Source organism: Pleurodeles waltl, chromosome 7 (assembly GCF_031143425.1).
Source record: "Pleurodeles waltl isolate 20211129_DDA chromosome 7, aPleWal1.hap1.20221129, whole genome shotgun sequence".
Classification (NCBI taxonomy): Eukaryota; Metazoa; Chordata; class Amphibia; order Caudata; family Salamandridae; genus Pleurodeles; species Pleurodeles waltl.
In genome coordinates, this window is record NC_090446.1 from 63,822,140 (window position 1) to 64,035,068 (window position 212,929).

The 212,929-nt window shown below is 43.2% G+C and overlaps 1 protein-coding gene across 1 annotated transcript; it reads left to right on the forward strand.

Annotated features, from left to right (window-relative positions):
- Positions 1 to 15,623: 15,623 nt before the first annotated feature.
- LOC138303635 (alpha-2-macroglobulin-like) lies at positions 15,624 to 184,233 on the forward strand. Its single transcript, XM_069242932.1, has 36 exons — positions 15,624 to 15,751; positions 30,580 to 30,763; positions 62,343 to 62,499; positions 63,551 to 63,603; positions 65,091 to 65,111; positions 65,431 to 65,599; positions 71,575 to 71,659; positions 78,548 to 78,671; positions 88,402 to 88,516; positions 92,076 to 92,185; positions 94,965 to 95,126; positions 96,740 to 96,967; positions 105,394 to 105,460; positions 106,216 to 106,361; positions 107,041 to 107,190; positions 108,622 to 108,792; positions 111,306 to 111,396; positions 116,072 to 116,192; positions 124,249 to 124,477; positions 125,907 to 126,036; positions 127,376 to 127,494; positions 127,690 to 127,741; positions 128,621 to 128,707; positions 129,763 to 129,939; positions 143,692 to 143,770; positions 144,150 to 144,306; positions 164,124 to 164,198; positions 164,984 to 165,146; positions 166,474 to 166,703; positions 172,022 to 172,237; positions 173,032 to 173,156; positions 176,568 to 176,658; positions 178,570 to 178,638; positions 181,756 to 181,858; positions 183,355 to 183,396; positions 184,073 to 184,233. The coding sequence occupies exons 1-36, from the start codon at positions 15,675 to 15,677 to the stop codon at positions 184,096 to 184,098; spliced, it is 4,401 nt and encodes a 1,466-aa protein (XP_069099033.1). The 5' UTR covers positions 15,624 to 15,674; the 3' UTR covers positions 184,099 to 184,233.
- The last annotated feature ends 28,696 nt before the right edge of the window (positions 184,234 to 212,929 follow it).

Sequence of the window (212,929 nt, forward strand, 5' to 3'; positions counted from 1 at the left end):
GATTTCTCGAAAGCCAGTACCTCTGGGGGCATTTGCCCTGCTGGGGGGCAGAAGGTAGATTTCGGGCGTAGTCCTGTATTCTGTACGGGAGTATCATATTCTTTCCCGAGGAAAAAGGTTTTTAGGCGGATCTTACGAAACTTGCTTTCTCCAAAGGTCATGATCATGGAAGGCACTGGTAACGCTCAACTGCCTTGCCCATCACAGCTGTCTTCCAAATTCTCATTGAGATGTGGCAGAGGATGTGAAGCAGTGGGTACCCATCTAAGTGATTTGCCAGTATGGAATAGAGGACATGACAGTCATATCCTCTGCACTGAGACTGAAATCTGTAGGATACAGAGGTCTCGTTCTCCTCTATGAGTGGGCTAGGATCCTTACTTATGTTGAAAAGCAACAACGTATATCTGGTCTGCCTAAACTACAAGGCAACACATGCAAGCACCTTTGAATCCCACTCCAGTTGAGACATCATGCCCTGGAGTGTCCAAATACTTTGGCACAGAATGGATGTAAAGCATAGGAGATTGCAGCAATTGGGCAATATGTACCAGCTGGCAAAAGCCACCTGGGGGTGTGTTCAGTAATTTGTTCCCAGATAATACTGTCTCTCGTAATGGTTCTTTGAGTGTAGGCAGCCAAGTCCAGAGTGCTTCATTCGGAATGTTGTAACATTACTTGTACTGAGGAAAGAGACAGGAAACAGAAGGCATTCATACAGCCAGTGTCAAATACAGATATTTGGCAACTACAAGCAATTCTTATGCAAATATAGTGGACTGAAAACAAATCTCTTCTAATCAGTGAACTCCTACACAAATAGACCTGCACTGAGTAAACTACCAGGTCTTCTGCAAGATATCCACAAACATGCTGAACAGCCCTTCTCATAGTCTCATGAACCCGGTGTCCTCATAATGGTGGCACATGAAATTACATAGTCTCTGAAAGGTCACTCTATAAATAGTCAAGTACTTTCATTGGTGTGCCAATTAAGCCTCACACTCGTGAGGATTGCCTGATTTTTTTCTTCAAAATGAGCTGAGTAACTACCATACCTCACTAGCTCCAGTGTGCCGGAGCCAGCATTTTTGATTAGGCTCAATCCATGCTAACAATTACCTACAATATACCAGTGTCAGAACTTTGCCATTGATGTTGTTCATATATCATTTGTGACCTATATCTCAGAAACTGCTACTATTATGTCAGGGTCAGCATTTTCTTATAATGAACTCCCCTCTTCTCCCAATATGACTTGGTTATCATTAGCGATGGGTGAAATTTAATTCCAAGGAATTCTGCAGAATTACATTCAAATTTTACAAGATTTGCCTGAATTCTGCTGTGGAGTAGAGTGGGCATTTAGCACTAAATTTTCCTTAGAGCAAAATGCACCCTTGCATCCAAAAATGGATGTGAGAATGCATTTAGCAATAAGAAATACACTTAGAGTGCAAACCACTCTGCACCCTTACATACTCTGCAATGATTACTGCAGAGTATGTAAGGGCGCCAAATGATCTACCCTCCTGTGCGTACCCCTTGGCGTCCTTACATATTAAGAGTATATAAACCTTATATACTCTGAGTATGTAAGGGCGTTGAGGGGTATGCACAGCAGTGCAGTCAGTGGTTTTTAAAAAGGGTGGGAAGAGGGCGCTGTCCCTCTATGTTTGAAAATCAATGCACAATAAGGTTTAATCTGCAGTGGTTTTTAAACATAGAGGGACTTACCCCTCTTCCAGGCCTCTGTAAAAACAAACAGTGGTGATTAATTCCGCAAGTGCAGAGTTATTAAATTCCTCTAATTCCACTGGTGGAACTAAAAATCCTGTCCACCTCTAATTGTCATTCCTCATACCAAAAAGCCCCTCCGATATGGTATTTTTTTATTATGTGCACCAAATACCAAATATTACCTCCAGTATACCACTTCTTGCATTGTGGCACAGGTGCCTTCAGTTCACCAAAAATTACCTCTACTACGCCAGTGCTAGGCTGTTACTAAGGCTGCCTCTGTAAGCCAAGAATTACCTCAAGTATGTCATGTGGACTTCCCAGTGATTGGCCCTTAGATGGGCACCACCGTACTAACATATGTCACTTCTTTAGTCTGAACCGCTGCTCTCTACCTAAACATCAGCAACATTTATGTAATTTTTTATGTGATTATAACCATGAAACGCTATTTCTCACTGAGACCTGGCCACACGCACGTTCCTTAGTGAACGTTATTGTGGTACTTCCTGCCAATTCTTTCTAGTTAGGATTGATTAGGCCTTGAATTATCAGTCCTGAGGGTATGCTGGAAAGTGGTGTACCACCTTACCCAAATTTTTGACTCCTCGTATTTTGAGAACTGCTAATTTGACTCTACTTGGGGATGATTCGAAGAGCAACCTGAATGCCTCTTTTATTGAGGATTTAGATGCACCTAATATGGCACTTTATAATTCAACACCCACTTGTGGTCAGGAATCTTCTGGACCTCCTTTTGTGTAATATAAAGGATCTGATGATAGACCCTCCTCTTCCACTCTGTTGGTTTGACAATTTTGCTGTACCCTTTAAGGTTAAGGGCTCCTCTCATCTCCCAACAGCACGGTCTCACTTTAAATCCGAATTCAGGAATTGGTCCAGACTTAACACATCAGCTCTCAACGGGCTGCTCCTTAGTACAAAGCCTGTATTACAGCAACAGGCCAATTTGGATCAGGCTGCGATTCATCACTGGCTCACTGAGGCTATAGATGTCACACTGACAAATACTGCCAAACGTGCGGGCAGAGTGCACCTGCTGGTTCCGTGGTTCTTGGATGCACTTTAACTAGAAAGGAAGCACTTCAAAGTGTTAGAAATACTCTGGAGCAAGGTGTACGCTGAAGAGTCCAAGATTTAATATAGGAAGACTTTAAAAGCTTATCACACCCTTTGTAAGACTGCTCATGCTATATTCTAAACAGAAAAAATTACTAATGCTCAGAATTGTCCGAAGACACTCGTTAAGGTGGTGAAAGAATTATCAGATACTAGTATGGTTTCCCCTGCTCCCTTTCTTTCACAGAGCTGATGGGATGAGCTAGCTCTTTTCTTTATTCAAAAGGTGGAAAACATTTACTCATAGTTGGCTAGAGACTCCTTAAATGCAGACTCCAACTTAGTCATGAACACTCTAGCTGCCCTACAGTCAACCCAATCAGGATCTCTGCTGGATCCCTTACCACCTTTTATTCTCTTGTTATTGGACACAACCTGTCTAACTATGATATTGGAGCTCCTCAAACCCTCTTTGAGGGAAGGGTTAGTACCTCAGAAGTTGAAGCATACAAGGTCCCTTCCCCTACGCTACCTGTCTTTTCCAAATTCTTGGAAAAGCATGTTAATCCACAGCTCACTACATATGTTGAGGCCAAAAACGTCTTCCTTCCCACACGTCAGGCTTTACGGCACTGAGTCTGCCCTGTTGGGCTCTACTGAACAATTAACACAACTCCTGGATTATGGTAGCACTGCTGCACTCACTCTGTTGGATTTGACTGTGGCTTTCAATACAGTGTCCGGCTCCAACTTGGTGGAAGGACTGTAGGCATTAGGACTTGAAGCTCCAGCTTTTGGATGGCTTGTCTCCTTCCTAAAAGACTGTGGGGGTCATTCTGACCCTGGCGGTCATGGACCGCCAGGGCCAACGACCGCGGAAGCACCGCCAACAGGCTGGCGGTGCTTCTGGGGCCATTCTGACAGCGGCGGTAAAGCTGCGGTCAGAAAAGGGAAACCAGCGGAAATCACCGCCAGAAACAGGATGCGGGAACGGGTGTCGTGGGGCCCCTGGGGGCCCCTGCAGTGCCCATGCCACTGGCACATGCACTAACAGGGCCCCATTAAGATTTTCAGTGTCTGCTTGGCAGACACTGAAAATCGCGACGGGTGCAACTGCACCCGTCGCACACCAGCAACTCCATCGGCTCCATTCCGAGCCGGCTTCCTCGTTGCTGGGGCGTTCCCGCTGGGTGGGCGGGCTTTCTTTTGGCGGTCGCCCGCCAGCCCCGCGGGAAAGTCAGAATGACCGCCGCGGTCTTTTGACCGCGGTACGGTCTTCTGGCGGTTTCCGCCGCCCGCGGGGGTCAGAATGACCCCCTGTATGTTCCAGATCTTTTCGGCTAATGCAAAATCTAAGCCACACGCTCTCACCTCAGGAGTTCCTCAAGGTTCTGCCCTGAGCCCCCAGCTATTTAACATCTATGTCTGCCCATTGGCAGACTTAATAGAGAGTTGGGGCTTACCCATTTTTCATATGCCAATGACACACAGATCATCTTTTGTCTGTCAGCACAGAACCATGACCTATCAATCTTGAACCTGGGCTTGAGTAAAATCTCCTTATGGATAAATAAAAACTCACTCAAGCTTTTTGGTGACAAACCTGAGGTCATGGTTCTGGGCAGGAATGCTTCACTTTGGGACCCCAGACACTGGGCAGAATTCTTATGGACCCTGCCTACTCTATCTCCTAGGTGAAAAATCTGGGCTTCCTCTTTGATGAAAAACTATCCATGAAACCACGGGTGACTAAAGTAACTGTCAACTGCTTTGCAGTCCTCAGATGGGTGAAAAATATAATTTGGCTAATCCCCCTTACGGCTCAGAGGACTGTGATTCGGGGTTTAATTATTTCCAGATTGGATTACAGTAATGTGCTCTGCCTGGGCCATCATCTACAAATAGTCCAAAATGCTGCTGCCAGTATGCTCTTTCCTTTTTCTAAATTGGCCTCAGGTTTTCATTTGTTACAGGAACTGGATTAGCTTTGGATAACTAATCGTATTGAGTTTAAAGTAGTATGCTCCATGTTTAAGGCTAAATTGGGTTTAGGGCCACGCCAGACCAAGAAACTGCTGGTGCCCTACCAGCCTCCACGCTCCTTGAGGTCTTTGAATCAAGTTTTGTTCACTATACCAAGGTTACATTGAACTTGTATGAAAGGTCACTCTTTGTCCAAAACTCTGGAACTCCCTTACAAAAGCTTTAAGAAACTTTAATTAGTTATTAACCTTTCACAAAAGCCTGAAGACCTGGTTATCATACTTTATTGTACTTGGACACCCTATCTGTGTCTGCGCTCTGATGGGAAACGCTTCTGAGTAGCTGCCGCATTACAAAATTCATAATAATAATAATAAGCTGAGCACTCAGAGTCCAGGGTGACTTTCCTCTACAGATAAGACTCTATCTCCCCGGAGCTGAAAGGGAATCTTTTCAGGTAACATTGTATCCACTATTGGTAAGTCTTCTGGGTCATGGAGCTTAGCAGAGCCTTCCTCCCACATCCAACTATGCCCATGACTGAGGCTCTTATCACCTCTGACCCCTAAGTACAGTACTACCATACCTCCCAGCTAGGTTATATATATATCCTACATATGCACCAATATCTGAGTGTCACTCAGGCCTGGCTTTAGCACTGGCAGCGTCCCGTGCAACAGTCCTCATTGCCACCCCCCCATGACCTCCTTCTCCACTCATTCCCTCACTACCACCCTCCAAGGGTGGCCCTCATCACTACATAGCCCCTCTTGCATGTGATTTAATTTCATTTATGGGGGTCAGAGCATGCTAAATCACATACACATTATACAGAGACAGTGAATCATAGACGTGTTTAAGTGAATGTATAGGAAATGTTAATAGGATAATGAGGACTACAAGGTGTTGGGGTCATGTGTCATCCATATTAGTAGGCAGTATATTTTAAAAGTGGTTGGTCAGGAGAAGCAAGATCTCTGGATTTAAAATGAAACACAGTGGTTGGTGTTGGCTTTAACAATACAAATGTATTTCTACTCAAATGATCCCTTTTTAGCAAAGCAACGCTGGGAAAGAACATAAGGTTCTCATTCTATGCCTTGCGGTTTATATGCAGCTCTTTCATGTCAGTTCATAGATCAGTAAGATATATTAGAAGGATTGCGACTTAAAACTTGCAAGTAACAAAAAGATATGTTTGACAAAAGGAGTAACCAACTGTGAGAAATTGGGTTATTGGCCGAGTGGGGTATTAGCCCTGCTGAAGCAACAGCTACAATCACTGGCAGTGTGATCCACAAAAATCACTAAACCTGTGCTTAACTCTCTGGTAGCTTGACACAAAAGCAGTCAGGCTTAACCTAGGGGCAATGTGTAAAGTATTTATGCAGAACATAAACAGTAATAAAGTAAAGGCACAACACAAGGAAAATCCCTCTCCGGATCAAAAAATAATAGTACATTGTAATACATTATTTCACATCAAAATTAAAAAATCCAATCAGTAGAGCCAGAGTTATGAATTATTCAAGTCTAAGGTAAAAACTAGCAACTAAAGTGTCAAGGTGCCTACTACCATTGACATCTAGTGGTGCAAGACCAGGTCAAAGTCACAAAATACGGTCAACCGCAATAGAGCGCCAGTTGGATACAGTAAGTGGATTCGGCTTGGTCAGCACTTTCCTGCAGACATAGAAGACATTTCAACAAAAAATGGTCTGAGAAGGTAGAAGTTCAGCAGGGCAAGCCTGGAGGCAGTGTCCGAGGAGGAGGCATTGTCGTGCGGAGCCGCTGGACAAGGTCATAGTGAAATTTTCCACATTCAGACAAAGGGCCGTATTATGATCCCATTATATCCTATGAAGATACTGATAAGGCATACAGGATACCCATCACTTTTGTGACTCATTATTCCATCCACTAAGATATAAACCAGGCCCTTAGTCTCTTTTTTTGAAGTTGAAAAACTCCAGCTGGATGAGGCTGGAAGCCATAGCTGACAAGGGCTCCATGAGGCCATATATGCCTTCAGTGAAGGACTGCTGAAAATGAGTTACTTCTGTGAAGAACAATGTAGCAATAGGCTGACTGGTGATGCACCTTGGGCAGGTAGATGAGCAGGCTTGTCCCAGTCTCCACTTGGTTCTTAGAGAAGTTTTTTGCCAAACAAATTCTAAAGTCCAAGCTTTAGATTTTGGATATCTGGACACCTTTAGCAGCTCTTCCAAGGGCCCAGGACAGGGGATGCACCAGTATTGGGGCTCACTCAGGTTGGGTCCAGATGCGGGTTCAAGATGGTTAGAGCCTTTTCTGTCCCTGAGGCTCTTATCAGAAGGCCACCTTACTAGCCCTTCATGTCATTCTGGTAGTCCTGGGTTCAAGAAGAGGAACAGGGCCAAGGCAGCTGGGCAGGGCTCCGGGTGTTCAAGGCAGGCTCAGGCAGTAAAACAGTCCTTGCAGGTGCAGCAAGCAGTCTCCTGAAGTACACAGCAGGCTACCACAGCAAGCAATCCTCTGAGAATCCTTCTGTGGCACAAACAGTTAACAGAGAAGTTGGTCTGAGGGTCCTATGTGTATACCAAGTGCCTTCTTTTAAGTAGAAGTTTCTAGGGAATTTCCTCTGAAGTGCTTGAAGTTTCCTGACTCTCCTGCTCTGGCTCAAGCCTGGCTGCTTGAACAATGGAGTCATGTGAAGTACTTTGCGCGAAGGCAGGGCACAGCAAGTAAATATTATGCTTATTTCATAACAATTATGATGACAAAAATAATGGACTTCATTATCAAGGGGCTCATTATAAACTAAAACTTTAAAATAAAAACCGTGAACAAGTTAATCCAAGGGTCGTATGCTAGTTTTCTGAGGTCAATTATACTGTTGAACCACCCACCCCAGAGCTCCTGGTTTTCCCTGCCACCATACAAAGAATTGGTGCTAACCTGCCCATAACAAGTGCTCATGCAGAGTAAAGGCATGAAAGATTGGTGCAGTTCTCTATAAGACTGCATGATATTCATATTGCCTAAAAGTCTCTGTTTGTGCAAAAATATGCTATTCGGTCAGGAGAGAAATTCATGCTCTGCTGTAAATGGAATTCATACTCCCTTTTCTTTACATTGGCAGCAGTATAGCAACATATTCCCTATTTCCTTACATGGAAAGTTATTTCTAATCAGACCTTATGTTGTCTCTCCCATGCTACCAGATGTAAAGTGCAGATGTGACAGTCCAAAATTCGAAATAAAGTTCAAAGATGAAACTCAACAGCATCATACTGGAACATTTACTCATAGCTCCTTCATAGGCAGCAGTAGCACCTCATACTCCATTGTTTCTCATTGTGCCTTATATTGCCTCTTTCATGATAGCAAGAATAAAGTATAGATGTAACGGTATAAAGTTTGCTATAAAGTGCAAGGATGGCATTGAACAACATCAGACTAAGGCTTGTACCTCCTTCATATTACTATAGCTGCTTTCGGATCTTTGTCTGACAGTAGCCTGTATGCTTTTGTAATGAATTTTAGTTAATTTGCAATCTCTTGGGGCTTTCACCCTTAAAAGAAAAGAGTACAGTAGCATGGTGGCATGTTCTGATACAGTTCTGATCTAAAAACATTCACAGCAAAGTTTTACTTTCAATGAGAAGCTTTGGGCAAGTTCATACAATGTGAATCAAACTTTCCTTATATTGGTGACAAAGTCTGCACTTAGAGGAGAGATGTAGTTTGACACAGTCAAAGTGCAGGTGTAGCACCTTGATTTTGTAAAAGAATCGGAGTAAAACTGTTAAGTATGACTGCAGAAAGGTTCTCTATAAGAGCCAAGACCATCCACGCATGGCTTCATTTGCTAAAATCTTTCTTGCCCCTGTTCCCCGAGATCCTGTTTAATTTGCTTGTTTAGTGATGTTTTAAAGAGCTCATCTACAAGTGTAAATTCCCATAAATCATTTGCCTCCAGGTCAATCAAGACCAACCCAAAAGCCTGCGTCCAGCTATTTGTTTTTAATCGGAATAACAATTTGAGTTTCGGGAATGCAATTCCTCCTGGCAGGACAGTCTTACTAGTGACATATACTTAAGTAAGGAGCCCTGTTTAACTAGTACATCATTAAGTAAACCGAATTCCACCTTTGTCTGGAGAAAAGATGCATTTTGGGAGAGTCGAAAGAGAAGCCAAAATGCCTTTCCTCTTGCAGAATTGAAAAAGGACCTAAACTTCCCCAGAAAGCCTTTATATCAAAAGTAATTGTTGGAATAAAGTTTCCCTTTATCGCTGTGAGAAGAGGTTCCAGAGTCGGGCTTTGTAATGTGCGGTGTCTGGATTGGAAAGCTGTAAATAAGGAGGCGGCCTTTGGCTTTAATAAATCAAGATGTAAATGATTAAATTAAGATGTAAATAATAAGACAGGAGATCCTGCAGCCAGACTTTGAGCTAGAGCTTCTTGAGACCCCATGCCACCCAGGAACCAGCTAACTTTCTTTTCAATCTTCCTTCCGACCACCACAATCTGAGTTTATATAAGATTCCCAGCAGTTTCATTTTCAACACAGTAAGTATGGATAAAATTTAGCCTCTGTAGCCCAATTCCAGTCAAGTTCATCTGAACTACACCATCAGCATACTGCAACGAAGTCACTTGACAATGCCCCAATCTTGGTGGATGTGATCTGGCGGCGTCTAGATGTGAGCTTAAGTCAGATATAAAAAGATTAAGAAATACTGGGGAAAGGACACATCCCTGTTTCAAGCCCCTCTTGACTGCTCTTTTGGACAAGACAAGCCTTTATTAATGAAAAGTTTGACCTTTGACCAATTATTTGAGTATAATAGTTGGATGGCTCACGACACGTCTGTAGGGAGTTCCAACCGGACAGCTTTCTACATAGAAGATTATGATTAACATTATTGAAGGCCTTGGAGAATTCCACAAAGCAGGTATAATAAAGTTTTTTTTATTACATATTTTTCGGCAAGAATTGAGAGCGCAACCAGGTTATCTGTGGTACTAGATTTAGCTCTGAAACCTGTTTCATTGAATGCAATTTCATTTTTCTTGCTGCCCAATCTTCAAACTCAGATAATGGTAAACTAGCAAAGAGTTTTGAATCCACATCCATGAGTACAATCATACGATAACTGTTGGGGGAGGCATAGAAGCCTTTCCTATAAATTGGTTGAAAAAAAGAGCCACACCATGATTCTGGGATCACCTTCTCAGATAGACAGAAACAGAATAAAGATTGAAAGCGGGTGCACCTGAAATCACAATCTTTTTTGTAAACAGCTGCAGGGAGCCCATTTGGGTCAGGTGTGCCATTCCCTCTCCTTTTTTTGAACATTTTCGTTGATTTTACTCATAGAAAAGGACAACGGTGTTGTAGAATGATCTTTATACATTGGGAGAGCATTTAGATCTTGGCTTTTGTATAGTGATTGTAAATGCCTCACCCATGTTTGTTGCATAACATTATTGCCCATTATAGATGTTGAATCTCTATCAATTTGATTAATAAGAGACCAGAGACATTTACCATTATTATTTTGCAGGCTTGCGCAATAGCTATCCAACCCTGATCAGATTGTGATCAGTTTGGGATCCTTTTGCTGTTCAAACAGCCTTGTTGTATGATTCATAATGCCCTGAATTTTTCATGCTGAGATGCCAGCAGGATTAGTCAGGATGGGAATTGCTAACATGAGTGTTAGACATGTCACCTTAGGTTGTTCTTCTCCCAAACCTTTTGCTTTCACTCTCCTATCTTTCTGAATTTGTTTTCGCTGGCCTTAGGACTCTGTACACTCTACTACTGCTAACCAGTGCTAAGGTGCTTGTGCTCACTCCCTAATACATGGTACAACTGGTTTTCACCTGATTGGCACACTTATTTTACCAATACGTCCTGAGTACAGTGGTATACCATATACCCAAGGTCTGTAAGCTAAACGCTACTAGTAGACCTGTAGCCTTTATTGTGCCACCCACTTTGATAGCTCCTTAAAACATGCCCCAGGTCTGCGATTGCAGCTTGAATGTGGCTTTAAACTGCCAGTTCGACTTTGCATTAAAAAAAAATATTGCCAAGCCTTAGAATCCCCTCTTATGGCATATGTCACCCCTAAGGCAGGCCCTAGTAGCCCACAGGGCAGGGTGCTTTGTATGTGCCACTTCACTGCTTTAAATGAGGGTACTTTCTGTTCCAAACAGGGACAATAATTTACTGGATGAGAATGGATGATTAAGAATTGAAGAATCAAAAGAATACACAGAAATTGCCAGTTCTTATTTTTGCCATGATTTGGTGTCTCTTCTAACAGGAATTAAGTTCTGGAGTCTTATCAGTCCAGTGTCAAAATTCCATTCCATGGAAGCAAGGTCAAAACTTTTCCACAACAATTTACAGGAAATAAATGTTGAGTATTATTTCCTGCCCTTGCCCCCCATCGTCCCAGTCTTTCTATGAGTTATTTAAATACCTGGCAGTAGGGTGAGCTGTCAAAAACTAGAAGAGCACTTAACCAAGACCTCACAAGCACCTGAAGAGCACTCTTGGTGTATATTAACAAATCTTTGGGATGTATGTAGCTTTGTATTTGCAATTTCCTAATTGTGCATTTTTGTGATTCGTAATTGGAAATTGCAAACAGTGATGTGCTTATGTGTCTCAGACACATTTAGCATTTTCCTTTGGGTAGCAAATGGACCTACCTCATCAGTATTAAAGGAGTAGGTCACAATTTGTGACCAATTGGGAATACCCAAAAATCACAGGGATGGTGATCGTGTCTGTGATTGCTTTTTAAATTAAGCATTTTTTTTAATGTTGCCCATTTTCCTTAAAAGACCACTGCCTGCTCTTAAAACATTTTGCGACCACATTCAGATAGGGGAAGGGGTGTTTTGGGGACCCCTTCCCATTTGCGAATGGGATAACACCTCCTTCAAGAAGTCAGTAAAATGTAAATGTCTTGCAACCACATTTCGGTCGCAAAACATTCACACATACCACAAGTCGCTATTAAGTAGGGACACCCTTAACACGCCCCATCGTAATGTGGAATTGCAAACCCATTTTGCAATTTGGTGATATATTCTGCAAATCGGGCACTCTGCAAGCACAAAAAAGCTACGTACATCTGGTCCTTGGTTATTAAAGTAAATTAAGTCCAATCTTAGCAATCTCCTTTTTTATGAAAACCACTGGATTTGTTTTACAGGCTTGTGATATTTAGGTCTGGCATTAGCCAAGACCTTTTGATTATACAAAAATGTGTATAATTTACTTACATATGGGGGCTTTCATCCACCTCTTTTCATCTCTTGGTCTGTTGTTGCATCACTCACATTTTGCCTCCACCCACTACTGCATACATCAAAGGGGCAACAGGTCAGCGTATTTTAGCCTCTGGTTAACTTCACTTTGAATGACTGCATTTTGCTCTTTCAGAATGAGCACATCCACACACAAGCTAGTTTCCTTCAGTGCCAGTGTGTTTTTCTTCATTTTATGACTTTAGTGGTGCATTTAAGTTTAGAGCTTGATGTGATAGCAGGGCACTTCTGATGCACATTCCACCTTTGCCAGCAGCCAATGCTGTTGTAAATTATTTTGGCGTGTTTTGCTTTTCTAACTGCTGCTGTATGAAAGCATGTCATATCAGATTGTGTCCATTTTAACAGGATCTGTATTAAGCTATCCTCTTTTGCACCTTATTCATTCTTTCTTTCTTATTTTCTTTTTTCTATTTTGCCTTTTTTTCTTTCATTTGCTTATTCTTTCTTGCTTTCTTTATTTCTTACTTTCTTTCTCATCCTTTCTCTCTTTCTTTTTCATATTGATTTCCTTTATTTTGTTCCTTTCTCTCCTCCTCTTTCCTCCTTACTTTCTTTCTTTTGCCTTCTTTCATTATTGCCTTACATTCCTTCTTTCTTTCTTTCTTTCTTTCTTTCTTTCTTTCTTTCATTCTCACTGTTGTCCTTTCTCATGCTTTCTTTCTTACTTTCTTTCTGCCTTCATTTCTTCTTTCCTTCTTTTTTCTTTCTTTCCTTCTCTTATTTCTTCTTTCTTTCTCTCTCTGTCTTTTTCCTTTTCTTTCCTTTCTTTCTTTCATTCTTTCCTTTTCTTGTTCTTTCTTTCCCTCCTCCTCTTTTCTTCATACATTCTTTCTTTTGCCTTCTTGTATGCTTGACTTTCTTTCTTGCTTTCCTTCTATAATGTATTACTTCTTTATTTCTGTCTTGTTCTTTCTGTATCCTTTTTTCTTCTTTGTTTCATTCTCTTTACGTCTTTTGTTTTCTTTCCTACTCACTGTTGTTCTATCTCTTTCCTTCTCACATTCTTTCCTTTTCCTTCTGTCTTTCTGTCTCTTTCCTTCCTTCCCTCTTTCCTTTTCTTTTCTTTCACTTTCTTTTTCCTTCTTTCTTTCATTCTTTCTTTCCTTCCACCCTTCTTTCCTTCTCTCATTCTTGCTTCTTGCCTTCACTTGTTGTTTTTCGCTTTATTTCTTGTGCTCTTTCTTTCTGTTCCCTTCTTTCTTTTCCCTATTTCTTCACTTCTTTTTTTCACTTTCCTTCTATTTATTTCTTTCTCTCTCTCTCTTTCTTTACTTCTTGTTCCCTCTTTCTTCCTGTATCTTGCCTTCATTCATTCTTGTCTTTCATTTCTTCTTTCTTCTTTCCTTCTCACTATTGTACTTTCTCTTTCCTTCTGTCTTTCTTTTTCCTTCTCTATTTCCTGCTCTTTCCTTCTTTCTCCTATGTTGTCTTCCTACATTCTTTCTTTCTTATCTTTCTTCCCTGTTTTTTTCTCATGTTCTTTCCTTCTTTCATTCGTTTTCTCTTTCTTTCTTGTGTGCTTTTTTCTGTTCCCTTCTTTCATTTTTCCTGCTTTCTTTCATTCTTTTGTTTTCTTTTTTCTTTCTTTCATTTTTTCTTTCTTGCCTCACATTCAGTTGTTCATTCCTTCTTTCTTTATTTCCTCCTTTCTTTCTGTGCTTCTATCGTTCTGGCCTTCTTTCCTTCTCTTTCTTTCTGCTTTTGTTCTTTCTCTTTCCTTCTTTCATTTTCCCTTTATTTTTCCATTCTCTTTCTTTCTCTTTCATCTCTCTTTCCATCTGGTTTTTCTTTCTTTCTTCTGCTCTTTTCTTTCTGACTTTCTTTCTATTTCTTTCGTCATTTCTTTTTCTTTCTGTTGTTCCTTCTTTATTTTTCTTCTTTACTTTCTTATTTCTCTATTTCTCTCTTTCTTTCGATCTTTCATTCTCTCTCTCATAATCTTTATTTTCTTCTCTTTCATCCCTTCTCTTTCCTTCCCTCTTTCATTATTGTCTTCTTTCTGTCTTTCTTTCTTTCTATCTTTCTGTCTTTCTTAGGGACTTCACTTTGAGTTACAGCATGTTTCCCTTTCTCTTGGAACAATTCCAAACACAAAGTAATTCCCTTCAGTGCCAGGGAATACTATGGTAATTTGGGGGGTGGTTGGTTTCAAGACCGAAAAAACTTTTTGCCTCTAGCAAATTATTATCTTTTGTTTTTTTAGATTGATGGGAGCCTGATATATTCACAAATAATAACGTTTTTCAAAAACCATGATCAATAAAAAGAAGAATTGCCAGAGGGATGGCACCCAACACCAGACCAATTGACTTTGCCAATGCTTGTTCTTTCCATGTGGTGCACAGCTCTGTAAAATTTCTAATCTAAAAAGAGTTATAAAGCACTGGTGAGTGTACATGAAATCATAGCTCGACTGCAGAGAAATGATAATTAATGCATGTAAACGTGTCGAGAGAAAATCCAGGTCTTTGGGGCTCCTCGAAGGTCACACGGTCAGAAGTTGCACAAATGTGTACAGGTAGCAAAGTTCTATGTTTGGGAGTCAGGAAAGGGTTTTTGACTCCAAAATCGCTTACACCTTCTGTTTCACTCTATTCTGCATTACATTCTAAAATCTGTTAGGAAAGGAAATATAAGAATTCTGAGAGTGTGAGCAAAAGAAATCTGGAAAGGAGACAAAAGAAAAGGCGATGAGATGGGGAAGAGAAAGGAAGAATCGGCGTTTAAGGAAAAAGACATGAAAACAGAACAGTGTAATGAGTGAGAGGGCGGTGGGGGCTGGAAAGGGACAGTGAAAACAAGACAGCATTGATGCTTTAAAATTACAAACGAAATAGTGAGAGGAGGAAGAATAGGCAATAAATAAATATACAAAATAAGACAAAAATGTTAAAACAAATAGGCCAGAGTGGAAATGATAGAGAAGGGAAAAAAGCGAAAAGTCACCTTGGAAAAAAGAGAGGAAGGAGTGGAGAAGAAAACAAGGAAAATAAGTAAACATTGGCAATGAAAGAGAAATCTGAAAGCATAAAAATATAGAAAATACAAAGAGGGCTACGAATTAAAGAACGAAAGAAACAATATTAGAAAGAAATAATACATTAAAGAAAGGGGTGTTAGAAAGAATAACGAGACAAGGGAAAAACTGAAGAACTTGAGAACCAGGAAAATAAACTGCAAAGCGAATAGAAAAACATTAAAGTAACAATTAAATGAGATAGTGTATAGGAATATCGAAGTGTAATTGTGTGTGTGTCCGTGCGTTGTGTAATGCACACAGATTTTGCGGCGGGGGCTGTTTTCGGCGGTTCGGTTTAGACGTTCATTAACTGTGTGTTTGTCTTGGACAGATTATGGGGATGAAGAGAGGCCTCGGCCCCTGTAATTCCCCACCTCGGGCAGCTATAGGCTCCCGCCGCTGGACTTTGTCTTGACCTGTGTGGGTGGAAACTTGTGGACACCGGACGCGTTATATAGGCGCCTCGAGCCTCCCCTGGCCCAGAGCTGGAGAGGCGCCTCCGTGCCACCCTCACCATGTGGAAGCCCTCGCTGCTCAGCCTGTGCCTCGTCCTGGGCCTGTTCCATGCCTGTGCGGCGTCTCCACCACAGCCGTAAGTATGCCCTCCGTCCACTTAACGTGGAGAACCTGTGCGTCTCCACAACAGCCGTAAGTATGTCCTCCGTCCACTTAACGTGCCACACCCTGCGTCTCCACCACAGCGCTGTGTGCCCAGAGTCCACTTAACGTGCTGTACCTGTGCGTCTCCACCACAGCGCTGTGTGCCCTCCGTCCACTTAACGTGCCACACCCGTGCGTCTTCACCACAGCCGTAAGTATACCCCCCGTCCACTTTAGTGCCACACCCGTGCGTCTCCACCACGGCCCTAAGTATGCCCTCCCTCCACTTAACGTGCCGCACGTGTCCGTCTCCACCACAGGCCTGCGTGTGCCCTCCGTCCACTTAACGGGCCACACCCTTGCGTCTTCACCACAGCCGTAAATTCGCCCTCCGTCCACTTAACGTGCCGCACCTGTAAGTCTCCACCATGGCCCTAATTATGCCCTCCGTCCACTTAATGTGCGGCACCTGTGCGTCTCCACCACAGCCCTGAGAGTGCCCTCCCTCCACTTCACGTGCCGCACCTGTGCGTCTCCACCACAGCCATGTGTGTCCTCTGTCCACCTAACGTGGCGGTCCTGTACATCTCTGCCCTTCGAATTGTCCCCGAGCAGACCGCATTGTCCCACCCACAGCGCTGTTATTTCGGCCTCCAAACTTCAGTCTGCCCAAGTCCCAGCCTCTGCTTTAACCATCCTGTCCCCCTGACTATGTTCCTTCTGAAGGAGGACTGAACAATAAGCAAAAGAGTCCCTTTTTGGGGGCTGGGGTGCCTTAGGGATAGAAAGTTCATATTGCTGAAGTCCTGAAGAATTGGAGAGCTCCACTGGCTTCACCAATGCCACATTTTCAAATGTGGCCCAACCCACCCATCCATCCATTAATACATCCATCCAGTCTCTCTGCTGTCTGTCTTCCCCTCGCTCATCGCTTACCTTCGTACTTTCCCCATCCGTCCTCTCTTCCTCTCTCTTTCTTGAAGCCTCCTGGGGCTTGCTACAACTAACCAGGGTGCTGGGGTATGTGACAAAGGCACCAGGAGCAGCCCTGGCCCTTCAGTACTGGCCGCACAGGGCCCCGATTTACCGGGGATATGCCTGGCAGAATAAAAGGCCTGGCCGGTGCCCTGGGAAATGCGGACGAAGCCCAGTACGAAAATCTAGCATCCTACCCCACTGCGTGACCCTGTTTTTCTCCACATCAGTTTGAATGGTAGATTCATATAGTAGTTATAGCTCTTACTTCCCCGGACGAGCCACTGAAGCGCTTTGTGGTGGGTAGCACGTGGTGTGCGCACAGTGAGCTGGAACCCTGCAAGAGCAGGTTTTCACCTCCAGCTCATTGATAGGAGGTTCTGTGCCACACAAATCCATCAGGGTTTTTATAAACCCAGACCACAGAAGCGTCTGTAATTTGGTGTATTCAGCAGCACTTAGGTGCAGTGCTTAATTTGTGCTTGTTGTTTCCGGTGCTGAGCACCAGCACTTATTTGTGAGGGCCTGGGCTTATTCCTCTCCCTCAAGCATTTGCTGCGAGCAAACGATAAATATGGGAAAGGCTGAGGAAGGGGAAAACGGAAAAGCGTCACAAAGGGAGAAAGCAGAAAGCTGCAGGAATGAGCTGAAGGTGCAGGGGGTGGTTTTATATGGATTGAAGAGGCCTAGATGGCTTCAGGATTACACTGCCTCAATATTCCGTTCTTGCACATTTAATTGCAGCAGCTGCATATTTAAGAGGAGGGCTTTGAGCACCAGCACTTATTTTTGCGGCCTGGGCTTATTCTTCTGCCTCAAGCATTTGCTGCGAGCAGAAGACACATATGGGAAAGGCGGAGGAAGGGAACAACAAAAAAGCGTCACAAAGGGAGAAAGTAGAGAGCTTCAAGCATGAGCTGAAGGGGCAGGGAGTGGCTTTAAATGGATTGAAGAGGCCCGAGGTGTCTTCAGGATTGTGCCACCTCAATATTTCCTGCTAGCACAATTAATTGCAGCAGCCGCATGTTTACGAGGAGGGCTTTGGGCACGTCGTTATTTACAAATTAAGCACTGCTTGGAGGAGTATATTTACTCAGATTTTGCACCGTGTTTGCATCATAACAGCGACCCAAGTCGATGCGCTGGAAAGTACCCTAAAAGTAACACAAGGCAGCGGAAAGCACTGCATTGCATTATTTAGCGCCAAGGGGGAATTACATGGGTGGTACAAGGGCAATCCCATGCAACCACCCATGCCTTTTGACGCAATACCCCATTTACAAACAAAAGAAGACAGGGTTTTGTACCAAATGTTAACACCATGTGAAAGCAGGCATTAAAAGGAGAAATGTTTCCATTTCTCCTTTCTTTTCTGACTTTGCATGCATGCTGCACTGTGCAGCACACACACAACGTAGGAAAAGCTTTAAATGTGTCTATGTACTGGACGGGTACCCTTCCAGTACAAAACCTATGCTAGACTCACGCACACACTCTTACACTATGGCAGCTGAAATCAGCACCGGCGCCTGGGAGAGGGGAAGAGAGAGAGACATATTTCTGTAAATATGGCTCTTTCCTTCTCACGCAGCGATGTGCAGCATTTTTCGCTTGAGCGCTGTGCAGCATTTTTCGCCTGTGCTCTGTGACTATTTAGAAACTCTGAGCCGCAGTGCATTAAAACAGTATGGGAAGTATAATGCTGCATTATGTGAGGGTGGGGTCAGCGCGTGGGGGCAGAGTTAAATCTGTGGCAAAAAAAATCTGTAATCTTTTCTGGTCTTTCTCTTTCAGGTAACTACATATAAAATAACACACAACTTAAATGAAAAATAAATTCAAGTTAAGTTAATCACTGGGAAATGCACCATCGTATATTATGAAACCTCTATTGGTTAATGTACTGCAGAGGTCTGTGTCTGTAGCCAGAGAACCACAGAAATGTATCCTGATTGGTACAGTGGAGAATAGTGAATTGTGCATGTTTAGTGCTACGAGTTCAGTCTGTGACAGAAAGCATTGTGAACATGTAAGTCATTATTTTAAACTTTCTTTACACGCAGTATAAGATAGGCTGCTACAAAATGCACAAAAGTTTTAAGATAAAAAGGTGCTTCCAAAATATAGATTTGAGTAGTACCCAGATCATAGTAGTGCAATTTTCATTATAACTGTCTTTTAAAAGCATGCACTTCACAGCTCAGCTGGTACCCCCCTTGCAATAGTGGGGGTGGGCGGTACTTGCTGAATTTGACTCTGCAGAGTTAAACACAAACTCTGGAAAAACCGGAGAGCTCTGCCAACAGAGGAAATATGGACGTGGGGGAACTCTTTATTAAATGAAAAAAGTATGGCCATGTTGGCTCCCTTATATTCCAACCCCTTTGACCACTGTTTTTGGGAGACTTGGGGGGGTGGGTTTACTCAGACCTCAACAATGCAGGACTCTAAACCTTGCCACCTCAACTTGCCCCCCAACAACCCTATTTATTTGTACCACTGTTGGCTGGTGGTGATGGGCTCAAAGGCCCTCTCCCCAGACAAATAAGACCCAATCCCCTCTTCCACTTGTGGGAAAGTGTGGGAGATATGTTTGCAGTTTAAGTTTAGAAGCATGCTGACAGCTCCGATCAGCTCTGCAGGTCCCTTTACAATATCCTTTATGTTCACAGACCTCTCTGTTAGTAACTGCACAAGGTTGTCCATTCTGAGATTTCATGGTCTTGAACAAGCGTGAGTGGGATGGATGATGGTCAGAGGTCTGCTGGATGGGCTGCTGTGTGGTCATCCCTTACATGACTGTCATTATGATAAGATGTACTCTATCTGCCAGCACTCCAGAGTGACAGCCTAGCTCTGTACTCTATCTGCCAGCACTCTAGAGTGACAGCCTAGCTCTGTACTCTATCTGCCAACACTCCAGAGTGACAGCCACCTAGCTCTGTACTCTATCTGCCAACACTTCAGAGTGACAGCCTAGCTCTGTACTCTATCTGCCAACACTCCAGAGTGACAGCCTAGCTCTGTACTCTATCTGCCAGCACTCCAGAGTGACAGCCTAGCTCTGTACTCTATCTGCCAGCACTCCAGAGTGACAGCCACCTAGCTCTGTACTCTATCTGCCAGCACTCTACAGTGACAGCCTAGCTCTGTACTCTATCTGCCAGCACTCTAGAGTGACAGTCTCCTATCTCTGTACTCTATCTGCCAGCCCTCTACAGCGACAGCCACCTAGCTCTGTACTCTATCTGCCAACACTCCAGAGTGACAGCCACCTAGCTCTGTACTCTATCTGCCAGCACTCTACAGCGACAGCCTAGCTCTGTACTCTATCTGCCAGCACTCTAGAGTGACAGTCTCCTAGCTCTGTACTCTATCTGCCAACACTCCCGAGTGACAGCCTAGCTCTGTACTCTATCTGCCAGCACTCCAGAGTGACAGCCACCTAGCTCTATTCTCTATCTGACACACTATACAGCAAGTGGATCTTAAAGTTTTGCTGTCCGCAGAACCCCAATGAATCACTACAGTAAGCCAGGCACCCCAACTTAAGCAACTACTAAAATGTGATCCTCAAAATAATAAACAAAGCACAGAAAGAAGTATGCATCAAACAAAACGAAAATTCTGAAAGATTTTATGTAATATAGAAATACAAAAATACTAACATCAACATTTTATCTAATTTAGAAACAAAAAACAGTCGCAAACACCCTGAGCTGGTTTGGCAGGCCTCAGGTTAAGCAAGACAGCCAATTATAACTGTACTAATATCTGGTGGCTCTCTATAGGAACAATCCTTTATCAGTGTATGCTATTGGTAGCACTCCAGAGTGACAACCATCCATCGCTGTACTCTCTATGGTGGGTCTCTAGCAAGACAACCATCCCTGTCAGGTGGCTCTCTAGGGTGATAACTGGTGGCACTCTAGACTAACAGGCATCTATCACTATTCTATCTGTTAGCGCCCTAAAGTAAGAGCCGCCTATCACAGCACTCTATCTGCTAGCCCTCCAGAGTGACTGCCACCTATCACTGTGCTCTATCTGGTGGCACTCTGGAGTGACTGCCATCTATCACTGTACTCCATGTGTCAGCCCTCTAGAATGACAGCCACCTATCACTGTACTCTATCTGTTGGCACTCTGGAGTGACAGCCATCTATCACTGTACTCTATGGCCTAGGTTTGGAAGACCCTAGCACCACAGGAGCGTCACTTTTAGTGATGCTTCGGTGGCACTGTGCAGTGCACCACATTTACAAGGTGGCACTACGCCACTTTTTGTGGCCTAATGGCGCCTTGTAAATGTGGGCCTCTTCAATGCAGTTTTGTGCATCAGAGCGGCGTGCAATGTGTGTTGCTGTGGGCGTTTCACTGAAAACACCCATTGCTTTAGATGCTGCTACAGATTTACTAGCAGGCGTAAATCTGTAGCAGCACCAAAAACAAATGCCATCCCAAAGGTGGCGTTAGCATGGCGAAACAATGAGGAATACTTTTATTCCTCCTTGTTTTTGCTTTTTTCCTGTGTGTTGTATTCTGCAGAACACATAGAAAGAGCAAAATGTCATAAATGGTTGTTTATGTGCAAGAGGGTGTCCCGTCCTGAACATAAACAATCATTCAAAAATGACGATTTGATACTTCTATGTGTGCTGCATTTTGCAGCACACATAGACGTACCAAATCACCATTATAGATTGTTTATGTGCAGGAAGGGACACCTTCCTGCACATAAACAATCACTCGCCACAACGCAGGCACCCTTGACTATGGTGCAGGGATGCCTGCGTTAGGGCAGGCTGCTTCATGTAGCGCCGGCTCAGAGGGAAATGCAGGGGTGTACCCTATTCTTGTAAATACGGCGCATCCCTACCTTTCAAAACTGGCGCAGAGTGGCGTTGCTATTTTTGCAGCACCGCCCTGCACCCATTTCTTGTAGATCTGACCCGACGTGTCAGCCCTCTAGAATGACAGCAGCATATCACAGTACTCTATCTGCTATCCCTCTAGAATGACAGCCACCGATCACTGTATTCTATCTGTTGGCCCTCAAGAATGACAGCCACCTATCACTGGGCTCTATCTGGTGGCACTCTGGAGTGACAGCCATCTATCACTGTTCTCCGTGTGTCAGCCCTCTAGAATGACAGCAGCATATCACTGTACTCTATCTGCTATCCCTCTAGAATGACAGCCACCTATCACTTTACTCTATCTTGTGGCACTCTGGAGTGACAGCCATATATCACTGTACTCCATGTGCCAGCCCTCTAGAATGACAGCTGCATATCACTGTACTCTATCTGCTAGCCCTCTAGAGGGACAGCAGCATATCACTGTATCATATCTATTGGCCCTCTAGAATGACAGCCACCTATCACTGTGCTCTATCTGGTGGCACTCTGGAGTGACTGCCATATATCACTGTACTGTATGTGTCAGTCCTCTAGAATGACATCAGTCTATCACTGTACTCTGTCTGCTGTCCTTCTAGAGGGACAGTCACCTATCACTGTACTCTACATGTCAGCATTCTTGGATTATATCCTCTTAATTCTCTACTCTATCTGCTAGCACTGTAGAGTGACAGCCACCTATCACTGTACTCTATCTTGTGGCACTCTGGAGTGACTGCAGTATATCACTGTACTCCATGTGTCAACCGTCTAGAATGACAGCAGCATATCACTGTACTCTATCTGCTATCCCTCTAGAGGGACAGTCACCTATCACTGTACTCTACATGTCCGCACTCTTGGATTATATCCTCTTAATTCTGTACTCTATCTGCTAGCACTCTAGAGTGACAGCCACCTATCACTGTACTCTATTTTGTGGCACTCTGGAGTGACTGCCATATATCACTGTACTCCACGTGTCAGCCCTCTAGAATGACAGCAGCATATCACTGTACTCTATCTGCTATCCCTCTAGAGTGACAGCCACCTATCAATGTACTCTATCTGCTAGCCCTCTAGAGTGACAGCCACCTATCACTGTACTCTATCTTGTGGCACTCTGGAGTGACTGCCATATACCACTGTACTCCATGTGTCAGCCCTCTAGAATGACAGCAACATATCACTGTACTGTATTTGCTATCCCTCTAGAGTGACAGCAGCATATCACTGTATTCTATCTGTTGGCCCTCTAGAATGACAGCCACCTATCACTGTGCTCTATCTGCTGTCCCTCTAGAGTGACAGTCACCTATCACTGTACTCTATCTGCTATCCCTCTAGAGTGACAGCCACCGATCACTGTACTCTATCTGCTATCCCTCTAGAGTGACAGCCACCGATCCCTGTACTCTACATGTCAGCCCTCTTGGATCATATCCTCTTAATTCTGTACTCTGCTAGCACTCTAAAGTGATAGCCATCCATCTATGACTGTGCTAGTTGTGTGAGAGTGAGGCCTGGCTGATTCCAGCAGGGGTCCGGGCTTTGATACAACACCCTGGGAATCATGTTAATGCCAAAGGGGATCCATACCCATCAAAGGCAGGGCTTAATTTGAGCCGGTGGTTTCTGGTGCTTGGCACCGTCACTTTATTGTTAATACCTGCACACATGACAGCCTGCCACGTGATGCTGCTGTTTGCCTAATTTTGTGAGGAGCACAACACCTGTTGTTTAATAATTCACTATACATTAAAATGACTAATATCTGCCACTCGAAGCTGTGAGAATAGCTTGGGCGGCTGGTATTAGTATTTTTCATTTAGATTTGAAGTCTGCACTGTCACACTTGCAGGAGTGTGAGGGTTAGTTGTGTTGATACTGCCATTGGAAGCGCTGACGGCGGCAGCTGGTCCTGCAGGCTGCAGTAGCTCCCCGACAATGGCCATGGCACTCATTGTTTTATACAAATTAAGCACTGATCACGGGTCCACTGAAGGATTGTGCATGTACCTGTAAACAATGCCCTTGTGTTATTACAACTTTACAGAGCTTGGTTTCTCTCCTGGTCCCTTCCTCTCACCTGCTTCTCACTTCCTGCTGCTTAGAATTGGTAACTGAGCAGCTCAGTGGACTTCTGGGAAGCTACTGTCCAGGGCAGAAGCAGTGCTTGTTGAGTCCCAACCCCCTCAAGCCATCCAATCCAAAGGGATCATTTTAGCAAAAGCAGGATTTTTGGGTGGGTGGGGGTGCTGCGGAGCTGAATGGCAACCATCATGCGTTCGTTGACTTTCTGGTGATACTCCTGCCTGTGGTCTGGGAGTTTTCACGCAAGGGCTTTACAGGACCCCTGGCAGGAAGTCAGCACTGCCATGGCTAAATCTGGAGCCAAATTCATAACGAGAAGATGCAAAACCACAAGTCCCAGATGGCAAAGTGCTGGGGCTAAAATGGCGGAGCTGGCTAAATGCATGACAGGAGATGGACTCTGCTAGCTGGGTCTTTAATGTCAGCTGCCACCCGTGCTGTGGGGTTGCTGTGGTGTTCCACGAGGCGTGCCTTGGTCGGAGTTAAGGCTTTGTAGCTCCAATGACACATGATGCCTGGTGCAGTTGAAGAGTTTGAGGTATCACACTCTATGGTGGGGCTTATTTGTCGTTCCTGTTGACGTAACCAGACATCTCAGGTGTATCAGCTCCCTGCCTGAGCAGGTTTGTGTTTTGCATTTTGCATTACTTTCTAGGCCTTGTAAGCCTAAGGTTATAATACATAAAGTGCACTACAAGTCCCAGAATGCAAAGCACAAACCGAGACTGGATGAGCGATGGATCCAGGAATCTTGAGAACTCTGACAGAGCACTGGGGTGTGTGTATGGGGGGGTGGCTTGTTTTCGTAGCTGTGCAGTAGGAAGTTAACCCGGTGCACGGGAAGTGAACATCGTGTGACAAGCACACGAGTCCCCAGGCCAGCCCCATCAATGGGATTTTCTTGCCAAGCTTTATGACGAACTCACTAGGCCTGCGGTGCAGGAGCTCAGAATGTTAATCCTCTGGGTACGGCTGGCGCGGGGACTCTTTGTCGGGTCTCAATGTTTCAGTCACAACAATTTCTTCAGTCTCAAAACGAGGAAAAGAGTAGTGTGAATGAGGGCAGTTTATCGGGGGCAGTGATTTTTTTTTTAACAAACTGCACTCGGCGGGGGCAGGATGTTTTTCAACATTACAGGTAACGTCTGGGGGGCAGGGGGTGGTAAGGGGCATCTGAAAGAACAGCTTCAAGATACAGAGAGCCGCTACTGCTCTGTGTTTCTGAGCTGTGCCACCTAGAATCTATGCTCCGAGCTGTGTCGTGTACAGCTCAAGCTCCAACCTGTGTGAATAAGAGGGGATGCTCCGAGCTGTGTAACCTACAGCTCATGTTCCAACCTGTGTGAACAAGAGCTGATGCTCTGAGCTGTGTCATGTACAGCTCATGCTCCAACCTGTGTGAACAAGAGCCGATGCCCTGAGCTGTGTCATATACAGCTCAAGCTCCAACCTGTGTGAACAAGAGCGCATGCTCCGAGCTATGTCACCTGCAGCTCATTCTCCAACCTGTGTGAATGAGAGTTGAACCTCTGAGCTGTGTCACATTGAGCTCATGCTCCATGTGTGACGGAGAACTGATGCTCCGTGATGTCACCTGCAGCTCATTCTCCAACCTGTGTGAATAAAAGCTGACGCTCTGAGATGTGTCACATAGAGCGCATGCTCCATGTGTGACTGAGAACTGATGCTCTGAGCTGTGTTACATAGAGCTCATGCTTCAATATGAGTGAATGAGACATGATGCTCCAAGCTGTCACCTGCAGATCACTCTCCAACCTGTGTGAATAAAAGCTGACGCTCTGAGCTGTGTCACATAGAGCGCATGCTCCATGTGTGACTGAGAACTGATGCCCTGAGCTGTGTCACATAGAGCTCATGCTCCATGTGTGACTGAGAACTGATGCTCTGAGCTGCGTTACATAGAGCTCATTCTCTAATATGAGTGAATGAGACCTGATGCTCCAAGCTGTGTCACCTGCAGCTCATGCTCCGACCTGTGTGGATAACAACTGATGCTCTCAGCTGTGTCATTTGCTGGTGATGCTCCAACCTGTGTGAATAAGAGATGCTGCTGCTGTGAGCTGTGTGAGCTCATGCTCCAACCTGTGTGAATCAGAGCCGAGCTTCTCAGCTGTGTTACATAGAGCTCATGCTCCAATATGAGTGAATGAGAGTTGATGGTCCGAGCTGTGTCACCCGCAGCTCATGGTCCGACCTGTCTGGATAAGAGCTGATTCTCTGAGCACACGCTCCATGCTGTGTCACTTTGGAGGTCACGCTCTGAGCTACTTCAGTGTCCTGAACTCTGGGCCGGATTTAGAGTTTGATGGACATGTTACTCAGTCTCTAGTGTAGGATACCCCGCCTGCCGTATCATGATTTCCATTGGAAATAATGGGATTGTAATATGGCAGACGGGATATCTGTTACCTTTGTGAAGGAGTAAAACCCCCTCCCCAAACTCCAAAATAGGCCCTTAGTTTAATACAGGGGGGTTACTCTGTCACAACAGTGACGGAGATCATGTCCGCCGAAATATAAAGCCCATAGGATATAATGGGATTTATATTTCAGTGGACGGGATATCTGTTACCGTTGAGATGGAGTAACCCGTCTGCCAAAACCTAAATCAGCCCTATTTCATCTTGTCATCTAGAGCCCATGCTCCAAGCTGTGTCACACTGAGCTCATGCACTGAGCTGTGTCACATAGAGCTCATGCACTGAATGTGTCTCCTAGAGCTCATGCACTGAGCTGTGTCACATAGAGCTCATGCACTGAGCTGTGTCTCCTAAAGCTCATGCACTGAGCTGTCTCCTAGAGCTCATGCACTGAGCTGTGTCACATAGAGCTCATGCACTGAGCTGTGTCTCCTAGAGCTCATGCACTGAGCTGTGTCACACAGAGCTCATGCACTGAGCTGTGTCACACTGAGCTCATGCACTGAGCTGTGTCACATAGAGCTCATGCACTGAGCTGTGGCACACAGAGCTCATTCATGCACTGAGCTGTGTCACACAGAGCTCATGCACTGAGCTGTGTCTCCTAGAGCTCATGCACTGAGCTGTGTCACAAAGAGCTCATGCACCGAGCTGTGTCACACAGAGCTCATGCACTGAGCTGTGTCACATAGAGCTCATGCACTCAGCTCTGTCACATACAGCTTGTGCACTGAGCTGCATCACATTGAACTCATGCCCTGAGCTGTGTAACGTAGATCTCATGCCCTGAGCTGTGCACATAGAGCACATGCACTGAGCTGTGTCACACAGAGTTCATGCCCTGAGCTGTGTCACATAGAGCTCGTGCACCGAGCTGTGTCACTTAGAGCTCATTCCCTGAGCTGTGTCACATAAGCTGTGTCATATAAAGCTTGTGCACGAGCTGTGTCACATAAAGCTTGTGCACTGAGCTGTGTCACATAGGGCTCGTACCCTGAGCTGTGTCACATAGAGCTCGTGCACCAAGCTGTGTTACATAAAGCTTGTGCACTGAGCTGTGTCACATAGGGCTCGTACCCTGAGCTGTGTCACATAGAGCTCGTGCACCGAGCTGTGTTACATAAAGCTTGTGCACCGAGCTGTGTCACATAAAGCTTGTGCACTGAGCTGTGTCACATAGGGCTCGTACCCTGAGCTGTGTCACATAGAGCTTGTGCACCGAGCTGTGTCACATAAAGCTTGTGCACAGAGCTGTATCACATAAAGCTTGTGCACTGAGCTGTGTCACATAGAGCTCATGCCCTGAGCTGTGTCACATAGAGCTCATGCACTGAGCTGTGTCACATAAAGCTCGTGCACAGAGCTGTGTCACATAGAGCTCATGCACTGAGCTGTGTCACTTAGAGCCCATGCTCTGAGTTCTGTCACATATAGCTCATGCCCTGAGCTCTGTCACAATATCGCTGGACCTGAATGGGCTACAACATGGTTTAAATGGTGCAAGGATGAGGACAACCTTCTTCGGGCAATGGAGCTGCAGTCTATATTGGGAGTTTGAAGATGGGCTGGTTCCTGATGTAGGTGTTTTGTGGTTTACAACCCAGACGGCTTGACTCTGTTCCCACTGCCTTAGAGACAAGCAACAGCACATTACTGAGTGGTTCCTGCGCTCCCTAAAAAAATGGGTTGGTTTGTGGTCTCCTCCGCCTACTAGGCTTCATTGAGGCACCTAGGAAGGAGGATGTGTAGGCTGGTATTCCAAACATGGCCAAAGACATCTTTCCCAAAATAAAGTCTACATTCTTTGTGACTGGCCACACAGAGTCTGAAATAAATCACTAATCTCTACCCTGTTCATGGTCTTTGTCACACAGCATCATATAGTCACAAGTAATAGATCGTGTGGTGCATGCATGACACCACAATAGAAGGCTTCAGTTTGCAAAGATAGACTTCACAGCTTCAACTACGCATTTGGCGCTGATGTCAAACATGTTCAGGAGTTCATTCGGCTTCCCACTTTGTGGCACACGGTTCACAGCAAATTAATGGAGATGCTGCATGTTACACAGCATTACCTATACACTAAGGGTAGTAGGTCCAACAACACAACACAAATGTAGTTCATAACAGAAACACACAACACCAAATATTCAAGATCTAATGAAGAAAACAGCATCACATATGTATTGTATCACTGATGTGGACAAATTAGATCTCATTTAAATTGTGCCAGGGATCCTGCCAGGTGGCTGTGACCTCTGCTCACCTGGCAGAACACTACCCTGTAGGATTATAAGATCTCCAGGGACCCAGTAGGGATCTATGAGTGTTCAGGAGTGAGGACTCTGTGGCTCCATGGGAGGCACTGATTCTTTGCCAAGTAGGTGCCATGCTTGATGGGACATAACAAAGGTCTTGGCGCGCTGAGAGTTTTCTCGGTGCGCATGGGTTCTACTGTGTGATTTCAGTACCTCAGACTGACACATCTTGCATGTCAGTTAAACTCATGTTGCTTGCCTCACCCTACGCATGGGGAGAAACTGCATTTGTGACTTGGCGATGCTGAGGTGGACGGCCTGCTGGGTGAGGGTTATCTCCCGGTGTGGTAGACTGGGGCAGTGGCACAAGGAGTTTGCTAAAACTGCACATCAACCGTTTTACAGCGAATGCTCCAGTCTGTGGACCTTTAAATGCCCCCCATGCGTTTTAAGAGGAAAACGAACCTGAGATTGCCTCTTTCTTTTTGAAACAGCACCTGTCCTCATTGCCCTCCAGAGAGTACACATGTGAGACCTCTCTGCAGCCCCTCCCAGTCTGACCTCCCGCCCCTGTCTGACACCACCTACCCACACACAACATTGTACTGCCAGCCTCAGCCCACCTGACTATAGGTTTGGCCAAGGCAGCTGTGGAGCAATGTTTGCTTTGGCTGAGAGTGGAGGGCACGGATTTTGCATGTGAGGAGAGCACTCTGCGCTCCCCTTAGGGCAACCTCATGCTGGAAAGTTTAGTCATAGTCCAAGCACAGGCTGGTGGCTGGGAACTACGAGGCCTATTAGTGGGGGGGGCAGGTGAGGCTACGTTTTATGGGGGACATGAAGCTTTAGGGACACTGTGGCATTGGGTGAAGCGCTAAGCGAAAGTAATACCCAGTAAGGACATTTGTTGATAAGCTTGGAGGGCTGCAGTGTGGTCACTCATAAGCCTCCTGAAGTACTTCCCCCATCCCATTCCATATTAGGCTTTCGATGTAGGCCAACTCGACTGAGCTGTTGATGGTCTTCATGTCTTCATTCCTATCCTCCTAGGTGGCTTCTCTAGTAGGAAAGGGCTGGTTGGTTGGCCCGTAAGGCAGCCAAAACGTTAGATTCCTTCTTGGTGATTCCACAGTGGTAGAGAACAAGCATGCATTGCCCCACTCTGTAACCCTTTGAGCTACATTATGCCTGCACCAGGAATAATGTATGCAAAGGGGGCGTTCCCCTGTTAGGGGAGCCGGAAAAATGACGTAAGGATATCTATGAGATTTCCTTGTGCCACTTTGTATGGCACTTTTACAGCCTGCTCAAGAGCAGGCGTTAAAAGGGGGCTTACATTCTTTAAAATGGGCCCCTATGTACTCTGTAGGAGTAGCACCAATATTTTGGCACTACTCCTGCAGAGTACACCAATAGCGTCATGACAAATGGCGCTATTGCCCCCTACCTTGCGCCATGGTACTTTAAATACGGAGCACACATGGTCGCGGTAGGGGCATGCTAAGGGGCTCAGGGAAAGCTGCGCTGCCCTCAGTGCAGTGCCACTTTCCATAAATCTTGCCCATTGTATGATATCTTACCTCAAGGCACATAGCATTGCCCGCAAACAAGGTTGGCCTGGAGGCCCCAAGGTTAACATCAATTGAAAAGTAAGAGCACATTAGTTGGCTGGAGTACAGTCCAGCAGTAAGGGGTTGCCAACTTATCAGTTTTTGCTGAAGCTAACATTGTTATCTCAATATTTGTGCTGTAAATAACCAATGTTGCAATTATCCAGTTTGAGGGCTCCCAGTTTATTGACCATGGAGAGGAGAAAGGCTTAGGTGGTTTTGGCAGGTTTCAGTCTCATGACCTGAAGTTCATCACAGTGATTGGTTAACTAATTCAGTTAACTTGGCAAGAATAGTTATGGTTTTCATATCTGTTGTTTTGAAGGAAAACAGACACACACTAATTTGCATTCATATGGAGCCCATATGTAATAACAAATAACAAATATTACGTGTAGTGCCTAATAATGCAGCTGTTATTTGAGCAACCAAAATACTGCTACTCCTACTATTAATGATAACACTAATAAGGTTTACAATTTTTATAATAATATTATTGATGATCATTTTAATGCTGTCTACCTGGCATCCCTTTCAGGCATTACATGCTGCTGGTCCCCACTGTGCTCCATGGCACTCACACAGAGAAGGCATGCGTGGTCCTCGCGCACCTGAATGAGTCGCTCACGCTGAGCGTCACTCTGGAGCACCCGACGCAGAACGTCAGCCTTGATCATGACTTTACTGCAGGAAAGGACATATTGCACTGCTGGGATCTGAAGGTAAGTGGAAGCCAGCAGGGCATAGACTAGCATGTAGAACAAAAGTTGTGTTACTGCCTCACAATCCATATGCCTTGATCCCCTGCTTTGGCCTTGAATCTGGGGTAAAAGCCCTTCATAAAGGGCTGCAGAAGAGGTGCTCTTGACAATAATCTGTCACATTATATAGCCATTTTAAAACCTGTCTCAGATGTCAAACACAGACCCACCTCTCTAACAAAAGAAACTTAAGAGTCGCACTAGTTCATCATTCCACTGATCGGGTCCTACCCCTTGGTGAGCCCATCCTCTCTGGTTTCCCAGCCCTCATGCCTCTTGAAATGAGCATCATTCCAAAGATTTCACAGCTGCTCCCACCTGATCCACAGTCCTTCTGAGACTTCTGTCTCTTCAGCCTCCTCATGAGGACTCTTCATGTTGCATGAAAGCCCTTCAGTCTGCTGCCAGTGCTATGTGTTAAACACCCCTTAAATACCAGACTGGTCCTACCATGCTTGGTCCTATTCGAATCCTCTTAAAGAATCCTCACCCTTCCTGGTCCACTGTCTCTAACCCCATTCCATTCTACTAGCCTCCCTTTTACCATCTGTGGTGCGTTAGCAAACAGGGTCCAAAAAGGATATAATTTAGGAACCCCAGCACCTCTTTAACCCCTTCGCTGCCAGGCCTTTTCCCCCTCAGGTGGCAGGCCTTTTTTTGGCTATTTGGGGCAGTTCACGCTTAGGCCCTCATAATGTTTTGTTCACATTAGCTACCCATGCCAAATTTGCATCCTTTTCTTCCAACATCCTAGGGATTCTAGAGGTACCCAGAGTTTGTGGGTTCCCTTGGAGGAGATCAAGAAATTAGCCAAAATATAGCAAAAAATTATTATTATTGTTTTTAAATGGGAAGAAAGGGCTGCAGAAGAAGGCTTGTGTTTTTTCCCCTGAAAATGGCATCAACAATGGGTTTGTGGTGCTAAAATCACCATTGTCCCATCTTTCAGAAACAGGCAGAGTTGAATCAGAAAACCACATTTTTCAACACAATTTTGGCATTTTATTTGGACATACCTGTTTTTACTATTTTTTGTGCATTCACCCTCCTTCCAATTAGTGAGAGAAACAGGCATGAAATCAATGCTGGATCCTGGACAGCTAAACATTTCTGAAAAGTAGACAAAATTCTGAATTTAGCAAGGGGTAATTTGTGTAGATCCTACAAGGTTTTCCTACAGAAAATAACAGCTAACATAAAACAATACTGAAACTGAGGTGATAAAAACAGCTATTTCTATCACGTTTTACTCTGTAACTTTGTCCGGTGATTTCAGAATTTCAAAACTAATATACATTACATCTGCTGGACTCTTCTGGTTGCGAGGCTATATAGGGCTTGTAGGTTCATCAAAACCCTAAGTATCCAGAGCCAATAAAGGAGCTGCACCTTGCAATGGGTTTTCATTTTATACCGGGTATACAGCAATTCATGTTAGTGAAATATAAAGACTGAAAAATAGGTATCAAGGAAACCTTTGTAGTTTTAAAATGAGCAGAAGATAAGGTGTTGACAAGCAGTGGTTATGTGCACATCTCTGATTTCTCTGGTCCCCACCCTAGCATGTGAGTTATAGGACATTCCTCAAATAGTCATCTTTTTACACATTGTGTTAAATTTTAAGGAACAAATGTAGAGAAAGACAAGGGGCAATAACACTTGTTCTTCTATTCTGTATTCCTCCAGGTCTGCCGATAAAAATGGTACCTTACTTGCATGGGTAGGCTCAATGCCCGCGTCAGGAAACGCAACAGGGACACATCACATTTTCACATTGAAATCTGACATGTTTTTTTTCAAAGTGCCTAGCTGTGGATTTTGGCATCTAGCTCATCCGGCACCTAGGAAGACCTAGCAAACCTGGACATTTCTGCAAAATAGACACATAGGAGGGGGGAACCTGTGGCACTTTCACTAGGTTCTGTTATGCAGAATTCTTTACAAACCTCAACATTTGGCAAATAAACACTTTTTCCTCACATTTCAGTGATAGAATGTTCTGGAATCTGAGGGGAGCCACAAACTTCAATCTACCCAGTGTTTCCCCAGGTCTCCCGATAGAAATGGTACCTCACTTGTGTGGGTAGGCCTAGTGCCTGTGACAGGAAATGCCCCAAAACACTATGTGGACACATCAAAATTATCAAATACAAACAACCTGTTTTTACAGTGGGGCTGGGGGGGAGGGAGGCACCTGCGCTTTTGTCCTGGGATCAGCAGCCATCTAGGGAAACTGACCAAACCCTAACATTCCTGAAAACTAGACATCTGAGGGAGTCCAGGGCGGTTTGACCTGCGTGGATCCTCCAGTGTTTTCTTACACAGAATCCTCAGCAAATCTCAAATTTAGCTAAAAAAATCTAATTTTCCCCACATTTCTGTATGGGATCACCGCACCAGCACAAATTTCCTACCACCCAATAATCCTCTCACCCACCCGGTAAAAATTATGCCTCACTTGTGTAGGTAGGCCAAGTGCCTAGGACAGGAAAGAGCCAAAAACATGTCAACAATGAGAAGGAACCAACTGGGGTCCAAAAGGGCAGTTTGAAAAAAATAGTTTTTAGGCTGACAAGTGGGGCAGAAATTTCATTGGTATAGATCTGACAATGCTGGGTGGTAGGAATTTTGTGTATTCCTGCAGATTCCAGAAGGTTCCATCACAAAAATGTGGGAAATATGTGTGACTTCAAGCAACGTTGGAGGTTTGCAGGGCATAGGGGGTAAGAAAATGGTGTGGGGTGCATGTGAAGCACACCACCCTGGACTCACCCAGATGTTTATTCTTCAGATGTATCTAAGTCTTGTAGATTTTTCTACATCCCAAAGTCCAAAAATTGCAGCCCTAACCATTCCAAGTGAGATGATTTTGAGAGTTAGATAAGCTCTCATGGCCCAAATGTAAAACCAAAACACAAAATAATCAAATGTCCTCTTACTTGCTGTGGGATAAGATGTTTTAGTGTTTGTGGGGAGAGCTGAAGGACTATTACCCCCTTCAGTTGGGGTGGAGGCATAACCACACCCATACAGGTTGGTAGCTACCACCCGACTATTAATTGCCCCATCTGCCCACCTGTGGGCAGAACAACTTTGTCCCCATTTATTTGGGGTGGTGGTATAGCCATACCCCACCCTCTTTAAAAAAAAAAAAATCTTCCCTGGTCTCAGTTGTGCTTTCTGCCCCCTTTGGGGGCAGATGGACCTTACAAAAATAGGCTGATCTGCCCCTAAAGGGGGCAGAAAAGGACCACAATAATGTGCCCCCATGGGGAGTGACCCTTGCCCAAGGGGCTGTCCCCCCAATCAAAACACACACGCCAATCCCTGGTGCCTAAGTGGTTTCTGTCCCCCCTGGGGGCCGATTAGCCTAAGACAAATAGGCTGATCTGCCCCCAAGGGGGGCGTAAATGGCCTAAAATAAATTTGCCCCCCCCCCGGAGTTTCCCTTGCCTAAGGGGTCTCTCCCCTTGAGTAAAATTGTCCTAAAGAAAAAATCCCTGTGTCTAGTGGTTTCTGCCCCGTAGGCTGATCTACCCCCAAGGGGGCAGAAATGGCCTAAAGACAATTTGCCACCCAGGGGAGGGACCCAAGCCTAAGGGGTCGCTCCCCACGTGTGAACAATTAAAAAAATTGCCCTGGGGGCAGATCAACCTAATTACAATAGGCAGAAACGGCCTTAAAAAAATGCCTCCCAGTGGAGCGACCCTTGCTCAAGGGGTCGCTCCCCTTCATCATATACATAAAAAAAAAACACTCCCTGGTGTCTAGTGGGCATTTCTGCAGCCCAATCACTTCACAATCGGGCTGCAGAAATGCTCAGAGAGACATCATAGGAAAGGAAAGGCCTTTCTTTTCCTTTGATGCCTCTCCCGCCCCAGCCAGTGATCAGAAGAGAAATGCAAAGCATTTCTCTTCCTATCCACGCTGGAAGTTCAGCGAGGTGGGGGCGGCCTCTGATGAGGCCAGCACGCAATTGTACGCTATTGTCATCAGACGCCACTGGGGGGGTTGGGGTGGGTGGGGGTGGAAGGTTAAGTGATTCCCCTTCCATCCCTGTCAATGGGAGGTGGGTGCGAGGCCCTCAAGGGGGAGTGCTAGCACTTCTGCCGAGGACCTATACGTGGACGAGGTGAGCGCCACGACAGCGGACGTAACTACCTTGCCCCGGGCACCCGAGGGGTTAAATGTTGTAAATATGTCAGCATGCCCCACACTGCATGCTAAAACTTTGAGGATCTTTGCCTTCCTTTTAGCTTAATCAATGACTGCTGGCTTTAATTGCTGCCTCTAGACATGTCTCAGAAGTAGGGGTATCTGTTACCTTGGTCTATTGGCAACCCACCTGCTCCAAGGCCATCTTAGCTTTTTCATTCAGTGCACACCCAAATCATGCACTAGATTATGTTGTCTCAATAAATAAAGCACAAGGGCTGGACTCTCATCTTTTATCTCTAATAACCCTGATAAACAAAGACCGAATTTATGAAGCAATGAAGGCCACATTTTTCAGGATGGTGGACAAAATTATGTGCCTAGGAAAGGCCAATTATGAAACATAATGCAGCACAATCTGTGATTGTATTATATATTAATTTTGTAATTTCCACATTTATGAATATTGTTTGGGCAAAGAGGCATCTCTTTAATGCCTGTTTAGAACCTAAATGAAGCAAACAGAAACCTAAAAATCTTGAGGTAACAGGGCTTATTTATGAGAGGCTTGGCTGCTGGAGCATCGCTTTTTCTGCCAAAACCACGCCAGCACAATGGGAGTGGATAGGAATGCACTGTAGTGCATAAATATGGTGCATTCCTGCCCTTTTTCTTTGGTGTAGGGCAGTGCAGAAAGTTGACTTGTGGTGCTTCCAGATGGTCCCCGCTATTAAGGGCCAGCGTTTACAAAGGGTCTGCCATTGGGACATTTTGGTGTCTTCTTTTAATTACAAAAAAAATCTCTTTGTTCTAGTAGATCAAAAACACCAAAACAGTCAAAATAACAATAACATAAACCTAGGGGACCAAACCAAAAACTGCACTTTGTCAAGCGTGAAAAATTACTAAAGTGACTCCGCTCATGTACTAAAAAATGCAATTCAATATCCCTCAGCCAGGGATCTCAGCCTCTCCTATCTTTTCAGTGGAGAAATCTCTGCCACAGTGACAGAGATCTCCTCAATTGTAAATCTACGCTTTAGTAGTAAATTTTGGAGGGAAAAGAGGAAGTGGCTGGAAAATAGGAAATGGTTAGTAAAATGTAAATTAGCACTTGTATAGCGCACTACTCACCCGTTAGGGTCTCAAGGCGCTGTACTCATACCGCTATGGAACCCCTCCTGGCTTTTCCCTGTGAGGCGCCCACTCCTGAGCACCCCCAGGGTGAAGCCAGGCATCCAAGCGCTTTTGGGGCCGTTGTGGCGATTAAGCAAGCTATTGCCCAGAGTTGGACCCATGAATTAGATTAGGCACAGAGACGAGAATTATCTGGTCAAGGGGAATTGAGCCTGATAGAGCGGTCCGTAGTAATAATTTACCTGTGTTCGGACGCTCTTTAGGCCGATGAATCTTTTGACTAAGTGGGAACTCTCTGTACTCTTAATTGATCAATTTCATCAAAATCAATAATCAATAACGTACATAAGCAATACCCTGCTCAACATAACACTTAACAATTAATCCAGAATACATTTCGGCGAACCCTGACCTTTCAGTCAGGAATAACCACACCAGTTTATTCAAAGTTAGTGAATTTTATTTCCCTATATTAACAAAGCTAGCACAATATAGATGTGTCTCAACACAAAATGATAAACATATATGAACATTAATAGCTGTCCATAACGGCGAAACAAGTGTAATCTATGTAGCATTTGAATCACAAGGCATTCGATAATGGCAATGCAAATCACTAATACGATAATCTGTAATGAACTAATGGCATACATTTAGTCAGCATAACAAGATCTCAAATTGCATCGTGCAACATATGGAATCCTCGTCTAACCTCAAATTAGCATCTGCATGTGGGACTTCATGCAAAAAAAACAATTTAGCAACATTGATTTAGAAAAAACTCCTAACTAGGGACCTTATCAAAATCAGCAGTTGGTTACCTAAAAGAAACACAATGCAATTTTACAATTTCCTTTCATATTTACCAATTACGATCAGCATACAAGGAAGTCTTCGTCTCACAGGTAACGTTCTTCGGTTATCATGGGTACCGTTTCTTGCTCAGCATGAGACGGGGCAAAGGGGCAGGGATGGACGGGGCAATTGCCTCACGGCGGCAAGGTAAACTACTACTTCATGCAAAGGGACAAATCAAAGTTAAAGTCTCTAGGGCAAGAATCATTTAGTCTCTTTCTCTCGATTAGAGAAAGCATCAAAGTCTCTCAAAATGGCGTCGCAGCAAAGTGGGCCATAATAGCTACGAAGTCAAAATGGCGGGCTGTCCAATAATGGCCATAATTTCTCCTCGTGTACCTGGTTTTTATAGACAACAGTTCGAATCCAGTAGGGTCTCCATTGGAGGGTTCATAGGTTAGCTTCAAATTGACCAATCAAAAACGACAGTTCTCAAGCTTCTACTTAAGCATACATTATCCTTGGAGATGGGTACGCAAGTTGCAACATAGTATACCAGTTAGCTTACTTTCAGAGCTTCCATTGTCCGCACCTGCAGATCGACCTTGGAGTAAGGAGAAAATATGCCAGTCTGGCACGAAACCTTAAGATAAGCATGTGAACAGTTTCTGTGGAAAAGTACAGCTCCAAGCAAAAATACACGTTTATTAGCACAGTGGAAAAATACGAGCATCTAAACCGTGAGACCAGGCAACTAGGCCAAAGCCTCCGCTAAAGTAATGCTAAGCTAAAACATTTCAAATAAGCAAATCATAGCACACGTTTATGATTATGTCGGATTAGTGCAATTCTAATACACCACGTTATACAAAGCACGCATATAAATGATGGCAAACTACTCTGAGGGCACATTTTGTCCCCGTACAATCTTTATTAGTTTGGTTAAAGTCACACATGATTATTCCGCACTACGTTTACTCGTTAATAAATCAAAACCTTCATTTTCTGCTTCATCAATCCCTCCTCTGATGACTACTTGTCATCACACAAATCATGCCCACAAATTTTATTCCATTAAAATTCTGTCAGTTCCCTTTTCCTTTTAGTTCCCCTAGTTTGCGCTTTGTATTCTTCTGCCATTCTTTTCATAATTTTCTCTTCTTTTCTTCTTTTAATTCTTTCCATAATCATTATTATTCCCCTTTTTATTCCCCAAATTCCAAACACACAAATTATTACTATTAATATTCCTTCTATTATTTTCAATAATATTCCATTCCAAATTCCCCCAATCCAATGTCCCACTGAAGCAAGTCCTTTTCCAACCTTCTCCCACACTCCTGGTTCTTTCAATTCCTTCAAATCTGCACTTTCTTTTGTTAGATTAGCAAGCATAGTTTTAATTTTCACACTATTGTCGGGTATATAGGTACAACAGTGTCGTGTACCAAGCATTTTGCAAACGCCTCCATCCTTTGCTAAAAGAATGTCTAAAGCAAGCCTATTTTGAAGAGTCATAGCTCTTTCCGCTGCAAGTTCAGCATCTATCAGGATTATAGCACCTGAAAACTTTGTCAACATGTTATCCACTATAGTAGACAACTTTTGTATCTTAATGGAATTCAACACAACTCCCAATGAAGGAATCATGGCTCCAAATATATCTCCTACCACAGCAGCTGCGGTCTCTCTTTTCTGGATACGATGGGATCCAGATGTCTTTTGAATCATCGATACGTCATCCAGTTGATAAACCTTTGGGAACACTATACCCAAATAACATCTCCCCCACCATCCCTTTGGAAGACGATAATAGGCATTATGCCCACAAATGTAATATACTCCTGGAATGACAGGGTCAAGTCCGTTCATCATGAATGTCCATTTGGCCTTAAAAATAAACGTATGTTTACACTCACTTGCTCCTACAAAAATATTATCATAATAAGATTCTCCTCGATATATACAAAATTTTCCTACATGCCAAGCATCTAAAGCTATTTTCCCTTGTGTCTTTATAGCAGCAAAATCATAGTTATCTACTGAAGTCCTCTTATGCAGCTCTTTTTCTAATTTCGCCTTCATCTGTGCCCTTCTATCATCTGTGCGATCTAAAAAGCTTATTTCTACAGCAGAGACTGAGCAAGTAAGGTTCTCCCTATGAGCATGAGCCGTTTCAAAAGGTTGCATTGGCTCGAAAAATTCCCTCATTATCTTAGCATCCCAATCTTTAGCAGTCTGGCTAAGCTGCGCTATTATAGGAACATAAGCAAAGGTAACATCATAATTCGAGTAAAAATACTGTATGTTAGTTTGGCCATAAAACCTAGACATTACTATACTACATGTAATCCCATATGTAAGAGGCATGTGGTGATAAGTTACCCCTTCCTTTACTGATGTCGGTATCTGTGTACACACATAACAATCTTTTGCATCCATAGTCTCAACATACTCTGTTAGCAAGCGATAGAAAACGTTATACGAAAGCTCTTTCTTATCGTGCAAGAGTCTCTCATCCAATGCCAGTCTTTTCAATGGGGTTAGTTCAGTGGCAGTAACAGGAGCAATAGTAGAAGCCTCAATATTCTCACTCTCACCCTTTCCATGCATTCCAAGCACAATTGCCATTATTATTATTACACATGTAATTACCAAGCCTATACACACATATTTACAATATTTCTTTCTATTATTTTGCGTAGCGTACCTAGTCATGATCTGTATAGAATCAGAGAGCTAGAAGCACCTATAAATGAAGCTATTTAGTAATTCAGTTACAAAGCTGAACGAGCGCAATGTTCACACCGTCTTCTTCAAAAGGCCAGTCACTTATCGGTTAGCAGCATTTGTCTCAATTCGGCAATCTCTCAGTCTTTATCAGTTTAGCAAGTCTCATCCTGTTTAGCAATGTCTCAGCTGGTTGTTTCTTTCACGTTAGATTGTAGCAAGCAATATCATTTATTACTCTTTCAATCGACAGAGTCTATGAAACTTTTCTTTTCTATTGGTATCTCTTCTTCTTCTTCGTTCTCGATGCTTAGAGATACAAACTCGTCAGTCCAATCGTCATTGACTGCATATGCCCATTCAGGACCGGAATATCTCCTGTTTGGTATCCTTTTCCTTTTCAATTTTGCTTCTCTTTTCGACTCTGCCTCGCTGGCACTTTCCTCTTTTGTCAAGTCTTTTTCCTCACTTGACGATTGTTCCACGACAGTCACTTCCTTTCTTTTCTCTTTCACTTTTGGCCTTCCCCCTTCGTGCAAATTTTCTTTACCCCTTTCTTTTATTGGTGAGATACTTAGTCTTCTCTTTGCCCCGTGTCCATTTGATGGACCTGCAATCTTTTCTGTGGGAGCTTGAACCTTTTCGTTCTGTTCTGCCTCGTTCCCTCCTTCTGGGGAATCAATCACGTTCTCCTTTTCTTTTTCTGTATCGTCTGCTTCTGGGAAAGCCCTCCTCTGATCAGGCTCTCCTGCCTTTTCACCTTTTTCGAGCCCTTCGTCACTGTTATTTTCTTCAGGCTCTTTATCACTTTCAGCTGCTTCAGGCTCCTTGTCACCTTCAGCTGCTTCAGGCTTTTTGCTACCCTCAACTGCTTCAGGTTGTTTGTCACCTTCAGCTTCTGCGTTGCTGTCTGAACTTTCTCCTTGGTCTTCCCCAAGCGAGTTGGTGTCTTCGTCTTCAGAGAATATCTCTTTTTCTCCAGTTTCTGCCTGTTCGCTTTCAGTTCGGTTTTGCTCTGTCCCAGCGCTCAGCACTGTTTTATCAGGCACTGGCAGTCTCAGCGCTTCAACTTCCTCATCTGTAGGACACAACACCTTCTTTGTGTGACTGGCGTGAATCCAGTTGGGAACCCCCGCACACTTCACAGCGGTAGTTGTCGTCAGGATCACTTGGAAAGGGCCTTTCCAACGGGGTTCCAGACACGACTTTCTCACGTGCTTCTTTACCACGACCCAGTCACCTGCTTTCAGTGCGTGTCCTGGACCTTGGATCGGTGGCAAGGTGGTCGCTTCCACCTGGTGAGAGAAAGAGCGAACCACGTCAGCCAGTCCTTTGCAGTAATCTAACACCATATCATCTGTAATATTCAAAAGCGCGTTTGCGGGAACTGCAGGAAGTCTCATAGCCCTGCCCATGAGAATTTCATGCGGAGACAATCCAGTCTTTCTATCAGGAGTGTTTCTCATTGACATTAGCACTAAGGGCAACGCGTCAGGCCATTTCAAATTTGTCGATGCACATATTTTCGCCATTCTCGATTTCAGCGTACCATTCATCTGCTCCACCAGTCCTGAGGCTTCAGGGCGATAGCTACAGTGCAGCTTTTGCTCAATGTTCAGCGCTTCGCAAAGTAACTTTATCACCTCGTTATTGAAGTGACTTCCCCTATCTGATTCTAAAGAGATCGGGAATCCGAAACGTGGTATCAACTCCCTCAACAATAGCTTCGCAACTGTAAGGCTGTCATTTCTACGTGTGGGGTATGCCTCAATCCAGTGACTAAAAATGCACACAATCACCAACACATATTTCAGACCCCCATGCACAGGCATCTCAATGAAATCCATCTGCATTCGACTAAAAGGCCCGCTTGCCCTACCAATGTGGCTCGCGTTCACAACTGTTCCCTTTCCTGGGTTCATCTGCTGGCAAGTGACACATCGATGGCAAACTGCTTCTGCAGCTTGACGAAATCTGGGGTTAAACCAATCAGTTTTGAACAATCTTATCATGGCATCTCTCCCTAGGTGAGCCTGCCCATGATAGAACCGCGCAAGCTGTGATAAGAGACTGTTTGGCAAAACAAATTTTCCCTCATATGAAACCCATAATTCGTCTTGTCTCTTTATACATTGTGATTTAATCCAGGAATCTCTTTCATCCTCCCTGACATTATTTTGTAATGCTTTTAGTTCATCTATTGTATCTACAACCTTCAAGGCAAATGCTTCAGCTGGTTTGAGTTCTGGCTCATTTATCGTGTTCCAATCATCCCTGAGTAATATACAGTTCAAGGCACAAAATCTTGCGACTTGATCCGCATATGCATTGCCCAGAGAAACATAGTCCTGTCCTTTCGTATGAGCACTACACTTTACCACTGCAACTTCGGCTGGCACTTGAATGGCGTGTAACAATTCCCTTATCCTCTCCCCGTTCTTCACTGGGGATCCTGAAGAAGTCAGGAAACCTCTCTGTGACCATAGCTGTCCAAAGTCATGCACAATCCCAAACCCGTATTGACTATCCGTGTAAATGGTGACTTTCATCAATGCAGACAGTTGACATGCTCTGGTAAGGGCTACAAGTTCTGCTACTTGTGCAGAATAGACTCCTTGAAGCCATCCCGCTTCCAAGACCCCTGTCACAGTACATACAGCATATCCTGCTTTCAAAATCCCCATCCCGTCTCTTAGACATGAACCATCAACAAAAAGAATTTGGTCGTTTTCATCAAGCTTAGTATCCTTGATGTCCGGTCGAGGTTTTGTGCAAAATTCAGTCACCTGAAGGCAGTCATGCTCGACGTCTTCAGCGTTCTCAATTTCAGCATTTTCTCCAGGGAGCAAGGTTGCTGTATTCAACGTAGTGGACCTTTTCAGCTGCACATTCGGTGAGCCCAGAATTATCGTTTCATACCTTGTGAGTCTTGCTCCAGTCATGTGTTGCGTTCGGGAGCGGGTCAAAAGTATCTCGACTGAGTGAGGGACCATGACTGTTACTGGATGTCCCATCACTATTCCTTCACTCTGAGTGAGGCTGATACCAACTGCTGCTACGGCTCGCAAACACCCTGGGAGTGCTGCTGCGACCGGATCCAAAGTAGCTGAAAAATACGCTACTGGTCTGTTTACGCCACCATGGGCTTGGGTCAAGACAGACAGAGAACATGCATCACGTTCATGACAAAACAATGTGAAAGGCTTTGTGTAGTCAGGCATACCTAATGCTGGAGCCCTACACATGCATTCTTTCAATTCAACAAAAGCATCCATCTCATCTCCTTTCAGTTCAATCTGATCCAAGGCATCCTTCTGAATCAATTTCAGTAGAGGCTTCGCTAGAGTCGAGAAGTTGGGAATCCACTGGCGACAGTATCCCACCATTCCCAAAAATTTCCTCACTTCCCTTCTCGTCTTTGGTGGACTCATTTGAAGTACACACGTTATTCTTTCCTTCATTATTTTCCTTGACCCCTTCTCTATCTGGTGACCCAAGTATTTCACTTTCTTCTGACAGAACTACAATTTGGTAGGAGACACCTTATGTCCATTCCTCCCTAAATGGTTCAACAGAGCAATGGTATCGGCTGTGCAGCCACTTTCTGTCTTTGATGCAACCAGTAAATCATCAATGTACTGTACTAGGGTTGACTCGAATGGCAATTCTAATTCTTCCAAATCTTTCTTTAGAATCTGATTGAAGATTGACGGTGACTCAGAAAACCCTTGAGGAATTCGACACCAACTGTATACTCTGTCTAGGAATTTGAAACAAAAGAGGAATTGGCTGTCCTCATGAAGAGGCACCGAGAAGAACGCTTGTGACAAATCGATGACTGAGAACCATTCAGCATCGCAAGGAATTTGAAACATTATCACAGCTGGATTCGGTACGACAGGGCAGCACTTGACTATGATGTCATTTATTTTCCTCAAGTCCTGTATGAGTCGGACCTTTCCACTCGGCTTTATTAGTCCCATTATTGGTGAATTACATGGACTGCTTAACACTTCTTTCAGTACCCCCTGCTTTACAAATTCATCAATGAGTTGGGCAAGTTTCATGAGGGTATCTTGTGGCATGTGGTATTGTGGGGTCTGGGGAAAGATTGCATTGGGCTTTACAGCCACTTTCACTGGTTCCACTCCTTTCATCAATCCCACCTCTTTCCCTGTCATATCCCACACTTCCTTTCCGACTGTTTCCCGTAATTCAGCTGGGATATCCTCTTCAGTTATCATCGGGAAAAGACAAATCAGAGGATACTCTTCATCGACAGTTTCCACCTCATCCCCCTCTACACTGTCCTCTTCTTCCCCGTCACTACTCGTCTGGATTGTTATTCCTTCGTTCGAACACATGATCGAACAACCCAACTTGCACAATAGGTCTCTCCCTAACAGTGCTATCGGGCTTGAGTCACATACCACAAACTGATGTACCCCTTGATAGTTACCGATGCTGACTGGTACCGGATCTGTTATTGGGTTCGTCAGATGTCTGTTTGCTACTCCCACCACTTGAACTGTTCTCCCTGAGAGTGGCAAATTTGGTACTTCACTGCTCTTAACAGTTGAACGTGTGGCTCCCGTGTCAACCAAGAATGAGACACGATGCCCCATTACTCTTCCCTCTACGTACGGACCCCTTTGATCAACTTCCAAGGATGCCGCAAGCACACAATCTCCTTCTTCTCCTGAACTTTCACTCTCCCATACGTTGTTTATTCCACTCTCACTATGTAATGGGAACTGTTGTACGGTGCCATTTGTGCTCATTACCTGACCCGATACCTGTGGAGGAACCATCACTTGCTGCTGACTCATTGGTGCCAAGGGTATTTGCATTTGCTGATTAGGTACCATAGGTAACTGCTGTTGCATTGGCTGCATTTGCGTCATCTGCATACGAGGCATCTGCATCTGCTGCGGCTGCATAGGTTGTAATCCCTGCAATTGATTTACGGTCTGAAAATTTGGGCTTGGACCTCTCAGTTTCGTTCCCCTCATTGTCTGAAATGCATTGACATCATTGTTTTGCTGACCAACACCTGCACCTGCACCTTCCTGCACCACCATCGGGCACTCGCGTTTCCAATGACCTACAATTCCGCACACGTGACACGGCATCACCTTCTTCATTGCCTGCACACCCGTCACAACAGTGTTCAAATCCGGACCATTATTCACAAAACCTCCTCTGCCTCTGGCCTGTGGCTGAAACGCCATGTTTCCCTGCAACTGCAACTGCGGTTGCGGTACCTGCTGTTGGAACTCTTGCATCCCTTGCAAACCTTGTAAACCTGTTTGAGCTGCCTTAAGCTGCATCATCATCACCTTCTCTTTCAACTTTTTCTGTTTCACTTCTATTTTGTCGCTACAGTATTTCGCATAATTCAACACCTCATCAATCGGTTTCGATTGCCAACAAATCAAATGCGACTTTATCATCTGACTTATCTCTGGCCTCAGCCCTTCCACAAATCTGAAGACAAAATGGAGCATGTCCTTCGCCTCAATTGTTTCCGTGCCACTGTAATTCTTGAACGCCTTCAACAACCTCTCATAATAACTATGAATCGACTCTTTAGCCTCTTGGGCAGTTCGATCAATCTTCTGCCAATCCACGTTTTTCGCAGGTACCTTCGTTTTCAAATGCTCAATCACCTTATAGTACAAGCTCATCACCATAGGTGATGGTGCGCCCGTCTCACTGTCTCTCTCTGGTTCACTCGTCGGCCAACCTACAGCTCTTTTGCAATCCTCCCACAAATCTGCCGGAACCACAATCTCAAACAGAGTGTTCAGGTCTTCCCAGAGACACTTTGCAAGCTTCACAAACCTGTCAGTCTGCTGGTACCATTCAATCGGTTTCTCTCTCAGTTTGGGAAAATCGTCCGTAAAAGACTGAATGTCGCTTCTGTGCCATGGTACATGTACTAATTTTCCCCCTGCTGTCTCCCTCATTGGTAACATAGTTACTGTATCACTACTCTGCGGTCTTTTCTCATTGTGCTCTGTAGCACTGTCCCTCCTCTTTTCCTTCCTCTTTACCCACCTGCTTTCCCATTTGTCTAAGCACCTCCACACTTGTGCACTCTGTAGCAGTTCTCTAAGATGTGTCTTCATGCCTGCTGACCTCATGTGTTCAAAATCTGTGGTCCCAAAATCTAACCTGTAGCTCCTGCTCAAGTGTTTCATCTTTTCTATGTCAACCCCGTTTCTGTCAGCTGCTTCTTGCAGACTCTTATGTACCTTGTTCACTTCCTTCGTAATCCTGGGACATAGATACCTCAGCTCTTCTTCCGTATATGACTCTAACCTGTTCACACCCATGGTCCCTTCCACCAATTCTTGTGCTTCCATGTTCAACCTGACCCTATTCAAATAGTCTTCTCCTTTCCCACTGGCTGAATTTTGTGTGGAGTTTAGACTGTTGAACCACTGTGTCAACTGTTGCGCATTCACCCCCATCAGCGTGGCGTTCACATCGACTGCCATTGATGGTTGCGGCAACTTTTCAGTATTCGATGTTAAGGGTATTATCAGTGGGGGGCTCGACCTCACCAGTGTTGACTGCGCACATACGGGACTAAACTCCATCAAGGACCCAGACCCAGTTGGCTGAGCCGCTATCGGAGTTATCCCTGGGGTGTTTTCTATGCACCTCCTTTCTGTCCCATTCTGCAGCATTGGTCCTTGACCACTCATACCTAAGTTAGGCTGACTATACAAATGTACCGGTGGACCTACAGTAATGGGTAGCGATATCGCATCTGGATTCTGTCCATTCCCCATGTTCTGAGGCATGTTCATTCCCACACCATGGGTCATCATTGCCGGCATGCCCATCTGGCTCCCCGTCATCTGAACATGTGCGTTTCCTCCCTGCATCTGCTTCTGGGGCAGCATAAACTGAGTTGATTCAGCTTGTCCCATTGTTTGGTTGTAACCATTCTGTACGCCCCTTACGGTTGGATCTAGAATCATTCCTGCACTGTTATCACTGTTGTAGTACCCTGGCATCTGCGGCTGATAATTTTCTGCTGGTTTCAACACGGGCACATCTGGATATATTCTCCTAACCTGCGGTATCTGCGGGGTGAACAGTAGACTCGTGTCCTTTGGTCCCGATGATGCTCCTGAACTCTGGGTTTCACTGTTCTGTACCGATGCCGGAGGGGCAGAACTGGTACTTGGACCTTGTCCATCCTCCGCATAAGGTGGTGGACGGTCGTTCTGCAATTGCATTATTAACTCCTCATCCTCTAACTCCTCTTCTCTTCTCAACTTTTCCTCGTCCTCTCTATCCTTGGAACACTTCCTGTCTGTCTTACAGGTGGCTTTCTTACCTGTCTCCTCTCCTTCCTTAGTAATTGCGTGGAACAATTTTATCCCCTGCAATACATCTGACCTCCACACCTTCTGTGCATTATCCCACCTAGCGTCCGCTAGTGTCTTTTCTACCTTCCTCATTCTGGTCTCGAACTTCTTTTGCTGTTGCTGTCTGGCCATTAGTTCCCAAATCGCTAGAGCCTCAAACTGTGCTGGCCTTGGAGGCACCTTCATGTCGTACATCGTGAATCTCAAATTCTCTAGAATCCTTATATTGAATGTCCCATGTATCGGGAACGCTACGCTCCCATGTTTCTCTGTCAGTTTGTGCCATTGCTTTAGCCAAAGGCACGGAGCTACCCCCTTCTCTTCCATTACAATGTAAGCTGGTGTACCTTCGGGCGGCGTCTCCTCTCCCACGCTCGCTTTAATGTAAGACTCCCCTTTCATCGCGCTCCTGAATGCTTTAAAGAATTTCATTTTCTCGTCTTTTATTTCACAAAGTTTGTAATCAATAGGTGACTTTAATTCCCGGAATACTCTTCACCTGCCTTTCCTCTTCCAATCGAGCCCCACGGACTGCGTCCAATCCGTGCGCGACCCTTCTCTACAACCAACCTATCCCAGCGCGGCTCTTAGTGACGTCACACTCACACACACTGCGGCTGACAAAGCCTCGCGGCTAGTCTTCCTTCACTCAGCTCCTCTCGTAACAACTTCTTGCATGTATCGCGAGCTACCAAAAATAAAACAGATCTGTCGGCTTACTACAGGAAGGGTAACACAATCGCTTCAGGACCTTAGGGACCTTTCACTAGCCTCGGCCGCTATTCCGTCTTTCTCAGTCCCCACATTCGCAAGCAAATCTGACCCGCAGACCTACTCTCAACTTGTCAATGATCTGTTCTAGTGCACTTTAGAATCTTGTCAAAGCCCGAAGTCGAAGTTTCTTTCACTCCCTAACACACGTACTAACTCGTTGACCACGCCCGATCAACCTACTAAACCGCCCAGATCACAACATGGATCAACATACTCCGGAGTCTCTTGACCTCGCAGGGCCCGTCTCAACAACAACAACCACGTGGACCTTTTTATGCACAAAGCGCCACACGCACATGAAGTTCGACGACTTCCCTACTCTCACACTCGGAGCGGCACCTCCGCTATTTCTATGAAGTTCGACGACTTCACTACTTCTACACTCGGAGTCGCACCTCCGCTATCCTCTAAAAAGAAAGATCCTCGCAACCTTTTCACACACCCTGCGGCAATAAGCTGTGCAAGCGCAAAACCCTAACTTCACTCATACCATCACTAGTACCGCCAACGCTGTTTCCACACCTCCGTTCTCTCCATTCGCAAGGCTCCGAGATCCCGGGAAAGTCACGGTGGACCTAGCCCATCATCATTCTGTCAATCAGTTTTATCCAAGAAAAATCTAATTCAACTTCTCAAGTGGGGTCTCAAAATGCGTCACCGTTAATTCAACACCATGTACTTTAAGAGTACAGGGTCCCAAAAGACGTAACCGTCCTCTGCTACCATCTACTGATAGAGCGGTCCGTAGTAATAATTTACCTGTGTTCGGACGCTCTTTAGGCCGATGAATCTTTTGACTAAGTGGGAACTCTCTGTACTCTTAATCGATCAATTTCATCAAAATCAATAATCAATAACGTACATAAGCAATACCCTGCTCAACATAACACTTAACAATTAATCCAGAATACATTTCGGCGAACCCTGACCTTTCAGTCAGGAATAACCACACCAGTTTATTCAAAGTTAGTGAATTTTATTTCCCTATATTAACAAAGCTAGCACAATATAGATGTGTCTCAACACAAAATGATAAACATATATGAACATTAATAGCTGTCCATAACGGCGAAACAAGTGTAATCTATGTAGCATTTGAATCACAAGGCATTCGATAATGGCAATGCAAATCACTAATACGATAATCTGTAATGAACTAATGGCATACATTTAGTCAGCATAACAAGATCTCAAATTGCATCGTGCAACATATGGAATCCTCGTCTAACCTCAAATTAGCATCTGCATGTGGGACTTCATGCAAAAAAAACAATTTAGCAACATTGATTTAGAAAAAACTCCTAACTAGGGACCTTATCAAAATCAGCAGTTGGTTACCTAAAAGAAACACAATGCAATTTTACAATTTCCTTTCATATTTACCAATTACGATCAGCATACAAGGAAGTCTTCGTCTCACAGGTACCGTTCTTCGGTCATCATGGGTACCGTTTCTTGCTCAGCATGAGACGGGGCAAAGGGGCAGGGATGGACGGGGCAATTGCCTCACGGCGGCAAGGCAAACTACTACTTCATGCAAAGGGACAAATCAAAGTTAAAGTCTCTAGGGCAAGAATCATTTAGTCTCTTTCTCTCGATTAGAGAAAGCATCAAAGTCTCTCAAAATGGCGTCGCAGCAAAGTGGGCCATAATAGCTACGAAGTCAAAATGGCGGGCTGTCCAATAATGGCCGTAATTTCTCCTCGTGTACCTGTTTTTTATAGACAACAGTTCGAATCCAGTAGGGTCTCCATTGGAGGGTTCATAGGTTAGCTTCAAATTGACCAATCAAAAACGACAGTTCTCAAGCTTCTACTTAATCATACATTATCCTTGGAGATGGGTACGCAAGTTGCAACATAGTATACCAATTAGCTTACTTTCAGAGCTTCCATTGTCCGCACCTGCAGATCGACCTTGGAGTAAGGAGAAAATATGCCAGTCTGGCACGAAACCTTAAGATAAGCATGTGAACAGTTTCTGTGGAAAAGTACAGCTCCAAGCAAAAATACACGTTTATTAGCACAGTGGAAAAATACGAGCATCTAAACCGTGAGACCAGGCAACTAGGCCAAAGCCTCCGCTAAAGTAATGCTAAGCTAAAACATTTCAAATAAGGAAATCATAGCACACGTTTATGATTATGTCGGATTAGTGCAATTCTAATACACCACGTTATACAAAGCACGCATATAAATGATGGCAAACTACTCTGAGGGCACATTTTGTCCCCGTACAATCTTTATTAGTTTGGTTAAAGTCACACATGATTATTTCGCACTAGCCCAAGACCTGCCGAAGCGGGACTTGAACCCTGGTCTTGAGCCAGATCTCTGCTTCAGGGTCTGCCGCTCTAACCATTGAGCCACACTTCTCCACATTAGTACAACATGTAAGAGCTTTAGGGAAACATAAGAAGGAGTTTAGGGAGGGAGAGGATATTACAAACACACACCCACAAAAGAGAAATATCATTAGTATTTACAAGCTACATCTGTAATATACATATATATATATATATACACATATATGTATAAATATATATATATATATATATATATACACACACACACACACACACAAATGGAGAGACATTAGAACTAGAACTATTTATATTAAATGTTACAGCACATTAACTCATTTAAATGTTCATTAAATAACATGAAAATATATACTTGTTTAATTTATTGAGTTACTGTAACATTTTATTTGAATAGCTCTAGGTTTGCAATAAACATTGACATTCATATTTTATATTGAAATATATTAAATATTTTTAGGAATAATTAATGTAAATATTTTTCAATATACTTTCACAAGGGGCGATCCTCCCCAGGGTGGCACATGTCTCTACATACGTGTGAAATGTTATTGGTTGTAACTTGGTACTTTTAAATCCTGTTGCAGGTGACTCTATTATGGGTTCAATACATTTAAATCTACACTGGAAATGGAGATTAGCAAAAAAGTCAAGATTTAAATTTAGGGTGCCTGCATTCAGGTTGGCCACGATGGGAGATCCTGTCATGCTCTGCTGCTAGGCACTGGCGGTGCTCTGGACATGCAGCAATGGTGTGCTGCCGTGTGGAGATGCGCTGCTAGTTAACGGGGTCTACCAGCCTCCGCGGAGCACGTGAGGTCCTCGAGCCACACTGGGGGCCATATGTACGAACACATTTTCCCATTGACACAGAATGGGAAAAACCCTTTGCTACATCTGGCCTTGGGAGTCGTCATACCTCCCTAGCAGGCTGCGAGTGGAAGGCAGGCTGTATCCTGCTTTTAGCGTTTTTGTGATCTGTTTTTGTCTACCACTTGTGCTGTGATGAAGACCTGTGACCTGTGACCTCTGTATGGATTTCCGCCTTTCCTGGTTTCAGCCTGGCGTGGATTTGCATCTACCCTGCTGAACTGGTGGTGGACTATAAAATATGCGTCAGACTGTGGGTGAGTGAAAATCCCCGGAAGTAATGCACAATCGCCTGAGGAAAGGAAATACAAATTACGATTATTGTGAAGAGCCTGGCTGTAAGCATTTTGCAGTGATGTATGTGATCTGCTGCCTTGCTTACTGCCTTATGTGCAGCAATTGTGTGAGCTCATAAATAAGGGCAGGAAGGCCAACAAGTGGGGGGACAGGGGAACATAATCCATAAGGACGTTATTTTGCTACCTGAAGTACCTGCACACCCCCAGTGAGGGTAGCATTAGGCTTCTCGCTGGGTAGGTGTATGCTTAGAATTGACATGGAAGCGGCTCGCATAGGCACTGGTGCAGCTTGTGACTTCCAAAGCAACGCCTGAAGAAGCTGAGTATCGTGCATGGTGAATGGTGCCACTACGATTAAGAGGATTTCACGTAATTCACAGTTTAAGGTGCACACTTCAGTCAAAACTGTACATAATTAGAAGTGTAAATGTCTGGATTCACAAGACAAGGCACCAGAACCAGGGTCTGCTGCACAGGTTGTTTCACCCTCTACCACTATGGTATCCGCCCCTCGGGCAACGCTTTTATCCTCTGTCCCCGAGATAGAACACAATGAGGTTGTAATAGGTGGCCAGGGGGAGACAGAGTCTAGGACCTTAGAAGGATCTACTGGCTTGTTGCGGAATTTGCCCCCTTGCAAAAGGCACCCAGTCAAAGATTGAACCTGTGTGAAACAGCAGACAGGAAGATGAGAAAGGCAGTGGGGAGGCGTGTGTAAATTATCCCCTAGGAACTATGCACACCCACTATTCGTTGTGGCTGGGCCTAAGGAACCTGCAAAGATGAGTGAACTCGCTGAAAATACACCAGGGAGCAGGCAGTTTAGGTGTAGGTTGGTGCCTATTACACATAATTCTTTGGCCAGCACTCAGTGGTGTTCAGTCTCTTTTAAAAGCCTTTAGTGTGGCTGCACCCCATTCCTGTAATTAGGTTATCTTCAACTGGGTACTCAAACCAATGAAGAAGGTAAAAAGGATGAAAGGTGCACTTCTCCAACAGAGACTTTTCTTCATCAAATATTGGGTGAGCTCAAAAATATGTAAATATCTCAAGATGAGGCAAATCAGATAACAGAAGCATAGTTAAATCTTATAGGCAGCAATATCCAGCAGCTGAATACCCACGTTATTTTGGTTGAGCAGCAGATGTCAGATCTAGAAGATGGAGAGACCCAGCTGGAAATCTCAGTTGCTAAATTCCAAACAGAACTAATTGATGTACAGATTCATATTGAGGACACTGAAAATTGATCACACCACTCCAATTTAAGGTTTACAGGGGTATAAGAAGGTCGTGAGAATAGGCAGACTGTTTCTAAATTAATCATGTATCTTATAACCCATCATGTTTTCCTGGATGGCAAATCAAAACCTGGACCTTACCATCATGCAGGCCTTCGGGTTCCAGCAGCCCAGTCTCCGAATGCTAAATATCCTCAGATGATAATTGTGAATTTTGGGGACTATCGTGTTGAGGAACATATTCTTGCATCAGCGATTAAAGCAAAGGTTTACCAGGTCCCCGGGGATTTGACGTTCAAGATTTTCTCAGATATGTCTGCCCTCACAGATCAGCAAAGATGCAAATTTAAAGAAATTATATCTGATTTTCAAAAGACTGGTGCTCCTGTGGGCCTCGTGCAGCAATCAAAACTAAAAGTTTGTTTTAAAGAACAGTCAAATATATTTTATGCAGTTAATGCCGTCAACATTGTTTTGTATTCAATTCTGCACTCTTCTGGGGGTGGCCAAGAGAATGGGTAATTGGGGTTTAAAAGGGAGACTGTAAATAGACATTAGATAATACACAGCATTATGTTTATATCATAATAAAATCCTCCTGGATGCAATAGGTAACAAAGGGTGCCATGTCAAGGCACCATTGCAGAGGTGTGCGGTCATGGTTTGAAGGTGGGGTAGAGGTGGTGGTGCGGTCATCTGGGGGCATGAGGGAATGGGGTGTTTCTAGAGTCTCCAGGCAGGGGGACCTCCGGTACAGGTCACTCGGGGGTAGGGAGGGTGTTGGGTCACAGAGTGGGGTGGTGGTAGGGGAGCAGGGTAAAATATTTGAAAACATGAGATCTAAAAGGCTAATAGTTTTAATATGTACTTGTGGGAAAGGCTGGGAAGTGGAAATACCTTTGTTGATTGGAATCCAATGTTGGGTAATACGTTGATTATATGTGGGTCAAGTCATGGGCAGAAAAGGTAGAAGCAATAGGATGGAGATGGGTATGAGGCATTGTATACACTTTAACATCTGATCAGCCATGGGGCAGAGTCAGCATATATGCACTTTATGTTGTATGGGGAAATGGAGGTCCGGGGCAAAGGACAGCTTAGGTGGCACTTTATTGAATGGTTGCACTTTAAATATTGGTCAGCTATGGGCCAGAGGATTACACTTTTGTATTGTGGCCATTTTATGCACATTTGCCACTTCGATGCATGTTTGCACTTTTTTGGGACTATTTCTTGTTGTTCCTCTGAGAGGTGAAAGTAAGGACAATCATTAGTTGTAACGTCTTATTGTCTAACGTCAATGTCTAATTGTATATTGAAGGTGGTCTCTTTGAATGCCTGTAGCCTAACTAATAATAAGAAGAGATGTGCAATTGAAGCATGGGTTAGAGCTGAGAGTCTTTTAGTAGTTGTATTGCATGGGAGGGGATTTTTTCCAGGACCCCACTATGGACTCCTGAGTGAAAAGGAAAAAAAAGCTAAAACCTAGAGTTGCGAATATTTTGCAGAACTATCAAAGAACCTTGACAGTTATTGGTCCCTGAAGGGCATCTTTTCCGACTAAGATAAATATCCATGTTTTTATAGTTGATTCCATAGCTCATTTCAGAAACATTTTTTTCCCTCAAAAACCCTGGTTTTTAGGGGCCTGCAGATATTTCCTAATGGCTTTTCAGACCATGCAATACTTTCTCTGGAGGATTTGGTGGAGAGAGGTATGCTCTGAGCTAGGAGATGGATCTTTGCAAGCAGCACCTACATGAAGAAGGATGGGTGCATATATGTGAAGAGGAGATTAGCGAGTTTCTAAGCAGGAATCATGCTTTGGCCTCTCCTGGTGTAGTGTGGAATGCTCTAAAAATATTTATAAGGGGGTTTGTGATAGCAAAAGATGCCACTCATATTAGGAGCATAAATCAACAAAAGCGTCTTTGGAAGAGAGTATTCGTGATAGTGTAAATACATTTTTAAGACATCCTTCCGGAGCAAATAAGAAAGCGCTAGACCAAGCCAAGAAGGCATTAAATGAGCTGTATTATACTAGGTGGTAATTCAAACCTACATCCAGAAAGTTTACAAGGAAAATAATTTTACAAGGAGAATCCTACACTGGCAGGCACATGAGCAGGCTACCAGCAATACCATTCATGCTCTGAAACACTCGGTCTCTGAGGTAAGGTGTACGGAACAAAGGAAAGTGGGGGAAATTATGTTAGATCATTATAGACGGATATAGAGTCAGAATCAAGCGTTAGATGTAGAAGCATTGGAGAAATCTTTCATGGGACTCACTATTCCTACCTTACATCAGGAAGCTATGGAAAGTATTGCCTGTCCTCTTACCAAGGATTAACCGGTGGAGGTGGTTAAATGCCTCCCGAATGGTAAGGTTTACGGCCCTAATGGCATGTCAGCAGAATTTTTAAAATCCTTCCTTGATGTATTGCAGATTACTTTTTATTGGTAGCCAACACAATGCTGAAAGGGTGAGCGATTCCGATATCATTACGTGAAGGGAATGTGGTCAACTTCTTGAAAAAAGGTAAAGATGGGGAAGATGCAAACTCATACCGCCCAATTACTTTATTAAACTCTGATTATAAAATAATCACAAAGCTTCTGGCCGATCACCTTAAAGGCCAAAATAATCCTTCACAACCTAAATGGTTTTAGTGCTAGTTGTCAGTTGGCAACAAATACACATTATCTAGCCAAAGCATTTTACTATTTTTCTGTCACCAGCACTCCTGCTGTAGTTCTTCTACTGGATGCAGAAAAGGCCTTCGACGTTGTGGTTTGGAAATGCTATTTGACATCTTAGCCACATTAGGGGTGCCTTTCCAGATCACAGGGTTGGTGCACAGGATGTATTGGAATGCTGAAGCCAATGTTATAATATTATAATAAGCACCATGGAGGTGGGTAAATTACAGGTGTGTCAAGGGACTCAGCAGGTCCGCTCTCTCTAGGCAATTTTGTTTGTTTTTTGCATTGAGCCATTAGCAATTGCAATAAGGCAGAATACTGAGATTCGGCCTCCAGATATGCAGATGGGGAAGATTAAATTATATGCCGACAATATTATGTTGATCTCAACAGCAGAAAAAGCTCACAGAAAAAAGCCTTTGAGACATTCTCACAATTTGAGCAAGTGGGGGGGGGGGCTACAAAATCAATTTAAAAACTTGGAAATTATTTCCTGCAGATGTAGCTCGGATAGATTACTCCCTGAAATCGTGCCTTGTGTAAAAATGCTCAGCCCAAAAGATATTTAGGGATTAGATGTTCTTCAAAGATTGAGGATTTAAATGATCTTAATTTTGCCTCTTTGCTTTTCAAAGTACAAGGTATGTTTGCACGGTTGAGATAGCTTTCTTTAACTAATTTAGGGAGGGTTGCTTTGATCAAAATGTTGATTCTGCCATTATTTAACTTTTGTTCTCAGCTATCCCATGTGTTTTAACCACATCTTTTTTTAGGGAGGTGGAGACTATATTCATATCTTTTATCCAGTAAAATAAAACTGCAGAGAGGCAATAAGCAATTCATATGAGGAATTGGAGAAAGTCAGCTTGGCACTTCCCAATGTCAAACAGTATTATTTTGCATATTTTTCACAGTATATGTCCTGATTTAATGCAAATCTGTGATATGGTATCTTTTTTCAGCAGGATTTCTGGGAGTTGATTTTTGAGGAGCATGGAAAATCACCAAAGAAAGTTTGCTATAAGAGTCTAAGGTGGTTTTTCAGGAAGCTGGCAGATATCTACCAGAGATACACTATTCCTTATACCAACACTTACACTCTTCTGTCAGAATTGGCAGAGGAGTCTGAGATTTGGCTAAATCCGGGTATAGTAAGAAAATGGGAGAGTGTAAGATTTAGGAAGGTTGCAGACTTTGGCCCTCATTTTGAGATTGGCTGGTGGTGAAGACTGTCACATTATGAGTGTGGCGGGTTGGCCTCTGCAACCCGCCACATCCTCGATTGTACCACCAGGGCAGTTGGCCAGGCGTGCTGGATTTCAGCATCTCTGACCCGGCTGTCCACTGAAGACTGCCGCCGGCATCACGAGTCAGCTTTCCACTAGGGTTTCTGCAATGGTAGCACCAAGAAAACCTTGGCGGATAGGCTACCGGCAGACCAAACCCCAAACCCCAGCCCCTGCAATCCCAATACCACCAAACTTCCCACATTCATACCAGCACGCCCACCCACCCCTTCCAGAACAGCACCCTCCACTCCCTCTCTCCGCATATACACACACACACCCTGCATACACTCATTCACCAACACCTACATGCACGCATTCACTCACATGCATCCATACACGCATTCACTCACACACATCCATACACGCATTCACCCATACTCATCCATACATACATTCACACACACATCCATGCATGCATTCACTCACATGATCCATACACACATTCACTCACACGCATCTGTACACGCATTGACTCACACGCATTCATACAAGCATTCACACACATGCATCCATACATGCATTTACACACACGCATCCATACACACTTTCACTCACACGCATCCATAGCCGCATTTAAACAAACATTTCAACATGCACTCACCTCAACAATCATACATGCATTCAAACACCCATACACACATGCATACACACTTACATTCACACATGCAGAGAAACCCACTCAGACATGCACACACAACACCCCCGCCCTCCCATCCCCCTCCCCTGTTGGATGATCGACTTACCTTGTCCGGCGAGGAGGTTGTCCGTCAGGGAACGGGAACAAGAGCGTCTACCGTCAGCAGCGCCCAACCAGCAGGACACAGCCAGGCCGTATTACAGGTCATAATACGGCTGGTGGATTCCTTTTGGTGGGGCATGGCCGATGGTGGAACCACTCCTGCTCCTCCAACCACCAGCATGACTACTGGATGATTTCCTGTCAAATTGTGGCAGGAATCCTTCGGTACTCGTAAAATGGGTGGTCGGAAGCACTGGCGGTCTTCTGGCACCCGTGGCTTAGGCGGTCTTCTGCCAAAAGACTGCCAAAGTCATAATGAGGGCCTTTATGTCCGGCGATAGGTGGAAGAGTTTGTCAGAAATTGGGGAAGTAGTGCAAGGTAATTTTCTGCTCTTGTAGAGCAATTTTCAATATATTTAGCCACTTTAGTTGTGTACAGATTCAGGATAGTGAAAAAGTGGTAATAGAACCGATGGAATCCCTAGACTATAAGAGAGCTGGAGAATGGAAAAGGCTACTTGCAGATCTGAACAGTCTGGACTTTTGTTTGAAAGTTATAAAAACTTGGGAAAAGTTTGAAGGTTTAGAATTGCCCAAAAAGATGTGGGAGGAAATTAATAGGTTGATTTTAATGTTCTGAGAGAAGCCAATTGGCGCAGAATGCTATAATTCAGTAAATGGCTGTAGGAGGCTGGCCTGGTTTGTAGTGGATACCTTGGGTACGTACACCTCATACCAGGCCCAGTTATCACTTATTAGTGAAATGTAGTAGTGTTCTAGCAGCTTAGGCTGATAGAGGTAGCTACAGCAGAGCACCTTAGGCTAAGCTAGTGGACAAGCAAAACCATTTATAGTTACACAGTACTTATACACAAGTAAAGACAATACTCAGTATTACCAAAAATAAAGGTATTTATTTGGGTGACACAGTCCCAAAAATATCTTAGAGGCAATACTCCTTCTGGAGGTAAGTATTATACCCAATATATACACTAGACACTAAAATTAGACAAGTAAATAGTCATAGAACAATGCAAACAGTAGGAAATGCTATAGAATGCAATGGGAGAAAATGGGTCTAGGGGCAACACAAACCATATACTAAAAAAGTGGAATGTGAATCACAAATTGCCCCCCTAGACAAGTGTAGTGTGTGCAGAATCGCTGGGAGAGTAAGAATACAATAAAGGTAAGTAAATTACCCCACCCCGGAGCCCAGAAAATCAGTAGTAAAGTACTGCAAGTTTCCTTAGGACACACTACACCTGGTTTTGGGGATTTTGCAGCAGCCAACCAAGTCTACAAAGAACAACTGCTGGATTATTGGACCTGAAGACCTGCAAAGAAAGGGAACCAAGTCCAGAAGTCGAAATAAGTTCCAGGAAGGACAGGAGCCCCTGTCAACCCGGAAGAGGGTGCAAAAGAAGAGTCCCCTGTTAGTCAAAGACTGCAGAAATGCACCCTAGGAAGATGCCAGCGGGTTCCTGCATGATGCAATAGATGTCCCACGGTGTGAAGATCGTTGCAGATGAGATTTCGTGTTGGAAGTTGCCAACAAGCCTTGGCTACGACAAAAGTGTTTTTTTTGTCAAAATAGAACTGGATGGACCCACGAGGGACCTGGAGGCCTCAACTCTGTGTGAGGAGGAAGAGGTGACACTCAGCACTTTAAAGAGCCCCCAGGATGCCAGCCAACACCCCCAGAAGCCACAGGATCCGGGTTCAAAGGAGGTGCAAAATGCTGATGCTGCAGAACAACAAAAGAAGGTCCCACGCTGCCGGAGAACAACTCAGCAAGTTGAGCATCACAGGGTGGAGTGCTGGGGACCTGGGCAGGGCTGTGTACAAAGGAATTTTGCAACAAGTGCACAAAGGCCTCAGGAGGTGAAGAAGACACATACACAGGGGTACTGTTGTTCCCGGGAAAGGAAAGGTCTTATCTCCTCCAAATTGTGTCAGCAGGACCTCAGGACAGTCTATGTCGATTATATCCACCCTCTGTGTCCTTAGGAGCATGCTCGTCATTGTGAGAGGAGTCCCAGGGTAGCGGTCATCACCTTGGAAGGTGCCTGCTTTGAGCAGGGGAGTGACTGCGTCACTCCACAGGAGATTTCTTTGGTTCTTCTCATGCAGGATGAAGACAGGGAGTCCCCAGAGCGTGTGCACCATGGAAACTGTTGCAGTTGCTGACTTGGAGCAGAGGTTGCTGAAGAAAAGTGTCTCTTGAAGACACTTTGTTGCAGTTACAGGGTTTCTTGGAGCAGGCTGCAGTTGATCCGAGGTCAGAAGAGTCTGAAGTTGTTGCAGAGGATTCCTGAAAGAAACTTGCAAGCAGAATCTTAAGATAACCCAGAGGAGAGACCCTAAATAGCCCTGAGAGGGGGATTGCCTACCTTATCAGGTATGGACCTATCAGGAGGGGTCTCTGACCTCACCTGCTGGCACTGGCTACTCAGAGCCCTCCAAAGTGCCCCCACACCTTGCAAAGCAAGATGGCTGAAGTCTGGGACACACAGGAGGAGCTCTGGGCACCACCCCGAGGATGGTAATGGACAGGGGAGTGGTCACTCCCCTTTCCTTTGTCCAGTTTCCCACCAGAGCAGGGGAGAAGGGGTCCCTGAACCGATGTAGACTGGTTTATGCAAGCAGGGCACCATCTGTGCCCTTCAAAGCATTTTCAGAGGCTGGGGGAGGCTACCCCTCCCTAGCCTGTAACACCTATTTCCAAAGGGAGAGGGTGTAACACCCTGCTCTCAGAGGAACTGCTTTGTTCTGTCTTCCTGTGACTCAGCTGCCCAGACCCCAGGAGGGCGGAACCCTGTCTGTGAGGTGACAGCAGCTGTAGCTGCAGTGCAAGCCTCAGGGAGCTGGTTTGACAGTACAGGGGGTCCATGGTGGAGCCCCCATAATGCATGGAATTGACTCCCCATTACCAGATTTGGAATGGGGGGACAATTCCATGATCTTAGACATGTTACAGGGCCATATTCAGATTTACCATTGTGAAGCTTCATATAGGTATTTACCTATATGTAGTGCTCACTGTAATGTCGTCCCCGCACTCACAAAGTCTGGGGAAATGGCCACGAACTATGTGGGGGCACCTTTGCTAGTGCAAGGGTTCCCTCACACTTAGTAACTTTGCACCTAACCTTCAGCAAGTGAAGGTTAGACATATAGGTGACTTATAAGTTACTTAAGTTCAGTGAAAATGGCTGTGAAATAGTGTGTGCACTATTTCACGCAGGCTGCAATGGCAGTCCTGTGTAAGCGTTTGTCTGAGCTCCCTATGGGTGGCAAAAGAAATGCTGCAGCCCATATGGATCTCCTGGAACCCTAATGCCATGGCTAACTTGGTACCATATACTAGGGACTTATAAGGGGGGTCCAGTATGCCAATTGAAATTGGTAAATGAAGTCACTGGCCTACAGTGACAAATTTAAAAGCAGAGAGAGCATAAGCACTGAGGTTCTGGTTATCAGAGCCTCAGTGACACAGTTAGGCACTACACAGGCATACACATTAGGCCAAACTATAGGCACTGGGGTCCTGGATAGCAGGATCCCAGTGAGACAGGCAAAACACACTGACATATAGGTTTTTATCTATGAACACTGGGGTCCTGGCTAGCAGGATCCCAGTGACACAGTAAAAACACACTGGCACACACTCACAAACAGGCCAAAAATGGGGTAACCATGCTAGAAAGAGGCTACTTTCCTACAATGGCTTCATTATGGAATCCTGCAATATTTAGCTCAGGTTAATCCTAACTGGTCTGGGCACTGTTTTCGATGAAATGTGTGCCCCTATTCAACAATTTTGGGAAAAAAATATTTAAGCACCTAGATAAGGCCTGGAGGATCAAAGCAGCTCCTAGTATCTGGTGGATAGTATTGGGATACGATCAAACCAGTAGATTAGCTCTCAGATTAAAAAAGCTATTATATGTTGCAAGGGAAGTGGCCAGATCTTTATTACCTCAAAGATGGTGAACTTAGTCGATCCCCACTGTAGAGAAATAGGTGATAAAACTGAAGAAAGTAACAAATATGGAGAGGCTTTACGTGTTGAGATGTGGGGGGACCAAGAGGTTTGATAAAATCCGGGGGACTTTTATGGAAGATGCCTTAGGACATTAAAGAAGCTGGTAGGGCTGTCTAGAAAATGTTTTATCTAGATATTTCTGCTGATATTATGAAATTTTATATTTTATTGCTGCTTTGTTGAGGTACTCTGTCATGAAATATGACCTGTTAATGTAATGTATTTTCATATTATTGTCAGAGTATGAATGCTATGTTGCAATGTTTTATTGCAATTTTGGATCTCAATTAAATAAAATTAAAAAAAAGATTTAAACTTAGATAGACTAATAAATATACATGTAAGCAAATCTTAACATGTAAATTTACCTTTGTAATCAGGCCTTAAATCTATTTGAAAAACCATAAGCACCAATTGCAGATACCAATCCCCTCAAAGCCATAATTATCAGAATTTCCCTATAATGACACAACTACCTTATTGTTGCATGGTTCCCCAGACTCAACTAAGAGGGGCAATTATGAGAAAGAAGTGCTGAAGCCTACATTCAGCCATCTAAAAAGGCAATCTTGTACGCACTACTGGTCATTACGAAACATCCCTAAACACCCTAAGCCATCAGCATCTCAGAAGTTTTGTATAGTCCACAGTAGTGGGTCTCCCAAGAGCACCAGAGAGCATTAGTTTTTTTGAGGTTCACTGACACCATTGACACCCTCAGTCCTATTGCCATTGCACAAAAGTCTGGCACGCAACCCAAAATTAAGAGAAACAGGATGTCATCTAAGTAATGGACACTTTATATGACCCCACCTGAAATGAGCATTGCCATAATGTGTTGGAGTTCTGAAACACTGTTGACAAAACTAAGCAGCCTGTAGGCAGGATTTGCCTGTAAATGTATACATATGAAGTGAAACTCTTCGGGGTCACCTCTGAGACAATCTATCTCTGAGGATCACCCACACAGGGAAAGGATTCTGGCCTTTGTCTTTTGCCACCTTTGTATTTAAGAAAAACATTTAAACAAGTGATATTTCTTATTGTCACAGGTTCCTCAGATGGAAACTTCCCAGATAGCCTATGTCACTCTCCACGGCAAGGGAGACACCATGGAGTTCCACGGGAGGAGGTCCGTCCTGCTCCAGCCCTCGGAGAACCTGGTCTTTGTGCAGACAGATAAGCCCATCTACAAGCCAGGGCAGACAGGTGGGAATAGAGACCAACACATCTGTGACAGAGAGTCCTACACTTGAACTGCTAAAGTCGAAAAACTGTCATCATGCAGGAGTAGTATCAGTCAGTGGAAATCTAGTGACGTATTGAAGGTCAAAGTATGTCGTAACATTCTGCCGACTCAGGTGAACCCAGAGAGTCTAACATGTAGATGTGGATTTGGGAGAGAGAGGGTTTTCCATGAGTCCTAATGAAGATGAGAGCGACGTGCATTCCTGATGCAATATCTAGATAGTAAGCAGCCTTTCCACCCCCATGACACACAAAGGAAGCAAATGGCATTGTTGGTCTGCTTAGACCAGGATAGGTGAATTAGTCTTCCCATCATCTCATAAGGGTTTCAGAGATATTAAGGCTGCAGCTCACACAGAGGAAAAATCCCCAAAGTCAACAATGTGACAGAAAGGACTCATAGCTCCCTTTTATAATGCTAAATATAAATAAGATCTCCCACTCCTCCCAAAGAGGAAGATTTTGTAATTTGCATGGGAATGTTGACATTCGAAATGTGTGGAATCCTTGTTTTCTTACAGAATGCTAATAACTGCAATGGCAAGTGGTTTTCCCTAGCTATGTTGTACAATATGCACCATTTGTCGGGAAGAGAGTATGGACTTAAACACTAGGGGTAGGTATGCCTGAATTCCCCCAGAAGTCCACCAACGTGTCTCCGGTGAAGGATACTAATCTCTCTTGCTACCCCTATCCTGGTCTTTAAAGTGTAACAGCAGGCCCTCCAGAAGGGTACACATTTCTTTCAGTAACCTACTATGAATGCTGGGAGATTCCGGATGCAGATAATAACAGTGCGCTACATGCTCACTCCACCCTAAATCTGTTTGCACCTGTGTGTTTTGTTAAGCAACGAGCCACCCAACTGCCATAACACAAGGATCAAAAGTAATGTGCCTCCTGGAATTAACAAATGGTGTTCCCCTTATTTGCTTAGGGCCAGGGGTGTATTCTAAATATGGATATCTTTGGTGTAACAACATACACTAATGCTCTCCTTTCTCCATTTCAGTCCAGTTCCGTATTGTTTCACTGCACGAGGACTTCCGTCCAGAGGAAGAGACAGTAAGTCTACAATCTAATGAACGAAAATAAATAATTACTCTTACACTAGTTGTAAGATCCGTTCCATTTGCAAACACACTGCCCGTATCTCAGAGTATCCAAGTTCAATAGTATCTGCAAACTATGAAAGCATGGCATGGCCTAGATTTGTCCTTTAACCTCCACAGCAACGATCTAAGGCAATAACAAGCAGAAGCTATGGTAGAGATGAAGAAAGTCTTGACCTTGCAGTGGACAGACACCAAAGGACATTTTTTATGAATAATGTGATCCTGCAGCCTTGGAAGCCTTAAAAAAATGTCATTGTATCAAGCAGACCTAAGACAGCACTGAGGAGAGTCTACCCAGGTTCAGATCTTCAAGTCTTGATCCATGAATCCATTATTAACAGGATTTAATGACCATTCAGTTTGATATACAGGGCGCCATCACAGCTGCAGTTACCCCTTTGTAGTATGAGATCATCAATTGCTCAGTCCTAGGTTTGTAAAATGTCTGGAGATGGAGTACTGCAGTAGAATCTCTACCTTGTACTGAATGTAGACAGTTGAAGAATAGGAACTTAGGTGAAGAAATCTATGGTTGCATCCAAGCCACAGTATATTATCTGCACAAGAACATATTCCAGGCAGCGACAGATAAAGAGTAAAGGGAACAAGACAGACCATTAGTTTATTACAAATTGAGGAAAGGAACTGAATATCCTCTGCTCACTGTAATTTACACTGGCTACATGTGAGGCAGCATATTTCTTTCAAGTTTCCAGGTTTCAAGGTTCCAAACATACGTAAGTGCCTTTATCATCAGCCCCCCAGATATCTGACAAAAAATCCAAACTAGTGTCCTTTTTTTGGTCCATAGCTTTTATCAAGTAAACTTCCCATTTCCTAAATTTATACTGGTCTTCCGCAGTTGCTGTTTTTTTTCTCTGTCACTATGGGAAATCTAGGAGAACTACAGGAAAAGTGAAGCACTGAGTGATAATGTATCTGTCACAGACTGGAATGTTCTCAGAATTGTAAAGATGCTTGTTCATTTATTGGATTCTACATCAGTGATAAAGGAGAGAAGAAGGGACACCATCATTATAGGGCCTGAGGCCAGTGATGGGAGAAATGTGCCAAATAGATTGTGTGAGGTCAGCAAGACTTCTTAAAGTAAGTGGACCATAGATGGAGAAAAGTGCAAGGACGGTAACCTGAGTGATTAGATGGGACCATGCTGCAAAATTTGTAATGAATTATGTAAAAATTAGGGAAACCCCATTCTACAGAGAGCGGTCCATTTTGTGGAGAATAGGAATGAATGCTTAACTATAGTGAGGTGGAAATGAGTGTAACATCATGGAAGGGTACAGTGCCTAACTCCAACAAAGTATATAAGGCATGTGTTGTATAGATGAGTGAAAATCCATTCATATTTTCTCTTGCCGCCCAATGTGTGGATAATAACACATTTTTCTTTTCCCTTTCTTTTTTGATTTCCAGTTCCCTGTGGTATATATTGAGGTAAGATTTTAATGTTTAATTTCTTTAATCTCATTGTGTCATATTACACTCTTTGCAGTGATTTCTCTGAAGACTGGGATGCCTTGGCCCTAGGTGGTTGCCACACACCAATAAATACTCAGGAGCATTATATACAAAGCGTGATCTGATGTTTATTCCACAGGAGCAGAAGATCGAGGCCAGGATCACTGTAACCATCAGTGAAACTCATTGTGATCTAGTACAAATTCCAGCGGGGCAAAAGCTCCAGGTCATGCCTCATCATGTGTTCCACATTTATGGTCTGTTACACACTAATCCAGCAATGCCCTCCTTTTAGGATCCACAGAGAAACCGTGTGGGCCAGTGGCGGGACATAGTAACAGCAGGAGGACTCACCCAACTTTCCTTCCCCTTGGCTTCAGAACCGCTACATGGAACATACAAAGTGGGTGTGCAGAGGAAACAAGGACCTACTGTTAGTCATTTCTTCACTGTGGAAGAATATGGTAAGAAAACTTTCTTTATAAGGGTTTGTGGAAGAACTGTAAGCAGACAGTGAAGTTTATTAAGGGCTACAGGAGCAGGATAAGAGGTGGTGAGCAAGGACCATAATAAAACACTTTGGAATGCAGAGGTGGGAGCAGTAAAATAGGAGAATTCCTAGGCCATGATTATGGCCAAGTGGCACAGTGCAGCAAGTTACTTTGCTGCTCTGCTTCATCACAGGTAAAGGACAGGAATGTTCCATATTTTATCCCAATACGACACAACACTGTCCTTTCCCCAGTGCTGACACACAGTGGGCTGCCTAGCACCAATGCAGGTGCATCTGTTCCATGTAGGATTGTATTCCAGCAGGATGGGACACCTTCCTGCAAAAAAGCAATCCCCTGAGACTTTTTCCTCTTTCTATTTGTGCTGCAGAAAAAAACAAGTAGAAATAAAGATATTCCTCCTCATTACACCTCACTCGGGGAGGCGTAGGTTTTTGGCACATTCCCAGGTCTACCACTTCTGGTAAATCTGGGAAAAACATCAAAATCCATGGATGTTGTGTGAGAACACCCACACAACACCTAAGGAAATGCATCCCTGGTGCAGAGTAATGCAGAGCAGTGATTTGCGCTACATTGCATTACTCAAGATTTATGAAGCCACTCAGAGCCACACAATGTGGCCTTGCATAGCTTCGTAAATCTCTTTTGTCAGTTGCATCACTCTTGCACGACATTGCATGGTGCAAGAGTGACACAAATGGGCTTGTGAATATGCCTCCTAATTACAAAAGGTGGTGTAAGAACTATAAGAGAACACTAAGGAACAAAGAGGTGGGGGCAGTATAGTAAAAGAACTCTGAGGCACAGAGACATAAGCAAGAATCATATAAGAACACAGAGGAATATATAGACAGGAGCAGTGGCATAAGAGAACTCTGTGTTACAGAGAGATGAGCAAGAAGCATACGAGTACACTAAAGTATATGTAAATGGTAAAAGTATAATATGAAAGCTCTGAGTTACAAAGATGTGAGCAAGAACCATAACAGATCACTGAAGTATATAGGTTGTCGCAATGTGATGAGAGAACTGAGAGACAACTAAGAACTACAAGATAATACAGAGAAAAGCAGAGTTGGGAGCATCATGATAAGAAAACCAAGAATTACAGAGATATGAGTAAGAACAATAAGATAACACTAGGAATATACAGGTGGGCGGAGCATAGTACAAGTCGGCAAGCATGATAAAAAAATGCTAATGAATATAGATAAAGGAAGAGTATGTAAAAATTATTCCGAGAGATCGAGCAATAAGAAAAAACTTTCAGAAAATGGTTAGGTAGGTAAGAGATGCATACAGCAAGAGAAATCTTGGATGTTGAGTAACATGACATTGTGAACCTTTGTAGGCAGGAGGAATATAGTTGGAGAGCTCTAAGTGATAGAGCTAAGGGTGAGAACCATAAGAGAACACTTAGATATAGAAAGGCAATTGGAGAACAGTAAAAGTACTTGGCGCCCCAGACGTAGAACATGAAAGAACATTGCAACAAATCTGAGTGAAAGAGAGAACCGTGAGAATCAGAAGAGAATGTTGGGAGAAACAGAAGTGGAGGTATAGTAAGAAACCTCAGGGTTCTAGTGAGAGTGATGGGTGAGCTCCATAAGGAAAAGTAGTACTATAAAAAAGCCAGTGGAATGCAGTAATAGCACCCACAGCTATATAGAGGGATTGCCTAGAGAAATCACTGATTAATATAGAGACAAGGGTGGGTATTAAATAGCCCTGAATTACAAAGAGATGCACAACAGCTGTTTGAGAACACCAATGTATATAGAGTAGGGTGGCTTACCGTAGCAGAAATCTAAGTTGCGGAGAGAGGGTGAGACCTGAGAGAGTTAAGTGAGGAACATTGACTAGGAGAAATATGGTAGGAGGACTGTGAGTTAAAGAGACGTGAGCGAGAAAGGCAGGAGAATACTGAGGTTCACAGTGATGGGAGCAGCATGGTAATAGATGAGTATTACAGTAGTTGGAAGTTTATGATAAGAGCATTCTGGCTTGAAGAGATATGGATCAGCACTTTAAGAGAACACTGAGGTGTATATAGGCATTAGAAGTATGGAAAGAGAACTCTAGGTTACTGAGAAATGTGTGAAAACATAGGAGACTACTGAGGCATATGCAGATGGAAGACATCCAGTGAGAGATGTCTTTTTTTAGAGATATTGGGAAGAACAGTAATAGAACTCAGAGCTATACAGATGTGAAATGTGTATCGCAAGAGGACCCTGATTATGGAGATATAGGTGAGAACCAATCAAGAACAATGATGTCTAATTAGACATCTCTTTGGAATTTAGAGATAAGCAAGAACCATAGGGGAAAACTGAGTTGTATACAGTTGAGAGCAGAATGGTAAGAGAATGTCTGGTAGTTGAGAGATGGGCGAAAACCTTAAATAACTTTAAGAAATATAGAGGCAGGAGAAGCATGTTGTAAGAGCACTGGAGTAAAAATAGAATGCAAGAGTACAGTAAGGAAACTGAGTGTTATATATATTTTCTATAAAATTCTAGGGTTATGGAGCTCACTAAGAAAATAAATTATGCCTCTAGTATGGAAGAGCAGCACAATGGTAGAAAGAGATGAGAAGAATACAGTAAGGGACCATTAAAGCACATTGAATGCACTGGAATAAGGAAAGAGACCTTTAGGGCAGAAACTGGTAGCAAAGGAATGACAAGAGAATGGCAGCCAAAAAAGTACAGTTAGCAAAAGAGGAGAATAAACTTTATATATCTGAGGAGAACCATAACATATCATTAACACCTAGACAGATGAGAACGGGCTGGTGAGTTCTCTCTTAGGCCGAACTAAATTGGAAGAGAACCATAAGGGAACTGTGAGGTGGTTTTATTCATAAAGGGGAAGAATTGAGAGAGGGAATTCTAAGGTATATTGAAAAGAGGAATGTCATTAGAGTATACTAAAGTAAATGGGAAGAGAAGGAGCATGGACACTAGGATGCATAGGAAAAGAGGAGTGTTAATAGAGAACACTAAGGCGTATCAGAATAGTATTACTGAAGAAAGAGAATACTATAGTATCAGGTTAGGAGGAATGCTGAATGAGTATTTTAGAGCATTTAAGAATAGGAGCAGTGCTGAACATGCACACTAATGTGTATTGGAATTAGAGGCATGAAAGGGTATATAGAAAGCTGGAGTGTTGTGAAAAACTACTATGGTTGGAGTGTTGTCCCAGATGTGTAACCCTGGGTTCTGATTTTTACCACATGCTATGGTCCTGCACATGTCTTACTCACTATTGGCGGTGGGTGGCTGATTCTCTCACCTTTGCTGTTGGGATCTCTGACCTTTATTCCCTAGAGTCCTGTCTGCTGGGATTATTTAAAAGAACTAAGGTAGATTGTGCATGATTCAGCAAGTAGATCTGTCTCTTCTGCTGGCCCAACATAATAGCATGCAGGAGTGCAGCCACCCTCCTCTGGGGAAATTGCAGAATGCATTGATGTATTGGGTGGCAGCTGAACATCAGTCATAGTGTGCTAAATAAGTGAGACGACAGCACAAATATCCCATAGCGCATCGATGAGGGGAACTCGTTGAGCAATTGCAAGCCCACATCAAAAGTGACAAACTTCCCTGAATGCTTGCAATGCAGCCAGAAGTAGAAACACTAGAAGCTACCTCAATTCACAGGGTCAGAAGGGGTGATTAGGACTCTGTCTTGCATACTGGAGCCATGGATTGGGCAGGGTGGCTGCCTGCCAGGGACGTGGAAAAAGAGGGGACAGCTCTTCCAACCCATCTGCTCAGTATCCTTCAAGATTCTTCTCTGGTCCTCCTCCTCCTTCTTATGTGAATGTGAGCAGCTCTCCCGCCACCGACTGACTACTCTTTCCTTATATATGAGAGGACAGATGTAGTGATTCATAACTGTTATCTTATAACCATGTCAGGGCATATGTTTTCTTGTAATGTTTAATGCATTTTTCAACAATGACAGCATCCAGGATTTATGAAGAAACAAATATGATAGCAATTGAATATAAACCTATGAAACGGCATTGTACTACTGGGAACTTTGTAATTCTGTACCTTAATATCTGCTGATGTGCACTGATAAGTGTTATTACTTTGACTCACATTCTGCACATGCTAATTTCAGTGATTAATTGTGATTTAAAAAGTATGCATCTATTTCAGGAACTTGGAAAGAGAACGTTAAGCTACACAGGCATATCAGACATGGTATCAGAATAGTAAGTTATATAGTAAGGGAGGAGAGTAGTAAGAAAAACTAAGGTACAAAGAAATAGAAGGCGTGCAGAAAAAGAACACAATGGTGTGTTGGAATATGAGGAGCGCAGAAAGGACATACCAATGTCCAAGTACATGGGAGTGGGAGCAGTGAAGAAAGAGAAGACTATGAGATATAGGAATTGGAGGAGTGTACAAAGAGAACATGAAGGTACCTAGAAATGTAAGGAGCTTGGAAAGAGAAAAGTAATGTTATACTAAGGTATACAGTATAGAGGGAGTGCAGAATGAAAACACTAAGGTACAAAGGAATAGAAGGAGTGTAGCAATAGAACACCAGGTTATATCTGGATGGGAGAAGTACAGAAAACAACAGGAAGCTGCATAGGTATGGGAAGAGTGCAGAAGAAGAATACCAAGGTACAAAGGAATAAGAGAAGCACCGAGAGAGAACAGTATGATACATGGAAATAGGAGGAGTGCACGAAAAGACCACTAAAGTACACAGGTATTGGGGAGTGCATAAAGAGATCAATACGTTTTGTTCCGATTTTAGGATTGCAGAAAGAGACAAAGGAATGGAAGGAGTGCCAAAAGAGAACACCAAAGTGTTTAGCAATAAGGGGAGTGCAGAAAGAGAACACTAAGGTCTATTGGAATAAAAGGAGTGAAGACAGGGAGCGTTAAGGTGTACAGAAATACAAGGAGTGCTGAAAGAGAACACAAAGGTGTATAGAAATAAGAGAAGTGCAGAAACAGAACAGTATCGTGCAGTTGAATAGGAAGAGTGCAGAAAGAGAACACAGAGGTGTATAGAAATAACAGGAATGCAGAAACAGAACACTATGGTGCAATTGAAAAGGAAGAGTGCAGAAAGAGAACACAAAGGTGTATAGAAATAAGAGAAGTGCAGAAACAGAACAGTATCGTGCAACTGAATAGGAAGAGTGCAGACAGAGAACACAGAGGTGTATAGAAATAACAGGAATGCAGAAACAGAACACTATAGTGCAATTGAATAGGAAGAGTGCAGGAAGAGAACACAAAGGTGTAAAGAAATAAGCAGAGTGCGGAAACAGAACACTATGGTGCAATTGAATAGTAAGAGTGCAGAAAGAGAACACAAATGAGTATAGAAATACGAGGCATGCAGAAACAGAATACTATGGTGCAATGGAATAGGAGGAGTGCAGAAAGAGAACACTAAGGTGTATGGAAATAGGAGGAGTGCAGAAAGATAACACTACAGTACAATAGAATAGGAGGAGTGTTGAAAGATAACACTACAGTACAATAGAATAGGAGGAGTGCAGAAAGATAACACTACAGTACAATAGAATAGGAGGAGTGCAGAAAGATAACACTACAGTACAATGGAATAGGAGGAGTGCAGAAAGATAACACAACAGGACAATGGGATAGGAGGAGTGCAGAAAGACTAGGGTATATAGGACTGGGATAATGCTCTTAAGAATATAAGGGTGTGTAGGAAAGAGAGAAGTGAAGGGGAGCATACTGCTCTATACTGTAGTGAGAGAAACACTGCAAGAACACTGGAGTAGACAGAGGAGGAAGCTTAGTTTGAGTGCAGTGAGGAGAACAGGAGTAGTGCCTGGGTTTATTCATTGATGTCCATCACTTCTTTTTAGAAGCCTCACCAACTGGACTGACAGCTACATCTCTTTAACATTTCAGTTTTACCAAAATTCGAAGTCATTGTCAAGATGCCCAAGTCCCTCACCATTATGGACGAGCAATTGGAAGTGACTGCCTGCGCCAAGTGAGTGCTTCATATTTTTTATACATATGTAAAGGGCCATGAAGTGCTGCTCAAGCCTCCTCCTCCCGTGCGTTTCCTTATTCACCGACTGAATACATTGTAGACTGATGTCAGTAATCTTCGTCCCTGCCAAATGACTGGACTGCACAGGTAATGAGGGTGCTCTCTTCAGATGGACCACACGTAGGATCTTTGGGAGACCTTTGCTTTTTACACCCATGCCATCCACGAACTGTGTCTGAAGAGATCACCATTAGAGGTTAGAAAGCAATTTGATTTCCACACTGCAAGAAGTTGGGTTACTGGGTGAGGGGGCGAAATCCTACTCAAGAAGCAACAGCAATTATTTTCAGGGTGAAACACAAGAAAACCCCAAATTAACCTGTGCTCAACCCTCTGGTAGCCTGGCACAAAAGCAGCCAGGATTACTTAGGGAAAACGTGTAAAGTATTTGTGCAGCACACAAACAGTAATAAAGTGAAAATACAGCACAAGAAGAATCCCACATTAATTTAGAAAAATTGAGTGAATTTTAATAAACTATTTGGCACTAACAAGACAAATATCCAATCTGAAGAACCAGAGATGTGAAGCTCCAAAAATGTAATTTAAGTATTGCACCTAAAAGCACAAAGCACAATTGTGGTTATCTGATCGTGCAAGACTGCGTGAAAGTCACAAGTTCAGGGTGACTTCAATGGACCGCGGGTCAGATATAGTGACAAGGTAAGTTCTGTTGAAAATAAATGCTACCTCCTCAAGTCCAGTACGGAGACTTCAGTTCACAGTGGAAGAGGCTGCGAGGAGTAGAGAGAGTGTTGTGGATGTTCATCACTGTAGCATGAAGAGCAGGCGTGGTGACACAGGACGTCATCACTGTAATGCGAACACCCTGTTGAGCGTCACAGATGGTGGATGCTGGAGATTCGCATTTATGATCATCACGGCTGTCAGTGCTGTAGCGTGAAGTGCAGGTCCTCAAATTGCCAGTTGTCGCAGGTGGTTGCTGTAGCACAAAGATTCCGGTTCACCGGAGCTTTGCTGACCCACTGGTGGTAGCAAAAATCCAAAAACTTCAGGATTTGTCCTTCTCTTTAAGGATGACTTCAACTGTTCAATTAATGCCACACCAAGAATACAGGATATGAGGGACACCTCTTGGGGATCAGGAACTCACTCCAGCAGAGGTCAATAGGGCTCAGGCAGGTCTACTTGCCGGGCCAGGCAGCAGTTCAAGGGGTTTTAAATTACAATTCTTTAGAGACCAAACTCAACTTTCCCCTTTGCTCCCATTTGAAAGTTATCACTTATTGAATGTAATAAGGTTACCTAATGTTATCTAATAGAGAGGTAGACCTCAATAGTGACAAATTCATTTAGAGGTTTTCTCTAACAGGCCATGTAAAAGTCAAAAGTACATGTCCAACTTCCTAAATACACTGCATCCTGCCTTATGGGCTGTTGAAAGCCTACCTTAGGGGTGACATTCAGGGATTAAAAAGGAAAGTTTAGGCCTTACAAAAGGTTTATGTTGCCAAGTCAAAATGGCACTCTAACACTGCATACACAGGATGCAATGGCAGGCCTGGAGTATGTTTTAAAAGGTTGCTTAAGTGGGTGGCACATCCAGTGCTAGAGGCCCACTAGTAGCATTTAATTTACAGGCCCTGTGTGCCTGTAGTACCACTTTAATAGGGACTTACAAGTAAATTAAATGTGATGGTTGGGTGTAAGCCAATTTTGCCATGTTTAAAAGAGAGAGCACAAGAACTTTAGCTCTGGTTAGCTGTGGTAAAGTGTGCAGAGTTTGAAATGCCAACAAAAACGAGTTCAGAAAATAGGAGGGTGTAAGCAAAATGTTTGAGGATGACCTTGCAGAGAGGTTGAAGTCCAACACATACCCATTTTGTCGCTGGCTTCTCTTCAAGGTTTTCTATACTTGAAATGTTGGAAGACTTTCGGTCCCTATACTTATTCAACTCTTACCTCTCAATGGGAAGTACATTTGGAGAGCAGATGGGGAAACTCCCATGGCTGTAGTCTCCTCGCATCAACAAAGGAAGTACCTCCAAGAATTGACAGCAGGTTTTATTCACTACTCTCAGTCTGTCCCTGGACTGTCAATAAGAAGATCACCATGAGGAATGGGTGATCATTCTCCATGCGGTCTTTCTATTTTTGGCTGCCATCTAGATGTGAGAGGAGCTTCAGTTTTTATCCCTGCACACATGTGTTAGCTTTCCTATGACTAGGTATAGGTATTGGCTGCATCACATGGACTCCTCCTGCCCTTTGAGTAATTTACATCTCTCTAGAAGTTTAACTCCGTGCGTTCGCTTACACACTAGCAACTACTCCAGCAGCTTAACAAATTTAGTTTCTAAACAACAAAGATACACCTCCTCACAGATTTGACACCTTCTGACTAGGGTGTGGTGTCCAAGTACTGTGAGCTAGATGTATGAAACTACTTAGCGGCTGCAAACATCACGATTCAGAGTTAGCAATCACAAAGGTTTTTAGCTATGTGCAAAATGCATTTTGGAGTTAGACTGTAATATGGATTTGCTATATGAGCAAAATGCATTTTAGGAGTTAGACTGTAATATGGATTTGCTACACGGAAGGTGTGTGCTTTGGCACTTAGTTGTTACCAGATTTATTAATGGTTTCCAACCATATTTCTAGTCACAAACCACTGACTGAAACGTTACAGACTTTCAAGTTGGGGTGGTAACTGATTAAAAAAGCAGGGTTCCTGTTGGACCCCTTTCTCTTTCTGAAATAAGATAACAATTTCAGGGGAATATTCTGTGGATCAGGGGACTACTACCAACTCCTATTGAAATTATTGCAAAAAAAAAAAATCTTTTTTATTATCAGCTGTGTTTACTTTATGAAAATGTCATTGCTTTAAACAAAAGTTTTTTTTTTTTAAAAGCAATCACAGGCATGACGGTCTGCTGAGCCTTGCAAGCAACCACCCTTGTCATTGTGATCAATCAGAGCAAGTCTCAATTTGTGACCTACCTAATGAATATGAATTAAATAGATTGGGCTGCAACCCATTCTGATTCCTTATGCAAGATTCTGTCACAAAAACTAGAGTTGCAAATTGTGACCACTTCTGGAGACCAGAAAGTTATTACATCTGGCCCTTTACATCTTGCCCAAAGCTTATCCTTGGTGTAGTTTGTTCACACACACAAAGCAGGACACCAGGCTAGTAGCTCTGTTCATTAAGTACTTGCAGTAGATGTCATTCCTAGTCTCATGCTGTCTGCAGCCTATTGGCATGGCTGAAGTAAGCACCACACTAGGCTCGCAGGGGAATGTTGTGTGAGTATTTTTGAGTGTCATGACTCAGGGCTGCCTGAAGTTGCATAGTGTTTTTTTTCTCAGCCTTCATTCTCTGGAAACGTTTGCAATTTCACTGGGTGTCAAAGGTTTATCTACTATCCACTGATGCGTAAAAATTATGACTTTCACAAGGTAAACTTGCAGAGAAATATTCTGCATGAATTTCCAACTGTGCAGAGGAGCTGCACAAAAGGTGTCTCTGCAGATAAAAAAACTCCTGTCTACATTCTCCATCTTGGCTGGAGTTGATTGGAGTGACACATCTTGGCACATGATGATGATTATTTCACAATGCACAGAAAAAAACTTTGCATGGGCGTAGGAGAACTTAAACTGTACAACTTTGCAAACTGAACAAATGGGGTAAACAGGAAACTTTACAAAACTTTGCCAGTGTAAAAATAACTTTACATGGATGCAGAATCTATTGTAAGCCAAATACTCCATTTTACGTGCAACATACATTTATTGACAAAGGGCTGGAGCTGAAGGGTGTGGACTTTCGTTGAAATTTCATGAGCGGTGCACTTTCTGAATGGTCACAGACCATTAACTGCCTACGAGGTTCATGGGTTATTCGTGGTGTGTGTTATAACAGTCTTACACATAGTGCAACACACAATGCAACACTGTACAACTCACTGGTGCTCACAATGGTGGCATGCCTGTAATACGCACAGATGGATGCCAAATGTTGCACTCATCATTCCTTGAATTGAAGATGCAGTTAGGGTGGGCAGAACACATTGAATTTCACTCCTCGGAATTTAGCAGAATTACATAAAAACTCTGCGTGATACTGTGTGCTCTCATCAATGGACAGAAAAAATGCAGTTCTTGCAGCGACTTATCACCGGTAGCACATTCTGCACTGAATATTCATAGCAACATGTAATGCACAAGAGTGTGCAGCCATTCGGGTTGATTTTGCTGAAGGCCTCCTAGTGACTTCATGCTGGGGGATGCCGAATCTTGCTTGCACTTGCCAGCTCACTAGCTGGAGCCTCAAATTGGTCTTGTAGTCCTCGCATTCCTCAAGCAGTAGAAAAATTCCGCCACACACCGTTTGTGGAATTTGCCCAGAAGTCTGTGTTAAAAGAATATTGCAGAGTCATCCAAATTCCTCAGGTTCCGCGAGTGAAATTAAAAATTCCGCCCGGACCTAGTTTCAGCGCCTTGGATACAATGTAATGGTGAGGATTTATAAAGATATTTCATTGCAAAACAGATGTAAGTAATTGATGTTGCTAACATGTAACTGATTAGCGGATGTTAAGCTGAGCTGCTAAGAATGGCTTAGTGGACTAATGTACCCACTCTAGGGGCCTGTGTTTCACCGGTTCAAATCCGGGCAAGTCCACTCAGCCTTTCATTCTTCGCCGGTCAGTAAAATGAGTACCACTGAGTTGAGTAGCAATAAACATCTGTTATTGAGGGCCAAGATACCCTTCTGGGTGAACATACGCTTTACACGTACACTTCATGTTATGTCAATAAAACACACTGTCAAATGTCATAAGAGAATTGAAACGATGCTCAAAAAATGCTGCAAAACCTATGATGTTCTAAGAATAATGTGTTCTTACATTATGCTTCAGACTGCACCTCTGACATTATCAAAGCACTTCAATCCATGTTTTCTATTTTCTTCTCCCCTCTTCCACAAACAGTGATCACAGACAGTCTCCAGGCAGTCTGGGTTTAAAAAATGTAAACAGGAAGTCTCTAAAATTACTACAGCTAGTGTAGGTTAAGCTGGGCCCTCTTCCATCTTTGGAATCCGGTTCGGTTCACTAAACCTGCTGAATTGCTGCTAGTTATGCCCCTGCCCACTTTATGATACTATGGGGCATATTTATGAGCCCCTAGCGCCACCTTGCACCACATTATCATCAATATTTTTTACGCTATTATGGCCCAGCGAGAGTGGCACAATGCATGCACTGCGCCACTTTGTAACCATTTGTGCAACATTATGCCTGCACCTGCCTGTTAGGTGGGCCAAAAAAATGGTGCAAGGAAATCTGTGAGGTTTCCTTGTGCCATTTTTTTCGGCACTTTTAACGCCTGCTCAGAACAGGCGTTAAAAGGGGGCTTTCACTATTTAGAATGGGCCCTTATGTACTCTACAGGAGTAGCGCCAAAATGTTGGTGCTATTCCTGCAGAGTACATCAATAGCGTAAAAAAAAATGACGATATTGCCACCTACTCTGCGCCATGGTGCACCATACTTTAAATATGGCGCACTCATGGTGGTGGTAGGAGGGTGCAAAGGGGGGCAGGGAAAGTGGTGCTACACTCAGTGCAGCGCCACTTTCCATAAATCTGCCCCTCAGTTTATTGACCTCAGAAGAATGAAAAGGCCAAGTCTGCTTTGCCATGACTCAAACTCATGCCCTTCAGAGCTCTGCATTTGTCAGTGTTTAGCTCACTGAGCTGTCCAACCGATATATTATAATCTTGACACTGCCGCTGCGCTGCTCCTGACCAAGAGGATATAAAAAATTACAGTATTGATGGCGTCACTGTTGGCATCACTAATTTCATCAACGCTAACGTCACTGGGGAATTGAAACACCATTCATGACAACCATGCCTGCTCCATTCAGATCTCCTATACGCAGGGTGTGTATTTCACTCCTGGTCCCTACTCCCACGTCAGTACTCCCTCATTGTCGTCACTTCCTTAGTCTTGTTTGCAAGACTCCTGTACTCTGAGCATCTAACACACCAGAACTCAGCCCCAATTACTATATGTACCACTAGCCAGGTATAGGGTTTTATATTTCATATCCAAAGTTACAGAGTGGCCACAAGGCAGCAGGGTTCCTCTTTACAAAATATTTTTAAAAAATAGCTAAGAATATACTTAACTGAACTTTCCAATATCTTGACAGACTGCGTCACTCTTGTACTCATCAAAAGAAAATGCATCCCCTTTCTCCAGTTATCTTCAGCATTCACGGCCTCTCAAACAGTCAGGACTGCTATCTTTTAAGGGGCTATCTGGGGAAAATGTCAGTGTTTTTATTCTTGGCAGTCTGTGTAACTGAACAAAGAGTGGGTGACTCGGTGAGTGAGTCGGTTGAAAGCTGGGAGGATGAATGGGTGAGTCTGTGCCTGAGTGCCTGGAGAGTGGAGAGTTGGGGGGTGGAGTTGGTTTAGTATTACAGTGTTAATAAAAGCAAAACAAACATAAGCAAAACCAGCAAATGTTTCTATAATATGTTAGTGTCTGCAAACATAAGCATGTGCAAGCACATGTCTGTGCTTGCTCTTTTCAGCCCACAATACCAGATGAGTTTGGCAATGCTTGTCTGAAAAAATCTTTCTACGAAAGAGGGGACCCTAGGAAAGAAGCAACCAATCCATATTATTTTGGTGTTTCTTGTAATGACATGATGTCTACCAAGGCTAAAGCTTTATGTAGCCAGACCTAAAAAGGAGGGGGTTGTTACTTGCTGTTTATTTCCAACTGTGCCTCTGCATCTTTAATCCTATTTTGTGTGTGCTGCTCTTTGTGGTAGGTATACCTATGGGAAGCCAGTACCTGGGACCCTGAAAGTGAGTGTCTGCCGGAAGTACCGCCAGAGCTACAGCAACTGTTATGGCAAGGAGTCAGAAGCTGTGTGTGAAGAGTTCTCGCGAGAGGTGAGTAAGACTGCAAATGGAAGGGTGGCCCCCAGTAACTTATGCCACTTCTGAAAATAGACAACCTTAATTACTAAAGTTTGGATGTCATTCTCTTTTTGGATGTATAAATTCTTCCATTCTTACAACATTTGGAGTACCTAATGACCATCACAACAAAATGGTGGTCAAAGTGTTGACGACAAGCTAGACGCAATGGCCGACCATTTATTGAGTCTGTGAACAAAGCAATGGGGGAGCGGGAGGAGAGAGTAGCCAATGGGAACTATTGCAGTCCCAGTCTGCAGAACAAGGTCAGAGAAGGACTCAGAAAAATTCGTTCAAACGATTAAACATGACTATGAACTACAAGGACACAGCAAAAAGGCAAGTACCCAAATGTAATAAAGAAAATTAAGGAAACACACATGATAAATAAAAGAATGGCAACTCACTTCAGAATAAGGTGACAAATTCATATTTGTGATGCTGTACTTTGAATAATCTGTATACAAAGCAAGACTCATTTGATGTGAGGCAGCACACTCTTTTTGCACTGTAAGTCAACTTAAAGGGTGGGACCATTACAAAGGTTATCCATCTTTTCAACAGCTACTACATGTATGTCTACTCCTTGAGCTAAACTGTTGTTGTGCAGCAGTTGTTTCCCCCTTCTGGCAAACTGTCTGGATCTTTGAGGGCCTCCAGCTAGTCAATATGGGTGTCAGGATATGAATAGATCCCTAAGTTTACCTTTACGTGCATTTCCGTTCGATAGTACCCGTGGTAAATAAACACTTATTCGAAGAGATGGTTATTAATCGATATCCTTGTTGGACCAGATTGTGAAACTATAGTGGAGAAACTTTCCAGCCTTGGTGTGAACTGTGGCTGAGTTCCCACAAAGTTAAAACAGTGTGGCCTAGAAGTCAACAGTGATTCCTTTGATGAATCCTGAGTTCACTCTTGGTAGATTTGCACACACATTAAGGACTTCCTCTGAGAATATATATGTGGTGTGAACATCAGAACATAAAGCAATATTAAAATTAAGAATTAAATATGTTAAAAGTTCCATACCAGTTTAGATTAAAAAAATAAACTTTAATGACTGAAAGGACATGGAATCAACAAAAATTAGTAACAATGGTCCGGAGTTAACAAGTTATCAAAAAATATTAATCAGCATTGATAGCAATTTATAAAATAGGCATCTGTTAATAGAATTCTATTATTATTAAAAATATTAAAATATTATTAATACCAGCTTGCACTTCTCTTACCTCATCCTGTTTTTTGAAGGAGGGATGATAGGGGTGACCTTCCTGAGTTTCTCACTGCTGTCCACAGGAGCATCTGGATGGACAAAGAAGGGACACTTAAGTAATGGTGCCAAAAAGAAGATATTGGGCAAGAAGATAGAGCCAAAGAAATAAAAGATAGTACATAAAAGAACAAACCATAAAACACCTGTAAATGCCAAAAGAGTAAATAAAAATATACTCCAAAAACAAAGAACGAGAACACCAAAAATGCTAAATGTCTCCTGATACGAAGAAACAAATGACCATTGTGCAGGGAGGTGATCAGCATTATGAAGATGTAATCCTCAAATTATTTCAATGCAACTACGTGTTCCCTGGTAGAACATTACTACCACTTCTATTATGAGATAGGAATAGTACTTCCTGTTTCAAAAAGTCCTTTCAGTATAGACCTCTGATCACCAGGTGTCCTTACTGTGAGTTATTCAGATACATTATGCTTCCTACTACTCCACCGAGTTTCCCAAAAACCAGAGGACAGAAAAAGTATGGAGCTTCCTCTGAAAAAAAGTGTAAGTGTGGTGTGTTTTCTCTAATATTAGGGCAGAGCGTGCCTTGCAAGAGTGTGCACTGTTCCGTTCCCCACATAGGAACCATAAAAGACACCCAGGTTGTGGCTGAAAGAAACCATAACCTAAAATATGCTGGCAAGTGTCCAGTGCAACATCACAACCCTTTTCTTCCAGTGTGATAAACTTTGGTGGAGCCCCTAAGCTGCAATATTGAACAACAGTGCAAGTGTCAACAGAAGAGTGGGTGTGAGATACAACAAATATTAATAATCGAAAAAGAAAATAATGAAAACTAAAAAGACATCAACCGCCCATTGAGCGAAGTTGGGTAGCAGCTAGCCTCAATCAAAAGTCTTACCTTCTGACTTTGCGACTTCTATGGAAGTGAATTCTGTTAGCCTGGCAAAGTGGGATACCTCAGTTGAGATGAACTCCAGGAGGCTGTGTATGCTGGTTCTAAGATTCTGCTAACGGGCTGAGCCTTGCTGCAAAAACACTAAGTGGAGCAAACCTGAAACTCCTGCCATCTAACACTACATATTTGGCAAGGTACCAGTGTACTTTTTCCCTGTCTTCCAGAGATGAAAACGTTTTTGAAGATCAGTGTTAGACCTGTCAGCCTTAAAGCGGCCTTCCCCCAAACCTTTTGCCTTCATCCTCCCATTTTTGTTGATTGTGTTTTTGTTGTCCTTTCAACTCTGTGCAATTTATCGCTGCTGACTAGTGCTAAAGTGCTCAATGCAGTCTCTTCCGGCTGCTTCCTCATTCTTCACATGCTCCTTAAGATCTTCAAATGGCTCCCCGTCACCACCAGGTGAATTATCACTCACACCCTAGTCACCAGCTGGCAGGACTAGGCCAACGCACTCTACACAGGGAATCATCACTCACCTCTTGAAGAGGCTACAGACCATACAAAATTCAGAGGGCAGACTCATTCTTGACCTCCCCAAATGGACCCACACCACCCCCCACCTCAAGAAGCTCCACTGGCTCCCTATTCAGAAGAAATGTCAATTCAAGTTGCTGAGTCATACTCACAATGCCCTCCACAATCAAGGACCAGCATACGTCAACCACCGTCTGAACTTCTACCAGCCATCCAGACACCTGCGCTCCTCTTCCCTCTCCCTCGCACATACCCCCACCCACCGAAGCAACAGTGGAGGATGCTCCTTTTCCTATCTTTCAATGATATCTTGGAACAACCTTCCCCTTCCCCCACGGTCCTCATCCTCTCTTCTGGAATTCAGGAAAGCAATCAAGACCTGGCTGTTCAACAGAACTCCTCAGCAGCTATGTTATCAGTGTCTAGATACCCTAACGGTGATTAGCCATGCTCTACAAATCCTGATTGATGGATTGATTGATTGTTTGATGGTCAAATTGGTTTACACCCAATTGACATATTTCATTTATTTGAAAATCCCTAGTACAATGGTACCACCTGTACATCAGTCCTGTAAATTAAATGATACTAGTAGGCCTGCAGCACTCCTTGCCCCACCCAATTAAGTGGCCTCTTAAACATCTCAGGCTTGCCATTGTGGCTTGTCTTTGAAGTTTTAAACTGCTATTTTGAACTGGGAAACTAAATCTTTTCCCAAAGGGTAAACCTTTCTTTTTAACACATGTAAATAATCCCTAAATTTGGCCCTACACATCCCAGAGAGCACAATGTAGTGTATTTAAAAAGGGGAGGCATGTACTTGTAAGTTGTAAATGTGTTTGGAGTGAAAAACGATTAAATTCATTTTTCAGTACTGCAAGTCCTACCACTCCCATAGCATAACATTGTGTTAACTTAGTACACCTAATAAGTGATAACGTTCAGTTGGGAGCAGGTAGATATGTTGAGTTTGTGTATAAAGATTTGTAATTTGAAACCCCCTTTAATGATAAAGTCATAAGCATAAAGTGATAAAGCATAGAGTGAAGAAATCCGTACTTTTAGATGATGAGGCCCTTGAAAGAGTCCCGGAATTCAACTATTTGGGAATCATATTAGATAATTCCCATAAATGATCCTGCCAATTGTTAAGGTGCACCATGTTCTTCCGACAAAAGGTAAGGGGAATCCTAAGATTTGCCAGAAGAGCATCCAACTTTCCCATCACACCAGTGTTCGAAATATACAAACGTCAAGCCAGAGGGGGAGCTCTGTATGGCGCTGAGTTGTGGGGTTACGACAAACTGGATGACATTGAAAAAGTAGAAAACAACTTTTTAAAAGTTTTACTAAAGATCCCGCAGAGCTCACCAACTCTTCCTATCCGTCTGGATCTGAGACTGTTATCTATTGCAGATATTGCCACCCTTCTGCTGCTGCAGTACTGGATCAGGGTTTTGGCCACAGAAGAATTAGAACCATATAGTGTATAGCTTAGATGGCTGTTGGAGGGTCCGCATGTTGAAACAATTGCGTGGTGTGGTTATGTAAAGGACAGTTTTACTAAATTAGGCTTGGGTTCCTATTGGTCAGACCCCTTACACCTTCCCAAAAATGCTTTGCAGAGTCTAAAGGATGCATACTGGGCCTGCATGCAAATGGTGGAATTAGCATCTGTATCATCGGGTATCTTGGTGGACAGTTTTTTATAATCGAGTGTTTCTATGGATCAGAACACTATTTCGATACTATTTCATAGCCTTTAGCATGTGCACTTTATATTAGATTTAGAACTGTATCTAGAAACAAAATCGCAGTTTCATGAATTTTCGCCCCAATGGATGTATGACCCAAGAGAACACCAACCCTATTTTATTCTTCTGTCCTGCATACAAGAAACAGAGGGCTTGTTGGATTAGATTTCTCTGTAAATTGCTGGTAAGTTAGCGATCGTCATTCATTTTAGAATTTGTAAAACTAGCAGCCATGGTGTTGTTGTGTGTGCTGTATCACATTTTTTAACAGCAATATGGCATATTGGTTCAAAGTCCCTAAGTACCCAGGAAATATTCTAAAACCATAGGGCCCAAAATAAATTCTGGAGCACACGTGTTTATTGTATATTTTGATGTATTGTAGATATCTTTATATTTTATCAAGGTTTTAATCCCATAAGAAGTGGGAGGACGAATATTATTATATTTTAGTTCTGTTGGCTTTCTCTTTTTTATTTTAATTGTACCTTTTATGATTCAAATGAATCAAAGTAAATATTATGATGATATTGAAAAGTCAGCTTTTAAGCAACAATTGTGAAAATGCTACTTTTAGAAAGTTACTTAATTGGGGGTGTTGGGCCTATTTACTCAGCAAAATTGGGTCTCTTGAAAATGAAACAACAATAGATACCTATGCTGATAATTTTTATGTCCACCCAGTTTTTGACCTATATTTTTTGTAAACAACACATTTATTCACTTTCCATTTTCTTAGGGCAAACACTGCACTGTTAACAATATTGTAAGCCCACAAATTCAAGAAACAAAGGCCATAAATCATATATCATAAATCTAAACAGTACTATAAACACACTTATATTATACCAGTCATTAATTCAAGAAATGAATGGAGTAGTCTTAGTCTGCTCTATTTTTAAGCACACTCCTTATTTATACACATCTAGAGGCGTTGCACCACCATTTTATTTGGATGGAGCAAAGCATCCAATGTTCCTTTTTGGAGTGTCTTTGGTTATTAATTGTTGCCAACTCCCTCGTGCAACACGGTCAACACATTTCAAATTCTCCTTATTATGGGTTATCCTCAGGACCAAGACAGGTTTCTAGACAGAAGCTGGTGTTGAACTACAAAGAAAATAGGAAAAACATTTTTGTAAACTACGTTACTTAAAAAAGAAGGAGCTATGTGTTAGCTTTGCCATTTAATTTTTGCCATTTACCTCTACATTTTCCCTCTTTAAAGGGATGTTATGTCCAAGGATTGCATCGAGTACTTGAAGCCATCCATGGGGTTTTTACCTTCATTTCTTTACCTTAGTTTTGAATTTGAGTTTAGCCGACACCGTTCTTTTCATGAGGAGAATGAGAGAAAAAAATGATGAATTAATAACCAGCATAGGTATCTGTTGTTGTTTGACTTCTCAAAAGTTTTGCATTTTCTTTCCCTAACTATTTGGTGCCTGCAGCTTGTATCCAGGGTCACATGACTAGGTGTAGCTGGTAGTTGGTCTTTGTGTACTTCTCCCAGAGAGTGAGACAGAGGAGAAATAGGTGTTGGCATGGTGAGCCATTTCTGACTTGAAGGGGGGGGTGTCACTTACCACACTTGCACATCACAAAGACTCTGCCTAAGCACACTCACAAAGGGTTTCATGCTAGTCTTTTGTGCCCCTAGACAAGCTGGGGCCAGGGAAGGGAGGCAGTAACTTCCTTTCACCTCTGTAGTTGGAGGACTGTAGAAGCTTCTCCCACTTCAAAGCTGGCTGCAGGTATAAGTAGTCGACTTTCAGATCCAACTTATCAGTACAGTTCCAGGCCTTTGGGAAACTCAGAAGAAGGATTCCTGTGCTGCCCTGCTCCAAGAAGGACTGCTCTGCTGCCCTGCTGCCCGGGTGCCCTGCTGCCTGAGTGGGAAGGAATGAATGGCATCTAGAACTCAGGACCACCAGAATGACTCCAAAGGACTAGTTAGCTGACTTCCTGACAAGGACAGAACCTAAACCAACAGAGCCCTAACTAGGGCGAAACCGGTCCTATGTTGCTTGTGTTCTGGTTCAGAGAGGACCTGGCTTGTCAGTTTGGGCTGGGTGGTTCCTATGGGGGGGGCAGGATCAAGACTGATTTGCATATAGCTGGGTCCAAACTGAGGTGGCACTTTGGGTGAAAAATTATGGATTGGGATGCAGCTCCAATTGATTGCCAGGGGCTGATATTAATTCAAGCATTCCATCCATCAACCTTGTGGGTTTTGCAGATAAGCACGGTTGGCGCATTGTGCTTTTGAGCACTACTTTACCTAAGTCTTTTAAATTGCATATCTCTGGTTCTACTAATTGATGCAAAAAATGTAAACATTTTACTATATTTTTCTAAATTGGTTTGCAATTTTTCTTAAGTCATGTTTTCACTTGATTGCAGTTTGCGTGCTGTGTAACAACTTTACACATTGCCTCTAAGTTCATTTTGACTGCTTTTGTGCCAAACTAGCAGAGGGTTAAGCACAGGTAAATTTTGTAACTTTAGGCATTCACCCTAAAAAGGGATTGTGGCTGTTGCTTGAAGGGGGCTCACACCCCTGCAATCAACACCTCAATTTTGCACAGTCAAATTTTCAGAACTTGCAGGACAAATCTTCTGTAACTTCAGTATTGCTGCTCCAAGTACACTGAAATCTTTAGAGACTGCTCCTTGGAAACCAGACCAAGGATTTAAGTGGGGAGAAAGATATTTCCTTCACTCCAACCAGCAGCCAGAAGTCTTATTCCAACTAGACCTCTTCGTCCTATTTTAAAAAACAAATCACATCAACCCCTTTCTCTGGCGCTAAAAAGATCTGGTCTACTGATCTTGAAAGTAGCTTTCATAATATAACATTTGAACAGATGGAGGATTATCTTAGTCTTTTCTTAGGTAGACGGGCATCCTCCTTCAGGCAGTATTTTTGTTGTCTTCTCTGGTCCAGAAGCATGCTAATGTCATTTCTGTGATATAAAGAATTTAGGGCCAGATATAGCAAGATAGCAAATTGCGACTTGCAAATTGCAAGTCCGTGCGACTCGCAAATTGCAAGTCACAATTTGCTATGCGGTACGGTGTCTCAGACACTGACTGCGACTCGCTATGGGGTCGCAATAACCCACCTCATCAATATTCATGAGGTGGGTCGCAAATTACAGCCCATAGCGAGTATAGGCACTCGCAAACATGGAGGCCTGCTGACGTCAGCAGACCTCCATGTTCGTGACTGCTTTTAAATAAAGCAGTTTTTTTTTTTAAGTGTAGCCCGTTTTCCTTCAAGGAAAACGAGCTGCACTTAAAAAAAAAAACGAAACCTTTAGTTTCAGTATTTTTTCAGGGCAGGGAGTGGTCCCTTGGACCAGTCCCTGCCCTGAAAAAATATTTTTGGGTCCAGTCACAAAGTGGAAGGGGTCCCTTGGGGACCCCTTCCAATTTGCGAGTGGGTTACCATCCACTTGAAGTGGATGGTAACTGCGATGCCATTTGCGACCGCGTACGCGGTCGCAAATGGTATTGCATACCACTCAGACTCGCAAATAGGAAGGGAACACTGCTTCCTATTTGCAAGTCTGAAATGCATTTTGCGAGTCGGTAACGACTCGCAAATTGCATTTCTGCATTGGGAAACGCGTTTAGCGAGTCGCAAACGGCAATTTTTGCCGTTTGCGACTCGCTAAACGTTTCCTACATCTGGCCCTTAGAACTGTAACTAAGGGGGCATTGCCATCAGACTTTCATTTCACATTAGAAATGAAAACTGAACTGTAGCGAAGGCAAAAGATCCTTGAATATTGACTGGCTTTATGTGTGTTTTATGAAAAATAAAGATGAAATTGTAAGGGAGGCTTCATAGCCATGGGTTTCTGCTTACAAAATTAGAAGGATTGCATGACTGTACTAAGGCCTTCTCTATCAACCACTTAAAAAAAGAAAGACAAATATGCAGCCCTTGCAGTACTGATGAGCAGCAATGGGAGATTTAATGAACAAACCACATGGGGATGGGGTGGGGGAGAGCAACTAGGTGGAGGGGCGGCAGGAAAGAATAACAAGGCCCACTAAGAGCAAAGACAGTGGTGGCTGTGTAAAACAGATCCTTATGCCTTTGAATACAAGCATTTTACTAGAGATGGAAGGATACACTGATTAGCCAACAACATGATGTGAGAGTGATGAGCCAAGATGTGCATGTCAAAGATTCTAGCCAACGGCTAAAAAAAGTGGGCCCAAAAAAGCCATTGGTCAAAGTAGGTGAACCCAAAGCCAACTCCATATATATTGTCATCAATAGGTCAAGTGGACAGCTGTGCCAGTAGACGTGGTCTTTGAATAGTCAATGCTCTCAGAGTTTACAACTTACAGGCACACGCAAAAAAACATGCACACCAAACTCACAGGCACAACACAAAAAACTCATACAAGCACTCATTTGTGCAGACCAACACACATGCAGGGAGAGATGCACTCCCATGTCCAATAATAGATTCACGATGGTATGGCTTGAGTGACGCAAGTGAGCTGGTGTTTGCATGGATATCTGTAGGTGCCTTACTCTATCCAGACCATACCTACAATTAGTGAGGCAGGTGCATGGTCCTGGGACCCACAGGGTTTAGGACCCCACTTCATCTCAATTTTAGCTGTCTCTCACACCGTTGGGTAATGGGATGGCATTTCACTTTCTTATGTTAGGGCCGATGGCTCCCTTGAGACGTCACTGTGCTGTGCATTCAAGTGGGCTATGTTTGTATGTGTTAGTGCATGCTTATACAAAGTGTACATAAGGGTGCATGAACTATATACAAGAAACCTAAATGATTCGTAAATAAATATGAACTGTTTTAGATATTTTGTGTAGTATAAAATTATATTTAATTTTTTATGATTTTGAATTATTTTCAATAATGTCATTTAATTTACCATTATTTCCTGCGTTTTTTTACCTGCACTGTTTCCTAAGTGAGCATTGTTGCAGTATCAGTGTTTGCCCAACTGTGGTACTGGACTTACTACTGTCTTGTTTTTTGGTAGTAGTCATTTACACTCTGGAGCAGAGACGTGTAATTCTTTACTTTCAAGTAACTTTACACTCGTATTTCGTAAACAGACAAAACTAGTAGAGTTACTCGAGAGTGTAATGTAAACAACACCTATAAATTTCTCACAGTGTAAGTTACCTTTGTGAATAGACTAGTGAGTGTGGTCGAGGCGTAGGACCTATTTGAAAATATCGACATATCAAAATTATTTGATCTTTTCTGCCTCCAGGTGGATATCAAAGGATGCTTCCATGAAGTGGTTTCAACAAAAAGCTTCCAGATGAAGCGCTCTGGCTACGACAATAAAATCCAAGTGACGGCCACCATGGTGGAGGAGGGGACAGGTATAGCAAGCATCAAGTAGAACTGACAATAATAACACTTCAAGGAGAGACTACTCACGTCAACTGCAAAGGAGAGGAAGGGAAGTTACTATAAACATAATGTAAAAAAAAGCTACAAAGAATCCTAAGTGTACACCACTTACTCACCACAGCCAGCAAACACGAGCGAAGGAGCCAGTTGTAGTATAAATAAAGTGCAACTGAGAGTAATGGGAGATTTAGGTAGCGTACTCACCACACCAAGCAAAGCGGGGGGAAGGGGCGCGTACTGTAAAAATAATATAAAGTTGAAATGAATAAAAGGCGTACATCTCATCTTCCCTAGAGTAACGAAAGGTGAATGGAAGGGACAGGTGCAGTAAGCATAAAGTAGAACTTGATAGGAGATATAGATAGAGTACTTACCACAACGAGCAGAGGGGAAATGGGAAGGTATTGTAAACATAATGTAAAGCTGCAATGAATAAAAGGTGTACTTTGCTTATTCGCCACAGTTGGGGAAGGTGAGAGGAAGGGACAGGTGCAGTAAGCTTAAAGTAGGAATGACAGTAATGAGAGCTGCAGAAAGATTACTCACGGCATCCAGCAGAGGGGATGGATAGACAGGTACTGTGAACATAATGTAAAGCTAAAATGAATAAAAGGTGCACATTACTTATTTACCACAGCCACGAAAGATGAGAGGAGCCGACAGGAGCAGTAAACCTAAGGAGGAACTTACAGCAATAGGAGATATAGATAGAGTACTTACCACAACCAGAGGAGTTGATGGATGGACAGGTACTGTGAACATAACGTAAAGCTAAGATGAATAAAAGGTACACATCGCTTATTTGCCACAGCCACGAAAGATGAGAGAGGGCGACAGTAGCAGTAAACCTAAAGTAGACATTACACTAATGGGGGTACTTAGAAAGAATACTCACCACACACAGCAGAGTGGATGAAGGGACAGGCACAGTAAACATAATGTAAATCCACAATAAATAAAAGTCGTACATTGCTTATTCGCCACAGTTAGAAAGGTGGGAGGAGGGGACAGATACTGTAAACATGAAGTGGAACTAAAGAATGATGGGAGACTTAAATAGACTACTCACCACAGCAAGTGCATGGAACATGACTGGCAAATGACATCAATGTGAAGCATACGCGGTGGAATTGCCTAAGCCAGAGCAGCAGAGAAAGGGACTGGTAATGTAAACATAATTTAGCAATGGCATTAATGAAGATGCATGGCTGTGTTAGAAGAGTAAGGGTCAGTTACTAGATACACAGGGGGTCATTAAGAGTTTGGCGGACGGAAAAGTCAGTCCGGCAAACTCCCATGGGCAGGTTGTCACCAGTGCGGCTGCCTTCCCGGGGCCTCATTACGAGTTTCCCGCTGGGTCGGCAGGCAGAAACAGAGTTTCTGCCCACCAGCCCAGTGGGAAACAGCCCACAATATTAACCCCTGCTCTTCATTGATCCAGCGGGAATGTTGCAGTGCGATGCGTACAGCTGCACCCATCACGCTTTTCACTTTCTGCTAAGCAGAAAGTGAAAAGCATGAAAGAGCTAGCCATGGGGCCCCTGCAGTGCCTGTGCCAAGTGCAAAGGCAGTGCAGGGGCCCCCATGGGGCCCCCGGCACCCCATCTCCATCACCTTTTACATTGCGGTCAACCGCCATGTAAATGCCGGCAGAGAGGGGACTCGTAATCCCCAGGCTGCCTTGGAGGATTAAGACCGCCGGCACATCCAGGCCGTCAGCCAGTGAAAATGTGACAGGGCTGGCATGGTGCGTTTGCCAAGGTCATAATGTGGGGGCCAGACCTCTGCAAAGGCAGCAGTTAGGCTGCCACCGCGACCCTGGCAGTAATAAGGGCCATAATGTAGAATTGACGTTAGGAACAAATATGCATAGTGCTTTGCCACAACAAAGATAGCAGGGACAAGTACCATAAAAATAATATAAAACTGACATTAATGAAATATGTTCGGATTTTATTTAGAACAGCCACAGAAGTGATGAAAATGGCTAATACGTCTAACATAATGCAGTTATGACATTAATGAAAGATGCATATTCCATTCAGCAAGCTCAGAGGAAAATGGGAGAGTTCCCCTAGATATAAAGTAGAGAAATAGATGTATTGTGCTTTCTTACAAACAGAAGAGAGAAGGATGTGACAGGCAGTGTAAACCTAATGTAAAACTGGCATTAATGAAAGGTGTTCATATTGTATTCAGAACAGACACAGGAGTGGTGAAAGTGATTAGTACTATTAACATAACAAAGCTCTGGCATTATTAAAAGTTGCATATTCTGAGTAAGGTCAGAGGAAGAAAGGAAAGTTGCTAGATATAAAGTAGATGCATTGTGCCTTTCTTACAGACAGAATAGAGCAGAGCAGAAACTGACAAGTAGTGTAGAAATGACATCTATCATATCTATGTTTGGGGAGGAAAGAAGATACAGTAAAGAAAATGAAATGCTGACGTGGAAATATTAAAATACATACACAATGCTTTGTCTAGGATTATGAAGGAAGGAATCCATTTTGTAAGCTCACTGTACAGTAAAGGCAGATACAGCCTAAGGACCTCCTTGTGGGGAACGCCACCCTGAAGCAGGTATAATGTGGCACAAGGGCTTACAAACTGGTGCAATGGTACCATTGCGCCAGTTTATGAATACGGCGTGGGTTGGGGCACTGTTCTGCGCCGCTGTAGCGTCAGAAAAAATGGTTCTGCAGCACTCATTGAAGTAGCAAATGGTCATTATTTAATGATTGATTATGTGCATTAAGGGACATAAACAATCATTCATGGTGTTTTGCTGGTTCTATGTGTGCTGCTTAGCGCAGCACACATAGAAAAAGGAAAATTGAGGAGAAATAAAAATATTTGTCCTCGTTGAGCCATGCTAACACCTCCCTGGGATGGCGTTCGGTTTTGGCGCTGTCTCAGGTTTACAAATCGTCATAAATCTGAGGCAGCATCAATATGAGTGCAAAATGCACTGATTGAATATGCAAGGGGTATTGCAGTGGAACGCCCACAGCAGCACCCATTGCACTCCCCTCTGCCACAGAAACTGCATCGGGGGGCCCCACTTACAAGGCAGCATTAAGCTGATCAAAATGGCTTAACACCACCATGTAAATATGGAAAAAGGCACAGTGGCACTGGAGGCTTCTAAATAAGCCCTTTAGATTCCCATTGTGAATTCTCATTCTCCATTTTCCATTGATAATTCCCAAATGTCCATTGTTCATTCCCTTTTCCCATTGTCTATTTTCATCCACTGTTCCCCATTGTTCATTCTCCATTCTTTGTTCTCCATTGCCTATTCTCAATTTCCATTTGTTGCTATTGTTTATTCACCATTGTATATTCTGACTCTCCACTCTCCATTTTTCATTGACCAATCTCCACGGTCCATTCTCTATTTTACATTGTCTATTTTTCTTCACTATTCTCGAATTTCTATTCTTCATTCTCCATCACTTATTCTCCAATCTCTGTTTTCCATTGTCCATTTTCCAATGTCCATTCCCTTTATTCATTCTCTTCCAGAGGTTGAGATCTCTGGGAAAGGCTCGAGCGAGATCAGCACAACCCTTGCGAATGTGAGGTTTCTGCATGCTGACCCATACTTCAAGAAAGGGCTTCCTTTACATGGACAGGTTTGTATTTCAGGTGTATGCATCCCGGTCCAAATTTGGCCTTGTATGATATTCTTCCCCATGGGTTGAAGAAGGATGATTTTACTGTTGTTGCAGTTACGTATGTTATATAGATATATTCTTTCTATATACTTGTTTTTCTGTTATTTGTCATACATGAGCCACAATGTGGACACATGTAAAATACAAAGAGGCACAAGCAAATCACTGTTTCAAGTACAAAGTACAACTAATGCAGTACGATGCTCACAACATTTGGTACAAAAGGTAGGCTTTTGACTTTGGTCCTGTGGTTGCAATGGGGTAAACATATTGAATACTAAGTATTGTGATGTTATGATATTGTTTATAAAATATTGATGATTGAAATACGAAGAATGTAAGTATATATAGGCAAGCATGTATTATTATATTATTTTATTATTAATATATTTAACTCCACATCCTGGTATCCACTCCTCTACACTTATTTATTCTAGGGGTGCATAGATGTGCAAGATACATAGATGTGAAGTTAAGAATAGTAAATGTATCTTTACCTATACATATTTAACTCAGCAATATTTTGATCATCAGTATTTTGTCAGTAGTAATGTGGAATGGTGTGCAATATAGTTAGTTGGCCTCTGGGATCTTCTACCTCTGCAGGACTTCAAGTCTCTTGTGTCTTTGTCACCATGCTATAAATGAAAATTGTAAACACTCTAATTAGCTCATGTATAGACCTTTCCTGTCCCTGTGGTACATGATGGGGTAGGGGCAGGCTTGACTGTCCAGGATGCACCTCTGTCTCTACTGCTCTATACAGGTGGTCACTATTGAGTGTGATCAATGTCTAACTCTACAACACATTCAAAATGTTCTGGAAGGTGTGCACTTGTCCCACTGTTACCCCACAAGGTCTGACAGACAAAAAAGTCCATAAGTCCCATCTCTATGAGCTGCATGGTATGACCGACAATAGACAAATTATTATGGTCCTTCTGGCTTCAGCATGTTGAATTGAGTATACTTGATTGACTAGATGACCCTCTGTCTTTTTTGAAGCTTGAATGGGAACATATTTGATGACCTATTAATGATTTTGGTCTTTGCCATACCATGTGACAGAATGGACAGGGACCTGAGTTCCCTTCTTCTGTTTCAATGTCACATATGTAAGGATGCGTACAGTATGACAGAACTTATTTCATTTGCTTTGATATACAATGAAGTAATGCCCTATACAATCTACCTTGAATCTCTCCCCTCTGCAGTATATTATTAAAGAAGAGCAGATATAGTAGACTATTTGTTGATGTGCCAGAACACATTTCAGGGATAGGTAGACACTCAATAAACCATATATAATATGTGGTTCTCACACATGGAAGAATTTCTTTCTTACATCATTAGTCCTTTCTGTCATCATGTACATCTCTCCATTAATTTGTCTCTATTGGAAATTGTGGTGGTGACAGTGATAATCGACCTTAAGATATGTCAATCTCTTCATTTGTCTTCCCTTTTAGGTAGTGTGATGATAAGAGACCTCAGCAACCTTTAATTATGCCCATCTCTTCCTTATTTTATCTCTTTTACACACTGTGTTAGGGATCGAGCTAATGGATCCTGAGTTGCATCTTTTTCTCCTTCAGTCAGTTTTTTTACACAATGTAATGGGGATGGACCTGATACCCTTGAGTTATGCCTATATTTTGATTACTCTGTCAAAAATGTGATGGCTATCCTGTCTGCCTTATTACAAGTGCACTAGGATATAATTCACTTGTAATAGGGCGGGTGGGCTATACGTCACATTTGTGATGAGTACACATCTGCCCGACTCTAAATCAGGCCCTGTGTTCCTTTTCCACATTGTGTTAGGGGATAGACTCTTTCTCTTTTACAAAATGTGATGGGACAAACCTGATGGATCTTGAGTTGCATCTCTCTCTCTATTAGTATGACTTTTTCTCTATTAGCATGTCCTTTTCTCTGTTATTTTGTCCAGTATGTCTAGTGCTGTAGATAGTGTGTTAATGAAAGACTGTCAACAGTGATTTGTAGCTCTCTCTCATTTAGCTTTTCTCTGTGTGTAAAGGTGACAGTGGTTATGTTACGTTCCCCTACGTATTATTAGAATATTCTCGATGAACTATGCTTTTCATCTGTATCTCAATTAGTCTGTGTCATCTTGACAGTGTGATAGTGGTAGACCTGAACTTTGAGTAACATTAGTCTCTCCGTCAGCTTGTCCCATTAGACACAGTAGATGGAAACATCTGCTGGGTACTTAGTCATGTGTGCCAATGGATTAGCCTGTCTCTTTAGTTAGTGTAATAGGGTTAGAGCTCATGGACCTTGATTTGTGTCTGTCGTCCAATTCCTTTGTCAGTGTGGACCAATGTAGCAATAATGGATCTCTCTCAAACTTTCTCTCTCTCCATTAACGTGTTGAAACGTGTGGTTGTTATCTATAAAAAATAGGCCCTCGGATGATTGAGGGTCTCTCGTGGCTCACTAAAACTGTTACTACACACCAAAAGATGGGTACCCTCCTTTAACTGTTTCATTATGCAGACTATGAGGGCAAGTGTTTCCACATCACTAATGTCAGAAAGGTCTAATTATTATGGTACATATTGGGGGTGTCAGAAAATAAGGATGTGATGCAACATTGTCCATGACTCATAACAAGTATATGTTACCACAGTAGTAAGTGATGATACTAAAGCATCCTCTGTTCAATAATTTTCTTGCTCCTGGAAAGCACCCCTATAAACATTTATTTTCACAGCTCCTGTTGGAGGACTCTACTGGGGCCCCACTCTCCAACAAGACAGTGACCCTTTCGGTGGGCCAAGGAGACACCAAGCTCAACTACACAACAGACCAGGAGGGCAAAGCGTGTTTTTCTGTTGACACCTCCTCTCATACCTCCTTGTCTCTCTCGATACGGGTAAGCGAGCACCAAGAATTAGAAAAGGGACAAAATATAACCAATAAAATAAAATCATCATAGCCAAAAAGGCTAATGGGATGGGATTGGGGGTTTTGAACATAATTTGGTTAATCTTTACATGATAGACATGTTATTAGGAACCAGGAGATACTGTTATTCTCTTGACACATTTGTAAGTGATTGGAATTTCTGAAGTATGCCTTTTCCAAATAACTATACCAAATGCATTGGGAACATACATGTACATAGGCATCAAGTGCAGCTCCACAAAACAAACAACGTAAGCTGATCCAAAGTAATTATAGGCTCACTTTTCATTGGTGGGTTTTTATCTATTTTTGAATGTTCTAAATCCCAAGGGTAAAGCCCATGGGTACATTTTGAACAGCACAAGATGACCATTGTCACTATGGACTCTTACCTTACGGGTGTTGTCATGTGAAATGACGCCTCTCTTTGAGATGTTACAGTACTTGACAGTCCAGGATTTCACATCGAGAGAATGTTAATACCTTCATCCATTATTACCTGAAAGTGTAGATCCAGTGTCTAAAAGTGTATCACATTCAAGATGCATTCCTGCCATCTAGGTCTTCTATGTGGGATTAAAACCAGGTTTAAGCTAGTCTTCATCAAGCAGGTTCCTCAGACAGTGCTGTTGCTCAATGAAGAGTGGCCTTTCCTGTCCCTGTGTAGAGTCTGGGATGCCTGAAAGAGATGCACCTCTTATCCCCACCCACTTTTCTTTTGGGTCTGCACTAATGTTTGAAGGTTATTAAGCAGCGGTTTAACCATGATAGTATGTATGCTTTTTATAACTCTTTCCACCTGATCTTATGGTTTATCCTTCCACTGGCTAATTATGTTCTTTCATATTAATAATTGTTCTGTAGCTGCCATTACAATTATCCAAGGAGCTTGTCAGAGGGTGGCTTTCTACATTAATTGAAATTCCTCAGTTTAAGGCATGCGATTGAAAGCTGAAGACATATGTAGGCCGATTCACAAAGGTAAACTTAGACCAAAAGTCTAAGTTCAGACAAAAAGTCTAAGTTTAGACAAAAAGTCTAAGGGCTTGATTCACAAAGGTAAACATAGACCAAAGGTCTAGGTTTAGACCTAAAGTCTAACTTTACTCATGGTAAAGTTAAACTTTTGGTCTAAGTTTAGACTTTTGGTCTAAGTTTAAATTTGGACTTTCCAATAACGTAACAGAGTAGCAGCTCACTATTATTACTACATATAATCTCTGAGATACCCTTCCATTTCTCATATGTGAGGCCCTGCTTTGATCTAAAAATAACTTTTTTATGAATGTTGCATGAGACAAGAGAAAACATTTTTCTGCAAAATGTCTGTAAGAGACTCTCACACATCAATTACATTAAAAATAAATTGCAGTCAATAGTATTTAAACCAGTCTGTTTAAGAATTATTTTAGGCCATCAGGCCATGACTCTCTACAAAGCAGAGCTAGCTCTATCAGGCCCCCCCCCCTAAAAGGCTGGGGCCCTGGGACAGAGCACACTGTGCCCATGCCTTAAAATATCTCTGTAGGAAGCTGCACAACATTAACACTGTTAATTCTGTTTTGGTTTCAATTTTATCAGGTTTCTTACAAAGATACAACATACTGTGGAGATTCAAGATGGGTGTACCCCTCTTACAATGGTGACAATCACATGGCCAAGTACTTTTATTCTAAAAGCAACAGCTACGTGAAGATTCAACCTATCTATGACATTTTGGAGGCAGACCACACACAGGTCATCACTGTGCACTACATCCTGTCCTCCGAGGGCCTGGGAGAGAGCAAGGAAGTTGACTTTCATTACTTGGTAAGTACACTTTGGTAGGTTTGGGGATACATTGAACAATGGAGTGACATATGTTTGGCTACTGCACCCAACACTCCTTCTGGCAGAGCCTCTACAAAGACTGCTGAACAAAGGTGCATACTTGATGTGTAAGGAAGGTACATCAGAAATTGTTTAAGTGTGTTTCAGGTTTCTCGGATTAGCAGCTATTTGGAAAACATCAGAGGAAAACAAAAACAAATATTTTTTAAAAGTTTAGCTTAGTAAAAAAAAAAACATCTAAACCAGTGGTTCCCAAACTTTTGGGAAGACAGACGTTCATGACCCACCTACCATTAATGTGCATTACGGATGTTATTTTAAGGTAACTAAAGAAGGATTTAGTAGCAGACTGTCATTTACAGACAGATCATTTTCCATTGAAATGGCCCCTAACTTTGCACAGGCATACAGTTTTATTGATAAAACTATATTGCACACAAATTAAAACATGGGAAATTAGGTTTGAGATTTATGGTTTTTGCATCATTAATTAAAGTAGCTTTATTGCTTTGTTCCCATTAAAATCTCTTTTCCAGCTCACTTCAGAATTATAAAAAATGTACATCATTATTGATTTCCTAACTGCTAAATACATACAAATAATTTACAGATTTTTACATTTTGTTGTGTGTTGCAAAAAACAACATCTTAAGTTTGTCATATAATTCACTTTAAGAACTCTTTACTTTGCAGTCAGAGAAAGAACAGTAAACATCAATCCCATGTTAAAAGAATGTAAGCAGCCGCTTGTCAGTAGATGTAGCCTGACATTTAGGGGGTCATTACAACCCCAGCGGTCAGCGATAATATGGCGGTAAGTACTGCCAACAGGCCGGCGGTACTTACTGCCATATTATGACATCGGTGGGTTGGCTTCCACTCCGACCGCCACATCGGTAACAGCTGCTGGGCTGGAGATATCCATTTCCAGCCCGGCGGCCGTCACTGTTCTGCCTGCAGGATTATGACCCCGCCTACTGCCATGGTTTTCGTGGCCACGAAAACCATGGAGGTAGGCACTATCAGTGACAGGGAATTCCTTCCGTCACTGTTAGGGGTATACCCCCTCCCCCTCCAGTTTGCCGCCTCCTACCTCTTCAAAGCCTCCCCACCCACCTACATTTACACACCCCTTTCACACACACACACACGCATACACACCCCCATTCCCACATGCATCCACGCATACATACACCCATTAACACACACATCCGCACACACTTTCGTACATACACGCAGACATACATTCACATGACAAAACATACACGCACTCACACCTCCATACATGCACACATGCATTCAACAAGCAACACACACCCGCATCCACTCACACACAAACATTCACACATACCCCCACACACACACAACACCCCCCAGCCCCCTCCCCTGTCGGGGACCCGACTTACCTGTGTGCAGGGGGTCCTCCGGCAGGAGACGGGACAGGGCGCTGTGCCACCATCAGCATCCGCCAGCAGGACACCACCAGGCCGTATTATGGGTCATAATACGGCTGGCGGTGGTCTACTGGTGTGGCACTGCTGGTGGCAGCAGCGCCAGCTTACTGCTATACGCCGGCATGGCCACACCTGAATTTCCCCCATTCTTGTGGGAGAAATCCGGCTGTGGTCATAATACGGCAGACGGCTGGTAGCCACAGCAATGGTATTTTTGCAGCCGTCGCCGCGGCGGTAGGCGTTTTTTACCTTCATTGTCATAATTAGGGACTTAGTCTTGATCTTGTTTATGGACTGCAAATGTGACAAGATAAACACAGAATGTAAAGGCATCTTGATTTATTGCTTGGACTCTTGCACCCCATCAAAAATCGCCTCACGACCTACAAGTGGGTCGCGACCCACAGCTTAGGAAACACTGATCTAAACTATGTATCTAACCAGCCTATATACATCCATAATAAATTATACAACAGCTGGAGACAGCCTCTAAATAACAACGTTTTTCAAAATATTTCAAAATCATTTACTACTCCAGGAATCACACTGGAATCACTCAGCAGTAATATTCATAAACCTTCTTCCTCCTGTTACTCAAAATCTCTGTTTTTAGAGGAAGATAGACCAAGCTATTCTTTACCTGATCAACACAATCTTAAAATTCAGATTCTATTAATGGAATTTCAGATCCACCTGAATTGCTAAATTGTGGGCTACTATTTTTACAAGGCTTTTGTACTTAATTAGCTTTCATAAATTCACGTCTCCTTCATGACCAAAAGTCATCTAATTTATCCCAAACTCACGCAGTGCTTCATATGGTCATAAATGTCTGACCATTTGTTTAACCCTAATATGGGTTTGTTGTACGTTTTAAATGCCATAGAACCCTTCAGCCTTTGCATAATAGACACTGTGCATGGCAAAGGATTTAGCCAAAAACTTCCTTTGGCATTAACCTCCTGAGCCCAACGTTACTTTTGCTCAAGACTAATTATACTTCCTAACAGCACAGTAGAGATGACAAACCATTTTGGAGCACCATAATTTAGTCTAGGTAATACCTGAGCACAGTATACTATCTTTTGTGGTATTGGAGCACCATAATTTAATGTTGGTAATACCATACTACAATATTCTATTTTTTGTAGGTAGAAAGAAACAGACGCTTAATGATCAAATAAATCTCTGTAGACTCCTCCTCATTACCTTAGTTGACCAATTCCTTGATTTCAACAAAAAAATGTATGGATAGTAACAAATTATGTAGCTAATGTTGTTTCTGATGCCATGCACAATTTCTGAAGGTGTTCAATGTCACACCGGAAGCCGTTGCTTTTTGAAGACTCCAGTGCAATTCATTAATTGAAAAAGCCAATCAGGTTGTGATAGAAATGCTATGGTTGGATTCAGCAAGTGATTTACACAGGTGAACACTTTGCTTGAGAACAATCAGTATTTTCACAGGAAAAGAAGAAAGCTGTAATGGCCACTTTGATAAGTTGGAGATTTTACCCAGGTTTGAGACAGAGCTTCCATCTGTTCCTTTGGCCTGTGAGGATTAAGCAGATTGTTATGAATGGTATTATGATGAAGAATCTTCAAGCATGGAAGAAAGAGAAGCACTTTTGGCTTAAAATCTCTTGAGAATGGGTACATGGGAGGTTGATTGAGTGATTTGTATTGTGTTGGCCAGTTTCTTGCTTTTCTGTATTATTCTTTTGGTTTGACCCATCTCCTGTGTTTGTAAAGAAGTAGAACATACTTTCATGTTGCATGTGAGGGAACTGTACTTTCTATGTTGATATGTGGCGTTTGCCATAGTATGTGTTGTGTTGCTTTAGAGAATGTATTATATTATTATATCTATATGTTGTCTTGCTATTGTTCCAACTCTCTCAATGTTAGCAAGCACCACTGTTAGAAATGGGGTTTCGGGTTGGCTAGGATATGCACCTCAGCCAGGCAGAACCCACCACTTTAGTCAGGGTGAGGGAGTTACACACCCAAGATAACCCCTGCTCACCCCCTTGGTGGCTTGGCATGAGCAGTCAAGGTTATCCCAGAGGCAATGTGTAAAGCGCTTGCACAGCACACATAACATGTGACACAATAAATACACCACAAAGGAAACACAACAACAAGTTATATAAAAATAAACTGAATTGCATGAAACATAATTAGACCAAACACAACATGTAAAAGAAATACCCGGCTACCTAAGGATTTGTCAGAACATCACACATGTTACTATTACTTTGTGAAAATTAGCAGTAGTTAGTATACTGCAACACAAGCAGTAGTCAGGTTGTCATTATCACTAAGAATGTGCATGTCAGAATAAATATAAGATCAGAGATACCAAGACACCATCATGAATGCACATAGAGGAAATATTAGCGCTCACCAGGAGCTAGGTGAGACACGTTTGCAGCGCTCACCATGCCCACCTCAATACTAGGACGGATGAAGCACGCACCGCGAGCTAGGTTAAAGAGTGGCTGCGGATGCCAGACCTAGAGTCCCTCGGCCAGTTCTGGGGCAGCCACCAGTCCCAGGAGGACAAATGTAGTTAGGATAGAGCAGGCAGGCCTGCACACATAGGTCCCTATGGCGGTTCCTCCTACCCGTTTAGCAGTGCCAGGGAAGTCCAAGTCAGGGAGTACAGTCAGCAGGGCAACAAGCAGAAAGGTAATCCTGATAAGTCCTTTGTTCCACCCAGAAGACATCATGCAGCAGGGCAACAAAGAGAAGAGCATTCCAGATGAGTCCTTTGTGCAGTCCAGTAGGCCTTCTGACAGAGGTCCAGTCCCTGTTCCAAAGGTGCTCTCTATATGTGGGAGACTGCCCCCTGTACTTATACTCATTTTGCACAGCTGCCACAAAAGGGAGAGAGGGTTCCAACCAGCACTAACCAGTTCCAAGAATGTCCCCTCTCTCCTCCAGCACTGGCGCCAGACATCAGTGGTGGGTATAGGAGGCTGGCATGGTGGGTACCTATGCTACTTACACCTTATATCAGGTCTAGGTATCCCTTATTAGTGTTGTGTAGTTAGTGTCTAGAAGCCAGCTTCTCTAGAGATATCTGTGGATATGCAGCCAAGGCTTATCTAGGAAACATGCAAAGCTCGTGTAATACCACTGTAGTCACACACAGTACTTACACACATGAAAGAAAACACTCAATGTTACAACAATAAAGGTACTTTATTTTGGTGACACAAATACCAAAAATAACATAGAGGCTATACTCCTATAAGAGGTAAGTAATACACAAATTATATACACTAGTATGCAGAAATAGGCATAAAAACAGTTAGAAAACAGTGCAATTAGTAAAAATCACAATAGAGAGAAATAGCCCTGGGGGAGTACAAACCATATCCTTAAAAATGGAATGCGAAAGTCAGTCTCCCACCTAGGTAAGTGGAGTGTGTAGAGGGGAGCTGGGAGTACTAGGAATGCCCAAAGGTAAGTACTCCAACCCACCCCAGCGACCTGGAAAGCAGGAGTAAATCACTGTAAATTCCCCAAAACACCGACTTGGAAAAAAAGAAGAATGCAAAACCCAGAAGAGACTGCAAGACACCAACAGTAGATTCCTGGACAAGAGGACCTGTGGAAGAAGAGGACCAAGTCCAAGAAGCACAGCAGAGTCCAGGAAGGGCAGGAGCCCCTACCCACCAGACTAAAGGTGAAAGACATGATTCGGCGATAAAGAAGGAGAGTCAGCACTGCATCCAAGAAGATGAAGTCGAGTTCCTGGAGGATGCAAGTGATGTCCCACGCCAGAAGAAGGATTCCAGTTGGGTTTGAGTGATTGGATTCCACCAACAAGCCTTGGCACATGCAAAAAAACTCACAGTTTGAAGAAAGTGGAGCTGCCGGGACCAGGTGGACTCTACCCAGGGGGCATTAGAGGGAGTGCCTCAACAACACAGAGAGCCTACAGACACAAAGGACGAAGAAGGATCCCACTACAAAAAGTGATCCCACGCTGCCGGAGAACCACTCAGGAAGCTGTGTATCGCAGGATAGAGTAATGGGGGCTGGAGCTTCAAGATTCCTGAAAATCCCTTGGAAAAGATGCCAACAAGCCTTGGCAGCTGCAAAGGAAGCACTGCCTGGGGGTACTGTCCTGTGTGGGCAGACAAGGGCTTACCTCCAACCAAGTTGGACAGCTGGACCATCAGGACCACTTCAGTCTACCACCCGTGATGCAGGATCCACGCAGCTAGGCAGGAGAGGGGATCCACACAGCCGGTCGTCGTTGCAATTGGTCCCTTCACTCCAAGGGAGATTCCTTCTTCCTTCTGATGGAAGCTGAAGATGGGCTGTCCTCAGGGGATGCACAACCGGGTTGCAGTTGCTGGAAGTAGCCATGGATGCAATTTTGCAGAACGAGTCTTGCTTCTTTGTTGCAACTTGTCAGGTCCTGGAGCGTCCAGATGCAGTTTCTTCGGTCAAAAGTCGAAGTGGAGGTTGCAGAGGAATCCTGCTGGTGTCTTGCAATCCGAATCTAAGGAACTACCCAAGAGAGAGACCCTAAATAGCCCTGAAAGGGGGATTGGTCACCTAGCTGGGTGACCACCAATCAGGAGGGGACTCTGACGTCACCTGCTGGCACAGGCCACTCAGATGCTACCAGAGATCCCTGCCAACCTCAAACTCAAGATGGCAAAATCCAGGGACCCTCTGGAGGAGCTCCGAGCACCACCCCTGGGGTGGTGATGGACAGGGGAATGGTCACTCCCCTTTCCTTTGTCCAGTTTCGTGCCAGATCAGGGACTGGGGGACCCTGAACCAGTGTAGACTGGTTTATGCAAGGAGGGCACCAAATGTACCCTTCAAAGTATTGCCAGTGGCTTGGGGAGGCTACCCCCCCCCCAGTCTGTAACGCCTATTTTCAAAGGGAGAGGGTGTAACACCCCTCTTCCAGAGGAAATCCTTTGTTCTGCCTTCTTGGGCGTGAGCTTCTCAGCAAAAGGACAACAGAAATCTGTCTGGGAGGTGGCAGCAGCTTGGGCTGTCTGGAAACCGTCAGAAGGCTGTAATGGCAATAGTGGGTGTCCTCTAATGAGGCCCCAGAGTGCATGGAATCATACAACCAATGCTTGCAAAGCATTAGGGTATGATTACAACATATTTGATACTTTACATGCCTTTGTTCAGAGTTACCATTATGTAGCTGGACATGGATATTGACCTATGTCCAGTACACACGTAAAATGGTGTCCCTGCACTCACAAAGTCCCGGAAAATGGGCCTGGAGTTTGTGGGGGCACCCCTGCTAATGCAGAGGTGCCCTCACACACAGGTACCTTGCACCCTGCCCTCTGGGCTAGAAGGCCTGGCACAGAAGTAAATTATAAGTGACCTGGTGCAGTGAAAAGTGGCAGTGAAAGGGTGCTTGCACCCTTTCATGCAGGCTGCAATGGCAGTCCTGCAGAACCCTTTGCTTGGGCTCCCTATGGGTGGAACCACAATGCCGTAGGTACCTAGGTACCATATACTGGGAACTTATAATGGGGCACCAGTGTGCCAATTGTGGGATGAAATACAGAGTTTTGGGAGAGAGAGCATAATCACTGGGGTCCTGGTTAGCAGGATCCCAGTGAACACAGTCAAACACACTGACATCAGCCAGAAAAAGGGGGTAATCATACCAAGAAAGAGGGTACTTTCCTAAAGGGGGCAAACAAGCCCTTTGTGCGAGGCAAGGGCTTAGCTTTTACAAATGCAGATGTGTCCCACCTCTCCTTCTCCCAGCCCAGTAAGACCATTCAGTATATTGATGCACTCTTGTGACACCTTCACCATGTACAGGCTGTCTGAAAAGTATGCAGAAACCCCACCTGTCACTCTGCCCCAGACGTGGATTGGAGGCAAACTGCAAAACTCAAGAGTCATAAGCACAGAGAAATGCTCACTTTCTAAAAGTGGCATTTCTATAATGGTAATACAAATTCTACCTACACCAGTAAACAGCATCTCTCACTACTATTCCAACCATTCCAAACATGCCTATGCCACAGCTCATAGATTAGACAATACCACTTAGACATAAATTAGGGGATTTCAAATGCAATCCTATGAAAGAGGCAGCACTCAGAGTAGTGAGAAACCAAATAGGTTGTCACTACCAGGACATGTAGTACATAAAGACATATGTCCTATCTTTTACATACACAGCACCCTGTCCATGGGGTTAGGTAGGGCCTACCTTAAAGGTGACTTATATGTATAAAAAAGGAGTTCTAGGCCTGGCAATTGAATTTAAATGCCAGATCCCTGTGGCAGTAAACTGTGATTGCATGCTCTGTGGTAGCAGGCCTGAGACAGATTTGAAAGGCTACTTCCGTGGGTGGTGCAAGCTGCCCTGCAGGCCCACTAGTAGCATTTCATATATAGACCCTGTTTATAGGGATACCACTGTACAAGGGGCGTGGAGGTAAATTAAATGCACCAATTAGGTGTACGACAATCATACCAAGTTTAGAAGGGAGGGCACATGCACTTTAGCACTGATCTGCAGTGGTAAAGTGCTCAGAGTCCTAACATCAACAAAAAGGGTCAGAAAACATAATAGGAGGAAAGCAAAATGTTTGGGGATGGCCCTCTAAAAAGGGCCAGGTCCAACAACCACCAACTATTGCAATGTGTTAGAGTGATATTGTAAACTCATATTTTAAACTTTGATGGTTTTCAAGCATTAACATCCTATTAAAGTCTATGGTACCATTGAGGCTGACCAGGAGAAAGCCTACTTCCAAAATCATTATTCTTGCATCATGTGACTGAGACATGCTATGTGGTCTGTGCTAAAAAGATTTCTTAATGCCCTTTCATTGTACCTGTTTTTTTCTACTGGCAATGTAATGCTTTCTGGATCAGCCTTCATAACCTAAGAAATTAAATGTATTTATTCTTCCCACCCACCCCTGCTTCCAGTTAATGTCAAAAGGAGGCATCACCAAACATGGCAAACACACCATTGATGTGGCACACGTGACGCATGGTAAGCCCTGGTTGAGCTTCTTCTATTTTTATGACCATTGTTACTTTATTGTCCTTGCCTTCCTATGGTTTGGGTGTGAAGAGTCTTGAAATGTAACACTGTAATCGACAAGTACAATTGTAGAGCGTTGTTAAATCCATGCTTGTACCAAATCTCAAATAAATAATCTAAAGATAGTGAAAGTGTAGTCCCTATGGATGCCAGCTATTTCCAGTATGGTAATGTAATTTGCTACAATTGTGACTCATCAATATGAAAGAGGGGCAGGCAGTCATCCGATCCAATATGAGTACCTTTGCTGAAGTGTTAAGACTTTTCCCTCTTGGACATGAAGGCCCATATGCTTGGCTACACATGTAGGCTTAGTCTGGAATTGGGAGAACCTTGCTTTTGCATCTCAAATGGACCTAAGCTCATTCTGTTAGACAGAGTGTACAGGAAAGAGTGGATGGGTGAGGGACACTAAGACAGGGGAATGGGTCCACATAGGTTGGAAAAAAAAGGGGGAATGTGACAAGGCCATAGGAGACAGCTTAAATGTGTAAAAATGGTCTATGGATCAACCTTATTCATCACTTACATTATTTGATCCCTTGCCAAATGTAAACTCAGGTCAAGATTTCCTGGGTTAATCTCTTTAGGTACAATTGCACATTTTGATTTTTTTCATTCTTGAAGAAGGATGATTTATTTTACAATGAGACATTCCATTCACCCTCACAGATGAAATATTGGTCTTTAATATTCCTTTACAGGTGCGCCTGGAACTTTCATGCTCTCTCTGCATATTAGCATAGATATTGCACCTCTGGCTAAGATGTTAATATTGGCCTTCCTTCCCAGTGGTGAAGTCATTGCAGACACGGCAAACTTCAAAGTTGCGAAGAGCTTTAACAACAAGGTAAGAGTTTAGGGTTGGACTGTGAGTGGGAGGAGGTCTATGAGCTTTAAAGTGAGTCAGTAGATATAGAGGATAATGGAAACATCTACAGATTAAGAATAAAGAGCAAACAGAAGAAAGTAAAATACTGTTAATCTGTCAAGAGAATTGGTCATACCAGGAATTATCATAGTAGTGCTGTAGTTTAAACTACGAACCAGCACAGCTCCAGGATTTGGGACCTATAGTGATGAGTTTACTTAGAGAAGTGGGGAGCGTTATATAATTGCCTAGACCTCAATGGGAAAATGTAGTCACTACAGTTGCATATGGATTCATACATTTTTATATCTATGACTGGAAGACTAAAAGGGTTGGAACTCGGATGCCTGGCAGATCAATTTTAGGACTGATTGGTTAAGGAATTTGTAAAGCAATGCTGAGATTTTCATACTTATGATTGGCTGACTAAGAAGATGAGCAGGCAAAAATATCACCTTATAGATATAGTGCTTGCTGAGTAAGGAGGGCTCCTCGCACAGGCAACTTTTCTTCAGCTTTACTATGATCTTACCTCAGAAGAGTGGTGGAAGTGCTCCTATTTCTCCAAATATCACTGCTGGAGATCCTGTCTCCCCAGCACAACAGACTGAAAGATTGTGAAAGGTTTTATACATCTCATTGCTGTTTGCAATTGCAGGTGAACCTACACTTCACTCATGCGGAGGGCTTACCCGCCTCACTTACCAGTTTGAAAGTCAAAGCCTCTCCAGGCTCCTTGTGTGCTCTTCGTGCTGTTGACAAGAGTGTTCTGCTCATGAAACCAGAGAAAGAACTGACAGTGGACTCGGTGAGATGTTCTTTTATTGTCAATAAATGTGATTGATTCCCCAGCATAGTTTTAGTTTTGGGATGTGCCACATCATACCTTTTGTGTTTGAGTGAAGGTTGCTACAGAGGACAAGTAGGACACAGTGAGTGTTTAAGGAGGTTAAGAATGGCCTCCACATCTGAAAAATGTATGTGTTATGATATATGTAGCTGCTGAGTAATGGAGCTGCAATAACAAAGATTGGGTACCCGATCAATCCTCTGTTCTCAGGTTTTGCAGCATCAGCATATGCAGGCTACAGATTATTGTAATTAATTACTTCTTTTGTAGGATTTTATGACTTAAATGTGGTGGACGTCTTATCAATAGATGTTTTGCTGGTGTTCAAAGGCTGTATACATAATTAACCCTTTATTGAGCCTTTCCTGTACAAGGGAAGAGTGTATATGCCAATGTGTAGGTCCATTTGTTGTGAAAGTGTGTCCACCTGTCAACCCTTCTTGGTCTTAGTTAACCTCTCTCATTGCATTAAAAGGTGGCTGTACAAATAATCGTTTTTTGCACTATTGTCACTATGATGCCTCTAGGTAGATGAGTTAATAGGAAAACTAATGAGTGAGTATACTTATAGTACACTTATAGGATCAAATCATCTCGAGGTGATTTTCACTGTACCAAAAGATATCAACAGTTTTAAAAGAGCAGCATATATTATGCAAAAAAGACTCTTTTTTAGACCCTATTTTCTGTAGTAGGATAACAGTCAGGAATACCAGTCAGGAAGAACCTCATTTATACTAGGTTAATTATCGTAGAACACAAAAGATTTTGTGATCTGTTCTAATTTTGCTGAATTTACGGGCTTCAACAATCCTAAAAAGTTGATTCCCAAACAGGTTAGTATTTCTTCATTATCGTCTTTAAGGCGACTGTGGATTTCGCTATCAATACTCTATTGGTAAGACAGCCTACTAGCAAAAGCAATGGCATCTATTGTTAGTGATACGTGCTACTCTTTTTGGTTATCTCAATTAATGGAGTTCTAAATTCCTAAACGTAAAAAAAATCCAAATTAACTGAGGGTTTTTTTTTTTTAAAGGTAGGTGGGGAAATTGCATCTAAACCTCACAGAGCCTACGTCCACTGGCTCAGTGATTTGGATTGCACTTATGAACCTTGTACTTGACTCAAACCCATACCCTGGGTGGAAAAGCTCTAGAAGCCCGGGTGCTACATAGTGAATCCACGGTTGTCCCGGACAACTGGGTGTTAGATCAGCGCCTTCTTTATCTATTGATGTTTGAGTCTCTTCTTTGCCTCATTATGTGCTTAGAAAATAGAAGATAAATACTAGTTTATAAGCAGGAGTAGTCTGATGAGAGCGTGAAGCTAGTGACGTCACCTAATCATGCATTGACAAACACTAATGTCCTCATGCTCTCTGTAAAGGTGTATGACCTGCTTCCAGTGAAAGACCTCACCGGGTATTATCATGGAGGGAGGAACTTGGAGGAAGCCGACTTTACGCCCTGTGTAAATCCCGAGCCCGTCTTCCAGAATGGGCTGATCTACTATCCATCATCCTTAGACAATGAGAATGACGTTTCTGATCTTTTGGAGGTGAGTCTGATCTTTCTTCACTCTGCACACGCCACATCTTGCTCTGATTATTGCATTGCCAGTGTTCTAAAGATTGTGTTCTTCATGTACAGGTTCAGGACTACTTGCTCTAATAGAATTCTTCTGCTGAGCACTACTTCCCTCTTATAGTGTGTCCATTCTCCCTATGAACGTGAATGCGTCAATATGTATGTATGTATATATGTATGTATGTATGATGTATTTTTGTATGTTTGTATGTATGTATGTATTATGCGTGTATTTATTTATTTAACAAAGGAACAACAATATTTCCTGAAATCAACATTACATTCGAATTGTTTGAGAGGGTCATAAATAATCAGGAGAGGATTGAACAGGAGCAGAGGTGGCAATCATGGGTACAAGGAAGGGGTGGGAGTGGGAAGACAAACACATCTGTTAGCTGGATCTCCAACACGTAAAATGCATTTCCTAAAAGAGAGGAAATTAGAATTAAGTTTGATGGTTCCAGGGATCTAGTTCCATATTCATTAATTTTGATGGTTTCAAGGATCTGGTTCCATATTCATTAATTTTTATGGTTTCAAGGATCTGGTTCCTTATTCTTGGATCTAAACCAGCGAAAGTCTGGATTGCAGTTTTGCTTTTTGTTTAATGAATCTCTACGAGGCTTGATTTGCCTCATGTCAGAGCCCTATGTGATTTGTAGGATGCATGTTTCCAATGGTCACCAGTTGAGTTCTTCTTTTGGACGTGGGTGATATAACTGGAGTTTTGGAAATCAGGATTGCTGCATGATGTAGGTTGACCTTGAGATGTGGTGATTGTGTTTTTGTATAGTCCAGCCAGGAGGCTCTTGCCTCTATAGGAAATCACTAGGACTTGGACAGCTGTCCTGAATTCACCTAGTGTACGTGATTAAATTCTTGAGTCTCCTTTACAACTTGTGGTACAAAGATTGCATTATATTGATGGCCCTTCTCTCTAATATATCGAGCTTGTCTTTACCATTATACAGATGTGACCAGGTTAACACGCAGAATGATGAGTGATGGGTACAGAGGTAATACAATGTATTATTGTCACTAGTTATACCTGCTCCTGCCCTTCTCCCTCCCCCAACATTTTTATAGTTCATTCTTTAGTCCAAGCACTTTCTTTAGCTAAATAGAGGAGATGAGACATAGCCTGCTTCCATCTGGTACGATTAAGTACTTCAGTTCTCACACTTTAGTAATTAAGAATCTTTCTGTAGCAAGTCCCTCATTCTGGATGACTCCAGGGTCCTGATGTATCTTTCCTGCACCCATAATTAGCAATGCCCTGTGTATTTGTAATTCAGAGGTCCAGGAATGGCGTGGCATTCCAAGTTGCACCTAGGTTTTTCCCTGAGAAATGAGGAATTTGTGTGGCAGTCGGAGTTTACACACTTCCACACCTCTTTGACATTCTCCACAGGGACCTGTTGTCAAATTTGTGCTGTTGAAATGCCTGGGGGAAAGGTATCAAGTGTGAAATTGTACCATTTTAGTTATAATTCTGAGTTTAGCACCAGCAATAGGAAATGCCAGCCAGATATGGAATCACATGCCTCTCAAAATGAGGTCTGTGTATGAGTTTTTTTTTGCTGCGTTGTTTGGTTAATTGCTATCCGTTGTGTCTGTTCAGCCTTTCCATTCTGTAAGGGCAGGGCCACTGGAATAATGCGGCAGAAGAGGGCCAAACTTTGCAGCAGGTTGACTAAATTATGCAGCAAAAAGGCAAAGTATGCAGTGTAATGCTGCACATTTTGTGATAGTATTACTCATTATTTTGTTCTTTTTACACATAGTCTGCAAAAGGATTTTACCTTATTGGTACCAATTAAACAAACAAATACAGCAACAAGCAACTGAAAGGTGACCAGTCAAGTTTAGGAACTTCGATTCGTTTGACCTAGAAACAATGTGTTTTTGGAATCTGTAGATTATACAGCAGAAGATGGATTATGTGGCAAGAGGCAAATTCATAGTTATGTGAAAAATGCCACAGATGCATAATTGCATAATTTCAGTAACTCTGCCTAAGGGTCCATCTAGCACATGTAATTAATCATGAAGCACACACAGACTGGGGTGCCTTCCCATTTGTCGCCACCTTTTCCTCTGAAAGGAATCCATTTGCTCATTCTTCATCCATGTCACTCCCTGTTGGGTGTGACCAGAGATCGGGGAATCCTTGGGGAATCCACATAGGATTCACCTCCTTACTCCAGGGTGGCACTCAAAGACACAAAAATCCACCGAGAGGTCACAACTGAGATTCTTGTAGAGTTTATGATGTCACCAGTGATGATGAAAACAATCGACTCACGTTAAGGTGTCGCCACAGTGACTCCCACATTGTCATTCATGGGAGCGCAAAGCTTGGATTCACTCCACCAAGTGCAAGGTTTTGATCATGAGAATATGTTGTAAATGAAGACAGTACTCCAAGGTGTGGTGTTCTCAGTGCAGATGGTGTAACTAAAAGATATGTCTTCTTTTTTTCAGGGAATGGGTTTGAAGGTGGTGACCAACGGTGAATTCCAAAAGCCACATATATGCTCCACCATCCGTGTTGGGTATAGTCACGATACTATGGGTAAGGCAACAGAATTATTATTATTATTGTTATTATTATTATTATTATTATTTGGGGTTTTATAGAGCTCATCAGCTACTCCACCACTGTCCCAGCGCTAACAATAAGATCTAACTCAATGAAGAACAACAACTAAAAGCGAGACCCAAAGAGCCAAGTCTTAGAAGGTTTTTTTTAAAAGCACCATGTCCCATGTGGCCCAGAGTTTTAGTGGAAGAGCATTCCACTCCTTGGCAGCCAAATAGGAATAGGAACTACCACTCCACCACCAGCAGGGAATTGGAAGACCGAAGTGACCTAACCGGTTGGTGTGGAATAGAAACTACGACCCCACCACCTGCAGGGAATTGGAAGACCGAAGTGACATAACCGGTTGAAATGGAATAAATCTGTTGGGCAGACACTGAGGGGCTTTATGATAGAAAGCTCAATGTTTTATCACTAAGCCTCTACACCTAACATGTTCTTTCAAAGGCACCTAGTGTAGATGTTTTAGAGCTGGCTGAATGGGAGCACTCATGAGGAAACGTAGGGCATTCTGCACTAGCTGTAATCTCCTCGGTGATTAGTAGAATACTTCTTAACAGTGCTTGGAAATCTCAACAGAGTACAATGGAGGTCAAAGTGTAATTTATCATATGTCAAATCTAGACATATTGTGGATTGGGAGCAACAAGCATGGCTCTTTATGTCCACCACAATTGATTGCAAAACCCTTTACCACATGATTGCAGTGGTCACATAATTAGCTATGCCAATGTATCTCAGTCCTGATCTTTGAATTCCTCCAGATGACTCAGTCCTAGGGCTACATACTTAGTACTAATGAGGAAGCTCAGTACTAACTAGGGTTGTGCAAAGTGTATTTGTTTAAGTTATTTTATTTTTGCAGGAAAAGGTGCAGATTGTAGCCTTAGGGAACATTACATAGTTTCCCAGTTACATTCATCTTCGCCCAAGCAAAGCTTTTGCTCATTTGCAAGATCATTTTACATTTAAAATTATAAAATTCTAACTTTAATCTAATCCAGTTGAAAATGTATGCAGAATATTTCTCGAAAAGTTTCTGAGTTTTTTAATGTACAAAGGGGCAAAAGATAAAATGTTGGAGTCCTGTAAAATTCATAATGTTGCCATAGAACTTGGTGAGTGTTGCAGAAAACCTTTTGTGTTGGCAAGCCTTAACTCCAACCTGCTACAACTCATTGTGCACAAGACTCTGGACTACCAAGACTGGACTGCTGATGCACCTGAACTCTACCTTCAATTAGGATTCTGTGATTATGTAATCACAGGACAGTGGAACTCTCTAGAAAAATGATCACTTTTAACCATATGGGAACGATACAGAATGTTCAGGGGTGAGCCCTGATCAGATGATCAATCACGTATGAGGTAAATATCAATAATTAATACATTTCCTGATTAATCTGAACCCAGAAGTGAGACCCGAAGGAGAACCACAGAGTCAGCTTAGTTCATGAACACTGCTACTACCCAATATCTATTCCTGCTAGTCCACTCCTGGGGCCCCCCACACACACACACACACCCAAAGGCATCAATGCTCCCAAATCACGATTACCAGCACCCTTTGTAATTGCAGTCCTACCTCACACAATGTAACTTAAAGATGTCCAGTCTCACACAGACGCCCAATCTTCTGACCTGATCAGATGCAATGTTCAAAGTTTCTTGGTTCCCTTCCAATTTTTAGCTGATAATTCCCATCTGACCAGGATGGAAGATTGGAAAAAAAAAGAAACTGCATGAGGATGATGGACATGGTACTGACTAGTAGGGGCCTTGTGCATCACTGAAAGGTGATGATATAAACTATTCAGCCCAAACTATCTGTTTTATTGATGGATTCTACTCTCCTATCAATATGGCTTGCCATACTCACCTCCCATGATTCCCTGTTGCAATTTGTCTAAAAGTGCTGCCCAAATATCATTCAAATGCATTTTTTTTGGATTTTGTTTATGTTTTGATATGTTTTATGCCTGTTTTGTTATGTTTGGTTATGTTACGTTTTGTTATGTTTTGTTTTGTGTTATGTTTTGTTATATTAAGTTTTGTTATGATTTGTGTTGTGTTAGTTTGTTATGTTATGTTTTGTGTTATGTTTTGTTATAAGTTTTGGTATGTTATGTTTTCTTATGTTATGTTTTGTGTTATGTTTTGTTATGTTATGTTTTGTTACGTTTTCTTATGTTATGTTTTGTTATGTTTTGTGTTGTGTTATGTTTTGTTATGTTTTGTTATGTTATTTTTTGTGTTAAGTTTTATGTTATGTTTTGTTATGTTATGCTTTGTTATGTTTTGTGTTTTGTTATGTTTTGTTATATTTTGTTATGTTTTGTTATATGTTTTGTTATGTTAAGTTGTGTTATGTTATGTTATGTGTTGTTATGTTATGTTATTTTATTTTATGTTATCTCCTTTTCATAGCACATGTTCTGTCACAGTAGGGCTCACAGCAGGGCCTCTCCGAGTTCAGTACTTAAACACCCTAGTCTCAAAGCCTCTGCCACACTCCAGAGTCTGATTTCTGGTAGTTTCAGTTGGATAACCAGTAGTGTGGGAGTGATATGGAGTATTAGGAGGCTTTCATGTGTGTTGAAATTCGGCCCACTCGGTGCTTAATTTGTTTAAATGTAAGTACCAGGGCCTAAGTAATTTCTGCTGCAGCTGTAACCCCCTCCAAATCCTACTACTGTTTCCAAATGTCAGTGCCTGCATTACCTTCTAATCTTCACACTCATATAATTATGCCACTGTGGACTACAGCAGGGCATTTAAAGATCTATGGATGGCCCATAAATGTTACATCTATCATATTTTTATAGTACCCTGCTTTTTGTATGTAATACTTTACAGATTTGCTCTTCTTAAATAAGGGCATACAGTGCCACCATTTGTTGGACTTTGTTAAATAACTGTAGGTGTTGTACAATATGTGCTGGTGCTGGATACTGACAAACATCAGCATAAATTAAGAAAGGTCTTGTCCATCCTACAGCTGGCAAACCTTCCCTTAAGTGTTGTCCCTGATCCAGCTCAAGGAATTGAGTAAGACCCAATTTATGTGCTGAATCTTTCCAATAACAGACACATCTCTACCACACAGTTACAGTAAATATGTAAGAAAACAGAAACCTTAGAGGTCTTCCAGATGAAGGTGGTCTCTCAGGGCACCCAACATGCAGGAAAGCATACTGCTCCATACCGTCAGTCCCACCCCTACTTCGTGGAAATATCTCAATGGAAACCCCATGCCACATTTGTAAGTGACAGGAACACGCAGAGATTTCATGTCGCAAAAAGGGCAGAGGGCAGGTGCACCTAAGTCGGAAACGTCCCACTCAAAGGAAACTCCAGATAACAGCTCCCTGAACAGTAGAGCTCTGTGCCAATTGCTATTTGACTTCAACACTCACATAGCAGCTGGACTCCTCTATAGGTGGTTGGTAATGTTCGTATCTACAGACTGTGTAATATTACAGAATGTGTCTATAAAGGTAAACTTTGTTAGAACATTTTTAGTGGAAACTGGCTGACACATGAAACTGGGTGCAACATCAAGTAGGCTATGTGAGTTAAATTCATAGTGCTTACATCTGTGTTTAGTGCAGGTAATAAACTGAAATTCTGGTAGGAACAAATTAGCCCTTCTTCCTTCCAAAGTAAAAAATGATTAACAGATTAAAGTGTCTGTGAGTAACACTTGCTTTTTACAGTACTAAGTAGAAGGAGCAATGTTCTAATAGGCACTACAAAGTGGAGAAAAGCCTGAAATAAATCAATAAAACCTGTCTTTGGTTTTCTCTTCCAGTCACGTCGAGGCATTGCAACTCAACTGTAATAAGAAATCAACATCACTTCTCTACTCTACTGTAATAAGTTATTACAGTTGAGTTGTGACATCAGCTACCTCTACCAGAGCCAGCCGATGGTGTAAAGGGCAGTCCTTTCAGCCACTTTGACCTAAACTAAACATTTACAGTTTTAGCTAATTATGAGGCATGCATGAGGCATTTATAGCAGCAGCCTTTTTTTATGAGAAAGGTCATCTGAAGGATGTATCTCCCAGGTCCATCATATTCTAAACTACAACTCCTTTTGAAAATATTATATTTGACTGCTTCTAATGTGTTTTGGAATCACTTCCAAGAAGACTAGTGGAAATTTCATTTTCACAGTACTGAGTCCACATTTATTGTTCATGTCTGCGGAGATTGTACCTCTTTCACAAGAGAAATCAAGAAACCACTGATTAAAAATCGAAAGGTGAGAAGTGTGATGACCCCAAAATTATTAGGAGTAAAATTCTTCCTACGATGAATTCTGCCTCATTCCCCATTCCTCATTCCTCCTGTTTCTCTGTATGGTCACAGAACTCGTTACTGAATTCTAATTAGCTTTTTACATATGATAGTGTTTTTTTAATCCCCTATGTAAAGGCACATTGGAATTAGCTTAAAAAAGATGGGATGGATCTGATCATGACTGTGTAGAGGTGATTGAAGGTACCAGTGAATTCTGTGTAACAAGATTTCAACAGCCTAGAGTTACACTTCAGAATGAAATATTATTGCTTTCCCAGTTAAAATGCGTAATATAGTTTTTCATTTAAATATGCTTCTATGCCTAAAGTTCTTTGTTTTCACAGAGGTTAGCCCAATGATGTTAGCACGATCGGAATCTATGGGTGAAGGTTTCATAGAATTGGCAATAGAGACAGTTCGGAGCTACTTCCCAGAGACCTGGATATGGGATCTGAAGACCACTGAGTGAGTAACTCTTAGTCTTCTTTACCAGTCATCTAGTGCCTTACAACATCTTGAGATCCACCCGATCTGTTGGGAGCGAGAAGGTGAAGTATCTCCTTACTGGCCACAGAGATTCCGCAATAACAGAAAAGATCAGTAGTCCCACATCACAAAACAATACCTGCCTGTTTCCTCCAATCCTTCAGTCAGTTCCTTGTTATTCATGGTCAGGAAAATGCCCAGCATCCTCAACTCTCTTCCATGCACCATTGTCTATGCCACGTTTGGCCTGGTATAAACTGTATATATATATACAGTGCTTCATGTAGAAGCCACTCACTTTTTCCACATCTCCTTTCAACTAGTGCATGTGTTATTGGTGAACATTTACCTCGGAGGGAAACCACGAGAAGAGCTGATGTAGGTACCTCCTCACTGTTCAACTAAAACATCAAACTCCCTCAGATATGAAGCATTGTATCAGTCTTGTTAAAAGTAAATCATAACAAAAATTAAAACCATAGACTTTTTTTCAGATACCTTATTCATTACAATTTATACAATCAGTTGTGGTGTAGGAATATATGTTAATGTTTGCAGGGGTATATACAAGCTCTTGATGGACTGGACAGAAACTACAAATTATAGATATTGAAAGCCACCTGCCCAATCAGATGTGAGGTACACAGTGGATAAAGTAAATAGCACCATTAGTGAGGAAAACTCTGGCACAAATTACAGCTCTCAAAATTAGAGGCAGATTTACAAGCCCCCTGTGGTACTTTAGCACCTCATAGTGCTGCTAGAGCATCATTTTTTTTATGCTAAGGTGTCACTAAGGTGGCTTTTCACGTGTGCCATATTTACAAAGTACACTGCGCCACTTTGTGATCCCTTGTGCCACATTATGCCTGTATCAGGCCTAATGTATGCAAGGGGGTGTTCGGACGCAGGAGGCCCGATAAAATGGCACAGTGAAACCTACAAGTTTTCGCTGCACCATTTTTCCATCATTTTTAATGCCTGCTCTATGCAGGCATTAAAATAAGGCACCCATAGTATTCTATTGACTTCCCTGTGCTTTGCAGCACTAGTTTCAAAATTTTTGACACTAGTGCAGCAAAGCACTACAACAGTGTCAAAATGTTTGACACTACTGTGCTAACAACTGCTGTGGTGATACATATTATAAATATGGCACAACCATGGTGTCGTTAAGTGGCGGTAGGGGATGCAAGAAAAGTGACGCATCAGGACCGATGAACCACTTTCTTGTAAATCTGCCCCTTGGACTCCAAATGCCAACCAAAGGGTGCCAAACAAGCAATCTTAGTCAATCCTCTAAAACCCAGAATCTTAGCCAGTATCTGATGTAGCCCTCTTTTCCCCTTACCATTGCAAAGGAAGATCAAAAGAAGGTAAAATATCTATTAAATTAGCCCACTAAGCAAACTAAAGGAAAGTGGTAGGGTGGAATAAACAAAAGACTGAACAAAATAGTCCAACTCATATATATGTGGTTTACGGATTCAGCTTGCGAACCTTAAAAAGGGTAGTTGGCCTACAGTGCTGGTACAGGTGGTGGCACCTGTAACACCTTCACCAGCACCATTCCGCATGGCTACACTTCTGGTAGGCCAAATGTTCCCCTTGAGTAAACCACTCCCTCAATATCACTCACACCCATCCCGTCCTATCTCAATGTCCTCAGACACAGGATAACCTGAAAATTAATACACCCAGGCCCCATCATAAGTTCCATGGTTTAATGTCCAATAATTATTGCACACAATGAAAACCAACACCGTAGAATACAGAATGTGTGTGATAACGCCTATTACAAGTTTTATCCTAACATAGGGAATAACACGAGGAGCTTACCAGGGGTTGTCAAGGCTATGTGAGGAAACCTGTATTGTCAGCAGTGATGATGTATGAGGGAAGTATCTATTTTTGCTGGTGAGACAAAGTAGTTCAGCTTGTGGTGCTCCTGAAGAAGCAGGATGAGCAAAGCCGGATATAATGATGGTGAGTGAGAGAGAGAGAGAGAGAGAAAGAGAGACAGGAAGTCTTATCTGCTCTTGTCGAGGCTGGATGAGGATACTTGTATTGCCAGCTTTATTTGTTGTTAGTGATGCCTTATGAAGGCGACATAGGGTGCTTGTAAAACTCCAATCCAAATAAGTCCACTCCAAGTAAAGAGAAAGTAGGTTTATTATGCAGCACAGCAGAGCATTCTCTAAGCATTCCATGATCAACATTCTCATGGAATGCAGAACACAAAGCTTGATATGTATTATACAACACATCTCCCTTCAAAGTGAAAGAAGAATAAGCGAGAACAAAACTATTAACTATACTTATATAATTACAACTAGTATAAATGTATGGCTTATTTGACAAAGTCAGCAAACCTCTCTGGTGGCCGTCTAATCCTTCCAGCTACCTAAACTCCAGAAGCCACAGAATCAGTAAAGTCAGGACTAAAAGTGCTTTCACCACTATGGTGATTATTTTGTATAGTTTCATCAAACCTCACAAGAAAGCTTTCCATGCTTTCTTCATCTTTTCTGCTGACATCATGTTCAATTCCAGTCCCAAAACACTTGGCAACTCTTTTTACGTTCCATACTCTCCTATTTTGCTTAATCACACAATTTTTAAACACCTTAAGCACTTTCATTGGTTTTCCATACTTGGAAATCCCTTTATGTACAATTCCATGTTCATGAATCTTCACCCAATCTCCTATTTTGATTTGAGCCTTCGTCTTTCATTTGGTATCAAACCATTCCTTGGACGTATTTTGTTTACACTTCACCCTTGTCACGACATCTCTCACATCACTCCTTTCATTCACTCTTCCCCAATTCTCCTTAAACTACCACTGACATGAACTGGAGGCTGGTTCATGACCTTTTAACAGTTCAAAAGGACTAGCTCCTGTTGTGAGAAGAGTGATGCAATACATCCACACCCTCTGTATCAAAACATTTCTCCAATCTCCTCCTGCATCTGACATATTTTTTAATACATGCTTAGACCTTTGAACTTTAACATTCTCATGTGGTTCATATAATGCAGTAGTCACATGATTAACCCCACAGTGCCTGAGAAACGCTTCTATTTCAAAGAATGTCAACTGCACTCCATTGTCCGTTACCAAAACTGATGGACATCCTTCTCTGGCGAACACCTCATTGAAAGATTTGATGACGACATTAGTTGACGTTTGCGAAACAAACTTCACTTTCGCCCACTTAGAATGATAATGTATCATAATTAAGTCAAAACGAGTAACCATGAGTAGAAATTTAAATGGGCCAGAAACATCTAATGCAATTGGTTTGCCAAGGATACTCTGGCCTCTCCATACATTTCAAAAGTGCAACACTGACCCTCAACATCTTCTCACTATTTGCACAAACCTTACATTCTCTGACTGTCCTGTCTATCATCCTTTCCACACCAGACCACCAAAATTAATTCCCCACAAGACCCTTAATGGAAGACATCCCTGGTTGAGCTTTATGAGCTAGCTTAAGAATGATCTATAGTACCCCTCTGGGAGCAACACGTTTCCCTTCCTTATACAATAAGAGGCATATTTAAGAAAAATGGCACTGCACACAGTGCAGCGCCACTTTTCTTCCACCCATTAGGGCCCTCCTAATGCCACCATGTGTGCACATTTACAATACTGTGCACCATGACAGTAGTTAGGGGACTGGCATCTGAATTTGTGACACTAGTCTGGTGCATTGCAGGATCAGCGTAAACAATTCTGAGGCTAATCCTGCAGAGCACCCAGAGGCCCATTGTAAGCAATGGAAGCCTCCATTTAACGCCTGCTTTGAGCAGGCGTTAAAAGTGCTGAAGAAAATGGTGCAAAGAAGTCTCTTGAATTTCCTTGCACCAGTTTTTTGGGCCCACCTAATGGGGGAACGCTCTCTTTGCATACATTATACCTGGCGCACGCATAATGTAGCGTAGAGGGTTGCAGAGTGGCACAATGCATGCATTGCGCCACTTTGTATACATGGCGTGTCATTATTTGGTCTTTTAATGGCACATTAGCGTAAAAATAACACTAACATGACATTGGAATGGCGCTAAGTGCTCTTAAATATGCCCCTAAATCTCCTTCTACTTCCAACTCATCCGCAACCTTGTACATGGGTAACAGTTCCGACTACAGCTCTCTGTTTAGGCCAGCCTTCCATTATATATGTTTTGTTCCTTGCCAACTTTCATCAGCCCTTTTGCTCTGTTTTAAAACCTCTTCTGATTTTTTTCCAAAAACACTGGGGCCCGTATTTATACTTTTTTAGCGCCGCATTTGCGTCGTTTTTTGACGCAAAATCGGCGCAAACTTCCAAAATGTTGACGCAAAATCGGCGCAAACTTCCAAAATGTAACATTTTGGAAGTTTGCGCCGATTTTGCGTCAAAAAACTACGCAAATGCGGCGCTAAAAAAGTATAAATACGGACTTGGGTACTATGTCCTTTATTGTGGTAACCATCCCACACTTCACAGTTTTGCTTCCTTCCAGAACTTGTTGAATTGGTAAATGGGACAAAAAAGCAGCTGTCACATTTTTTTTTCCTGGGACAAATTTTGTTCCGAACTATATTCTTGTAACCTTGATGTGTGTCTGGCAAAATGCGCCATTAAGTTTCCCCCCGAAGGCCATATGTTAATCAATGGTTTGTGATCTGTTCTCAGCAAAAACCTTCTGCCCCATGCATAGTTTCTGAAGTGTTCTATGTACCAAACGCACACTAACAGCTCGCTTTCAAATACAACATACCTACATTCAGTCTCACTTAACATCCTATATGCGAATGCCACATTCCACTCCTTTGGGACAGTACTCCACCCAGTCAATACATGCTCCCATCCACAGTAATTATACAGTCTTTCCTCTTGCAAAAAGGTATGAGGGTAGGCGGTTTTACAATCTCCTGTTTTACCTGCTCAAACGGGACTTGTTGTTTGTCTGCCCAATTAAATTCTACATTTTGTCTCAAAAGCTCTCAGCGGTTCCATCTTGGTGCCAAGGTTCCAATATACTAGCTATAATATTTACACTTCCCTGCAAACAAAAGCACTTGTTATTTATTAACAGGCACTGGGGCATTGGTAATGGTTTCCACATTGGATTTTCTCAGCACTACCCCATCGCCAGACAGTGTATGACCAAGGTATTCAACAGATGTCTTAAAATTTTTACATTTGTATCCTTTCAGGGTTAAACCATGTTCTTTTAATCTACTGCACACTTCATTAATATGTTGTAGATGTTCCTCTGCTGTCCTGGAGAAATTGAAAGTATGGTCTTGAAAGCATTCCACATACTTATCAACATCTCTGAAAATATAGAACATAGCCCTTTCAAACACAGAAGCCAAAGAGGCTAGTCTAAAGGGCATTCTGGTAAATGAATACAAGACCTGAGGTGTTATGAATGCTGGTAATTGCTTAGACTCCTCAGACAATACAATTTGATGGTATGCCGATCTGAAATCCAAAGTGGAAAAAATGTGCGCACTCTCCAACATGGACATTACTTCATTGATGTTAGGTAAAGGGTGACAGTCTACTAATATGTTAGGATTCAAAGCCCTCAAATCGAAACCTAACCTCAACTTGTTATCAGGTTTGTAGGCCAAAACTATGGGAGAATCTCAACCTGCAGATTAAATTTCTTAAATAATATAGTCTTTGACTACTAAAATTTACATCAATTTGTCTCTCACATTGATGGGTACTCTCAATTTCTGCTAAACTGGTACAGCTTTACTTTTGATTTTAATCGTATGTATACAATGTTTAGCTTACCCAATGTATCAGTAAATACCTCTGGAAAGCATTCTATGACTAGCTTTTTCTCAATGCACGCTCTTGTTCTCTTACGTCATCAACACACAGCAATACTGGATCCTTACTATGGGGATTCAGTACTATCCCCAGCTCCCACTGATCTCTCCAACCCAATACATTCAAACCCTTCACTGCAGTAAAGCTTAAGGAGTGTGCTCCTTGCTTTAAATTCCAATTTCACACACACGTTTCCAATCATATTAATGGTAGATCCCTCAAAACTCTCCTCAATTATATCTGAAGGATGCAAATTACCAACATTAATTATTCCTTCTAATTTTTCCATGAAGTACTCTCTGGTAATAATGGTCCAGGGAGAACCTGAATCTGCCATGAGATTAAGTTCAACATCTCCAACTTTGACAGTGCATCTAGGTGGATGTTTCACATTACATTAATGTATACCCTCCTTGGATTCTCTTACAGATAAAACAATTCCTTTACTAACATCTATGCCTTTTCCACACTCACCCATAGATCCACACATCCCTACATCAAATGTGCAAGACACTTTTCCGCATGCCTGGGTAATATTCCTCTTGATAGCTCTGCAAACTTCAGCAAAATGTCCCACACAACCACATTTTTTACCTTCTTTGTGAATTGCAGGACACCAAACATACGATGCTATATATGTGCTACTACCATATCTATAACGCGTCTCTTCTCTCTCTCTTATAAAACTTGAATCTATTAAGAGAAATGCTTGTGGTAGGTTTAAACCTACTTCCATCCTCACAATAGCTTCCTTATATATATCTAAGTCACCTTGCTCACCCATAGGCATTATTTGAGGTAACGTTCTAAAGACCACTTGTCCTTCCGAGCCAAGACAATGTAAAAATATACTCTTTTTCTTGTGTGTTCCCATGCGTCCACCATCACCTTCATGCATGTGATGAACTTCTCTTTCGATCTAATCCAGGGGATAGCAACTTCACCTTTATTTTGTAAAAAACTGAGCCAGTGGATCAAACTACCTAGAATCAATTTCAGTTCACACAGTAGGAACTTAGTATAGGAGATGTGCATAGAAGGCAGTTTTTCCTAAATTGTGAACCAATTCTCACACATTTTACTCAAACATTTATATGTAAACTTACACCAGTAAGAGTTTGTACTGCAATCTTTTTTTAAAACAAATAAAAACGTGTAAACATTTTTTAAACAGATAAAGAACGTGAAAAATGAATTATAGTGAAAGGTGTGCAAATCACCGGTATGTTAGTCTACACTAAAAAGGTGTGTGAATCACTGCGTATAAGTAATGATATACGTAGGCTCAGTCAAACAGTTCCAATTCAGGTATGTGTATCACCATTTACAGGTGTGCACACACAGCACCTGTGTAAATATATACAAACTATTGTTGTTGGTGTGCATATCACCTGTGAGCTCCCAAAGCAAAATGGTACTCATGTACAAACATGTGATGCGTCTGTACGTAGTGCGTGAGTTGTTGCAGGGAGTGTGTAGAATATCTTACTTCCTTGGGGCTCTCCCTCGCCTCGTAGGATGACTAACGGGACGGTCCTGACAGTTTCCTGTAATTCCTCATGGAGCCCCTCAGGACAGATCCTCGATCTTCCTTACGGCTCGTCCACAAGGCTTCACTGACGGGTGGAGATCAAACGGTAAGTTGATTATATGAGCAACAAAAATATAGCTGACACAAATACACAGTACAAGTTGGAACTAGGATGAACAGGAATATGACTGAAAGCAGCTGAAACAGACACAGAAAATATCCAAAATAAAGGAAACTAAAGGTTTCTCAGAAGGTGTACCTTCTTCCTTTGTCCCCATTGCAGGGCTGCCATTCAAATAAGTCCACTCCAAGTAAATAGAAAGTAGGTTTAATATGCAGCAGAGAGCCCTTTTAGCAGGACAGACAACATATAACTGCTTTGCCTCCTGTATTCCGTGACCAACTTTTGCATTGAATGCAGAATACAAAGCAAGGCATAACATGTAGAATACAACAGGTCTGCTTGCAAGGCAAGGAGCGAGGGATATCTTTTAAACAAAAAACTTCTACCTCCTTTATCAATTGGGTATAGATGTTTATGTTGCCGCTCCAGTAGCTTTCATTTTTATGTTTTTTGCTTACCTTATACTCTATACATTGGAAATATATGCTGTGTCACAAACAATTTTGAGAATAATATTTTAAATATTCAATTTCTTACCAGTGACACAGGGAATGTGGAACTACCGTGCACCATCCCAGACACCATCACTGAGTGGAAAGCCAGTGCTTTCTGCTTGGCACCGGACACAGGTTTTGGCCTCTCCCCCACCACTTCTCTGACTGCCTTCCAGCCCTTCTTTACGGACATGACCCTTCCGTACTCCGTCATTCGTGGTGAGGCCTTCAAACTGAAGGTCACCGTCTACAACTACCTGGACAGGTGCATACGTGTGAGTCTTTTTTATGTTTATTTCTTCAAACCTTATTGAGCAAAGTACAAGATACCAAAAATCTTTGGTGCCTGATGAAGTATAATAGAGTACTTGTACAAACCTTTAGTCTGGTCTTTGTGAATCTCTAAAAAATGCCAGGGATATGAACAATTTTGAGAATTTAACTGGCAAAAAACTGTGAATGACCAAAGCATAAATAGACACAAGAGTGGTGGATAGTTAATATGAGCCGAAGCTGCTGGTTATATGTGGTGAATAACACCACTAAATAGGTAGATAGCTGCATCCTTAGGGGTGACAAGAGTCGAGTTATGGTTGTTAATCAAATGGAAAATGTAGTGCTAATTTGAACATTCCTACATTGACAACACCTCTTAAATGGTGGGGCTGTTTTCACATAAAATTGTGGCCATCCAACCACCTCGGTTGAGTTTGGTATTGAGGGTCATATAGGAGCATTATACTGCACAACAACATTTACATAATACCTACTACCCCTATGTGGAGCACTGAAATGCTTGCCTCCACGGGAAGCATGTTGGAAGTGTTGCTGTCTTTGTTATGATCCTGTGGGCTGTTGCCATGTCATTTGTGAAGGCCATTGACGTGTGGTTATCATGTTTTGAGACACCGCACTTAGCAGTAGGATGGATGAAAAAGTGTGTGAGACAGGCACGCAGTTTATGGTTTTCATAAAACCGGTCCCTTTGAGCAGCTCTGCAGGTCCCTTTGTGGAATTTCTTACATTCATAGCCCACTGATCTGGATACTACATTGGGTTGTCAATTCTGAATATTATGTTTAAAGTATATGGTCCTGAGCAGGCGTAGCATAAAGGGAGGAATGGTGGAGAGATCTCCTGGGATGAACTTTGTTAATATCATCCCATATCTGATCCATATCTGATTCTCATTGTGACATGTCAAGAAGTGGTCATAGAATGTAGCCTATTTGCACCTATACTTATGAGCTAAAAGTCCTCCATTGGCCAGACGAAAGTAGCCGATCTCTTCAGTTATTCCCTGCTTAATCAGATGCTAATGGGTTTGTTATAGTGTGAACTGGTACAGTACAGGGTGATGGATATGAGCCTTATCAGCTTAGTCTTATGTGGCTGTAAATGCATCAAGCAGTAAAAGCATTTTGCAGCTCAAATGAACTGCAATTGTCTATCTGCTGAGTGCTACACTATTAGTTTTAGCATGGGTTATAAATTGTATGGTATTGTATTTGTACTTACTACCTAGATGAGACATTATAGCATTTTACACCAGGATGCATGCTGCTCTGAGACCCAGGGTAGTGGACATTTTTTTTTTGGCTCTTGAATTTTTTTATTCTGGGGTCAAGGATTAATTTGAGGGGTCTGAGGGGTGCTCTCTTTATTGGTGAGGCCTTCATGTAAGTGGTGTCTTTATCTTCACAGGTCAGCATTACACTAGATAAATCAGAAGATTACCATGCAGAACCTACCAAAAAGGAGGAGGAGGAGGGATACTCCGTTCCTGCCAATCAGAGGGTCACTGTCTCCTGGGTCATAACTCTAAAAGCCCTCGGTAAGGATAATTTCAAAATCAATCTTTGATCGGGTCCTCATAGCATCACTTACCTTCCCTGGTGTTGCTTGCTTTTTCTCAAAGACGTTCTGGCACTGCTAAAAAATATCCCGGTAGAAAAGACAAACTTGAAACTTTTCCCTGCATTGAACCTGCTACCTTCTTTTAGAAGAGCTCTTGATGGGGATAGAAACAATCCCATTACAGTACAGTAGATAGGCACATGGATCTTTACTCTACTGCTAAAATATTGAACTGCATCTGCTGAGCATTGTCCTGACAGTGGTATCCAAGGACGTCATGTATCAAAGGACCGGTGGCAAGTACAAATTGTGCATCTTTTGCAATGAGACTCATTTACTAATAAGTCATATCACAGAATGCATACTCCTAGAGGATTGCAAATCTTCCTGTCTTGTGAAAATTAATGAGACATGTTGGGTTTTTCCTCCCTCTATGAATGGCTAAGAATGCAGATCTAGAGGCCTGTGAGAGGGAGCAGACCTCGCCCCCTTGTGTTTGCTTTACCAGCATCTACTGTAAAAAAAAGTAGCCCATGCCAATTAAAAGGACATGTGTTACTTTAAACAAATTTGACATGCTGGGGAAACATCATTGGAGACCAAATGTCCACTTTGCAAATTGATTGGCAGCCCACATTGGTGGTTAGTATCTGCTCATTGGGATACAGCCAAAGCTGCGGTTATAAACTATTGATATATCTCATGGCAATTCATATGCAGAAGGAGGATTCTCCTTTTATGACTCTTCCTGTTTACAGTTTGGAAAGGGTCGCAAAAACAAATCCCCCTTTATAAGTTGCAAATACTTGCCAAAAAGGGCTTTCGCACATTATAAAAAGGTATTATGGAGTCACAACCCCTGACATTTTGTGAATAGCAATTGTTACCAATGCAATGGATCTTTCTTCTTTAGACCCATCATTTCCAAAAAAGAGGGATGCTCAGATTGTCTCCCTTTTTAGAGCTGTGCTCCCTGATATAAGTACAATCTTTCAATGTATTGAAATCCTCATGTAGTGGAAGGGTCTTCTAATTTCCACTAGTGTCTCTTCTGCTACCTGCTGTAAAGGTAATTTGCACTGAAATGGAGAAATTCCTGCTGGAACAGAGATATTTCTCCTTTATGACTTCGAGTGATCATTATGGAGAAGGTACTATAAAGCTTACAAACTTCTAATTAATTATCCGAACACAAACAACCCGCATTTCCTCCTACGTTAATCTGAAACCTTGCTTTGGGTTTTGAGGAAGATATTTTGATTGCTCGCTCCTTCTGTTTGTCTCCATGACATGCCTTTTGTTATTTCCTATTTCAGGAGAGGTGAATTTTACAGTTAGTGCAGAGAGACTGACGGGGGAAGGTCTGTGCGGTAACCTCATTGTTGCCCACGATGTGCAGAGGAGAGATACAGTCATCAAATCGCTTCTGGTGGAGGTAATGTTGGGGTTGTGGGTGCTCTTGAGAATTTTTTCTGTAGGAATCTTTCCCTTATCTGGCATAGAATGCGTGTAGAGAGACCTCTCAGTTGTAAACCAACATTTCCTGCCTCTACCATCTCAATTTTTCACAATATTCCATTGCCTAATGCAAATCTTAATTTTCTACTTTCTGTGTTATTCTTTTTTGCAGCCTGAAGGGCTAGAGAAAGAGGAGACCACCAATGCTCTGATCTGTGCAAAGGGTGAGTTCATTACATCTGATGGGTACAACCCTTGTTTAATTAGATTTCACACACAGCACACTTGACACTTTAATGTTTGGCCTCTGTCAATGTGTTTAGTCATGACCCGTGGCATACCGGCTACTCCAATATTGAAATCCACATAGTGCTCAACTAATGTACAGCACTCCTAAACAGCAGCATCTTCTGTATTGACCCATTTCTGATGCTGCTTTTTATCTTTGATCCATGGCAACCCTGCTATGCCACCACTAAGTACCACACACAGATCTTCCAATGTGCTGCTTTCTACCACTCTCACCATTCCAGTGATGGAACCAACATACAGGTCGTCCAAAGCATTTCAACCCCAACTTTAAGCTCCTTCTGACATTCTAGTATTCCCATGAAACTCTTTTAATGCATCTTGTTTCTGACTTCCATTGTCCTCAGATATTTTAGTAATGGTTCTGACATACAATCCTTCCAATATACCCTAAACCTGTCATGCAACTCACTTATCTATTTCACAATTGGGCCCCAAACAGCCATACAAAGTGCTCCACTACTAAACCTTATATCTGAAGTTTCCATCCCCTAATAGCTGCGCACCAATAATACAATTGTAGATGTGGAAAACAGTGTTTTATGCAACTACCAATGTCTAAATATATTCAGACACATAGTAGTCTATAGCGCAAGAATTTGAATTGCTGAAATACTAATGTGTGATATTTACAAAAGTTAGACTTTTTTGTTATGTCAAGCTCTACATCAGATTCTCAGCAGGAAATAAGGATTTGCAAATCAGGATGATCTCAGCTACCCACTCCAACCTCAGGTGAACCAGAGCAGAAAATATTTCCTATGTTTCACATCATGTCTTATGTTATCTTTTAGCGGACAGCCCTATTTCCGAAAAGATCCACCTCAAGGTTCCCGAGAATATGGTGGAAGGATCCTCACGGGCATATTACTCTGTTGTTGGTGAGTGATCATTGAGACCTCACACAATTTCTGTCCTTGTCATAGATTCTAAAGGCACCTACATTGACCCATCAGTTCCATCAATACTGCATCCTCTTTATTACGCTTTCTTCCTGCTTTGTCCAAACAAATGTCAAAGGCTCTCAATTGGCGTATGGCTTTTGGTTGAGATAAATGTCTCCTTCATCCTGACAATATCATTTTAAATTTTAGTAAATGTTTCTTAAATTAAAACAAGATCATGCAAAGTTTGCCCGTAGACCTAAAAATGTAATATTAAAATTAAAAATTACACACATTTAAAAAGAGAAAAACATTTAGGAGGAACATTGTCCTAATTAGGTAAGAATATACTTCAATGTGGCTGTCCAAACCTCAGAAAGAAAGCCATAAATCTATAATTAGTGTCTTGTAACAGAGCCAAACCACCTTAAAAATGTTTATAAAAGCGCATGCCATGGTTGTGCATCTTGGGAAATATTAGGAACCACAGTTTCAGGTTCTGTGGTGCGTATCCTGTCACCATTGTAAAACGGTTCACCTTGTGAGCCTACGAAGAGCACATTTGGGGTGTTAAAAAGGACGGAGTCCTGGATGGGGTTGGAGGTTTGAATCTGCCAAAAGAGCTGTGGATGAGCTTTGAGTGGGGGAGTCATAATGAACCAACAGTGTTTTCCAGCAAGGCAGAGCATGAGAAGTCACTCTGCCCTCCAAAAACACAGAAGTTCAGATACCACCTACAATATCCTGGAGACTTTGGGAAACTTGTAATGACCTACAACCATGCTGAACATCTTCATATATGAACTAGAACCCTACTGTTTTCACAATGTGATAAGAGTGCTCAACAGGGTGACCATGTGCTTGTTTGGTGATGATCTTCTGCCATCTCCCAAGAACAACACATTGTGATGGACAGTAATGCAAATGTGTTCAGAAAATATTGCAAGTGGTGCATCAGGGAAATCCATTATGAATGTGGATGGAGGTGTGTAATATAGTCCTAGACTGTAAAAGATGACTTATCAGATCTCTGATTCCTCTTCATCTTCTAGGCGACATCATGGGAACCGTCGTTCAGAACTTGCACCACCTCCTGAAGATGCCATCTGGTTGTGGAGAGCAGATCATAGCCCTTTTAACCCCCAACATCTATGTCCTGGATTATTTGAACAAAACCGGGCAACTGACTGATGAAATAAAATCCAAGGCGACTGAAAACCTAATAAGCGGTGAGTGATGATATTATCCATCCAGTTTCTTATTTGAACTGAAGGGTTGTACATTTGTGTTCATATCAAAGGGGTCACAGATAAGACAAATGCTATTTTCCTAACATTGCACTATCTTCAGTGAATATATTCTGATTTTGACAGAGGGGGGTGTCCTTTGAACTGTTGCTAACGCGTCCCTTTATGATAATTTATTGCACATCAGGACTCGTTTCAGGCCAATGAATCTTTTGAGCCAGTTGAGAGACACCTTAGGACGAGATCGCTAATCAATATGTCAATCAATACGTCAATAATGTCATCAATATTTATCACAACAATACATTTCAAAGGCATTAATCAATTCAAACTACTCCCATGACCTTGCAGTCATGAATAACCACACCATTTTAGTAGAATTTTACGAAGTTTTATTCCCTATTGATTACAATTCTAAAAGCAGATATGTCAATCTTAAAACCAAGAAACATAATAGCATTGTCACGATATGGCAACTTTGATAGGATTTCATTAGGGTAAGAATCACAAACATCAAAACATAACAATGCGTGAACATAAATCAATTTAGCTGAGTGTCAATAACGCGTCAGTTCAACAAAACATAGATTCGTCCGTTTCTCTATTTGCGTCAGTTTAGTGAGCACCTTTCCTAACCACTAATTAGCATTGGCATGTTGGGCTTCATGCAAAACAATTTAGAACACTAATTTGGAAAAACGTCTAACTATGGTCTCTGTCAAAGTAAGCAGTTGGTACCTAGAAAGGAAAAGCAAACAGACAAATCACAATTGTATTGTCATAGTTTCCCTCCAAAGTTTAGGTCTGCGCACAGGTTCAGTCTTTGTCTTCAGGACATCAGTCAAATCGCCATCAGTCAGAACTCAGCTCCGGGGCAAAAAGGGACACTTCCCTCATAAGGAGGTAAAGTGTAAGATGGACAATCTAAGGACAAGGATGGTTCTGAAAGAACCAATACGTCACCAAACAGAGTGACAAAGTTTCTGGATAAAATCAATAGCATTCCCTAACCCACCTAAGTGGCTCCCCGTGTCATGGGTTTTTATCCCTTTTTCGTCGTACATTCCCCTAAAATTCTATTGGACATCTGCTATACCCCACTATCTTTAACCCATCAGAAAATACATTAGGTCATTTATCTTTCACCCCATAGTATTTTACAAGTCTTTCATTGGTTCTCCTGTTCGATGTCTTCAGAGATGGCACGTCTGGTATGATTTCATATTTTTGTAATTCTCTGCACATCTTTTGGTCAGTAGCTCCATTGTCTTCACCAGTTTGAATGACCTTGTACATTACATTAATCTACACTGTTGCATTTTGTTTTAATATCACCCTACAAGCAATGAAGAATGCATGAGAACGGATCTAGCATGGTTACATTTGGCTTCTAGTTTTGAAGAAAACAAGAGGTCATGTCCTTTTGTGAGTCAGCACACTGCAAGATAGGAAAAATACATTTAATATGAGAGCCAAGCAGCTAGGTTTCGGCTCATGCTAACTTAAGGCCTACAAGGATTTCAGAACAAATTCAATAACACAATGATTAATAATTAGTATAGAACCTATTCATTATAACATTTTATAAACATTTTAGTCCTCATTATTAGTCCACGTATACATTGGCGGCCACTCCCGTGGTCACATTTCAAGTGCGTGTTCAAGCAAAATTACTATTTCGTTTTCTATGCGGCTTTATCACACATTAATATATATAATATTTCATGTTAATATAGGTTATATAAGCTAGCTCTCTCAGTCCCTCCTCTGATGACGTTCGTCATCACACAAACCTTTCCCTTTGAGCTTTCACTTTAATTTTTCACCTTACGCATAATGCGCATTTCAACATCTTGTCCCTTGTGTGAACTTTCCCAAATTTCATTAAACATTTTCTCCCTCTCACTTTCCTCATTCTTTTTATTTCTCTTTGTCCAATTTCTTTTAATTTTGTCATTAATTTTGCATTCTCCCCATAAACCTAATAAACAGGCCAGAACGATTAATAGACACCCTAAAAGTTTTGCGAGTACCCCATTCCAAATATTGGTAAACCAGCTCCCTACTCTGGCAATTCCTTTTCCCACTTTCTCCCACACTCCAGGTTCCTTCAAATCCTTCAAGTCTGCACTATCTCTAGTTAGGTTAGTAAGCATACCTCTAATCTTTTTACTATTATCGGGTATATATGAGCAACAATGACGCTTGTTGAGCACCTTGCAGACTCCGCCGCTCTTTGCTAAAAGAATGTCTAAAGCAAGCCGATTTTGAAGAGTCATAGCTCTCTCCGCAGCAAGTTCAGTATCCATCAGGAGTATAGCCCCTGTAAAATTTGTCAGCATGTTATCCACAATAGTAGACAACTTTTGAATCTTTATGGAGTTTAAGATAACTCCTACTGAAGGAATAATGGCTCCAAATATGTCACCAACGACAGCAGCCGCTGTCTCTCGTTTTTGTCTAGTACGTTGTAATTCAGACATTTTAGGTATTTGTTTTAAGTCATCAATCTGGTAAATCTTTGGGAAAACTATTCCCAAATAACATGTCCCATACCATCCCTTAGGGAGACGGTAATAAGCATTAAGTCCACAGATATAATAGATCCCAGGGATCGCTGGGCCCTGTCCATTTAACATGAATGTCCATTTACTCCGAAACAAAAACACATGCCTGCATTCACTCGTTCCCACAAATAAAGTATCATGTTCAGATTTCGGCCTATATATACAAAGCCTTCCTACATGTAATGCATCTATAGCTAGTTTTCCTTGCGTCTTTATTGCAGTGTAAGCATAATCATTTGCATATGTGCATTTTTCTAGCCCCTTTTCTAATCTTTCTTTCAGTGCTTTGCGTCTATCATCAGTATGATCTAAAAAGCTTTTCTCTACAGGTGTCAATAAGCAAGTCAGATTATTGCAGTGTGTATAAGCTGTCCCAAATGTAAGCGTTGCTTCAAAGAAACCTCTAACTAATTTTATACTATGCTACTTAGCAAACTTATTCAGAAACTCAATCACTGGCACAAAAGAAAACACCACATCCAAATTTGAATAAAAATATTGCACATGCTCTTGATTATAGAATCTTGTTAGTAGCAAACTACAACTTATACCATAAGTTAGTGGAAGACTGTGGTGGGTGACCCCTTCTTGTACTGATGAAGGAATCTTTGTGCACACATAACAGTTCTTTGCATCCATGGTTTCAACATACTCATTCAGCAAGCGATAGAAGACATTAGTGGAGACTTCCCCTTTGGAGTTAGTTCCCTCATGCAAGTGTTTTGTATCCTGCTCAAACTTTTCCCACGGTGTTAGTGTTGTAGTCTCAGGTTTTGAAGCATTGTTAGTCGCTTTCTTATCCAACCACGGCATTCCTACAATCACACCTACAATTATTATTGCACACAATACCTAATATAAGACTTAACCAACCACACACCTTACCCTTTTTGTTACTACCTCCATTATAAGCCATGTCTGTAAAGAATCAGATAGCAGAACAACAATCAACTTGAGGACGATATAAAACTTTTTTTTTTTTTCTTGATGCAAAGTCTCTTTCTTTCTGAGTGTATTTACAGCGTTTCACTCACTCCAGGACCCTTTTGTCAAATCAGGTTAGCAGCTTGTCATAATCGGGTTTTCAAAGTCAATTCAGGTTATCAGTGTCACATCGGGTAATATATAAGTCTCTTTCTCAGTTTTCCAGCTTTCAATTTCAATTTCACCTTTAACACAGTCTCTTTATCTGTTTGAATTCAGGTACCATAATATTGACCTGGTACTTTTCGATCAAAACAGAATGCTAAGAATTCTTGTTGCCATTCAGATGTTGTTGCATATGCCCATTCAGGGAATGCGTACCTTCTATTTGCAGTTCTTTTTCTTTCAATCTGCGTTCGCCTTGCAATTCTCCTTCACTTAGATCCTCTGCTCGGGATGTATCAGTTTCTTCTGTTATTGTTTCATCTGGTACGACCTTTTCTTTCGCAGCCTGCTTCTCTGGCCAGTTATCTCCCTTATGCGTCTTCTTCCTGCTTTTCCTTTCAGGATGCTGAACAGCACCCTCCTCTTGTGCTATGGTGTTTTCTCTTGATGGACCTGCAACTGGCTCAGGGGATGCCGGTGTGCTTTGATCTCGCTCTACTATTTCCCCTTCTTCTTCTTCAGGATCTGTGACAGGTTCAAGCTCTAACCCGTATCCGTCTACTTCTGGGAGAAACTCTCCTTGATTCAGTTCTCCTGCTGCCTCTACTGAGATAGGCACGCTGTCACCTCTCTCGAACTCGTTTACTGTTTGATGGACTAGACTGCTCTCAGTGGGCTCTCCTACAATCTCAGTTCCCCCTTGGCTATTTTCTGGCCCTGAGACTTCCTTCTCTGGACTTGCTGAGCCGGAGGCTTCAAGTTCCTCATCAGTCGGACACGTTACCTTCTTTGTGTGACTGGCATGTATCCAGTTTGGAACGCCTGCACATTTCACAGCAGTGGTTGTTGTCAGTATTACTTGATATGGCTCCTTCCAGCGCGGCTCCAAACACGACTTTCTCACTTGCTTCTTGACAACCACCCAGTCACCGGTTTGCAGGGTGTGACGTGGATCACTGATCGGTGGCAATGTGTTGGTTCCACCTGGTGAGAAAAAGAGCGAACCACATCAGCCAAACCTTTGCAGTAGTCCAACACCATATCATCCGTGATATTCACAAGAGCATTTGCAGGTACTGCGGGCAGCCTCATGGCTCTACCCATAAGGATCTCATGGGGTGATAGTCCTGTCTTCTTATCAGGGGTGTTCCTCATCGACATCAGCACTAAGGGCAATGCATCTGGCCATTTCATATTGGTAGCTGCGCACATCTTTGCCATTCTCGACTTCAAGGTACCATTCATTTGTTCGACTAGTCCTTATGCTTCAGGGCGGTAGCTACAATGCAGCTTCAGTTCAATGTCTAATGCAGCACACAAGAGCTTAATCACCTCATTGTCGAAATGTCTGCCCCTATCTGATTCTAAGGAGACCGGAAAACCAAACCTGGGTATTAGTTCTCTAAGCAGCAGCTTCGCAACTGTGAGTCTGTCATTTCTACGTGTGGGTTAAGCTTCAGTCCAGTGGCTGAAAACACAAACAATCATCAACACGTACTTCAATCCTCCACAAACAGGCATCTCAATGAAATCCATTAGCATCTTGCTAAATGGACCGCCAGCCCTCCCTATGTGGCTCAAGGTTACCACAGTTCCCTTTCCAGCATTCATCTGTTGACAGATGATGCACCTGTGACAGGTAACTTCTGCAGCTTGTCTGAATTTTGGGTTAAACCAGTCAATCTTGAATGACCTGATCATTGCATCTCTCCCAAGATGTGCCTGTCCATGATAAAACCTTGCAAATTGTGACAGAAGACTGTTTGGCAAAACCATTTTCCCATCCTCTGAGACCCATAAGTCATCAGCTCTTTATACACATTGCATTCTCTGCCAGGGGCGTTAACCTCTCTGCTAGCATGACCCTGTAGTGTATTTAGCTCATCTAGTGTATCAACCACCCTTAATGCAAAGTTCAAGCATGTTTCATTTTCAGTTTGCGGTAACAATTCCCACTGATCCTTAAACGATATACAGTTCAATGCGCAAAACCTTGTGACTTGATCTGCATGGCCGTTTCCCCTGTACACAAAGTCTTGTGACTTAACATGAGTATTGCATTTCACCACGGCAATTTCATGAGGTAACTGAATCGCATGTAACAAGTCCTTTATGTGTTCGCCATTTTTCACTGGAGAACCAGAAGAGGTCCCGAAACCTCTCTGTGACCACAATTGTCCAAAATCATGTACAATTCCAAATCCGTATCTGCTGTCAGTATAGATAGTAACTCTCAGATTTTCAGCTGCGTGGCATGCCTTAGTAAGGGCAATTAGCTCTTCCACTTGTGCGGAATACACTCTCTTGAGCCAGGAAGCATTAATAATACCAGCTATGGTACACACAGCATAACTAGCTCTCAGCATTCCGACTGAGCCTCTCAAACAGGATCCGTCAACAAACATAATGCAGTCATTTTCCTTTAACTGCGTATCTTGAATGTCAGGTCGGGGCTTGGTACATAGTTCTGTTACCTCAAGACAATCATGCTCCATTTCCTCTTCATTATTAATCTCGGTACCCTTAACAGGAAGTAGAGTTGCCGGGTTCAATACAGTACATCACTTCAGTGAGACATTAGGTGACCCCAAAATGATTGTCTCATATCGGGTAAGTCGGGCATTTGTCATGTGCTGGGTTTTAGTTTGAGTCAACAGAATTTCAACTGAATGTGGAACCATTACTGTCAAGGGATGTCCCATCACTATGCCTTCACACTGCGTGAGGCTTTGACCAACTGCTGCAACTGCGCGCAAACAACCCGGTAAAGCTGCTGCGACGGGGTCGAAGGTAGCTGAAAAATATGCTACAGGGCAGTTTGCACCTCCATCACCTGTGCCAAGACAGACAAAGAACAAGCATCACGTTCATGACAAAACTGTAGAAAAGGCTTCATGTAATCAGGCATACCCAAAGCTGGTGCCCTGAACATGCACTCTCTTAATTCCATGAATGACTCAAGCTCTTCTTTAGACAGAGTTATGGTATACGGTTCGTCCTTAGTCTCTTTGCCTGTCAACTTTATCAATGGTTTTGAGATAATTGAGTGAGAAGTTGGGTATCCACTGGTGACAGTAGCCCACCATTCCCAAAAACATCCTGACATCTCTCTTTGTTGTCGGGGGATTCATCTGCAAAATAGCTGTTACCCTTTCCTTTGATATTCTCCTGGACCCTCTCTCAATCAAGTGTCCTAAGTACTGCACCTCTTTCTGACAGTACTGCAGCTTCCTCGGCGACACTTTATGTCCGTTCTTTCCCAAATGGTTCAGTAAGGCAATTGTATCATACCTACAGTCATCTTTTGTCCTGGATGCAATCAGCAAGTCGTCAATGTACTGCACTAGAGTCGAACTGAAAGGCAGTACTAAGGATTCTAAGTCCTTTTTCAATATCTGATTGAAGATGGACGGTGACTCAGAAAACCCTTGAGGAATTCTGCACCAACTGTACACTTTGTCCAGGAATTTGAAAGTGAATAAAAACTGGCTGTCCTCATGAAAAGGCACCGAAAAGAAAGCTTGTGACAAGTCTACAACGGTTAACCATTCAGCATCACACGGAACCTGAAACATGATCACTGCTGGATTCGGTACTATGGGGCAACACTTTACCACAATCTTGTTTATTTTCCTTAAGTCCTGCACAATTCGAACCTTCCCACAAGGCTTTTTCAGACCCATTATCGGTGAATTACATGGGCTGCTCAATACATCTTTCAGAACTCCTTGTTTTACAAAATCTGCAATTATTTGCGACACCTGAATAAGGACATCTTGTGCCATGTGATATGTGGCACCTGGGTAAACACTGCATTTGGCTTCACTTGTACTTTAACTGGTTCCACTCCTTTTATCAGTCCCGATTCGTTTCCTGTCAAGTCCCACACTTTCTCTGTCACCGTTCCCTGTAACTCGGCTGGTAAGTCAGTCACTGTAAGCATCGGAAATAATGTTATCAAAGGGTAATCTTCATTCCCGGTTTCTGTCTCTAACTCTGAGAACTGACCATCATCCCCTTCATCATCACTGTTTGTCTGCACCTCAATTCCATCATTGGAACAGGTAATCAAACATTTTGTTTTGCACAGTAAGTCTCTTCCCAGTAGGGACATAGGACTTGAATCGCAGACTGCAAACGTATGCAGTACCTGAACATTGCCAATCTCAACTTGCACCAGATCTGTAATCGGATTTGTCAAGAACTGGTTTGCTACTCCGACCACTCTTATGGTACGCCCTGAAAGTGATAATTTTGGAACCTCTGCACTTCTGACTGTAGAGCGTGTAGCTTCGGTATCAACCAAGAATGAAACCTTGTGACCCATCACCTTTCCCTCTACATAGGGTCCTCTCTGATCTACTTCTAGAGATGCTGCAAGTCTGCACTCTTCACTGTCTGAACTGTCATCCGACCATTCCTCATTCATTCCATCTTCACCACGCAATGGGAATTGCTGTACTGTATTATTTTGGCTCATCACTTGACCTGTGACCTGTTGAGGAAGCATCACCTGTTGCTGTCCCATTGGAGCTAATAGTAATTGCATTTGCTGTCTAGGTACCATGGGAACCTGCTGTTGTACTTGCTGCATTTGCGCTGGTTGAACACGCGGCATTTGCATTTGCTGCATGGGCTGTAGCCCTTCATCTGAACCATGTTATTTTGGAAGTTCGGATTTTGACTTCTCAATTTTGGGCCTCTCACATTTTGCAATGTACCGACATTAGTGCTTTGTTGAACGACACCATCCTGCACCACATTTGGGCATTCCTGCTTCCAATGCCCCACGCCCCCGCACACGTGACATGGAGACATCTTTTTCATCCCTTGCGCATCATTTTGGACCACCACAGTATTCAAATCTGGACCGCGATTCACAAAACCTCGACCTCAACCGGTTGTGCCTCAAACACACCATTCCCTTGCAGTTGCTGCTGTATTATCTGCTGGATTCCATTTCCCTGCATCCCTGCCTGCGCTGCCCTTATCTGCATCACCATCACTTTCTCCTTCAACTTTCTCTGCTTCAGCTCAATCTTGTCACTACAGTATTTTGCATACTGCAACACCTCGTCAATCGGCTTCGCTTGAACACAGAGCAAATGATTCTTAATCATCTGGCTAAACTCTGGTCTCAGTCCTTCAACAAATCTGAACACGAGATGGTTCATGTCTTTCAGCTCAATAGTCTCAGTACCACTGTAATGTTTGAATGCCTTAAACAATCTCTCATAGTAAGCATGTATCGATTCTTTAACCTCCTGTGAGGTCCGGTCGATTTTCTGCCAATCAGTCACTTTCGGCGACACTTTCTGTTTCAAAAACTCAATCACTTTATGATAGTACTTCATCACCTCCTCAGAGGGAGTTCCAGTCGCCTTATCCCTTGCCGGCTCCTGTGTCGGCCAGTCTACACCTCTCTTGCACTCAAGCCGTAAGTCGGGCGGAACAATGATTTCAAACAAGGTATTCAAGTCTTCCCAGAGACACTTTGCAAGCTTCACAAACCTATCCGTCTGTTGATACCACTCTATCGGCTTCTCCCTCAACCTAGGATAATCATTTGTGAATGACAGTATGTCTCCCCTGGTCCACGGTACATGGATCAGAACCTCACCAGCTGTTTCTCTCATGGGTAACATCTTTACTGATTCCGTATCTGGTAAAGCTTTAGCTTTACTTGATCCTGGACTGTCACTTTTCTCCTTATGTCTTTTCTTTGCCCATCTGCCTTCCCACTTTTCTAAAGCTCCCCAGATTTGCGCACTTTGCAGTTTTTCCTTTAGATGCGCTTTCATTCCAGCATACCTCATATGCTCGAAGTCTTTTGAGTCAAAGTCTAACCTGTAGCTTCTTTCCAAATGTTTAGTATTCTCAATATCAATATTGTATTTGTCTGCCAGGTTCGCTAACCTCTGATGTACCTTACCTACTTCTTTAGTGATATTAGGGCACAGATACCTCAATTCTGCTTCTGTGTATGACTCTAATCTATTTACCCCCATTGTTCCTCCCACCAATGCAGCAGCCTCCACACCCAGTCTCACAAAATTCAGGTACTCATCTTTCTCAGGCCTTTCTAACTTTTCTACAGTTGTTGCGGTCTTTGGAGCGTAAGTTTTTTCTAACCACTCATTCACTTGTTGCACCGTAAAACATTGCAGTGAAATATTCTCTGCATGCATCATTGGCGTCCGTGAAGCATTTGTACTTATTGACTGCGGGGTTAGCACACCTAGCCCTGCCTGTCTCATTGCCTCCAACGGTGCTTCAACCGGGCTAAGGTCTAACAGAGACCTCGGTCTTTCGACCGCTTGCTCTCCTGGGGCCATTAACTGGGGAGTTCCTATGGACCCTCCTCTTATTGCATCCTGGGTCATTACTCCCTGATCACACATGCCAGGCTTACCTTGTGCATACAATGGCACCGGTGGGCCAACAGTAATTGGCAACGATATGGCAGCAGGTGTCTGACCTGGTCCAAAACTCCGTGGAGCAGCAACTCCAAAAGTTTGATTCCCTTAATCTGGGGCAGGTACTAATGGAGGTCCTGCCGCTGGATTATAGCCTGGTATCAGCTGTTGCCGCGGCTGGCGCAGCAATTGTGGAGTTGGCTCAATCTGCACTAACCTCGATTTTGTATATATCGGGTCTGGCGTCACTATCAGATTTGTAGAAGTCTCTAGTACTGGGACGTCTGGATAGATTCACTGTAACTGCAGTGGAGGTTGCAACTGTATCTGCATGTCTGGCGCAGTGGGTACACTGACACCACTTTGTGTCAAAGTCGCATCACAAGTCTGTACTGTATCAGTAACTCCCTTCTCCTGCGTCTGGTTCCCAGGACCCGCACTAGTGCTCGGGACATTGTCGCTTATCGCATAAGGTAGCTTACTAGTGTCTTTGTCTGATTTACATGTGGCTTTCTTCCCCTGCGTCTCATCTCCCTGTGTTATTGCTGGGAATACTTTGAGTCTGTCAACTATTCCCCATCTCCACATTTTGCTCTCATTATCCCTAAAGTCTTTTCTGCCCTTTTTATTCTTCTTTGGAATTTTTCTTGTCTCTGTTTAATAGCCATTAAATCCCAAATTGCTAAAGCCTCATACTGAACTGGCCTCGGAGGTGGCTTCTGTACACTTAACATCCACCTTAAATTCTCTAGGACTCTTGTATTGAACGTTCCCGGAACACGGAACATCCCTCCTTTTCCATCAATTTGTGCCATTGTTTCATCCATAAGCAAGGGGGACACCCTTTTCCTCCATGAGTATATAAGCTGGAGTACCCTCAGGCGGTGTAGGCTCCCCTTCACTCGCCATAATGTATGCGTCTCTTTTCAGTGCACTCTTAAAAGCTTTGATAAAATTAATCTTTGTGTCTTTTCCTTTGTTGTATTTAATCAAGAAGTGACTTTTAATTCCCAGGACACTCTTCACCTACCTTTTTCTCAACCTATTGTCTCTCACGGATGGCATCCAATCCGTGCGCGACCCCTCTCGGCAACTGACTCATCTCAGCGCGGCACCACTGACGTCACACTCACACACTGCAGCTGACAAAGTCTTGCGGCTCGTCTGCCCCTCACTAGATTCACACCAAACTAATGCAAAATTACTACGAGCACCTTTAACAACAACAACAACACAAATTTTCCGGTTTACTACAGGAAGGGTACACATTTGCTTCAGAACTTTACAGAGATTTCACTTGGAGCCTCGGCCGCTACTCTCTCCTTCTCAGTTCCTGCACCCGCAAGCAGAATTCGACCCGCAAATCCTACTCTCGACTTGTCAATGGTTCGTTCTAGTGCACTTTAGAATTTGCCAAATCCCAATCGAAGGTTTCACACACACAATTGACTCAAACTTGACTCGTCAACCACGCCCGATTGACCTAATTAAACCGCACAAATTACAACATAAACCCAAATGTCTCCTACACTTGTCAATATACTCCAGAGTCTTAGATCAAGACGGGTCCGTACATGAACAACCAACCACGTGGATAATTTTGAGCACAAAGCGCCACACTCATAGGAAGTATGCCGACTTCCCTACTCATACTGCGGAGTACGCCCACTGCTACTAAAACAACATTTACCTGACCTGAATACACACAAACTTCACAAATCATCTGCAAAATGCATAAGCTGAGCAAGCGCAAATCCTACACATCACATACTAAAACGCTGAGGGCATCCCCAACTCACTTAGGCAGCCTCCGAGATCCCAGGAAAGTCATGGTGAATTTAGAAACGCATCATACCTCCAATTTGCATTGTCTCAGAAAAAAATAACCTAAACAATAATTCTCTGTCCTAGGGCCCCAAAGGGCCAAACCGTCGCTCTGCTATCAGAACTGCTAATGCGTCCCTTTATGATGATTTATTACACATCAGGACTCGTTTCAGGCCAATGAATCTTTTGACCCAGTTGAGAGATACCTTAGGACGAGATAGCTAATCAGTATGTCAATCAATACGTCAATAATGTCATCAATATTTATCACAACAATACATTTCAAAGTCATTAATCAATTCAAACTACTCCCATGACCTTGCAGTCATGAATAACCACACCAGTTTAGTAGAGTTTTATGAAGTTTTATTCCCTATTGATTACAATTCTAAAAGCAGATACGTCAATCTTAAAACCAAGAAACATAATAGCATTGTCACGATATGGCAACTTTGATAGGATTTCATTAGGGCAAGAATCACAAACATCAAAACATAACACGGCGTGAACATAGATCAATTTAGCAGAGTGTCAATAACGCGTAAGTTCAACAAAACATAGATTCGGCCGTTTGTCTATTTGCGTCTGTTTAGTGAGCACCTTTCCTAACCACTAATTAGCATTGGCATGTTGGGCTTCATGCAAAACAATTTAGAACACTAATTTGGAAAAACATCTAACTATGGTCTCTGTCAAAGTAAGCAGTTGGCACCTAGAAAGGAAAAGCAAACAGACAAATCACAATTGTATTGTCATAGTTACCCTCCAAAGTTTAGGTCAGCGCACAGGTTCAGTCCTTGTCTTCAGGACATCAGTCAAATTGCCATCAGTCAGAACTCAGCTCCGGGGCAAAAAGGGGCACTTCCCTCATAAGGAGGTAAAGTGTAATATGGACAATCTAAGGACAAGGATGGTTCTGAAAGAACCAATAAGTCACCAAACAGAGTGATAAAGTTTCTGGATAAAATCAATAGCATTCCCTAATCCACCTAAATGGCTCTCCGTGTCATGGGTTTTTATCCCTTTTTCGTCGTACATTCCTCTAAAATTCTATTGGACATCTGCTATACCCCACTATCTTTAACCTATCAGAAAATACATTAGGTCCTTTATCTTCCACCCCATATTATTTTACAAGTCTCTCATTGGTTCTCCTGTTCGATGTCTTCAGAGGTGGCACGTCCGGTATGATTTCATCTTTTTGTAATTCTTTGCACATCTTTTTGTCAGTAGCTCCATTGTCTTCACCGGTTTGAATGACCCTGTACATTACATTAATCTACACTGTTGCATTTTGTTTTAATATCACCCTACAAGCAATGAAGAATGCATGAGAACGGATCTAGCATGGTTACATTCGGCTTCTAGTTTTGAAGAAAACAAGAGGTCATGTCCTTTTGTGAGTCAGCACACTGCAAGATAGGAAAAATACATTTAATATGAGAGCCAAGCAGCTAGGCTTCGGCTCATGCTAACTTAAGGCCTACAAGGATTTCAGCACAAATTCAATAATACAATGATTAATAATTAGTATAGAACCTATTCATTATAACATTTTATAAACATTTTAGTCCTCATTATTAGTCCACGTATACATTGGCGGCCACTCCCCGTGGTCACATTTCAAGTGCATGTTTAAGCAAAATTACTATTTCGTTTTCTATGCGGCTTTATCACACATTAATATATATAATATTTCATGTTAATATAGATTATATAAGCTACGCTCTCTCACTGTCTTTTTATTTTATAGTGTGTGGAGAACATGTAACTCAGCTGCTCACACAGGTATTAGTAACTAACTTTGTTCTGTGCTGATTATCTTCCTGCCCTAGGTTATCAAAAGCAGCTGCGTTACAAGCACCACGATGGCAGCTACAGTGCATTTGGCCCTCCTGGGCAGGGAAACACCTGGTGAGTACTTAGCTGTGGTCATCAAAATGGATCTACCCAAGAAAGATCCACACAGGAGAGCTTTCAACACCCTATATTGGCAAACCTTAGACAGTAACTCCTGTATTACTCAATGTGATCAGGTAGATCTTCGTTCTTACTTTGAAGATCTTCTTGTCCTGTACAAGCCAAAGCAATACTGCATGCACACAAAAGACACCTCTTTAGGTTTCACCATAGGACACCATAGTTGGTGTCACTGATAAGTAGTTGCCTAGTGTCCCAGAGTATCGAGTTTCCTGTGTCCCTTTTGAGCTCCTCAGAGTTTCTTTGAAGCATTTCTCTCAGAGGCTTGTTGCCTTATCAGAAAAGTACTATTTTTCCGGTTTCTCTCTTTCAGGCTAACAGCCTTTGTGCTCAAGTCGTTTGCTCAGGCCAGGACCCACATTTTCATAGAAGAGAAGCAACTGTCAGACCCACTGCACTGGCTTGCATCCCATCAGAAGGATAACGGCTGTTTCCAGAGTGTGGGATCACTCTTCAACAATGCCTTGAAGGTGACTGGTTACTCAAGTTGCTCTAGTGTGGCATGAAACAGGTCTTTGTATGTGTGTAAGGGTATGGACCATAGGTCTGCTCCAAATGGAGCAATCAAGGCATTTGAGCGAGTAATATTTGGTAAACTTAACCCTCTTGAGCAGGCCATATAAATCGCAGAAAATCACAATCTAACTTCCAGAATCCTAAAGAAATTGTAATGTAGTGCACTGTCAATTTCTGTACATTCTTCACTGCTTTTCTGAGGATTTGTGGGCTGTTTAATGTCCTTTCTGACTTGGCAGTTCTGAGAAGACTTGGGCCCACTGTGCGCCCTGTCCTGGACGGCATCGAAGCGTACCCTTAACTAGGTCCATTACAGTAACACTGCAATGTCTCAGCACAGGTGCTAAGGCTGACAGATTGCACAAGTGTGGGGAGAGTGTCTTTAGTGGTAGACAGGGATGTGGTTTGAAAGCTCTGTCTTTTACTGGACCTGAATCTGCATTACTTTAAAGAGGACGCAAAGTGCCCACGTCAGTGCAAATGCCTGTTGCGCCAAAGGGGCACTATGTATCCTCAGACACCTGGTGTTATTCTCTGCAATTAGCAAACTCAGAGGTCTGTGGAATTTGTTTAAAAACACAAGTCACAGTCACAGAGAAACTTAAATTATCATGTATTTATAAACGCCTCTAATATCAACATTTTTTAAAAACTCGCAGGCCTATTTTGCCAGTGATAGCTTTCAGTGTCTGAGGTCTTCCTTGGTGTTAGATGCTAGGAAGCCTTGTTAAAGTTTGGGGAGTTCTTCAAGCAAGTTAAAATCCCAAAATCCAGGCTTTTCATGACTGTTCTCTCGTTTGGAACGGCCTTCTGATTTTTTACCAAGTTCCTATCCACCACTCGTATGAGGTGTCATAATGTGGCTAATCGATTATTAGGTACCATTGTTTGTGGATAGGACTAAGGGGGTCATTCCGACCCTGGCGGTCCATGACCACCAGGGCCGGGGACCGCGGAAGCACCGCCAACAGGCTGGCGGTGCTTCCTGGGCCATTCTGACCGCGGCGGTAAAGCCGCGGTCAGAAAAGGGCAACCGGTGATTTCCCGCCGGTTTACCCCTGGCCCAGGGAATCCTCCATGGCGGCGCTGCTTGCTTGCTTGCTTTGCAGACACTGAAAATCGCGACGGGTGCCACTGCACCCGTCGCACCCCTACAACTCCGCCGGCTCCATTCGGAGCCGGCTTCATTGTTGAGGGGGGTTTCCCGCTGGGCCGGCGGGCGGCCTTCTGGCGGTCGCCCGCTGGCCCAGCGGGAAAGCCAGAATGGCCGCCGCGGTCTTTTGACCACGGTGCGGTCATTCGGCGGTTCCCTCGAGGCGGGCGGCTCCCGCCGCCCGCCGGGGTCAGAATGACCCCCTAAATGTTTTGGCCTACCATGCTCTTGTAACATCTCACAATCATCTCATGACAAAGGGGCATATTTATCAACAAATCAGTCAGTACAGTAAATCACCTTGCTGGGCAGCGTAATAGGGAAAGTGCAGGCATGCGCCTTTTCCTCTTTCTGTGTGTGCTGCAGAATGCAATACACACAGAAAGAGGAAGAAAAGATGAGAAATAAAAATATTCCTCCTTGTTGCACCTCACCTGGGAGACATAGGTTTTTGATGCATTTCCAGGTCTACGTTTAAAGGTAAATTAGGGAATGCGCCGAAATCCAAGGATGGATACGTGGGATCACCCACACTACACCTGTGGAACGGCTTCCCTGGGCGGACTAACACAACACAGAGATTTGTGCTGCATTGCGTTACTCTAGATTTATCAATCCATCCAAAGCCACACCGGGTGGGCTTGCATAACTTGATAAATATAACTTACACTCCTTTGTGTTGCTCTTGCACTCCTTTGCGTGACACAAGAGTGATACACCTCTTTGATAAATATTCCCAATTGTATTTTGCTCTTTTCTCGAATTTGGATTAATATGCAATTTTGTATACCTCCAAAATACCTCAAAATATGTCTTTACTTTTCACATCAGGGCAGGGATTCTTAAACTCAAAACACACATACATACATTGTTCTTTTTGTTGCTCAGGTCTTTGATCATGTGTTATTTTTGCTATATTTTTAAATCAGTGTTCACCTATAGGAATAGACCAGTGCATTGCTGATCCAGTTCGATTGAAACGGCAAACTATGAATAGGCAATTAATGAGTAGGCAACAATGCATTCTTTAACCACTGCATCCCATTATCAGAAGCAACACTACAAAACCCTTTTTGAATTTTACATTGTACCTCAAAAATTATTTACTTAGGGGATCATAATAAATGCCCTATTTATTCCTCCACCTCTAGACGGGCAAAGTCAAACCACATGTTTGCCCAGTATCATTCTATGCAAGGTTACAGGAACCAGATCAGTAAAGATATGGTGAGCTGTAATATCTGTCACTTCAATAAAAACTCAATAGTTATGTTCAGGGATTCCTAAGAATCCTGAAAGGAATTAGAGTTCTGAATGTTAAGTATTGCACATAAAGACCTTTCTCACCATTGAAGGTAGGCTAAAACTTTACTGGCTTTGGGGAAAAATACAAGGAAAACTGTTTCTTAGTCTCTACTTTGCTATGGTTCAGGATTCACTTGTCACCCAGAGATCTGCTTGAGTTTGGGACTACATTGATCCACAATTGTTCAGTAAATACTGATAACAAGGCACATATTCCAGATCTACTTATGTAAATAGGAATTAAGGGCCCAAATCAGTGGTGTAACAAAGGCCCCTGCAGCCCCTGCGGTGTAGGGGGTGCCTCTGAGCTCCAGGGGGCCTCCTCAGCACAGTACACTATGCACAGGCGGAAGGCCCCTGACTGGATTCAGGGGAAGTGGGCCTCCTCAAGGTAATTTGCAGGGCAGCCCTCTCACGTTTTGATACCCCACTGGCCCGATTTTGTTCTGGGCTGGCAGCTCATATCTCTGCCACTGCGACAGAGTAAATTACTTCATTGCCCTGACAGAGATGCCACCTGAATAATATAGAAATGACCTCCAAGCTGGTACACATTGGCAGGAATCGCTATCATGGTGGTTTCTATCAGTGCTCCTTCCAGTTTGATGCAGGGCTCCACCACCATGAGTGGGCCTTGAACAAAACATGTTATCTTATTAGTTTTCAAAATAATATCTTGAAACGAGATTTTCTTTTTGAAAATAAAAAAGATAATGGCGGTCATTCTGACCCTGGCGGTAGACTACCACCAGGGCCGGGGACGGCGGATGCACCGCCAACAGGCTGGCGGTGCATCCATGGGCATTCTGACCGCGGCGGTACAGCCGCGGTCAGAAACGGGAAACCGGCGGTGTCCCACTGGTTTCCCGCTGCCCTTGGGAATCCTCCATGGCGGCGCTGCAGGCAGCGCCGTCATGGGGATTCCGACCCCCTTACCGCCAGCCTGGCTCTGGCGGTTTTGACCGCCAGAACCTGGCTGGCTGTAACGGGTGTCGCGGGGCCCCTGGGGGCCCCTGCAGTGCCCATGCCACTGGCATGGGCACTGCAGGGGCCCCCTAACAGGGCCCCACCAACATTTTCAGTGTCTGCCAAGCAGACACTGAAAATCGCTACGGGTGCAACTGCACCCGTCGCACCCCTTCCACTCCGCCGGCTCCATTCGGAGCCGGCATCCTCATGGAAGGGGTTTTCCCGCTGGGCTGGCGGGCGGCCTTCTGGCGGTCGCCCACCAGCCCAGCGGGAAACTCAGAATAACCGCGGCGGTCTTTTGACCGCGGAGCCGCCCGCCAAGCTCAGAATGACCCCCAATGTCTTCTCGCCATTTGAGCCCTCTCAGGCCTTTTGCTTTTTACTGCCACTTACTGCCAGGGTTTGCCTGGCTGTGAAAGACAGTAAAAAACAGCTATATGTCCACCCATCTAAACTGGGCAGAAAGGCATGTAGCCATTTCTCCAATGGCCCTTACTCCGTAGGACCACTGGAGAAGATTGGCCATGGCAGTGACAGAGTAGTCACCAGTGTGGCCAAACTTATGGTCCAGTCACATTTAAATCTTGGAGGCGGACCGCTATGTTGGTGGGGAGGAAACATCGTCACTATTGCGATGGAGTTCCCTCTCCACCAGCATATAAATCGGGCCCTAAATTGTCTCTGTGTTGCTTAGCATACCAAAAACGTTTTCACTTGCTTTGTACTGTCAACATAGATATCTGGTTTATTTCTACTGCTCCAGCAAAACAATACTTAAAGCAATTGCATAGGTATTACATTGAAAGAGGGAACAGGAAGGGCATTATAGTCAAATAGCTCAGACTTCGTTGTGAAATTCTTATGATCTAGTTTAGTCTTCCAGGACTACTCCGCCAACATAAAAGAAGTGTTACTTTAACAAAGCGGGGGTGATTTTTGCCCACTGACCTCTGAAACCAGAAGGAATTTTTCTATGGCCTGTTGCCATAGACGGTGGTAGATTGTGCTGGTTTCCCTCGCTTATCATGAGTTCAGTATTATTGGTGTTAAATTCCAGAGAATAAGAGCATATTCATACGTGATTGGTAATAAGACAGTTGTGTAATGATGTAATGTGGTTGGATGGCTTGCTAAGTCTTAGCAAAAGTTGAGTATCACCAGAGTAGGTATACATTTTAATGCTGAAAGAACAAACCAGTGAAGCCAGAGGTCACAGATAAATGTTAAAAATGTATGAGGGCAAAGAATATCATTGGGGTACTCCATATGAACAGTGAGAAGGGGAACAAAATTCTACTAAAGTAACCTGTGGGGGCATGGCCAAGATGGTGGGCGGGTAAAATGTATTCTCCGTCTCTCCGTTCTCGCCACTTCACAGCTTCGCTACAGCACCCTATCTGCCACACCACTCTGCACCGAGTAAGGGCAAATAGGTGGTGAGCAGCTCAGTGATCCGTTGTGGCAAGGTGATCCCCTTTACCTGGGTGTCGGGAACAGCCTGAGATCAGTGGGCCCCGGCCTGCCGCTGTGAGGCACAAGTTGGCATACAGCAGGACCGGCTTGGTGCCATTCCTGAGCAGGCAACATGCCCGGGACTGCATCAGAGGCAAAGTAGTCTCCTTAGCCACCCCCCAGAGAATTCCTGATCGGCCTGGCTCTTCAGCAGATGCAGGCGAGCGTCTTTTCTTGTGGGTCCCCTCCTCACCTGTTGAGGCCTTGTGGGGGCTAGCTGTGCTGCACAACTTCCCTGCCTCGAATCACGGCCTTGGAGTAGTCATCCCAGTCCACCAGCCATTTACATTGGGTGAGTCTGCTTGTGGACCTCCCCCTTTGTGTCTTTTGCTTTAAATGACTTACCTGCTTCAGGGCCTACAGCGTTGCCTTTTGGAGGCGGGAGGGGACCCGACTTACCCCTCCCCCAGGGTGTGGCATGATCAGACTTCTTCAGCAGGGCCTCTCCTTTTCTGTGGGGCCTCTCATCTGTATTCTTGTGCTGCATCGGCCTGGGCAGAGTGTAACTCATCGTGGAAGAGCCAGCAGCATACAGGGGTTGACCTGCCAGCTGTCAGTAGAGGTGGAGGTGTCCCCCTCCTCCCTTGGACTGTTGAACTAACGTAGCACACACCCAGTTGCAGCATTTTCTCTAGCACCTCATCACCTGGTTTTTATACATCATTGTCGTACCTCAGCGACCTGTTGATGCCCAGACGTGTTGAGCGGGAGTTGCTGGATCCCCCTTGACTATTGCCATGTGTGACTTGTTTCACCGGAGCAGGAGAAGCCCTCTGTGAGGTGGGAGCTGTGGGGATAATTTATACAGAGCCTGGAGCACCCAGCGCAGGCGCAGCATTTCCTCTAGCCACGCCGCCTCAGGCCACACACAGCGGTTGTTTGGGGGAAGTCTCACGGCTCCTTGACAACTGATAGCCATTGCTCTTGACTGGTGTCTACCCTCACAGTGGGTCTGTGCTTGAAACCAGCATCTCCACCCCCCCAATTCCTCTTCAACTTCCTGGCTGACCGCGTGATACTCCGTGTGACCCAGCCTTAGCCATCTCGGCGCTTAGTAGTATGAAAGATTCCTTACTCAAGGATATGCTAAACAAGATGCATGATGGACACATGGGGGACAAGCTTCCTGCAGCAGGTTCGGACCACATGCAGGATACAAGCGCCACAGAGCACCCTGTCCTGCGGTCTTTCCGGGAGTTGCTTTTTGCCTGCCTTCAAGAGGACTTGCAGACAGTCAAAAAAAGACCTCGCCTCAGCTCTTTGAGAAGTCAGGTGTGACTTGAACAGCGTCAGCTAAAGAGTTGCGGCCTTCAAAGACAAGGATGATAAACACAGCAAAGAGATTGAATGGCTCCACCGGGAAATTATTTGTCTTCAAGAGCAACAAATTAATCTCCAATCTCATACCGAAGACCTATGGAACCGCTCATGATGGAACAATATTCACATATGGGGGGTCCCCACGGCTGCCAAACTAACGGCTGCCGAAGGCTTGGACCTGGAGGAGAATGTTGGTGCCCTCTTCTGTCACATTCTGGAAGTTACAACTGGACCGGCTCCACAGAGTCGGCCTTCTGAAACCCATCAATTGTCCCCCTGTGGACATCCTAGTCTGTGTGCATGACTTTCAGATAAAATAAACGTTTCTGTAAGTTTGGAGAACAACATCCACTCCATTGCCGGGGCCATACTCCTACTCTTTAGCAAGACCTGGCAGCCATCACTCTGCAAAAGAAAAGAGATTTTAAACCAGTCACGGCCCACTTGAGGAAGGAGGGGATTGCATATTTTTGGGGCCACCCCTTTTGGATCATCTTTAGACTTGATGGTAAACTCTATCAAATTAGGTAGCTTGCAGAGGCATCCTTAGTGCTGGGCATTGAGAAGCTCGCTTATGGATCAGCACCACTCGTTACACATTATGTGGATGGAGGCACCGCGAATCCATGGATGTCCCATGACCTGTCCTGGTGACCATGGCCTTAGAGAGACACTCAGTTATAGATCCACTCTCTGGACATTCTGACAAGCCTGAGGTCCCTTGATGGCAGGGGTTTCTTTTCCATTACAGAAATTAATGTGGATGGGGCTCACTATGGTGGGGATGGGGAAAGGCGTCCTCTACATCACCATTCTGCCTCACCATGCCTCCTTGCATAGGCTGCCTCCAATTGGTGGGGTTCTTTTCCACCTCTAACTTTGCCTGTTAGGCTCGTACCCCTTCTCAAAATTCCAGGTTCTATGGACTGGTCCCTGAAGTTGTGTCTTCATTGTTTATTGTTTACTTTTGTTTTTTTCTGGATATCTCGGCTCCTGCACATACCAAGGTCCCTTTCTAGCTTTTGGCACATCATCACATGGGCTGGGTACAGGGGATTGCTTCCACTCCACACATCCATACAGTTTCCTGTAGCACACCACCAGCACCCACTCCTCTAACACACTGTTATGGATCTCAAGATTGTCAGATTCAATGTATGGGGACTAAACAACACCACTAAGTGATTGGCTGTCATTTCACTATTGGAGATCTCTGGAGGAGACATCTGTCTATTACAAGAGACAATGTTACTTTCTAGAGACACTCACTGGCTGTGCTCCCGGTGGTTCCCTCATCAATTCCGGTCTTCCTATTCAGTAAAGAGGGGGGTGGCCATCATTTTTTCACATAGATTTGAGGGGATGATCCACCATAGACGACATTAAAGGTCGCCTCCTATCAATATGACTCAGGGTAGGTTCCTTCTCCTTTACTTTGGCGAATGTATATGCTCCTAATGAGCACCATTAGGCATTCGTTATGAGATTCTTTGCTACGGTCCTACAGTCCCCTGATGCTGCAGTTTTAGTGGGAGGCAACCTAAATCTGGCCATGCACAGCGACATGGACCGTTCTGGACAACAGTCAGCTCAGGATGGGACCTTTACAATGTCCGGCCTGCGCTGGCTCTCAGACGGGGACTCCACAATGTGTAGAGCACACTACATTGATTGTCTAGGGACTACACATTCTATTCGGCTGCTCATAAGACATATGCCCGAATCGACCATTTTTTTGCAACTCCATTCCTGATGGACTTGGTCACCGAAGCCTCCATCGCCTCCTGTTCGTTCTCAGACCATGCGCCCTTGTCGCTTTCTCTTATGTTGCCCTTGCACGGACCCAATACTTCTTGTGATGCTTAGGCAATTCTAAGCTGCAGTCTTGCACAACTCTTGCTTCTATTAAGGCATCCATTGTGTCGTGCATCCAGAGTAATGCCGACAGGGAGACCTCTCTCCCCTCTCTGTGGGAAACCCTGAAACTAGTGGTCCACATTGAACTGATTGCAATGTTGACTGCCAAAAGTCACAGCTGCCGAGATCAATGAGGCACCTTTGAACAGGAGGTAACTGAGCTTGAAACCATACATAAGCGCATAGGAGCTCAAAGGATTCATATGGAGCTTGAGCAAACCCAGCTTCCCCTCTAGTGCCATAATCTCTACAGAATGGAGTATGCCATAGTATGTCTCAAACATAAATTCTACTTGAGCAGTAATCGATGAGGCCACATGCTAGCGCATCACCTCGGCAGCAAGATATACTCAGAGTCCTTTAAAAAGATTCACACTGGCCCGGACGCCGAAGTAATTTCTGCATATGGAATTGCATTCGCTTTTTGGGACTTCTATTGTTCTCTATACTCTAATTTGGATGGACCCAGTAGCATCCTGATGGTCTATTCCCATCACTACCCTCCCTATCAGTATCACTTCGGATCTGGACCAGCCCACCCCCACAGATGAGCTGATCTCTGTCATTGCCAGGTTGAAACTGAGGAAAGTCCTGTAGTCGGACGGCTTTAGCTCACTCTTCTACAGAACCTTCTTCCAGGAGCTGATTCCCACGCTCACTCGAATGTACAACTCCTTTGCGGATTCTGGATCCCTAACGGAGTCCATGTTGGAGGCCGCCATCTCAGTAATCCCAAAACCGGGAAAAGACTCTGCGAGTCGACCCATTTCGCTTTTGAATATAGATGCAAAGTTTTTCACGAGCATTCTGGCTCACCATCTCGGCCCCCTGATGTCTGATTTGATCACCTCAGATCAGGTGGGATTTAATCCCACATGCCAACATGGAGACAACACCAAGCGATTGCTCCACCTCATCGATAAAGGCATGTGATCACATATGGAAGCTCTGCTCCTATCCATCAATGCAGAAAAAGCTTTTAACCGCATCCATTGGCCCTACCTCCTCATTGTGTTGTGAAAATTTGGGCTGATGAGAGGTTCTGCAACTGGTCAGTAGTATCTACAGCAATCCATGGGCCTCCATCAGGAAAATGGATTTCATCACCACCCTCTCCAATCCGGAAGGGCACATGGCAGGGTTTCCCCCTCCCCACCCTTCTCTTTGCTCTCTACATAGAGCCGTTTGTGCAGTGAGTGGGTGTTGCCCGTTTATCTCCAGGATCTCGTTACGAGGGGAACAACAACTGTTAAGCCTCTCTATGGATGAGGTCATCTTATCCATAGAAGACCTGGCAAACTTGCTCCCAGTGTTGATGGATGAGCTTCCTGCTTTTGGAGAGGTCTCAGGCTTTAAAGTAAACATGCAAAAATTGCAGATCTTGAACCTCACAGTTGGCCCAGTGCTTGAAAGCTTACCTTCATTTGCTCTTCCCTTTCACGTGGTCAGAAAATACTATTTTGGTATTTGGGCGTCAAACTGGCCTGCTCTGGCTCCAGAATGGAGACCTTTAACTATTCTGTCCTGGTGTCGCAGACATGCAAGGACTTGGAGTCCTGGTCCCGCCTTCGACTATAGGGGATGGACAGAATTGCGGCTGTAAAGATGACGGTTCTACCCCGTATCCTATACTTCTTTCAGTCTTTGCCACTAGTGCCACCCCCACCCGTGATCCACTCCCTTCAGCTGGCGGTCAACAAGTTTTTCTGGGATGGAAAAAACCCAGGTTACATAAATATCGAATATCCCAGTGAAATGGGGAAAGTGGGCTGGCTGTTCCTCACATGCTGCAGTACTACCAGGTGGCCCAACCCCACAAAATTGTGGAATGGAATCGTCCACTCTTGGAAAAGCATCGGACCTTAATGGACACAGCCATTACAGGTTCTAACATATGGAAGGAGGTCTGGCTTCCTCTCAAGCATGCGGCGTGGTGACTTTACTCCTCCATAGTGACCGCCCTACATTACAAGCGTAGGACGCTGTAGCAATCAAAGTGGGACTAATGACATTCCCTCCCCCCATGACTCCAGTTCAGGCAAAACCACAATTCCTGCCTTACATGCAGCCAGAACAGTTCTGTAGATGGAGAGTCAGGGGCTATAAGTGGGTGGGTTCTCTCTTTGATCACTTGTGGATAATACCCTTTGATCAACTCTTCGAGGACTACTTCCTTCAAGACGCTGACTGGGCCCACTACCTTCAACTGCATTACTTGGTGGTGAGGACTGAGATGAGGCAGGGGCGACAACTGACCCCTTTTAAAAAATGGTTGTTTCTTAAAAGCGTTGTCAAATGCCGTATATCGGAATTGTACTCTCTGCTGAATTGGGATCACCTCCCATACAAACTTAAGTGGCAACTTCATTGCGAAGTCGAACCTGGTAGACCCCTCTGTGCTAAAGAATGGGCGGACATTTTTTATAGGGTACACCATACTGCACACAACATATCCAGCACAAAACAGCATATAACATTGTGTCTTTTTTGTACCTGAGCACTGCACAAATGCAGCGGTGGACGCTGGGCAGATCTTCAGAATGTTGGCAGGGCTATAGTGGCATGGGGACTCTGTTACATCTCTTATGGTATTGCCCCAGGCTCACCAGTTACTGGGACAATGTTCTCCACAACATTGACATGGCTTTTAACACCTCCATCCCGAGATTTTCAACCTATATGAGCCTAGGTTCTCCAAACCCACAGACGTATCCCCTTCACTCACACAGGGGCAGAGAAATGGCCCGGGCCCTAGGGGTGACACATCAGACATTTTTAGCTTTATGGGGCACAGATCAAACTGCTGGCCAAACATCATGGTTACATAGACTCTGGCACATTCTGGGAATGGAGGAATCATCTCTCACTATGGAGTCCAGCTACGCTAGGTATGTGGAACTGTGGGGCCCATTCATTCATCTGCTGTGAATTGAATTCTGGGAACTGGCGTGTCGAGCATACCTGAGAGTTCTATATCTGATTCTCAAGGTGCCCCTGCACGATCCTTAGGGGTCGCCCTCTTTCACCCGTACTCACAAGCACACATTAACTGCCATACAATTGCTGAATTCAACCCTTATGCTGCCACTAGATTGGACCTTGGGGAAGGGGGGTTTAAAGGGAGTTTTGATTTGCTGGTTTTGTCTTTGTCTAATTGCCTCCCAGACACTGCCGGCCTCTGTGTTGTAGGTGGAAGCAGTGTACCTGACAGCTTTGTCTTATGCTAGTCAACACAGCCAGTCCCTGTGTTGTAGGAAAGCATGCTGTGTACATAAGCCTAGGCTGTTGAAGGCATTGTGCTATATGTACAGAGCTGCGTGTAATTCTGGGGCACTCTATCTTAATTCATGGGTGTTGCCATATCTTCCTAATCAGGCTCTGGGGTTTAGCAGTCTGAATTATGCAGTTGCCCTTCAGATTCCTAAGATGAGGCAAGGTGGCCGCTCCTTTTCTTAACTTTCCTCAAAACTGGAATTCCCTGCCTGCCTCGCTTAGGCTTTGTAACTCTTTCAAAAAGTTTTAAAAACCTCTTGAAGACGCGGCTTTTTTAATCTCTTACCTTAGCAGTTTCTGCCAGCGGGAGGAAGCCCCAGATGGGTAGCCGTGCACTTTATAAATCCAAATAATAATAATACTAATAATACTAGTACTACTACTACTAATAATAATAAGAAGAATATAAAAGTTTAAATATAATAATGTGATGATCCAACCAGCCTGATAGTAGTATTTAAAGTTAATTACCTAGCAACTTGGAACTGGTAACTGTTTATAGTATGTGACAAGCTTGAGTTTGAGAAAATGTATTACAGATTTGGAAATTGGCATATAGGGGTTACTAAAATAGATAAACTTATCTCTGCTTTACCTTGGTGCCATAGAAGATGACCTGTTTTGATAGTGTCCTTCAAGCTGTGTGAGGTGCTTAAAATGCTGCTTCAAAAGACACACCCGTGCCACCAGGACCAAGCTGTACTCGCCTGATGCACCCATAGCTAGGGCAGAATTGGTCCTGGTTTGCTTGTGTTCCGGTTCAAGGAGGACCTGGCTTGGTGTTTTGGGCTGGATTGTTGGAGCAGGGTCAAGACTGACTTCATATAGCTGGGTCCAAACTGAGGTGACATGATGTGTAAAATAACAATGGATTGGGGTGTGGCCCGAATAATTTTGAGTGGTTGAGATTAATTCAAGCATTCCATCCATCACTTTTTGTATACTACAAAATTGCACAACTGGCAGCCTGACCATCCTATGGGGGTGAGTGGGCACAGACGGGCTTACCTTTGGTATGCATTAGGCGCACTGTTAGCGCGGTCAAGTGGATTGTCTACTTTTATGCCAGACCGGCTCAGAGCAGTCGCCAACAACTAAACTGTGATGAGTCAGTGCTGTGCAGGGAAACCCTTTGTTCCTTTGCGATATTCTTCTCCAGTCTGCATTGCTGTGCGGTATGAGAATTAGTATTGCACTGAATACCAGTTTGAAACTGTGAACCTCTGGTGATTTGCCACATTCCTCCACTCATCTAGAGTATGTATATACATGTCATAAACTATGTTAATAGAATCACCAATGACTTGCAATGTCCACAGAGGGTACAGCCTGTGAACATGTACTCTTCATACCCCTCAAGTATATGAAGGATAACCTGTGGCCTTTGAATGCATACAATTTGTTTCACATGAACATGATGTACTTAGTGCATTGCCTCTGTTGAGTGCATGTTTTTATAATGCTGTATGTATCATTCAGCACATATAGGCGGTCATTCTAATCTTGGCGGGCGGCGGGAGCCGCCCGCCAAGCGGGAACCGCCAGAAGACCGTACCGCGGTTAAAAGACCGCGGCGGTCATTCTGAGTTTCCTGCTGGGCTGGCGGGTCGACCGCCAGAAGGCCGCCCGCCCGCCCAGCGGGAAACCCCCTTCCACGAGGATGCCGGCTCCGAATGGAGCCGGCGGAGTGGAAAGGGTGCGACGGGTGCAGTTGCACCCGTCGCGATTTTCAGTGTCTGATATGCAGACACTGAAAATCTTTGTGGGGCCCTGTTAGGGGGCCCCTGCAGTGACTGCAGGGGCCCCCAGGGGCCCCACGACACCCGTTCCCGCCAGCCTGGTTCTGGCGGTCAAAACCGCCAGAACCAGGCTGGCGGGAAGGGGGTCGGAATCCCCATGGCGGCACTGCCTGCAGCGCCGCCATGGAGGATTCTTCAGGCCAGGGGAAAACCGGCGGGAAACCGCCGGTGTCCCTTTTCTGACCGCGGCTTTACCGCCGCGGTCAGAATTGGCCTGGATGCACCGCCAGCCTGTTGGCGGTGCATCCGCGGTCCCCGGCCCTGGCGGTCTATGACCGCCAGGGTCGGAATGACCCCCATAGTTTTCTTAAATCATCGTGAGTGTCTTAGGTCTGTATGCTATATTGTTTGTTACCTGTCCCTCAGAAAAGCAAAATGCTATCAATGATCTCATTTGTGCTGCCATACGCGATGTCATGTTTAACGTAATGGAAAGTGAATTGTGGTGGGGTAACAATCCCCTCACACCCTAGTGCTTCAGAAGGAGTTATGGTAACAGTATCATGTTTATGTCTTCTGTTAAAAGGCAAAAAACTGGAGGATTTCAAAGGTTAGAATCTGCTTTCCAGCGAAAACTCAATTCTAAATTAACATCAGTACATTGATCAGCTAGCCCACAATAAGGGCCATGCCATTGATCAATTACTAGGTAAAAATACTGATTTCAGGCACAGTTAAGTTTGACCTATCACATAGTGAGGCTACTACTTATTACTTTCCCAGACAGAGCTCATATATCCTATTGAGGTCAAGGAAATATTTGTTAGGTTACATTGCAGGCTCACATTTTAAAAATACCAACCCATAAAAATTCACCAGTTAGAGTTATCTCAAGTAACAATAACGCGCGCCCTAAGGTAACTATAACTCGCGCCACCATCATGCACAGTTTTTTCCTAAAACATTTTACTGCAAATATTAAATTGATTTTATCAAAAATGTTATCAAAGATGTCATAGGTGCCATAATTTGTGGGGTAATTAACAGTGCATGGCGAAGGCACGAGTTATAGTTACCTTAGGGCACTAGTTACAGTTACTTGAGATAAATCTAACTGGTGAATTTGTATGGTTTAGTAAGGTTAAAATGTGAGCCTAACTATAACGTCCCTGTAACCTTTGTTTTTTTTAAGTGAATTTCAGTTTTTTTAATTCTGTTTCCTAACTATAATGTCTCTGTAACCTTTGTTTTTTTCAGTGAATTTCTATGTTTTTAATGTATAGTGATTTACATTACTATACGTTAATCCACCCACAGCTTCGGCTCTGCACCGTGGAGGTTGACCACAGGGTCAACCCTCTATAAGCACCCAAACTTACACCATGCATGGCCTTCACCCGTGCGCAATGGAGGTTTCCGGCAACACTTGGCCGGCAACACTTGGCCTGCAGCCAGACCCTATGCCACCCAACCCCATGCTGTGCACGGCCCTTTGGCAGTGCTCAACAGAAGTGTGACGCGGCCTCTCTGGGTGTCAGAATAGGTGTGAGAGGGTATATCTGGAGGTGAGAGTGGCTGTGACAATGTCTGAGTGTCTGTCTGGGTGTGAGAGTGCACACATCAGTGTTTTAGTGGTTGCCTCAGTGTCTGCGCCAGTCTGTGAGTGGGTGTATGAGGCTGTCAGTGTGTCTGTGAGTTGGGGTGTGTAACTGTCTGAGTGGGTTTGTGAGTGGGTGCATGAGGTTCTGACTGGGCTGTGTGTGTGCACAAGGCTCTGAGGTGGTCTGTGAGTGGGTGCATGAGTGCCTGAGTGGGACTGTGAGTGGGTGCATAAGTGTCTGAGTGGGTGTGTGAGTGGGAGAAATTGATTGAAAGAGAGACAGAGATAGGGATAGAGGGATAGAGAGTTTTTTAAGCTTTAATGTCTGTACACTTAGAATGAGATACTTGTGTACAATTTCAAACAAAAAATGTATCTGTCATTTTTTTTAAATATAGTAATTTGTACTTTATTTAAAAATAATAATTGAAAAATAGGGAAACAAGCCCAGCTGGACTCAAACCCTTAGTGCTCAGTGTGAAGTGTCAGCTCCCTGCTTGTTGAAACATTTCATCTCTGTCCCCTGCACGTGTGCAGGGTACAAAGATAAAAGCTTTGGTTTTTGACGGCGTCCTGCTGGCAAAATCCGAAGTGGGCAACCGGGACATAGCAGGAGCTGGACCTGGGGGGTGGCAGTCCCTGGGGCCATCAGTGGCTCCTACAGGGGGGTTGCGCAGCCTCCTCCTACAATTATAGTCACGGGGAGGTGGTGATCCCCGGGTCTAAAGGTGGTCTGAAACTGACCCACTGTAATTATTTTTACATATGCTCCATGGAGGTGGTGATCCCCGGGGCTGTGGGGAGGCCAACATGCCTCCCCACACAATTGACACATTTTGACTCAGGCGTTAGTGGTCCCTGGGGCAACAGGCCCTCCTGCACAATCACATTGATAGCCCTGGGGAGGAGGAGGCCTTCAGCACAGTGGAAGGAGGCCGTCCCCCCCACATATTACTTAAACACCCTGGGGAGGTGGTGGTCCCCAGGCAGCAGGAGGGGGCTGGGTGGCCCCCACTGCATAATATTACTTTAATGCCTTGGGAGGTGGTGGTCCCAGGCAGGGGGGAGTGGGTGAGTGCCTATCCTACATATTTAATTACAGCCCTGGGGAGGTGGAGCTCCCCAAGGCAGCGGGGGCACACGTGGCTCCCCACATATTAGTCATAAGCCCCGGGGAGGTGTTGGTCCTTGGGGCAGCGGAAGGAGGCCAGGAGGCCCTTTGCATTTTTAAGAAAATATCCCCAATACTTGGCCCACCCAGGGGTCTTATAATAACGAAGGGCGGGAGTCCGCACTTTTTTTTTTTTTTTTTTTTTTTTTATTTTACCACAGATCCACCACAATGCCGAACTGTAAAATAAAAAAAAAAATTTCAGCCCTGGGGTGAGTCCTTTTGAGACTGCACCACCAGAGCTAAGGGCTCAGGGGGTCCGAACCCTGGCACCTTTTCTTTATTTTTTACTTTTTTTTCTGGGACTCGGCTTCACCTGAGTCCCAAGATGGCTGACAACACTTCAACAACTTCTGTTGTTGAAGTGTTATCAGCCAACCAGATCTCAGCATGAGATCAGGAGGGGTTGCAAATCCTTAGTGTCCCTATATATACAAATTTGTTTTCCCCTTAATTTCTCGAAAACTACTGAACGGAACTACACCAAAACAAAAAAGGTTGCTTTCTGGATCAGAACCTACCTTTCTGCCAAATTGTGCGTAATTCAGTCCAATAGTTTCTGTGCTATCACTGTTCAAAATCCCTAATGAATGGGGAAAACGTGTTTTGGGACCCCCCTTTTTCTTTGTCCCCCTGACGGATCACCCCGAAACTTTCCAGACAGCAGCTGACGTGACTGGCAAATATTTTGGGATGGAAAGTTTTGTGAAGATTCGTCCAGCGGCACTATAGATAAAGGCAAGTAAAAAAATGCTTTTTATATAGAGACTAGGTCCTAACCATAACTACTTGGTGGAGACCGCCACAAAGTTATATATATATATATATATATATATAGAGAGAGAGAGAGAGAGAGACCAGCTTTCCAACAAAGCAGTAAGTTTGAATCCATAGAAGTACACTTTGAATGGATACAAATTTACTACTCTTTCCAATTCACAAACATTGGCAGAAGGAATTTTGGAAAGGTATGACAGTTTCAGGTTTTCAGGTATACTGTTGGCAATCAAACACCCACAAAGTGATGAGATAAATGCTTGCAAATAGCTTAACCACTGGCAGCCACTCAGAACAGCATTTCCATCCATCATTTTTTGTCCACTGTGCCTATCTAGACAGAGGGCCCGACCTAATGCAAATCATCACTGACCCTGTTCTTTTTTAAAATAGACCATCCTGAACCTTGATCATTTCACCGTTCCACCCAGCAGCCCACTGCTAACTTTGTGGTTTCATGAACCTAAATGTCATCTATGTGAGAACGTGATGAGGGACTGGACTTCCTTTCTAAAGATGAGTTTTAACTCACTTAAAAATTATTCTGAAAGCCAATTGTTCAGTAACGAATGATAAAGAAATTGAGCTTAATGTATAAACCCATATTGAGGGAGTGCTCACGGTAGCCCCATAGTTAATTATTCAAATAGCCATAGGTTTAATTTGGTGTTCCTTTGACGATTAATTTGGTGTTATTTTCAAGATCCATTACAAGATGGGAGCCATGGTGTAATTTCCAAATTCCTTTATTTTAAATCAAAACAACTAAGCCCAGCCAACACTTTTCATCCCAGGTGGACTTCACCAGGGTTTCTATTACTCCACTGAATTCCTCTGTTCCATTTCCTACAAACTCATCAAATTTGCCCAGGCAATGAGTCTATTGACCATGGGAAAGTGTCTCTCCCATGTGGGTCATGTAGCTGTGACTCCATGCTACTACACCAGACTGGTTGTGAACAGGTTCGTACTATACACCAGTGAAGCTATTTAGGGCCTACACTGCTTAGCCCTGTGGATTTTAGTCCTAATGTACTTTTCTTTAAAAAAAACTTGGAACAAGGGCACTTTCAAATGAATTTCTTTTACTTTCAGTTTGAAATATTTCAGAGAGACAATGGAAGATTTGTGTCCCACGTGGAGGAAGAGCTAGAAAACACTGAACTTTTAAAGAACAGCAGCTTTTCAGGATACATTCAGGAAGAATGTAGCTCTGGTTAAAAAAAGACAGCATCAGTGAAAAGTGGAGAGAGCAGTGCTTAATTTGTGCTTGTTGTTCCCAGTGCGGGGCACCAGCACTTATTTTTGAGGGCCGGCGCTTATTTTTCTGCCTCAAGTGTTTACTGCGAGCAAAAGACACATATGGGAAAGGCAAGGAAGAGAAAAAAATGAAAAAGTGTCACAATGAGAGAAAGCAAAAAGCGGCAAGAGTGAGCTGAAGGGGCAGGGAGTGGCTATAAATGGATTGAAGAGGCCCGAGATGGCTTCAAGATTACACTGCCTCAGTATTCTGTCCTCGCATATTTAATTGCAGCAGCCGCTTTTTAAGAGCAGGGCTTTGGGCACCGGCACCTTTTTATTTACAAATTAAGCACTGAGAGAACTGCAAGGTTCTCGGAAAAGGGCGCAGTGTGCTGTACTTCCTTGTACAACAAAAAGATCACTTGCCAGAAGGAGTAGAAAAAGAAGCTAGGAGTAGCAGGGACTCTGAATAACACTAATCTTTACATTAGATGAACACCTTCTGTTCTGTCATGTAAAACTTCAGCATCTCTGGGACATAGTGTGTAATCAGTAACTTGCTTTGTGTCACATCTCACTTTTAAAGCCAGGTCTTATCAAAAGCATCCTCAAATGAGTAACCAACAACACTGCAAGGAGCTCTTCCAGACAATGCACACCGGGATTGGCACTCAATCACAAACTCATTGGCAGCAGCACAGCTCAGCATGCCAATACTATGCCTTAAACGCAATCAGATAACACTGGCATTATTGTTAAGCCTGATGATATTTGAAATCTGTCTCTGTAGGTTACTTCGCCTTCTTTTACAGGCTGGGTCTTCTCCTGTCCTGGAATGCATGCAAACGTTTTAGTGCTATACACGTTCGATGACATCCTCCCTTACTCCATTGAAGTCTTTAAGTGAAATTCATGGGGAAAAAAAAAAATTATAATAACTCATAACTAAATACCTTTATAAACAATGATATGCTCTATCATGCAAAATTATGCAAAAAAGCCTTGGTGCATGCCTTTATTGGCATCTTGAACCCAGAACTATTGGTTCCTCCATTTTTTCTTTATTTGTGTGTATTGCATGCTCTAGCAGGCAAAAACCTGACTTAAACATTTAAAAAAGCCAACTGTAGTGAAAATAGAATGGATTGCTGAAAGATATAAGGAAGTTATTGTGATGTAATTCAATTTAGTTTTGAGATCTACTCCCTCCTGCATTAAAATGAAAGTACTCCATAAGAAGCGGAATGATACACCACACTGCCCGTAGAATGAAGTGAGAGAAGTATACTCCAAGGGAATGAGCATCCCCACTCAAAGTACACTGTAAAGATCTGCTAACACGGGGTCCTCACGGCTATGCTGCAAGCCACACCTCTAAGGTATTTGATTTGCTGACATGTATGTTGCTTTGATTTTGTTTGCGTAAAAAAGAGAAACCTGGCTAAAATAAGCAAAAAATTTCAGAAACAAGCCAAATGTTTCTGATGGCTACCTTTCAATACTAAAATAATTTAGATTAAAAATATGTATCATGTTTTAAGAAACATGTAAAAAAGAATTTGGGAAGTTCGCCCTTTATCCCATTTTGCAATTCATGACGCAAAATTTTCCCCTAGTGGTTCAAATGAGAAGGATGTGTTCCCAATTTGTATTGTAATCCACTGTAAATTTGTTGCTGTTTTAGTAAATGTTTATGTTGCTATGTCTGCATTTCTGATTGGATGCAGAAGGCTAGAAATTATTATTGCTTCAAGTTTTTAGCTTAATCTTACTTTACATTCTCTGATCCACAGGGTGGTGTGAATGACGAAATCACACTTTCAGCCTACGTCAGTATTGCCCTGCTGGAGTACCCACTCCCTTTAACGGTACGTACAGATCTTGTTTGGATCAAATTATTTATATTTTTGTTTTGGAAACATCCACTTTCCGAGATCATTAAATAATCAGATTATGAATGTGAAAGGTAAAAATACATTTCCTCCTATTACAAAGGGGTGATAAAATTGAGACCTTTTAGCAATGGTAGTGTTGGCGAGGACTTTAGGACTCATACAAGATAGGGAGATTTTGGTAGATTATTAAAATCATAATGAAAACAAAGGGGGGTCTCCAGGATCCCTTCTAATGTCTGAGAAAGTCCTAGAGATTAACTGCACTCCTATGGAGCTGAAAGAAAACATTAAACAGAGACATGTTGTTTCCACAATGTTTTTAAAGAATGTCCTCTGATCAAGAGAAATACTATAGTCCTCTATGGTACTGGAATGGACAGTGAGCCTCTGATCTCCATGATGATGAATGGCTTCTGGTCCCCTTCCAAAGCCTCTTCTTTAAACTGTGTGGATGGTTCTCAGCACATCTGTCCCTTTCTATTTGGATGGGCCTGTGAGCATCAAACCAAGATGTTTCCAGGATAAGACTGTCCATATCCCCTCGAAGAACACCATGTTGCTTTACTTCTCCTTTCTTACTCCACCTCTGAACTAGCAACTTAGGAACATCCTCGGCCTCACCTTCCCTTGGTTGACTTATTTTTCTTTGATTGCAATACAACCTTCGTATTCTGAAGCAAAATCCTTAAATTCAAAAAAACCTGTGGCTGTCTTCAAACCTGACACTTGTATCTCAGAACCTCTCTGCTCTTTTCCAGCACCCTGTTGTTCGCAATGCCTTGTTCTGCCTTGAAACAGCCTACAAGGAGTCAAATGATGTCTACGCCAAGTCACTCATGGCGTACGCTTTTGGTCTGGCTGGCAAGGATGACAAAAGCACAGAGCTGCTAGAGTCCCTGTATAAAGAAGCCATTGAGAAGGGTAAGGGGGTAGTTAGACTTTCTGAATATTATTCTCACTTAAACTAAATCTAACCACTTCTTAACTTTTGGCCTCTTTCATGGCTCACACCTCCTTTCCATTCGCCTTTTTATTGGTATTCCTGCCCATCTAATGACTAAAGGCTTGATTATGATGTTGTTGGTATTTATGTTGCAGATGAATAGTCCACTTTTCTGCTGGACTGGGAATTGAATGTTCTGAGTTAACTCTAGTCACATATATATATGCAAAAAAGCAGTGGGATATATTTCCTGAAAATTTCCTAACATGCAAAAAGACATGCAGAAGCCGGGCTGGTACTACCAATTTTTGCACCTTTTTCCCCATTACATATGGTTATATGGGGGGATAACTCATAATTCTCAGGCAACATTGTGCCCCTCTATTACCAGAACCCTTGATCTAGATAATGACATCTGGAGTCAGGCACCAGCTAACAATGAGTACCTGAATAAAGTCCAAACCTCCTGTTTCTTTGTTGTTTCATGGCTCTGTTGTCATGTTTCCTCTGACTCCTAGCTCCATTGACAATCTTCTGTCAGAGTTTTCTCACTTTGCTTAGTTTCTTTTACTCCATCTTTTTATTTTCTGTTGCTCTGTCAGCTGGTATTATCTCTGATTCTTCTTCTCATATCTTGGTTTTCTTTCTCCCTCTTTAGCTTTTATTCTCATTCCTCCTGCCTGAGCTATGAACTTTATCAATTACTCCGTTTTGCTTTCTTCCCCCGGTTCACATTCCCATTTCTTGGGTCACTTCTTTCTGTTCTTGTTTCTTTGTACTGACTAACTGTTTCATTTTTGAAGTCTTCTACTGCGGGTGTTGCTTATGCACTAGTTTCTCTTTCCCATTTATTTTCCTTCTTCCATATTAGTAAGTATACTGTTGAAATCTGAACAGAAATCGTAGTGATTGAATCTTTGGATTTACATATTAATGAAGAGCTGACACATGACATACTATTAAAATACAATGTAGATACATTTTAGATCTGACCGAAGATCTTTTAATTTCTCATTAGTTATTGGCTTCTATCTGTCTCTGTGGTCATCCCCTTTTGGTTTACAAAAGGGTAGTCCAAACTTAAGCACCTTTAATACCTGGACACTCTGTGGTTCCCTTCAAAGAGTGAAACAGATGTACAACTATGTAGCCACTACATGCTTGAACTCTGTGACTGCAGTAGCTCCGAGACCACATGCTTACTGCAAAGGCATCATCTTGTAGATCTCACACTTCTCCCCTTTGAAGGCACTTCACCAGAGTACAGACACTCACTGATGGCCATCTCTCTTTTAACTCCTTAAGATGGATCAGTCCACTGGCACCGCACTCAGGATACCAAAGAGGAGGAGCCATTCCCCTACTTCCGCTTCCGCCCAAGGGCTCCATCTGCTGAGGTTGAGTTGACAGCCTACATCCTGTTGGCTCACCTCACCAAGCATCCTGTTTCTCAAGAGGATCTCACCAAGGCTGCCAAGATTGTGCCGTGGGTCACGAAGCAGCAGAACCCAACTGGTGGTTTCAGCTCAACACAGGTAAGGTGTGCATAGGAGTGAGCTTGTTTGTGTATAGATGTGTTCTTCTGTGTGTCCTAGTGTGCAAACATGGTACATGTGTGTGCATGTATTAAGTATCTTGGCTTATAGGGATATGCACTACCTTTCTCTTTGGAGTTAGTAAGCTTTTAGACTGTGGACCCTAACGACTGGGAATTACCCCCATAGGTTTATTTTCTCTTTCAGATGAATTGTGCTCCTGCCTCTGGGCCCAGTATCTCTTCTGCTCCTCTTTAGCTTTTTTATCAATGGAGCATGTACTTGTATATCCTTGCAAGTTAAAGTAAGCTGTAGGAATCTGAGTAAGAATGTGAACAGAGGCAAAACAATCTCATCTTCGCTGTCTGGGCTAAATCAAGTAAAAAACATTGTGGATGTGTCATCTTGTTCTTGGTTCCTTTCATAATGCTTTTCTGAGACCTGGGAGGAAGCTTTGCAGAGATTATTCAAATTAAACAGGAAGCATTTCTATATCTCACAGGAACCACTATAAGCTATAACTAAAATGGGAAAATACAATGTGAAATTTACTTCTCTATAACCCTGGAATTTTAAATTTGATGTCCAGGTATCCGATGTACTGTGTTATGCTCTATTTATTACTTTTTGCATGTGCCTTGTTGTATGATTCTATGATTTACATTATAGATCTATGAGTGTAAATAATGTTAAAGATATAATCCTGATGGAAAGTGACCATTGGGAACATAAATGATACTCATGAAAACATCATCCATAGAGCAGATACATATGTTTGACTTCTACCACCTCATTATAGAAAGATGGCTAGACACTTCACATGTTATGAGCTGTCAGATGCTAGGTAATTAGTCAACACCGTCTGCTTGGGCTACAGAATGAAAGAGAATTCCAGATAACCTCCTGATAGTTACTGCACAAGCACCAGGTAATTATACAGAGAAAATTGGGTTAAATGCAAGCAATACTAAACAGCATTAAAGTAAAAAACACAACATAATTAAATTCCCACACCAAGTTAGAAAATCAAGAAACTTTTATAAAGGAAATATAGATCACATAAAGTAAAACAGTATAGGAGCAACATGAGATATGATTTTTTGCATTTTAAGGTAAAAGTAGAAAAAAACTCAGATCATCAATTGAAAGTCATAGTTCAGGTTTACTAAGATTGAGTAGCAATTTCAGGCTGATTTTAATGGAGCAGAGATCAGGTATGCCAAGCAGGTTGCGCCAGTCAAAGCTTTTACCTTGGACTGTTAGCACGCCTGGTCCTTAGTAAGTAAACTTACAAGGGGACGAGTACAGGCCGCTTAACTTTTTGAATCGCATGGAGTATCCTAGCCATGTAGTGACTAATGTATATCAATAATTTCAATAAGCAATCAATAAGCACTAAGAGAAAACATTAATCAACTGTTAATTTCATCAACAATTCATGAATAACTAAAACTCAATATATGTTTTAACAATTTTTATTTTCCTATTTGTTACAATTCTAAGGCATAATGTTAACCTCATACTTTATTTGTTCAGCTCAAATACTAGTTCCTTAGTGACCACCAATAACATAATCTAATCAGAACCTGAGAAAACATTCGCTCTAAAGCTTCAACATAAGCCAACAAAGATGAATATGTCAACATTAATAGCAGAGTTCAGCAATCAGTTCATCAATTCATTTGTCACTGTCAGTGTCACCCAAGGTAACCTTATCTAACCAAGATTAGCATTAGCATGTGGGACTTCATGCGGAAAACAATTTAGAACATGAGTTTGGAAAAACATCTAGCTAAAAGAAAACTATAAAACAGCACAGTTGGTACCTAGAAGGAAAGGCACATGTTAATTAGTCACATTGTCATAGCTACCTTTACACATAATGGATCAGCAACAAAGTCAATCTTCATCTTCAGGTCATCAATTGATCAGCAACGCATCAGGCTCTCAAGTGCATAAGCCCAATGACAAGATCTCGAATCGCGTCTTCTGACATCATCAATTCTCCACTCACATCTGTCACATCTCATCTCTCGCATCTGAAGTTTGAGCCCCTTGTCATGACTTTTTATTAGAGTTCTTCAGTCCATCCCCTGAATTCCTAATTGGTTCACTAATCACCAGTTATGACTCTACCCAATAATATAAATGTTTTAAATCTATGAGTTCTAATATTTCGTCATTCACAGTTCGTTGACTGGTTCACTGTACGATGTCCTCATCATCTGGCTCACCAAGTATCGAAAATGTTGCATCTTCTTCTCTAGACAGTGTCCCTATTGTTCAAGTCCTTGGAAAGTACATCAAGTCTACTCTACACATAATTGTATCAACTTGATTCCATCATCTCCTGTCCATTGGTACATTGCAGAAAATTCTAGCTAAGCAAACTTTAACATCAGTGGTTCAAGGTTAGTTCACATCTCAGCTTCAGTACAGTGTACAATTATTCTGCTTCAGCATGAGGCCTGGCAAAACTTGGCCATAACTTTGGCTAAGTTAGCTCTACGATATAATGCAAACCATATGTTATATATCTCATTATGACATATTTCTACATTTTATAATTCATTTTCATCATTTTTCATTTTTTTAATCCTTTTTAATACAAGTCGAGAACATTGGCAGCCACTCTTCATGGTCAAGGTTTCAAAAGTGCACATTAATTTCTCTACACTATTCATTTTAGCATTTCTCTTTGTTACTTAATAATGCATAACACTCATTAATAATTTTAATTAGCATATCTGCTTCAGCAAGACTAAGAAGATGTTTGGGTTTTCAAAGTTCACCGGGGCAAGGCAGAAAGCTGAAGCTGGTGTGGTCCCTTAAAAGTAGAAATATTGTTGTTGAGCTTCTGCTGAAGCCGTCAGTGTAGCTCCAAAAGCTCCAAGCGGGGCAAAGCAAGAATGTGTCACCATATCAAACCAACTTCATCACTAAATAAGATTTTCCAATTCTACACTCTAAGATTTAACCTTTAAATTGAGGTACTTTGCTGGTTCTTCAACTTCTTCAATGGGGTACAACTACAAGCAGTACCAGGCCAGGGCTCCACAAGCCAAAATACTTTTTAGTGCAAGATCTCACTGTTCCATCCCTGAGAAACTTATGTCAGTCCTGCAGAGGTGGAAAAAACATTCCAGATTCCTTTTCCTTATGGAAAATATCTTTCTGGCCACTCCTTCAGTCCAAAGATCCTCAGAGTAGGCTACTAGGTGCAGGCCTTTCTCCAGGCAAGGCTCTGTCAGGTTCCAGTCTACAGTGATCAGTTGGGCCTGCTGGGAATCAGGTAGCCCTTCTGCTTTTTAAGTCCCTGTAGCAGCAACCTGAGGCCAATCATTGTAGGTTCTTTCTTTGCAAGGTCAGGCAGTATTCTCAGGACTCATTGGGGGTTCTTTCTTTTGAAAGCCAGACAGTTTTTTTTACAGTTCCATCAATGTTCATGGGAGGAGGTGGTGAGGTGCCAGTTTTGTACTTGGTACTAGCCAAAATATAGAATTTTCTACAACAAATCCTAAAAATGTCCTGTAAAATTACTGTTTCTGTTTTCAGCACTTCCCAGATTTCCTGATCCTAGAGATTCCTGGCCCTCTTCAAGCAGCAGGACCTTTGGCCTTTCTTCTACTTATAAACGTTTAGAGATGAGGTTTCCTCCCTGTGGCCAATGTTGAGTAGGATTTTGCCTTCTGCTAGGAACACAGGCAGGAATCCTACAGTGATTTCTAAGCATCAGTGGTTTCATTTCTTTACATCCCCATTTGGTATCTCCATTTCAAAACTGAGAACTCTGAAAGCTGCCATTTGTTTGGACAACTTTTCTTGTCCCCTCCCTGATGCCTAGCCCCTGCCAAGAGCCCCATAAAAACATAATTCCAGCCTTCCTGCTGCCAGATGACAAAGTGGGGGGTTTCAATACAAAAAGCAGGCCACATATGGCATTTACTACCCACAGCACTAGTGCATTTCTTCAATATCTACTGTGGTCTTACTTGTAAGTTAAATAAACCATTTAAGTGGAAACAGTGCACAGTGCATGTCACGAGAGGAAGCACACTTGTGGGGACAATATTTAACAGCATCATAGAGCACAGAGTCTTAAAGCCATCAAACTAAACAGATAAAAGTAGTGAGGTCGCTGCAAAAAGACTGTCCTTTCCTATTGTAGGCACATGCAGTTGTTCCTGGGAGCCCCCTCAGCACAGTATCTGGAGCTGAGAGCTCCTGAGTAAGTCAGGTGTAGAGCACCTGGCCATTTGTGCAGTAGAACCATTGTTAGGGAATCTCGTTGGCTAATACTGTAAGGATTATCAATGCTGCAAATGTATTTATGATAGAGCCACCCAGAAGATAGAGGACTCCCGACATACACTACAAAGCACCTTCACCCAAATAGAAAGAGGTGATTCAGAGTACACTGTTGTCACCATGGAGGTGAAAAGTTCTGCCGCATCGCGGAACAGGGATGGCATTCGCCACATCTCTATCTATAATAATAGTAATGTTTTGGTTTGTTACTGGGGCCAGAATTAAATTCAAATTAGATCGATTTAAAACTCAAAATAGACAAAACATAGTTCTTGTAACTTTTCCTTGCTTCTACTGATGCCTTCATCTTTGGAGGCTGCTCCTTACCTGTTGTGCTCTTACAGTAGCCATGGTCTCCTGCCCCTCTGTATACTGAAAATTGGGTGTTCATAGAACCCCAAATACATGTCTTGTTGTGAAACTCAAAGATCAGTGCTGAAAAATGTGTCACCGTCAGGTTTGTCATTAGGAGTGTATCTCTATATAGGTCTCCTCCTTTTTTCATCTTTTCCTAGCACCCTCTTTTCTCTCCATTCTTCTTTCTGACTTCTACTGATATTTACATTGGACACACCTTATTGCTCTCTTTCCTTCATCGTCTCCCTTCTCCCCTCCGCCTAATTGTTTATCAATACATCCTCTCCTCTTTCTCCTCTCATAGTGCTTACATCTTTGTCCTCCCCAGTTCCTTCCCACTATCTCTTTGCAGTATCAGCAGTAATGAGGACTACACATTATCCTTAAATATAACAATTGCATGTGGGGTCCATTGATAAAACATGTGCTGTGTTTCTTAGGAGAGATGCACATATCTCAACCATTGATGTAATGAGAAATTTGCTGTTGTACCTCACAACACAATCCTGCATAGCCCTTTCTCCTGTGATTGCAGCTATTTCACTTTGCTACCACCAACGTGAACTGATCAATACAAAGGGATGTACTGTTAAATCATTTTATTCATCACTACTTTCTTTTCCACTTTTTCCAACACTCTCTGTTCACTCCAGGACACTGTAGTCGCTCTCCATGCTCTCGCGACGTATGGCGCTGCCACCTACGTGAAGAATGGAGAAAGCTCAGTGACAGTGAGCTGTGAATCCAAAATTGAGAGCCATTTCCACGTAGATGATGGTAACCGCCTCCTGCTCCAGCGTGCAAAGCTTTCGCATGTGCCCGGAGACTACACTGTGGAGGTGAAGGGTAACGGCTGTGTCTACACACAGGTGAGTCATTGTCCATGCACCCAAAGGGAATAAAGCAAAACCAAGCATGGTCACTCTGGGTAAAATCCCTGAAACAGCAAGACTTATTGTCACAATGTTGACACTTAGGTAGCGTAGGTTTAAGTGCACACATTTATTCTTGCCTTCAGTGCCTCATCATTACAAAATAGTGTTAGACGTACCTATTTTCTCAAAACAAATCATGTGTTTAGATGCTCTCATCCACTGTCATAAAAATAGAGTGGTTTTCACCAAAACTGATTTGCCTCTAGAAGTGTCAAACCATGCGTGTGAGGGTAGAGATTTATGATGGGGTGTTTGTAAAGGTGTGATAGCATAAGGAAAAGGAAAGTAGGGATGAAATGAGAAGTTGAGGGATAGCGCAAGATAGTTTGGAGGGCTGAGCGAAGATGATTATTTAAAAAGGTGGTTATAAGAAGAAGCTTGGAGGAAGGATATTTGTGCACATTAGCATGGACGTTTATTCTGCTCTTTTTATTTGGCTGTTCTAGTATGTGAAGCTGGTCTGCTTAATGGTCTTGCACTTGTTAAGTTGTGCTTTACTGTGGGACCTCCAGCCCCTTGAGAGGCAGGGAATGATTTAGTGAAAGGAGGGACCAGAGACAACATTTTAGGTCTCCAAGAGTTGAACAGTCAGAAAGAGGCACAATCCCAGATGATAGCTTCCACAAACAAGAGAGGGTCCACCAAGGGAAATATTTGCCTAAAAATGCAGACACACAGGACTCAAAGGATGCAAGGATACATGGCTTGTTTCTGTAATTGTCTTGCAGTCCACACTCCGATACAACATTCCTCATCCAAAGGGAGACGCTCCATTTGATCTGCATGTCTGGACTGTACCCGATATCTGTGACCAGAAGTCTCGGAAGGCCTTTGAAGTCCATGTAAACGTCAGGTGAGTTTTAGTTGGTTTTGTCTTATGGTAGGTTATAATTTTACCTAAGCAAGAACATTCACAACGTGATACTTGGTTTGAAGGATATCTATTTAATCACAAGGTCTGGGCAGTTTCCTTAGGGTCATCTCAGTTTTCTAACAAAACACAGTGTGCTCTATCAGTGATGCTTCAGGCTTTGAGTCTACTTTGTAGCTTGAGTACCTAACAGGTAGTATTGGTCCTGTTTGCAGTCTGACAGTCTGACTGGTGGTATTGAGCCCTCTTTGCAGTGGCGGTGGCTCGTGCTATTGAGTCCAGTTTATAGTTTTAGGAACTGACAGATGGAATTGAATAATTCCACTTTGCAGTTTGAGGACTGATGTGGTATTGAGTCCTCTTTGCAGCTTTTGATGGCCCTACTGAGCCCACTATACAGCCTCTGACCTGGTAGGAGGTATTGAGTCAACTTTTCAACAGTTTGAGAAGGTAAGAGTGTTATTCAGTTCACATTGCAGACTGCAACCCAATAGTTGATATTGGGTCCTGCCTGGAGCCTGAGTACCTGGCAGGTAGCATCAAGCTCACTTTGTAGGCTGTAGGCCTTTACAAGGGGTCAGAGTCTATTTTGCAAGTTACTGAGGGTATTGAGTTCAGTTTGTAGCTTGAGGACCTGACAGATGTTAGTCACTTTGTATCTTAAGGTCCTTACAGGTGATATTGGACCCACTTTGAAATCTGTGGACTTGACAAGTGATACTGGGTCTGGTTTTCAGTTTGAGGAGCTGACAGTAGTACTGATTCAACTTTATAGCATGAAGATGTGACAAGTGATACTGATTCAGCTTGTACACCTGACTGGTAGTTACTCCACATAACTACATGTTGGAGCACGTCAAGTACAGGTTTAAAGGGGCAGTGCAGGTTTATATTGTGCAACATTTATCTATACTGCCATTACAGGCGGGGCAGGACTTTAATGGCTGGTATACCACACCACACCATGCTTTAGGGCTATTATAATGTTCTGTACCATGAGGGCAGAATACCCTATCTGAAAACGGAGGCCCACCTGAAGACAGATGAGGTAGAAACTTTCACAGAACAAAGTCTTTGTTTCAAAGCTCTCGCTGTGAATGGTAGGAAGGAAGGAAAATGTTAATTGCATATTTTAAATTAAAATCAATACAATACATTAAGGGCCAGATGTAGCAAGCAGTTTTGCCCACTCTGTGTCAATGGGAAAATGTGTTTGTACATATGGCCCTAAATGGTCAAAAGAAACAAACGGATACTAATGTTAATAAAGTCTAATCACAATCATTCGTCAGTTAAGAATTTATAAGTCAAACTTTTAAAGTTCACATGATCACAGTAAATTATCTCTGCGTGGCCTTTAAGCGCAACCCCACCAATGAAAAAAATGTGATTGTACTCCAAATTAATTTGTTAGAACAGCAAAACAGTGCATAGTTGCACCTTTGAGTGTTCTTGTGCCTTCATCTGGAAAGAGTGGTTCAAGTACTTGTTTCCCACACCCTGCAGAAAAGGATATAGACAAAGCAAATGGTCTATTTTTTATGAGGATGGATTGGAAAAGTGACAATGTCTGTTTTTGTCCCCAGTCTTAATCCATGAATCCTCAAACTGCAAAAGTGGAATGTATAAGAGCCTAATGTATAAAAAAGGCCTTTTTTACCACATATTTAAAGTCTAGATAAGATTATCTTTTGTTTGAGAATGTACCATGTGTGTAATAAAAGTTCTTATAATTTGTAATGGCAACTAAGTCACTCTCATACGAAAGAATTCTCATGTCCCTTTTAATTAACAGCTTCCAAGTCATCTTAAGAACTGCCGCTAAGGTCTTTATGGTAGGCAGTCGATGTTTTTTAAAGAAGAGCTCTAGCTCAGTTTCAGTGGCCACCACCTTTGCTCTTGAGTATATTTTCAAATCTTCTTTAATGAGGCTCATTTGACTGGGCAGTGATGCATTATGAAAATCACATAAATAATTGAATAAATTGTATGATTTAAAACTGATAACTGAGTAAGACTTTTAGTCTAATCAAAGATGTGGGGTTGAAGATCTTAAATTAATGGTTTTCCAAGCAGTTTTAATGAAAATGGAATTTAAGGCCTCTGTCATTTGTATAGCAAAATCCATTGCCCCATGTTACAAATTTGGACAACTTTTCATCATTGCACCCTTTAGTGTCGAGTCCTAAGCTCCTTCCCCATATAGATCTGTATACCATGCGATAGAGCTAGCTGTTTATGTAAGTTTGTTCCTAATAATTTCTAAATGTGGCAACTTTTTTAGTTTTAAGACAAAGGTTAGTCCTAAGTATATTGCTGTGAATGTTCCATGATTACAGCAGCACAAAGGGCCCTTTCTTTTGACTGTTTAAAAACACAGCAGCAGCTTTGACAGGAGGCGGAGGCTAGTCCTTGGTTCATTCTTGGCTCAACCAATGTGTTTTCCTTGTTCAGTGAGCATGGGTGACCCAAGCGATGAGCAGAATTCTTCCCTCTTCCTTATGAGGCTCCAGTGACACTGTGATACCTGTGAGGAAGGGTAGGGAAGGTTCCTGTTTGCCCTGGTCCAGAGTCCCTACCTCTTTCTTTCCCCTGCCCAATCCACATATCTTGGAGCACCAGAGAAAAGAGATAAGCAGAGGCTGTGGATTAGGCCATTTTAATGTTGAAAGCAGTGGCCTTTACCAGTGTATTTAGAATGCTATTGCTCCATTACCTTTAAAGGCGCTCTCAACATTCTGATACTCTAATATAGGAGGAGAGTTAGTCAGCTGCTATTTGAATTTTTCTAGCATGAACATGGCACCCATGGCATTTTTCTATAGTAAAATACCATAAGTGCAGAAGAATTAAGGTCTGAACTTCTGCTGGAATATCCTAGCAGAGATAAGGCCACTCTTACCCTAAGAGAGAGAATAGGAGAGACAGCCTGCTGGCATCTCCTAGCAGACAATGTGACCACTCTGTCCCTCTCTATGATAACGTCATAGACAAAGGAGGAGAGCGACACCCATAGTACATCTTAGAGCATATAACCTCACTCTCTACCCCACCTGAATTAAAATGTGATGATATTCCATGTTAGAATACACTGTGGTTTCTAAGGACTTTAAATACACTATAGGAGAGAGGCAATTTGATATTGTGAAATCTCATGAACTAAAACTGAAATTAAAGTGTTATGACCTTTGGAGGTCTTTTACGAAACAAGGCCAGTAAATTTACAAGTTCCAGTGACTGGATGGGATTCTGTCCAAAAACGTTCTTGGTTATTTGCTGTCGGAGCAATAGACACACCTCTCCTTTTACACTGTATGAGATGCCTGATCTGTCTACTATGTGTCAAGTTCCCTTCTACAGTTCAAACCATCTCACTTTCAATGTTTCTTCCAGTTATATCGGTAGACGCCCATCCTCAAATATGGCTATCGTGGATGTAAAAATGCCCTCTGGCTTCATCCCTGTAAAGTCTTCAGTCAAAAAGGTAACTTTACAAGACCAGTTAAAATTTTACTTCTTTATCTTTTTTAGTAAGGGTGTGTAGGGTCTTCATTGGTTGTGAGTGGCACATCACAGTGACAACACATGACTGCATAGGGAGTATTTTGGAGTTGGCATCATTATATTATTATGCCAGGGGCAAATACTGTGCTTGCATGTCTACACCCTTCTTGGAAATGTGTTGTATTATTATACAAGTTCCTATTCCCCTTTATTTTATGTGACCTACGTTCCAGTTCTTCTATCACAGACTGAGGATCTTTTTTACTTATTATGTAATTTTGCATTTTTGTAAGGCCTGAAACGTTGTTGACAGCACCAGGCACCTGGAAAAGATGAATGGAAAAGGACAAATGGTACTGTAACTGTAATTTAAGTTCAGAGAGGTACTTTAGAGGGTGCATGGAAGATTTTAAGGATTAACACCAGGACTTCAAATTGGCATCTTTCTCTGGCTGAACGCCAATGGAGAGCACCACTTAAGCCCATAGCTTTTAGCTTTTTTAGCTGCAAAATTCTAAAGCATTTCATATTTTTTGACTAGGGAAGAATTGATGCTCTTGAGCACAATTTAGGATCAAGGACGACCCGGTGATGATGCTGATATCTTAATCAGAAAAGAGGTCCTTTATGTTGTCAATCCACTTTAATATGAAGTTGCCATATGAAAAGATAGAATTGGTGAATGACTCAAGGGAAATGGCACAAGCAAGTCTGCATCTAACTCTTTTTCCCTTAGATGAGTGGAAATAATGTGCCACTGGATCACTTGAATGGGCCAGTATGTGCAGAAGTTCATGAGATCAGTAGCAACATAGAAGTTTGGTTTTCACATTATTTATGCAAAGGATCATCTCATTCATCACTCTTAAGGATGAATGAGCTGAGAATACTAATATGGATCCATTATAACGGTAGTGCCTAAACCGCTGAGTGGGGGTACTCTAACCTCAGATTGACGACAATGGTAATTGTATTTGTTGTTGCATTTATATAGCACTTATTGCCCCTGTTGAAGCATTTTATGGTGAGTACCCACTGCTCCGGAGCCCATGGTTAGTAGTTAATCTAGTGGTTATTGGAATTAGTCATGTGCTCTCAAGAAAAAATTGCAAGAAATTACCCCAGTTGCTCCCACCAAGTAGGTGTGTTAATTGGTGTGGACTATATTGTTTCAGGCAAATTATTGGTCAGATTGATAAACTGGTGGGGATTAGGTAATATTAGATTACAGAGAGAGGGCTAAAGAAGAGTTTTTATGATCTCTGAAATGAGGCATCAGCCAGTTGCAGACTTACAACAACAAGGATTGAGGAAGGCAGGCATGATACTAAGAGGAGGCTGTTAGGTAAGAAGGTATGCAGAGGATGGAAGGTAAGAAGAGGGTCATTCAGAAGAAAGAAAATATGTCAATTAAACTTTTTCATGCAGGGTTTTAGGAGTGTAGTTGGAGAAGCCTCTCTCAGATAGCAAGAAATCAGAGAATGTAGGCTGCAGAAAGAAACAACATTAAACACAGTGGTTCATATCCGGGGCAGACAGCTGAGTGTACACATCATTTAAATATTAAGAGCCCTTGTGGCAAGGAATAAGGGTGACACACACTGTTGTGGGTGTGCATCCAGACTGGATATGAAAAGAGTGGATTCATGACAGATTTGCAGAATCTGGGAAGATGCCCTATGTGAGGCTTAGTTCTTCATGGAGCACCATATGATCAATATTCAAATCCAATTTGACAAACTCTGAGTTAGTAACAATAATTATAGGTACCTACACAATGTCAAAATCTCACAAGTCTGTGGTGTTCTCAGAGCGGTCATGTTTTTTTTCTTGTTTTAGATATGGAATTCATTTTTCTCACCAATTTTCTTTCTGTACTATTTGCTCCTAGTTGAATAACTGGCCGAGCATTGGACAGACAGAGGTCCATCCGAACAGTGCCATAATTTACCTGGAACGTGTAAGTATTTTATTCACTTCTGCGACCTAAAGGGGGTCAACAAAGAGTTTACATTCATATTTTAGTTTTATGAAGGAACGAGTAGATAGCCACCAAACCTTGTTACCTTTATCTTTATGAATACTATTTTACAAAGGCATTCATGTAAATAACACACAATGAACCAGAAGAAAAAAAAATAGCAGTGCCTTGAGGCCCTGACAGGCGGTCTCCTGGGCCCCCAGTTTAGCCATGGATGTGGCTAAATTTCCTTAGTGGAGGACCACCCACCTAATTTAGTGGTATCTGCCTGCTGGCACAGTAGTTGCACTGAAGGCAGACAACTTTGCTGAGCAGGTGTTGTATTTGTTTTGGCCACTCTACAAAGTGGGGGATTGTTTTTCAAAACAAATCTATCATTGGTCCTCATGCACATGGAGAATTGTTTCTAAACATTGGGGCCATTAATAGATTTCCAACATGGCGAAGTCAGGCAGGGCAATCTAGTGACTGTATCCCCTCCTAGGGTGGAGTGTCTATTACTAATATCTTGTGGTTCCCAACGCCAGAGCCATTTGAGGCACCGCTGTCAAAAATCCAATAGTTTCTACACCTCTAATTTAAGATGAAGAAGTACAAGTTTTTTGGGGTACGGCTTCTGTTGTTTTTATTTTTTTGTGGATGCTGCATAGTACCTGAACTCTGAAAGAACGCCTTAACATTTTGTTTTAATCATATATTTTAACTTCAGGCAGCCAGTTATTTTTTTTTCTTTTCTTGTACTCATGGGTACATTACTTTAGAAAACATAACACACTGCCCCTGTGCTTCTGTCACATCCACACTAATTATCAAGGATGAGTTCCATCATTACACCACTGCTCAATCAGATTTCGCCAAAACTTTATTTCCAAGGGCAAGGTGAATATCCTTTGAAATCTCATGAAAGATTGATTATGGGCAAGAAAGGAGTGACACTCAGAGAGTCAAAATAGTTTCATATTCATTTAATTGCAGAATGTTAGATCTGTCAGTCTTAGGGTGGCCTTATCTCAAACTTTTTGTCTGCTTGCTATCTTGGTTGGGTTTTTGCTCTGTTGGCCTTTAGACTCTGTGTACTAAAGTGCATGTGCTCACTCCCCTAAATATGGTTTGATTGTCATACACCTCATTGGCATATTTAATATACATGTAAGTCCCTTGTAGAGTAGTATATGGTATACTCTTCACTTACTGTGACACCTACTTAGATTGCACCTTAAAATTTGCCCCAGGCCTGCAATTGCAGCCTGAAGGCAGTGTCCCACCTCCATGTCAACTTGGCATTTAAAACCCCTTGCAAAGCCTTAAACTCCCCTTTTATTACATATACGTCACCCCTAAGGTAGGCACTAGGTAGCTTGCAGGGCAGAGTGCTGTGGAATTTAAAGGTAGGACATATACTTTTTAGTTTTACATGTCCTAGTAGTGAAAAACTCCTAAATTTGTTTTCTCGCTACTGAGAGGCCTATCTCTCCGATTGGGTAACATTGTGGATTCCTTATTGAAATTGATAAATTGTAGTTCCTAAACCATAGGTGCTAGGTATGTATGTTTGGTGTCTATGCACTTGTAATGAAAATCCCTTTTTACTGTATAACCGGATTTACCATTGCAAGTTTGAAAATGCCATTTTTAGAAAGTTGACACTTTCCTGCCCTTAGTCCTCTGTGCCTGCAGCGTGCCTTGGGTCACGTTATGGGAGTGACACTCAGTTGGGACTTTGTGGATTTACCCTAGACAGTCACACAGTAGTGGGATTAGCAAGACCTAAAATGGCTTTCCACTTGCAGGATTGGGGTTGGGTGGAACTGAGCAAAGCCCCACACCCATCTGAATGGGCTGAGCTCTCTTGCCACGTAATAGGCTTAACAACCCTGTTTTGTCAGTTTAGCCAGATGGGAGCCAGTGCAGGGGAGGCAGAACATTCCTGGAACTTCAGAGAAACTTTCTGGAAACGCCACCTAACATCTAGGAACAGGGCACCAGGGTATAAAAATAGGGCTCTCAGACCTGCTCCTCACTTCACTACTGGACCTTCAGAAGGACTCTCAGAGGACTGCCTGCTGCTTTAACCTGCTGTGAACTCTGCTAGACTGCTACTGTACCTGAAAGGACTGCTTTGCTGTCTGGAGCCTGCTTGGACCTTGAGAGGTCTGTCCTGCATCTCCACATGCACCCAGGACTTCAGAAGTGACTCCAGGGACTAGTTTAGCTGGTCTCCTGTTCAGAGCCACAGAGACATAACAGGCTTCTACCAGCTTGAGCCCGGAGCTGGCCTGAGCCTGAGTGAGTCCTGAACCCCCTCGAGGTCTCCATCCACTCCTGGACCCTTGGTTGTGGTGTTAAATGTGCCCAGATGTCCAATCTCTAAAGGTGAGAACTAGTCAAAAGTTTGGCAAAAAGGAAGAAACCAGGACCACCCTTCATCGCAGATGGCCTTAACTTTTGACTTTGCCCTAGTCTGGTGCAACCAGATGTCCCGTTAGTTTTCAAGCACTATTTTACAGTTAAAGCTTTAGAACTTCATAACCCTGGTACTACTAATTAGATTTTGATGGTTTTGGTGTCAAATAATGTGTAAAATATTGTCTCTGTTTTTCTAAATTGGTTTGACACATTGCCCCTAAGTTTAGCCTGTCTGCTTTTTGTGCTAAGCTACCCTTGGTTGAAGCACAGATTAAAAGATTAGTGACTTTTTGTTCACCATGCAAGAGATTGTGGCTTTTGCTTGACCAGGGCTCACAACCCAGTAAAACAACAGCCCAGTTTCTCAGACAGGACACATGTAAGTAATAACCACAGTGAATTCTGGCTTTATGAGCTTCCAGTACAGGCACCAGGTAGTCCTTGCCTTATCCAATTTCTCTCCATATACTTTTAAACTCCCAAACCAAATAATTGCTCTACATGACATATGGAAGAGTGGCAAAGCTAACTCCTTATACTAATCATTATAATTTCATCAGTGTGGTTTCTGCTGTAGCTTCTAAACTGGGATGTAGTCACTGAAAACTCAAGCTTCATGAAATGAAAATAAAACAAACTGAATACAAAAGCAAAGTGAAATTATGCTGGCCTCTATTTTCCTTTCTGTAGGTCTCCAATGCTACCATCTCCTTCTGGTTCTCAGTTGAGCAGGACTTTGAGGTGATACACAGGAAACCCGCTATGGTCACAGTGACTGATTACTATGAAACAGGTACATTTCAATATTATTTCAGCGGCTCAGGCTTTAAAGTACCATTAATCTACTTTTGTGTGGGAAGCAAGATGCTGAGTGCACCAAAAGCTTGATTTAGTCAAATGACCTTTAGCAAAAGCTTGAAGGATGTTGCAGGATGCACGGATGGTTAACTTTTAGATACACAATGCTAATTTACCAGTATGCAAGGCCTTTAATCTAGGAATCTTCTGAAGGATGGTTGTGACTATTTTTGAAGAATGATTTAATTTCAAAGAAAATTTAAGCAGAGTTGCCAGCTGCATGCACAAGTGGCACTGGACATAATTCCCATGAACCCCATTGTGTTGTTTCCTGTATACAACTCACAATATCCATCATCACTCAATAGGGATAGGTGGAGCGTTCTCCTGCTTTGTGGGGGGCTTCTGTGGCAAGATGTGCCTTCTCTAATGTGGAGCCCAGAAACCGGAAAGGAGACCTCTTGCAAGAGAGATCTAGATCTTCCATGAACATGTTTTTACCAGTTGGCTTTCCTTCATTTTCTCTCCTTTTTTTCACGATCATTAATGTACATTTAGTATCTGTTAACCGCTCATAATAAAGTGAGTGGCAATTTTGTTTACTTACTAAGGTGATCTTCATGAAAGATCACCTGAGAGTTGAGAGATCTGAGAGGACCAAGATTGTCTGACAAACCAGTCACACAATAAAGCTTCTAAATATCTAGCATTTCAGGAAGGTTATTTGGAAGATCGCACGTGTATCTGCATTGGTGTAATGCGAAATGCTGCCCCCAAGCAGAATGTGAAGTGTGGGCAGAGTCTCTCATTTTTGAAAAATTGTTGTTGGCCATGGCCTGAGTGGGGGGCACCTAAAAGGGTGGGGGGCCCTGGCTGGTTAAGGCCCACCCACCAGTTTACAGTAGCCTGCATTATACCCTGTGTAAAAGGACTGTTGAATGTTCCCTCAGTGGCGCGAAGAAACTTAAGGCCCCCCCCTTTCAAAGTATCTAGAGGGGGCCCACTCTCCCTTGGAGCCAGACAAGAGCCTGCTGCCCATGAACAGTGTACTGTGCTGAGGGGGTCCCCTGGATCTCGGCGCAGTGCTGCAGTAGCCTTTGTTATGCCACTGTACTCCCCTCTTTCTTCATAAAGCGCTCTGACCTAAAAGATGCTGGCGTTTCTTTTTTTTTTGTCAAGGCTCAGATTCTGGGCTACTCTCCAGTAGTAGTCAAAGAATATGACATTATTTGCTATCTAGTGATAAAATGTGCGAACCTACCAAACCTAAATAGAATATAGGATGTATAAATCCACAAAGTCCATATTATTTGCATGGTGAACATCAACTATCCTAGTGTTTAAAGTGTTGAGAAGCAGTGGGTGAAATTGTAAAATCTATTGATGAAACTCCCTTTTGTGCATGAGACCACCATGCTGATTCAACAGATCAAACTGTGCTTCCTTGTTAAATTATATGACCTGCTTCTCTTTGTTTCCTCAAATTTTCAGATGAGTTTGCTGTGGAGGATTACAGCACACCCTGCAGTACAGGTATGCACTTGGGTAAAGTCTGATATAGTTGCTCTGGTTAGGTGTATGATGTTCCAGATACTTTTTATATAAGAGGTCCTTACACTTTGTTGTGGGAAACCCTTGAGGGTTGGGCAGAGATGTTCAGGGGGTCCACTGCTCTAGCAAACGTGAGAAATGAAGCTCTCTCAAAATGTGCCTATGAAAGGGGTTGCAGTATTGTAATACATTTAAAGAAGACCTCTTGCATTCTAAGGTGGCGACCAAGGGACTTCTAGATGGAGGCATGAGAGTGCAAAGTTTTGTACTTGATAGTTCTGACTACAAACATATCCTGAAAGGCCACCTCTTGTCACCTGATTGATTGATGTTAGTAGATCTTGGTTGGTGGGCTTGAACTCATCCAAGGAAGTGTTTTGTGATCAGGGACCAGGTCTAGAACTAAGTTTGTGGTTTTGTTGACTCATAACCAGTTAGGGGGATGAAGTGCAGTGGTGATATGGTCAGAGGGACAGAGTCTCAGGAAAAGGCATGCTACCTGACTCCTGGCACTCTGCAATCTGATGAGGGGTTTTATTCATAAACAGAAGTAGATAGCACTTGAGTAACTGCCAAAAATATAAAATATCCAACAAACAGAACCATAATCTCTGTAAAATAACTCACCCATACCTTTACATGCTTATCTTTCCTCTAGATCATGTGAAGGAGACCCACCACTGATACTGTGTATGCAGTGAGGAAGATCCCCAAACATTACTCCTGAAAAATGCATGAGGGGGGGGCAATTCTACCACACCCCAAGTGGATGAAGAATCACTTTCTAGAGCTCAATAAATCTCTGGCAAAAAAGCAAGATATTCTGCTGCTGTCTTTTCAGATGTTTTTTCTTTGCATTTTGATTATGCCCCTTTTCCATTCTCTCTAAAGTTGTGCTTTAGTGGCTGAATCATTTTTGTGCATTTCACAGAATGAATTAGTATTGTTTTTACCATCATAAATGGTAAAAACAATGTCAATTATTTTACCTTATTATTATTGATGTTCAATACATGTACATAGTGTCACCTAAAATAAGGGATGAGGGGATGAAAAGGTAATTATGGATTATGACTAATTAATGTTTGTGATGGTGACGGCATCAATAATTGCATTGACCATGATTGTCTGTCAGTACTGGTGGTAAACGCTTGAAGAGCTAGATGGTCCTCAGCCATCAAGGTTGGTAAACACATCACCAGGTAAGACTGATCAATGTTCTCTTACATTGATATGTTGCTATTGGATTGATCAATGTTGATACCCATGACAACAAGACATTTTTATACATTTTCGTAAACAAACGAAGTTGCATCACCATTGTTAGATTCCCACGTCGTGAGCCCACTGTCAAACCCAGCACGGAAGTACACGGTCAGACTGGCTCTGAGACTCATGCTTGAAGGTTAATGACTGACAGGTCACAAGTGGGGTAACTCTTAGCCAGCTGCCAAATGCACAAACAGGAAAATGTAGAACAGATCCCACTGATAGGCAGCAGCACCACAATGGTCTACGGAGATTGCCCCCCCCCCCCAAAAAAAACACATGGCCAGAGGGATGTGTGCATTCCCCAAAACACCATAAAGTTAGATGTCACATGTCATTAGGTACACTTAGCCAATCAGATCACGACACACACAGTACACGCAGTGACCACGCACCGCTCAGGCCATACATCTGGACATGTATTCGGTGGCCCATATTGTGTCCACGCCAGGTCGAAGCCCACCTGCATTCCCTATCTGGAAGTGTATTTACGACTCCCAAACAATTTTTTACCAAGGACAGAATGTCTTTTATGACTTTATTGCACTTAGAGAAAGGTATAAGAGTTGTTTCAATCCAATGTACAACGAGTGACAGTCCTCAGTCCTCTCTTCTGCAACTGCTCTCCCGGCCGTACTGTTTAATTAAACAATGCATTCTTTGTTCGAAAATGGGTCATTGGTAAGGGCAGGTAAGTACCTACACTTAGCAATAGGCCACTAACCTCCACTTAAGTCCAGTTAGGGCTCAATAAATTAAACACAGCTCAACCCTTGGTAGCTTGGCAACGAGCGACAAGGCTTAACTTAGGAGACTAGTGTAAAGCATTTAAAAATCACAAATGAGTAAATAAGTAAAACACAATAAAAATCCAACACCCATTTAACAGATTATGGGCCTGATTACAATTTTGGAGGAGGTGTTAATCCGTCCCAAAAGTGACGGTAAAGTGACAGATTTACCACCAGCCGTATTACGAGTCCATTATATCCTATGGAACTCGTAATACGGCTGGTGTTATATCCGTCACATTTGGGATGGATTAACACCTCCTCCAAAGTTGTAATTAGGCCCAAAATGTTTATCTTTAAAATGACACAAACAATTAAAATTGGATAAGGGGAACCGGAGATATGGATTTTTAAATATGTAATGCTTTTTAGCGCTTAGAAACGAATAGCACCAATCTGGTCATCTGGTCATATCTCGACCGGGGCAAAGTCAAAGTTTGACGCCAAACACGATGGAGCCCTGCTTGGCTACAGCTCACGGGAGGCCTCAGTCAAAAGTTTACTTTTGGACTTAGTCGTTTTTCTGGACATTTTCTTCAGTGGGAGCCCCTGGAGCCCTTTTCGGATACACTGCCTGGGAGGTCCCGGTCAACTTCCCACGTTCAGACTTAGTCACTTTTTCGGAGAGTTCCTTCACCGGGATGAACCTGCAAGTCACCCCGGGTTGTGGTTGAGGCAAGCCGGCTAGAGTTGCCATGGCGGATCGGTCCCTGTAAGGAGCTTTTTCCAAAAGTTCTTGAAACTTCTCCAAACTTCAGGATCTTCTTCCAGATGTTCTTTTAAGTTTCTTTTGAGGTCCACAGCTCACCCCAAGGTTCCAGAAGTTCTGAGATGCTCCTTGATGGTGCAGACTACAACTCCCAGAATGCACCTGGCGGAAATTCCTTTTTGGCCACTGGACAGTGGTCAGCTGGTCAGTTTCTTCAGGAATTGGTGCAGGGGACTCTGGTTAGCAAGTTTTCACCTGTAGCAAACAGGGAGTCCCTCCTGGAACCAGTTGCAGCCAGGCAAAGCCCAAGTGTGCAGATGGTGCAGTCCTCCAGAGTACAGAGTCCAGGTGTAGGTCAGGAGTCCAGTAGGGCAGTCCTTCTTCTTCTGTATTTCTACCTTGTTGGACTCCGGTAGGGATCGGAGGTGTGGGTGCAGGTCTGCCAGTTTTATCCTTGCTCCTGGGTGAAAAATAGAGTGGGTCCTGTTTCTCCAATCAGATGCAGGGTCCTTCCCAATGTGATGATCACTTCCTGGGAAGTGTGGCAAAAATCAATCCCAGGGAGCAACATTCCTCAAAAATCCATCATGGCTGAAACTGATTTTTGGAGGTTACATCTGGCTGAGCCCACCCACTGGTATGGCTACAGATCTTAAACACACCCTTCTCCTGCCCTCTCCTAATCTAATCAGGGGGCACCCAATTGTCTGGGTTTGCAGGATGTGAGGGAGGTGCTGGGTTGCACCAAATGTCCTTACCTGCCTCTGAAAACCAGTTTGGAAGCCCTCCCCCTTCCTGCTTCCCCATCTCCTAAGGGAAGATCTCCTCCCCCAGGCACATCTCTTTGTGTTGAGCCAGGCCACTTCACACCTCATCAAAGCAGCCTGACCAAACTGCCAGAGGCTGGCCAATCAGAGTAAAGCAGCAAAACACTGCAGGGCTGAAGTTGACAACTTTTCAGGTAAAGTTTAAATCTCCTTACCTGAACAAGTTATATTAAATCCAACAATTGTAAATTGTGGGATTTATTATAACAATTATTTTGATACCAGACTTGATATATCTGCCACTTAGGGGGACTCAATAAATTAAAATAATATCTCCCCATTGTAGCCTATGGAGACCATTCACTACAATGAGGGAAAAACAAATTTGGCTGCTTTACCTCACCAGAGCTTATAAAACTATGTTTATAAAGTCCCTGCTTATAAATACATGGCACCAGCCAAAGGGGCATACAGGGCACACCTTAGGGGTGAGATATATAAAAATAAGGTAATTTCAGACTTTGGAAGTGCTTTAAATTTAAAAGCAGCCAGCAAGGCAGGCCTGCCTTTAAAATGACACTGGGCACCTCAGCAGTGCACCTATGGGTGCCCCACCTATGCTGGGGTCCCTATACCTACATGCCCTACACTATACTAGGGACTTATAGGTAGGTCGACTTAGCCAATTAAAATTAGCCTAATTTGCATACTCATTTTATACAGAGCACATGCCCTGGGGCTGGTTAGCAGTACCCAGGGCACCATCAGAGTCACCAGCAAAAAGTGAAAAATGGGGGCAAAAAGTCAGGGGACCTCTGCAATCAGCCCTGCTTTCTCACATTCTTGTTTTGCCAGATACTTTTTGTCTTTTGTTTTTTAAGGTAACATCTTGTGGGTGCAGGCCTCTTATCCCCAACCGTGTCATATATACTCACACTCAGGGTGGGTCACCATAACTTTACTCACCGATCCTAAGATGTGATCGGACCTTGTGGCTCTGTGAAGAGTGTGGTAGTAAGATTATTCACGACAATTCAATAACATAAAATCACAACATCTTTAAACACTATGACCGATTTACCCACAAATCAAGATGACAACTAAATAAAATATCAAAGATTTATTATAACCACAAGGTCAATGTTAAATAAATGGTGTGCCGAACTAAATTATACACATACATGAAAACCATAGGTTGTCCGAAACATCTGAATAAATAAAGCCTACTAAACATTAATACAATTAAATACTCCAACAATATGACGCATGTTAATAAAACAATAATTTGCGCAACAGAAACTGATTTCAAAGCAGTTGATTATGACTTTAGTGAAACTCATAGAATATAATTCAAATAATTTGACTTTCACATGTGTACAAAACAAAAAGGAAAAGATGGCACAAATAACTTTTAAAAATCATCTAACTGGGACAACTCACTAGAAAAACTCCACTGGTGTCTCTATGTAAGCTGGAAAGGAAACAAGTAAAACAACATTGCAGTTATAACTCTCCTCATGGAACAGCAGACAGGAAGGGTTCATCAGACAGGATGGTCACCGTTTCATAGGATCAATAGCAGCATTACGGGCAGTGCAGCACATGAGTTGTACTATAGGACAAGAATAGGTCAGCATCCAGTTGGCAATATTAATACTGAGCCACATCACTGAATGGGGTTATAAGACTAAGAATGGCAGAAAACTCAAGGAGAACGCAAGAGTACTAACTCCCAGAAAGGCTAGGGAAGAACTACTTCTAAGTTTCAAAGGTCTATCCCTAACTAAAAATCTCCACATTACTTTGATTGGTCAAACATGTGGGCACATCTTGCGTAAATCAATCAACAGCCAATCATGTTTGTAGCTTGACCTCAGGTTTGCAACTTTTTTGGATTTTCTCAGGGAAGATGTCAAGTGAACACCCTGTGAGAAATTTGGCTTTCAGTCAAGGAACCTCAGTCCACCCCCTCATTACCTCTGACTTACATTTTTTTTCCTGTTCTGGACTGCTTTGGAAAGCAAGACCCCTCTCCCTACAAGCTGAGATAAAGCTCCATGTCAGGGCTATGATTTGTTTTAGTTTTTAGTTGTCCAGCAAGGATCCTCTTAGCAAGGCATTCCAGGGTGATCTCTCTATTCTTCACAGTGGCCCGCAACCAGTGTAATGGGTCGCAAACACATCAATATGGGCAACAACCCTAACTTCACTGTTGCCCCTACAAGGTGTACTTGGGTCACTGACTTTCCAAGAGAGGTGCAGGCGGTCACACTTCATTCACCAGACTCCACTTTACATGACCTCCCACAAGACTCTTACCTCCTTTGTACAGCTTCTACTTGTCTTGGTAAGCAAAGAGGCAGCTAGTGGCTCACAGAAATTCGTTTTGACTTCCTAGGCTATGGCCCTTAACCAGCAACGAGCCTAGCAGATCTTGTTCACCAGTCCTGGTTACAGCAACTTGAAGTCCTGATGATCTTGTTTCCAAACTGATGAACAGTGCTGTTTAACATCTTATGAGGCTCACACTCTCACCTTAATAATCCAAATCCAGAAACAGATGTTAGTACCTGGTCCTTTGTACATCATGTAGGAGGTGCCGACTCCTTTGAAGTGCCATCTCCTTTGACAAAGGGACAGTCTGCCACATCATGCGTGTCTGCAGTTCAGATTAACTCACAACACAGCCCAAGGTAGTAACCAGGGATCATACATGGCTGTCAGCATCCACTGAAATATGTCTTACAAAAGTTCAATTACCCAAGCTACGCTCCTATTATTTTATCCTTATGCTACTGTGACAACCTTATCAGTCCCATCGTCTAGCCTGACAATGATCACAGGTCCTATTGACCAGTGGCTCTTCTGGATTTTAAGAGATCCTATTTGTGCATAGAGGATACTCTGCTACCCTTCGTCCAGTGTAAGTGTCCCCACCCTCCTCAGGAATGTCAACAATCCACATCTCTGGTTTCGAGGTTGCGATCAGGGGTGTAGCTTCAGGAGAGGTCTATTCTCTAGTAAATAGTTGGGTGCAGGTGTTTTCAGTCAGGTATGGTGAGAAGTCTGTCAGATTTTTACATACACACACAGGCAAAAACACACAAACATACTCACACAATCACTTTTGAAGGTCTTAAAAATGTTCATTATTTTACAAAGTATTGTGTCTTAACTACCGTTTACAATCTGCACCCTGTTACCTTTCCACTATCACTTAAACTCCATTTCTGCACTTCTTCTCTTCCAATGTATTTTAACATGTTATGCCATGATGTTTGTGGAAAACCTGGTGCTCACCCCCCTAACCTTACTGGCCACGATATGCCCCTAGCTAGGGTACTCACTGCCAACTAGCCTTTCCAGGCTCAGGGCTTCTGAAACAAACCCACAGGCCTCAATGTTATGTACATGCACACGTCCACATACATCCCAGCAAGCACATTTAAGCATCACATTGTGCATGCTGATACATACAGTCTTCTTGTAGGCCATGGGTGAGTTAATTACACATCTGTGGAACTTTACATGAGTGGGCCGGTAGGCACCACTCCAGAGACACAGGTAACCAGGCCTGTTTACACTACTGATTATTACTAAACAGAAAATAATTATGATGCCATCAACATGTTCATGTTACTTAATACCTGACAAGGGATGCAGCCCTCTACCACCATCAGGGTAGCACTTGGTGCACCACTCCCAGCCTATGAAGACTGCAATAGCATGAGATAGGCCTAGGTTATGGCATACATGCATGATCAATGTTTGCGCATGACCAAAAGTCAGTAACAGGGGTCCAGACAGCCATGTAGCTGTGTTATTCAGAACAAGGTTGCATGTCTGTCACCATAATGGGGACTATTAAATCCCACTATGGTGCCAACATTTAGTGATACATATATGTCTGTGGCTGTCACAGTTTTGGGTTTTAAAAATCTGGTCACCCTATCCATATCTCTTATGGAATACTTTAGCGTTTGCCCTCTTACCCACAGCTGTGAATCTGCTGCTGATGATTTTTGGGGTTTTTATTCCTTAGTTGCCATTATGCCTGTGGGCATAGAGGATACATTTCCCAGTTCAGCCCCAAATGCACTTTTTTGTCTTCAAACTGTTAAGACAGCTCACTAGATTAACGTGCCTGCTGCAGAGACATGCATTTATGTAAGCTCAGATCACAGGTTTAATCAACTCTACAGAATCAACATAGTCCTTCATCTTATCATGGCCAATTATATCATCACCATTAAGTTGGATAGAGGCTTTAAATATTCATGCACCTACAGACAACTGCATCTGTAAATGCATGCTATATAACTGGTCAATATTTGAAGAGTTTGGGCATGATTCACAAAAAAGTATGGAATGTACAGATGGAAATCTAAACATCCACCTGAAAATGTTTTTTATACTTATGCTTGGAAAGCTGCACCAAGCACATATTTCCACTTGTAGTTCTGGAGAGGGCAGAAGAAAATAAACTGTTGGCTATGAATAACTATAACTTGAACATGAAAACACACAATCAATCAATCAGTCAATTTTTCGAACTCTGCTTGTCACCTGTGAGAATATCCAGGCACTGGCGGGGTCCAGAGGTTCAGTTGAAGAGCCAGGACTTCAATGACTTTCAGTACTCTGGCAGTGACAGGACGGTCCAGAGATGTAGAGGGAGGTCATTCCACATCTTTGCTGAGAAGTAGGAGAAGGAGCGTCCATCGCTTCTGCATTGGCGGATGCAGGGAGTGAAAGCGAGGGAGGCAGAGCGGAGGTGTCTGGTGGACTGGTAGAAGTCCAGGACGTGGTTGATGTAAGTGGGCTGTAGTTGTGAAGGGCTTTGTAGGAGTGGGTTAGAAGCTTGAACTGGCATCTCTTCTGCACTGGGAGCAAGTGGAGTTCCTTGAGGTGAGGGGTGATGTGGGTTCAGCGAGGGAGGTTGAGGACGAGTCTGGCAGCTGCATTCTGTATGACCTGAAGTCTATGGAGGAAGTGGGCTGCGATTCCTGAGTAGAGAGCATTGTCGTAGTTCAGTTGGCTGGTGATGAATGTTTGAGTGATGGAATGTCTTGAACTCTGTGGAAGCCACCTGAAGATCATGTGCATCATGCGCAGGATGAAGAAGCAGGAGGGCGAGGCGGCATTGACCTGGGATGCAATGGTTAACTTGCTGTCCTGAATGATGGTGAGGTTTCTGGCATGGTCAGACAGGGCTGGTCCTGGGTCCGGTTCCCCGGGCCAGCAACAGTCATTCCAGGGAGGCCAGTTGTTCCTGAAGATCAGCGCCTTGGTTTTATCCATGTTGAACTTCAAGTAGTTGTTCCTCATCCAGTTGGTGATGCTGATCGTGCATTTGTGGAAGTTGGTCCTGGTGGTGGTGAAGTCCTCGGAGAGGGAGAGGATGAGCTGCTTCTCATTGGTGCATGAGATGATGTTGAACCCAAGGGATTTGATAATGTCGGCCAGTGGAGTCATGTATGTGTTGTAGAGGATGGGGTTGAGCAATGAGCTTTGGGTTATTCCACAGATGATTTCTTTGGGTTCAGAGGTGAATGGTGGCAGGCAGAATTTCTGTGTTCTTCCAGTGAGGAAGGAGGTGATCTATTTGAGAGTGGCTCCTTATATGCCAATTCTGTGCGGCCATGTGATGTGCGTGTGATGGTGGGGGACCATATCAAATGTAGCCGTTAGGTCATGGAGGACTGTTTCTCCTCAGTCGAGGAGGGCTCTGATGTAGTCAGTGGCCCTGATCCAGGCTGATCAGTGCTGTGGTTGGTGCAAAAGTCAGATTGGGAGGTGTCAAGAGGATGTTCTGTGAAGATATAGGTGCTTGATGAGTTGTTGGTTGATGGCCTTCTCAAGGACCTTGGAAGGAAATGGGAGCAGGGAGATGTGCCAGTAGGTCCTGAGTTTGCTGGGCTCTGCAGAAGGTTTCTTTAGTAGTGCGGTGACCTCGGTGTGTTTCAAGTCCCTGGGAAGGTGCTTGCGGCTATTGATGCACTGAATAGTAAAGTAGTTTGAGGCTGATCCTGATGCCTCCTAGTTAAAAAATGTGGTGTGGATATGGGTCAGTGTGGGCCTCTGAGTGGACAATGTTCATGATGGAGGTGGTTTCCTGGGGGGTGAGTTCATTCTATATGGTAAGTCCATGACTTTTGGTGGTTACGTGGTGGTTGAAGAAGTCGGTGAACTTAGGCTGCGTTTGAAGTTCTTGTAGATCTTGGTGATCTTGTTGAGGAAGAAGCTGGTTTTTATGGTCGTAGGAGTGCTAGTGTTTGTGATGGAATGGTCGGACCAAGTCAGTTCGGTGGTGGGGCTGTATTTAATGCACACTCTGAAGGTGGAAATGAGGTCCAGTGTGTAGCCAGTGGTGTGGGTGGGGTTGTGGACGAGTTGGCAGAGGCCAATATTGTTTGTTTTGTCGAGGAGTGTGGAGATGTTGGTGTTATTTGGGTAATCAAGGTGAAAGTTGATGTCTCAAAGGAGCCTGTAGTAATTGGAGCCTATGGCAAGGGGTACCATTAAATCTGTGATAAAGTTGCCAAAACTTGATCTTGGTCCCGGTGGTCGGTAGACGAAGGTGTCCCTGATGGTAGACTTGCCATCCATTTGGATTTTGAAGTTTATGTGCTCCATGGTCGATGTGATGTTATCCGTAAGATTGGTGTTTTGGATGGTTTCCTTGTGAATGATGGTGATCCCGCCACCTGACTTGTTGATGCAATCATGGTGGATATAGTATCCTTCGGGTACTGCAGTTGCGTTGTTGGGGACAGAAGCTGGGCTGAGCCATGTCTCTGTGAGGAAGATGATATTTGGGGTGAGGCTGATGATGAGGTCCCAGAGCTCGATGGCGGGTGTAAGAAGTGAGCAGGTGTGGAGTAGTATGCATGTGAGCTGATGTTGTTGTGATGGAGTATGTTGATGAGTGGTCTGAATTGGGCTGGGTGGTGTACTGCTGTGTGCTTTGTGGTAGGTGATGCAGGAGTGTGTGCAGGGGCATTTTGTAGCATGTGGGTTCTCGCAGCAGCAGTGTTTGCGGCATCCAGGGTGTGGAGGTCGACTGCGGTGTAGCTGCGGGGTTTGGGTTGGCACAGGGGTTCCTGGCACTGGGTGCGGTCATGGTGTGAATGGGCACGGATGGGCTCGCCTTTGGTTCGACAGTGGTGCACCTGCACTGTGGCCTCCATTAAATAGTTCCTGGGAGGTGAGCAGTGGAAAGGAAGCGAGGGGTGGGAGAGCAGGAGGGTGATGGGAGCAGTAGAAACGTGGGATCAGCCCTGTGCTGAGGTGAACAGAAAAACTGTACAAAAAGAGGTACTAAAGCCTCACTAAACAAGCAAATAAACAGGCACTAAAACGGCGCTCACAAGCACTGGGAAATGCTCAGGGAGCAGACAAACTGACACTAAACAAGTCCTGGGAAGGCATAAAGAATGCATAATGAGATACAAAACAAGCTCTGGGAAGGGTACAAAGAATGGATAAAGAGACACAAAAGAAGCACTGGGAAAGGCACGGAAATGGGCACAGAGACACAGAACGATTTGAGAAAAGAGACGAGGGAGCTTGGGCCTGGGCACAATGATTACTAAAAGAATAAGAAAAGATGTAGAATGGAAAGAAGACAGCAGTGGCAAAGGTAAGTTTTGGCCCACAAGCACTAACAAATAAGGGCACTGATTTTTATGCAGATGTGAACATGCAACCCGACAAAATGACATAACTCACAGTGCAGGACGCTGACACATTGTTCCAATGCAGAATACTCTGGTAGGCGGAAGCAAAAATGTTAATAACATTAACACCATTTATTTAGGACTGGCTAGGAACGACTTTAACTGCATACAGAGCTCATTTCAGAAGAAAAGAATGAATATTAAAAAGAGAGGGATTTTGAGTCAGCCCTTTTTGGCAATGAACTTTTTTCTAGCAGCTCAGTAATTGATTGACGAGTCATCAGTTTAGTGTACCTGAAGAGTGCCTTCATTGCAATGCAGATGGTAAAATGTCCATGCACACCAACTGAGGTGCATTGCTATTGTATGTTTTCTGCCCACTTTTCCAGAAGCAGTCCTGCCTAATACGTGGAGGATGAGCACAGTTCTCTGATCTTTTGTACGTGCTAATAACAGCAAGAACGTAGCTGCTGAAAGAATTGCACCCGCACATCGAGCCGCGTGTACCAGAAGCTGGACTTATGTGATGTGCCATGATACCCTGCATGTGCCAGCAGCAAGAGGGCTGGTGCTGAGGATCTTTCTGTCTCCCAATGGCTCCAACACTGATTCTCCATATTATGTTCATTGGTATCTGCAATGGCTGGGTCCATTGACAGGTTTTACTAAGCCCTTTGATGCTTGCTATGTGTGGGTTCATAGATCTAGGTAGGAGGCCCATTGATGCTTGCACTCTGTGGGACCAGTCACAAATATTAATTAGATGTATTGATACATGGATTGTGTGTGGTCATTACTATTAATCCCACTGCTGCCCACTACTAGACATGCTACTGCATTCAATTTATGTTACACAGTTATTGATGGATGGATTGCATGTAGCCAGTACTACATGGCCTGTTTATGTGGGCACTGTAAGGTTACTCATGCCAATTAAGCTGCTTTACTCGCAGCTTTCCAGACATACTATTGAGAATTTCATGTGACATTTGCTACTTTCTAAATGCAGAATTCTATATGTATGACATCTCCAAATTGGGGAAAGGAACCATTTTACACAAATTATAAATTATATTTTTTCTCTTTGCAAAACGTAAAACATGTTTCCCTGTGGAGAATCCTGTTGCCTTCGCCCGCAACTTGACCGTGCGGGAAGAGGAATATGCAACAGGTGGCCACAAGTGATGCAGCACAGGGTGTTACTAATGGACAAGGGTGTCAGGGTTTTACAAAATCACTGGATAACCTTGTGGTGACTTGTCTGGGATGGATATTGGACCACAGACAGTATGTTGGGCTGTTGAGACTCACACATAACAAAACCCAGACATACCAATCGTTTCTATGTACAGGAATGAGCATATTGTGATTGATAGATGGCTGGCAACCTTAAGGTATACATTAATGCTACACACAAGCCGCAAATTAATCTATGTGGCGGGGCAGGGCATATTGAGCCAGCATTGGTACCTTGTTCCAGAATTAAGCTCACCAGGTGGTGACAGTGATGTTTAGTAAATACTCATGAACTACCTCGCTTGATATGGATGTTAGTGGCACTTGTGTGATTCGTTTTATTCTGTTCTTATTCAACAGATAATTTGTAGTGACTCACAGGGTTAGATTGTAGCTGTTTTTGCAACACTACAAATGCTGTGTGCAAGAACATTGCAACAATTTAGCAAGTGCCAAACATGTGGGGTTGTGTGCCAGAATGCAATTTGTAGTCAGTTGACAGAAACACAATGTAACTGTTCTAGATACATGGTTTACATTATGGCAAAGCACATTGAAACAAGTTAGCAAGAGGCTTGAAGAACTGTAGTTTCTTGTCAGGGAATACAGGACACTTCTGAGGATTCTGCCTGGTATGCACTGATCAATCAATATGCATGTATTAATTGCTGTTGAGTGTTTGGTGAACCAGCAACGAGGCATCAAACTTGGATATAAAACTCACATACCTCAGCATGTGAAGGTTACACACATCTTTGAGGTATGTTCTTCCTACATAGAAATGTTGTTACTTAGACATTAGCGTCAGGCTCATGAAGATCTTAGTTCTATTTACATCTTACCCTGTAGGAGATGTGCCAGGCGGCATTTTGTGTCCTGATGAGACCCACTGGAATTAGAGTGTGGGTTGAAACATCAACACTGGAATGGTGGTTGTTCAGTAAACAGAAAATGCAATACAGAAATCAGAATTTGTACTGAACTGTTCTTTGCCATGGATTTGTGGACAACCCTACAGTATATATGTATCATATTTTATCGTTCACATCACTGAACCAGGAGCACTGCACTGTGTGCACAAATGTAATTCCTGAACTACCTATTTGGAGAATAAATACAAGAAGCCTTTGCTGGCATCTGGATGCTATTGCTGTACTATAACTCTATGATAACACATAAGTCATCCACTCCTCACCAACTGAGTTTATTACTGCATATTACTATGTTTTGGTGGTTTACAACCACTTACACCTGCCAGCCTTGCTTTGTGGATTCCTGACAGGCACAAATAGAGCTATTTTCATTGCAAACGTAAGCATATGCCATATATAGATTTGGGAATTGGACCTTATGTCTGCCAGAAAAAGAGCGGAAAGCCAAGAGTAATCAAAACCAAGTCAAAACAGTTACTCAGTAATATATCCCTCATTCGGCTGAGTCAATCAAGCACACTGGATACGTACTTCCCTTTAACCCATGGCTCACGGTTTAGCGTCCTGGTAGAATGCCAACTCTTTGAAACTTAACTCTGATTAAAAAAAAAGAGTTTTTTGTAAAATCCCAGCTTGGGCAGACACATCGTGTCCATAATCTCTAGGAACACCCTCCATTCCTGTCGAAAAAACCTTCAATCTTAGTACATTTTTTTACAGCAAATTGACTTTCAAGCGTGAGTAGCCAAACTGTTTGCCACCTGCTGTTACACCATGAAGATGCTGGGAAAGATTCTTCCCCTCATCCCAGAGGAGCAGAAACAAGCATTTGTTCAAGTCCTGGTCAATAGACAGCTTGACTACTTGAATGTACTATATCTGGAGCTTACAAATATGCTCAAAAGAAACTCCAGGTTATTCAGAAGCTAGGCTAGTCCTCACTATCCCAACAAAAGAGCACATATCTCAGTATTTGAGAACAATTCATTGGTTCTGAATAGAGAAAAGATGACCTTTCCATGCTCGTTGCTACTGTCGCAAAGCAGTGCACTTGAAGAAGCATGCTAAGAATTGCATCTCAGCTTTCTTGCAGAGCTATGCCCAAATCAGATCACTACGCACCATCCCTGCTTGTTTAGTTAAAGTGCCCACATTGAGTAAAACCAGGTTGGGGGCAGATCTTTCAAAGCTGTGACTGCAAAAACATTGAACACCCTGACTTTCTCACTCAGAGTGGGAAACCACCTGATGCCTTTCAGAAAAGCTCTCAAAACATTTTTATTTAAACTGTTCCAGCTCAGATATATCCAGATATCAGTATCTGCAACAGGAAACATTTGGGTATTTACATGCTCAATAAAGCATAAAAACGAATAAATAGGGGTGGGCAGAACTCAAGGAGAGTTCAAACAGAATTTGGTGGCGTTACAGAAAAACTCAGCAAACTTTCACGAAATTCCAGCAACGAGCAGAAAATATACAGCTCATGCTGCAATTTAGCACTGGTAGTGCGAACAGCACAGAACATCAGCGCAAACAGCTCCACGCGTTGTGCAGGTGCTTATCTGGCCATTCGAGTTGATTTTGCTAGTGCTCGAGTGGAAAATATACTTAAGCAGCAACATATCTGCTCAAACAGCCGCCCTCTCTGACCGCTCGCATCTGCTGGCATTATAAAAATGGTGCCAGAAGGCTTTGTGGCGACTGGCAATCGCACCAGGGGCTGGAAAACAGCTCGCGCTTACAGGCACATGTTGCAGAGCTTCACGTTGTTCCTCTGAACATCACCATGCGCCGATTGCCGGAATTTGGCAGAAACTCTGCATTACGAACATAATGAGGAGTAACCAAATTCCACCAATTACACAAGTGGAATTATAATTCTGCCCAAACCTACTAATATCCTAACCTATATTTTACAAAATGCTTCTGGTATGGCAGATTGAGTGTTTTGTTATGATTGACTCACACCTCCCCAGTATGGCATAGTTGCCATTTCTTTTACCAAGAAGCCCCTTCAATATGACACTACTGGCAATTTTAGCAAAGCAAAGGTGCCCTGAATACTAAATATTACTTCCAGTATGCCACTGCCTGCATTTTGGCACAAGTGCCTTCACTTCACCAAAGGTTACCTCTAGTACACTGGTGCTAGCATATTACTAAGGGTTATGCTGTAATCCAAGAATTACCTTCAGCATGCTCTGACAAGTGGCAGACTTGCAAGAATAACACACATATTATCACATGCTTACACTCTCACATGCTCAAACACTGTCTCACATGTTGACAAGTATGATTGTGCACATGCACATCCTCATAGGGTATTTCATACTGTATCACACACTGACCTAAAGGTTTACACCCTGTCTTAATCACATGCTCAAAAATGTACATTGCCCCACTCATACTCACTGATATGATCACTCACTGTCTTTCACACTGTCTCAAATACATGCTGTCTCAATCATAAACTGTCTTATTTACGTGTTGTTCACTCACACACTCACATGCTGTAACAATCATTGTCTCACTCACACAATCACATTGTCCCATATGCCCATTCGCTATCCCACTCACTGTCACACTCACATAATCACAGACTGCCTTACTCACTATCTCAGGCACACTCACAAGCACACTGTCTCACTAATATGATCACACGCTATCACTTATATTTATTCACAGGCTCACACACTTGGGCCCGGATTTATACTTTTTGATGCAAAACTGCGCTAATGCAGTTTTGCGTAACTAATTTTAGCGCTGTCTGACGCCATTTCTCAACGCCACCGGTGCGTCAAATTTATACTTTGACGCACAGTGGTGCTAAGAACAGGTTAGAGTTATTTTTCTGACGCTAACCATTGCGCCTTGTCTTAAGGCAAAATGACATTAACACAAGAAAAATGACTTGAATCCGGTTTGTGGCATGGAAAAACATTGCAAAACGGAAATGCGCCATTTTTCACCGCAATAGCGTCAAAAAGCAATGCAAATGCAGCAAACAGTGATAAGGAGCCCCAAAATGGATCCCAGAAGACAGGAGAGACCCCAGGGAGACCTCAATCAATCAACCAGGAACCAGCCAGGAGGACACAGACAAGATCCAGGGGAGAAACAAGAAGAGGAAGTGTCGCTTCAGCGCAGAGGAGCATGAAATCCTGGTCAGAGAAGTGACGGAGCACCAGCATCAATTATTCATCACCTCTAAATTGCCAATTGGAAGGAGAGAGGCGACTTGGTAACAAATTGTGGACAAGATTAACAGTGTGGCAGAGGTCTGGAGAACTGTCACTGAGCGTAAAAAACGCTAGCATGACTGCAAGTGCAGGCAAAGGAGAAAATGGCAAGGAACAGGAAGGCAGCACTGCAGACCGGAGGTGGGAGTCCAGTACCGCAAGAGGACCTGGACGAGATGGAGGACATGGTTGCAGCTGTCATCCAGGAGGAAATCGCCACAGGAATTGCAGGACAGGAAACGCAGATACCAGGAAACAACATATATGCAGGGTAAGTTGCATGTGGGGTCAAAATACCTAAATGTCAAATGCAAGAAGGGGGAGGCACATATCTACTATACAATGCATGTCAGCCCTGAAGATCATGCAGTGGAAAGGGCACAGAGGCACGGCACGGGTGCGTGGGCTGTGCAGGGGCATCCAGGGGCACAGCACAACACCAACAACCTTTGCATGGGGGTACACCGCCATGCCAAGGCTGCTGGAAATGCTGAAGCAGACCAGGAGGGTAGGGAAGAACGTAAAACTTGGCTGCTGTCACAGGACAGCTCGTATTGTCAGAATGCAAGCTAGAGGACAATGTCCAGTCTCAGGTCATTGGCTCAAGCGGCATTTACCATTGACCACACTTGCCACTACTACCTGTGCTGTGTGTGCTGGTCAATCAGGAAATGGCACAAACACACTCAAAATGAGGGATCAGTATGAGTACGTGATCCATCCCCATCAATCCCTATCCAAGTGCAAATCCTGTCAACTGTTTATGTCCATAGACTCAATAAACATCAGGTACTGTCACATACATTATGAAGTACACAGCAGTAATCGCATACCCATGCTGCCCATTCCAGGGCCCTGTGCCTGTGTCACAATAGCTGCAATGCCACCATGCAACATCTCAGGTGTCATAGTGCTTAGACAAATGCATTGAGGGGGAGGACATACGTGTGTAGCTAGGCAATCACACCCACACAGTCATAAGAGGAAATGGAACTCTGCCATGGCCAATCAGTGCAATGCAACGTAGCACACATACGCAAACATCAACATGAGAGACTACCAATGGTGACACCTGTACTGTTTCATGAAAATGCAATACATGGTATGGTACTAGGTCTCAGCACTGTATAGGTGTATGTGAAAAATGATAGACTGGGACAGGGCCAAATTGTTATGTGTGGTGCATGTGGCATCAGCACACCAACAAGCATTGCAAGGTCTCACCATGCTAATGGTAGCAGAGGGAGGGTTGATTAGGACAAGAAGGCGGCAAGCCACAATTTGGACAGAAACCACACCTAGAAGATGTGACACAGATAAATCCCCCAACTGCCCACACTACATGTGGCACGCAGGTGGGGCATAGGCCTGAGAGACTGCAAACATTACTGACTGGAACAATGCATGGGAACCCAGATTACAACATACCACCAATAGGAAATCAGTGACGTCACATTACAACTGGCACAACACAGAGACACTAATTGTACAATATCTCATTGCAGAGGACGATGGCTCTCCTGTGGATCTGTCTGTCCTGGACTACCCTGATGACATGGATGACCAGCTGACAACCATCAGCCAGGAAACACTCCAAGATGTCCTGGGAACCCTCCAGACACCACCTCCAGTCGCAAGGAGGAGCACACATGTAGCAGCCATCCCAGAGGAACCACCCATGACCCCAATTGTATGACCTGCCAGCTCAAACACAGCTGAGGACTCTGATGACACTGGGACCACCTTTGAGAGGACAACTGTGGGAGTACAGCGGGAGCTAGCCAAGGAGGTGCGGGTGGGGATGCAAACTATGGCAGACAGCCTTGAGGGGATGGGCATGTGCATGATGACATCCGCAGAACAGTCAGCAGCCATACAAGTTACCCAATTACTTCTACAAGAAGTCCAACAGTGTGTGCGGGACCTCACCACTTCTGTGAGGGAGTTGCCACAACACCTGCCCTTCCAGTCTTGCAGCTGCATGCATGACAACAAGCTAGACTCCCTCATGGCAGACATGGCTGGCTATCATAGGGATGTTGCTGCCATACTCAATAATCAGCAGCTCCTGCTTGCTGCAGTTATGCCATATCTAGTTCCACAGATGGCAGCTGCCAGGAATTTGGAGTCTACTTCTCCAACCACTGAAGTGTGTGTTGCCCCTTCAAACCCAACACCACCACCATCAAGGGCAGAGGAGACGACACACACACCAAAGGATGAAGATGTGGAACAGATCTTCACCCGTAGGAGTACCCGGTAGCACCAGTCCATGCTAATTGGGCACTGTTTTTCCTTTTTCCTGTGCTTGACAACATGCCACTGTTGCTACAGTTGGTGAAATGCACTACTCACTGACACACTGTTAACCTTACCACTATGGACTGCAATTGTCTCTCACTACCCAATTGGCAATTCATGTTCCTCTGCACTGAATGACACTTCATCTCAGCATGTCCAATGACATGTCCCTCAACCTTGCACTTGTGTTGAGTCACCATAGAATGCTTTAAACTAATGGGCTCACAAACCGGGACTATGTAAATATTGCACTACAACACTTTAAAATAAATAGCACCTACACAACCACTTTGTCTCTGTGTAATGTGACACATCTACTTTGCTGGAGATTTGAGATGCATGTAACATGTCAATGGTCAAAGAGTGTCAATACCCAAGTGCAGAAATAATGTGGGCAGATATTTACGCACAAGGGCCAAGACTTCTAAATCTTCTGTGCTGCCTGTGCCTCATTTCTGAAGTAAAAGCAGCACAAACGTACAAAAATTGTTAACAAATGAGGCAAATGCAGTGTAATAATAGTATATTTCAGACCAAAGGTATCTACAAGATGCAACTCAATGCTGGCCACATCCCCTACAAGAAAGTCATTGTGTATGTGACATTTGCCTCAAAACATACATGCCACACCCACAACATATGACAGGAATGGCTGTGTAAGAGTGTCTGGCCAATCACATCAGCTGGGAGTACAATTAAAACACCTAGGCGTGAATTTTGTATACTTGACATCATCAGAAATTGACACTACTCAGTTTAGAAGTGTTCACATGAACATCAGGCTGCAGGCAGATGTCCCACAGTACCCAAGATTCCAACACAGGACCCAAAAAATAACAGCTTTAAAATCACACCTACCTGTCCAATACATGGGAACAATAGTCAACTTGAGTGGTGGGTAAAATGGATGGCAGATGCATAGAGATTTAGCTTTGTTGTAGCTGCCAATGTGACAGCTCAGTTGGAAGTGGGAATTAACATGTCAAGAGTGGGGATGTGGATGCAGGACGGAATACACAGGCTAGACCTAGATCCCCAAGTATATGACACATGCAGTAAAAGACTACCTAAAACTTTAATAACTATGTATAAAAGAGAACTTAAAACTATGTCACACACCTATACTAACCTAACCCATCCTAACTATACATTACCCACAACTGGCCTTAACTACCCTATGCTAAACTTACTTACCACATTTAACTAAACACTCTAAACATTTACCCTCCAACCCCCTTAAATGACGGGACACACGTAGGACAACAAATACTAACCTAAATAGATACTAACTAATACTAAACAAATATATACATTTTTGTATTTAAAAAAAATAATTAATTAGAAAACACAAAATCCCCAACATTAACCCCCATGCACCCACCCACAAACTAACATGCAATAATATGAAACCACCCCCACACCCCAAGCTACTTATCCTATCTAAACTACTAGCCTACTCTAACCTATCACTAAACCCCCGAAACCCACTAGAAACGTGGATAAGGAAAGAGGAGGGAGGGGATGGAATTAGGGGTAAGGTAAGGCAGGATTTCAGAGGTTTGCCCTCTTCAGAATTTTTTGGATTGACTTTAGCCTCTGGCTATTCCTGTCCACATCCCGCTGGAGAGTGTCAAGCTTCTTTAGGACTTTTCTCATGTCCCTCTGTAGCTGTGATATTGCAGCCATGTCCAAAGCAGCTGCTGTGGTGCTCTGTGTCCCTGACGTAGTTGCTCCTGCAGGTGTCATGGTTGGGGAACGGAAGGTTCAGCAGGTGTTGTGTGTGTTGGCCCTGAGATTGAGGGTGCAGCAGGTGGTGCTGATGAACTGGTGGCTGCTGTGCTACTGCCTACAGTTGTGGTGGTGGCTCCACCTGTTGTAGTCAATGCCGGTCCTCCTTGGCTGAAAGCACGCCATGATCCTGTGGCTCTCTCCCTCCGATAGCATCTTGCCATCATCCGCAACCCAGACTCCACATCCAAGATGTGCCTGTACCTCACTGCCCGCCTCTGGAAATCCCTTATCTCCGGGGCATTCATGTTGGCAGCTGAAAAAATGAGACAGGCAACCATAGTGTCATCATTGTGTGATGCATGTACAGATGATAATCTAACTCTCCCTCAAATTGCACATGCAGTCTGAATGACAGAACAGATGATAAATTGTCCCTGAGGAAGGACATGGTAACACTGCCTAACCATCAAGCATTTAACAGCACAGCAAAGCACAACAAGGGGTGTACCAAATAAATTGATCTGTGCATTCATGTAGTGCAATGTGTCACAATGCAAATGCAGTAAGTACTTAACATGTGCCAGGCTCACTAATCCCTATCATCTGGATCAACTTCAAGGCACCCAAGACCAGTGATTTGTAGATGTAATTGGCAGGATGGTATGCCGTTGCCAATCATAAGGGGTCAGTGTTGTTTGGGACACATGCCTGCTTAAATTAGATGACTGTCATCTACACTGTGACCATTATACCTACCTACATATATGTGGTCCCTCTACACCTGTGCCTCAGGGGGATGGGAATGCAATACATCATCACAACTGTCAAGGACAACCACGAAGCCATGTCCACCTGTACATGGATTTAGTGAGTGGAACATATGTGAGGAGGCCTGCCAACTAGGAGTGAGGTATCCATTGGTCAATAACATCTACATTCATGGTTCCATTTGTGGACAAACATCAACACCTGATCTGCCAACACATTTCCACAATTACCCACATTGATGCCAGCACACATCTGGCCTTGACCTGCATGTACGCCTATAACATACCACCCAAGTATCACGTAAATGGAGTACAACATATGGGGCTAGATGCTGGGTGACAGTTACCCATACAGTCCTACATGTACATTGCAATACAGGAATGCGCAATTTTGTGTTGAAAATTGATGCATCACTGTCTTGTGAAAATTAGGGTATGACTTGCTGGCAATATCCTGACACTGGAGCACTTCCAAACCAAATGTGGGCCTACATGTGGCTAATCACCTTGTTCACATGCTGTTGCCTATTGCGCACAAGACTCCCAAGATATGACTCTCAGCCTGTGAATGTCTAACCCTTGTATGGAACACTATGTCAACCTCCAATCAAGTAATAGATCAGCTCATGTGCCAGCTCATCATATCTTGCAATGAGTGCAACACACAAGAGTCACTCACACAACAGCTGCAATCACTACACAGGACAGACATTTTCACACTTACTGGATACGTCTGGGTCCTCAAATCGAGCCACTTCCCGATAGTATAGGGAGCCAGTCCACCTGTAAGACATGGAAAGGAAATATATGCTCACTGTCTGATCACTGTACAAACGTGTGGACAACATATCACAGTGTGTGATATTTTATATGAGTGAGCTGCTGATCCTGCATGTAGACACTCCAACAGACATACCACTGCAAAATGAATTGACACTGACACTCCAGTGAGTGATAGACACACATATGCACACATGCACTGGGCCTAACAATCATGTGGTGCTAAACCTGACTACAAAGATTTGTGGCTATTCTATTTCAGATGGTACTCCATGTCATGATTTGTAATTAGGTGACAATTGCAATGGCACTTCCCTGGAGCAATGCAGTACAAGTGACTCAGGTATTGTGGATTGTGCATCAAGGGACAACGATTAACTGTGTGATGGACATGTGGGTACATTTTCAGTCAGCAATTATTGAGCATTCATTGGTCCATAACAGATGTGTCACAGTTGTATGTAGGTAACAAATGCCTCATTGGTAGTATCCCCTAAGCCGTATATGCCCGCTATGCCAATATGACGGCAGGTACCATGTGTGTATAATGATGACAATGTAGCGCTAAACATGGATAGCCCACTTTGCTGTCCCAAAACAGTGAAATATGGTATGCTGACAGTGTCTTAGCTGCTGATCATCATTGACAGAATGCATGGGCACAGGTGCTGTCATTGCAACGGAAATATGTTACTCAGGGTCATATGTACAAAGATCAGGTTTTGTGAGTCACACATTGCGAAACTTAGCAACTAGCAATTAGCAAGTTGGATGATCTAAGGAAGAACACTCTCAATGACAGTGTTTGCAATTCAGAAATAGGGTAGCAAATGACCTACATCATGAATAATGACAAGATAGGTCTCATTTTGCAAACCCCTTGGGAATGGCAGCACTCACAGGGATGCTGGCCTGCTTGGCTGTGACTGCTTTCAAATAGGGATGTAAATATTAATTTAATTGCAGCCTTATTTCAGCAGGAGTCAACAGAAAGTATTTCAAAAACCTATATTATGACTGAAGAATTTTTTTGGAAGCAGTCAGTGGTCGGTGCCAAAACTTCCTGCTCAGAATCAATTTTTGGCCATGCATTCAGAAAGGGGAAAGGATCCCATGGGGACCCCTCCCCTCCCTTTTGCAAATGGGTTAGCACCAACTTGAAACGGATGGTAACTGCAATTGTTTAGTGCCAGCATTTGTGCCCAAGAAAAAACAATCAGCAGCCTGCAACTCAATAATAGGATAGGAAAGCCCATTCCTAAATGCCACTAACAAACCCTGTTTTATGATTGGGCAATGTGATAGCAGAATGGCAAAATTGGGGTTGTGCATTCGAATGAATATTTTTCCTAACGTAAACACAAATAATCTGAAAACTAGGCCGTTTGTGAAAATTATAAATAGATTGGTACATATGGCCCGAAGTAATAGTCAGACGTGGCTCAACGAAGCTCTGGACTGCATTATTAACATGTATAAACATGTGTAACACATCTCAGCACTGGTACACTAACAATTTGTTCTACTTGGATTCCACATGGCCACAAACATTGCATGCAGCACATCAAGACATCTGCTACTATCACTCAGGAGCATTCTACTGTACACATTTGCCAATGTGATATTCACCAACAGGGCCACAGATCACCACACCCAGGTGGTCCAGCAGGTCCTGTACTCGGGCCACCAGGTCAGCCCACCGATGCTTCAGCTGGTGCTCGTTCCTTGAGGTGTTGAACACATGTTTCAGGTGGAAGAGCACCTTGGCCCAATGCAGCCGCCTTGCCTACGTGTGATACCCCTGTATGACATGGCCCCCAACTCCAGCATCATTGGAAGAAAGTGGCATACCAGCCACACAAAGGCCCCAAGTTCCTCCTCATCCATGTGGCTCAGTCTCACCCTTCCCGACATGTTATGGCACAAAATTTCAAGAATAAAAGGGGAAAAGTAAGGAAAATAAATCAGGAAAAAGAAAACTTACAAACCAAATTACAAACCCCATGTAACCCAACTAATCTAACCCCGAAACAAAAACCTTACAGTGCAAATACAATTCAAACAACACTAAAATACACAAAAATACTTACACAGGTACAGTATACAAATAGAATACACATAAAGGCAAAAGATACACACCCCAAGATACATTATACACAATCCAAACAAGAGCAACACCAAGACACAGCCACACAGTTAAGAAAAAGCACAGACTGTAAAGTGAAAGTAAAAGTACACCCACTGTATTATGTCTGTAAACAGGATTTCCTATTACATCACTTCCTATCCCATTTGCACCCCGTTTTCCATCTTGCGTGTATTTTTTTGATGCATACGTAGTTTGCGTGAATATATTCGACGCATAACCTACATGTGCAGCAAAATACCATGCATTACCAGGAAACAACAATTTTTTATGGATATCTGCATGCGTGGGGTGCGCTGGTGAAATTAACGATATCAATCAATCAATCAATCAGGAATTTGTAAAGCACACTACTCACCCATGAGGGTCTCAAGGTGCTGAAGAGGGGGAGGAGGTTCTGCTACTGTCGAACAGCCAGGTCTTGAGAAGTTTCCTGAAGGTAAGGAGGTCTTTGGTTTGGCGCAGGTGGGTTGGAAGAGTGTTCCACGTTTTGGCAGCGAGGTGCAAGAATGATCTACCGCCAGTTGTAGTACTGTGGATGCACAGGACGGTTGCCAGGGCGAGGTCGGTGGAGCGGAGATACTGGGTCAGAGTGAAGAAGGAGAGCCGTCTGTTGAGGTATTTTGGTACTGTGTTGTGCAGTGCTTTGTGAGCATGGGTGAGGAGTTTGAAGGTGATTCTCGTGTTTACTCGGATCCAGTGCAGGTTCCTCAGGTGGTCTGTGATGTGGCAGTGGTGAGGAATGTCCAGGATGAGGCGTGCAGAGGTGTTCTCGATGCGTTGCAGCCTCTTCTGGAGTTTGGCTGTGGTTCCTGTGTAGAGGGCATTGCCTTAGTCCAGTTTAATGCTTACGATGGCTTGGGTGACTGTTCTCCCGGTTTCAGTGGGTATCCATATGTAGATATTTCGGAGCATGCGGAGGGTGTTGAAGCAGGAGGAGGAGATGGCATTGACTTGCTGGGTCATGGATAATGAGGAGCCCAAGATGAATCCTAGGTTGCGTGCATGGTCTTTGGGAGTCGGAGCGGCTCCAAAGAGTGGCAGGCCACCAGAAGTCATCCCATGAGTAGGGGGTGGAGACAAAGATGAGGACTTCCATCTTGTTGGAATTGAGTTTGATGCAGCTGCTCTTCATCCATTCGGAGATGGCCTTCCTTCCTTTGTGGAGGTTTGTCTTGGTGGAGTCCTTGGTGAGGGAGAGGATAAGCTGGGTGAGATGATGTTGAGGTTGTGGGACCAGGCGATGTTAGCAAGTGGCCATGTAGACATTAAAGAATGTCGAGCTTAGGGGCGAACCCTGGGGTACACCGCAGATGATTTTGGTGGCTTCGGATGAAATGGGGGAGGCAGACTCTCTGGGTTCTGCCAGTGAGATAGGAGGTGAACGAGTCCAGGGCTCTGTCACGGATTCCTGCATTGCTGAGGTGTGATTGTAGGGTGTGGTGGCAGACGGTGTTGAACATGGCCGAGAGGTCCAGGAGGATGAGGGCTGTGGTTTTGCCACTGTCCAGTATGGTTCTGACGTCATCGGTGGCGATGATGAGAGTGGTTTTGGTACTGTGGTTGCTGCAGAATCCGGATTGGAAAGGGTCCAGGGTGCAGTTCTCCTCGAGGAAGCGGGTTAGTTGTCTGTTGACAGCCTTCTCAATGACTTTTGCCGGGAAGGGGAGCAGAGAGATAGACCGGAAGTTCTTGAGGTCCTTTGGGTCCCCCTTGGGTTTTTTGAGGAGGATGTTGATCTCAGCGTATTTCCAGCTCTCCGGGAAGGTGGCAGACTCAACGAAGCTGTTGATGATCTTCGTAGTTGGGGTGTGATTACGGAGCTTGCTTTGTTGAGGATGTGGTGAGGGCAGGGGTCAGATGGAGAGCCGCGGATGGTGTTCATTATTCCAATGGTGTCGTTGACAGGGGTCCAAGAGAGCAGGAGATTGGTTGGAGGTGAATCTGTGGTATTGGTGGTTGCCGCAGAGATCTGGGTGCTGAAGCTGTCATGGATGTCTAAAATATTGCGGTGGAAGTAGAAGGCTAGTGAGTCGCAGAGGTCTTGGAATGGCGGGATGTCGTTGGCGTTGGAGAGTTCTTTCACGATGTTGAAGAGCTTCTTGTGGCTGTGTGCATTGTTGTTGATTCAGTCTTTAAAGGCGGTTCTCTTAGCGGCTTGGATAAGTTGGTGGTGCCCACCGCTAGGGGCTCATTGATGTTTAGTATGCGTTTGCGTGGTTTTTTGATGCATCCAAATTTTGACTCAAACTGAACTTTGCATGAATTTTAAATATTTAACATGCATGCAGCCTGTATTTAGATGAAGATGGGATGGTATGGCCTGCAGTGTGTGTTAGTGTTTCGCCACATGTGGTAGACCATGCAACTGCGGCCCACATTTATACTATCTTTGCGCAGCATTTCCTTTTTTTCTAACGCAAAAGCGGCGCAAAGTTACAAAATTCTATTGGAATTTGTAAGTTTGCGCTGATTTGCATCAATGAATGACAGCCAGGCTGCACTACAAAAGTATGAATCATGGTCTGTGTGTTTTGTGTGTGAATTAACTGTTTCAACTATATGTGTGCTTCTCATGGAACAGCATGCATTACATTTGGCGTAATGGTCATGTATGAATGTGTTACAAATGGGTATCAACATCAGATGGCAATCAATGATGTACAACAGTCATGATATGTGCTTGTAATATGTGTTGACTCATTTGATGTTTGTAGTTGTTTGACTTTGGGAACATTACATTTCCCACGACAAATAATTCACAGGTATGATCGAGGATGGCTGATGAGGGCTATGTCGGATATGTTACCCCTCAGATGTCATTCATTGTTGGCTACGACTTCATGGTGACTTGTATGTAATCTACCAATATATCGGCCATCTGTACATGTTTGGTAGGTACTGTGTTTGCGACACAGCCTCAATTCCAATCATAAAATTGTTACGTACACGTCAGTTTGACTATTGAAAATTACTTATGTTACTCATGTTGCTGTGGTGGACCTGCAGCCCTGGCTGCATGTGTTCACATATTTTCAGAGGTGCATCGCACAAAAGTGTCCAGTTCAAGTGTGTAGGCATGTGTACCCTGTGTCAGTATTGGGCTCCATGGTGTTATGATTTCATGCAGGTCCAGTCAGGAGTCTGTTGAAGCAGCCCTTGAGTTCACAGAGTATCTTGCAAGGCAGATTTGTCTTGAAGCAGAAGATCAGCTAAAGGCATACAAGGGGATAGGGCAACTATGGTACAGCAGAAAATATAGAAGAGTGAATACAGAGCAACCTTAATGTGGACTAATATGTAACGGGTAAGTAATGGACAAACATGCAGGGCTCATCACTAAGATTGTACACAGGGTAGGGCTCAGAACTTCCCACAGCAACAGAGAACATCAGTTCCTCTGTGCAGATTAATCTCACAGCTAGTCACCACGCAAGCCCCATAGAAAGGTGGCAGCAGAAGTGAATCTGTGTCTGCACCCTTAGGGCACAAACATGGATTGTCCTTACAAACACGAGACTAGCCCTTGTTTGTCGGGCTGGAGACACAGTAACAAATCCTGCAATACAGCCAAAGCACACTGTAACTGTTAGGCACTAATGACTACATGCAAAACTAGACAAAGGATGGAGGCTGGATTAGCTTCCTGGAATCCAGGTGCCAGAACAAATACAAAGTTAAACAATTATATACAGTTGAGGACTGACAGTACCCTTACCAGACACTATGGGCCAGATGTAGCAAAGGTTTTTCCCCATTCTGTGTCTATGGGAAAAAGTGTTTGTACATATGGCCCTATATCCCAAGAGGAAACATAGGGCAAGGGAACCAACTAGGAGGCAAAGGCAGGCACAAGGAACAGGCTCTGGTTGACACAAAGACTGGAACAGGTCTCGGTAACAGAAAGCAGGCTCTGGCAGAAACAAACATGAACAAGGCTGAAAAACAGAGAGCAGAGACTGAGTGGAACAAGCAGGAACAGCACTGTGTAAACAGAGAGCAGTTTCAAGCGTAATCAGGACTGTCAATAAGTTCTTGCTCAGCAGGAATCTCGACCTCCTGTTCCGCTGGAACTTCATGAAGATCTACTATTGCTGTCTGCTGTCAAGGTTGCTCTGTTTCCTGAAACGATTGGCTACTATTTTGTGAAAGACACAAATCCAATTCAACATCACTGCTCATCTGCATCACGTTATTGCAGTGGATGCCTCACTGACAGACACGGTCATGGGCCTTGGTTGGGGGCGGGGGTGCTGTTGATGCAGGAGTGCTGTTCCAAGGTTCCTCCCCAGAGGCTGGTGCAGCAGACACATATCTCCCAATAAAGGTTGCGGTCAGCACACCACTGGAGGAAAGCTGCTTCTTCTCACTGACCATTTTCTTGGGAGCAACTTTCTTTGGGGCAATCTTCAAGCTCTCAGTTGGCAGTGGCATTATGCTGCACAAAAGAAAGAGATTGGAGGATTAAAATCACTATATAGGCCTTCTCTTTGGCAGCACTGCGAGTGATGTCTCTTCTCCTGTGCACCGAAAAGCAACTACGCAAGAAAATCATGTTGTTAGTGAAATGTGCATTGTTGCAGGTTGAAATAGTACAGAAAATGCGATATTAGTGCAGCTTTCAGAGTGACAGTGCTGTGCTGGTGCTAAAGCTGGGGTGGTCTCCATTCTGCACTTTGGATCTCGCTCGCTTCTCCTTCACAACTTGGGACATTTCATTAGTATTTAAGTGGCACCCAAGCCTTGTGGCTGTTTTCAGAGATAAAGTGCTGTGCTAAAGCTTGGGTGGGCCATTGTCCACCAGCCTCCACTTGGATCCTGCTTGCCTCACTTTCACTCCTGTGGGCACTTCATCAGTATTTGACGGCACAGGACTCGCTGCTTTCAGAGTGACTGTGCTGTTGCTAAACTGGGGTGGGACTTTGTCCCACAGCCTGCGCTTGTATCCCGCTTGCTTTTCCTTCAAACCTGTGGGTATTTCATCAATATTTAAGTGGGGCTAAAACCCTGCAGCACCTGGCTCATGTGGTCGGGGCTAGGCCACCCTTCTTTCATCCTTGGGGTTTATGGCTGGTGCAACTTATCAGGAAGAGGGGCCTCCTCCGGTTCTTGAACTCAATGGGTAAAGAAACCTAAAAGAAGCCCAAACAATTTGACTCTTTCCG

Bases quoted from the DNA above. Each gene is read 5' to 3' on its own strand.
- LOC138303635 (XM_069242932.1), top strand. From the start codon at position 15,675: ATGTGGAAGCCCTCGCTGCTCAGCCTGTGCCTCGTCCTGGGCCTGTTC. The intron at 65,600-71,574 runs GTAAGAAAACTT...TTAACATTTCAG, and splicing joins CTTCACTGTGGAAGAATATG to TTTTACCAAAATTCGAAGTC. The intron at 176,659-178,569 runs GTAACTTTACAA...ATTTGCTCCTAG, and splicing joins TAAAGTCTTCAGTCAAAAAG to TTGAATAACTGGCCGAGCAT.